Below are 288,358 nucleotides of genomic sequence, written 5' to 3' on the forward strand. Positions count from 1 at the left end.
AATCTCCTGAATCCCTTATCGGCCGACATCTTGGGCTTGGAGAACCCCTGAAGCGCACGACCAGGAACGAGACAGAGGATAGGAGAGCGGCCAGCTCGCGCGGGAAGGTGTGAACGCCAGTGTCTTTTCAAACACGCTTACTCACCTGTTTATTAGGCCAGGCTCTGTCTCTCTGGGCCCCGCGGCCAGGCCTCAGCCTCTGGGCCCCCACCACCCGTCACGCCCGGGCCCCTGCGCCCTGGATGGCCTCGGGCTCAGCTCTCCCTGCCTGTCACTGGCCTTCTCCCTTACTCAGAGGCGTGCGCGGCGGGGTCTTCCAGGTGACGTCACGGCTCGGACAGCTCGTGGCATGCCTGTCCATGATACTGCGTCTTAAACACGCCCCATGTTTAATGTTCAATAAGGCCAACACAGATGGATGAGCAGAGGCCACCTAGGTCTCTCTGAGGTTCTCAGGACTTTTGAGGAGTGTAAAGCGCTCCTTGCACAGAAAGGCTTGAGGTCCGCACTCTGCACCTGACGACCCGCAGCGGCTTCTTGGCTCCTGCTCTCCGGCCTGCCCACCCCCAGGGCGGCCGCCACACCCGTCCCCTCTGGCCGCTGCCAGCCCGCCAGTCACAGACTCGGCTGGGGTTATTTCCCCGGCCCGTGGCTGCCGGGCCCACCCACACCGGGGCTGGCTTCTCTCGCCCTGTCCTGGGGCCCGATTCCCCCTTGAGAATCTGAGGCCCGTCACCGGCAGAGAAGGGCGGCCTTCAGTGACGGAAGCTGCTCTGGATCTGCCGGCTGCTGAGCTGGGTCTTTTGGTTCTGGACGTTCTCTGAGCTGCCCCAGCAGCTGCCAAATATCCCTTTATCACTTAAGGTTGCTTAAAAAAACAGAAGCTTAACTAATAGTAAAAATTTAATATACCTTTCCTGGAGCCCCTGCTCCATCTGCTTATTATAATCTATTGATTATTATAATCTACCTTTGGGCCACTCACCTGGCAAATTGCTTGTCTCCTGGAGGAAGCCACGTGGGCCTTGCTCACGGACAGCCCCGGCCAGCCAGCCTCTTACTGTCCAGCTCTGCCGAGCCCTGGTCCGGTGGCCCACGTCCTCCCCCTGCCCGCCCAACAGCTCCTCAAATGGAACCTCAGGCCCGAGGCTTCGGGTAAAAATGGGACAAATTATCTGGCCACTCTAAGTACCTTATCTCATCTTGTCTTGGGCTCAACCCCTGCTGAGAAACCTGGGCATCTCTCTCTCCTGAGTCACCTGATTGACTGGCACAAAACCCTTCCCTAGAAATTACCTGTCCATTACGTACCAAGACAAAGTTTAAGTAAAAGAAAATTGGCGAACATTAAATCCGACGTAACAGGAAAGATGTCTGCATCCCACGTCCCATGATGAGGATCCTCAATCCGCTACCTACCACGGGACGTGGGGTGAAGCAGCCCCCCGCCCCGTCCCCCATAGATACGGCCATGTCCTAACCCCGAAACCTGTGAACATCACCTGATTTTTTTTTTTTTTTAAAAAGGTCCTTGTAGAAGCAGTTAAACTACATATCTTAAGATGGGACCGTCCTGGGTTACCAAGACGGGTCCCAAGTCCAAGGACGGATGTGCTTACGAGAGACACAGAGAGGAGGGGCGGGGAGCAGAGGGGAATAGGCAGAGAATGGGGTGACGTGGCCACCGCGGGAATGCCCGCAGCCCCCCGAGCCCGCCAGAGGCCGGGATCGGAACCTCCGCTAGAGCCTCCGAAGGGGCCACAGCCCTGCTGACGCCTTGACGTTGACCTTCTGCCCCCCGAAACGGTGGCTTCACCCCTGTCTAAGCAAGCAGTGGAGAGCTGGGACCCCCAGATTCTAACTCCCGGGGGAGAGAAAGCGACTGGGAGCGCCCCTGAGACCGGACGGGCAGAATGACACAGGACGAGCATGGCTAACGGGGCCCTGGGTGGGGGGCGGCAGGGTTCTCGGAGAGGGGTCTGTGTGTGTGTTCCACACAGCGAAGAACAGGACAGGGCTGACCAGTGGCGGCCACTTCCGTCCCCGCGGAAGGGACAGCCCTGGATAAGGGGCCGTGTCCGGGGCGTCTCGTGGGACCTCTGTGCACCGGGGCTGACCGCATGCTCTCCTTCCGCCTCATACCATGCGGCTCCCCCCACCCCGTACCCCCTGGCCCCCTGTCCTTCCAGCCGCCCCCCGGCCTGTCCCGACCCCCTGGCCTTCCGGCTGCCCCTCGTCCAGTCCTGATCCCCTGGCCTTCCAGCCGCCCCCCTATCCCGTCCCGACCCCCTGGCCTTCCAGCCGCCCCCTACCGGGTCCACACACAGAAATCACTGCTAAGGAAACGACCGTGGGCCGGCTTGTCGCCGCCGGCCTGTGCGCTCCGGCCGCCCACGGCTCGCGTCTTTCTGGAGGAGCCTCCGCTGCCCGCCCGCCACACGCCCCCCCTCGGTCCCCCCAGCCCCTGTTCGCCCCCATCCGAGTTCCTTCAGACACAGGCGCAGCCGGGGCCGCGCTCCGACCCCTCCACGTGCGCACGGAGGCGTCCGCCCCGCTGGCCGGGGGTCACCGACGCGGACGCCGCTCCACTTCTGGGGACCTGTAAGAACAGGGCCGCCTGGTTTCGTGCAGGGCGAGTGTGCGTGGCTGAACACGAGCAAATTGAAATCCAAGCTTCCGGGGAGGCGAGAGAAGCGAACCCGGCGCGCAGAGGAATCGGGGAGCCCTGTGCTGGCGGCGACTCAGGCGGGGCCACCGAGCCCCCTGGCCGTGCCCGGGGCTGGCTCCGTGGCCGGCTGCACGGGCCTGATGGAATTCCCAAGTGTCTCCCAGGCACAGGGCAGGGCACCCCGTTCAGTCCGAAAATGAACAGCGATGAACCCCGGGCTTCGTCCTGGTTGGATGAGGATAAATAACATTAGAATTCGGAAATTTGTTTTAAATGGGTTGTTAATTGCTGTTGAGCTTTAAATATTTGAGTGTATTAATTTCTCCCTCACCCCCTGAATCATATCTCAGCAACATTCCCCTGTTATTAGGCTATTAAATCAGACATATCAAAAGAAGGAGCGTTTATTTATGTCTTCGGAGACATGTACATCTAATTAAGATAGTGCCACTGTGCATGTTTCACGTCAGGCAGACGGTGTCTGCGATTTCTGTCTCCTCAGCCCTGACGGGCCTCGACCAGCGATCGGAAGGCCCGGCTCGAGCTGGGTGGGCGGCGCCCTGCACCCGTCCGGACGGCGAGAGAAGCAGCTGTTCCTGGACGCGGCAAAGCCCCCTCCAGAAAGCGACGGGCCGGGAAACCGGCCGCGCGGCCAGCATGCCTCCGTGCTGGTAAAAATAATTCCGCCAGCCGGCCCGAGAGAGCCAACATCCACCGCTCGCCATGAATATTCATCGCCTCGTGGAGCCCTCGCAGCACCCCCGTGGGGTGTGGATATTTTTACCCCCATTTCACAGAAAAGCACAACAGAGCCTCGAAGCGAGTAAGTCGCTTGCCATGGAGGCGGAGGCGGGAATGCAACTCGCGCCTGGCCGGCCGGAGCTGGCGCCTCCCCCACGTCCCCTCCCCTCGCTGCCAAGAGTCAGAACATTCTAGAACATTCTTAGCCCAGGTGGTATCACCCCGGCCGCCTGCAAGGGGATGGAAATTGGTTCTTGGGAGCCAAGGAAAAAAATTGGCCACTCGTACGTATAAAGCGCAGACACACGTCCGGTGCAGAGACAGACAGACAAACCGCAGGCGTGCGGTGCTGAGGCTAACGGCGGCGGCCGAGCAGGAGCAGGGGCTGAAGCGGCACCTCGGGGAGCCGCACGCGGGCGGAAGGCCCGGAGCGCTGCCCGGGAGCGACATGGGCGCGAGAAGCCCACGGTGCCCGCCGCGCCCCGCGCCTCGCCAGGCCGCGCCCGGCCACCACGGCCACTGGACGGCTGGGCCCTCCCACTGGCCACACGCCCGCCACGGCCACGAGGACACGGCGCCCGGCCTGCGGGCTTCGTTTGCCGTGTTTCTTCCCGGATGAACTTTTGACAAGAGACGACGGGTTCGCAAAAGACGAATGGCCCTCGAGGTCTTCGTGCGAAACCACCCCAGACCGCGGAGGCGATCGGCCGCCGTGTCTGCTTGCTGGTGAGCTGGAGCTTCGGTAACCCCAAAGTCTCCGTTCTTTTCTCTGTAATGCTGTACGGGAACAGGCTAGAGGAAGCGTGAGCGTGGGTTAGACCAGAAAACCTCGGGACCGAGTCACGGTCTTATCCCTTCCAGTCCATCCGTCCCGGGGCGAGACGACTTCATCGCAGAGAGCCTCTGTTCTCTCATCGGCAAACCCAGATTCTTGCTGTCTGTCGAGCATTTCACCCACATTTTACCCCAGACTCCCACTGTCCGCTATGGTAACCGTTAGTTACATGCAACTATTTAGAATTAAATTCATCAGAATTAAGTAAAATTGAGTGGTGAGCTCTTCAGCCACGCTCGCACATCTCGAGTGCTCGGGAGCCACACGAGGTGACCAACCGGACAACGCAGATCACGGACATCTCTGTCCTCACGGGAAATTCCCCCAGACGGCCCCAGTCCACAGAGGGTAACACCAAGGGGCGCGGGCCTTGCCAGCAACTGGGCGGTTACTTTCCACTTGACGGCTTTTCAGCGAGAGCCAACCTCGTGCAGGCCCCGTTCTAAAGCCCGGAGATGACGTGTAATCGAGCCGAAGGAAGCGTTGCCGTTACTTTTACCAAAGCTTTCTGTGACTTCCTAAGGAATGAGCAAAGGGAGGGTTTAAGAATATGAGTGTGGGGTCGGCGACACGGGCAAGCTCACGTATTCTCTCCGAGACTCGGTTTCCTCATCTGTAAAATGGTTCTAAACTTAACAGGGTTTTCCAAAGATCCGGCAGGGGAATGGGTATAAAGGGTTTAACACAAGGTCTGGTGTAGTAGGTGCTCAATAAATTATTGCTTTTCTAATTAAGACATCAGTCAGTTCCCCTAATTGCTAGTTTGTTCTGATAACAGGATATTTCCCCTGCTGTCTGGGATTTATTCGTTTGCTAGTAAGGCTCTGTCTCAGGATAGTCCCAGAAGCCACTTGAGAGAATAACATGAGAGCCGTGCGTCAAGGGCCGTAGGAACCCGTCCTTTAATCACTCGTGAGAATTCATCACTCACATAATACTCTTCACATCCTCCTTGGTATTGGTCACTGTAATTATAGAATGTCGGAGCTCAAAGAGAAGCTAGAGGAAAGAGCGTTGCATTCGCCTGCGGTAAAGGTAGCACAGGGGAAGCCCGGGGAGAAGGGGGCGTGCCTGGGGTCACACGGCGACTCGGCGGCGGGCACGGCCACGAACGGGCTCTGATGTCACACGCGGCAGCATGCTCGGCGATCCTGCACGTCTCCCGGGCTCACTATCTCCTTGGCAGCTGCTCCACTTCTGAAAATAAAGTTCCCATAAGCCCTTGACTATCCGGCAGGCGAACATGTCTTTCTCATCTCTGGATGCCAAAGCGGTGTCGCATCAGAATACGGGGAGCCTGGAGCCCGCCCCCCTCCCCCACAGCAGCCACAGTGGCGGAGGCCACAGGTGTTTCAGGTGCTATCACCCCCTCATCTCCCCAGGACGAGTCTGGGAGGGGCCGCTTTCCCCCTCAGCCCTTGTTTTGTCCCAAGAGCGCCAAGTGTCACCTAAAGGAAGACATGGCTCAGTCAGCCCTCTGTTCTCGCCACTGGATGGAAAAGAATCGTGTGCTCTCAGCCGTTTTTACAGACACTCAGAGATCTTGGACATGAAGGGGACCCAGCTTTGCCACGGGAAGCTGCCTCGTGGGGTATTGACTTTTAAGCCAGTTATTGACAAACAAAAGGCTCAGCAAGAACCTTCCTGCCCAAGAGGCTCAGAGATAAAAACTTGCTTCAGGCAGGAAATCTTGGGTGGATGTCCTTGCTTTAGCCTAATTTTTTTAAGTACAGTAAACAGGGCCTCAGGCAGTGCCTGTCAGGGAGATTCTCGGGTCCCATTGGGTCCAGGTCGCCCAGCAAGGACTTGCCTGCCGGGTGTGTTCTGCTCCTCCTCAGCTACCTGTCAATCACACATTCTGATTTCTCACTCCTGAAATCTAAGACCCAGCCCCCTCCTTTCCTCTTTTGTTCAAAATGTCAGAAATACCCAATGCTGCCTCGCTGTCTTTGGAATTTTCATGCTCACGTGAAGTCCCCATGTGCCTGTATTAAAATCTTATTTTCTCCTATTAATCCGTCTCTGTTAATGTGATTATTAGCTCAGCTAGAAGAACTTAGAAGGTGGGAGAGAAAGTGTTATTATTATTATTTTAGCCCTCAAAGATACACAGAATGGAATATTGTCCTTGGCAGGGTTTGAACCTTCCTGCCAGATAAAACAACATTTTACAAAAGTGATCAGTTTTGGTAGATGGGCAGTGAGGTTGTGAATGAAGGATTTTTAATAAAAAGGCCTTTTTCTTTTCTTGTCCTCCAGAGCCCCAAATTTTTTAATATTCCCGTTAGAAAGCCCAGAGAATGAAAAGTGCAGCCAGCTCCGGATTATTCGCAGGTACCGGGCGCATCTGTCTCCACTGCGAAAGCGGGTTTCCATCCAGTCACACGGCTCAAGCGGTGAGGGGGGTGGGCCCCTTCCCTCCCCTCCCTCGGTCCCCTCTGGCAGTGGGGGGTGGGGAATTGGAGGGGGGGAGGAATAAAGAGCTGCGAAGAGAGAGACCCTTCCCCCTGAACTCGTGGACCAGTGGGTGTAGCAGCATTTCAAACCCCAGATGCATAGAAAGACTAACTCGGTGTTACAGTAATCCGAGTGGCAAACATAATATGATTTCTTGTGTGCGTGTGTGTATGATATAAGAATTTAAAAGTTGTACTTCTCCCTGTTGCTACTGTGGTGGTGGTCTCTGTGTGTGTAACCCAGATAATGCGACCCCCCCCAAAAATGTCTTAGCTGCCCGAAGTGTGTAACATAAACAGACACCCGAGGGGCTGGCTGGTAAGACACCGAAGACGTCTTCACAGAGGATGAATTGAAAGGGACTCTACTGCAGACTCAGAGAGCGTGCTCCCCGTCCTCCCGGGACTGCCTCCTCCGTCTCTTGGCTCCTGATGCCCTGCTCTGAAGAAGAGGCCTCCGGCGATCGACCCTCGCAGATCAACAGCATCCGAGCCAGCAGCGACCAGGCCCCGCTTAGTAGGCGGCCAGTCTCCGCCAGCACCGCCGGGTGGTCTGCTAGGTCCGAAATCCACCAGGATCTGGTGTGATGAAACTCGTGTGATGCTCTGGCAACTATTTGTGTGTGTGTCGTCCTTGCTTAGCTGGTTCCTCGCTGGGCTCGTCATGTACACGTATCTCAGACAGAGTGCTCTCCGAGGCTCGCACCGGCTGGGCCTCAGGGAGCGAGCTGAGCCGCCTGTGCACACGCCCACGGAGAGGATGGACACTCGGTCACCAAACATTGGAATTACTAATGTGTGCGAACTTCGGGTAGCTACATGTATTTAAATTTGTTTCTGTCAGAAATGCTTTTGAAAAGAATGAAACACTCCGGCGTCTGAATAACGGGACCAACCGAGTTCTGCCTCCTTACGAGACAAGCGCGCCCTCACGCTCGATGGCCTTGTACAAGCGAGTCCACCGTGCCGGACTTGAACACATTTTTAGGGAGTGAGCTTGGTTTTCACGGCATGACTGAATGCTCACCAGAAAGCCTGGCCTCGCAGTGGGATGTGGATGCAGACCATCCTAAGTGCTCACGTTTCCTCCGGGATCTCATTGCACCGGGGGCGAAACTGTCCCCACAGGAAGAGCAGGGAAGAGGAGGAAGTGTATGGATAGTTAGATAAACTGTGGAAACTGTCACAGAACAGAATCCGGTGCCCCTCACCCCGCCACCTCGCGCATGCGCCCAGGCACCGACTGGGCGCGCATCGGACATTCTTCCTGCGACCCGCCCCGGCCTTGGGCTGTGTCGCTGCCCGGGGCGCCCTTCCGTGCTGGGCTTTTGCCTGAGCGGAAGGCACCCGCGGCCGCGGTGTTCTGGGGGCCACACACCCGTGGGGACGGATTCCGGTTTGGACAGAGGTGACAAGATTAAAGCTGAAACGGGCTCCGCGTGTATCGTGGCTCACTTGGGATTAGAATAACCAAAGAGCAGAATTTCCTGCCCATCTGTGGAGAGCGAGAAATCAGAGTTCACTCGGGGGACCCCTGGAGCAGATGGGATGACCGACCGGCAGTGACCCTGCGTGCCTCTGCCCGCCTGTCTGCAGGCCTGGAGCCTCCTGGCTTGCCCGCAGCCAGCGGAGACGCCTGACGGCCCGGCTGACCGCGACGCGGGGGCCTGTCGCGCCACCCCCCACCCCCCTACCCCCGCCCCCTGTTCCTGGCCCGGCACCGCTCATCCTGGCTCCATAACTCAGCTCCCAGTTTTCCAGCAGTTACTTTAATTTATGACATGGTTTGGACACACTCGCTGGCCGTGACCTTGGCCCTCGCCCCAGAGCATTATTTTCGGCATTTATTGCAGTCCCCGCCCGAGCTCCCCATCGGGTCAAAGGGCCTGCACGAGGACGGGGCAGAGACATGACGCTGGCTGAGTCCGTCTGTCTGTCGTGCCTCCTCCTTTCCCACTGACCCCAAACTCCTCTGGCGGCACCGAAGGTGGCTGAGCTCCTGCGAAGAAATCGGCAGGCCCTCCGGCTTCACCTCCGGAGAGACGAAACACGCACGTGTCGCACCTTGAGAAGAGGCGCGAAGCTGCGCCCGAGACGTGCCCACAGATACGCTGGGCCCCCGCGGCCACCAAATCAAGCAGCTCCCCGAAACGGAGAGGGTCGGCGGGTCAGGCCTCTATGCCGGAGCGGGACGCTCCACCCGGTCTTCGAGGATGCGATGGGCGCACCCCCGCGACGGGCAGGCGGGGGGGAATGGAGGGACCATTCCAGGTAGGCTGCGCCCCGGGAGCCAGCGCCGAGGGCCTGAGTCTGGGCGACGCTGCAGTCGGGAAGGGCGCGATGTCGGTCGCCACCACATAACGCCGTGCGGGGCGCCCACTGCGCCGGACAGAAGGGCTTCCGTGGCAGGCGGGGGTCACGCCAGAGAAAAGCGTCCAAGGTTGGAAAAGCTCTGCAAATAGACCTACGAGGACCAGGGAGGTCACTTAGGCCAGAGGGACATCGAAGATTCTACACTGGTGGTGGTCCGCTGTGGCTTCTTCAGGTGATACTCTAAAACACAGTCACCTCTGTGCACACTATAAATAATGCATGTTGCAATTTACGTTTTTCTAATTGAAAAAAAAAAATTCCGCGATAGCCCGAAGTTGCATGCATGATTTAACAGGAGGTGAATAAAATTTTAACTATGGGGGAAAAAAACCCTCTGAAATAGTGCTGTTTCCTAACAAAATAGAGTTAAGGTTTTCATTCCTGGTTCTGCGCTTCCATAAGATCACACACTGGAAGGGTTGAGGCGGTGACCCAAATGCAGCGAGAACGAGAGTGACTTGGTCCTGCCTCTTACCGGTGTGGCGCCTTAGGCTCTCGAGGAGCCTTTAAGTGTGCGCCGGCATTCGGGCCTGCGCCAGCGAAGGCAAGGCAGGACGGGGTTTCGTTCGCCGCGTGCGATGGGGCGCTGCGCCGCCAGCCCGCGGTAGCCCCCGCCGGCGTGGGGGGAGAGGCCCCAGCTCCGCCAGCCCTCCGAGCTTCTGCGTGAATATGCTGCTTTGACTACCTCTGTCCCGTCCTCTTTCTGGGGACACCGACTCTCCTCTTGGAAAAAAACGTTCCTCGCTCGCTCCAACCATCCGGTTCAAGGGAGGACTCCCAGTGACACTGCCATCCAGGGCCCCTGACCCGACCTGAAGTAGCCAGAGGCTTTTCTTGGGGCTTCTCAACTGGCGTTGGGCTTGAGGCAAGGAGGTGGGCTAGGGTTTTCCTTCTGGTAGCAAAATTGTGAGATGTGTCGCTGGCGGCTGTGTGTCCAGCCACGTGTAGGAAGTGTGTCTGAGAAACTAAAAACAGTATGCAATGAGAAGAAAGTTCTGGGTCCAATGGAATCTGAGGCTCAGTTGCTTCTTTGCCATGGTTACTGAGGACTTTCAATAAAAGCTTTTTTTTTTTTTTTTTTTTTTTGCTTAAACTATTTCCAAAAGAGTTTATGTTCCTTAAACAACCAGAGGAGTCATAACTAGTTATCGGTCCTCAATGTTACGCTTCTATCCCCACGAGTCCCTTATAATCCACCCTTACATATGAAGGAACAAGGCTCAGTAGAGTTGAATGAGTTGCCCCAAATCTTATACTGAGTCGTTGGTATAATTACACCACTCGCCAGTATATGTAATTAGAGCCCTATACATGTAAGTAATAAAGTTTCACATACACTATCTCCTTTGATTGCTATGATAAGCCCTTGAAACAGATTGGACAAGCACTGTTAGCCCTGATTTTAGATGAGAAAACACAGATTCAAAGAGACTAAGTGACTTCCTCACTGTCAAACAACCAGTAAGTCATGTGACAGGACTTAGACCCTTGTGCGCACGCACGCGCGCGCGCGCACACACACACACACACGTGGATGGACCTGCATGCACACAGAGTCATTTCCACGAAAAACGAAGATCAAATTCGGCAAAAGAACTGTTCTTCTCACGATTATTTTTTAAAAGTGTTTGAAGATATTGCTATTCATAATTATTTGTACTTTTATTTCCTGCCAAAACATTGGTTTGGAAACCACCTAACTCTTCTGTAGATCAATCTGGTATAAAATACTTGCCATTATCTTGAAACCTGATAAAACATAAACAAGCTTGTACTTTGTCTTTCTCGGTTTTGATACCTAATGAAATGTCAAAAAGCAAGATGACACATAAAAGAGCAAAAGATAACTAATTCAGAGATTAAGTTTGGAAAAGCTCCCAAATTAGATCATGTAATTAAGTTCGCAGTTTAGAAGTCTTTGGTGGAATTAGATTTATGCAAACAAATTCCACTCACATAGTTTAGGAAGACTGAATGATTTTATGGATGAATTACACTTAAAATTGAGGACCGCATGAGTCTTATTCCTCATTTTCTCTCTTATAGCGACTGGTTTTTAACAATCAAGAAAACCCAGGAACGGGCACCAAATTGTTCACTGGAAAAAAACAGTGGTGGTGGAAAGACGGCTTCAGCAAAGTGACATTACAGCAACTCTCTAAAAAGGGCACACACATTCCTTGAAGGCAAGGAGCCAACCGTGGTAGGCTGCAAGCTGACCTGGCTTTCGTGTCTTTGTGCAATGCTGTGCAGGGGTGACGTGAGCGAAAGGCTAGGCTGGATCGCTGCTGTTTAAGCTGTATTTTTATCATTGTTGTTTCAGGAAATCCAGCATACAAAATGGAGACGAAACTGCTGTCCTTGCAGGGGTCAGGGAAGGAAATACAGAAGCCCCGGCCCTTTGATCGTCACTGGCCAAGACAACCTCTATGGGGCTTTCCCACACAGAGCATTTAGAACTAAATATTAGCTTCATGTTACCCCGCACACTTAAATACTGACTACAGAAGAAATGTTCATAACTCAAAACATTACTCACACAATGCAGTGTGTGTGTGTGTGTGTGTGTGTGCGCGCGCGCGCGCGCACGCCTTACTGTGGAATTGTACACTTGATACTTACTGGATTTTTGTTAACCAATGTCAGCGTAATAAAAATGTAAAAATAAATAAAAGAAAAAAGAAAATAACACTCAATGGGAATTTTTCCTTAGAGTATGAAAATTCAGACTTAAGATGCAACCATGTAGATAGATAACTTAAATAACCAACATAAATGAGCCTTGCAATTAACTCATCAAATATTAAAAAGAAAATATCTATCTATCTATCTATCTATCTATCTATATCTATTTTTTCACCGACTTGACTAGTCATTTGTCTATATGGACAAAATAAGATGGTTATTTCATTGTGCAGATACTGACAAATCCGCCCCCCCAACCCCCCATCTATTTTCAAACCATTTTCAGACGAAGCCGCACACATGCACACTGGCAGAGGATGGGGGAGACAGGCCAGGGAAGGTTTGGATTTGGCGTTTGGCCAGAACGCCGTTCAATCCCATTTGGATTGAGGCTCAGCTGTGCAACATGTGTGTCAGCACAGGGCGACAAGTGTCGGGTCAGAAAAACGCCAGGGTGTGTCACAGCGGCCACTCCCAGTGTTGCCACGGAAACCCCTGGGGCTGGCCAGCCGGTTCCTATCATGTTTGAGAAGTAAGTGGAAATATTCTGAAACAGGCAGCATTTTTAACTTCACAATGAATTGGGTGAAGGTTTCGAGGATCAAATATTTGAAAACGTTTGAGAAACAAAAATCAAACCACGAGTTAAACCCTAGTGAAATACTGTCTTTAATATTTCAGTTCTGCGTTCATGCTTTCTGTGGATATTTTTATGTATTCCTAGATATTTTAATACAAATTCAGGTCAGTTCTGGTCCGAGAACAGATGATGCTCTTCGGTGCTTTCCTATGTGTATGGAACTCCGCGGAAATGAAATCGCACTAGAAAAAGCAAAGGTTAGACAAAATAAGAAGTCTCCAAGGTTCTAAGAGCGGAAATGCTAAGTGTTGCATATATAGCTCCTGTGTTTTCAGTCACATTAAAAAAAGTAAACGAGACATCATGGACTGTGTTCAGAAATACATGTAATCGGATTACTTAAAACTTGCAATTTTGTCTACATGTCCCAAAACATGACCACTTTGCTGACATTTTGCACGTCTCCCAAGAGGCACTGTCTTTGGAGTATCTGCACATAGTTTTGCCACAGACGCCGGTCAGGAGCCCTTCTGCGACACTGGAGTGGTTTGCATGAAGTTTCTGGAAGGGACTCCCCATCAAAGGGGTTCGCAGACCACAAACAAACGTTTTGTTCTTAACAAATTTTATGGCTAATGTAATAGTACACAATTAATTTTCTCTATGGAAAACATAGCTCAGCAAAAAAATAAAATAAAATAATTAGTAATAAAATAAATATATTCTTCTAAGTCTCCCATATTAGAAATAATATTGCTATATCTTTGCCCTTCTCTGATTATTTGTACAAAATAAAATCCCAGAAGTGACATTACAGCCCACAGACACGCCAACTTCTAAATCTTTTGATATGTATTAGCAAATGGCCTTGCAGAAATCGTCCATCAATTGATAGTGTTAGCATTAGTATATGAGATTGTCTATTTCCTCACTTTGAGTGGGTTCTACGTTAAGGCATATATTTTTCAATTTTGTAGGTAAAAAATAGTTTCCATCTTCAGAGACAAACTTTTACAGACTGTACAGTTAGTCCTCAGCTTTCTCAGCCCTGCTAACATACAGGTAGTCTCTCAGCTACTGCAAAGACGTATCTCGGTTTCCCAGTGAGCCCTGTTCTAGAACATTCTAGTACATTCTAGTATGCGCCTCTACACTGTTGCCAGGGCTTGAACCTTTCCTTCCTCAGTGTATTGGGTGTTTTAAATCAGGCTTTTTTCCCCTCTGCTAAGGTGAATCCACCACGATAATTTTGGCCAGAACGGAGGGCCCCCTCCCTGAATAGATAGATCCATGTTATTCAAAGGCGTACAACTAACGGGGATTTTAAGAAGTCAAGTATTCCGGTGAGGAACGCATTTTCAGTCAAGAGAAAGTTTTCTCGAAGACCCCCAACCTTCTCCACGCAGGTCACGGCCTTCTGGTGTGGGGCCTGTGAACAGCCAGCCCTACCGTTTCCTGTCATGTGACAGCAGGCAAGGTTCCAGTCTCGGCCTAGACCTGGTGATGCGTGCGGGTGGCTGCGGGCCACCAGGCAGCCTTGGAGTGACACGACACTGCTCACAGCCCCCAGCGGCTTGACGTGCGGGATGAGCTGGGCGTGAGCAAGGTTCGTGAACAGGGGTAACAGCTCTGCTTATGTGCGTTATGTTCATTTATGCATAAATGGAGGACAGAATTTATGAATTCCATTTTTTGATCAAAGCCATGCAGCCTTCATTTGAAAACATCAACCAAATACTCTTAACTGGTTTCCCCAATTTTACACTAAATGCCTTTGGAAATACGTTCCGAGCAATATGTTTCCCCCCCCCCCCTCCGGGAGGAATTTGGAAGTTTTCTGAAACTTTCACTAAATTTTTCTTTAAAACCTGTATGTAGTTTCTTTAAACTTAGGTCTAGCCCAGTGCCTATTCATTCGAGCAAGTAAGTAATAAATGACTATGAAATAATGCTGAGCCAAAACATTTCTCTGTCAGTGTATTAGATAAAAGACTGTCCAAAATTTCTGTGGGAACGTTTTCTCTTGTGTTTTGTTGTTGTTGTTGTTTGTTTGTTTGTTTACTGATAAAACTGATTTAAAGACACTCTGTAAGCTAAGAATATTTAATGCTTAGGTTATAACAATAGTTACATAAATAGGCTAGAGTCAATTATTATCTGGATTTTGAATAACTAAGAATCAAGTAACCAGATTTTTTTTTTTTCGGTGGGGGGAACTGGAAATAGAAAAATGTTCTGTATTTTACTCTAATGTGAAAAAACAAATAAATATTAACAATCAACAATTAATTTTCGGTTTGCCACAAAAATGTGAAGGGAAGCCTTCTGTTGGAGACTTGTCTTCTGCTTCCCCTCCCTTCAGCTGGCAGACCGGTTCAGGCTGCGTGGGGTCTGAGGTGGGATTTCTCCGCCTTTGATACCCTGTGAAGATGGGCGACGAGAACTAGCCTCAGTCTTCCTTGAATCCAGCAAGAATCTGCAAAAATAGCAACTACGGCCTTAACGTCTGTATGTTATGACCTACACATGAAAATAAATACCAGTTGAGGGACAATATTTTTCATTTAAGTACACGTTTCAATCTACCATCCTGCTGCACGAATATTAACGATAATTAGAGATAATTACGGAGCCACCGCGCCCTCCCGGGCAGGGGCCTTTGCCTGCCTGCTCGGCGGTCCACACTCGCTGGGAGCAGAGCCGAAGGGGAGGCCGGGAGGATGATTAAAGGCTGGCGACATGCCTGTGTTCTGGCAGAGTGATATTAAGGCCATTAATATGTCTGCATTTCAGTTCCAGTGTGCTAATATATTACTCTATCTATTAAAATATCATAAAGATTACCTATAATTGAAGATGGTTTACAGTCTAAGCCATAAGTAGATAGAATTTCATGCAAACACATTCAGGGTGAATTCACTTCTAAGCGGAATTTAGCTAGCGTAATGGAAACAGGGAAAGGCGCTGTATTGGGGCAGTATAATAAAAACTCTAGCAATGATAAAAAAAATAACCCATATTGAAGGGACGCGTAGAAAGCTCTACTTAACAGGAAACGTTGGTTGGTTCTTTGTTTTCTGATAAACGATTTATTACCAGTCCCGAAACTCCAACCCTAATATTCTTTGTCGCTGGCAGGAGCCTGGCTGGTCAGCGCTCATTTTTTCAGCCACCGCGTTTCAAGTCACATTCGCACAACTTGAACAACAGTTACATTTGCAACTCCAGAAAGCAAAGATGAAACTTTGTTCCCGCTTTTGTGTGGAGCTGTACAATTTATTTCTCTCCTGGCAACAGATTTTAAATCTCTCTTCCTCCCCCTCGCTCTCTTTTCTTCCTTTTCGTGGGAACCGTTTGGTGAGCGCCGCCAGAGCCCTGTGTGTGTGTGTGGTGTGTGTGTCCCCCTTCGCCTGGTTTCCGTGTCGGGGTGCGCAGGCACGCATTCATTAACGTAATTCCTCCACATCCAACAAGGACGCATCATACACCCGGGAGAGAAAGCCTCATACATATTTACATGTTCCTTCCACCTTCCCAACTAGAGTGAAAAAGCTATGTAGGGAGGAGTCGCTCTGGGTTCATCTCCCTGTGAACCGAGAAGGGGGACACAAAGGGGAGAAGGTGACGGGAACTGGAAAACACGCCCCGCGGTCTCCGGGGCGTCCTGGGTCTTGTTCTCCTCGGGGCTGTGGGTGGTGGTGGCCGGGCTGGGCTTTTTTTTTCTGCGCATGAGCAAACAGAGCAGTTTGCCAAAGACGGCTGGCCACGGATGTGTGTGCTTTGTTCTACCTTGTAGGTTCTTTAAGGAGCGAAATTGCTTTACATTCTCTATTTGACGGACTTGTTCATCCTTCGTAGTCGCTGCAATGCATGCGTGAGTGGGGAGTCTGTATTTAGTGACGTGTGCCAATATGTGAGGCGGGAAGCATGAATGAGCCTTTCGCATTGTGGCAAAAGATGCATAAAACTTAACCATTTTAACCATTTCCAAGTGCACTATTCGGTGGCACTAATTACATTCACCAGGCTGTGTGACCATCACCACCACCGCTGGGACTTTCCCGTCTCCCTAAACAGAAGCTCCGTAACCAGGAAACAGCTTAGAGCAAGATTTTTAAAAGCTCGGTTCTTAAAGACTTGGAGGGTTTCGGGGGTGCGGAGCAAGGGCGCTAAGGGAGGGTAAAGACGAAAAAATGAGGTAAGAATGCAAAGTCTGGACACGGCTGTGGGGAGAGACTTCATGTGAAACGGCCAGCCCGGTTTTCATGGGAATGAAAGAAAATGACTGAACAGTTTAGCAGTCTTTTAAAATGGTCCATTTTTATAAGAAATCGGTTTAAGTAAGAATTTCAGAATGAAATTCGAAATAAAATTCAAAGATACAAGCCTTACAATACCTGATGTTATTGGAGACAAAAACAAGCGGATTAATATATCTTATAGAATGCTTCCACCAAAGTTGGGAGATACGCTGTACTTCAGGGGTCCCCAACACCTGGGCCGTGGACCGGTACCAATCTGTAGCCCGGCAGGAACCGGGCCGCGCAGCAGGAGGCGAGCGGTGGGCGAGTGAGCGAAGCTTCATCTCGATTCGCAGCCGCCTCCAGCGCCAGCATCGCCGCCTCAGCTCCGCCTCACGTCAGCGGGCGTTAGATGCCCATACGAGTACCGGTCTCTGGGGCCACAAAGGTTGGGGACCGCTGTTGTACTCGCCCAAAAGACCGAAGTGGAGGCTAGGAGGATAACCCATGTAACCGTAAACATTAATTTATGTCGTAATTGCCTTTTGTTTTGCAAATCTCTGGGGTCACGACTATGTTGCTTTAAAGGAAAAACATACCAAAGGATTATCGATCAAGCCCCACTACAAGGCAATGTAACATGGAGGGAATCTGCAACCCCAATCCCCACATTCACTATTGCTTCAAGAAACCTTTAATAATAAAAGCGCGGTGTGTTGGGTGGGGCCCGAGAAACTGGCCCCTCACCCTCCGGTTCTTCCGGCGCGCTGAATAATTCTAACGATGTCCCGCAGATTAACAAGAGAAAAATAAAATGTGTACTAGTGCGGATGGGGATTCACATACGCACGATAATTCCAAAAACAGCAAGGCCACGTTGGGCGCGTGTGGCTTTGGGACGAAGGAGAAGAGCGGGAAAGGGGTGCTTAGATTTCAGAAGTGACGCGAGGCCCCTGACAGGTGCTGGAGGAGGGGGTGCCACGCCTGGCGGGGAGCTGTGGGCGCGGGGCGTCTCGCGGACCCGCCGGGAGCCTCCCTGACCGAGGCCGCGGTGAAACGCTTACGGTGCTCGGTGAAGGTTCCCTCCCGGAGCAGGGTTTCCCGTCTGAGTCTCTAAGAACAGGGGGCGGAGGAAGCTCTTCCTGTGCGTATCGAGCCGCACTCCAGAGCTGCGTGTTCTGGGGACACACGTGCCCGACGTCCACAGGTGCGATCGGAAAACCGCGGGCAGGCCTACGAGTTCGTCGGAATGGGATCCGTTCTGTAGCGTGACCCCTGTCCTCACAGTGAGCGTCACCGGTTGGGACCACACGCGAGTGACTATACTCTCCTCCCTCCAGTGGAAGTCGTGCACGCTACTGTCATGATCTTTCAAGGAGTTTGAATATTTTTCATGATGTGAGGATGGGGCCGGGGCAGGGCAGAGTGAGCTGAGCCCGAGGCCCGAGGGAACGAGGGGAAAGCGGAGGCTGCCGAGTCGGAAACTTGCCTCGGGGAGAGCCGCCCTGCCCAGCTCACCCGGAAAGGAGGCTCACGGACCAAGGGGGTCGGGCAACGTGGGCTGGATGTTAACAGACGCGGGGCTCAGACGACGCTGGGAACGAGCCTCCACGCTGGAGTCATGTGTGCCCACCTGCCCATGGTGGCCGAGGGGTCGTGGCGCCCCAAGGTCACACTAGCTTCTCCGTGAGACGAGAGGGGTTTTCTGGCAAGGAAGAGGAGGAAGGGGTGAGATGCGGGGCAGACGCCTATCGTTCCGACGGTTCGCTGCAAAACCGATCCTTCGTGGAGCTCCCGGTGTGTGAGTTTTATGAGTAAAGGCTGTGTAAGGTGCCAGCCAAACGCCGCGGTCCAGATGCCCAAACGCCGCGGTCCAGATGCGACACGAGCATCTTTCTTAGGTGGCAGGACCATGCGGGGGAGAGGCCTGCAAAGTGGCCCTTCCCCGACAGTCATTTTGGGGCCTGGATCCTGCCAGCCCCAGGGGAGGACTTGGGGGCTTTTCTGGGCCAGGCCTGGAAGGGGTACGCATCGCTTCGGCTCACACTCTATCGATTAGAACTCAGCCACATGGCCACACCTAACTTCCAGGGAGGCAGGCAGTGAGGATTACTGTGTGTCCAGGAAGGAGAGGAAATACATTTTGGTAAACCGCTGTCAAGCTCTGCCTCCCCAGTCAGCAGTCTTCTGCCAATGGGTTGAAAACTAGAGGCGCTTGGAGTGGCATAATAATGAGAGTTATTGAGTCCTTACTGCGTGCCAGGGGCTGGTCCAAGAGCTTTGTGTGCATCAGCTCACACGGTCTTCACACCGACCCGTGAGCAGGACGACCACCCTCACGGGAAGAGGCAGAAACGGAGGCACAGAGGTCACCGAACCTGCCTCACGTTGCAAAACCAGAAATCGTGGGAGCCGGGGTCTGACACAAGACGGGCTGGCCAGGCAGGGAGACGACGCGTGTACGGGCCCGGGTTGTGCGGAGCACGCGGGTGAGGCTTGGCCGGGGAAGCCGTTACCAGCCTGTTCCGCAGAGCGAACGCGGCATCTCGGAGGACGCCCCGCGTGGAGGCTGAGGGAGGGCGCGCACAGAGGCAGGCTCCCGGGGGCCCTCCCCGCCTAGTCTAAAGGGTCGCTGGGGAGCCAGGATCCCCTCGCTAAGTAGAGCAGTTGTTGAAGGGCCAAGTGCATGCAAGGGCAGGACCAGTCATCGGCCCGGGGTGCAGGGTACCCTCCCGGTTGGAACTCGAGGACCTGAACACCTCTCCCTGCTCAGGACTCAAAGCTCGAGTCCACCAAAAGCTCTTCCATTGCTTAGCAAGCTTTGGTTTACTTGCCTCTTTTGCCAGAGACAGTCACTTGCTTTGTCCCCCCAGCGCCTTGTGTCGATCGCGCAGGACACAGAGCAGGCCTCCCAAAGCGGCGAGCGAACGCCGATGAGAATGGCCAGTATGTGCCGAGCAATCGCTGCATCCCAGCACATGCGAAGGACTTACAGTCACTGCCTCGTTTCGTCCGCACAGTGACCGTGAAGTGGTGCCCACGGCGCTGCCGGGAGACCGGGGGCCGCCGGCGGCCAGCTGTCTGCCCCGCGCCATAGTGAGCCAGGGCCTTCCATCACTGTCCTACAAGGCTGGGCCAGTTTCAGTCCAGCGCCAGCGCCCCACGCCCTGCCCTGGCCCGGGGCTCTGTGGCTTCCAGGCTCAGCAGGGAAGCAACTGCAAGATCAATGAGGAATGCCGGGGTGGGGACGTCTCAGGTTTGGGAGGAGGGCAGTGAGGACAAGTCCGCAAGCCCTCAACCACGAAGGGCTCCATTAGGGGCCGTGGTGGCGGACTAAAGGTCAGAGCAAGTAGCCTGAAGCCCAAGGGAGGAGCCTTGGGGGGAAGGAGAAAGGATTCCTTTGGCAAATGGCCTGGACCGCCCTCCCCCTCCCCCCCAAACAGTTAGGGCAGCACACCCCAGGGACTGGGAAGGCGCCCAGGGGCCTCTAACTACAGAAAATGTTTGGGAGAGATTGGCAATGGTTTACCGGTCTCCATTGAAATGGAAATGAGGTCAGGCTCTGCAAACCCCTGCTGGATTTTTCTGAGGTTCTTTAGCAACCTTGTAATTTTCCCAGTGTTTGTAATTTTTAAAACTCTGACCTTTCTATAACTAAAAGTCCTTTGTCCTTTTCCTGGTTTGTGTTTGTTCTGGAGGCGGCGGGGATGAGGGGTTGAGGAGGCCGCATCTGTCTGTCCCTCTGTCTGTCCTGCAGTGGGCCCGGGAGGAGGATGGGGGCCCGGAGCGGGGAGAGGGACTGTGGGAGGAGCTGGAAAGGAGAAGTGAGCGGCTCCCTTGCCAGGGGCTGGCCGGGAAGGAAACCGTGGGGCCGGGGAGCTGGGGAATGGCGCTGGCGAAGGCCAGGGAGTGGCGGGGGTGGACACAGTTCTTGAGACACTTCTAGAACTTAACTTTCAGACCCAAGAGGGATCTGTGTCATACAGGATTTCACGCCAGCGTTAGGGGGAAGCCGGTGCACGCACTTGCCTCTTTATTACAAGTGTAGTTTAAATTAAATTAGGAAGGAAAGACTACAAGCTCTGCAAAGCTCCTCGGTGAGAATCTGGGGATCTGAGCTGCCTGACAGCTGAAATCACTCCAGGCTTACCGTCACAAAGGGCAAATACTGGCTCCTGCACCATTTGCTTGAAACTGCTGGGCCAGGAACGTTTCTGGTTGCTGTGCACATGAGGCCCGGACAGAACAAACCGTGAGCTTTAATTAGCATGAAGATTTTCTCCCCAGATCTGAGGCCTCTTTTTAACTCTTGAAGAGGGAAAATGGATAATGAATGACAGTGTTCTCTGGTTTTGTGAAGTTGACCACTAATTTAATTCAAGTCTAATAAAAAATAAGCGACAGGTCGTAGGTCGGTCTCTAATGCTTCCTCGTGTTTCCCTACGGTTAACATTTGACAGAAACCGGGATCTCTGCTCGCCCCCGTGTATCTGGCGAACCGCTTCAAACAGAGCACAGAATCTCAAAGCCTTCTCGAGCCGTCTCGAACCTACCCGCACTGTAGAACCTATGGGAGGTCTAAAGCTACAGACACACGACGGGGTGGAGAGACGAAGGAGCTAAAAACACGAGCTAGCAGCCAAGGAGTGGGATTTTTGTGTTTAGAAGTTGGAAAATAAAACCGCTCTTAAGCTCACTTCTGAGCACATTTGCCTTCCCCTCTCCTCCCTTCACAGAGACGTCGGCAGTCGGTAGTGGACGCTGTACCACGAAGGATTAATACAGGGATAGATCTCACGTCGAGTAGTTTTTTAAAGCCATATTAAGGTGCCGGCAAAGTTTCCCGTCCAGATGTGCAGTGACAGACATCAAGAAAGAGATTATGGGGTAGACGCGCCATGGTGTCGATACGCACACGTTACATTATGGATAAAACATAATACCACCCCGCACCAGCGAGTTTCAAGGTTAAAGTAGCTCACGGTGCCTCCAGGACTGTGTGCAGAGAGGCTGCGAGGCGGGTAGGAAATGACCCTTGACCAAGATGACAGAGAAAATGGGAGAAAGCAGAGGCTGAGAGGAAAGCTGCTGGGCTCGAGGCCGGGTGCGGGTAGAGGAAGCGCCACGGAGGAGGGCCGAGTCCCGAGCCCGGATCGGCGTCCTCCGGGTGACAGCTCGGTGACACGGCCAAGACTTTGCCTTGGGGAAATCCGGTGTCAAACACAGGTGATTTAAGTCTTTTGCTGTGGTCTGTGACATGACCCTGACTTAGTGAATAATTTTTGTGTACGCAATAAGCCGTTTTCGTAAACACAGATATCGCGAAGGGAACTCCCATCAAGCTCTTACGTTGTCAGGGGTTCGATCGTAATTCAGAATGAATCGCGCCCCTAGGTCTCTAGTGACAATGTGAAGCCCCCTTTGTAACAAGAAAACCTAGGATGCAAACACAAACTTTATCCGGTGTTAGTATTATAATGGAGTATGTGAGTCACTGTGAAGCCAGGCTCATAATTACAAAACTGTGTATTAGAAAGATTCTCCTCCCTTCAGCACCTTGATCTAATTGTGTATTCCAGCCCTCATTTTGAAACGATGCTGTAAAGATCACCTTGGAGACCTGAAAATCTCTTGAGAGAAAGTTTGGGTTCCAGGGGTAGATTTTTTTTGGAGGCTCTATGAATGGCCTGGGGCCTGGGGCCTGGTGACAGAGGTCGGTAATGGAAATCCGTGCTGAAGACCTAGACTTTCTGGGCCTTCTGCGGGTTCACTCGAAGCGATCATGCTGCTTCAGGGATGAGCCAGGCCCAGGGGACCTAGAGCTGTCACTGTCTCCCAGTGTGACCTAAAGGAACCGACCTCCAAAAGCCACTTGTGGGAGTGTGTGCATCTGTCGCCTCCCAGATTTTAAATTCCTCAAAACGTGACCTACTGTTTCCCGTGGCATCTGATTTTTACAAAGGGGGCTTGGGGGCTCACTGCCTTGCTCAGCAGCTGTCTGTGGAGATGGGGAGAAGGCGTGGTTTTGCTGAGGGCAGGATCGCTCGCCCGTGCCTCTGGCCGCAGCCGCCTGCCCAGCCCTGGAGGAAGCCCTTGGCCTGCCTGATGCTGCATCATGTTTTAAGCCCTGGGTCAGCCCACAACTGTCAGTGTCAGAAAAACAGAGTGAGACGATATGGCTCCAGGAGGGAGGGGCCCATCCCCCCTGGCCCTGGGCCTTCCAGAAAACGTGACCTTCCCAGGACCCTCTGCTCACTGCCAGCTCAGCTGTTTGCACGGCGGGGGGGGGGGGGGAGATGGGGGGGGGCTGCCCCCCACCCCGCCCCCACCTCCGCTATAGAGCTGCTTCTACGGTCGGTCAGGCAGCTGAAGACTGGGCCTAGAGAGCACGGAGGCCCGGGGCCGGCTGTCGACCCACTGATGCTGCTGCTGGAAGCACAGCCAGCCGGGATCAGGGCTCCTCTTCAAGTCCTTTGTCCTTTTACTTCCTAGTGTCGGCAGTCCTGGGAACAGGAAATAGTTCGTGCAATAGGAAGTGGCAGAAAACTGATGACTAACTACTTTTGATCTCTGTGGACACATTTTCAATATAGAGAAATTTACACACGTTCCTGAACACATGTGCACCGATGAGCTATATCCAGACCGTACCCTTCTCAGTCTCTATTGAAATAACGCCGTTTACTGAAAGCTTGCTGTGTGCCAGAGAACTTGCTAGGCGCCGTGCTATTCGTCCACCCACATGACCCCGGCGACACCCCTAAGTTGCATCAGGAGAAGGGGGAGGCGCGGCTAGTGAAGTGGCCGTGTTGAGCCATGACCCCGGGGCTTCTAAGGCCACTGCTGCAGAGCCCTGCGCGCAGCCGCCTCTTCCCAGGACGAACCCTTAGGGACGCATGTTGCAGGACTGCGTTTCACTGCGTGGGGTTTAAAGACGACTCGCCACATCGTCTGTGAGAACCACCATTTCTATGGCTTGGCGTGCGGCGACGCAGTGAGGCTGAGGTATCATGACTTCGTATTTTCACTGTGCAGAAGGAAGCGCTCACGAGACCCCGGCTGCCTGGGCCCAGAGACGAGAGGCCGCCTTCCCTCGCTGGGCTCGGTGCTCAGTCACTCCTACGACGCCAGCCCAAGCCGGCTGCTGCCGTCCCCGCTGGGGGTCTGCTCCCTCCGGAGCGACAAGGCCTGGGGCGGGGGGGGGGGGGGCTGTTAGATTAAGCGTGCCTTCCTGAAACCAGGCACCGAACCAGCTGAAATGTTGAAACCTGGTCAGCTGAGGGACAGGAGAAAGTCAAGTCTGGCTAGCGGTCCCGAGAGGCCAAGGACCTGGCACAGAGAAGGGCCGGCTGCCTCTGCCCACCGCGGGCCAGGTGGCCGGAGAGGAAGCCGGGACAGCATGGGAGCCGGGCCACGCCGCCGGGGCAGCCCACGCGGCGTCTATGGGCCCGTCTTTGAACTCCGTGAACCCGTCCTTTGTCTCATTCGCATTTCACGATTTAACAGTTCGGTGTGTGTGAGTCCCTCCTCACGTTCTTTCTGCTGCTCTGACAGCTTCACCTGCACACAGAGATGATCCTCACACCGCCTGTCACGGCTTCGGCGCGCGCGTCCCCACCGGCACCTCGCTCCGGGCCCCCGCTGTAAACACGGAGCCGCAGTTCGGAACCCCGACACGCGAAGTGTCACTCGTTTCGCTGTGCTACATTCGATCTCCATCTAAAAACAACAATGCTCGCTCCCGGCGGATGACGAGAAAAATACAGTGTAATTAATGCCAGTTAATCAAGCTGGCGGCCCTTGAAGATCTATAAAATGTAACTGTAACACAGTCTTACAGATGGGCTTGGGCAGAACGATTAGGAAGCAGTAACTGCTGGCATCATCAGTATTACTCGTGGGTTCGGCAGGGGCACGTGAAAGGCTGTCCAGGGCTGGGGAGAGAGAACAGATTCTGTGGTGTGACATACACGGAGGTCACCGCAGCAGGAGGACAAACCGTCTCCCAGCTCCAGTAACAACCGCCTGTCTATTAAAACATTGTTTGGCAGAAAACAGAAAGCAAAACCGGAGACTTTGGTATTTCGTTGTCACTGGGTTAGCATGATTTCTATACACGCTCTTTCTAAATGCGAATAGATGCCCAAAGAGCCTATTACATATTTTAGACAAAAGAAATGATCCCTTTTAAAATGTTGCAATTAGTAAAAACTAGTGAACTCAGGTTTAAGGGACAGGAAGATGTGAAAGAACTTTCTGTGTAAATAAACTGACACACAGGTAATATTGAAAATGTTTTTAACAAGTGGTGTGGCCGGAGCACCCATGACGGGGGCTGACAGCTGGGTGGGGGCAGGGCGCCAGGCATTTTGCTTTCCGTTGCTGGTTCTGGGGTTCCCAGGGCTCCGGGGGAGGGCTGGGCCGCAGCTGAGAACTATCAGCTGATAAAGCTGTACTCCTGTGTACCGGCTGAACATTGCTGCTGTGAATAACTGCGTTTAATCTTTTATCTCATAAGTAATAAAGTTAAAATGATTCTGATAAAATGCCATTGCTAAAGAAGCCCCTTTCGCGTTACCACGAGAGGTGCTCGTTTTCAGGCCTGTTACACGTTCGGGTGACGGTAGATGCTGTGATCCCGTCGGCCCAAACACTAAGTTTCTTGCGGAGTGAGACTTATCTGGCACTCCAGAATCCTCCTCAGGAATCGTCGAATCACACCGTAGACACTGACAGACACCCAGGCCCTCCCTCCTGCTCTGTTTTCCCGTGTCACGGAGGCAAGGGTTTTCAGATGCTGTTATTTACTCAGGTCAGCACTCTGGGCTGTGAGCAGCTTACACAGCTGCTTGTCCTACCTAGAGCCCGAGGATGTTCATGTGTTCCTTTTTGCTTTCGTTCATTGAAACAAGTAATCACTGAAAGCAGCCTACTTGTAAAGTGTTTTAAAAATAAGAGCAGAAAGGAAGGAAGAGGCCTGGTTCCCCCCTACCCCCGGGCAATTTTTATTCACTCCTGATGGCAACTTTCTCCACTAGGAGCTCTAGGCCCAATTTCTTAGGGCTCTATTTTTTATTATGTTGTAATATGTTTTTTAAAAAGGAAGATTCAATTTGATCCTTTGGAAATTATGAAAAATAAGATTTTCAGTTAAACGTAATGTCCAAGGGAAACAAAAACCCATAAATATATGTGTGTGTGTGTGTATATATATATATATATATATAATATATATATATATTTTTTACTTCAGTAAGGTCTGCAAAATTGGACACCCAAAAATTTCAAATACATTTCCTATTGCCATTACAGGACCACGTGTACGTACACAGGATTATCCTAGACACAGAAATTAAATCACAACAATGTCAACTTGCTGATATGGATGAGAACACCTTATTCAGAATCACAGAACTTGAAAAGACATCCAAGATCACTTAGTTTGAATCTCGGATTGGGGTATTATTTACTCAGTGTTACACAGCTCATTAGGATAGAACTAATAAGGCCTTTTTATACCCAGCACAGTGATCTTTTCTCTACATGACACTCGCTGTATTTCAACTAGCTATAACAGCTTAATGTTTGAAAAGATTCAACATCACCATTGGTTAGAAGACTGAAAAAATAAAGACTCAAAAGTAACAGTATTTCAGTCATTAAAACACATAGCTCTCAGGGTACACAATTTCATGCACAGAAGGGCCAGAATCACACTGTAAATCACTTAGGATGTGGAAAGTCTGGTTTGAATCTTGTCCCCAGCATTTACTAGCTGTGTCACAAGAGTCACATCACCGGGTTAACTCTCTGAGCCTAGGCTCCTTAACTATAAGGCAGATAATAATTAACTCAGGGCCTCCGTGTACTCAATGAGGTAATAACTGAAGCGCCCAGCAGTTTGTAGTGGCTCTATAAATGTCAGTCCTTCTATACCTCCCTGGGGGTAGAACTCTGTTTAGAAAACATGAATATACAGAAATCACCAGAAAAATGTAACATTAAGGTATACATTAAATTTTAGTAAAGGATAATGGCATTTGACTAAATGTTTAGGACATGAGTAGGCACTTCCCTTGCTTACAATGCTTACTTAGTTATTTAAAACTAATGCACAGACTATGAATCAAACAGTATCTCTTGAATATGGTAAAAAATCAAATTACAGATTCCTCCTGAAGGAAAAAACAAAGAATCAACACAGTCCAGGGGGAACACTGTGGAAATTGTTTTGCAATCGTAAGACTATGAATCTAGGTCTGAAAGTTGATCAAAACAAAATGTATTTTAAAAATTCTCTCATATTCCTATAATTAAGACAATTATTTTTTTAGTTTAAGTTTCAGTTTAAATATGGAATAAAGATTGGATTACATTTGGGCTGCCTCTTGGCTGAGAATCCTTTTACCTCTAAAGTTTCGTTTAGGGTCAAATGAGCAGAAACCTGACACGGTCAGTTAACATTTAACTGTGCAATGGTTTAAGCTAAATGTTAGTATTACACCTGCAGCCGTCGTGTTAGTGGTATAAAGAGGCAGCACAATTAGCGTTAGATTGGCTGTGGAGAACAGCGCCTTACACTTTACGGACACTGTATTCGCAAGTGAGATATAAATGTGCCTTACTGACCGGAATTCATGTTAACTACTTTTTGATTAATTTCCTTGGATATATTTAAAAAAAAAAAAAAATCCCAAGTCTCGTTCTTATCTATGAACACATTAGCTTGACACTGGAGGCCAAGCAAAATCTGGCATCGACTGCTCCTGATGGGAAATCTTACCCAAAAGCCTCGGATTTTCCCACTTTCTAAATTTGGGTCTATGCCTGTCCTCAGCACTTTTATTGTCTCTTCAAGCCCTAGGTCAAGTCTGCCTCGGAGGACAGCCCTGTCCTGGCGCCCAGGCCTGGAGCGGTGCTCACTGCCATTCCTGGGGTGTTTTGTCTTTATCATTCACTTTTATTAGCTTGTCCCTTGCAGGTGAAATTAACTCTCAGCTAGGCCCCTAAGTGCCTTAGGGCTAATGACCAGTACTCAAATATTTGTTGACTAAGATATTCATATTTAAAATGTGTCAATTGCAACCTTTTAAATAGTACTTGATAAGCCATCTCACCATTCAAAAGGAGACCCAAGAGATCTATTAAGAAAATAAACAAAGATTTATTTTTCAAAGACACCGGGAATGCCTCTTTAAGGAAAATTTAAGGATTAAGATTTTTAGAAATTTGGGGGCAAAAAGCCATCGAAGATTGATTCTTAAGTTCAGGGAATATTTGAGTTCCTGCAAGAACTCCATAATGATGAAAGGGAAAAAAAGTGTGGAATACTATAATTTCCTGGTTTAAATGTCAAGAACAGCAACAAACAAATACAATCAAATTTAAGGGAACAGAAAATACATTATCGCTTGTGGTTAATTACTGATGTTAGATATGGAATCATTTTTAGTGTTGACATATTAGATGACATAATTTCTTACAATGGTAAATGCGATTATAAGAATCTTCAACTGAAAGGTCGCCCATTCATATAGCCTGTGCACATTGTAACGTATGAATATCATATTAAGATATTTTTGTAATGTGTGATCAAAGTTTTAGGGTTTTAAACTTCTTGAAGGTAAGTGACGTAGCCCAAGAATTTTGTACTCTCACTGCACTTATATGTTGGGTAAGGAGGGGTGTAATATAGACCTCGAATGCCTGAGGCCGGAGTGTGACAGAGGGAAGGGAGGAAGCCGAGAACAGGGCACACGTCTGCGGCGAGAGGCATCTGGCTCTGTAAGCCCACCTTGAACGTCGTCTGCCCTACGGATTATGAGAAATAAAAGTCGGTGAGAGTTTTGCGCAGCTCCTGGTGCATGACGAGCACTTAGGACCTCTTTCGAACATATTTGGAATGAGTGCCTATGTGTGCCGCATGCTGTTCTAGGTGCTGGGAATTCCATATAGGACAAAATAATGTCCTTGCCCCCATGGAACTTACAGTGTAGGGGGAGGTAACAGACAAACTTTATATCCACAGACAGAGTCAGGTGGCAATAAAAGCTATGAAAATAACTAGGAGTGGTAAGCAGACAAAAACAGAGGGTGTGTGCGCGCGTGTGTTTGCGTACACACATGCGCTATATTCTATCGGGTGGTAACCAAGCAAGGGTGGGAGGTGGGCTTGCAGGTGTGTGGGGGAAAACTCTGCAAGGAGAGGAAATACCAAGGGCAAAGCCCAACAAACTCAGGAAGAGTTTTTTTACTTTTTCCTAAAGAGATTCATAGAGAAAAACCTGGTTCGGGAAGGGAACCTTGACATAGCACCGTAAGTATTTTCCCCTGGCCTTGGGTCAGGGAGACTCCCCGCATGTTTACTACCTGCCTCTGTGCCCCACTGCTTGGGCTTGGTTAAGGATGGGGGAGGGGCAGGGGATTCCAGGAGCTAGAGCCCACTGCACCTAAGGAAGAGAAGTGGACAAAAGGTCAGCCTGGCAGAAGTGGTCAGAGCACAGGGGGCTCGCAGGCCTCCATGAGGTCTTTGGACTGCTCATTGAAGAGGGGAACCATCAAAAAACTGTGAGCAGAGAGATGAAGCAATCCATGTGCATTTGAAAAGGTAATAATACCTGGTAACTATTATCGAATGCATAATCATAAGAGATTTAACACTCTGGAAATGGGTACTGTCTAACCCAGATTTTAACTGGGATCTGCTTCACCTAGTGTAAGAACCAGGTGAACCATGTGATATTCCAGGTTTTATGGGTCAAAATGGTTGAAATCTGTCAAAAGGCTCAGTGTGACTTATTGGATAGGGTGAGGAGAAGGGCAAAGAACACGGACTTTGAATAAAATATAAATGGATTTGAATACCAGACCCAGGACTTATGAGCTGTATAGTCTTGCAAGTTACTTAACCCCCTTCTCCTTGGGGGATAACAGCATAACCTAAGCCACAAGGTCAAACTGAAGATTAAATGAGATATACAGACAGAGCATTTAGCACAAGGCCTAGGAGCTTAATATAGAAGTGAACCAATTAAGAAGGGAGACTGAATCTTTTACACTAGCGTATCAAATAAATAATTTACTACCCAAATGCTTTAAAACTACTTATCAGTTAGCTAGGTACTGAAGAAGGTGCATACTTTACTTCAGTTTTTAAAGAGACAAAAGCTTTTTGATCAAATTACTATTCCCTGCATTTACACAATTCATTTTTTAATCAGTACATGAATATTCTATGGCTCTATTAACAACAATGGATGTTGCATAACTTAAAATATTGAGAGTTAAATGTTTTTAGCTTTGTCCAACAAGGCAATTTCATTTCCTCTAATGAAGTAGCTTTATTTTATAAACGAACTCACTGTGTTCTTCAAAAAAAAGAGGCCAGAAGTTACTTGCCACTAGAAAGTATTTGAAATTTACTTAGTAGCTTCAATGTAACTAAATCTTAATAGTCTAAAGAATTTGTTTAAAGCAAAATTTGACCAAAAAGACCGAATTACGTTCAGTCAAAACAGTAGACATGCTTAACAGAAAATCTCAGGCACGTCTAACTTTCCCAGTGATCAGTTTGATAGTAATTTTGCCCACATTGTTAATTGAACATGTCAGAAAGGGCTTGCAATAAAATGCAGATTTAGTGACTGACGGAATTCCGTGAACCAGAGAACTACATTGTTGCTCTTCGGAAAATCCTTTCCCAAACTAACCTAAATACTTGAAATCCATCGCACTGCATGGAAAAAGCTCTTGCGCACTGTATGATTATTTTCGCAAGTTTGCAAGTAGAAATGTTGACTTTCGATTTTCAAACTGGGCACAAGGCTCTCTTTATTCCCCCATCTCTGTACTGTGCCTGCATTTTATTACTGGATTCCGACGCCATCACGAAGCAGCACACGCCGTTCACGCTGCGCAGAACTTCCCGGCCCGCGGTGCTCATTCCCCACCCGAGCGGGCGCCCGGGATAACGGAATGCGGCAACGCAGCACACGCTGTCCCCAGAGGCGCGCGCGCCGCTCGGACAGGGCACTGCGCGGGCGGCGGCGACACCGTCGGGGCGACGAGGGACGCCCACGCGGGACCCGCCGCTGCTCAGGCTCCTTCCCGCCGGGCGGCTCTCGAAACCCGAGACCGCAGGGACATTTAGGGGTCGTCGTGCGGTCCCAGCAACCACACGGCAGCAGTCGGAGCCCACTGCAAACCTGTCCTGCGGAGGAGGACCCCGGGCCGCACAATCGTTACAGCAGGGCCCGAGAGCGACTAGGCGTCCGCTTCCCGCCCTGCCCCCGCAGCTCGGGGGCTGACGCGCCCCACACCCAGCGCCGAGGCCCCGCGCCCAGGCTGGCTTTCGCCCCCGCCAGCGAGCCCCCTCCCCGGCCCCGCCCCACGCAGGCGCGCGGCAGGCCCCGCCCACTCCCCTCGCTCGCCGCGCCGGGCGGGGGCGGGGCGACCCTCGGAAGGGGCGTGGCCGCCGGCCTCGACGCGCGCACGCGCTCTCGCCCCTTACGGCTACGTGTCGGGCCACGTGACGCCCACCCCGACAGTCCCCCGTGAAGCAACAGGACGTTAAAAAAAATTTAAAAAAAAAATTGGGTGTGGGGGGAGGTATCGAGAGGGGGATGAGCGCTCCTTAAAACACGATAGTAACGGCAGGCGAGGATGGGGCGAGCGCAGCCGAGCCGCGTCGTGCCGCGGACGCCGCTCGCCCGGCGCCGCCGCCCGCCAGCCCCGCCAGCCGAGCCGGCCGGAGCGCGAGGTGGCGCGGCCGTCGCCCCCGCCCCAGTCCCAAGCACCGGCGCCCGCCGCCCCACACCGGCCCGGCCCTGCGCCCGGCGCCCAGGCCCCGCGCGCCGCCTCGGCCGCGCCGCCCCCCCGCGGGAGGGAGGCGGCGGGGCGCGGCCCCGGGCCGGGCGGCGGGGGGCGGCCGCGGGAGGAGGAGCGTGCCGGCCGCCCCGCTAACGGCCGCCCTGCGCGGCCCCGCCCGCCGCCCGCCCCCGGCCCTCCCCGCGCGCCCCCGCCCGCCGCTGGCAGCGCCGCCCGAACTGGGGCGAACTCCAGCGCCAAGTGAGTGAGGAGGCGGCGGCCAAGAGCAGGAGGAAGAGGAGGAGCGCAGTCAGAGCGCGGCGGCGGCGGCACAGGCGGCCGCGGGGACCAGCCCGGAGGGACCCCGAGCCCGCGGCACAGGCGGCGGCGCGGCGCAGCGGGCGGCAGCAGCCGAGCGAGCGGCGGCGGCGGCGGCGGCCCGGCTCCTCGTCGTCCGGCGCCGAGCGGCCCGCGCCCGCACTCGGCCCGCGGAGACCCGCCTCCCGCCCGCCGGCCTCGTGAGGGACGCGCCGCGCCGGCGGCCGAGGAGCGGCGGCGGGCCGGGAGCGCGGCGGGCCGGGAGCGCGGCGGGCGGCGCGGCGGGGGCGGGGAGAGCGCGGCGGGCGCGCGGGCCGGCCGCCCCGGCGCGGGAGCCGAGCGGAGCGGAGCGGGACGCCGAGTCCCGAGCGGCCGGCGGCCGGGGCTCCCCGCCCCTCCCTGCTCTCGGGCGGCGGCGGCGGCGGCGGCGGCGGCGGGCGGACTGAGCTGCGGAGCCTGGAATATGGTCGGGGAAATGGAAACGAAGGAGAAGCCGAAGCCCACCCCAGATTACCTGATGCAGCTGATGAACGACAAGAAGCTCATGAGCAGCCTGCCCAACTTCTGCGGGATCTTCAACCACCTCGAGCGGCTGCTGGACGAAGGTGAGCGGCCGCCCGGCCCCCGCGGGCCCCCCCCCCCCCGGGACCACCCCCCGGGGCCGGGGCCGGGGCCGGGACGCGGCGCCCGCCGGCGTGTGGGGCGGGCGGGAAGGTCGCGCCCGGGGACCGGCAGGCCCGGGCGGGGCGCACGGAGGCGGCGCCGAGGCCGGGCTTTGGGGCGCGGCGGGCGGGCCGGGGCCGCGGTCGGCGGCGCGGGCGGCCCCCGCCGGCGGGACGCCCCCCGGAACCCGCACCCCGCCGCGCCCCAGCGCCGCCCGAGCGGCTGCGCTGGGCCGGCTGCGGGGCGACCCCCGCGCCCCGGCTTCCAGCCGCGCCGGCGAGCTCCGCGGGCCTCCCGGGGAGGAGCCCGGCCCCGCGCCCCGCGGGCGCCTGAAGGACACCGGCCGCGGGGCCGCTGCCGGGGGCGCCGGGGCCCCCCGCGCGGGGCCTCCGGCGGGGGCCCTGCGCCCCGGCGCCGAGAGCAGCAGGTAAACGGGCCCCGAGGGGCGCCGCGCGCCAACTTAGAGGACTTCACGGGAGACCGAAAGTAACGCCGATTTCGCCGAAGGCGAGCACAAAATGACAGCAGAAAGCACTTTTTGTCCTTTTGTTTGGGGAAGCGAGAACAGTTCGGGAGTTTAACTTCACTTTGGGGGGGGCGGGGGGGGCGGCACGAAATCCCGCGAGGACGAATGCTGACCGGAATCCCGAGTTCGGAAGAACTTCGGCGGAGAGCTGCTCCCGAGGACGCCGCCGCCTTAGTTTGTAGGACGGGAGGTGAAGACGTCGGAAAGGGCGAAAATACGAACGAGGGAAAGTTTGCAGAAAAGCCGCGTCGGGGTAGGGCTGTGGGGAGCGCAGAATGACAGCGTTCGTTCTGGCCAGCTCGGGGATTTCTTTACAAGTTCTTGTAGCAGTGACCCGGAGGATCCGTCCCTATAGCCGTGAATTTTTGTCAACTCCTAGAGGGAAAATATGACCAACAGAAAAGTCTGTTTTGAAAATCGAGTAGCAAGGAGTTTCTTTTTCTGTCTAGAAGCATCACCGAAGGACTGTTGAAAGAAAACCGAAAACTGTTTTTATAGACATGAACAATGGATCTTAGATTTTTCACGACAGTCTCGGGCTTTATGCAGTAGAGCTGGGGAAAAGGAGTCCGAAGCTTAGAGAGTTGGAATGTCACTAAGGAACAAAAGACCGGAAGTGTTTCCGTGATAAAAGATGGTTAAAGAAGAATCCAGGAGCTTTTGTTGTCATGAAAGTCATAGAAACCATTTTGAAAGGACAAAACAGGTATTACTGTCTTCGTTCCATAGCTTAAACATGCCGCAGCAACCCACATTGACGTGGGCTTTTCCGCACTGTTGAAACAGCAAATCTGTTACTTTCAAATTGCTCCAGAGAAAACTTGAGCTGTCCCTTTAAGGGGTTCTGCTTTTCCTATTTGTGTTGGCATTTGAGAGATTGTGGAGGCAGAAAACTTTCTGGAATGTCAAAAAAAAAAAAAAATGCTGGAACTCTTAAACCGAGTATTTCCAAATATGAGCGCTAAGGGGCGCCAGTTATTTTTTATTTTTTGCAGAAGAAATGTTTGGAGCAAAATGTGTAACATACTCAATCTGACCTATATTAAATTTAGTTGAAATTTACATCATAGTAGGTCGTTTCATTTGTCAATCTGTGCCCATATATGTATTTACAAACATCTAAAACGTTCTCTTTAAAATTACTAGGACAATTTTATTACATTTTAAAAACATTTTTTACTGGCATATTTTGGGGAAATTAAAACTTTAAGTAGTATTAATAAAATTTTGCCGTTTTTTTTTTAGTACAGTTTAGAAGGAATCTTATAGATAAGAACAGTAGGTCATGATGATATTTAGGATTTAAGTTAAATTTTATTGTTCGAATTGAAATGTTGAGTTCAGACAGCATAAGGGATTATAAAAAGCTCAGACATATTTTTATTTTATGGGTACTATTTAAAAAAATAAGTGTATCTGATTAGTTCTAAAAGACTTCTCACTTACGTGTTTATGTTGATCTAAAACCTCTAAACAGTAATTTGATTGGTTCTCTGTTAGAAAGTTTCTAACCTTTGGCTTCAATAATTTTAAACTTCCAAATGTTGAATTCCAGTTATGTCATTATCTCTAACAACTGTTTGTTCGTTTCTCTCTGGTTGGAAATAGTAACCATTTCAGTTTTAAATGTTGGGAGACTACTGGTTGAGGGTGATACATTCTAAGTAATATTTTTTTTCTTTTTCATGTTGTTTACTCCATTAATGTTAAGTCTCACTTGAGTTTTAGCCTTTTCAACTCCCCGGCATAAAGATGGCCTCTGCATGGTAGCTAGGATGTTTAAAATGGACATCATATGAAGGCTAGGAAGTTTGATTGTTGGTTTTTTTGTTTGTTGGTTGGTTTTTTATCAGACCAGTACAAACATGCAGGAAAAGGGGCTATTCCTTAGTGTGGATTAAGCTGCTTCCTCTAATTGTTAGCCTTATTATAAACTTAATTGACTTAAAAATATTGGTTTCTGAAGTGCATCATTTTTTTTTTCTTCATGCCGGATGATTTAATTCTGAAATTTGGCAAGTTGTGCTTTACCCTTTTGTGGCCTGTCGTTGTCCAAAAGAAATTAATCATGACATGTTTGTGGTTAGGAATTACATTTTTCCTTTGTCCATAAGATTGGCTAAAAAATTCTTTTTAAATTTAGATAAAACTCTACATTTCATTTAAGTGATTAATCAAGTTGAGATACTGTACTTAGATATATTTTGAAATTCTGTTTAAAAATATTTTTCAAAAGTAAGTTTTTTAAAAATTTGTCTTTTGAGAATTTTTATTTGGCTAGTTACAAATTTGAGATGCATGTATGCTAGATTTTCTTAGTTGATTAAAACCTGAATACTTTAGATGAGTATTTTAATTCCACGTCAAGTTAATCATTATCCTCTATTTTTGACTGCGGACCATGGACTATCTTTTTTGTTTTGTGGTTTTTTTGTTGTTTTGGGGGAATGGGAGACAGGGGTTGTCAGACTTTCCTCCCAAGTCTCTTCAGCATGGTTGCTTTTTTAAGTTGTGAGTATATTCTAGGTTGGCACAGTCATATAAAGGATGTAAATTCAGTTGATAATCCCAGTACTTAAGAATCTTTCATTGAAGATGGAGATGATTACAGATAAAACCGGGGTCTTAAAGTCTTAAACTGCGCTCTCCAGGGAGTTTTCAGCTGAACCTTGGGACCATCCATGGGAAAGGGTAGTTAGTTACTACAAGGTTTTTTGTTTTTTTTTTTCTTTTTTTAAACAAAATCCTTTCTTTGTCATGAAAATGAAACTTAGGCAACAACAATGCTTGAATGAAAACTGTTTTTATAAAGTATTGCAACTTAGAATTGAGAAGAATTTTATTGAAAAATAAAATCAATTTAACTTAAAAATCCCAGGGGAAAATGGAGAGCTAAGGAGTTTAAAATGAAGTTTTGAGTTTTTAATTTTTAGGCAAAGGGGGTTGAAAGCTGCTGATATAAAAAATAACAAATATATGGTTTATGAAGAAAGCCAGATTAAATCTTTTTATTATGAATATCTGCAAAATTAGCGTGTGGCTCAGAAAAACTGAGCAAACATGTTAGATTCTCATTACTGACTTGAGAAAATGCATTTTTCTTTTCTTGTGGTCTTTTTTTTGGGGGGGGATAATAGATTTTCATTTTGACCTTAACTTAGTTTTTTCTCTGCCCTCTCTCTCTCTCTCTCTTAAAAATGGGGCAAAATTATTTTAAATGAAAACCTGCATTGCTAGTTAACATTTTTCCAGGCTAATTTTTTTTTTTTTTAGCTTACAACGCATTCATTGTTGACTGCATTTTACCATGTTTTCTAACATTTCAATTTTCAATTTTTATTTATTTTTTTTTTTGAGAAATCTTGTTTGCCTACAAAAGCTTTGGTTTAAAAATTCAGTGGCTTTTGGTATTGAGAGGACTCTTGCTATATAAATTTGTTACAGTTCTAGGGTTTTAAAGAAGCATCGTCGACAATAGTCTATCTATAACAAACAAATTTTACTAAAGTTAAAATCTGTTCTGTAGGAGCAAAGAGTTTGCTTTTGTCCGCAAGCCCTTTGAGTTAGTAAATAAGAAGGAAGCCAATGTTTATAATCGGTCGTTTTTTCTATTATCCTTTTCTCTCTTCACCCAGGAGGTGTCACCAACTCTGTAAATGGTGGCGATGAGCGTTTGTATAATGGGTCGTTTATTCAGCACTCATTCTGTATGCTGAATTTTGAAGCTTAACTCTTCCACAGGCAGAACACATGTTCAGAATGCACATACGTACTATGAGGAAAAGGTTATTCCTTTTTCTGCATCCAGTTTACATGTGTTATAGTAAAAGCTGTGCTCTCAAGGATGTATCGTAATCGAGTTAATCAAAATAGGTCTCTGCTAATAGCATTTACTAGTGTGTTTGGTACGAGCATCTTTTCGTAAATGGCTTTGAGAATTTGGTGAAACCAAGTGAATTTGACTTCTTAAATGTTTTGTACATGTGTTTCTTTTAACTCTTAAGTCACTGTCCTGAAGCTGATTGAAGCGCGTCAGTTCTCCTTTTGAACAAGTGGTTTTAGTTTGCTTTTTAAGGGGAGTAGATCCTGCCACAAAACGCATGAAGTGTAACAAACCCCATCCCGTCTGCTTTCACCTCACCTTTACCGAATGAAGCATGATTCAGATGCTCCTTTTTTGAGGCCAATATACTTAGATATGTAAGGTTTTTGTATTGCTTCATTTGTTGACTTGGTTTGAAAGAACGACTCGAGTTTGATCACAGGGGCAGCTTTTTATAACCTGATGGGAACCACTTTTTACGTGTGAAAGTCCATGTACTTAATGCCATTCCATTTACGATGCTGTGCTTAGGAGTAAAGCTCGGCTTTCTCTGGTGGAGATGCAAAATGCTCTGCTGCTGTTGGTCTTATTTGTTAAGTTGAGAAAAGCCCTCGGAGCAGCTCCCTGCCATCGGCCTACCAGCTGCTGTGAAGACACCCCAGGGATCTGTTTCAAGGCCACGGATGGGGGCGGTGCCTGGTCCCGTGTCACAAAGTCCTGATTGGAATTACGTCCGCGATTTTATTCACGTGATTGACAGGACTTTATTATTGCATTGGAACTCCTCCTCCTGACATTGAGATAGTTCAGTGTGAATTTTAAAAGCAGTAAGGTACTGTCCCCTTATACTCCCTTTAAAAATTGACCTTTCAGTTTTGGGTCCCAAAATGGCTACATTGTTTGATGTTCAAGTAAGATTTTTATAGCTTTATTTTCATTTAACAGCAAAAATAGTATCATGTTTTTCATAGTACAGTTTGTTTTACGGGATTTGTATAAATTTTGGGGTAAAAAAAATTAATATTTCTCCTTCCATCTTCTAAGTTCTAGTTGGACTAAAAAATCAAATTAACAGGCAGATTAACAGGAAGAAATCAAATTTTAATACAGGCGCATGGGGAATTCACATAAACGTGAACATTCCAAAGACAGTGAGGCAACACTGGGCATACATGACATTTAGATAAAGGGAAAAGGGGGGTGTGGGGGCAGGGTCTTAGATTTCGGAAGTGAGAATGTGTGCTTTACAGGTAGTTGAGGAAGAGCAGAACACACCTGGCAGGCGAATTCTTGCTGGGCGACCTGGACACAATGAGACAGGAGAATCTCCCTGACAGGCACTGCCTGAGGCCTTATTTACTGTACTTAATTCAGATTAGGCGAAGTTGTCATCCTGAGTCCCTTCCTGAAGCAGGTTTTCTCTTGGCCCCTCTTGGGGAGGAAGTGAGGTTGGGCCAAAGGTTCTTTTTGAGTCTTAGTTTGTCAATAACCAGCCTAACATCAAGATCCCAAAAGGCAGCTTCGGGTGGCAAAGCTTTGGTGCCCTTCAACTGTAAATGTGCCCCCGGTCTGTGTCGGGTATTTTTCCCTGTGTCATCATTGCCCGACATGGAGATATCATCTCTTTCGTGTCTGTCCGTCCTGTTAAAATTAGTGTCTTAAAGGTGCCCACTTCATAGCCTAACACATGTGCACTCTCAGATATTTGATTTCTAGTTTCTCTAAAATATGAGATTAAGCAAATTATATAATGATTGATGATGATTTGGAGCAATTAGAAGAAAGGGTCCATCTTTTTTAATGATATTTTTAAAAAATCTTAAAATCTTACTTGTAGTATTTGCCTTCAAAGACCTTAATTTTATTTAACTACCATTGATGTGAGTGAGAATTAGAAAGATGTAATTGCTTGAGCAGTAGTTTTAGCCAATCCTTTTACAAAGCATGTTAATCCAAAAGCAGAGAAACATTCTCGGTGCTCATCTCAGCTTTTGAAAGTTTCGGCATTTTGGAATTATATAGGTAAGCCTTTTCCCTAGTCAATTACCTATAAATGTCAACATTCAGCCGATAGGTAGGTCTTGTACGCTGTGCAGAGCACAGTAAATAGGAAACATTCCTGTCCCTAAGTACTGCTTTGATGGTTTTAGTTAGAAGAAAGCTGAGCATAAACTTGTGTGGCAGTTGCAATAATTTAACACAAATAGTAACTTTTTAAACATATGTGTTTCAGGCTAATTTGAAACAGTGCCATAATTTAGAAGACAGATAAATTGAAATTTTAAGTTAACTGAAGCTTAACCCTCTTAAAAAGAGGCTACTTTTCTGCTTTAGTCTTATCAGTGTTTTCAAATAAATCTGTCATGAGATTTTAACAGATACATAGCTGTAGAAGATAAGTGATTTGTCCAGAATTCTTGTAATTAACAAGCAGATAACAATACTTACTGTTTTCACCGTTTTCTCAGTTTCCTGAAGCAGAAATTCTAGTTTGAAAATCCAGCAATCTTGTCAAGTCTAACAGAATAAACGAAATTTTGTTTATAATGTTGCTTCATGTATCGATTCCAACCTATATATTTTATTAAAGTCCATTTTGAGGCTGGCGAACTGAATCAGTTTGCTGTAACATTTCTATTACAGTATCTATCGTAAAGCAGAATTTGTCAGTTGGGATGCTTTTCAAGGGTGTCGAAGTGTCAGAAAAACAAGAAAATGCAGACTTTGGGCCCCTGTTGTCTGGCCACGGCAGGATGGAGAGGGCGCACGTGAGCAGCGTGCACGTGTGTGCAAGCATGCCTGTGTCTGACGGGAAACACGCAGCGCGTGTGCGTTCACACTGGCCTTGTCATCCTTGGGAGTGGGTGCTGGGGGCGGTGGAGTTCCAGAACAAAGTAGGTTTTGGAAGTTATGAATTATCTGCTTCACTTCCAGACTGAAATTATTAGGTATCAGTAGTGGGAAAGAGAGTGGGCCTCAAGTAAACGCCTTGCTTTCTGGCTTTGGTGCAGGACAAGTTATTGTAAAGACTGGACATAATCACCTGGTCAGTTGCAAATTGTGGGGATCCCTTTGCTTTTGAGCTTTTGAGTTTATATAGGAAAATTAAATACCAACAAAAATGTGTAATATACATATATTTTGCTTCACGTAAGGAGAATTAAAAATATCAGGACAGCATGGGATTTCAGAGATGCAGGGCCTCCGAGAGCCGGGGCATGCGTCTTCGTGGTGCAGAGACTGGGGTCTGGGGAGGTTGCTACGTGCCCGCATCACAAGGCAAGGCGGAGTCAGCTGGAGCCAGACCCTCAGTTCTACCTTCCGATCTGTTTAGTGAATGTGTCGCTTTGTAAGTAAAGCTGGAAAAGAAAAGCCCGGAGTCGCTCCACGTGCTGAAAATTGCTGTGGCCTCAAGTTACGAACACGAGGAAAAAGCAAATGGAGGTTTTGTTACTTCTGTGTAGGACTCGTGCAAGTGCTGGTCAAACTCTTGGATTTTAATTTTTTTTTAATGGTAAATCTTTATGATAGTTAAGAGGCTGAAAGTGAGAAAGTAAAGGCATTTTTAGAGGATTTCAACTCATTCACATGGTTCTTAGTAACCAAAGAATAAATAGAGCCTTAGCTCTTGAAAGTAACATGGTACAGATAAATCTAGTCTGTATTTAATATTGTTGCCGTTGTTACTGCAATTACTATTTTTAATTAACTACTCATGCAAAACCAACATTTCCGACTGGAAGATTTACTGTAGAGGTTTAGCGTTGTTAGATGATTCAAGCCAGGGATGTACGCTTGCATCAGGTTTAGACTAGCGTGAGGTGGTAAACAGCCCAGTGACTGAGCAGGTAGGCAACTGGGAAGAGTGGCAGGTGGATGGCGATGACCCGAGTGGCACGGGGTGCTGCGCTAGGTGGCCAGCACAGCCCGCCCCTGACGCCGGTCAGGGGTATGGACGTCTCTCCAATATATTCAAAAGAATTAAGTGTCAACTCCAGCTGTTTGCAGACCTGGGATCTGATCATGACTTTGCAATTAACTAATCAGTTCGGTGATCTTGGACATGATAAAGAACCTCTCTGAACTGAACCTCGGCTTTTTCACCTGTAAATAGAATTATCAATAGTGCCGCTAACCACAAATGAAAATACTGGGAGGCTGGAGAGTATTATATGCAAAAAGATTCTCAAACTGTCAGGAAGCATCATCTAATTTCTGTCAACATTTTTAGGGTGCTTTTGATAGGATCGATAATCAGAACACAAAAGCAGCTTGTAGAGAACGAGAGAAGAAAAGCAAAAAGGGAGAAAGTATATATTTATATGGATGTCAGCCGGATTTTACTTGCAAGAGAATCACTATGGGCATTCCAGTAGTTCAGAAGAAGTTACTTTGAGCTGAAGTCTAGTAAGGTTTTGTGAGAGGTAGAACCTGCGTTGTATTATCATTACTTGGTGCGATTTAATGAGGCGAACGGGAGGGTGGAGGATGTTTTGGAAGGGAAGGTACAGCAGTCTCAGTGGTGACGGGAGCCTGAAAGGCTTGCAGGAAGTGTGCGCAGATGAAGTCATCGGGAACGGCAGATGTGTGCAGAGAAGTGGTGCGAGTTCAGAGGAGAGCCGGAATGCTAGGTCAGGGCTACGTTGTAACGTGCCTCGAGCGTCAGGATGAACGGTCCACATTTTACTCTGTGTGCTGGAAGGAACTGCTCAAGGCTTGGGTGACATGAGTGTGTAGAATATGTGGGTTCAAGGAAGTAGAACGTAGACATAGTGTGAAGAGTTAAGGTAAAGTAATAACAGTATTATGTTTTGAACTTTCTGTATTTTATATTCAAACTCTTGACAGTTTGTAAAAATGTATTATAAATAAAAAGAAACATACACACATTGTTTTTTCTTGCCCACAAGTTACTGTATTCATCCTGCAGCATTGAGAACATGTGCAGCTCATTTGTTTAGCTGTCAGCTCAGTTTGGGTTACTTAGAATTGAACTTTCTCTGAATTAAAGAGATTTGAAAAAACTCTTTGGGGGAATTTTAGGAATTCTTAAGTTGACTTAGAGGAAATTTTATCTCAACCTCACTTATCTATTGATAAATCTACATATGTAAAGTGCAGTGCAGACCTTCTAAGAACTTTACTAACCATTTTATTTACTTTAATTATATTTATATTTCTGTTGATTATTTTAAGTAAATTAGAGATAACTTGTTTGACATTCCATCTTTAAAAATTTTCGTATCGTTAGAAACTAACATTTTCCTGTACAGTGATATCACACTGAGCAAAATGGATTAAAACTATACATACTTATATGTAGGATTTAACCTAAAAGCAATGAATGAACAGGACAAACAAGCAGAGACTCATGGACATGGGCAATAGACTAGTGGCAACCAGAGGGGAGGGAGGAGGGGGGTAGATGGGGTAAAGGAGTCGGATATGTGGTGACAGAAAGAAATCTAACTATGGGAGGGGAACACACGTGCGCACACACACGCACACGCACACACACGCGTATGGCACATATATAAGGCATATATACATATGTGTATATATATGTATATGGCTTATACATACGCCTTACTGTTGCATTGTACACCTGAAACTTACTGGATTTCATTAACCATTGTCATAATAAAAAAAAATCAATTAAAACAAAACAAAACTATACATAGTGTAATAACCGGTCCATATTTAGATGTGCGTGTTGTCCCCAAAATATACCTGGCTCGTACAAACCGGAATCTGACCACTCATTGAATCTGGTTCTCAAATCTTTTTAATCTAGAATCATTTTTTTTTTTAAATGATCTTTATATAACTCCCTTGTCATTGTGCAGTATTGTATCTAGTGCTTTGGAAGTTAGGTCGAAAGGGTTGAGTGGGCTCAGGTGTATCACAGGTGACGCTGTATACTTGACGTCGCATGTCAGGGTGGGGGCCGGGGGAGAGGCACGTGGCGTCTGCTTCCCGCAGTGCAGCTAAGGTTAATACCTGTGTTCCGGTGGCAAGAGACTTATCTTTCCACTGTAAAGTCAGGTATTCCTTAAAAAGTTAAGCTTTCTTTCACCAACAGGGAATATGTTGCTATTCTGAAATGATTTCCTAATGGAAAAGCCAGATAGATGCTCATTCTTATTAATGATTGTTTGGTTCTCAAAGTAAAGCATTGGTTTGCGAGCTGCCTCATATGGTGACTAATGAATTTTTCTGTCTTTTTCAAGATCATCATAATGGGCTCATGGATTTTCATAAACTTATTATATTTAAGTGAATTACAATGATTGTTATTTTTGATGTTCAAATTGTCTGAACTTTGGCCAGTGATACTAACTGGCTCCCTTATCTTTTGAAATCTTTACTTACTGGAACAGCTGTGATGTCCCAAGTACCTTCCCTGCCCCACCGCTGTAATTAGCCATTTCTCCAAAGTTCTTTATAGTGGGAGTGGTGTTAGAGACCAAAATTTAGGCACTTAACGTGTTTTTTTTTTGCTGTCAGGATGAGGTTACATCGAAGCCATTTTCTGTGGACAGAGCTAGCTAGACAGTATTGATTTTAAAACTCGTAAGTTCATGTTTGTATTTTCAATTCAATTTTAACATTACATTTTATTTCATACCATACCATTTTTTTCTGCCAACACTAAAAAACAAAACAAAACATGATTTCCAACAGTGATAGAATTACTTGTTTACTTTATTCTACAACATAAAGAAAATGCTTTCAAAATAATATTTCTAATGACAAACAGTAAAACTAGCTGAATATGTTTTAAACTTTTAAAATACATGTTAGACATGTTACAAATTACAGATACAGCCAACGACTGCCTGTTCTTCTGATTCAGTGGCAGTTTCCTTCTTTTTTTTGGCCCGATTCTATAGTTTTTTTTTTTTTTTTTAACCAAACCTCATTTTCGACCTTATGATATTGTCATTTTTTGGCTAAGTTCTTTTGTTGTACTTTTAACCCATGTTCAGCAGAAATTAGAAGAAACATATACATATATTATAAAATCAGGACTTAGTGTATATGTGTTTTATGGAGATATGATCCAGAAATAGCAGCTGACTGATAAGGAGAAGGTTGGTCTGCTTAGGCTAGCCCTTTCTATCTTAAGCATGAAGGGCAAGAAAGGAACGTAGAGGCAACTTGTTTTAATTTAGTGAATTCTGAATAATATTGGTAAAAAAAAATAAGTGTAGCTTTTTAAGCTCTTGAAGTCCTGTGAGAGAGAGCAAATCTCTAGGTAGAAATTGAGTATTGAAATCTTATTTCTGAGCAGTTGCAGAATCTCTACCGCCAAGTCTGTGTCCTTCAGAACTTGTAATAGTAAGGAAGTTGTGTCCCAGCAGATGGAGATATTAGTACACAAAAGACAGTGTTTGGTGATTAAAATGCGCTGAGAAATAACCCTTCTGCCAGGGTAGAAGTTTTCCCTCCTTTGAATGATGAGGAGAGTTGATTAGTTATATGGCTGATAGCAGTTACTGAATTTAATACTTGGGGTGGCATGTAAATCAGGTGTGATTTTTTTTTTCTTTTTTTTTTTTTTAAGAACTGGTCTTAGAGACCATATATGTTAGTATGTTGACTGTGTAAGATAGGACTGGTTTAAGACATCTAATTGATTACAGCAATTTTCTGAAATACTCCTTCTGCCTTTACAGCTTGGTTGTTTGAAGAAGGGTTTTGTTTATTTTGGCAGGGGACTGAGTCAAGTCTGTTTAATGGTATTTTATTTGTGTGTTATCTTTGCAATTCTAAAGTCTTCAACTAGGCGATTGATTTTTGTTTATTAAGTCAGAAAAAAATGTATGCCATAGTTTATTAAATGTTATATGGAGAGGAAGTTCTTTTGGGGATAATAGTTTTATTGTAGTAGTAAAATATTATCAGCAGTAAAAAGGCAATCTTATCTCACTTTATTATTATAGTTTATAGCATTCCTTGTCAGTTTTTTTAGTTAGGTAAATATTATATGTTTTGCTTTAAAATAATGTCTGACAGCTGTTGAAGAAATATTGCTTACTTAAGGTCCTTCTTAGATAAGATTTGGAAGTATGTGTTTTTGTTAATAATTAACACATTTAAATTATATCTAGTTACTGAGGTTCTTTTAAATTGCAAAGTCAGTTTTAAAATGACTTTTTTCCCTCAATCACTTGAACTCAGACTTGGGAGAAGAATGTATTTGTCCTTTTTCTTTATAATGTATAGGATCAGAGGAGGAAAGGTCCTGTGGTACCTTTGTAGAACTGATCATTTTCACTCTCCTCTCCACCCTCTGTTCTTTTTCTTCCGTTATTCCTAAAGTGTAAAGAATGGAAGGTTCTCCCGTTTCCAGTGCGCCTTTGGCCGCAGTGTGACCCATGGTCTCTGCCTCCTGGGGAAGGCGGTGATGGCGGCCAAGGCAGCAGAGCTGGTGCCTTTGACTCCTAATTGGAATTTTTTTTTTCCAGAGAAACTTAGGAAAGGCCAGTTTTGTACATATATTTTTAAGATTGTTTCTTATAGTCATTTGAGAGTGTATGAGTTTAAATTTCTTCCTCCTAGCAGTCATTAAAAATGTGTTATAAAGAAACAGACACATTTATTTTATTCTTACAAGTATTCATCTCATGGAAAATCCTTAAAATGCATCAATTAAAAAATGAAAATCACCCAAAATTCAGTGACAATCATTCTTAACATTTTGATGAAATTTCTACTAGTCTTCCTCCCCCCGCCCCCCATTTATGGATATAACAGAATTCAGATCCCGTTATTACTGTGTGTGTGTGTGTGTGTGTGTGTGTGTGTAAATACATTACATCATGAGCATCTTCCCTTGCCTTTTCATTTTCTTCAACAGTATATGGTAACGTAGTTCATCTTACAGAGTGTATTATAATTTACTAGACTGTTCTCTGTGAATATAACACTGCTTTCAGGAAGCTTGTGTGATGGTATCAAATGGTTTCAGAAGTTTATTACTGTTTATAAAGGCTTAGGTTACTAAATATTGTAACTGGGTCCCGTGAATACTAAGTTATTTTTACAAATTGATTAATTGGAAGTCAGCGTTCTATGCTGCAATCCAATAGAGTAATTACTATCGTATGACTTGTACTTTTTGAGTGATGTTGGAATTGTATGTTTCACATATTAGTTTTTAATAACATACTGAAAAGATTTTATTTGCAAATATTTGAATGCATACTCTGTGTAAGATGTCATAAGGGATACCACTGAGCTTCACACTCATTCCTTGCCTTCAGGTTGTCTGAGCAGTTGGGTAAATGGTACATACTATTATTAGTCACATAAACATAGCAAGAGAGGGCTGCAGACTGGTGTTACAGGCCACTGTAGGCTGGAGAGGTTATGGAATGTTTCAGAAAAGGTACAATTTCACTTGGCTCTTGGAGGGTAGATAGTGTTGAAGTAGGGAACAGGTAAGGGAGTAGGGTTCCAGACACAGGGAACGCTGTCTTTGAATATGAGAACATTCCAGTAGGAGACAAAGGAATTCTCTGCTGTAGACAGTTTTCAGTGCCTGAAGTTTAGGTTCTGTCCTGTTGGTAATGGGAGGCCCACTGAAGACTTTTCTTTTTATATCTATTTTTGTCCCCCCCTTTTATTTGCCCCCGTGCTTCTGTTTAGTTATATGTAAATGTGATAGATTATTGTGCTCACTGTATATTTTCAGATTTTTTTTTCTTGAGCTCCCCACCTTCCTGTATTTTGCTCCTTCTATTTTGACTGTGTTTTATCTGCTTACTCTGGCTTTCTATTCTGTTTTATTAGTACATTCGGATTTACTTAATTTTAGTTGCTTTCTGTATGTGTATGTTGGCGAGCGTGTTGGGTTTCGGTGCATGCAGGAAGAAGAAGTACCCCTGGATGAGTTAGCGTGCGAGTTCTAGAACTGGTGAGTCTTGGGTCTGTGCTGCAGATGGGTTGCACGCATATCTTGGTCTGTGGGTGGCATGGGTCTTGCCATATGCCAGCCTTTCATGGTCCTCTCGTTTTGCTTTGGCTCTAATGACCTGAAAGACTGCAATTTTCCTTGGGACTGGAGAGATGGAAGGTGGGCTGACTTAACTCTGAACTGGGGGATGCTCTAGGGAAGTGTCTGCGAAGCGCGTTCCACGCCGTTCTGGCTTCCTCGGCGGTCTTGAGAGCTCAGGGTTCTGTGGTCACAGTGCTGCACACGACTCGCCTTCGTGGACTCAGCAGGTGCTGCCGGCGCCAACATCAGGATCTGCAGTGAGGAAAGCTTAACGCGGCTGATTTAACTGAGCTTTTTCTGAAATTTCTTGAGAAAGGAATGCCTTTTTTTTTTCTTTTGGAAATAATGGTCTAAGGATGCATTATGGGAAATGATGGACAGAGGGTTGGGAAGAGCCGTGGATCCTGGGCAGGAGTGGGGAGTGGGGTGGGGTGGGGGGCGGGGAGTAGGGCTTAAGTGATAATTGTGTGGAATCTTAACTAATTTTTGAATGAGAATGCTGATTCAGTGAGATCAAAGTACCCTTTGGGAAAAAATAGTTAAATTTCATTTAGTTTGGGATTACTTCAAACTTCATTTGAAAGGAAGCAAGGAAAAGTGCTTTTAAATATGTAACAATTGAGGCGCAGATGGTTTCAGTAGTGAATTTTGTTTAATTCACTGTATTATTTAAATAAACAAGCTCGAACTTGGTGTTTAAAAAGATATTCTCAAAATAAGAGAAAGCCAATGTAGAATCCTAGTGACTTAAATGTTAAACTGAACTATACTTTAAAATAGATGTGCACAGAAAAATATGTTGATGTTCTAACATGTGCCTGGCTTAAGCTAAACTTTTTAAATTTGGAAATTTGTAAGGTGAAGAGAAATTGTAAAATTTTGAAAATAAAAATATTTATCTTTGTTAGATTGCAGTCCTTTTGTGAGGTGTATAAGTCAGTAACCAGTTGAGTGTTTTCTGTGAACTTAGTTTTAATCTGAATATGAGATAGTTGCTCTCTGTATTGTTACAGAGTCATTTAGTTGTAGAATAAAAAGTTTCGATGACATTTAGTTTGCAGCAGCCTTTGAAAAGAGGGAAGTACAAGGATGGGTGATAGAATAGCATTTCATCTGTAACGGATCTTAGAGATCACAGTTCAGTCCTTTCATTATATATAAATGCAGTTCATTTAAATAGGGTATGAAGAATTTTTATATGTTTAAAGCCATCGGTTTCAGAACTTGTAGCTCATTTGGCTTTTGTGACTGAAATATATCCGTATGTGATGTCATTAGCCAGTCAGAGAATACCTCTGGGCCTGATCCCCTCCCTCTATGGAGAATACCGTCATGGCCGATGCTTCGCGTAGTGTGGCTACTTTCTGATGTGAATCATCTTAATTATTTTAAGTTTTATTCCATTGCTTGAAATATCTACCCAGGGTATCTTTAACTTTTCCTCTAATGAAAAAATTAAGCATCTAATGCACAGAGTGATACTGCCATGAAGCTGGTGTTTCTGAGACTAAGCCTCTCCTGGACTCTCCTAGACTCCTGGCACTTTGCATTTGCATTTCAGGCAGGCCTAGTCTGGTGTAGGAACAGTTTAGTGTGTATTTGCATAAGACATTTCACTGTGCATATTTTACACAACATAAATATTTTAGAATTATTCGTTAGAGTACGCTGATCATTTCCTCTACTTCTTTGTAGATGCAGATCGTTTGTCCTAGAATAATGTGATGAAAGTCTAAGATAAAAGTGAGAAAGCCACTTGTCCTCCGAATACTCAGGTGTTAGATTCGGTCATTGCTGCACTAATACTTAGTCTTTCTGTGTGTGTATTCCATGCAGGTTGTCGTTTTATAGGCTGGTGTAGGCTTACCTGCATTTTTGAATGGTGATTAAAAAACACTTTGCTGTTCTTTTATAAATCTTGAATAAGAGAAAATATGAAAAAGGGCAGGGAGTAGAGAGGTAAATGGATCCTGTAAGAGAACGACAGTCATTAGGGGAGATGAAAATAAGATCTGAGCTAGAGAATCTTAATCTTAGGTTTGTTTTCAGGTGACAGGAGAATTTATTTTACATGGTGGCAAGAGATATGGGAGTCTCTTTTTCCACATTTCATTATTATTCAGGGACTAACACCTTTGATTTTCTTGCTGAAATATGTTAATTGGACATGATAGTAAGAGAAGTTTTGTACATGGGAACGACAGATATGTCTCAAGGTGTCCAGATTCGAATACTAATTTTTAGTTACCTAATTTGTGGATCTTTGAAGGCGGGATGGCTTGGAGCCTGGGAAGGGGGCAAAGAGTGAAAGGCTCTGAGCAAGGTGTGGTCCTTGAGAGTCTCCTCAGAGTGGAAGTCTTTGCTGAGGATCCAGTGTCTCTTTGTTAATATTATTTATTGAATAACAGGTACATATATCCCAACAGTATAAATACGAACCCAAAAAGTTGGTAAAAATATGAATCAGGAAAGATATGTATCTTAATTTTTTAAATGCTGTATAGACGTATATTTATATAACTGAACAGCTAAAATCAAAGTTTCATGAAATAATATTTGTATTGCCCACAGTGTAATCTAGTATTTTCTTGTATTTCGTTTGAAAATTGCTGGTTGTGACTAATTCTGTAGGTTTAATGGGTTGTGACCTATGTAGTTTTAGCAGAACTGCTGTTGACTCCTGCTATGATATGGGTTTCAGTACTGTTTCCGCAGACATTTTTGCTTTAATCCAGCAGCTTGCCCGGTGCTGGGATACGACGCTGAGTAGGTCTTGTTCAGGCCTCGAGGAGCCACGCAGTGGTATGGAAAGAGACGTGAGAGGCGCAGCCCCGCACAGTGCTCCCGCTGTGGTGGAGGGGGCCACGTCATTTCCCAGCAGAAAGATGCAGATTTCTTCTCAGCTCACATGTTACGTAATCTCATAATTCCTCTGATTACAGGCTCCACTTAATACGCAATTTAGTTCTCTTGTTTTCCCCCGTGCAAATTCTAAAATGAATACTGTCAAATTAATTTTTTAAAAAAGATTTATGAATTTTTGGTGGATAGGCCAAGTTTGTAAAAGTGTTCATTTTATAGATAACCTTTACAAAAATCTAAATCACACAAATGACTAATATAGTTATCTTAAATATATCTTGGTAAGTAGCTTTAACTCCATTTTTTGAGAAATACTATTTATTTTCCTTCCAAAGCTTATATCCTGACTTATTAAGATGTGGGGAAGGAGTGTCATAGAAACATGAACATACGTATCTTATGATTACCTTTACCATTGGCTCTTTGCCCAGATAGTGAAAGGTAAGCTACAAAATAAACCATAAACTTTCAAATTATGGAATAAAAGATACTTATATATTGACCTCCTTTATCTCGTGGTTACTTCACTCATGATAACACTTAATATAAAAATTCGGAGTATGGTGGCATTTTGTTCAAAAAAAAAAAAAAAAGTGCAGCACGGCACGTCTGTGGATCTCGTTTCTGTGGCTACGCAGTCGTGACTGGTTTCCCCTGTGAGTGAGAGGCTGCTACGCTGGGCTGAGGAAGCTAATGTCTGCGTGGACCTGGAGGTTGTCTTGGGATGGTTTTGCCGTTAGCAGTGAAAAATGTTTTCCTTAGAGTTCTTGTGCAGCAGGCCATGGAGGAAAACACATTTTTATAATAAAGGTGATGAATTTAATCGCAGACTGGCAGCCAAATGGAAATTTGCAGACCTTGATACTGGGAGAAAATTGCCTATAAAGCAACTCTTGAGAGAACAGGCTTTAAATTTATCCACCCATTTCGACATTGAAGAGAACATAGGAATCACAGGATATTTTGCTTGGCCTGCTTAGTTCAGATGGATGGTACTTGAGTGTTCTATTTAAGAGCTAGAGATGGTTTAAAGTTGCTTATGCTTTGTATATAAAGCCTTTTGCAGTACATTTTTTTTGTATTTTATTAAATATCTAAAACACTACTACCTTTTTATATTTTAGCACATGATATGCCTAATAATTTGAAATCTATTTAATATATTTATGGTCATTTGCTATGTAATTCATGTTTCTGCCGTTTATATGATGAATTGCAATCTCAAAGGATGCAAAATACTCTGGGTTTATAAGTAACATCCATATAATCTGTCACATAAACTACCACTCTTTACTGTTTTACATTGAACTTAATTTATAAAATTTAAATACAGAATGGTAGTTTTCTATTAGGAGAAATCTGGACTTTGTCAACTTTTTATTCTAAGTGACGTGATGCTTGTCATTCCTAGGAATAACCTAACCTTTCATCCAATATATATATAGTATTTAAAGTGTTTAACCCTGAATCATGGTATATGTATTGTAGCGTGTATTTTGAGGCGTACCCCCCACCACACACACCCCCTCACCATGATATACATTCTTGTTAATTGAGGTTTTTGTGACTGTTGGAAAGTGAGACCAATCCGAGGATGGTAAATATGTAAAATGTAAAAGTGCTAATGTGGAATATAAACAAATATATATTTCTTAATATACTTATTGGGAACTACTGGGAACTAAAGGGAAAAAGTATTACTTCTAGGAAGTTATTAGACTTTGCTTGCATACACAACCCTGATGTGACAGATTCTATTTTCTAATGCTCCTAATCTAGTAAATCAGTACACAGAAAGCTTTATTTTCAGTTAAAGAACGAAAATTTCATGTATCTTAATATATAAGATGAAGGTAGAATATATAGAGAATATATATAAATTACATGAAGTATATTAATGTTTTAAGAATAGATATATTTTTGCATAACATTGTATATATGAGTATTATATACATGTATATTTTAATGAAGTAAGTATTATGCATATGCACATATATATATGTAATCCTTATTTCATTAAAACTTTACTACCTTTCTGTAGCAGGCTGAGTATTCTTGTTTATAAGCTGATACTATATTCAGTTCCCATAGTTACTGGTGGAGGTTTACTTTTTAAAAAGGATTTCTTTAGTGATATGCTTAAATTTCACATCCAAATCTGTGTGATGAAGGTAGCCACAATTTAATTCAAGATTGTTTATGCAAAAGTCTGACACACCCGAAGCACCTAGGATTTTGAGTCGTTCCAGAGGGTTTCAGAAGCAGAGGTTTGAACAGTCACGTCATTGAACTCACTCAGGCCCGCGGGACTGGCAGACCGGAGCCAAGTAGGGGAAGTGTCCACAGTAACATGGCAACCTCAAGGCGAAGTATAAGAGCCTTCCCTGTTGTTTTCTTCTGTTTCTGTGTCGATAGCTATTCTAAGGTACTGAATTGTAGTTATGTACATATACGTGACAAGTCAGAATGTCCCCTCCAAGTTTCCTTCTTCCAAATTACTCATTTGAGCTTAAAATAATTTTAAATCTCAGAAAAGGGGTTAAATCAAAATTGGTCAGATCCTGGAGCAAAAAGCTCTTACCTTTTAAAAGAATATGTGGACACATGCTGTAGAGAGTATTTGCTCCAAGTATTTAAGGGTAGTTTTTAATACGCCAGACATACTTCGGGGTTTATATTTGAGTAGTTTAGTTGTAAGGTTTTCTTGATTACATGGTTGAATATTTGAGGAGGAGCTTAGTAAAAATGATTTGGAAAAAAAATCAGCTGCATCTTCATTATATCTACCACTTTGCCATTTATGATGAATTTACATGTGAAGTCATTTGCAAACAGTGTTTGGTTATTTGGTAGATTCCCTTTCTAAGTATCTTTTATGCCTGTAGATTCTAGGAAAAGAGTAATTACACATTTTACATGACTGATATTCATATCAGCAGATACTATCTCTCAGACTTATTTGTCAGGATACAAACATAATTTTCCATTGCAATCATCATTGCTAATGCCGATATGGACTTATGTATATGTATCAGACATATATAGATTCATATTTTAATTTTTATAGCAATCTTGTGAGCTGGAAATAACTCCATTTTATAGATGAAGAAATGGAGGCAGGCTGGGACGTCACAGTAGTTTTTTTCCCAGAAATTGCACTCTACCCCTTTGGTTCTCTATTCACCAGGGGTCAATAATGTAGTCAGCCGTTTTGTAAATTTCTTTAAAAAAAAAAAGTAAAATTTTACCTAATGTGAACTGATAGTTTTGGTTAGTTCTAGACAAAGATAAAGGAGAGTCATCGTTTTCCTCTTGTCTTTTATATGCACGTTACATTAAATTAGCTGCCGTAACTGCCCCTTCCAGGAAGGTGGTGCTCTGTTGACTGCGTAAATAGCTCATTTGACTTGAAAGTGCCATACTTTTCGTGAGAGAAAAGACAGCACAACATACTCAGAGTGCAGGAAGTGTAGTGTCTTCCCAAAGCTTGTTCCATGTGATGCCGGCTGCCCGAAAGTGTGTTCGCTTTCTGCTAAGCCCTGACGTTCCCATGTGCCTCTCGCTGAAGGTTCCTGCTCACGCCCGGGTGCTTGTGAGTTGGCCTGGCTTGGAGAGATTTTATGGCCTTTTCCACTTCCCTGCTTAAAAAAAGTGTGCTGCAGAGTCCCATGGACCTGTGGAACCTGCTGCCTCTGGAATGACCTGACCGAAGATGGCAGATTTTGTTGCATTTAGTCTTCCTAGGAATGTTTGGTTCGAAACCACCATTAGGGAGAGATTCATCTCTAATGACTGGATTTCACTCATTTCCCAGTGTGATGGTGGTGGTGGAGTGCTGTTTGAAATAAGGGTTTTTTAGATGTGGATTTATATCGGTAACATTCCACTTGCCCCTCTCAAGGCAGGCCGTAGTGAAGGCAAAATTTTGTTCTTAGAAATTCTGTTCATAATGAAGTTTCTACCAGGAAAAATATGGATCGTTTTCAAGGAACAAATACCTAATTTGAATGGTAACTTGCATATCTTTAATCCTAAGTGTGGTTCCTCTAAAATACACAACTGTTCTTCGACCTCTGCTTTTGAGAAGTTTTTGAGTCAATGAAGGAAGTACCTTGAGCAAGAAAAACAGAACCCCTTGCCTGGATAATCATAGGATTGCTAAAAATACCAGTCTAGTACAGAGATGGAATTAGGAGTCCGAAAATTAAGGTTTGGAAAAAAAAAATCTTTGAAGAGAGACAGAAGCATATATTTAAAGCTTTTTTTTCCTTCATGTATCAGATCCATCAACATAATTATGTATCATCAGAGTGATAAATATACATTCATGTTTTTTTCCACTTTTATCCTCCTTTTCTTCATAATAATTAAAGCGAAGGTTTTTATGCATCTAGAATCCAGTTTTCCTTGGCTTGGTCTTTCCTGCTATAGAACCAGATGAAATCATAGAACTCTGGTATTTACTCTTTAAAAATTGCTTCGTCTAGTGTTCAGGTCTGGGCATTTATACCCCAGGCCCCTCAGCCTCACCTGTCAGTCACCTCCAGGCCGCTTGTCTCTTACCTGGAATCCAGTTCTTACTACTAGAACTGCGATGGGGCGGGGACCGTGTTGCTTAGTAGCTCGTCCCAGGCACCCAGCCCAGAGCCCGATACACAGAAAGCTAGCACATGTTCAGTGAGTAACAGCAGCTTCTTGAGCACCTATTTTGTGCCAGACAGCCTATAAATACGTTATGCCGTGAATTTTCTTTTTCTGTCAGACTCAGAAGTTTAGATCTAGAGCTCTCTCAGATGTCTTTACAGTTGAGAGTAAACATAGACCGTGAAACACTTAAATGACTTGTGAAGGACACACAGCAAGTTCCTGGTAGAGCTCAAATGAGAATCTCAACTGACTTTCTCGGTTTAATTTGGATTATACCATGTTTTCTTAACTTTATTGTATATGTATACACGTTTCCTTCTTTTTCTCTTTATTCATATAATCTCCAATTTCTGCCCTTTGCCCCATCTTTTTCCTTTTCTCTGTCTCTCGCTGGCTGCCATCACTGCCTTTTCCATTCTCAAGACCACTTTCTCTAGCAGCAGCGAAATTTATTTTTGGGAGATGAAGCAGTCACGTTGAGGCTGCGGTGTGGTGTGAGTTAGAGTATGTTTGGGGTCCGACCTAGGCTCGATCCTGACTTTTTCACGTACAAGTTATGTGATCTTTGGTAAAGTGCTCAATCCCCAAATCTCAGTTTCCTCACTGTAAAATGGATGGAGGGGAGACTAGTATGTACCTGTAAGGGAGTCCACCTGACCAGACTGTAATGAGAGAGCGCTGACCTCCAGGGCAGACTTCCAAGGGAGCGTCAGTACTTGGAAGGAAGTCAGACCTCCTTACTCTGAATTGTGAGTGGAGATGCTGCCCCTTCCGCCAGGAGCCCCGCAGCGGTGTCATGTCCAGGACCAGGGTGCTGTGGCATTTGGGTCACCCCTGGGAAAGGGTAAGTCTGGGCTACAGCGGAAATGGCTACAGAACAGTTCGCTGAACAGTCTGTTTGCACAGGAGAATTCGTTTTCCCCTGTGTCCGTCGAGGCATCTTCTGCTGCGATGTCCGGTTGGTTCCCTGGGGGCTTTTTCACACGTGTCTCCTCGGATGCGCGTTTGAGAAGGGAGGACGCATGTCTCTTAATTTAGAAGGAAAGAGGAATGAGGAATCAACCAAACAACCTATTGATGCTTGAGTAAAGTTTCAAGAACGCTTTGTAGCTTTGCATGTTTTTGTGCTAATAATCTTAATAGGGTTTGTTTAAGTGCCTCCCCTTCCCCCCAAGGATCTGAATGTTGCGGATGTATCAGAAGGCAAAGACAACGCTATCTGCCATCCCGGAGTTTACGTTCTTATGCAGGAGGCGGGGCAATAAGCAGTAAACACATCTGTCAGGCGTTAGGCAGTATGAATTATGGGAATACATTGGACAGGGTAAAGGGGACCAGAGTGTTCAGGGTGGGTTGGGGCAAGTCGCAGTGTTAAATCGGGAGATCTGAGTGGGCCTTGTTGGGCAGTTGACGTTGAAGCAAAGATTTGAGAAGGCGATGGCGTGAGCCATGCTGCTCTCTGGAGAACAGCTTTCGAAAGGGAGGGGAGCGTCATTGCAAGACTGAGGTCAGGACCAGCAGCTCCTTGTGTGGCTGTAGCTGTGAATGATACGTGGGGGGCGGGGAGGAGGGGTAGGTTGCTTAGGAGAATGGGTGGGAAGGTAGGAGGGGCAGGGTGGTGACAGGGAGCCTCCGAGGACGAGGACGTCGTGAGTGCCTGCAGACGTTGGCGACGACCTGGGTTACACTAAGTGAGGGGGGCAATTATCATTCGGTTATTCTGAATTAGAGGTTATTCTGAATGTTTTTGAGATCCTCTGTTTATGTGTAAGCAGACATTTTTAATTTTTCAAAAACTAGAAAAGAATACATTTGCATAGCTTTGACTCTCCCCCACAACCATCTACCCCCCTCCTTTCCCCACCCCCAAGTAAGCAATCTAGAAGGCCAAAGCAAAAGCTTTTATTTCAGGTTTTTTGTTTTTGTTTTTTTTTGAAATAAATGTAGGCTTAGAGCAAAACGGGAAACAATGGCATAGAGGGTGACGGTAGCTCACGTACCGTGCTGCAGTTATGGGAACCAAGAAACTGACATCGGTGCGCCGTCATTAACTCATTGGCGCACGTCACTCACATTCACCGGTGTTCTCACTCACGTCCACTGCCTGGGCCCGGACCCAGCTGGAGACCCGGGTGGAGACGCCGCATCGCATTCGCCGGCGCCCGCGCACTCTGGTTTCTTCCAGGCTGTGACGGTGCCGCGCTCTTTCACGACACTTTTCTTAACAGTCTAGAGAATTGCTAATGGGTTCTTCTGTAGGATATTCTTCCATTTGGGTTTATCTGATGATTTCTCATGATTACATTGAGGGTTAAGCATTTTGGGGAAGAAAACCACGGAAGGGCGACCTGGGCGCTGGGTCGCGGCGCACAGCAGTGGCACGGCCTGGCCTGGCCGCGGTGCCGGGCCGCCTGGGCTGGGCCGCCTGGGCTGGGCGGGGCGGCGCGCGCCGGGGCCCCACCGTGCAGCCTCTCCCCTCCGTGTGGCTGGCAGGTGGCTTGTAGGGCGGTGCTCTGAAACTGGACAGATATCCTGTTTCATATTTCTGTTGACTAATTTTAGCATCCATTGGATGGTTCTTGCCTGCAGCAATTATTACTGTGGTGGTTTTCTGCTGGTGATTTTCTGTATTTATCTTTTCTTCTATATTAATTGGAATTTTATGAGGAATCTGTTCCGTCTCTCCCATGTATTTCTTTTACTCAGTTATTTATGTCATTGTGGTCTCATGGATTATAATCCATTACTATCGTTATCATGTTATAAGTGAGAACTTAGAAGTATTTTTGAATAGTCAATAACATCGAGATGATTAAAAATTCAAAGACATGTTAGAGTATGTGGTAAAAAATATCCTATGTTCTGAGTACCCTTTTCCACTGCTATGAGTTTACTTTTATTCTTCCAGAAATAATAAAAGGGTTGAGAACACAGTCATTAATAAAAATTGCTAGAGTCTCAAGTTTTACTTCTAACCTGGATCCCGATGATACCTACTGAGTAACTGTTGCATCTTCAGATATTTTTGGCTAATGCTTCTTAACCAGGTTTCCTAACCTTCAGATTTAAACTTAAAATTTCATATGGCACACATTATATAGAGAGAGATAAGGACTAGTTTCTCCTGAGTACCCTAAAAAACAAAATGACTGGAAGGCAACATTTTTATTAGAGTACTTAATATTCAACTTTAAATGTCTTGACATCTAACAGAGCTAAAAATAACGAACGTTCAGACGAAATGCGGTTTAATCGAGAAAGGATGCCTACGCCAATTAATTGGCTTTTACTTCAAAAAGTCCTTCCCCCCCCGCTCAGTTCTGTCCTTTTTCATCGCGCGTGGCGCCTGCTCTGTGCGCCAGCAGCGTCCCGGCGCATTCGGGACCGTCACCCTCCCGGGAGCGCAGGCCTGGATCCACCCACAGGACCGCGTGCCCTGCCGGCAGCTCGGCGTGAGGGGGGGGCGGGGCCGAGGCAACACTGAATGCACCGCGCTGCACTCGTCAGGGAACCACCGATGAAAACCCAAGGGTGGGTTTGTACCGTTTTATTTCCCATTCTCTAGTTACTGTCTCTTCAAGTGAATTTTAAGGTTCTCACCCTAGGGAGCCGTTTATGAAAACTAAAAATGTGGTTGGCCTCGTGACCTTGGATTAACTTTTTAACTTCTGAGCATCCTTATTATTATTTAAAATGGGTATTATATTCTACTTCAGATTCTGATGAGCAGGAGAAATTCATATAAATTATTTTAGCATGGTGGAGGTGTTCATATGTTAAAATAGGTCTTTGTGGTTTGTTTTTAGAAGTAGGATTCATAATTTAATCCCTATTATAATTTTGTATAGGGAATCCAATATTATGCAGCATTTTGACTAACGTGCTTTCTGCTCTCCTAATGAGATTGTCATTATTTTAAAGTGATAACTATTAAAAAAAATTATATAGTAACATACAAGTGAAATAGTCAAATGCACCTCCCCGAGGTCACTACTGCTAGTAGTTGTTACATCTTTTAAGAAAATTAAATTTTTTTTTTTCAATTACGATTGATGTGCAATATTATGTTAGTTTCAGGTATACAGAGTCGTGATCAGACACTTAGGAACGTGTCAGGCGGTCGGCCCATCGACAGCGCGCACACTGACTGCGGGGTGCTGACGCCACGCCCGGTGCCGGAGCTTGTATCCCCGTGACGGCTTTCACGCCGGGCAGTTCGCGCTTCTCACCCCTTCACCCTTTCGCCGCCCCCCCTCCTTTCCTCCCTGGCAGCCAGCTGCTCCTTCTCTGTATGAGTTTGTTTCTGTTCTGTTTGCTCATTTGTTTTTTTTAGAGTCCACATATAATTGAAATCATGTGGCATTTGTTTTTCTCTAACTTATTTCACTTAACATAATACTCTCTAGGTCCGTTCATGTGGTTATAAGCAACCAGGTTTCATTCTTTTTTATGGCTGAGTTATATTCCAGTGTGTGTGCCTGTGTGTGCGTGTGTATGTGTGTGTATCACATCTTTATGCGTTTGTCTAGCAGTGGATACTTAGATTGCTTCCATATCTTGGCTATTGTAAATAATGCTGCAGTAAACATAGAGGAGCATGTATCATTTTGAATTAGTGTTTTGGATTTCTTCAGATAAATGAGACATGGAAATGTTGGGTCATATGGTAGTTAATATTTTTAATTTTTTGAGGTGTTATATATATATACGTGTGTGTGTGTATATTTTATGTGTCTATCTAAAAATACACATACTTAATATAGATTGAGCCATATAATATAGCAGTCCCCAGCCTTTTTGGCACCAGGGACCAGTGCTCCTATGAGCATCTAACGCCTGGTGATCTGAGGCGGAGCTGAGGCGGTGATGCTGGCCCTGGGGAGCAGCTGCAGACACAGATGAAGCTTTGCTTTGATCGTTCACAGCTCACCTTCTGCTGTGCGGCCCAGTTCCCAACAGGCCTTGGACCAATACTGGTCTGCGGCCCGGGGGTTGGGGACCTCTGATGTAATAGATATTCTTTTCTATAACTTTTCCAACAGCCTTTTCAGGAAGTTGCAGCTACTGATAAATACAAAACAGCCTTTCTGAACAATCATGGAAGTAGGATGAACGTTTTATAAGACTTGCTGTTCATACTTTGTATGTGAAATGTATCAGCAATTTTGCACAATTGTTAATTTTGGCACTTTAAAGAGAGCTGTGATGTTGAATCTAATTTTGTAATTTTTCTTTTTGTGCTTAAAGTTCTGAAGTACAAATACAGTTTAACCCCCAAAATAAGGCCCTATCTAGAGAATTGGTAGCTTGTTTGTTTTTTTCTTGCCACTTTCAAAGCAATTACCTCAAAATTAAGCCAGATTTATTTGATTGTTTGAGTAAGCAAAACACATTCCCCTTAGTAGAGCACATTCTCTAGTAACCTGCTTTTTAATGCGTTTGCTCTCTGTACCTTGTGAATGTGGCTTTTCAAAATGAGCATGGCGAAGTTATATTATTTCTTGAGTTTTACTCTGCTCAAAATATCCTTAAAACTTTCCCTGTATTTAGTAAACCCTGAATTAGAGGTTTCTTGTAACAGAAGAGATCTTTGTTGACTAAAGGTACAAAACAGTCACCTGGTTATGTAGTGGCAGTTGTTCTTAAGTTATAAATACACTCCTAATATTATTGTTTTCAGATTTAATGAGTATCATGTAAATAGAAACTAATAATTTGTTAAGCAAGACCTAAAATAACAGAAATCTTACTTTGCCGTTTGCGTATGTGTGCCAGGGAAGTGTCCAGCCATAATGAATTACAGATCGTGAGGCGGTAATAGAGCCCGTTTAAACTTCAGTGAAATGAGGAAGTCTGTCGTTTAAACTTTGCTTATAAAATTCATACTATGTACATTGAAACATGTATATTTTATGACCAGTTGACTCTTATTTTACTGCATGAATTAATGGAAAATGTGAAATTTCAAAAAAGGCAGCAGTGTTCAAATGATACAGTAACCTCATTTCTTTCTCTGTTTTAGCCCCAGCTGTATTACAGTGATAAGGAAAAATTTTTTTATGGATTTAAGTGTAATGCACAAAGAAAAAGCAGGTAGATGCCCAAATGAAATATAATGGCTATGACATCAGAGTGGCTAGTTGAGCAATTGGAATTAGCTTCCATGACACTGAGCGTAGGACATGTTTTGTATGAAAATTTTTTCAATGTTTTTAACAGTCTTTTAATTTGGATTGTTACAAATCTTGAAAATAATACTTTCATGCATTTAAAAAATGTGTATATCATTAACAGTTTTTTGTTTACTACTCAGCTAGTAAATATTTTTAATATTTTATTTCCTTATTTTGACTTCTTTGGTTTAAATGTGTTGAAAAAAATTGTAAGCCAGAAAGTAAAATAGGGCTATATTTTATTCTTTTATCTACCAACATTATAATATTGAATTTGTACACAGTTATTTTCTACCTTGGGAAATGACTACTTAATTTAATAATTCACCCTGCATTTTCCTATTCTTTAATATTTCTTCATGTTGTTCTTAATTCCGACATTTTATTTTTCCATAGAGCGATTGACCTGTTAATCCAATAGTTCACATTTTAAAAGAATGTGGAAAATTTTAAGGTTAGCAAAGGGCGGGATGCACATGCAATAGTTCAGACAAAATAAGGGAGTGGTGGGGATGGGGAAGCCCGAGGCAGAAGTGAGCTGAGGCTTTTTATTCGTAAGAATGATGTTAAAACAAAGCTTTTAGTTATCGCTACGTGAATTAAGAGGAAGGGAAGAGGCTTAATGCAGGCGATGTAGTAACAGGTTGCACGAAACAACGGTGTGGTGACTATTTTCCCACCTGTCTTAGAAGCAGAATTTACTGACTGGTAATTGAGCTTTAGTTTGGAAAAGGAAAAAAAAAATCAAGATAATTATGGCAGAGAAATGTTAGGAGACTTAGTATGACCAAATCAAGTTTTCAGGCCTAAAGAAAAATAGTTTTCAGGATGTTGAAATTTGAAAAAAATGTGATAACTGAATATCAGTTTAAGAAACCATGAAAAATAAAGGGATCCTGAATGATAGAAGAGGCGAATACTCCCCCAAACTGAAAAATTCTTGTTATACACTTGATGGCACAACCTGTAGGTTCCAAAACATTATTTCCTCTTTAAACTGTTAGACCCTGGGAGAGGGTCAGGTCCCAGTGTAGCCCGAGATTTCACCGGTTACTTAAGGCGTACCTGTGCTTTAGTATCCAGGCTAGAGAAGTGTGTGCTCTGCGACATTGCAGCTAGTTGGATCCTTGACGCACAGAATCATCATCCCTAAAGAATGTCAACGGATAGATGGACATAAATCGGAAAGGATATATCGAGTAGAGAACAGTCATGAAACTGCCGATGTCTGAGCAAGCCGTGTGGACGTGCGCAGGGTCCGCAGTGCCGCGCGCTCGCCGCAGGAGTAGCGGCATCACGCACACCGCGCAAAGCGGTGCGTTTGGGGCTGGAGGCAGGCAGCCTCAGCCACAGGCTGACCCACTGTCAGGGAAGGGTGGGTGCGGTGCAGGGGTTTCCATCTTAAAAGGGACGCAGACCAATGGAGTGTGTCCGGAGGAGCGGGAGGGTTCAAACCATGCCGTCTCAGGCTCGAGAAGAGGACGCTGAGATACAACAGAGCTTTTTATGTGTCTGCGGGGCTGTCGTGGAAGAAGCGTGACCTATGCTGTCAGCTTTGGAGTGTCGAGTTGGGGTGGGGAGGAGAAATTTTAGGAAAGAGTTTGTTTCGGGAAAATAAATTTGTTAACATTTAAGAACTTCAGAGATGTCTAAACCAAACTGTCTTGATCTTGGGGTATTTCGGGGTTATTTGTAGTGGGAATTTTTATAGCAGGTGATTAAACAAAAGGTCGTTAGCTCTCAAACCACTGTTGTAGGTTGGTGAAGGTAGCGTGGCCATAAGGGACTCTGCGCAGTATTATGTAATGTTTGGTCCACCGAAAGAATATGTGAAACAGACTAGTGATGAAGCATTCCTTTGTTTCGTAAATGGACACCTGCGAAGGACCTGGAACACCGCCCGCACCCATGACACGCTTCGGTATTATTTCGACTGTGATTATATCAACTCGATATCAACATTAACAAAAGCTCTGATCGCCAGGACTCATAAAATGAAAAGATTTGGAGACAGAACTTTCTGAACATGGGGGAAATAATGAATGGAATCCTTGCATACTGAGGTTGGAGACCAGTGGATTCAGTTGAGTCACTCAGTAAGCAGTCTGTAATTATATGAGGTACAGGCACAGAAAGGCTAAGTAAGAAACTTGTCTGAAATCATACAAGCGCTTACTGTTAGGACTGGAATGAGAACTTGTTCCAACTTGAGTGTTGTAAATAACACGCCAAGAAGTGCTAATGATTTCCTGGCTAGAAAGTGGCTGTTGGTAAAGGGTGTACTCAGCTGGTTAGGCTCCACAATGAATCAGATTGTGAATTCCTTGAGAACTAGAACTTTCTTAGCCATCTTTTCGTTCTCAGACGCACTACTGTCTTGTATAAATTCATGTTCTGTTATTAAATTGAGTGATATATCTTAGACTGAAAGAAACAGTGGAAAGATTTTTTAATCTTAAGTAAAGTAGAATTTATAACACTATATGTACTTTTGCTCTATATACTCGCCGTCATTAGAAAACAAATGTCAGTTTCTTTCCTCTTGACTTCGTGACCCTGACGCCTGCGGTAGAGTCGACGGCTCCTGCTCCCGCGCCGCCCCCTCTGCCCTCACTGTCCTTGTGCCATAGGCATCTTCTTGTTCCTGCGCCATGCTGAGAGCTGGAATGCCCTGCAGTCTGGCTCATTCCCCCCGTCATTCACCCACCCATCTACCTGATCCACCACGTAGTAATTGACCCAGTGTGTTCAAGGCATAATTCTAGGAGCTGGGGAGACTCGTGGAACTTTCAGTTATTAATCAGGCTCACACATGTTTGCAGAAATACAACTTAAGTTCTAAATGTGTCTTCCATTATATCATCAAATTGAATATAGGAAGGTTGTTGGTTTTGTGTATTTGTTTTTTTAATCTAGTCATCTGGATTTTTTTATTTATAATTAATTTTCTTGATTTATCTAAGTTTGACAAAATTATTTACTTGGAAAATCATTTTTCCCTTTCAAACTATTGTATTACTATGGTTATTTACAGATTTTTAAATATCAACTGTCATAGTATAAAGTCCGCTTTGTGTGGTGCGTGTTTTAATACGCTGGTGGCACCTCTTCATCTAGGCTGTTTGCATCTATATTTACAAACAGATGTTATCTGTAGTTTTATGCTGTTGTCAGGTTTCTGTATCTGTTTATTAACTTCATAACAAGAATTGGGAAATTTCCGAAGAGATTTAAATATAATAAATTAATTTCGAAAGTGCTTTCATTTAGAGGCTGGAACTAAAGGATATTATATATATTTAATATGATTAAAATTTTCTAATTCCCTTTGGTTAATTACTTGCTGTAATTATGTAAATTATGTAAACAATCATCTGTGTTTAAATTATTACTTGGTTATTGAGAATTGTCATGTGCTGATTTAAGATAATGCTAATTTGATACTGGACATCTTTAGAAAAGATTTCATTATGAAACTAGAAGTATAAGAAAGAACTTCGAGAATGAGGTCTTGTCCTTATAATGTAATTAAACTCAAGATACCTTTCTTTGATTTTTAAAAAAATTTTATTTGCAATTCTAAAATAAACATTTGGTTAGCTTTGACAAGCAGATTGTAATTTAAGAGAGAAAATTTTATAAAATGAATATCACCATCATCAAAGCAGAAAATGTATCAGAGTCAGTGTTTTCACTGATGAAGACTTTGTAACTGGGTAAGAACACCTTTGATAGATAGTGCCTTTTTGCTGTGCTGAATTTTATTTACCTGAAAGCGATTTAAATAACTAGTTAAGAAAAAGTGTGCGTTTATAAAGTATGCATTTAATCTATAGCAATAGATTAAAATTTCATGTTTGCAAAGCATATAAAATACATTTTAAAAATAAACAGCATTTTATTTTTAAATACTTATGGGCACAAACCTTTTCCCCAAAGAGGATGTAATCTATAGCTTGGAGAGATGGTTACAGAGGCATCCAGCTAATTCAATGACAACATTTATTAGCATGTTCCAATGGGCAGGAGCCTGTCCTCTAGTGCAGTGTGGAAGCTTAAAGAATTAATCAGTTTCTTTATGCAGCTCTTGATTCGTTAAAATAGATTTCTTATACTTTTTTAAAAGAAGTATATTTATGCCAGGGATATCATAGTGGTTTTTTAAAGAGGTCATTGACAAGGTATCTCTGCTTGCCTTCTTATATTTCATCCATTGACCTGATGTAGTTTAATCTCTGTTACCATCTTTAAGTCTCCTCTGATTGTCAGTGGCTTAGTGGTCGAATCCAGGGCGCTCTCTTTTGCTCTTTACCTTACTGTACCTGTGTGGTATTTGACACTGTCGATCATCCTTCCCGGAATCTGTCATGTCTTAGCTGCTTTGACACCTCTTCCCTACCTCTGTCTCCTTCCATTTCTTCTGGGTTTGGATCTTTTTTTTCACCCCTCAAATGTCACTTCCCCTAAGGTTCATTCGGTCCTTTCTTTTCCCTGTACCCTTTGTCAGACATCTCTTCTGTTCCTCAAGCTTTATCTACCAAATCTGGGTCTCAGATTCAGACTTCTGCTCAGTCTACGATCTATGAGTCTGTGGTAATCTGTTAGTTTGGAAGTAGAAGAGAGCTTTGGCGTTCGTTTTGTCAGATAGGCCTTCTGACAGGTTATTTGAAGTTATCATTTGGAATGACTGACCTCACTTACAAATGGAGAAATTGGGTAAAATGACGCATCTGTATTGTAGTGGGCGCTGAGGTTAGTTTTAATAATTTATATTATTTGGTGTATAGATTTGATCTCTGGGAGGAATCAAAGTGAGGCTATACTTTCGTTAAATGTCGACTTAATCCAGAGAACGATAGACTAGCCGAACAGTTGCGTTCTTCTTTGAGTTTCCGCATTTCATCAGTGACATCCACCCTGCCCTGTGTTTTTTCCCCTGGATTAGCAAGAACGTTTTCGTCTAACACATTTACATTTTTTACTTTTAACAGAAATTAGCAGAGTACGGAAAGACATGTACAATGACACGTTAAATGGCAGCACAGAGAAACGGAGCGCGGAGCTGCCCGACGCGGTGGGGCCCGTCGTCCAGTTGCAAGAGAAGCTCTACGTGCCCGTGAAGGAGTACCCGGACGTAAGTATGCCCGCCGCCCGCGCGCCTTCTCCGCCCCGCGCACCGCGGGAGGAGACGTGTCTGGCGGGAAAGACCCGAGTGTTGTCAGCCGCTTCTAAGAAAACCTCACGCGAGGACTAAAGGTGTGAATAAGGTGGCACGGATAACTTACAATATTTCTTTCTAAATCTGTTTTCATTTGACCGCTGCCGCGTCACCTTTGGAAATGCACGTGGGTAAGACTTAGTTGTAGATTCCAGGTGGGCAGGAATGGCGTAGAGGGCCGTGGCCATTAACGTCAGCGCCCCAGGTACAGCTCCGAGCTCCTCTCTGGCCCGACCTGAAGAAGCCACAGCCTGGCCGCACCGTCTCCCCAGGGAAGCGGGAGTGTGGACTCTGTGAGCGCTCAGGTTCCTTTCCGCTCTGAGAATTGTATAACCTCCGTTTGTGATTTATTTTTTGTCCCTCTTAGCCCCTTGCTCAGCTATTCTGTATAAGCATTTTGTTGTGAAGAGTCTCCTTGTGCCATAACCATAAATTTATAAATAGCTCCAAACTCTGCCTTTTGTTACAGAGGCTGACGTGGGGTGGTCCTTCTGTCTCTGACCTCACCGAAGACGATTTCCTCTACCTCAGTGCACTGTACAGTCATGCTAGTCGGCTTGCAGGACAGGTCGGGCCTGTTCCCCGCCTGGGGACCTGTGTTAGCTGTGCACTGATCTCTGCTGGCTGGCTTCTTATCGTTGACGTGACATTCAGTGTCACTTCATAGAGGCCTCCCTTGACCCTTTTATCTAAAAGCAGTCTGGTTACTCATTATATCACCTCAGTCTTTTTATTTTTATTTCTCTGTGTAGAAATTTTTATCTGACATTTTTCTTGTTTATTTTTCTCTCCCTAGCAAAATGTAAGGTACTTAAAATAAGAACCTATTTTTGTTAGTAATTGCTGTGCTGCAGGTGTGTATGACGTTGGACATAATAGGCACCCACTACTTCAGGGGTCCCCAACTTCCCGGACCACGGACTGGTACGAGTCCATGGCCTGTTAGGAGCCGGCCGCACAGCGGGAGGTGAACGGCAGGCGAACTAGCAAAGTGTTGTCTGTGTTCGCAGCCGCTCCCAGCGCCAGCATCACCGCCTCAGCTCCGCCTCAGATCCTCAGGCATTAGGGTCTCATAGGAGTCCCGGGCCCTGGTGCCACAAAGGCTGGGGCCCGCTGCACTACCTGTTGAATAAATAATGGCAAGTTGGCACTAGGTTTCAGAGGACTTTTCTGAAAGCAAATACAAGAAATAGTTGGTATCATAGGGTCAAAAATGCTGTGTGTATTCTGAGATGCAATGGTCGTATGGACAGTGTAGTAATCTAGAAAGGGGAAATGTCTTAATTTGGATTAATGGGGAAAAGCTTTGCTATTTCACAAGTTGTATTTCCAATATAATTTTCTATAAATCTAATAACATTTACTGTTTTTATAGGTATTTTTGGTTGCAAACATTATAGTTCTCAATAACGTAGTCAGAGAACTCGTTGGCAGACAGCTGGGTGCGGCAGGAAGGGTGAGAGAGGAATCAGGGCAGCTGCGCGCCCGGCAGGGGCGGGGCCTCTGGTGAGAGCCTCGCTCTGAGTGCAGTTTGGCATCAGCGCCTCCCAGACTTTATCTTGCACTTCACATTTTAGGCTCAGTCTGCCATGACCAAGGGACAAGCCACGAACATGACCTAGGCACGAGGGCAGCGGGCCTGCCCTGGGTGTTGGGAGGCGGCCTGGGGACCGGACCTTGTGGTTTGGGCAGCTGTTCTGGGAGTAGTCTAGTGTCGTTTGGTGTTTCTGTATCTCCTAAAGCAGCAGTCCCCAACCTTCCTGGCACCGGGGACCGGCGCTGCTGTGAGCATCTAATGCCTGAGGGGCGGAGGCGGAGCGGAGGCGGCGAGGCGGGCACTGGGGGGCGGCTGCAGATACGAATGAAGCTTCGCTCACCCACTGCTCACCTCCCGCTGCGCGGCCCGGTTCCTGACGCCACAGAATGGCACGGGTCTGCGCCCCAGGGTCGGGGACCCCTATTTTAAAGGATGTCAGTCTTTACACATCTGCTGGTGTAAATTATAAAGGATAAAATTTTAGCACTAGTCGTTAACATAGAATATTTAAGATGAGACCTTGTTAGAGAATATAACCTGGTTCTTTTTTAAAAAAAGGGAAAAAAAAAGGCATATCGTCTAGATCAGTGGTTCTTAAAATGGGGTTCCGGCACTATAGCACCCACACCTGCAGGCCGCAGCCCAGACCAGTTGGCTTGGAGAGTGCGGCCTGCAGTCTGGGGACGATGCCTGCGCACTCGGGTTGGGAAGCACGGCCTCATTTTACATCGTCAGGATTCGCTGGGCGGAGCGGGAGCCGAACGACGTCTCTGCTTCTGCGGAGCGGGCATGGCACAGGCAGAAACAAACAAATAGGAACTGTAGGTACAGTCAGTGCTATTGAAAAAGTGGGGTGAGCAGAAGAACAGGGACTGTGTTTCTAGTCGGGACGTCTCTTACAAGGTGCAGGGGGTGCGGAGACGAGCAGGGTGTTGGGGAAGAACGCTCCAGGTGGAGTGAGCAGCAGGTACAGTGCCCCTGGCGCGAGCTGCCTGGGAAGGGGCCCGGGAGATGGGCGGCGAGGGCGTGGGCCGAGGGGCCGCCCCCGACAGGGACTGTGGGCCGCGCTAGGGGTTCCGCGTGCTGCTCTGAGTAGAAGAGGAAGCCATCTGGACATTTTGAGCCACGGGGCGCCGTGGGCTCAGTTGGGTTTTAGTGGCTTCATTCCGGCTGCAGCGTGGAGAGAGGCTGTTGGGCGACGGTGGCAGCGAGGACACCAGCTGCGGAGCAGAGGGGACTTGACCGAGAGGACTTAGAAATGCCGGGACCCTGCACGTGAGGGAAAGTCAGAAGGGGCTCGGAGGTTTTGCTCAGATGGGGTAACAGAACCCTAAAAGACTGCATCCTAAAGACAGGGAGGTGGGGGTCAGCGGTTCTGATGCAGAGGTGCTGAGTGTGGGGTCAGGCATCCAGGTGTGGCCTTGGAAGATGCACAGGTGGGTGTAGGAGCTGTAGATGCTCGGCAACCAGAAACGTCTTCCCATCCCCGCCCCCACTTGTATGGACGCTTGACTTTGTGAGTGAATTTATCCCATTTGACTAAAAGATGCTCGTATTGCTGTTAAAGTTTCAAAGGGGCAGCGTAGCATCGTGGTCAGAGGTATGGACTCGGTCTAGACCCTGTCTGGCTCCGCTATTTGTTTTGTAACTTGGGCACATCACTTGTTGTCTCTGGTCCTCGGTAGACTCCCCTCCGTAGTGGAGGTGGTAACAGGGTTACTCTTTCACAGGGTATGAGGAGTTACGAGCGAGTTATAAAGGAGTTAATAGGTGTAAAGCGCTAGGAAGATGCCTTTATGCTACACAAATGTTATTAGCAAGTAAGCTCCACAAAGGTGGAGGTTCTGTCTGTTTTCATATTCCCACTGCCTGGAAAAGTACCTGGTAAATATTAGATGTACAGTATTTGTTGTTCATATCTGCATTAAAGCCTCATTCTTTCAAATATTGCTAACATTTTTTTTTTTTTTTTTTTTTTTTTAAAACTTGTGTTTTGCATTCGCACGTAGCGACGCGTTTCTGGAGGTGTTACTTTGGAGTGAGTGATGGGGCGTGGCTGCGCACAGCTCTGGGGTGGACACAAGGGAGTCTGAGAGTCAGTGTTCCAGAAACGAGGCTGCCGAGTCATGCCCTTCACGGTGGTGTGAGTCAGCGCCTTGCTGTGGCGATGAGAAGGGAGTATCGGTGGCCTACTGGAAATTTTTACAAAATTCATGTTTATTAATATTTCCACTTATTGATAAAGCAGACTTCCGTTGCATCTTTTCTGTGCGCCAGGCACATCCGGGGAGTGGGGATGCCAATTCAATTGATAAAACTCACCCTAGTGGAGGTAATGGGTTTGTGAGCCAGACAGGCCTGGGTTTTGAATCCTGGCTTACCCCCTTCCTGGTGGTATTTGTCAGCCGGTGCCGCAGTAATGCTCCATAACCGGCTGCCGTGAAACTCAGCTTCTCAGACTCCGAGCCGCTGTCTGTGCTCTTGACTCTGTGCTGTGTGTTGGTTGCTCGAGGCCAGCAGCAGCTGGGTTCACATTGAGTTCCTGCTGGGCCCAGCCCTGAGGGGCAGCAGCTCCTCAGAGCATTCTCTGTCAGGGCAGGTCGCTGGAGTGCCGGACAAGCCAAACTGCCTCTGCTCTTGTCCCACTCACTGGCATTCTGTTAACCCCCCAGTTGTCAGCTGGGGATGTTGTTGCCCCTCTGGGACATATAGCAATACCTGGAGATATTTTTGGTTGGCAAAATTTGGGGGTGTTACTGGCAGCATCTAGTGCGTAGGCACCAGTGACAGACACTGCTAAACATCCTGCATTGCTCAGGACAGCCTCCCACAAGAAAGACTTCTCCTGCCCAAGTGTCGGTAGTGCTGAGATTGAAAAATTGCATTAAGTCTCTGTCCGCAGTGAGAAGGAGACTGGAGCAAGTATAAATGTTTGCTGAAAAATAATCGAGACTGTCCCATCGGCTTTGAGCACAGGGTAATTTTTTGGGATCTGTTTCCTTGTCTGTGGATGTAGAAGGCGAGACTCATAGCGTTGTTTAAAGGAATGGCGATGACAAGCGTATGGCGTCTGACAGAGTACTCAGTATGGTTCTTGTGATTGTGAATAAGGAAACAGTCCTCCCCTTGAGGAGCCTGCAGTCTTGTATGAAAGATAAAAGATAGCGCATTAGATCATTGAATACTATTTAAGTTTATCATACATTCATAAAATGACAGACATGAATGAAAATAAGAGTTAAAATAGGCTATCACACAGGTAATTTGGCCTATTAAGGACTTGTTTGAGTCCATGAAGATCTTATAAGCAATATATGAATGGATTTAACTGATCGCTATAAGTAAAAGAAGTTATGTTTCAGTGAGTCAGTAATAATTCTCTCATTAAGTTTACCCAGTTATCAATTTTGAATGATGAGAAAATGTTTCATAGAGTCTATTGCAGTGGTAGAGAAGTTCCAAATATTGGCAAGGTCTAGCTGTTAGGGACCTTAGTCATTCGGTATATAATGCACAGATGAGAGTGCTAGGCTGTTTGCTTGGGACATGTGATGTGACGAAACTGTACTGAAACTTTTCCCAGAGATTTCATATGAAAATAACTGATTTTCTGATGTTTGTAAAATAGGTTTTCATTTTGAATGATTATAGCCTTGAAAGGTATGTCTTGGGTCTAGGTTGTTATGACGACACATCATTAGAGGTTCGTAGGATGGATGCATGCTTCTTCAAGTACTTTCAAGTTTGTAGGATCCCAGCCTGGTGACTAATAGTATAGATTTATTCGCAGGACTCTATAGTCTCATAATAACATTCTTTGTTAACAGCGGAGCATGAGTTTTAAGTTCCCTTTCAGTCCATTTTTCTTGGGTTTGGCAAGTCATAGCTTCTGAGTTAGTATAGGGTTTTGGTGCTTTTTGTCTGTTTCTCAAGATTGTCACCCGCATATTGGCTGTTGAGCTGGCATTTGTTTTGCAGGGGTTATGAGAAGAGGGGTCAGCGCAGGTAGCTTTCCGTAGGCTTTTGTTCCTCTGACTATTGTGATTTGCTTCTTGTGTTGAAGGAATTAAGAGTCTTCATGAGTTTTGGTGTAAACTATTTTCACATTTGTTCATCTGAAAAATGAATATATGCTAAAACAAAATTTAATGATTGATAAAATCTTCTTTTTCGATATTTAACTTTAACCTTGATTTTTATCTGGGTATGATCTTAATTATGCGTGAGAATATATTTTAAAAGTAAAATCTATACATCTCTCTTACTATTAAACAGATTCTTGATTTTAAGAAGGTTTAGTATATATTTTTGAATGGAGTTGTGAAATATTTCAGATTCCATATTAACCTGTTGAGGTTTTTAATTTAGTGTATGGTTTGATAATATGGAACATGTTTTTAAGTTTTAGGTAGTGCAACTGTTATTATTGACTTATAACTTTAAACAGTTCAATTTAGTGAAGGTCAGTTTCATGACAGTTTTTTTCTTTTGGACTTCTGAAATCTGGTCTTGACTGCTGTAGAACCCTGCTTTTGCCAAGTCCAGAAACAATATCAGAAAGCAGCCTACCCGGCATGAACTTGGCCATCTGTTTGACATTGGTGTGATAGTTTTTTCTGTATTATTTGGTAAAGAGTGATTGATCTTAAAAATGTATTTATAGTATTTTGGGGGGTTATAGAACAATGATAATTTTTATTAGTTTCTTGCCTTTTTATTTGTAAGGCTATATAAAAGCAGTATAAATTTATAATTTTAAAGACAGATTAAAATGTAAAACTTTTAAAAAAGTTATTAGAAACATGAAGGCTAAAGAAGAGATCTGAGTATAAACTAGTAAAATTTTGATGTCACTCTTCCAGAATGTCATGTGTGGCCTGTCATGGGCAACTGGCAAGGAATAAAAAATGACTCTCATGGTACTGTTACAGCCATGATCCAATTATGCAGTGCCAGGGACCTAAACCAAGGCAGCGGCAGCTGAAATGAAGAAAAGGGGACAGATTAATGACAATCTTAAGATTTCTTAGTCTGTTACATGCGGAGGCAAAGAATGAGAGAGAGTCTTGCCAGTGGTGCTTTTCATTGAGAATAGAGAATATAGAGGGATGAGCAAGTTTTTTAATTTAATGTAAAAGAATCAAGAGTAAGAGATGATAAGCATACTATATTAACAGAGGGTCATAATTTAATTAAAAACCACTATAAGTAGAGTTGTTCATAACAATGTAGAAACATTGAATCAGGGTTATAATAGAAAAGATGGTAATCAGGAGGTCAAATATGACTAAACTTTGTGCCAAAAACTCATCACTTTAAGAGCTGAATTAATAATTTTGGAACAGTGTATGAGGCTGGTACTATTTATGCAGCAAAACATAAGAAATCAATTTCAAAGAGCCTTGGGCCCTATTTGTAATCTATGGTCAGAACTATATATTTCATCTTTACTCATCTTGGTGACACTTTTAAGCGCAAAGAATCATATTCTCTTTCTCTTTTTTTAAAAAATTATACATATCTGTCATTGATATGTGCAGATCAAGCAATAATCACGTAAGGTTTTCATTCATACAAAAAGTTCAATTAAGATAAAAAAAAGTTATGGTCTGGTTAGTTATGGATGGGAGACCGTTTAGGAAACTGCTGTAGGTGTAAAAAATAAAAAGGAAGGGATCATAAGCCGACAAGATCCTCGCAGCCTGCGAGGTCAGCCAAGTGTCGCCGTGCCTGAATAAATAAATAAGAAAGAATTAAAAAGTTGCGTACGATTATTATTAAAGCAGTAATCCTAGTCAGTAAAGGCATGAAAATATTGAAAAGGTAGTGTGCGGTTATGTAAAAGTAGTCTAATAATACGTTTTAGGATTTAGATGGAGAAAAAATTATAAAAACACAATTGGACTCATTCTGATAGTAAACTTGAATCCGAAGAGGGTTTTTATAAGCTTGTAAGCATTTTTGAATCATCAACATCAACAAGAATGAGAAAACCAAACGTGAGTTTCTGGTGTGATCGGGGCACGTGTTTAAGGCCTTTAGGGGAACCTGAACCCTATAGTCAATCTCGGTGTTCTAGGGTTTGGGCTACTTTTGTAGCCTCTCGTGTATTAGTTGTAGATGGTAACATAACCGCCTGCCGGTGTTGTTTTGAGGATCAGGTGACTTAATGCACCTGGAGTTGCCAAGCAGAAGTTGGCTCGTCCTGGACCATCACTACTAGAGCATACTTGACACCTACGAAATGTGGAATGACACAGCTTGCGCCCTCACGGTGCTTCCATGTTGAAACGGAAAGTGGAAATAATAATTTTGTTCTATGACATTTACTGTCATTTGGAATTTATCTTGAGATGAGTTGGTCAGGCTTACCAGTTGAGAAATTTCTGAAATGCATAAAAGTTCTTGTGGTCACTTAACTTACTTAGTAGTTGAATTTTTTTTCCAGTGAGAATGAAAAATCACTATATAATTTCTGTGAACACTTTTAAATTGCGTTATTCAGCAGTCTGAATAATAGCAGTTTCATTTACTGCATGTTGCGTTGAGGCTCTCTGGATTTGCAAACGAAACAAAACAAAACAAAGCAACAACCAGGCGTTGCTGGTTCCTGACTTAAAGGACTGACCCGAGAGAGACGTACAGAGCATCGCATGCTCTGTGGCAGGGGCTCTGAGAAGCTGGGTGCGGAAGGCTCTGAGATGGTCAGTGTGGAGGAGAAACAACTGTCTGGGAATCAAAAATACACAAATCGCAGAAGCAGCGCGTGAGCGCGGCATTGTGTCACGAAGGAGGTTCGATGTGGTTGTCTAAGGAAGGGTGAAGACGGCACTGCAGGGAAGGAGGGTTAACAGTGCCTGCTGTTTTCAGAGAACCGTGGATTGCTTATGCGTCTGAGTAGAAGGACGACAGGTTTGAAGTAGTTTGAGGTCTTCTAAAAGGCCTTATGTATGAGTTTGGACCTTACACAGTCAAATATATTGCCATCTACTTCTGTCATAAAACCCTTTTTGGCTTTTCTTGCTTCATATTTTTATTTTAATTGGTTAATTAATATTTGTCCTAAGCACTTGTTATAAAGCTTCTGGAAGGATAATCTATCTTACTCACCTGAGTTTGTTTTCAGTAGGTTCACACTGTTTCTCAATTATATTTATACTCAAAAGATGATTTGTCATAATTTAGGCTGTTCAAATTCATATGCCACAGATTTCATATTGTATTTATTACTGGTCACTATACCCCCCGCCCCTTAAAGCTGCTGGTGTAAGTGCCTCCTCTCACATAGCCTTGTGCCACCAACAGAAGATGTGTATGAAGGCCTTACACATGAAAAGTTTTGCAGATTGGTTCCTGTAGTAATTATTTAGCATAAGAAGGCAGATTTGGCTGCTTATCTAGAATTAATATGAAGATAGAAAAGGGATAAAATATTTGTCTCCCCAGTAAGCACAAACCATTTTGGTATATTCATTCTGGTATTTTTAATTAAAAACAGTTGTACAGTAAGTCCTCATTTAAAGTCATTAATAGGTTCTGCAACTTCAAGCAGAATGAGGTATAATGAAACCAATTTATACCAGCGGCTAATGGATATAAACAAGAGTTCAGTTTCTAGGGCATCTCATCATTATAAAGAAATGCCATTGAACAAAAGGATGTTGTTTGAGCACCTGCTGTACTGCTAAGTAGTCACAACTCTTCTCTCATCTTACGCATCTGCATATGATAGGCTCACCGGTGTTGACCACAGGAGGTCCTTCATTTTTTTGACATCTGCTAAGTGAAAGGCTTCATCAACAAAAACATTTGAGTGTGTGTGTGTATTTTATTCCTATTATGTTACTTACGTGATATAATGTAAGGTTTGTAAGGTATCTAACAAAAATTGCCTTAGAAATACTAGGCACAATATTTAAAAACAGATTATCAGTCTCGTGTAAAAAACAACCAGAGAAATGCATGTTTTTTAAACATTGTTTTTCCAAAACTTTAAGCAGAAATTACTCCTTAACATCTCTTAGAAGTGTTTCACTGAAATGCTTTTGGTAATTCATTTTTTATTAGTTACTTGTTTTTGATGGTGTGTCACAGGCGGTTTTATCTTTAATTGTAGGTCTCTTAAAAGGTTAATGGAAATATTTGCCATAATGTTTTGTATATTGTCAGTGGTAGCAATCTGTCATTTCTGTTTCAAAGGAAGTAAGTAGCTTTGAATAGCAGTAGACGTAATTGTTGTTCACCTCTTTAGGAAATAACAGGCCACTTGGCAAAAAGATAATTGGTGAGCCATAGAGAAGGTCTGTACTTAAACAGAGTTAATGAATGTCTTTTTTCTCCTTTGTTTCCCTTCTTTTGGCCTTTAAAGTTGCAGTTAGCGCAGGCCATTTGAAATGATTTTCTTTGAATGTGTTGTGACATTGTTTTAATTGAATGAAGCTGCAGAACTAGCATGATAAATCAACACAGAATGAATTTTAGTGCAAGGCAAACGACATTAACTTGGAAATTGGTTGCAATAGACAAAGCAGCTGCTATGATTAATTTTTTTTCATTCTCTACTTACAACATTTTGAGAAGGATAACCTTGACACTTTCAATCGTGTTAGAATCCCAGTGGTGTGCACTTTAACACACTTGAACTGTTGTTCGTTGGCTCTTGGGCGATTGAGATGGTTTCATTTTTAAGGTTAGCAAATTTTGTGTTACAGATTTAATATGTTGGTTTTGACTAGTTTAAAAACATTTCTTATTAGTAGGTAATAATTGTGAGGATGATTTAGCTGTGGTGAAGTCTTTTTCTATGCAATCTTAATGCCGTAGTTGCAGCAGAAGAGGTTTAATATGTAAAAAGGACAGGATGTGCCAGAGATGGTCTTCCAAGTGTTTTTATGTCATGAAGTGTAGGCCAGCCAACTGGACAAAAGACACAAGTCAAAAACAAGTTATTTAGTACCCGTTTTCATAATGCATTTCTCCACACATTCTTTGATACAGTCAATATATGTATATATACTGTGTATCCAGTATATGAGTTTCTTTGGAAAAGGATCTGTATAGAGCACAACAGTTATTGAATAGCTGACAAACCTAGTTATTTTAAGAAACATCAAGGTAACAAATACAGGGATTTTCACAGATTTCCTGAGAGCAGGAAGAATTTCTTCTCCTCCTCCTCTCTTCTTTTTCCTCTTCTTCCTTTTTTAATCCCTAGCATCTATTTCACTCTTTACCAGATAGCAAATCTTAAAGGTTTTATTGAGTAAAATTTAAAAATGGAAGGCTATTTTGTATTCTATTAAATGAAATGAGTGAGGGATGGGATATAGAGATTCTTGTCTCTGTTTAGGTTGTTTTGTGGGGAGGAGGAGAGGGTGAAGCTCTATAGACCATGTGACTGTACAGAAAGGTGAAGTTAGGAAGTCACAGAAAAGTAGGAAGAGCTTGCTATCAGTGAACATAGGGCCAGACCTATTGGTAGACTTTCTGTGATATGTCTTTTTTCTCTTCCTCAGATCCTCATTCTAATAGTTTTTACTCCATACTGCCTGAAGTTATGTCATTTCTAGATCTATTTAGATTTAAAGGCAACCTTTTAATAAATGCATGGGCTTCTCTTTTTAAGGATTTAACAAAGTAATTCAGAGCATCTGAACGTTTCTAGTAAAATAGGACACAGTATGAACAACATCTGGTTGAATGCATCAGAGACCCTGCAGCATCGTGAGTAGTTACTAGTTCATGATCCTGAGGAGGACAGGTAATCCGGGATATAAGCCTGACTTTGGGAACTCCTTTTCTTCTGGGTACATTTGCTGAATCTGGAGAGGACAGCAGAGGGACTGGACTTCGGCGAGAGTGTTTGAGTCTGTAACCTGCCTGTGCGGCCTCCTTCGCACCCCCAGACTTTGCTTTGGGTAGGGTTTCTGATGGGTGTGCGTCGTAGGAGTAAGAGTGAAGCAGAATTCCCCAGGCCCTCAGACATGCCTGTCAGCATCAAATTGTCTCAGTCTCAATAAGTGAAATTGTATTGAGTGCAATTGATCTTGGATTGCTAGTAACAGGTGCCTGGCAAAAGCCAATATATGTCCTCTCTTGAGGAAGGTAATATCATTTTAGGCCTTATATTATTTCTGTAAGCTGTTTCGTAAGTATAATGTTTGGCACACACTAGAAAATAACCAAACACACAGAAAGGTAAGATGACATAACAAAAATGTGAAGAAATGACAAAAAAATAGAAACAAATCCATAGAGACTGTTGCTATTACAACTATCAGACCTAGGCTTTATATGAGCTACGCTTATTATGTGTGAGTCAAAAGACCAGTTGTAGAGAAGTGGAAACTACAAAAGAAAAATCAAACTAAAAGATTCCTTAGTTGGAATAAACAGGTTTAACAAGATACTAGAACCATTCGAAGAGAGAATTAGTGACCTAGAAGATAGGTCAGAAGAAAATACTCAGCATTGAGAGGCAGACGGATGGTAAACTGGGAGGGAATGTGAAAAATGAAAGGAATGCAGGGGGAAAGGCTGATGTACATAATCGGAGTATTAGAAGAAGGGAGATGGAAAGGGGCAGAAGCAGGGTTTGAAGAGAGTGTGGTTGAGAACGTTCACACCGAAGAAATAAAGCTGCAGATTTATGAAACTCAACCATGAAACAAAAGCAGTACCTAGGCACATCACAGTAAAACTGCTTAAAACTGACATTGACTAGGAATACCAGGTGCTGTAGGCATTAAAAAGAAATAAAAACTAACTTTGAGGAGGAAATCTTTTCTTTTTCTTTTTTACTTTTTTCAATTACAGTTTACATTAAATATTGTTTAATATTAATTACATGTATATAATTATATAAGTATGTAACTTGCAAAGCGATCCCCCATTTAGTCTGGCACCCACCTGGGACTATACATAGTTATATTCCGCCTCTATCTGTCAACTCTCAGTTCGTTTTCTGTATATATGAGCCTGTTAAAAGTAGCAAAAAGAGGCAAAATATTATCTTCAAAGGGGCCACAGGAAGACTCAGAGCTCATTTCTCAAGAAATAGCAAATTTAAGACGGTAAAGCATCTGTAAGGTGTTGAAAGAAAGTAAGTGTCAGACTAGAATTCTCAGCCCATCAGAAATGAGACTTTTTCAGGTAAGGAAAAGCTGAGGCTTTATCACCAGAAGAATTTGACTAAATGAAATACTGAAGGGTGTTTTTCAGACAGAAGAAAAAAAAATGAGCCTAATTGGAAAGATGAACAGTGAAAAAGGTAAATGTATAGGTAGATCTAACTGAACGTTACTTGTATAGACTAATAATGTCCTATGGAGTTAAAATATATACATGTATGTATGTATATATGTGCATGTATATGTACATATGTGAAATTTGAAAAACAGCTAATAGCACATAAACTAGATTGGGATATGTGTGATTAAGACGTCTGGGCTGCCCTTGCATTGTATGGGGAAATGAGCAAGGGGCGAAAGAACAAATTACCATTAGTGTTTGATAATTAAGTGACGTATGTTGCAATCTCCAGGGTAAATAAGCATATAACTTTCCAGCTAATAGAAAGCAAGAAAGAAAATAAAAAGAAACATAACATTCATAGGGCATGTAGTAAATACTTAATGAGAAGGTAGATGTAAATCATGTAGTGTAAACGGGCTAAGTTCCAGCTAAAATTTAAAGATCGCAAGGTTGGGTGAAGACACAAAACTCATCTAGATGCTGTTTAAAGGACTCCCATTTAAAATACAAGGATAACAAAAGGTTGAAAGTAATAGCATCAGGAAATAAATACCATGAAAAAAACCCCAAAATGTATCGCTATTAGTATTAATAGGCTTGATGACAAAAGGTATTACTAAAGAAAAAGAGAACCACTCCATAATGATAGAAGGATGAATTTTCATTTGTATATACCAAATAATGGCCCTTAAACATACAAAGCAAAAATAGAACTAAAAGGTGCAAACACCAAACATTAATCACAGAGGAATTTTCATTCTTTTTGAGCACTCATGGAATATTTAGAAAAATTAACCATGTGCTATACTGGATAACAAGTCTGAACAAATATTATAGGATTGACATTATACATAGTGTGTTTTCTGATTATAGTGTAAGAAGCTAGAAATCAGTAACAGATAATTAGGTAATTGTCATGTTAGAGATGAGAAAAACACATTTAAGTATTCCAGCAATATCATTTGACCTGATCATGGCAATATTACTTATCAGAACTTTGGATTACAGTTAGAGCCAACTTAGAGGAATACATAAAGCTTTAAAAGTATATGAGGAAAGAAAAGATACAATAAGCTAAGCATCCATTTCAAAAGAAATGGGAAGATAACAACAGACTGAACCAAAAAGTAGTAGAAGGTAATAAAGCTAGAGTAGAAATCAATTAAAATTTTAAAAAACCTACGAAATTAAGAAAATCAATGTATCCGATAATTATTGCTGCGCGATAGTAAACTATTCCAAAAATTTATATTAAGCACCATTTATTTAGTTAGTTCTTCTCTTCTGCAGGCTGGTCATGGAGGCTGTGCTCCACAGCACAGTGCTGGGCTGCATCTGCGGTCAGATGCAGGTCAGCCGGGCAGCTCTGCTTTTATTGGTCGCATGGCTGGGGCCGGGGCATCGATGGCGACTGGGTCACTTGTCTTTCATTCTCCAGTAGCTTGGTCTGAGCTTGGGTACATGAGAGTGATAGGGCCCAAGAGAGTAATGCACTTAAGACCGAGAAAGGCTTTTAATGCACACATCCTTCTTTCCACTGCAGTGTTTTGGAAAGCGAGTCAGTACTGGCCCAGGTTCAAGGGGTGAGAGGAACTGCAGGTGGAATGGATACCTTTAGGGGTGAATAGGTAATTGTGGCCATTTTTGAAAGCAGTATACCCTAGTCAACGAAAGCAAAAGTAAATTCTTTGCACAGATTGTAAGACTGATCAGGAAAAGAGGAAGACATAGATAACCAATCAGGAGTGAAAGAGGGGATGTAGTTAACAGACCCTATAGGTATTAAAAAGAAAATTGTACATAGACTTTACATCAACAGATTTGGAAATTTAAACACAGGTTACCAAAATTGACATATTGAAGCACAGAAAATTTGAATTTAAGACCTGAATATATAATTAAAAACCTTCTACAGAGGGAAAACTCTAGATCCTGGTGGCTTCACTACTGATTTCTATTCAGTATTTAAGGAAGAAATAACACCAGTGTTCAACAAGCCCATTCAGAGAGTAGAAAAAGAGAAAGTGCATCCCAGCATGGTTTGAAGCCAGCATGACCTGGATGCCACAACCTGCAGCACGTTATGAGAATTACAGGCCAATTCCGTATGTAAATGTAAATTAAAAAAAAAAAAAAACAACATTATGCTAACAGACTGGATCTAGCAATTGATGAAAAGAATAACATGCATCATGATCAAATTGAGTTTATTTTAGGAATGTAAGGTTGGTTCATCATTTGATAACTAATTGTAATCCACTGCATTAACAGAATAAAAGAGAGTGATTACAGTTATCTCAGTAGATGGAGAAATGTGATAAATTTAAACATCCACTTGTAATTTTTTTAAAAAGTGTTAGCAAAGTAGAAAATAGAGGGATTTTTTTTTTAATCTGGTCTAGTTTATCTACAAAAAAGTGTACAGATTACTTCAAATTTATGTTGAACTGTTGAAAACTTTATTCTCGAAATCTGAAACAAGTCAAGGATGACACCCTTTTATTTAATTTTGAACTTGGTGTGCTGGCCAGTGTGGAGTTGGCAAGAAAAAGAAAAAATATGGTTAGAAAGGGAAAAAAAATGTAACAGTTCTGACTTGCAAGGGATGTGATAGTTTACCTGAAGAATCCAGTAGAAGCTATTGAAAAATTATGAGAATTTATGATGAAGAAATAAGGTTGCTGGGTAGAAGATTTGACATAAAAGTATGTATTCATATACAAGAAACAAAAATGAAATAAAAATATGATACTCAATAACAAAATAAGCCCCAAAATGTCTAGGAATAAATCTAACCAAAATTAGTAAAGACAATAAAAAAAAGCTTTATATTTTTGAGAAATCTTGGTTTTGAAGACTATAGGAATATCCTAATTAAAATGAGTGCAAGTATTTTAGAAATTGACCAACTGTTTCTAAAATCTGTATGGGAACACACAGAACCATGAACAGCTGAGAGACTCCAATAAGAGCAGGGTGGAGTAACTTGCTTACTGCATCTCAAGGTTTATTAGAAAGTTACAATAAATCATAGTGACTTTACTAAGCAAAGATAAACAAGTAATTAATAAAGAGCCCAGCAGTAGACCCAGGTATATGTAGATGTCATTTTTGACAGCTTTGGCACTGTAGAGCACTTAGAAAGGGACAGTCCCTTTAGGGCAATCCATGTGGAAATCCATGTGAGATAAACAAAAGTCTCCACAGACGTCTGTCTCTGGTAGCCCGTAGACGTCACTGGGAAAGGCACGACAGTGAAACTCCTGAAGGTCAGTACAGAAGGCCTGAAGGTCAGTACAGAAGGCCATCTTTATGGTCTTGGGGTAGGGAGAGACCTGTTTTAAAACGGGACACAAGAGGGCTGGCAACTTTGCTTACGTGAAAATCAAATGTAATTTAATTCCTTTGGATTAGATTCCGTTGTCATATGACACCATTAAAGAGCCAGAAGGCAAGCCAGAGGATGGTGAAAGGCATTTGCCACACACGCGACCACAAAGTGGAAATTAAGAATAAAGTAAATAGTGCAGTAGAAAAATAGGAAACTTCAAATGCGCTTCAAAAAAAAGTATATCTCAGTGTCTAGTAAATATGAAAAAATGATCGTTTTTTAGTTATGAGTAGAAAGCTGATTCACATATTTAACAAATGTACCAGAATGACAAAAAAAAAAAAAAAGTTGATACTGAGTAGTGCTGGAGAGGAAGTGGATCAGAAAAAGTTCTCTTGGGAATAGAAAGTGTACAACCATTTTAGAAAATAGTTTAGCACGATTTACTCAGGAAGTTATTTTTGGATATTCTTTATCAACAGTCTTTTCCTTCAAAGGAGCAGTCATGAGTCCTTTTTCTTTGTTTTGTACTATTTCTTTCCTGTCGGAGCCTTCCCCAAGTCTTGGGGGAACCTTCTTTGTCCATTCATATTTAAGTCTGAAACACTGAAAATTTGAATTAGAAGCTCAAGTTCACGGACCGCGCTGGCCCACTGCAAGCTTCCGTGCGAGGGGGCCACCTGCAGCCTCAGCCTGGAGGAGGAGCCGGATGCCGGAGCGTGGAAGTGTTTTCTCTGGGGCGTTTCATTTTTTCTGGCGACGAACGGTCAAGCCCGTCCGCTGCACGGCGGGGGTCTGGCTGGTGGTGGGCTTCGGGCGGGGACGGTCACGGCCGCCTGGGCTGCACATCCTGGCGCCGGTCCCTTCCAGTTTTCTGCAGAACTCAGTGTCTGAGTGTCAAGTCTCCCTCAAGTACTTGGGCAAAGGTGTATTTTTCAGATCCCTTTCCACAGACAATCTAAGACGAATCGTTGGTGGAGGGCCCGAGGTTTCCGGAAGAGTCTCTAGTGGCCTTGGCAAGCCCTAGACTGGCCCCCGCGTGCCGGGCCTGGCGTTGGCCCCTTCAGGCGTGCTGCGCTGGCCTCCCAGGTGGTTGGCGTGACCTCGGTTCTATCGCCGAAGCTGGTTTGATGTGACTTTCAAATCCCTGGCTGTTATGTAGTGTTGGAGCTAGGGGAGCGGTTGGGATCTTTGCGCTTCCAGAGTTTAAACGCTTTAGCATAGTTTGTTCAGATCGGCGGTGGAGGAAGCCAGCGCGTGGCCAGCGTGGACGACGGCAGGGATTTGGGTTGGGTGGAGACGTGAAGGGCCCTGTGCTGAGGAACCGGGCAGGCACCCGGGCTTTATCTGAATGTAAAGAGATGGCACAGGCACGTTTCAGGATGTGGCGTCTTGTAGAGTGAGGTCACGTGCTCCCCGGATTAAAGTCGGTGAGTCTCAGCCTGGGACGGAAAAAGTTGTATCGAAATCTCCTGAGGGAAGAGGCCTTTGCGACCCCTTGTACGGTGTGACAGGCCTGGTGAGCAGCTTAATGAGGCGTGTTAACTAAGGGAGGTGAACACACAGTGTAAATGTGTGTGTGTGCCTTGCTGTTAAAATGTACAACTGAAACATCGGGTTTCGTTGACCAGTGTCACCATAAAAAAAAAAAAAAAAAAAGCCATTGAAGTCCAGAAGACGGAAGACGTGCCAGAGCCTCTTAGACCCGACAGCAGTGAATTCTAGCCTGTTACTTTTACGTAGTGACGTGATAACAACGGATCAGATGCCAGCAAAGGATAGGAAGCCGTGAGCATAAGCACCGTTACCTAGTGGATTAAATAAACAGACTGCTCGTGGGACTCATTTTTGTCTTTCATGCAGATATGTGAATGAGGAAAATTTAATTTTTGATATTCAGTTAATCTGTTCTTCACATTGACCTTTTTTTTTTTTCCTCTAAAACAAACTTCTGTATATGAACACTAGAAGTTTTCGTGGAAGGATAATCATTCGTACAATTATTTTTATCATTGTCTTATTCATGAAACGAATTATGCCTCCTTGCAAAAATAGTAGTGTAAGTGTAGTATAAGTTAAAGGTAGAAATGGAAAAAGAAAAGGAAAGATGCAAACAAAAGTTTGCAGGGAATATGATGAAAAAAGCACATACTTTCAAGACTTAAACATTTAATATAGGATGGAATCCACATTTGGCCATCAGGGTTCTGACTGCCGACCCAAAGTACGATCTCTGTGAACAGTTGCTTGGGAGGAAGTTTAACTTGTTAGATAAGTAACAGGAATTTTCCCCAGAGATTTTAGTTAAACTAAGCGATCATGATTTAACATAAGGAACAGTTCCCGCAACACTGTTATTACAAAAAGTTTCCTAGAAGAGATTGGTGTTCTTGGGATCCCGTCACACTCTTTAATATGCTCTGGTTTAGATTACATGCTGATGGACGCTTCAGTATACTACTTGTTTTAGGTAGATTGTATTGTTTCTAATTCATAATCTGTATTATACATATGAAAATTTCATGCTGAGCAGTGAGCTGTTGTAATTATACTCCCCCGAACTTGGGAAGAAATTCATAAGGACTCTTGATTTTATTTCAATGTACTAGAAAAAATATTTAATCTGAGAAAGTAAACATATTTTAAAATAATTTTAAGACCTGTAAATTCAAGCCCTGTAAATTCAAGCAAGTGAATAACAAATGATGACTTTTTTTTAATTTTTCCAGTTTAATTTTGTTGGGAGAATCCTTGGACCCAGAGGACTTACAGCTAAACAGCTTGAAGCAGAAACAGGATGCAAAATAATGGTCCGAGGGAAAGGCTCGATGAGGGATAAAAAGAAGGTAAGTCCTTAAAAATGGGGGCAATGATGTACTTAAACTTACGCATTCTTTTTCTTTTGTCCAAAAATTTTTAAAGCTTTTACATCCTAATGAAATATCCAGGTCTCTTGTTTATAAAGCAGTATGCATTATTTCACATCAGAAACTTTTGAACATCTTAAAGGTATTGTCATGTTTTAACTTGTTAATAATTATCATTATTTTTAATTTAGCCAACTAAAGTATCACTCAGTCTGTCATGTTACCTAACTTTGGTATTTACACTTGAGATGCTGCCAGTTTGGGAATTAGACTCTAATGTTGTACATATAAAACTGTGTAACTAAAATTTGAAAAATTTAAAATGTTTCTTTTGATAAGATACGAATGAGAACAGTCTAATAGGTAACTTTGGATTTTTGTCAGATCATCTAGAGTTGGTAAGCAGAAAAAAGAAGGCTTAACACTAGCCTTAGGAGGCTCATTTTTTATTTCACCAACATTTTATGTTGATCATAAGTTTTCTAGATATTTCACTTTAAAACTATATTGTTTCTGTTTTGTTTTTCTATTACCAGTTCTTGTTTTGCTAGTTTAATAAAGATCTAGCTAGTTTAAATATTGTTTTTAGAAAGTTTTATTTGCCTAGGTTTTTTTTTTCTTTTTTTTTTTAATCCAGTGATTCTGTGAGGCAGAATACTTTGGAATTTCTATTTCTGCAAAAAATGTTTGACTGAATTTTTTTTAAAAAAAACCTAGATTTTTATTGCCAAAGATTCAGCTCATTGTAAGGAAGGTATTTGTTTGCTTGTTTGTTTAATATATTGCCTTAAAGGGCTATCAAATGATAGACCTGTGGTCAGTTTATGTTGGAGCATGAGCATCGAATCGCTTTGTGGAGATCGTGGAATGAACACCAGATCTAGAAGGTATTCCGACTTCATTCTCTTATGCTTTTCTGAGCTTCCCGCTGTGTTCATTTAAGCCCTTCCAGAAGCTGACGGGATCGTAATCATTTTCTCTCTAGACAGACAAACAATGACTTAGTAGCTAAGAAGTTGGGGTAAAAGGTCCTTGTTGTATTGATTATCATCTTTTACTCTTACTGTAACTTGTCCTTCCTGTCATCTGGGTTAAAGATACTTTGAGGTGAGCGTGTGAGTTCCCCTCGGGTGTATTTAGGTGTTGTATTTACAACGTTTTTTCCTGGCACCTTAAACATTAAGATTGTCGATTCCAAATCAGCCGAGCGGCAGTCCCGTGTCGTCCTGCAGTTTGGATCCCCACGGTGGCGCTCAGGGTTGCAGCGCACCACGCAGTGCTGATGCCACAGCCCAGGGCCAATGAGATGAGATCTCGACAAGTGAGGGACAAATGCATCTTCACCCAAAGCTGAGCAGCCGTCCACGAAACAAGTTGTCCGTTAACAAGACGCGCCTTTCCCTCGGTGCGGCTGCTGGGAGTCCCCCGGCATCCCGTGGCGGGGGGCCCGCGCACCCGCGGGCGCCGGGGGAGAGCCGGGGAGCACGGGCCTCACGGGTGCCGTCCCCGCCGGGGCTCGGGCTGAGCGTCCTGCTGCCTGTGGCAGGAGAGCAGAGTGGTGCGGAGAGTGGGCTCTCTGAAGGGCTGCTGAGGTTTGAACCTCGGTGCTGGCACTGAGCAGCATTGTGACTTTGGATAGATCCATCTCTGTGGTGTAGAAAATGGGACTAGTAATGTCACTTACCTCTTCAGCGGTGATTATGAGGGTTAAACTAGTCGTGAAGCACTTCGAACCGTGTTTGGCAGCATAGTGAATGACCAGTTAATGGTTGTTCTTAATAAGTACACGTTAACAGTATTAGGTTTAAACTCAGGGGTATGATGGGATTCCTGCAGGCTTTCAGGCCTCGGAATGACAGTGCGTCCTCGTCTTCTGACCTTTGAGTATCCCACGTTCTCCTGACTTTTCTGTGGTGGTCAGCGTGTCCGTATTCTTCTGTTTTGTCTGCCTTGTTCTAACCACAGGTAGAAGCGCTTCATACATTTTATTTAGTTATTAGTTTGTGCTGCTGTCTACTGAAATTTTAAGAAAAGCTCACAGATTATACATATATATGCTAGAAAACTATTAAAATAAGACACCAGAATGTGGCCACAGATTACATTTTTAGTTTTATTAAGAGCTACAGGTGAACCTACTTGAGGCATATCAGGTTAATTTGAATGGCTACTATATGTCTGATATTATGGTATGTGGATTGCATGAAGAGTTTATAGATTTAGAACACCAATAGAACATCTTCTGTAATCTTAATTTATATCTACTGCACATAATAAATAAACTGAATCACCTTGGTTTATGCTGTAGTTTATTCATACAGCTCTTAAAAAATATTAATAAAAGCAAAGTCAAAAATGGAAAATACTATCACTTGTTGGTTGGCTATTACTTTGAGAAAGGCCATGACAAGCAAATGGAGACAAAAAGAAGTATTGATATGTGTAATAAGGCTGACTGAGGTGCAATTCAGATGTTTCAAAGAAAAAGCCATTTGACTTTCAGTTTTTCTGAAATTTTCCATTTATGTAAATGCAGAGGAAGCTAGAAAATAAATCTTAATTTACTGATCGTCCTAAATATCATGATGGAAATGCTGCTTGCTGATCTATATTCTTCACTAGACTGATAAATTCAGGGTAAAGCATGTCTATCTCATGAAGATTTCACTGGTGTTTAATGAGGACCTGGCACAGAGTAGGATGTGGAGGAAAATGTCTGAGAAAGGAATAGATGTTCGGTTTAGGTAGTCGTAGATGAAAGGCATCGACGGCTCTCCCCCTCTGACTCCCCAGCCCCCCAAAGAAAAGATTTTGTAAATAGAGAATACCCCATTATGTGCTTTGAATTCTTTCCGGAAGAGCGGCGGTAGTGCTCTGTTAGTCTGAGCTTGCCGGTTTGAGGCAAGGGAGTGAATGTGGCACTTTCATTTTCATGCTCCTGGATCGAGACTGCGTCAGCATTATCTATTAACGGGCACGATAACATTGATTGTTGAATAGAAATTCCGAGGGGACTAGTCCTGGGTAACCTCCGGGCACCCAGAGCAGGAGCTGCCGTCAGGCTTCGTGAGACACGTGGTCACAGCTCGGAAGGCCGGTCCATCCCGGCCAGCGTGGGACAGCGCTGCCCTCCGTCAGGCCAGCTGCGCCCCCGTCTCCGATGCTGAGTGTGTGGTGACCTGGCGTCTGCAGGGGGAACCCAGTTTTGATGGCTCGTCGTTTTGATTTGTAGGCCGCACTTCGTATCATGCATTATTCTAAGTACTTTCCATACATTTAATGAGTTTTAGTCCCATTTTGTAGATGAGGAAGCTAAGGCCCAGGGTGAGTAATTTGCTTACGGTCCAGTGCCAAAAAGTAGCAGTCAAAATTTGAAATGAAAGCCTGTATTTTATTCTGTGGTGGAATATCTTCTAATTATAAACCATTTCTAAGAGCAATATCAACCTCAGAAGTATTAGAACTTGAATATTGAGTACTCTAAACTTTATCAAGTCAATGTGAGTATATATTGTAAAATTTCTCTAAGCTTTGTTATCTCAGCGAAAATATATTTTGAAATTCTTCTGCGTATTAGTCTTTGGATAGAAAACTATATACCTGAGCAGATTAGAGATGCTGGAGGAGTAGTTTTGCAAACAGAAAGGGGTTGTTTGGTTGTAGTCTTTCAGGAGAGGTATCAGAGGACAGCATGGGGCCGCGTGACAGGCTGTGGGGAAGATGTCACATGCTCGCAGGAATGGCTCACCTTCAAAGCGCGGAGATGGCAGTCAGTCAGTTTCCAGTGCAGCAGTGAAAACATGTCAAGTCATTGCAACAGAAGAGTGTTTCGTCCAAAGCTAGATACTCAATAAATTATTGTGGAGTGGAAGTTCTTAGTAAAGCGACACTCTGGAGATTCGCCTCATGCACATCCATTAACTCTTCTCTGAGACCGCCTCTGTCACAGCAGGTGGGGACCACGCCACCATGCTTGTGTTTCTGTTCCCATCCCAACCCCCTGGCCAAAAATGTTGATGGGTGAAATGTGTACAGTTGATTGAAGCCAGGGCAGTCAAATAATGTGTCTTCTGGAAATTTCCAGTGTGACTCAGCAATTCTCGTTAAAGCTCTTTGCTCGGAATGAAGGGATGTGCCCTCAAGGGGTCGTGTGGCCTTTCTGGAGCCGCCAAGAACAGTGCCAGGTGCTGCCCCTGCTTACACAGACAGCCCAGGCAGCAGCCTCAGGAGCTAGTTCCTCTCCTCTATGAGAGGGGAGGCTTAGAGAGGTGTGGTAACCTTCAGGCGCTCATTTCTAAACGATGACTGCACTAAATGTAAACACATGATCTCACTAGACGTTCAGGTTCAACTGTATAGAATATTCTCATCAAAATGTGTGCTATGAATTTAGAATCAATCAGATACTTCTGAAATAAATTTTTAATTCAGTTTTTGAGTTTACATGTTTCCCAAATACGTTTGACCATAGTCTCTCTTTTTGTAAGAGCTGTCTCTGTAATTTCTTGAGAAACTACAGTGTTGTGTGGACTATGACTTCTGAAATGTTATTAGAGAGGCATATTGTGTAATTGTAAACATAGGTAGAATTTTGTAACAATTTTTACATACTACTTTTTATATACATTATACATTTTTGTCAATCTTTTAGCCTCATTTCTTATGTTAATATAAATTTTAATTAGTTGATATGTGATATTTTTTTAAAAAGTTCAAAGTACGGATGGTCCGAAAAAATATTAAAGGTTCCTGATTCTGGCACTCTGCTACTCTTGTTGACAGTTTTGGTATGGCTCGTAGATCGTTCTTCATGCAGTTAGGCATAGTCACGTGTGTTATAGAAAGTGCATCACATTATACATGATGCTTTATAATTAGCATTTTCTCCTACAACCCTGTAGCCTGTCTTGTGTCATGTCACAAATAATTGACCTTTGTAATGTGTAAGGCTTCGTGTTGGATCGGAGGCAAGCACACTCTTAGGGGTTTTCAAGGCGATATAGATAGCAGGATGCAAAAATAAATCTGTTTGCCGGTGGCTTAGGCGTTTATTTTAAGGGATGATGTCACTGTTGTCTCAACACTTTGCAAGAGATCTGATTGACACAGGTTTTTGGGGGACATACTAAAGTGGCCGTGATGACTCGTGACATGACATCAAGTACAGGCGCGGTGCCGAGTGGCCTGTCGTGCTGGTCTGGCCGGATGCTTAGCTTTCTGACAACCTTTATCGTAGATACAGCTTTTTTTTTTTTAACTTTCATCTTGGTAAATTTTAGATACTCGTTACCACCCAAGTGTCAGCATTTCCTGTCCCCTCACTCCTGCCCGTCAGGTGATTTCCCTCTTGTCTCATATCTGTGCTCTTAAAAAAGTTCGAATGGCATGCAGGTGAGGGCCACATACCTTGCAGTTGACAGAGCTCTTACGTCATTCTCCCAACCAGCCCGGTTTCTCCTTGCAGTTTATTTATAAAGGAACTGAACTACCTGTCCTGAAGAATTCCTGTGGATTTTGCCGGTTGCATTTTCATGGTGGTGTTGAACACTGTTCCCTGTATTTCTTATAAATTGGTAGCAAGAAAGGTTTAATCACATTCAGATCTCCTGCCCTCCCTTCCTCTTTTTCTTTCTTCCTTTTGAAAGACTTTTTCACAAGTAGCGTTGTGTTTGTGGAACATGGTATGGAGCTTCCTCTCTCTCTGTGATTTCAGCAATCATTGATTGTTTTTTAGGCTCTTTATTTCAGTAGGAGTTGTAAAATAGCTATATTCTGTTTTCTTCATTAGTATTAGCTAGATTTATTTTTATAGAAAAGACTAAATAAATGTTCAACTTTTTATTCCCTACTTTTAAAATAGTGAGTTGGTTCTTAGGATTCTTCCAAAGGTGAAGAAAGAGTGTTTGGTTTTCTTTTGAGTATCATCATGAGTGCATTTAAACAGTTTTGATGTGTTTCAGTTCTTTGCAGTTAGTGTTTTTAACTAATGATTATGTGGTTTGGCCTGTGGGAGTCTCTTCAAGTTCACCTCTAAATCCTTTTGACATACTCCCAGTAGCTGGGGCCAGAAGCTTTGCTTTGTGGTGTGATATGATAGTCAAGGCTCATCTTGTAAAATTTCTTCCCCAGACTTGGAATCAGCCGTTTCTTTAAGAGACCTCGGTTACTGTTGGGGAAAAATAGTATTTAGAGGCTGCTTTCTATCCTCCAGAGATGCTCATTATTTGTAGACTTTATCAACACAGGGTTAAGAGATACACACACACACACACACACACACACACACACAGGCATATAGATATATTTTTGCAAGTTCATTCTTATTCAAAATCAAGACTAGTGTTTTATTTAAATTGATCTTGTATTTGTATTTTCTTTTGTCCCCATTGAAAATTCTGGTTCCTAAGGACATAAAATAATGATTCATTTACTTTATTCTAGAATAGCCCCCAACCTTTTTGGCAAGTGCCTTATAGATAATCCTCTAAGATGCTAATGCCTGGTGGTCTGAGGTGGAGCTGAAGAGGTGATGTTGGTGCTGGAGGCGGCTGCAAATACAGATGGTGCTTCATTCACTAGCCTCTAGCTCGCCTCCTGCTGTGTGGCCTGGTTCCTACCAGGCCACAGACTGGTACCGGTCCGCAGCCCCCAGGGCTGGGGACCTCTGCTCTGAAATATGCAAAACATGGCAGGATACCAGTACAAACGCAACAGCCTGCAGTCCCGTCAGTGAAAACAATGTGTCCAGTTTTGTTGTTTTTAGAGTGTATTTCACTTGAGATACAAATTACTATCTTTTAAAACAATGGTTTTATAGCGTATAACAGTTATGTCTGCGTATGGATCCACATTCAAGCTCATTTGTTGCACTTGGTTTTCTAGTTTTAAGAATTGCTTAAATTACTTCCTGTTACCTATAAAATATTCATATGGTTCTAAAGTCAAATGTACAAAGTAGGAAAATTTCAGAGAAATCTGGCTTTTATTCCTGGTTCTGTTGTCTGTTTTCCCCTTTGTCATTTAAGTTTTTTTATTTAGTTTCTGGTTTATCCTTTCATTTTTTTTTTTTGACATAAGTTGCATAAGTATGACAATTATGTATTGTGTATGTGTGCGATTTCTCCTTTTGTAGATTGTTAAATAATTTACATTTCTTAACCTTTATTTATATACACATACGTGCGCGCGCACACACATTTTCTTTTACTTGGCGGCACACGGTTGAGATCACTCAGTGGGAGTAATAGACAGGCACAGCCTTCGTCCCTGTTACTGACTCTGCCACGTCCGCTGTGTGGCTGTGACGTAAACGGTCCCCACACTTCGCTTACACTCTTCACCACCCGCATCGGGTCTGGGCTTCTGTCGTTGAACATGGAGTGCCGCGTGGGCTGACTTCGCGTCTTCACGTGCACTTGCCAGTTTACCTTCCAGTTAGAGTTCTGGAAGTGGTATTGCAAGGTGTGTGATCTTGCTAGCTGGTGCTAAATTTTTCTTTCTAGGGATTCTTACTTTGAGTAATGTGTGAGAGTGCCAGTTTCTCAACAGATTCACCAACATATTTGAACTTTTATTTTTTATGAAGCTACTTTTAAAGAAGGTATTCTAGTCTACGGCCACGCCATCCTGAACGTGCCCGATCCCGTCTGATCTCGGAAGCTAAGCAGGGTCGGGCCTGGTTAGTACTTGGATGGGAGACCACCTAGGAAGACCAGGTGCTGTAGGAGTAAAAAATAAGTGAACAAAGTACCCCATAAGTATATCTTTGTGTTGTGTGCGTGTGTTTTGAAAGGTCATTGCTCTTGTGAAGAATGTAAACATCTCTGGTTTCCCAGTTAGTCATTTATTTGCCATATATTTCTTATTTTCCCATCAAGCCCTTTTATAAATAATAGTTCAACATGGTTGAAATGGTATTATTATAACTGGGCTTAAGGTACACAATTGTAATAAATTTCTGGTTGGGCCTAAGAAACTAATTACCATTTAAAATGTTTTCAAGAGGGGAAGTACTGTGGTTTTCTGTTAGTTTACACAGCTTTGTTTGAGCTCGGGGTCCCCTCGTGAACCACTTTTTCAGTTTTACTAAGAGTGGGTCATGATGAGTTACTACATTATGGATGTGCAGGAGAGGACTTCATGATATATAATCTATGCCTCGGGCCGGGCATTCAATGCAGGCTTGATTCTCTTGTGGAATCTCTGGCTGAGAAAGGCTGTGGCCTCTGTGAATACTCCTTTCTCTCCATACCCCAGCCTGACCCTCCGTACCCCCCTTCCCTCCCCTTGGTACCTATGATTCAATGCATTGAAGAGTGGGCACTTTTACAGATTCCCTCTTAAAGTGTTAATTGTATAAATGACATATTTTCATGAATCTGATTGAATAGTATTATTCATGAAAACAGATCAGTTGCCCTTTTGGAGAGTAATTATGAACATTGTAGTAGTATATAATCTGGTTTGGGAGGAACCTTGTTAGCCATCCTCGCGATATTTAATTGTGTGATATTTTAGTTCCTCGGTTTTTATTACCTCCTGCCGTAGTTAATTTAATACCTGCTCAGGCAGCAGATATCTTTGAATGCCTGTGCTCTTTTTTGCCCTCAGGGAGCTTTCACCCTGGGAGATCGATTTATTGACAATAAATCAATATACAGTGAATGCTACAACAGACATTATGCACTGAGCTGTGGAAAGTCCAGGAAGAGCTGAGTTCTGAGTGCTGGGGATTTTCAGGCAGGCCGGAGAGGGGTGGCCGGGAGCAGAAATTGACAAGACAGACGGATGGACATTAGAAATGGAGCCAGCCAGTGGCCGTCTTCACGCTGGTGCTCGTGGGGCCGCAGCGGCAGGTGCGAGGTCGCTGGGGGAAGAGCTGTGGGTACTTCAAGACAGGGCTGGGTCTGGGGAGACAGGGCCTTGAAGACTCTGCTAAAAAATTTTCTTTCGAAAGCAGCGCTTTGGCACTTTTATGTTTTTAAGATAAGGAATTATATATTAATTGTTTTAAAAAGGTAGCTTGGCAGTAGTAGGAAGGAATGGGCAGAACGGGGAGAGACCAAAGGCCACAAACAAATGACCAAGTCTTAGCTTTGCTTAGAAAGTTCTTCCTGTGGTGAGATAAAATCTGTATCTTTGAAACTGAAATCCTTCGATCTTAATTCTGCTTTAAATTCAAAACAAATATATTCTCTTAAACCTTAGAGCTTTTGATAGGCCTTATGTTTTAAAGGCATCCTACTCTAGCTGTAAACTAATTCCCAGGTAACTTTAGATTTTTAAAAATGTAATGGAGCATGGCATTGAATTCTTTCAAAAAGAAAAGAAGGTCTACCTTTCTGGAAGAGTTTAAATCAGTGCTTTTTAAATGATCTGGAATAAAAACCATTACAACAAAAATTTAGCCCGTCATAGACCAACCCTTTCGTAAAATCTAATAAAGTTATCAGAGAAATGGAATTTTTAAAAAGAAACAGATTCCATCCTATTTAAACGTTTCATGTCCGCAGACAGAATCGTGCGGCTGGAGCGCCCGCCGCGCGTCTCTCGGACGCTCTCGCCTTCGGGCTCGCGGGCAGCTGCGCCCGCTCCGCGGAGCCCCTTCCTCCCCGCTCCTGCCCACGCTTCGCACCCCCAGGTTTTGCAATATGCTTCTTAAATGAAATTCTTTCTAGAATATCGACTTTTCTGTTCTGGCTCCATGTGCATCGTGGACTCAGTGGCTGAGCCTAGTTTCAAGGTGAAGAGGTGTCGAGGGCCGGTCGGAGCCAGTGTTTCTTTCAGCGTCTCCGCGCCTCCGCGCCTCGTGCGCAGCAAGGTCACGGCCTGGCGGCTTCGCCCGCGTTCCTTGTTCAGGACGGGGGGAAGGTTTCGAAATAGAGATTCAACTATTTATCTTAAAGCACAATTGTTAAAATTAGTGAGATACTCTTTGAGGGGGAGAAAGATGGATCCAGTGAAAATAAACCTCTGTTTTCTTCAGTAACTTTAACCTGTAAAACTTAAGCTAATTACTCTGCCATAGATCTAATACCAAGATGAGTTAATTGTCCGTGTCTAATGAAATGAGACATGAGTTTCAGCGAAAAAGGAGTCCATTTTATCATTAGATGCTGTTAATGAGCCTTTTAAAATTAAGTCTTGATTGGATTGCAGTCAGTGTAGTTGAGGAATATTTGAGCACCTCTTTGTGTTGTATGTAACATTTTCTCTTGAGAGGGTTCAGCTTTCTGTTGACAGAATTAGTAGTGTAATGTTGCTTATCTGGACATCATTATGCTGCATCAGTTGACTTTCAAAAAATTTTTAACAAGAAATTTTGATTGGAACAATTTTTTCAGTCGTATTTATGACAAATTTTTAGGCCGTTTCATAAGCGTGTAGTGAGCCATCCTATTCAATTTTAGTTTATTTTTCTATTTAGTTTATTTTTCTACTCCCTCAGTTATGAAAGAGCACTATTTAAAGAAATTATATTGTTGCTCTTTATTTTAAAACATGTTAGTTTTTATTTTAAATCATGTATAATTGTTAACTCTTGCTTTTAAAGGCATGTATAATTCTTAATTTTTAAAAAGTAGCAGATTATCATAGGGCTAAGATATCACACCTTGTGGGTCCAAAATATGTAAAACTGAACATTACATTATTGAAATGATTCATTTTGTGAATTATTTGATAGTTAGAAGAGTAAATAAAAATTATGGTAGGTAGTTAGGAATGTTTTTAAAAAGGTCTTAAGTTTTTTAACAAAGTTCTGGCCAAATTCAAATACCTGTAAAGTATTCTAAATATAGAGGACTGATCACTTCTCATAAAAAAATATTTTTAAGAATGTGCTGTGAAGAAAGTTTTGTATAATTTTAGCTTTGTAACTAATAAGATTAATTTTTGACTAATAACTGTTCACTTAAATTAAGAGATTATTAAATAATAAGAAACAAGTGAGTAATTGGAAACATAAGGACGCTTGAAGATGTGTAATATGATCATGGAGAATACAGCCACAGAGTGCTACAAAATGCTTAAAAGTTTAATAGGCATCACAACTTTGAAAGAAGTAATTTTTTTTCTTACTTCTGAAAGCCTTTTGTTTAGTGTAGAAAATTATTACTGGTATTTTTTAAAAAATCATAATCTTCCTATTTAGAGGTGTTATTTCTATGTTTATACATATTTTGAGGCAATATTTTTGTGACCTGATTTATTTTACTTAAGATTATATTTGTCTATGACCATAAACACTCATATATACTTTTAAAATTGCTTTTACTATGAAAATATGAAGAACATCCATACATATCATTATTAGGATAAATTTATAGAAGTGTAATGGTCAGTTGAAAATCTGTTAACAAAATTGCTACATTAAGCCACTCTTTAAAATGATAATCCCATTCAGCAGGTAATGAAAATGTTTGTATTTGAATCTTCTCTAAAATTGGAGATACCATTTTTTTAGAAAGATCAAAATACTCTTAATTTACATATTTTTGGTTAGTAAGGTTAAATCTGTTTAATATGTATCTATTTGGATATTAATGTTTACTTTTGTATTGCCAGCCATTATTGCTTACCTCAGAATCCTACTTTTGTATTTTTAAATTATTTTGAAAAAAATTAAAATTATACCTATAGAAAAGTTGTAAGAGTACTGCAGTCAGCTCCTGCACCCTCTTTCCCTCGATTTGCCATTTTAACATTTTCTACATTCATGTACGCTTGTATGTTCTCTACATGTAGATGCATACAGTTACATTAAGCCCATCATTTGCAGATCTTACATTTGCAGATTCATCTTGTTAAAGTTTATTAGTGATTCCAACATGAGTATACATGGAAATTTCAGTCATTCATGGACACGTGCAGCGGAGCAAAGCGAATCAGCCAGCGCTCTTGTTCCCAGCTGGCGGCGAATAAGACAACGCCAGTTTTCCCGTTTTGGTACTTACACCGTGAACGAGAGTTCTTTTCAGTGTCTCCTTGAGCCGTGTTTTCTGCACGTTGGTGTTTTTGCGGGTGATTTTGGTGTTTAAAATGGCCTCTCGCGCAGCGACGAAGTGCCCTCTAGCGCGTGTGAGCGCCGGGGCGCTGCGATGGGCCTCCCGGCGACGGCGCGGCGTCAGGGAGGCTTCGTCCGGGAAGGACTGACAGCGCCGCCGACCGGCGTCGGTGCATCAACATGTGTATCAAATAAAGAGGCTTTGATACACAGACACGGCGGGGTCGCACGGCGCCTGGCTGGGGAAGCCGTGACCAGAGGCCCGCAGGGGCGTAGCCCCATGTCCTCAGGGCTCGTGGTCCCCGCGCTCTCCTGGGTGTTCGCGGTGGCCCTGGGGGAGGCCGCCGCCCTGGCCGGCGCGCTTGGCGTCCGCGCGTGCGAGAGCGGTTCCATGCCCGAGCCCTGGCCGGCTCACGCACCGCGCTTGTGTCTCGTGGGCTCCGATTTGCAACAGCTCCTCAGCTCTTCATTGCCTTTCATGATGTGGGTCTGGCCTGCTTGCTCACCATTAGGTACAGGCTATGAATTCTTGGCAAGAATGTTTTTTAAAAAGTGATGTTATGTCCTCATTAGCAGTTCTGTGATGTCAGTTTGTCTCATTTTTGACGTCAACTTTGATCGCTCTGTTCAAATGGTGTCAGTCTTTTTTTCAGTGTAGAGGTGCTTGCCCATACACCTTTAATAACTAAGGGGATGCTTTGAAATTTTGAAAATATCCTGGTCCCTGATGGTTTCAGCTTTGGTTAGTGACTCTTCTCAAACCCATTATTACTGTAATACAGTGTTGGCGAAATTGTTATTATTCTACCTCTGTCATTCCCTGTGCATTTACTAGCTGGCATTCAGTTACAATGCAGATGCTGCCTGTCGTTTCCGATGGGTTACGGCGGGGGACGGAGGCGCGGGGAGGCCGCCCGCTCTCCTTGCATGGCTGGCTGGGAGCCGCCTGCAGCCCCGCTGCTTGAGTGCACGGGGTGACCGTCTTATTTCTGGATTCCTTGTTTCCACTCTTACTGCCTTCCTCCGGCTACCAGAGTGACTGTTACATAACCCTGCAGAGCATTTTCACGGCCTCAGTGAGTCTCATCTCCACTGTGACCAGCAGGGCTCGCCCTCTGCTCGCAGCCCTGGGACAGAGCTTCCCGCTCGCCGGCCCCCGAATGCGCTCACGGGGTCCCCGCCGCGCTCTGCGAGTCCCTGGCCCGGGAACACCCTTCCCCTGGGGTCTGAGTAACTGGATCCCTCCGTTCTTCCAGGTTTCCCTTCCATCTCTCCTTCCGGAGAGACCTTGCATAACCACTGTGCCACCAGGTAGCACGCGCTCGCCTCGCTGCCACGCGCCCTTCTGCGCCTGCGCTCTGCTGCTGGTCCCTCGTCGCTTCTGGCGCGCTGTACGCAGTCGCCAGCCCCGCATCCCCAGTGTCTGGCGCTGGATGGCAGACAGCAGAGCGCGTGCCATCCGGCAGGTTTCCTCGGTGACAGCTGTAAATTCCTGCCACATAGGTGGGGCCCAGCAGGCGTGTGCTGAAGGGAAGGAATGTTTTGTCTTTTAATTTTGCTTATAATTATTGTACATACAGAAAATATCAACTAAACACTCACATTGTATTTTATTGTGATTTTCTGGCTTCTGTCATTAGCGTCAGGCTCGGAGGCTTTTCCAGTGCCCAGTAGTTTATATAGATACTTGTTACTTTCCATTATTATGGTTTTAATTATTTAGTGAAATCTTACATCATTTTACTAATTAGCTCATTCTTTAGGGTAATACTGGAAAGTTCATTCTTAATTATTTTGCTTTTTAAAATGTAAAATTTAAATTTTGGAATTCTTAATTTAGAAGCAGGCGGTCCAGCTACGCGCATGTGCAGTGACTTGGTTCTGGCGGGGTCAGCTCCTTCTCCGTGCGGGAGATCCGCAGGCAGCGCATTTCATTTTGTCCAGATATGCTGCATTTCTTACGTATTAACCCAGGAAAACGATAGTAAACAATGTTGTTTTTTTAATCTACATCCATCCTTCAATTTGTGTGGTATATTTTACACATTTTTTATGCGTGGTAAATACTCCCTCCGCCCCCGTTTACGCGGACTTTTTTATACGCGGTTTTCATTTACGCGGTCTCATTTTATGTCATTCTGTGTGGTGCTTTCTTTTTCGTTTCCGTTGTTGACGATTTCTCTTTCTAAAAACCAGTAGTAGCCTGACTCAGCTACGTGCAAAGAGCTAATCCTTACCAACGCCCAGTTGTTAATGATCTTCCCGTTCATTGGATGGCAGAAGGATGGGTGACTACCGACGTTTTTTGGAATCGATTTTACAGACGTCTTGCTGTAGAAGCCGAAAATTATATGAAGGGAAAAAATATCTTCCTTTTAAAATACTTTTGCTTTTAATCACCTGGTCATCCGTGCAGTTTAGAACGTCCAAATATAAAAGTATATTTGCCACCAAATACAATTTCTTCGATTCAATCTTTAGATCAAGACATTTCTACCTTTAAGATTAATTACATTAAGTGAAGTTTTAATGATATTTTTAATAAACTTGAAGATGATGAGTCACCTACAGTTATAGAAGCCTAGAATAAATACAGAGTTTTAAGTCGTATCAAGAATATTGCTTTAGATTTGAGTGATCTAAAGCCGTCAACTTTAGATGCTTGCTGGAAAGCGGTATGGCCAGAGGTGGTTGCACCGGGGAATGTAGTTCCCACAACCGAAGAGGGATTAACGGGCATTATTAATTTATTAAATAAATTTCAAGAAGAAGGCTCCAACAATTTGAATGTAGGTGATATTAATGAATTGCTCAATCATGAATTAATTGATAATGAATTAATTCACTTAATATCTGAAGCCCGTTCTGCCAACGAATACGGCAGTGACCTTGAACCAGTTTCATTCACTGCAGAAAATATTTTAAAAGCTCTTCAACTGGAAACTGCGATTCTAGATAGTGATCCAAACATCCAAAAAGCCTTAAAAAGATTAATTCCTTTAGATGATAGTAAAGACACTGATAGTGAATAAAGTTTATTTCAGTTTTTTGAATTTCATTAGCATTTTTTTGTGAAAACACATGAAATAAATATTTTTATGTTTTGTATTGACCTTTTGAGCGTGTGTGTGTGTATGTGTGTGTGTGCACGCGCGTGTGCTGATGGACTCTTACCTGGTTTTCTTCCACGTAAAAAAATAGACGGATGGAAAAGACAATTCACATAAATCTCGAGACGGGTGGATAGCGCTTCTAAATCATGTTACCTTCGTGTTTTAATAGCATGCTAAATGTTTCTTCTTAATATAGCTCTTGAAAGGGTGACAGTAAGTTTCAGTTTGCCCGGGACGGTTTTAGCTCCACTTACTGTCTGGGTGAATTATTAATAGTCTGTCCATTCACTTTCATAGTGACCTGGCGTAGATGCCATTTGGCATTGTTTTGGTGTTTATTCAACTTTCTTCTGGAAAACATCATTTAATCTACTTTTGTGTCAGCTGCCATGAGATTTGTTATGGAATGGTACTATGGACTTAGGAAATTTTTGATGTGAAATTAAAATGTTACCTTTATGTTTGTTTTAAAGTGCTGCTGCTCTTGAAATGAGAACTGATGTTTGTATACTTGGAAGAAAATAAGTTATGGAAAAATGTGTATATCAGAGAAACATTCTGTCCTCTGGTACTTAATCTCTTGCTTGTTTATAGGATTTGATTTATGTTCTTTATTAGTTTGCTCTTCACCAGCAGCCACATTCACCTACATGTGTGATTTATTTTGGACCAATTTGCAGTAGATAGGCCAAACTTCATCTGGACACAGCAAGTGAATTTTATTGGTGATAAAGCTGTGAATACTGTCAGAGGCTCGTGGTCTTTGTGGGATTTGCCTTTGATGACATGATTAGATAAAAAGGGAAAACACTTCATCAGGCTGGCCAAGAAGACCAGGTTCCATTTGGACGGTGCGCCAGGCTCCATGGAGGAGGCTGCGAAACGGTGGGGGTGCTGTTGCCAAGCCCAGCGTGTGGCCGTGTGTCATCGGCAGCGTGACAGTGCCCTTCTCACTGTACACACATGTATTACCTCCTTCACACCGGGCTTTCTTTTTCTAATGTCTTCTGTTTTCAATCCCATCTCAGCACCTTCTAGAAAGTGAGGCCGTTCTTACTGTCCCCATGTGTTTATTCACATGCTTTTTTCCACATAGAATATTTCTTCTACCTTTCAAAGTTTATTACATAATTTAGTAAGTTTTTTTTTTTTTCATTTTGATTTCCTTACTCTGGGTAAGACACAAAGATTGGAGGTTCTTGTTCTCATGAAGCTTAGAGAGGAAGACAGAAAATAGGTAACTACACAGGACAGTTTTAGATAGTGATAAGTACCCCGAAAAGAATAATGTGAGGCGATGTGATAAGTGGGACCAGGGTGGAGTGCTTTTAGCTAGGGTGGCCAAGCAAGGGCAGCGTGAGGTGACGTGTGATCGGGGGACAAGGAGATCGACGTGGGAAGCTTCGAAGGCTGAATGTGTCTGGGTGAAGCAAGAGCAAGTGCAAAAGTCCCTGATAGGAATGACACGGAACTGTCCGAGGATGGCAGGGCACTGTGCGGGGAGGAGGGCGGGGAGCAGCGCTGGGGAGGCCTCTGTGCACGTCCCTCCGCGTCGTCCCTCCGCGTGGGCCCGGGAAGAAGTTGGACTTTCTGAAGAGCAGCTGAAGGCGGTGGCGGGTTTTACGCAGGAGTGGCGTGATCCTGATTTCAAAGAACTGTGTCACGGTGCTTAGAGCGTGGATTCTAAAAGGGCGCGCGCGCGCACGTGGCCGGGCGTTGCAGGGGCGCGGTGTGAGCAGGAGCGCGCCTTACTGCGCTGCGGACAGCGGTGGCGCGGGCGGGGGCCCTCCTGGGAGGTCCCTGCGGTCTCGGCGCCCCGCGGCTTCGTCCCGCCTCGCCAGTGCCCCCGCCCAGTGTCCCAGCACCGCTTCTCTGCTCGGACAGCTTCGTCTCTGACTGCGCTGTGCTTCCCCTTGCCTTACCCAGCGCGCATTCCCCAAGGCCGATTCGTTTCATCGAGTGCGGGCATAATTGGCGCCCGTTAAAAATTATGCTCTTTTCCCACAGATTTTTAGTCAGCCCGTTTCTTGAATTTTCTGAAGTACAGGGGATCAAATAAATAATGCAGAAGAAACATTTGAAATTTTTACTTAAACAACTGACACATGACTTAGATTTCAAAAAAGAAAAAGCCAGCTGGTGCTTTATAAGTTAATTGAATAAGACTTGAGGTTTAGAAGCGAAGTTGCAATTTAAAACCTAAAAGTGAAGTTGATTGCCAGGGTGCGGACAGAAGGAGTGGTTTTGTGGGAGCTCGGTGGCCACGTGTGCGGGTCACCCCCGCCGCCGGAGGCAACAGTTCCCGTCTTCTCCGGGGCGCGTGTTTTTACCTGCCCCCCCTCCGGAGGGTGCGCTGTTCTTCACACGAACACCTGCAAATAGCGCCTGAAACAAACCCATCAAGATGAAAAGTGTTTCTCAAGCAAATGGTTGGAATATTTAGGAATACTTAGCAACATCTTATGTTAATACTAGGTAGCATTTAATAGAAAGTTTTAACTTGCATATTTAAAAAATATTTAAACAGATTTCTTGGCACGTTTTGAAGTAACCCTAAACAATGTGCATTGGGGTGTGTTTCCTTCGGCCACTAGCCTTGCTCCCCACCGTGCACACATGTACACGCGAACTAGGTTGAAGAGAGATTTGTTCCGAGTATGTATTTCAAGTGTTTTTAACATTTAAGAAAATCCAAGGCGTTTGCGGCAGAGATGCTTTTTAGACAATAGTTGTTTAATGAGCTGCTTATATATACAAGAGAAGAGAATGGGCCTGATTGCTCACAATCTGATGTTTGAAAAAGTATTTTTCCGGATCTTATTCATTTGCATATCTAATTGCTATGTAATCAAAACTAAGTGAACTCTAACTACTTGAAACTAAAATGAAAGGCAATCATCTGTACCGGGAGGAGGGGAAACCCCTTCCCAGGCAGGCCGGCCTGAATATTAGCATGATAGTCTTCTTGTGTTTAATTATAGGTGTCTGACTGAGCTGAAAATGTGTGCTTGTGTAATAAAGAGGCGAATGTGACCCCGAAACACCAGCTCGGCTTTGTGGTAACCGCGCTGCCTCTGAGGGAAGTTAGCACTCGTCCTGTATTTTGGTGATAAGGGATTGTGCCAGAAAGGCTGTTAATTACCTGCTTTGTTTGATATGGGAAGTAGTAGTTCCACAGCTCCCTTCCTACCAGTGACAGCACTCAATTAAAACCTGTTTTAAGCAGCTATAATGCCCTCGTTTATCTGTTGGGAAGACATGAGGTGAAGAAAATTAACTTGACTTTTTCCAGCTGTTTGTCGTCAGCTTTGTTTTTGGTAAATCTTCTGAGAATAGAAAACTACCCCAGGATGTGCCCTTTATGCTTTTATAGACTTAAAATTTTTATTTTATTATTTCTCGCCACCTTGTAAAGAGTTATTAAGAGAGATATTTTTAATATTCTTAAATGTCATTTGAAAGTTTAGCCAGTGATTAACAGCGTTTCAGGCTAATTAAAGCTCTTTTTCTATTTTACACTTCTGAACTTAAACATCTAACACAAGTTTAAAACTCTTTAGTTTTCTCACTGTCAAATCAGTAAGTTACCTGTGAGTTTGTTCACCTTTCTAATGTGGGGCTTTAATCTGTGTGATTTGGGTGATTGAATAATGAGCAAGAACTGGTATAGGGAGATTGGAGGTAGTGTGAGTGATGGGTCCAAAGGCGCGGCACCGCTTATGCGCCGTTTGATGCCCCTGTGCTCAGTGCTGATTCCTCTAATGCTCGTCCCCGCGGTGTTTTCCCTGTAAAATGTGTTCATAAGTGCGTTCTAGTAAACTGCCAGCGGCGTGTTTGCCCGTGCTCCGACTGCTGTCGTGCCCTCTCAGCTGGCGAATGCTAGCTCGCAGAGTGGACCCCCCCCCCCACACACACACACACTGCTCGGTGCGCGGTGTGCATGGCGCAGCATGGCTCGGCTCCCCCGGCCTGCCGACTGCTCCACGCTGTGTGTGGTTTACCCGGCTTCGATCTCCCAGCCATTTGTTTTTTGTCCTTGAAATTCATTTTGACCTGCAGTACATGCCCGTAAGATGCGAGTTGTAGTTTCGAATAGTATCCTGCATGAGAAAAAGCTAAGCTCCTAAAATTTTGAATAATTTTTGCAGTCATTTCCCAGATATTTTATTTATGTTAAGGTATGGAAGTTTACGGTAGACAGTATTGGTATATAGCAATTTCTTAAGTTTTATTTTGGAGATACAAAGTTGGCTAAGTTGCGATTATTTAGTAGAATAGTAATCAAATACTAATCTTTGTGAATTTTGGGGAGGCAGTTGGAAAATACTTTTGTAACTTATTAAGCTGAAATATATAAATCTAAAGTTGTTTCATGATCCTTTGAACTCTGACACGAGAGAACAGGTTCAGCTTGGGATCAAAGTTAAGGTAAAGGGTTCAAGATTGGACAATACAAAATATTACGCACTTAGGTGAAACTTTATGATTTCTTTTTTTAAATATTATTATTATTTACGCCTACAGCATCCGGTCTTCCTGGGTGCCTGGGTGGTCTCCCATCCGAGTACTAACCAGGCCCGACCCTGCTTAGCTTCTGAGATTAGCCATCGGGCTTGTTCAGGGTGGCATGGCCATAGACCATGGACCATGGCTCCACTGGGGCGCGAACCAGGACCTTCTGTTTGTAAAGGGGACGTGCTAACCACTATACTATGGAACCACGTCCAAACTTCACAATTTCTTTAAGAACTCTTGATATTCATACCTTTTAAAGATTTTTTGCTTAAAAAGGAACTTCAATATATTTTGAATTTAATAGAAAAAGATGATAATTCTGTTTGTAGTAAATTTTGAAGTTTATATTGTCATTGTCATTTTAAACATAACCTTCATACATAAATTCACTACTGTTTCCTCCCCTTTTAAAAAGCTTATTATGTCTAAATCCAAACACTCTTAAGCTTCATTCAAGAACACTGCTTATTCTTGGCTTTCTGAAAATTTTGTTTCCTAATAATCTGGGAAGGAAAAGTTTTATAATTTAATAAACTTCATTAAGTGAGAAATAGTTATCAGAAAGATTTTTCGGTTTTTCTTGTGAGGTTTTCCCCAATTGAGTTGGCATTTCTGTTGGTCTGGTTACATAATCTACTTGAAGTGTTATTTTATAAAAATATGTAATGAGGATTCAGTAAAATCTGAGCGCATGAGTGTTTTATGGTTAAAGAAAACCCTAAACCTTTTGAAGGACTTCTTATAGTCACAAGAAATTTCATTCTACAAATGAGGACCAGTACCCTCTTAAATCACATTGTTTGTGTCTTCTACAAAATTTCCAAGTGCCCAATCTATGTTTTGGATCCTGTTAGGCTCTTTCACATTCTTTTCCAAGGAAAGACCAAAGTGGAAAACTCCCTCAGTCCTGGGATGATTAAGGCCTGGATGGCCAGGAAATTGGCTCTGAGCGCTGGAGCCAGTTTTGCAGAAATAAACTGGGCTTTGGGGTGGCCTATGCCACCTATGAGTGAGGCTAAAAGCTGTAACTACCACCTAGGAACTGTTCCCAGGCGGCAGGAAGAACAAGAGACAGTGTAGTAGCTAGAACCAGGGCCACACTGCCTGCCGATTTGAATGCGGTTTCATCGCTATCCCTCTGGGAAGATGAGCTTTGACGTAGGAACGTGAGGCCTTGTAGTTCCAGCACTGTCTGACCTGCGGAAAGCTGACCGAAATGTGTGTGTAGCTCAAGGCAGCTGCAAGGCCCGGGGCACTGGGAAAGGAAGACAGGCAGAGCTGGGCCATTTCTGCAGTGAGTGTGTGTTTGCCTGGCTTTTAGCCTGGGGTCAAGTACAGTCAGTGGCACTAATTCCAACCTTGGGGAAATCCCTGCTGTTGGAGACCGTGGAATCCAGAAAGGAAAACAGACAGAAAGGATCCCCTGAGTCACACACGCAGCACCGACTTGAAGGACCTTAACTGCAGATCCGAAGCGAGGCCAGACTTGGCCATCAGGAACCAAAGTTCTCAGTTCCGAACTGAATCAAGAAAGTTCCTACTAACGTAAAAATAAACCTTTAGAAGAAGACAGAATTCGGAATCAGCATACACTTTTAAAAGTAAAACCTGAAAATAAATTCAACTCATACCAACCTCCAGATGTTGGAACTAACAAGACGGGTATTCTAGCTGTTACAATGATTCTCATAAAGGAAGACAAAATACAAATAGAAAGTTCTAGCAGAGAAGTAGAAAAAAATGAAAGAGGACCAAATGGAAATTTTATAACTGAAAATAGAATACCCGAAATGAAAATTTTGCTGGATGACTTTAACTGCTAAGGAAGGGGTATGCAGATTTGAAGACAGAGCAATAGAAACTACCCACTGTAAATAACAGGAAGAGGAACGAAACAGAGGTAACAATAGCATATAAAATGGTCTGATGTGTACTTAGAGACCCAGAAAGAAGAGAGAGCAAACGAGACAGAAAAGTACTTGAAGTAATAGCACAGCATCTCAGATTTGTTGAAGGATATAAATTTACGGATTCAAGATGCTTATCACACAACAATCAGAGCAAACACCAATGAGACCACACTGTGGGACAGTAGAGTGAAAAGAGCCGGTCTCGAAAGCAGCAAGCGAGAAAATGGCACGTCGTGTGCAGAGGGTGAATGAGGCAGCTAAAGGCCAACTTACCGAAGTAGGGAGGCCAGAGGAAAGCAAAATGCCTTTCAAGTGCTAGAACAAGAAATTGTCAGCCTGAACTCTGTAACTGCTGAAAATATCTTCAAAATGAAGATGAAATAAAAGATAGCTAAGAGTGTGTGTCACTCAGACCTGCATGGCAGAGGAGCCGAAGGGGACTTGTTCGGGCCGAAGGGAGATGTGAGCAGGTACCGAGCCGGGCCCTGGAAACGGTGAACACCGGGGATGGTAAAGTCTCTGGGTAAAGTCTCTGGTGTGTTTGGGGAATCTTTCTTCTGTCTTAATTTCTTTGTAATATAAAGCGTATGGGGGGAGGGGCATTGTCTTGTGGAGTTTTTAACCTGTGTGTGTGTAAGTATGGACCTGCGTGGTTACTACATACTATGTGAAGTAGTAAAATATTAATTGTGAGTACACCTTGAAAAGTTAAAGATTTATATTTTTAACCACTAGACCACCACTCAAAACATAATGCAAAGGGGCATAGGTACAAAGACAGTAAGGAAAATAAAGTGGGATTATAAGGTATGGTGAAATAGTATATTGTAAAAAGCCGGGAAGGGAAGAAGAGGAACAGAAACAGGTTACAGATAGAAAGCCAGTGATGGAGTTGGTAGAGCCAAACCTAATCTATATTAATAATTGCATTAAATAGCAGTAGAGGAACACTCCAGTGAAAAAGCAGAGATGGTCACATGGATTTAAAAACCAAAAAGGCTCAGCTATGTACTAGGAAGTATATAACCTATAGTTAACTTTAAATTCTCCCAACAGAAAATTTGAAGAGAAAGGTAGAGGTAGATTGAAAGTAAATAGATGGAAAAAGTTATATCAAGAAAACAGTAAGCAGAAGGCTGGAATGACTGTAATAACATAAAATAGATTTCAAGAGGCAAAAACAAGCCAAGGATGTGGGAAGTCACCGTTTTTATTCCAGCCTGTATTCTTAACAGGTAAAGGGGATATTTTATAACGATATAAGTCAATTTAGCAGGAAAATGTCCACTTAATACAGTCACTTAATAATATAGTCCCTACTGCATGACATAAGAATTGACTAAAATGCAGAAATAGACAATTTCACAGTCAGAGGGAGATTTGAACAACTTTTTCAACAGTTGATAAATTAATATCAAAAAATCATCAAAGACTTAGAAGATCTGAACATTATCTGCCACCTTGACCTCTTTGGTGTTTATAAAACATTATACTTGACAAATTCACATTCTTTTCAAGTACAGATGGGATATTCATCAGAATAAAACATATAGTAGGCCATATACAGAGTATGAGCTCTGACCAAAATGGAATTAAACCCCCAAATATGTGGGATTTGAACAACACACTTCTATATAATCCGTTGGTCAGATGTCTCAAGAGAAATTAGAAAGTATTTTAATTAAATGATAATGAAGATATAACAAAAGTTGTGAGATGAAGCTAAAGCAGTGTTTACAGGAAATTTGTACCTATAAATATTTATGTTAAAAAACTAATTTTCTGACAAATTAAAATTAAAAAAAAAATAAAGATAGCAAACAAAACCCAAGATAAGTAGAAGGAAATAATTAAAATAACAGAAATTACTGAAATAAAAAATGGATAAGTAGAGAAGAACAATGAAACTCAAGTGTTTTTTAAAAAAGATTGTTAAATTAGATTTAGCTATAGCTAGACTGAGCCACAGTAAGTGAGAGAAGACACTGCTGGTATCTAATAAAATAGGGCACAGCACTACAGACCCTACAGACACCGAAAAGACTTCTAAGGAAATATTATGAGCAACTTAAAGCCAATGAATTTGAAAACTTTAGATGAAAAGTTTTTTAAAAACATAAATTCGTACCAAGAAGTAACAGAACTTGCACAACCCTATATTGATTAAAGAAGCTGAATTTGTAATTAAAAATTACCCCACAAAGGAAAGGTAAAGCCACATTAATAGTGTGAATCCTATATAAAGTCATGTATAAAAGGCATGGAATGGGATACTTCACTTAATTACCATATTGATAATTACAAGCGTTACTGTGATACCACCAGAAAACAGAAAGAATCAGTATGTCTTATGGATTCAAAACATTCTTAATAAAATTTTAGCAAATTGAATCCAGTGATATATAAAAAAGATGCTATGTCAATACCCTGTAGGGTATATCTCGGTAATGCAAGGTTAGTTTAACATCTGAATTTTATCAGTGTAATTTATCATACCAATAGAATAAAGGTTAAAAAAAAACTATGATTATTTCAATAGATGTATAAAAAGTATTGAACAATATTTTATTATATAGAAGTGTGTTTTCCACTTTCATGATAAAACACACCAGCAAACCAAGACTGTTAGAAGGAGACTTCTTCAGTTCATCTCTGAAAATACCTGTACAATAATGCATCACTTAATGGTGGGGATGCATTCTGAGAAGTGGTCGTTAAGCAATTTTGTTGACGTGTGAGCATCACAGAGCGTGCTCACGCAAACCTGGGCAGTACAGCCTACCGCGCCCCTAGGCCGTGTGGTGCACCGCCTTCACACGTGTGGTCCGTCATCGCCTACGGCATGTTACGCAGCACTTGACTGTGTGACGTGCTCTTCGTCTGTGAAAGGCTCAGTGCGTTTCTCCTGAGGTCGTGAACAAACCAAGGATGGGGTGAAGGGTTGAAGAAGTGCACACCGGTAGTTGGTAGCTGGTCACGAGGATGGGGCGCATGGCATGAGGAAGGCAGTCAGCAGTAACACGATGGCGAGGCGGAGGGCCAGGGGAGGGAGGGGGCAATTGGGGGGATCGTTTTGTGAGCTATATAGATGTCTAACCAGTGTACTATATACTGGAAACTAATTTAAATTAAAAAAAAGATTTATGTCTTAATTTCTTAAACTGTTAAGTGCTTTAAATATTGAGTACTTGACATTGGGGACAGACATAGGTAATTAGCTACCAATCTAGCAATTGATAATAAGTGCCCAAAGGTTTTCACTTGTTTTTTTCTCTCTTGAAGCTGTCACCTCATTGTAATGTAATCTGTTCAGTTATGTAGGAAGTTATTTTCAAAGACTACCCTCTCCTGAGTGAATGCAGTTATATTCTGAAACGTTAGGGTGAAAATGAGACTACTGTCTGTGGGTTTTAATGTCTCTCCTTCAGAGTGCAGGCCAAGGGAAGTTGACCACACATGCACACACGGTGCACACGTATGTTTCCCCGCCGCCCACCCCCCCCGTCCGCGTTGCTCACAGCTCAACAATATGGAAGATTTTTTGGATAAAGCAGAGAATTCTAAAAATCTTAAATTGTTATATGTAGTTACATTTGGGGGTTTATAGTCTTTTCAACATGACTTTACTGTCTTGATGACATTTCAAGAAATTTTTTTATTTTCCCAGTCTTAATTACTTTCTGTCATGTTTATTGAATAAGGATTAATCTAACAGGTTTATTAAAGGAATTATTTATTCACACGGAAATGAGCACTTTTTTCTTTCTTAGCAGTGTGGATTCAGTCTAGATTATTTAACATTCTGGAATAGATTTTAATTTATTGAACCTAAAAATACTCCTAAACATATTATGACTACTTTCAAACCTGTATTGACTAAGGTCAGCCCCTCGCATTCATGATGTAGGCTATAATTATGTCTTTACTGGCCTAATGAGATATTCTGAATTTCCTTTTATAATCTGTATGATACTGAAACTTTAATGAAAAGTGTCTAAGTCGGGGTTCACCCAGGGAAGCAGCAGGAGAGGACCTGGCTTTCGCAGTGCGCCCCGCTCCTAGTCAGCGTCCAGGGCAGGCCTCGGGGAAGGCAGACCGCCTTGGACTCAGCTGAGTTTAGAGGAGGCCTCATCCCTCTTTTAAAGGTTCCATCTGAATAAATCAGGCCCACCTAGGACAATCTCCCGTTCAGTTAAAGCCAACTGGTTAGTGACTTCAATTATATCTAAAAAGTCCTTTTACAGCAGGGCCTAGGTAAGTGTTTGAATAGTTGAGAGAAGGTGTGTGTATGCTACAGAATGACCGCTGGTGGGTTTTTGTCCTCCGAGCCTTGGGAAGGAGTGTCCCTGATGGCCCCCCTGGCCGAGACCAGACTGGCATGGCATTCTGGCAGCTGCGGCTCAGCTGACCAGGCTGGCATAGCCAGCAACGGACTTCTCCACTGAAACAGTAGCTTCCTTTATGTGGGTTATCGATACTGAAGGGCATTATCTTTATTCGAGCAAGAGATATCAATTTAGATGTTATCAACTGTTATCATTAAGATTAAATTCCTATTTGCAGATAAGTTGTTTACATTTTATGAGCTGCAGACTTGAAGGTTAGGCTTCAATTAATTCTGTAATAGTTTCACTAGCTACTTAAAATCAGTTCTCTCAGCTTAGAACAATTAGAATAAAACACTATGTTTCCAAGACAAAGTTAATTTTATTTAAACGTCAGTTTTGTATTTTGACAGGCCCTCAGGAGGTGAGCCTGGGGCGGCCACCGCAGTCCTGTGTTTCCAGCGTTCCCACATTCTGTAGCTGCTTGGAGGGGCTCGCGTTTCTTACGGCTGCCTGGATTTATTTAGTATCTCTTACTCTTGTTAGCGCAGCGTGAAAGCAGTCCTCGGGCTTTCTGTTCTCTGCGAGGGTGTGGGCTCTGCCCTCTGGGCAAAGGTAGAGAGCTGAGCTGGACATAGAGTTGGTGTTCATCGAACATGGTATTTGCTCTCCCAGCGCCCATCACATTCTCTTCATTTCGGTAAATGAACATCTTAGTGAAGAATATTCTAAGAAGTGTCAGGCAGGAATCTTGACTTTAGCCAATAGTAAAAACAAAAAGAGATTTGTAGATGTATAGAGAGGCCTTATAAAAGTCTGTCATTACCAAGAATCAGATGCCGAGGACGGCTAGAGAAATTCAGGGAGAAAGAGTTTTTGAGACAGTTCGATGGGGCCCTGAGTGAGCGTCAGGTTTCGCGGGGCCCTGAGAAAAGCGCGGATTCGGTTCCTGCGCTTCCTCTGTGGACAGTCGGGACGGGGCACGAGGGTCAGATCTGCTTCTGCTTCTGGTCTCTGCCTACTGGTTGGAGAACTTAAGGCTTAAGTTACTTTCTGTAAGCCTCATCTGTAAAATAAGGTTAATATCTCCCACTCAGGGCTACTAAATTACTAACGGGCCGTCTTTACTATTTTTCATATTCTTTTAGAATATGGGCAGTTGGTAGGTCCTTACGGAATCACATGTGTGGCCATTTTCCAAAAGATGTTTTCTCTAGTTGTAATGACTACTGTTACCATTAATGAGATTGAACTTTCTTTTCAAAATTAACCACAGTAATTGTTAATGGTAGCTTAATTCCTAAGCATCACCATGATTTCCGGGAGTCGTCATAAAGTTTGTTTTATACCTCAGAAGATGGTTTTCATTGCATTCATATTTCAGTTAGGTCGTGAATAGCCTGTTACCTCGGTTTCTTAGTTTAGGTATTAGTTAATCACCTGCGTGAAGTGAGCGGCCGAGGAGCGCGGGGGACTCTGAAAGTGGGGGCCGGGGCGTCCCGCCCCCGAGCCTCGCGTTTCAGGGCGAGTGTCTCTGGCCACTGGCACCGTTCTCTGGCCACCAGAAGTGCATCCTTGGTCACTGAGGAAACCAATGGTTTAAAGCTCTTACCAAGACTTCAAATAATAACTTTTTTGATTATACAGTTATATGGATGTCAGTTCATAACAGGGAGAGGGATTTAAAAGAATTTCACTTTAGTTCTGTATCTCTGAAACTTGATCATGCTAGAAATTATTTCTGATAAAACAAAACGTGGATTCTCCAAACTTTTATTTTTCATTCTGCTGAGAGAGTACTTTTTTTTTTTTTTTTGGCTGATGTAGTTGAATTCTCAGATAGTTACAATAAAATGTAAAAATAACAAAATGGTTAACATTTAACTTGAGCATTAATTGTAACATTGTATAGATAATGTATAAAATATATAAAAATTGACAGAAGAGATAAAAAGTTATTAGTGTAACAGGCCAGGTTTTAGTTAGCAAATAATTAAACTATTTTAGGGAAATTATAAATGTTGGATGTATAACTAATTCATGAAAAAAGGCATAACTGTAATTCATGAAAGAGGCATTCATGCAGCTATTTTTACCTATTAAAACCCCTATAGAGTGAAAAAAGTAAGAGACTTCTAAAAATTACCTTATTTTATCTGGACTACCCCTGTTCAGTGCAGCTGTGTGAAGTGGTGCTCTTGGACTGAGGCTTACCTGTGTTCAGACTGTGTTGAAGCCCATGTGCATCCTGCTAACGGCATCCCTAAAGAAGAAGGTTTTAAATGTTTTTAATTCAGTAACATCTTTGAATGCACCTAGCAGTCTTACTCTGGGTTGGTTATATTTCAGAAATACTCACAGGAAGTGAAAATACTTTAATATTCTTAACAGAAAAGAAAAATGGCATCCTATAATATTCTGGGCTGCATTAACTACATCACCGTTATGGTTCTGTTTTGCTAATCAAATTACAGGGAAAGGCTATGAGAAAGATACCACTTTTTATAGTTAGTTCAGTCTTCTGTCGCTTGAAGACAAGAATGTGTTCTGAGAACTGTGTCCTTAGGTGATTTTGCCATCGCGTGACCGGCACAGAGGGCGCTTGCGCACCCCTGGGCGGCACGGCAGACCACACACCTGTATGTGGCGCGGCCCGTCGGCCTGGGCAGCCGTAGCGGTGGTGTTAGTGGATGTGGGCGTTCCTGCCCGTAGAAAAGGTGCGGCAGACACAGGGTAGAAGATCCGCAGCGGTGCGTCTCCGCAGGCACTTAGCGCGCATGGGCCTGCGGGACTGGAGTTGCTCTGGGAGTCTCGAGTGAATGGCAAGGCCGAGGCTGTGGGCACCCACTACCGTAGGCTTTATAAACACTGCACGCTCAGGCCGCACTGAATTTGTAAAAATAAATACTTTTATTTTTCAATAGTAAATTAACCTTAGCTTACTGTAACTTCATACATTCTAAATGTTTTAATTTTTTAAAACGTATCGACTTTTTTGTAATAACACTTTGGTTAAAACAACACATTGTACAGCTGTACGAAAATATTTGCTTTATATCTTTAATTCGTAAGCTTTTCCTATTTTTAATTACTCTATTTTTTGCTTTTTAAACTTTTTTTTTTTAACCGAAGACACAAACACACACGAGACTGTCTACACGGGGTCAGCCAGCAGCGGCGCTGCCGTCCGCCCCGCATGTCCCTGCAGAAGGGCGCGGGGCAGTACCGCCCCGCCCCGGCTTCCGCGGGCCCCGCGGCCGGAGGCCCCGCCCCCCACAGACGCGCCCGTGCCTTCCCTGGGCTCCTTTCCATTCGTCATAGATTTGCTTGTCCGCAGATTATCCATCGTGGACATTCCTCGCGGTGAAAACCTTGCGATGTTGGGGTCCACGTTCTCAGACTTTTTAAGGAGCTTGTCGAAGTCTGCCGAAGCTTCTGCCACACGCGTCCCCGTGAATGTTCTGGGGGGGCTCCTTTTCTTCTCTGCAGTTTTCCCGTGCCCCGTTTCAGTCGGCTCCCAGGAGCCACCCGAAGGAGACCCTCGAAGTCGCCCTCATCCGCGGCCAGGTTAAAGCTCCGGGCCGGGCGGATCCTCACAGTCTCGGTGCTGCGATGAGAAGCCGGCGTGGGCATGCCGGCCGATAGGATTATGATGGAGCTGAGAAGTTCGCGTGGGGCCACCGTCATGCACGAAGTCCCTCGTGACCAAAACGAGGTTATGTGGCGCACGACTGTATTTTATTTGACAGATTTTAATAAAATATCAGAAGAAAAGCCTTGGACTTTTATAGGTTTTGGACGGTAGAGGCAGTGTGATATAGAAGGGTAAGCTTAGAAAACCCCGAATTCACTTAGTTCTTAGAATTAAGTAAAATTCTCGTTGCTTTTTATCCACTGAGAAGTATAGCTATGTGGAATATATGTTAACACTGTGGATTATTAGGAAAAGAAAGAATTCTGCTCAATATAGTAATCATTTGGACAATTCAGTATTATATTTTTGGTCACTATCAGACGTTATGTTATCCAAATTACTAGCCTAGAAGTTCAGTGGTATGTTATTCACAGCAATTTTATCTACTAGACTGCCTGGCTGTGCATTAGAACTATCTGTAGAGATTTTTAAAAATACAGTTGCTTCTGACCCATCTTGTGTGTTATGGGTGCCTGTCTATGTTTTCTTCAGTTGACATCAAAAGGATAATCTTCAAATACTTAAATTTGCCAGAGAATTTTAGATGTTACAAATGCTTTAGATAGTAAACACATAAAGACTGTTAAGTATGGGTTGAATTTATTTTTGTCATTTTAATCTTAATTCTAAAACTTTTCAGGATTAAAGTAACTACTAAGAAAAGAATTAATGACATCCCAGATAATTTCAGGGTGGGCACCTGTATTTTTCTAGTACAGAAGAATCATTGAGTAATTTCTAATTTTATTAAATTTCTGTACTGTGACGTTCATTTTGAGGGTTTGCAGTTGAGAAGCTTGGATTCCCTGGCCGTCGGTCATATTAACAGAATAACAGGAAGTAAGTCCTGCAGCGGAATCAAGGGAAATCCGTCGTAGCTGGAAAGCCACCTTTAGAATAAGACCTAGGAAAGGAGCAGGAGCGGGAGGAGTTACACTTTTAAAGTGTTCAGTGTAGTGAGCTGGTCACTGTCTTAAACATCCTTGCCTTCCTTCAGTCTTTGCAACCCTGTAACCTTCTTTACAAATGAGGAGATACAGTTTCAGGAGGAAGTTATCACAGAACCTACATCAGTCAGGCCTAGTGTGCATAGTATGTCTTCCTCGCCAGCCTGTAAGCTCGTCCAGGGCTTGCACATCTGTCCTGCTCTTGTCATAAGCCTCGTTGTTTACCAGCAAAGTGCCTTCCGTGGAGTAGAAACCCATAGCAGATAATGTGTTAAATCAACAACAAGTAAATAAAACATACTGGTTAAATGATTAGATAACAGAAACGAAATTAAAATAAGGCTGAAGCAGGCCGGCCCCGCGCCCGGTGGGCTTTCGGAGCAGAGTGCGTGGGGAGGGACCGCCTTCGCCGCCTTCCTGCTTACCCGGTTCTTTTCATTCGTTCCCTACTCTACAGCAAGCAGATGATGATTTAAGATTTGGAGCAAACTTAACACTCCAGTTATCAGTGAGTAAATGCGAATACTTGATAGGTGCTCAGCCCCAGGGAATGTAAAACAATTATAAATTATGTGCAATTTTTCCTTACCAAGTTGTGATGATGCAGCTCGCCCATACATACACAGATATGTGTTCCTAAGTCAACAGTCATAAATAAAAGTCACTATTCTACAGAATTGTGTTTTTGATGCTATTTATCACCTATGAGTTCAAGATTACATAAAGGCAGCTGTGTATTAATGTTTGGGGAATATAAATGCTGTAAATGTTCGCGGCGATATTAGCTTGAAGAGGACGTCGCACAGTGGCAACGACCGGGCGTGAGGCTGGTCTTTGCCTTCAGTCCTACAGTCCTCAAGGACCTAACGCCGAGCCGCGTGCTGTTGCTATTTCACATTTGGAAATCTTGATTTTATGATGTTTGGCTGTGATCTTTGGCTTCAGGGAGTAAGGCAGGCTGGATGTGGATCCCGCTCGATAATCCTTACTGCGCTTATGATTGCACTTCATTCATCTGATCCACGTCTTTATTTCACGTATGTGTTTTTATTTTAGTTTCATAAGGTATCCTGTTCCAGTATTGCCTGATTGCTATTTTTCTTTATAGATCTTGAATTTTTCAGGTATTTAATTATTTTTCCTAATCCATGTAGACAGATACACATTTAAAATGCTCTAGAAAACACTGTATGGCTTAGGAGCGTAGTAATCATTTAACCAGTATGTTTTATTTACTTGCTGTTTTCAGTTTAGGGTATGGAAATTTAATTCCAGCTGTTTCTTAAGTGCTTACTATATGAAAAACATTTTGCTGAATACATTAGGTAGATGGTTTCAAATACATAATAGTAGTTTAGCACGTGTTGAGTAAAGAAAATGTGTAATGATTAAAAAGCCTACTATGAATTTAGTGCTTTTTAAATGAATTTGTATGGTATTCAGTATGGTAGCACGCTGTATGTTGAGAAATAGTACATTTATGTGTGACACTATTTCATTTATAGAATATGTATATGTGTAAAATAAGACAGATACACAAATATTCAAGAAAAACTGATAAAAATGTTAAAGTGCTAGTCCAGATCTATGCAGGGTTGAAGAGCAGAGAAATATGAAGCCGTTGGTTCTGGACCCAGCTCTTACTATGGGCATTTTTAAATGCATTTCAAAGAATACCAAAAGAAACAAAAAAAAAGTAAAGGAAACATCTTTCTGTCTAGAGGCTGGCTTCTCTGTAACCGGATGCAGAAGGCTCTGGCACATAGTAAGTATTGTTTCAGAGCTGCAGAGTTCTATGGGAGGAAATTGGGGGCGACGACTTCTGATAGAAGGCTGACTCGGAGACATACTCTGGAAGTGGCAGTGTTTGAACTCACTCTCTAGTGGCCTTAATTCTTCGTGACTTCTTTCATCGTTCTTTTAGTCGGCTTCGCGTGGAGCTCGTGCGGTCCTCGTGGTCGATTCCCTTTCTGGGCAGTGACACTTGTCCTCCTTTACCGTCCTTCGAAATCCGAGGCCTGTACGGACGGGCGGGCCGTCTGCTGGGCTCGCCTCCAGTCGACAGCCCTGAGGTCACGTGGCGTCTTTATTAAGCTGCTTTCTCCTAAAAGTTATAATTCGAAACTATTTCGTGCTTTTGTTCATTCAGTTTAATGTGTTTTTATTGACCAAGCTGATTGAACACAGGCGGTCGTGAGCCGGGCTCCGTCCCTGCAGTGCTCCGCGTCCCCGGTGAGCACCGCGCGGCCGCCGGCGGAGTCGCCCTCGTCGTCCCTCCCGCCGTCCCTCCCGCGTGCTCGAGCTCGTGTCCTGTCCCATGGTCGCTCCTCCCTCTCCGCTTTGAGACAGCAGCCTGTTCAGCCCGCGGGGACGTCGGCTACGCCGCGCTTGCGCAGCACCCGTGTGACGCGGAGCTCGTCACCGTTCGGGGACAAATGCCGCGCTTCACACGAGTGAACCGAGCAAGACCCAGATGTTTTGGCACAGTAACTCGGCCCAGGGTTTCCATGAGGATTTTCTGCCAGGTCTTTGTTGTTGTTCTCACTCTCTCCATTTTCCAGTGGCCGCCTCAAAAATTGTTTTTGCATACTACAGCTTTGATCACAAGAAATCTTAATAATTTTGGCTGCCATTGGGACAGACCAATGTTATTTGTCCAGAACTCAGGATATATAAGTTTAGTTTGGACATGCATTCATAATAATTAAACTAATGGAATTAATATATGGAAATTGCAAGGCCGACATTACTTACTTGGCAGTCTTTTAGTATTCTTGTAGGAGATAGATGTGTCTTGTGAAGGGAAGGTATTCAGAGTAGTCCTTTTGTTTTTAACTTGGAAAATCTTTGACATAAAACAATAAGAGTTCTTTGAATTTAGCAAATTGTTTCATTGTGCCTAATTTAAAAATCATTTACTGAATGCCTGCTGCCTGTAATGACTTTCCTAGCTGATGCTTTCACCAACCCAAGTATAAAATTATTCTAATCTTCTTATAGTATTAGAAGATAATTTGCTTTGAAAACATGATTGTTGTTGGACCAAAATTCAAGTTAGAAATTTTTTTTAGGTCAGCTTTATATCTAAAGTCAGCAGTTACATGAAATCTACTTTATGACTAGTTTCTCAGTGAACATTTCCTAAACTAGTTTAAGATTGCATGTATAACCGGTGATGGTCATATGTCTGAGCTTTATCCCTTGACGTAAGGTGCATATAGCATGTTGTTGGAACGTTGGCTGCCTTAAGTCTACAGCACTCTGAATCCTCGTGTGGGAGCTTTTGGCATATGAACTTTCTTTCACATTAAGAGCGCAGTGGGAGGAGAAGTCTTGGGCTCATCTGCTTGACTACAAATCTATAATTAAAAGAGTCTCAGCAGGAGTTGGGACAATCAGGGTGTTCTGATGCTTCGTGTTATAGAACTGCTCTGTTGTTCAAACAGATACTGTAATTAGAGCACAGTTTTAAACTTCATAGGGCAGTGACTCATCAGGTATTTTTGTTTTTCATCAAAAATTAGTTAAAAACAAAAGTAGTTTCTCAACTATTAAGAATGTTTTTAAAAACATTTTCACATCACTGTGAACAGGAGCTTCCCAGATGAAATGGATGATGTTTTATTGAAAAGTAATGGGTTCAAACTTGTTTCAGGATAGTGGTTTAAATTAGCCCTACCTTAGTAATAGTGTTAGAGATACATTTATATATTTGTATTTAAATATTTACATTGTGTATTAAGACCAGTATTTAGTTTGAGGAACCTCACCTATTGAAAACTTTTATTTGAGGAATTCTGTGTAAGTGACCACAAGTTTATCATTTTTGTGTATTTGCGCCACCGAAATTTGATGGACTGTTCTCTCACCTAGGGGAAAAAAGGAGTTTTGTAGGTACAGGAAATCTAATTAACCTAGTGCTTCTCTGCCAGTTTGTGATGTTGTTTTTCTTGTAGAAAGAATACTTAACTTGAAATTAGAAGGTAGGACTGATAGGAAGAAATTACCAAGTAATTTCTGTTAATGATTGTTTGTTTTTGGTCTACATCCACAGTCCCTACAATATCTAAAATTGTTTGAGGACTAGATGTGCTTAGAATTCCATACCTGTATATGGTAAATATTAAAGTTAAAAAAAAATTAAAGATTCACGATATTAGGGTTCTCTTTCTGGCTCACTCACTAATATGAGGCATTTGAGGGTGATCTGATTGATTTCGGGGCTCTCGTGTAGGTGATGTCTGCTGTTTGGATTTTGTTGTTATGTTCTGCCTTTAGAAACTGACTGTGTGTGTGACTTGGGCAAACCGTGTCCGCCTCAACCTCCCCCGTAACCTGTCAGTGTGAATATGGGTACCCCACTTACATGGCTGTTTGGAGTGGACGAGGCGACGTGTGTGTGCTGCTTGGCACAGCACTCAGCAGGCAGTACCTGTTTAATAAAAGTCTAGTTACTGGCATCATCATCATTTTCATTTCTCAGTTCGTTTCTTTAGCATCACCTGAAAGACTAAGAGTTCTTTCAAAGTTGTTATTCCTCTGTAGTATACTTGTCAAGAATGTAGACCATATAATAAAATACCATTGGTCATCATGTCTCTGCCCCACAGTCAGATATGAATGACATTACAAAGTTTTTTTACATGCTGCTAAACTTTAATTTGCTATATAAATAAAGCTCTACTTCATTTCCCGAATGCTTTCTTGTCACGTCAGCCTCCCTTAAAAGGTGAGCGGTTTTGTGCTTTGCACATATTTGCACATAGTAATTGTGTATATTTCTTTTTACTGTCACTTCGCTCTTATATTAAGCTATAACTATAGTCTCGTAGTTTAAGAAAAGACTTTGATCCTTGAAAAAGACTTCTTCTGATACATTAAAACAAAGTAGTATTGAGGAGATAGAATAAAGGAAAAGGACGGTCTTTGGAGAAACAGGAGAATCAGACCTCTTAGCATTATTGTAGAAAGTCTGGGAGAGTTGACTAGAAGAGAAATAAGAATAAAACACAGGGGCAAAGATCACCAAACATAACTGGCAACTTGAATGAGAGGTCTAAAGGAAGCGGGCCCAGAAACCAAGGTACGTGCTCGGGGCAGACTGGGGAGGCCTCTGCAGGCAGACGCAGCAATGGCGAACACACCGAGGACTGTGGGGAAGCCGCAGCGCGTGAGTGAGCGGGTCGGTGTTTGATGATAGTGACGTTCTTTGTTTAAGGCCAGGCATGTGTAGTCAGTGTGGACCTACTGCCCAGGGTGTGAAAATCGATGCGGCATGGTTCTGGTGTTTACCTGGGACCAAACTTTCTAACCGCTACGGTAAGACAGTGCAGAGATAACCATAAAGCTAGCGTGTGACACTCACTGCGAAGGGTAAAGTAGAAGTGAAGTTTAAAGAATGGGAACCAGGAGACTTCTTTGGGACATCGGTGATAACTCGCATGAAGTTATGGATACCAGGCTCCATTTTCAGAAATATGCCAGCTTACTCAGAGCGTGGAGTGAATGTAAGCCTGCTGTGGGACAGTGAGCAAGAAACGACGCTTGAAGTTAGTGTGGATTGAAACGAATGGGGGTGATTGCAAGCAGTCTCTCTCTGTCAAGGCTCAAGTAAGCTTATGACTGCACGTCAGAGATGTTTTCCTGATAAACCAATTGGTTCTTGTCTTCAAGTTTTAAGAATTTGCATTGATGCAGAAAATTTACTCAAGATCAGTAGTAGCTGAGACGTAATTGTGGGCAAGTTTGGAGACGGGAGATAGTGAGCCCCACTTTGAACACGCTGAGTTGAGAGTGCCTTAGAGACAGATGCACACCTGTGTCCGGGTGGCAGTTGAATTTGGAGGTCTGGACATCAGCAGGGAGGATTGCTGGAAATGTGTATTTGGGAATATGTCGCAAAAAAACACGGTGTTCTGCATTGCTGAAGATTTAGCGGCACATAATATGAAATGACATTGCTTTGGGTGACAATAAAACATATTAATATAATTACAAATTAACATAATTTGTAATAAAACAGACATTACAATAATTATAATGAGCCTTTTTTTTACATTAGTAGCTCAGTTGTTTGCTCCTCAAATACTATTTGAAATATAACTGTAAAAAGAAATTAATGCCTCGTAGACCACAGTTTCTAAGAGGTGCACGATTTTTTGTGCATATCCATTTCATTATCTTTCCTTTTTGCTTCATTTCAACCTTTATGTTTGGTCTCAAATTATTTTTTGAAATGAGAAATGTGGGGAGCGGATGTTTTGGAGTGCGGAGGTGGGCTCCCTGCAGCCTTACTGTGTCCCTCGTTTGCCTGTGACTGAAAGAGAACGTCCAGCTGCGGTTCATCATCTTCCCGATGGTATTTGCCAATTCCAGATTTCCTTTATTGTCTGTCTAAGAAACAAAGAGAACTCAGGGAGAGACTATATTTGTCTCGAATAATTACTAGGCTCAAAACTCAGTGAAGGAATTTACTTAACTATAACTCTTCCTGAGTTAGAATGGACTACAGTTGGATAAAATTATCTTAAAATCTTTTTTTTTAAAACAAAATCTGACGTGCTCATAGATTAAAAATACCTAATTTTGTAAGGCCTGATATGGAAAACGTGGTCTCTCTCCCTTCCTGCTGTCTGACCCCCTCACCCCCCCCACCCCCGCTCCCCTTTTCTTTAAAAAGAGATTCTTGTGGTATTCTGTATTGCTACATTGTGCTTACCTTGCTACTAGTTGGTTTAGGTATTCCTTTACTTTTTAGTTTTCATTTCATTCATTGTGGTAAGAACTCAGGCACTTTCTTTGGAAGGTCTTGTCTTTGTTTTCCTTTAAAAGAAAACTGCCAACTTTCGCTTCTCTTCTGCCTCTGTTTCCTTTTTCTCGGTGAGACATCTGTCACCTAGTTTCCAAACCTTTTGGAATAGTCCTCTAATTTTATACTATTCTCTACAATTTTCCATCTCTGTCTTTGCTACTAGTTGGAAGGAGAATTCCTCATTTTTTATTCTCTAACCCCTCTATCGATCGAGTTTTTCATTTCTGTTATCAGATTTTACTGTCATGAATTCTCTTTTATGTTTTTATATTGTTTTTTGTTTTCTTATGTTTTGAACTCTTTTAATAGTGTTTTTTTATTTGTGTTCAGGATGTTGTGTCTTCTGTTAACTCTGAGGATTTTTGAGTTTTTCTTCTCTCTGCTCAATGGTTGCCTTCTCGGGTTGTTTTCTGTTTGTGGCGCTGGTCAGGCTCCCCACAGAATGGTCCTCCAGTCACCTGCCCCCAGCATGTGGGCTGGCAGCGCTCACTTTGGGCATAGAGTGGAGAAGGCTGGGCACCTCAGCCTTTGGTAACTTCATTAGATGTGTATACCCTCCCAAAAAGTGGTAAAAAAAAAAAAAAAAAGACGTTGGTGAGAAAGTATTATCAATATTTTTTAACATAAAAATTTTTTTTTAATTGAAATTTACAAAGGTATTTTTTTTCCCATAGTCTGCGCCATTTCAGTTCTTTGACATACAGATAACCCTAAAGGTTCTCCATTTGGGGGGATTTATTGACTCTTTAGTTTCTCAGTTTCTTATGGTATCTCTAGGTGAAAAGAAATACTTAATCGTATTTTTTAGTTATAGAATACTTCCAAATAATTTAATTAGTATTTATATTAAAGCAACTTAAATTGAAATTTTAAAAACTTTTCATATAAATTACTACTTCAGTTATTAATGATATGCGTGTTTTCCCTTGGGCACTGTTCAGATTCTCGTGTCGTGGACACTGTCACCTTTTCCTGTTCCTGACTGATTTCTGCAGGAGCTTCCTTTTTATTATAGTAACTGATGAAACCTAGCATTGCAAAGCTATGACATCATCAGAAGGAATGTAGCGTGATTTAAAGTTGGAAAGGCCAAATACGGTGTCCAACAGACACTGACTGTTGTGGCCCTGAAGGTTCACGTGCCCCCACGGTGTGCCTGTGCGCCCGCTGTGGTGACGCCGAGTTCTCTGGGGACGCACAGCTGGCCTGCCGTAGGGTGCTGTGCCTTGCCTGGTTTCTCGTTTCCCCTCACAGCGTTCGGGTGCATTTTCATGATAACGATCTGAACAAGAAATAAAGGCAGAAGCATCTGTTTGACTGTTAGAACTTATTTCTCTTCTCTTTGGCTGAGCTACATAGCTTTTTTTCTGGCATGAGCTCTGCAGATGTGAACTGTAGAAGAAAGCTGTTTCACTGTATCTTTTATTAACTTATACCAGGTTTATTTCCTTTGAATAGAATCTCACAATTTAGTAAATAGTGACCTTTAAGATGAAAGTTCAATAGCAACAAGTATTAGTTATTGTTTCTCTGTGGTACTTCGCATCAAATCAAGTGTATTTATGTATACCACTTTTATAAGTTTACATTCTTATTTTGTTTAATATTTTTAAAAATTATAAGATACATTATTTATAAATATGTTTATATATTGTCTTCAAAACTTAAAACAAGAGGCAGTTCTGAAATCACTGTCTAAGGTGAAAGGGACATGTGGCCAGCTCTTCAACTAGACCACTTTGTGGCTGGACATGCCCTCCAGCCGGAGGCCGTCCCTCGTCAGGGGCCTGCGCGAAATGTACATGTGCTCTATTAACCCAGCACTTGCGGGCTGGGTCTATCAAAGAGTGACCTTACAGCTCACTGTGTAAAGTAAGCTGATGATGGAAACGTAGTTAAAACTAATCTTACACTTACTATTGTGATTATAATGAAATGTTTTCTTAAATACTACTTGCAGTACTTAAAAACAAATGGCATTTCTCTTATTCAATAATGTCTGTTTGCAGAATACTTTTCCTAATCTTGAATTCAGCCAGTTATTATAAGTAGTTGTAATGAAATGGAAAGTCACTGAATTTGAGAATGAAGACTTTGATTCGATTCCTAAATTGGCAAATTATAAGCTATGTGACCTTGACAAGTGACTTATTCATAAGTAAAATATAGAACTAGCAGCGTGCTTTTCACGATAGCGTAAGGGTGACACCATAAATGAATTTCGTAGTGCATAAGATCACAACAGAGCTTCTGATTGCCTTGCTCGTTTTATCCTTAGGGTCTGGCTCCATACTCGGTATATAGTATGCGCTCAACAAATATCTATTGAATTAACTTATCATTCAACCCACTAGGCTTACATGCAGGTTTTCTGCCAGAGAAATAATTAAAAAGATTTGCAATGTCATCATTGGCAACAGGTTAGTATTATGAAAAATATGCTCTTTCTGAAAAGAAGTTTGTAATAGTGTACTTTGTAAATTTTTTAGGAGGAGCAAAACAGAGGCAAGCCCAACTGGGAGCATCTCAACGAAGATTTACATGTACTCATCACTGTGGAAGATGCTCAGAACAGAGCAGAGATCAAACTGAAGAGAGCCGTCGAGGAAGTGAAGAAATTACTGGTACCTGCAGTAAGTAAGAATTTTCAAATATTGGATTTGGGTTCCAACTCCTTTTCTAGTTTAATTTTAAAATTATTGTAAGGTTATTATAATAAAACACGTTGTGAGAAATTTTATTTACATACAAAACACAAAAATAATGTATGCCTCCTTTGCCCTAATAATAGACATAGAGCTCGCTCATACTTTTAGATGGGAAAGCCTGTTTACTTATTGTGAAGAAAGTGTCGTGAGCAAACTCAGTTAGTGGCCTTTGAAAGTGGGGTTACCATTGCGTCATCCGTTATGTGGGGAGCATGTGGACACCTCGTCAGGAGGGTGTGATGAAGTGTTCTTGTTTCAGTGGGACGGTGTTCCCTTGTGACAGGTCAGGAGAGTGAGCAGAGGTCCGCACCTCTGCTGGGCAGCCGCGTTAGGAGCACGCCGTCCGAGTGGCCTGTGGGCTCGGGCCCTCCCCCGGCATGCCGTCATCTCTCGTGGAACGATTAATGTCGCACAGTGGGAATTACGGGAATCACACGATAAATTTCTTTTAGAAAAATAAGAGCCGCCTTTTGCTCACATGCCGGGCGCCTTCGAGCTGTCCTCCCTGCCCCCATCCCCTTGTTCTCCGGCCGCCCCGTTCTGCTCCCTGTCCCTGGAGAAATGATGATCGAACTACTACCAGAATATTATCTTTTTCAACGGAAAATAAAAATAAATGATTGGATTTCTAAGACATTATTAAAAATGTTTACATTAGTAAAATATATGGAAACATAGACCCTAACGTGCTATTGAAACAGCTAGGAAAGCTGTTAGTGCGCTGTCCGCGGGAAGCGTGCCGACCTGCCCTTCTTCACGCCGCAGGAGTCTGTCCTGCAGGCAGACTGAAAAATCACGAAGAAGTTCGTGTCAATGCCGTTTAATAGGCCTTATTAGGAATACAACCAAGCAGACTAAATACAGACAGCTGTATAAGTGTGTACTGTTAAATAAAGCATATAATCTTCCTCCTCTTTCTTGATAAGTGTGCAGCATTGAAAAGATGTTTAGAAAAGGGTTATTTTCCTGAGCATACTGGGCTATTAGTCTCATGATCGCAAAAAGTTACTTAACATTAAGATGTATTGCTCTGTGTAACTGCAAACAGCTCATGTAATGTAATCAAACAAATGAGCTCACCTGATATATTAAGTAGACCAGTGTCTAAAAATTAAGAACTCTCACTGACTTAACGTTTTTCAAATCATTCTGTGAGCTACTTTAGTTCTAAAAATTACTAACCTGTAAAAGAACATTGAATTGGAAATGTACTGTGTTACTAACTAGCTATGTGTCTTTTCAGAAAGTCAGTAAACTCTGTGTTTACTCCCAGAATGAGAGTTGGAGCAAATATCCTCTCAGGATATTTTGGCTTTAAAGTTATTAACCTTTGAGTATTAAAAGGTGGCAGCAGATAAAAAATGACAGAAGCTTTTAAAATTTTTACAATTTATATTTTAAATGAAAATAGCACTTTCATGATAAATCAATCTCCAGTGGGGGTATTTTAGGATCGTTGTTAATTACTAGATTTGAATTAATGAAACTTTCTTAGAATTACAAATTGTAGAATACAGATACTTTAAGGGATGGCTTCTATAAAGTGATTAGACCTTGTTGTAATTTCTTATTCCTATCCATTCCAATACACACACACACACACACACACACACACACACACACACACACACACACAGTAACATGGATGCTCTGTTAAGAAATTTATTTTAATTAAACTGAACATTATGATACATTTCTGATGATGATACCATATTAAACAAGGTTCAAACAAAACAGAAGCTTTACAATCCTGAGGTCCCAAGTAATTTTGGATTTTACTTAGATTATCGAGAGACAGAATACATAGTATTTGAGAGCTGGCTTGTGAATGTGAATCCTGTTTTTGTGGCTTTTAAGCAAGTCTGTTCTTCCTAATCTGTCAGTTTGGGACATCATTAAATTCTCACAGAGTTATCGTGAAATTCAGCAAGATGATACATGGAAAATGCTTAGCGCAATGCCTAGCACATAATTGTTCCATTAAAGTTTGCTGCAGCTTTTTGTCATTGTGTAAGTAATATTATTATACAGTTGTATAGGTTTATGTGTTATTCCTTCAAATGCTGATTGTAAAAGGAATGCATTAATTCAAGCTTAGAGAAAATAGAAGTTTCTTCCTAATTCATTGTTACTTTAAGTAAATTGATTTGGCCCTTTAAAAAAATCCAGTAGAAGGCTCATTAGTTTTTCATTGCTTAAATATTTTTAAAAACATATTTTTGGATTGAAAATATTGGCCAATCTTGATCTTAAAAATAATTCACACATAAATGAATTTGGTTAATTTTGATGTTTTTCTTGCTATTTGTATAAAAGGTGTGTGTGGTGGGAATGACGTAGAGACCAGCAGTTATTTTGAAATGTGTTGTGTAAGATGCCCTTGTGTTGAGTTGAGAATAGCAGAACTCGTTGGGATGTGACTGAGGGCGCCAGAGTCACTGTAGGAAAGAGAACGTGTTTCTCATCGGCATCAGCATTCACGCCTCGTCTAACCTCAGACTGCCCTTCCGGTGGATCTTCTCGATTCTTGTGTTTTACGAAAACTTCTTGAAACTTTTCTGTGGTTGTCACGTCTCAAGATTTATCTCGAGGATAGTGGCGCTTAGAGCTTTGTTCTGTTGACCGTCACTTAACCATTCAGTTAACGGAAAGTCGCAGGCCTTGCAGGTTCGGATTTTCACACGTGCCTTCTGTCTCTCCAGTGTTCTGTTCCACGGTTTGGCACCGACGGCTGTTCTCACTGTCCACATTCAGTCAGGTTTATTTTCTTACGTCTCGCAAAGTGCCTCGCTCTCCCTCAGGCGCCTTTTCTTTACCCAACGTGAAGGCAGCCCTCAGAGCCCCACAGCCGGTGTCCCTGCTTATTGTCGTGGGCCCTTCAGAGCCACCCTTCCTGCACGACAGCCTTTTACCGGTTCCCTCCTGCCCTGAGAAAAGCACACGGCACTCCTCGGCGTGGCCATCCGGGTTCCTCCGTGACGGGCCACAGCTGACCTTTCTCGCGTCCTGTTTCCCTGTCCCTCACACTTACAGTGCACACACGCGCACACACACCAGAGACCCACAGATTGAATCATTTTCTACTTATTTGAATTTTTCGAAACTTCAGTCTTCTCACGTCCGAGCCTCTGCAGTTCGTTCAGCAAGTGTTTGTTACTTACACTGAGGCCGGCGTCGAGGACCCAGGGAGAATGAGTGCAGCCTCGCAGCACCTGCCGGCCGTCAGGAGCCCACCTGGGGCTGGTCGGGGCGGTTGGCTCCCCGACAGCGAGCGAAAGCAAACGCCCTGGATCGGGTCGTGATAACGTGATGCGAGGACGAGCGGAGCAGGGCACGGGCTCCAAAACCATGGACGAGGGCAACGTGTTACGTGGGGTGAGGAGCGAACGCTTCTGGGACGGCAATGTTCGAAGAAAACATCGAACGTGTCGCCGTCATCTGGCTGTCCGAGAAGTCTCCTGAGCACAGGGCAGGGAGCGAGTGCGTGGCCGTGGGGCAGCTGCAGGCCGGCAGGGTGGCCTGGCGCGGGCGCGGCGAGCGGGGACAGTGGGGGGGGGGGGTGTAGCAGCTCACAGAGGCCCGTGGGCCGTGACCGGGCCGTCGGAGCTTGGTCGGAGCCAGAAGCCGTGGGCGGAGGGGGAGGGGGACGTCGCGGGCGGGTTCGTATTCAGAGGGGCGTCGCGCGTGCAGATCCCCTGGAGGGCCTCGGCGAGGCGGAGGTGCCGGTGCGCGAGCATCTGTGGCTCCGCTGGCGGCGACGGCGCCGAGGGCTCGGGCCCCGGGTCCGTTCGGCGGTGAAGCCGACAGCAGTCGCGCTGGGTTGGGTGTTGTGTTTGTGACGGCCAAGGTGTTTACCCCGAGAAATTGGAATTGTCGTCTTTTCACACTTTGGGGGCGCAGGTTTGGGAGGGAAGTCAAGAACCGTGTTTGAAAGTGTGAAACCTGAGATACCAAATGTTCGAGGGTCATTTGGTCCTGACAGTGGGCGCCGCGACGGGGCCAGCGGGCGTCTGTGTCACAGTCGGCGCCCTCTGGGGACTGGGCGCTGTCGCCCGGAAGCTGGAGGAGGGGTGGAGGGCCGGTCCAGGCGGCTCCCCGGGGTCCCCGCCTCGGGGCTGGGCAGTCAGGGAGAGGAGCGCGGCCCAGCGGGGGAGACTAAGGGCGGGCGCGGAGGCTGGAGGACAGCTGGGGTCACGGGGCCCGGGGTCACGGGGCCGCGTGCAGGTTGCTGCCGAACATTGTTTGGCTGTGATAAGACTGCGACTGAACCCCTGAACTCGGCGAGCTGGTGGTCACTGGTGACCTTGACGATCAACATTTTTGGAACGGTGAATTTTAAAAGCCTGGTCGGCTTAGATCCAGCAGAACGGGACAAGAGGGGAGGAGCCGGAACTGCTCTCTCCTGCCTTCATCATTTATGTAAATGCGCCCTTAGCACTGGGCCTCCGGGTGCTTCCTTCGTCTCGAGGGACCTTCCTCCGTCTCGAGGGACCTTCCTCCTCCACTCCCCTTCGCCTCCCACTCCATCCTGCCTCCTGGCACCTTCCCAGGGCGCCACCCACACACACAGCAGCGCGTCCCCCAGTGGACAGTGCCCTCTCCTCCCTGAGAAGAGGCTGCCGGCAGTGGCGAGCGGAGTTAATTAACTTGTGCGCATGTACTTAAAGGAAAAATCTCTTGAGGTAGAGTTGCTGGATTAGAGGGTAAGAGCACTTACAGTTTGAATACTTTGCTCGTATGAGAATTTCTGAGTTGCCTTACAGAAAATTCGTGTTAATTTACGGCCCTGCCAGCATTACATGTTTCTCAACACAGTTTCGAACCCCGGGTATTGTTAAGCTTTGAAATCTTTGCTTTTTTAATAGTATTATTTTTTAAAAAAAAATCCATGAGCTTTAGGTGCAAAAATATGAATAAAATAACTCGTGGTTCTTATAACTATTATTTTAGGTCATGTTTTATATGAAAGTTCTGCTACGTTATATTACAGATATTCTTGTAGCAAAAAGCTATATTTTAATCTCCATATCTTGGACAGGTACATAATTCCTAGTTTCATGTTGCTTCGTTGGGGAATATGATTTTGTTTTACATTATCCTTTACAAAGTGGATATATAGCCTATGTGTGGAATTGTCTTTGTATTCAGTATAAATGTTTCTTACCTAACCACGTAGAATAAGTTCTTTTTTGGAAAGATATAGGAAGTTGTGCATATTTCATTGGTTTTGTGTCCATTTTGTTTAATATTATATAGCGAAAGTTCTAACCCTGGCTTGGGGGATCGAGGAGTGGAGAGTGGAGAGCAGTAGACTTTTTGCTTAATCTAAGATTTCACAATTAAATGTAGTAACAGTTGTGTAAATATTTTAGACATCTGCTGATTTTTAAGGTTAATAAATCTGGGTAAAGGTTGAACCTATATGCCTTGTGATACAGTTCTAATTTTTCTAATAATTTTGATGATTTGAGTGTGTTTCCATCAATGTATGTAAAACTGCATAGAACTAAATGTTTAATAAATTAGTTCAAACCCCCTAATTTTAAATTGGGGTTTCAGAACAACCGAATGAAGTAGGTTCTTTTCCTTCCATTTTTCCAACAGGCATATGGACTCAGCGTTATTAGTGCAATTAGTTTTTTCAGAAAGCAGTTTAATATTCTAATTCTACAACAAAACTTTATTTTTCAGCTTTATTGACACATGACTGACAAATAAATCTGGGTATATTTAGCTGGTACAACGTGATTTTAAGGTGTACATTGTGAAATGATCACCCCAATCAAGTTAAGGCATCCATCGCCTCACACAGTTACCATTTTTTAAAGAAGTTTGCTACTCAGCGAATTTCAGGAAGACAGTGCAGTAATGTTAACTTCACCACCAGGCTGAGCATGAGTCCCCCGTCCGCCCTCCACTGTATGAGGAGGTCTGCACCTCCGACCAACATCTCCCCGTTCCCCACGCTGCCCGCTGTCTTCCTGCTCGCGCTGCTCGTACGAGTCCAGCTGTTACATTCAGCTTTGCGTTTTCCGGATCTCATAAAAGCGGACGTTATTTGGTGTCTCGGCTTTTCCGCGGTCTGTTGCTGTGCTTGCGCGTCCGCAGGTGCTCCCTTCCTGCGGGTGATTGGTGCTCCCCCGGACAGGTCAGCCAGTGTGTTTATTCCTCATCCGTGCGGTTTTGATTTTCATTTATCTTAGGACAAATGATGCTGAGCATCTTTTCATGTGCTTCTTGGCAGTTCATTTATCTTCCTCGATGAAGTACCTGCTTAGATTTATCTGTTTTTATTGGCTTGTCTTTTTTGCTGAGTTCTAGTAGTTCTTTATATATTGGGGAAATAAAGCCTTTGTCAGACAAATATTCTCATCTCTGGCTTGACTTTCGTTACCTTGTTTGTGTGGGAAGGCTTTTAAGCACAAAATCAATGTATTTGTAAATATAGAACTTTCAGACGTTTTTATTTTTGTGTTTTTCAAGAAGTTCGCTCTTGTTATCTAAGATTTTTGTCATTCAGTTGTTCGTAACGTTCCTTGTTTATCTCACAGTCTGTAGGACCTGTGGTAGTGCCCCTTTTCCTTTCACGATGTTAGTGGTTTGTGACTTTCTCCCTTGATCATCTAGCTCTGGAGATTTAGTCATTTCTGCTTTTATACTTTTGTCTTCTGCTTAATTTGAGTTTAATTTTATTTTCACTCTTCTTAAAAAGGTGGAAGATGAGTGATTTGAGACCTTTCTTTTCTACGTTTGAGACCTGCCTTTTAAAGGTATAAATTTCTCTCTGAATAATGCTTTAGCTACAGCCCCAAAATAATGTTACATTGTATTTTCATTACCACTTAGTCAAAATGTTTTGATTTCCTTTATGACTTCTTTTTTGACTCATGAGTTATTTCCAGATGTTTCCAGATAGTTGGGACTTTTCTATTAATCGTACCATGACTGATTTCCAATTTTCGTTTTGCTCGGAAAATGCATTCTATAATACTTTATTCTTTTTTAATCTACTCATGACTTTTTATAGTCCAGCATATGATCTGTTTTGAATAATATGTCACGTACACTTCAAAGTATGTATATTCTGCAGTAGTTGGGTATGTGCCATTTAGATGAAGGTGATTGAAAATGTTCAGATATTCTATCCTTACCTGGTTTTTTTTCCTAGTTTTGTTCATTACAGAAAGATGTGTAAAGATCTCCATTCATTGTAAAAACATGCACATCAGTGTGTGTTCTTTTTTGATCGCACAAAATGACAGACTAATTTGGTGTACTCATATGCCCGAGTATATGTCTTTGTATAGCTTACACAACCTATATAAACAGAGTTTGGCATCATTAAAAGATTTCACTCGTTTTTAACATAATGGTAACTTTCCCCTTGTTTTAATTTTGAAGGCTTTTTTTCCCTCCCAAAAAGGCGATTATGTTATTATGCAGCACATTCTCTAGAGAGACAGTACCCAAGCAGTATATAGGTGGCAACTAGTGTTACAGAAAAGTTAGAAGGGTTCACAGGAAGGCATCATGTACTTAAGGAAGACTCCATTCACATAGGTCAGTGAGACTTGAGCTGGAACCCCAAGATACAAAGTTCCAAAAGACAAGATGAGTGTATGTATCTTTTAGGGATAGAGAGTTGTACATTTCAGGTCATCGAAAGTGATGACAGTTATAATAGGATTACACAAATCACGGTCAGGGACTGTCACTTCAATTCAGAGCGTTTATTTTTTTATTTGTAAAAGTGGGTTATTATTGCTCGTTTGCCTGAAAAGGACTTTGTAAAGGTAATAACAATTATTTTTAGCTATGTGGAAGTGTAAGACACATGTTTCCTCTTTTCTCTTCTCGTTTATTTATATGGTAAGTGTACTGATTAAGTCACCTACATCATTGGCCATATCAATTACAACCTCAGTTTCTGGTCACAGGAGGCATCACACCAAAAGAAGGTAATTCTGTTCCCTACCTACAAAAACCCTCATCGCTAGTCCTGATCTCATCAGTATAGGCTTTTGTTTACAGTGGCATAATAAGAAAATTATGAAACTGTCTATCAGTGTTCCTCAAGTATAACGTCATGTACACTGCCCCTCCCACCCCCTACACACACACACTCACGCGTGTGGATCACGTATCGTCTCAGGTGATAGCCATCTCTTTCAGTTTCCATCGCAGGGAGTTAGAAAATAGTAAATACTATTATTTGTATTCATTAGCTAAGACCTTATATGGATACGTATTCTGTGATCTTTTCTAATCTTAAAAGGACCTAAAAACACCAGCAGTGGAAATAGGGGACTATCGTACTGGAATACATTGATATGAGGCTGAGAAAATAGAGGTGAAGGATAAAAGCTTAAATCTCCTTCCTCACCATAATTGTTCCTCCTTTTCAGTAAAAATGAAAGGAAAAGGTTCCTGTTGAGGTAGAACACGGAACCGGAAAGACTCAGTAAGTACTAACCTGTCTCAGGGAAATTCAGGGATTTCAGGCAGCGGACGTTTACGTCGTGTCGTAGTTCAGACTTGGACATGCAAGATGCCGCCGGTTCCAATGTATAAAGTGTTGAATTCAGGCTTGTTTACTTTATGGTGGGTATAATCTTGTCTTTTTGGTGTTTCATTTTCTCTTTACTTCTAGATGTTTGAGAACTCGAACATGCATCAGTTGTGAATATATAGCTGGTCTCTTTATGAAAGTGTTTAATATAGACAGTTCAGTAATATTAAACTGAATTATTGTTCTAATAGATTCTGACAACTTTCCAGCCGAGGATCTTGAAATTTAAAGTTGTTGCCCATTATTTCAAGGAATATTATGAAATTTGAAAATATTTATCAAAAGAAAAGTGATTTTAATTCACTTATTAAGAAACTTGATGCCATTGTCATCAAAATTTGGGAGAATAGTAGAAAGCGATCCATCACAAAATGTTTTGTTTTTTAAAGTTTGCTTTTTATGCTTCCCAAACATTCTTTTCTGTCTAATACTGTATACCTTTGATTCTTAGTTAACTATATATTAATTGTAACCTGAAAATAAATGAAAAGATAGGAAGAGAGATAATGATCTAGAGATAGTCTTATGTGTAAGGTGAGACTGTCTTAACTGGATTATTATCGTACTGAGGGCACTGCATTAGTTCGTGACCAAGGTAGCAATAATTAAAATCTGCGGTATTATTGGGCCTCCGTCTTATTGGGAAAGAAGGCGGGGTGCTGAAAGATTTCAGAGGCGTCAAGCCGTGCTGCACTTGCTCCTTCATAGAGCTGTGTTGGGAAAGACCACCCCTCTCGTGTACAGAAAGGTGTTGCTGCTGTTTTCTGCCCGGTGCAGCATTTTAATCTGAATGGGAGACCTGTCTGGGGACCAGGGCGCACAGTAATTAGCAGTCTCTTCAGAGTGTCGGAGCAGAATTACCATTGTAATGGTTTAGCTGCAGGATAAAAGGATTGAATTTGGGTCGGCTGGTCTGCCAAACTAAATGAGTCGCCATGAGAATTTTCAAATGGAAGAGGCGTTTACTTAAAGCAATGTGGCGGGTTTGAATAAACTCATAAATTACAGGTCTGAAAGGAGCCAGCCCTCCCTTTCTCTTACAAAGACCGGACTGTGTAGAAGACTGATAGCTTCGTAAATTCTTAGCGAGTCAGCCCATGCTCCTGTGTAGATAGGTGACCTGCTTATGAGGCTTATGAGGCTTGTCCTTTCACTAACTGTAGCACCGTAGGCACATTTAAGGAGAGGTAACGTTGGTCCAAATCTCTGGAGAAAAGAAAGATAAAACTGTAGATGTAATCTTCCCTTCCTAAATTAAAGACATCTTCAAGTGATGCTATTGGAGTGATTGTTTTAATAAATATTAACTTGACATTAACTTTAATATTTCTCAGTGCATGTTAATAAATCCCTATCTTTCCACTTGCCATAGTTGTCTCACAAAGTTAGATGAACATTTATAGTTTTTTTTCAGAAAACAGATAAGGTACTACAGCTCATAAACTGGATTACTCGGGACACATGTAAATATTTTCAGAGAGAGCTTCACATCTCCACCGTCTCGGAATAACTGGGTTTTAGTATAAGGACTGGTAGCAAGAAGGTGCTCCCCGAATGCCTAGCCGAGACCGGCACCTGTGCCCCTGCAGCCCCCCGGTCCCCAGGACGGCAGGGTGACGGTTCTCGCACTGCTGGTTTATGCCTGAGCTCCAGGAAAAACACTCCGTGAGGTTTAAAACTTTGAGAATGTAAAATATTCTCTTGCGATACGCGAGGCCTTTGGGGGAGTCTGTTAACGTTTTTAAGCTGCTAGGACCCAGTTTCATAAGGAAAGGAATTATTTGGTCGTTGCTAACCTTAGTGGCCTGAAAATGTAGATGCATCTTTCACAAATGTTGCCCAGGGAGATGCTGGTGTGCAGAGTGATTAACTCAGGTAAGAAAGTATGTGATGGTTTTAAAGTACAGTAAGTATGTTTTGTTTATATATTGATCATTACTTCTTAAAGCATAATTCAAAGTAGTCTGAAATTCTGTAGTTCTAAGGTTACTATTGAACGTTAATTAGTAGGTTAATAAACCTTGACTCAATGACAGATGAGATTTTTTTTTCTTTCTTTTTTTTTCTTTTTAGGGGAGGCAACCCTTGGTTGACCTCACAGATTGCAAGGACTTTGTCAGCTTACAATCCCTTATTTTTTTTAATTTTTAACAATTTAAAAAAATGTTTACACCTACAGCACCTGGTCTTCCTAGGTGGTCTCCCATCCAAGTACTAACCAGGCCCGACCATGCTTAGCTTCCGACAGACATCAGAGGGGATTGGGCTTGCAGATAAGATTTTCTAAAATCTCACTTAAATTCGGAATACAAACACTATCCTAGAAGTCCTTAGGAGAGACCTCTAGAACTCCTGGGGTCAGAATGGCTCCCAGGCCGTGCTCTGTGCGTGGGCGCTCCGATAGGAATGAGGGCGCGCGTGCTGCCATAGGAGGCATGACCGGAGAGAAGAACGCTCGCAGACGTTGAAGTGTGCCGATCCCCGTCTTGCAGAGCGGGGATGATGCTCAGTGAAACGTAACGGGGTTCCACGTCGGGTTTCCGGTTCTGCCCCACCCGCTCCGCGGCCTGTCGTTCACTCTGCCTCAGGGCAGCCGCAGGAGCTTTTCTCCAGCTTGAATTTTCACAAATAATTAAAAGCCATATGTCTTTGGATAGCTGTCCTTGTGGACAGATTAAGAAGTGTGACAAGGTGTAGGTTTTAGGACTTCAGTCACTTCCATACCAAACTTTTACAAATCACCGAGAGCTGAACGAGCTCTCTGTCCACTGTCCTGCTGTAATGTTGTCTGGCTGTGAATCAGGCGCTTAAAAATTCTTGGTAGCAATAATAAAATGTGCCTTGTCTAGGGTAACTGATCAAGCTTTCACAAATAAAAGCTCTGTATGAAAAACATCCTTGCAATTCTCATTAGGATTTATTGAGGAGTAGCTTCTCCAAATACAAAATTTTGTTGAGACAAAAATTTTAGATAGTGTGTAACTTTCAATTCGAAGTGTTACAAATATCAAATGAGATTCTGGGTACAGTATGTGTTTATTCCCCAAGCAATATTTTTGCAATTTATATATAAGAAGTCCTTCCATTTTAATCTTGTATTCCATGTATCCTTCAGAATTTGCATCTTTAATTTATCATTTTATACCTGCTTGTACCCGTTTATTCTTAAATATTAATGTTTCTATCTCATAAGTAAATATGCTGCTCACTGGCTAGGAAAATGCATTTTAGTTTTTAAAAATATATTCCTATTAAATGTATGGTATTCTACACAACTATTCTAAAAGTAATTTAAAATACATTTTTATTAAAAAAAATTAATAGAAAAATAGATGAGTGATTTCTCACTGTATCTTCTTTAGTTCAGTTCTTTTCATACATCCCTTTAATTTGTTTGCATGCCCTGCTGATGGTTGGTAAGTAGAATCATGTTCCTTATATATAGGCAAAGCATTTGTAATTTATTCACTTTGTATTAATGAATATTGAAACTGAATTGGCAAAATGTGAAGAAAACTGATGTCCCTTATTTTATTTAACTTGCTTGTGTTTTTAACCCTTTTATTTAATATTTCTTGAAACATTTCAAGTATTGTGATATTTATGAGTAAAATTATGTACTGCCATTGTGGAATTTGGTAGTGTAATTAATGACTCAGATGAACATTTCAGTATTATATTGAAATTGTTTCAGACAGACTTACTTGATAGCTCATCTTATGGCTTGATTTCCTTCTTCATTTTGGATAACCGAATTCTGAAAACTTTAATTACAAAAATGACACTTATTAGTAATGAGATTCCTCCTTTATGAGAATTACTCTGAAGCCTGTATTACAGAATTATATTGTTAGATGTGTTGTGTTTTTAATTCTCTTAACCTTTAATGCCCTTGTGGGGGAAAACATTTCATCTTTAATGTATGATTCATATATAAGATATAAATTGAATTGTTTTTGAGGTTCTGGCTTTAAACTGACATGGCATCAGCTTATTTTGCTAAACCTCTTGGTAGACTATATCTCTGGGTAAGCCAGAGACTTGTGAATTAGCTTGCTTTGTGATATTTATTTTATGAATTCTCCCGTGAATGATGGCAGTATACTCTGTTTAAATAAAATACTTTGATTACTGAATCAGTGAAATTATAATATATTTGTGGAGATTAAAAGAATCTTTTAATGACCGTCAAAAAGCAAGTCACTTCACAAACTTCCGTTGAGAAACTGCTATTTACCAGGCTAGATACTAAGACTTCAGTGAGTACAGAGGTTTAGATTCAGAAAGTAAATAAGGGTATAGGACAGAGTTAGTGAGCTCGCCAGTTACTTATTTGGTCACTTGACGCTTGCTCTTCAGCAATGCCATGCTTTCTCTAAAGGCAGATACTCGCTAGAGTATCTTCTCTCCACGTTGTTCTTCTTGGCCATTCTTATCCTAACCACATCTCCAGGGACCACTGCCATTGTCATTTTCCTCAGTCTGGTTCTGATCGCCAGTCTATCCACCACCTCCCGTTGGATGACTTTCAGCCATCTCAAACCGCACATTTCTTCGCCCTCCTCCCATAGGGATTCCGCCGTCGTTCCCTTTACGTGGAAGCCGTTCGTTGCCTAGGATCGTACACTCTTCGCTTTACCTCGATTCCCCCTGCTCCCGCTCCTTCCCATCTCCTTCGACACCAGGTGCCCGCTGCTTCCGCCTTTTGGTAAGCACGGGCCTCCCTCCTCCCTGTTTCCAGCACTGGACCAGCTCCAGCGCCACTCCCTGCTCCCCGAGGCCAGACTGTCTCCTCAGTGCGCAGGGGCGCAGCGCCCCTGGCTCGGGTGCTCCCTGGCCTTCCCCTCACCGCGAAACTGCGAACTGGCGAGCGTGGCGGTCGCGGCCCGTCTCCACCCGGTGTGCGCCTGCCTTTCCACCGCTGTTTCTGCCCTCTCTCCGGTGCCCACTCACTCTCCCCTCATGTGAAGTGACTCGCAGCTTCCAGAGCACTCCTGGTCACGGGTGTGTCATGCTGACCTCTGGAGTGGGCGCGGAAGAGGCGGGTAGTAGCTTTCTCAGTAGAAACTAAGCTGTGAAAAGGCTCAGGAAAAACCACGGGAAAGGTTTGGTAATCCAGTGCTTTGACAATTTACAATCAGCAAATAGGGAGCTTATTCCCTAAAAACACTACACAGTATTTGTCAGGATTTTTTAAATGGGTGCACATTGATATACAGTAGGAGTCTTCACTTTCTCAGTCATAACCTCTCAAAGCTATTTTTTTAACCCAACGCGGCGCCGTTTTAACAGGCGTTTCGAGCATCTGCTTGTGTTCACTGAACCAGCAGTGTTGGCCCGCCAGGAGCCCGACAGTGCCGCCGCGTGCCGTCTGTCCTGCCACACGCGGAGACGTGCACTCCTGTGACGCGCAGTCAGGCCGCGGGTTGCGCAGGGCTCTTCATGAGAAATCAGGAGAATTTTAAACTCACGTTAATTTATTCTTTCCCATGGGAATTTTTAGTAATCAAAGATTTTGAGAAAGCTCTAAATCTAATACTATAAAACCAATCAGTGTACAAGAGAACAGGTCCAGTGTCAAAATGTTTCTAACTCAGGGAACCAACGCTGTCGCCTTTCTTTTCACCACCAGCAAATTATTTCTTAAATATTCACACCAAATATTTAAAGCACCATCTTAAGAAGAAAGACGCTTACCTGTGGACCATCGGTCAGACTTCAGCCACCAGTGTAGTAGTTAGCCAGCGTGTGTGCACAGCTTCCAACGCATTGCTCCCCGATGCCATTTCTTACCATGAAAACTCATCTGGTAAGACAAATACCAGTTTGTATATTGATGCCAGTGGGAAGAATCGTGCCACCGCTCGTCATAATTACGTAGATGGAAAGCACTAGAACCTGCTGTAGTGTGAAAGCCGAGTGGAGCAGTGACTGAGATTTGGTCACGATCGTCAGTAGAGGTGACTTTTAAGAACTATATGTTGTACATACCTGTGTATTCATACACATGCCTTACATGTAATTACATATAACACACACATAAAATGTACAAAAACAGGAGCAGTGAAACTGAGGCAGAGTGCAGCGATAGCGGCCCTCTCGTCCTTCCTGGGGGGTCACTGGGCGAGCTCGTCAGGTGAGCGCCCCCTGTCACAGAGGGAGCAGTTCTACCACGCGCGTAGTCTCTACTGAAATAGCATGTTTTAATATAATCTCAGTAGACAATTTTCATGGAAAAGGAAGAGTGGGGAAATCATAGCTTTTACTTGGAAATGCCTGAGAAAAATTCCAATTTGAGCCTTTATTCAAAGAACTTAGTGGCATTTTTCTATTTGATTAGCAGTTCTTTCGTTTAGATTAAGTTATCAAACGGGCCATAAAATTAATACACATAAGTTTGCTTAACAACATTCATTGGAAAAGCCTTTTCAGGACACATTTTGACAATGTGTGCATCTTCTGGAATAAAATGGAGAGTAAATAAATAAATTTAAGTTATTGGTATTTATTCACAAGACGTAATCCGTAATCGGGAAAATAATTTGTAACAGGGATCTTTGTAAAGGCGAATGACGTTAAGCAGTAAGGAAGCGTTATCTGCATCCCCACCGGAAGCAAGTCAGTTCGGGATGTCCGTCCTGTCGCTCTTAATCGTGCGGCCTTCCTGCCTCTGGACTTCCCTCTCCAAACGAGCAGGCCTCCCTGCCCCACACTTTCACTTTCTGTGCTTTTAGAAGTGTTCCCTGCCTTTAAGGTTTGCAGTCTAGTTTGGGGAGAGGCAGAAAGGTAAAGCAAGTTCAAAAACGTGTCACAGGTACTATGACAAAAGTTTACAGAGCGTACTGAAAGATCAAATGAAAAAGCACAGGGCGAGGCATTCATATGAACCTAGAAGCAACAAATGAACAGGACAAACAGAGACTCACGGACATGGACGGTGACTAGCGGTTACCAGAGGGGAGGGGGGAGGGAGGAGGGGAGAGGTAGTCGGGGTAAAGGGGGTCACATATGTGGCGACAGAAAGAAATCTAACTGCAGGAGGTGAACACGCAGAGTAAATGCGCATATGCCTCACTGTTGACGTGTGCAGACGAAACTCACTGGACTCCGTTAACCAATGTCACCGTAAAAAAATAATTAGTTTTTTAAAAAGTTTGTGTAGTTCCTGTAGTAGTGTGTGTGCGCGTGTGTTTGAGTCTTCTAAGCTTTTCTGATTAAAGTGCCTCGTGCTGATCCCCTACCTTACCTTGCTTTACCTGTGGCAAGTGGCTGCCGCTGAGCCAGGTACAGATGCTCTTCGGTTGCAGTGGGTTGTGGTCTGATGAGCCCCCCGCGAGATGGCAGATACCAGTAGGTGGGAAATGCACTTACTACGCCGAGGCTCCCGCGCGTCACAGCTCCGACCCGCCCGCGGCGTGCTCAGGGCGCCGACGTCAGCCCGCAGCGGGTGGCTGGCCTGAGTGTTTTCTCAAGAGGCGTTGCCCTCCTCGCCGTCCTCCCGGAAGCAGGGCACGCAGACGGGGCTTCCGTGCGCGCGGCGGGATGTGAACGCCGCACCTCCGGCGGGCGCTGGCCTGGCGCGCCGCGGAGCCCTGGCGCCCGCCCTCGCGATCCCGGGACCGGCTGGGCCCGTGGCGGGTCGCCGCTGCCCAGCACCGTGACAGTGCTGCGCTGCGCACCGCTGGCCCAGGGGAAGGTCCACGTTCAGAGTTCGAATTTCGGTTTCTGTGGAATGGGCGTCTCGCCGTTGTAGAGTCACAGTCCTAAGTGGGACCGCCGTAAGTCTGGAGTCCCCTGTATGACGACACAGTGGGGACATGTCACGTCAGGTAGCATGACGGGAACTAGGAGAAGATGCCACGATTTCCCCCTTGCGTGTCTCCAGCATGTGGAGCCCTGGATTCCTCAGTGGAACAGCGTAGTCATCTCTGCGCGGCGTCCGAGCCGATGGCTTTGTAACGGGAGGAACGGGCCGTGTCGCCCAGCGGAGCAGAGACTTCATCTTCATCTTCATCTTTATCTTCACGCTAGGGTGTCTTTGCCTCGCCACCGGCTGTGGCAGCTCCGACGCCTGCCCTCAGCGCAGGCCCCGGGTCCCGCGCTCGGGGCCTCGGCGGGCCGAAGGCGCGCGTCACGCTCTGCGGCGGGGCTGTCCCCGCGGCGCTGCTCACCTCTGCCCGTGCCCCGCCTCACCCTTCTCACAGTGTTCCCAGCGTGTTCGCGGTTACCCTGTTTGCTGTGGCGACCCGCGACCTCGGGTGCCGCCGTTGCCTTCGTGTTGGCAGATCGCGAGCCGCACTGGGGCAGAAGGCGACGTCGCCTTCGCAGTGTTTCCCGGGCCCCCCTGCCGCCCCGTCTCTCGTCCATGCCTTGGCCTCAGACAACGGTGTTGAAGTCAGGCCAGTTACTGTGAAAGGAAGAGTCGCATGTCTCTCACTTCACATCGAAAGCTAGACAGGATCGAGCTCCGCGAAGACGTCCCGTCAGAAGCCAAGACAGGCCTGAGCTGGGCCTCGTGCAGCAAACAGCCCAATCGTGGGTGCAAAGGGAAAGTTCTTGAAGGAAATTAAAAATGCTGCTCCAGTGAACACACAAATAGTAAGAAAGGAGAACAGCCTCACTACCGACGTGGCGAAAGTTTTAGTCTGTCTGTATAGAAGATCAAACCAGCTACGACATTCCCTTAAACCGAAGCCTAATCCGGAGCAAGGCCCGAACTCTCCTCACGTCTGCGAGGGCCGAGGGAGGTGACGAAGCTGCAGAAGGAAAGTGTGAGGCCAGCAGAGGTTGGCGCATGAGGTTTCAGGAGGGAAGTGGTCAGTACAAGGCGAAGCAGCAAGTTATCCAGAGGATCTCGCTAAGATAATGAATGGATGGCAGATGTCAGTGTAGACAAAACAGATGCCATCTGGGACTTTGGTAGTTGAAGCTAAATCTACTCTCCCTGTACTCTGTAAACGGAATAACAAATTCTGAATGATAATATGGTTTCCTGAATATTTTAAGCTCACTGTTGAGACCTACTTTTCAGCAAAAAGAAAAAAGAAAAATCCTTTCCAAAAAGTACTGCTCATCGATAACGCACCTGACCACCCAAGAGCTTTGTCGAAGGTGTACAACGAGACGGATGTTTTTTCTCCCGCCTCCTAACACAATATCCATTCAGCAGTCCATGGATTAAGGAGTAATTTTGACTTACAAATTGTATTGTTATTATTTAGGAAATACACTTCACAAGGCTATACCTGCCATAGATAGAGAGTGAGTCCTCCGATGGATCTGGGCAGAGCAAATTGAAAACCTCTGGAAAAGAGTCACCATTCTAGGTGCCATCAGGAACATTGATGATTCATGAGTCAAAATAACAAAATTAACATAAGTTTGAAAAAAGGGTGACTTTGAGGAGTTCAAGACTTCAGTGGAGAAGTAACTGCAGAGGTGATGGGGTCAGTGAGAGGACCAGAAACAAGTGGAGCCTGAAGACGCCATCGAATTGCCGCCCTCTCGCGATGAAACTCCAGTGGACGAGGAGTTGCTTCTTACGGATGAGCAAATCGTTGATTGAAATGGAATCTGCTCCCGGTGAAGGGGCCATGAATACCGTTGAAGTGACAACAGAGGACTTAGAATTTTAAATCAACTTAGTTGATAAAGCAGTAACAGGGTTTGAGAGGATGGACTTCAGTTTTGAAAGAAGTTCTGTGGGTAACATGCTATCAAACAGCATCACATGCTACAGAGAAATCATTCATGAAAGGCAGAGTCAGTCCGTGTGGCAGATGTTGTTTTATTTTAAGAAACCGCCCCTCCCCTCCGGCTTCCAGCAGCCCAGCCAGCACCCTGATCAGGCAGCGGCCATCAGCATTAAGGCCAGACACGTAGCCACCCCAAAGGTTACAACTCACTGAAGGCTCAGATACTGGTCAGCGCTTTCTACCGATAAAGTGTTTTTAATTTTTGAGATAAAATGCTGTTGCACGCTTAATAGGGTACAGTATAGTGTAAACATAACTTTTATAGGCACGGAGAAACCAGAAAGTTCTTGCGACTTGCTTTATCGCGGTGACTGCTTCATGGCGGTGGTCTGCAACCAAACTCGCAGTATCTCCAGGGTCTGCCTGTACTGGGCTTCTGAGGCGATTCTGTGAATTTCTCTAATGCCCTTTGATTTGTGAACATCACTCTTTGTGTTAGACTTAACACAGTATATCGTAGCGGGTGCTTATTAGCCATTTGCTAACTGGACATTGAAGACTGGGAAGAATAAGGAACATGGAATTAAAGAACCTTTTAATAATAAATAGAAATAGTTAGCAGATTATAATAGAGTCCACATAGATTTTTGACAAAAAATGGGGTTGGTGACGTCAACAGAGGGAGGAAATTGGTGTGGCCATAAATGCCATCTGGGAAAGGCAGATTCTGCGAAATAGGAATGGGGACCCACTTCTGTCCAGGAAAACAAAAAGCCCCGTAGGTACGGCAGGTCGTCAGATAGCATCGTGCCTCACCACGTCGATGAGATGCCTGAGGAGCGCAGCTCTTCGTATCAGTTAGCCTGTGGTGAAATGGGTTTTGTTACATGCCGTTTGCTTAAAGTCGCAGAACCTAGCGATGATATTAAGTAAGGACTTACCGTATTCCAACACAGAGAATTAACCAAGGAATTGGTTAAACAGGTGTCGGGAAGTGAAAAAGAAAAAGGAGACGGGGTGTGGTGCAGATTTAGAAGTGGCAGGAAGCGCTATTCCTGCAGGGCCGGAGGAGGCGGGAGAGGGGTCGGTACTGTGCCCGGGTCTCAGGCACGTGAGGTGGTTCGGTGCGGAGGTGGAGCCCAGACCGCGGACCGTGAGGCCGGCCCCCCGGGAGCTCGGAGGAGTGGCCGCGTGGCTGGGGCCGCAGTGGAGCTGGCGGCAGTGCGGGGAGGCCTGGTGGCGCCCGCAAGCAGCTGCCTCCCGCAGGGCGCACAGCTGGGAACAGCTGTCAGGAAGGCGCCCCTTCCACCCTCCCAGGCCTCGGGCTCCCTTTAACGCCAGCCCTGTGTCCTCGGCCGCGGGAGCCCGGCACACCAGCTGGCCACGGGCAAGGTCACTGGAGCCCTGGCCCAGCCTTTGCAGGCATGCAGCAGGCCAGTCAGGAGCTCAGTCTGGAGGAGGAGATTCTGGAAACGTGTGGGGGGTGCTTTCTCTACCAGCTTTCCAGGGTAAGTCGGGGTTAGTAGACCCCAGATGCGTGTTCAGCCGTCTGCCTCAAATCTCCACTTGGGCGTTTGGAACAGGCTTTGCAAGCTTAATATTGGATTCCATGTCGCTCAGCCATTATCTTCTCCTTAAATGGAGCCACTATATACTTTTATCGCTAATCTAAAAACCTCATTATCATTCTCTAATGTCTCCTTTCCCCTCACTCTGTATATCCAGCTGGTCATTAAGTCCTGTCAAGTTAACTTACCTTTTCTGTCTCTGGTATTATATCTGCTTCTGTTCAGTTCATCTTCTTCCGTGTCCTGGAATGGACTAAAACTCATTCCTGGTCTCTTCATTTGCCCCCAGCAGTCAGTTCACAAAATAGCAGAATGAGCTTTCAGGGACACATCCTGTTTGGCCACCCCCCTGTGTAAAACCCTCTATTTAAATTTAAATTCAGGTCAGGTCAGTTCTTTAGAGGGCAGGCCAGATGCAGGTGATGATTGGGGTTAAAATTCTTTACAAATTTTAGTCATTCTTCCTTTTCTCTCTCCTCTATTGATCTCTTGTTTAGCCTTGTTCTAAATTGAATTAATCGTGTACTTTTTCTGTTTAGAAAACCTTTTATACTCATTTCAGGTTTATAGAAAAGTTTTAGTCAGTTTTTTAATGTATTGAGCAAGTTCACTTTTGCAAGGCATTGAGAGCAGTAAAGAAGAATAGTTATTGATTAATTTATGGATACAAATCATACAGGACTTCCTAAAAACAATATGAAAAAAACAGAAAAGACGAGGTAACAGATGGCTGTACGTAATCGATTCCCCCACAAGGAGCCCCGCGGGTTAAGGGAAGCGGTACGGACCGCGTGGAAGCAGGAAAGGCTGCCAGGAAGGGGCTGCGGTCGGCCTGTGAGAAGAAGGTGCACAGGGTGTTCGGGGTCGTGTGGAACTTGGAGCAGAAGAGCAGGTTTGTTGTAGGGGACGGGGACGGGTGATCTGCACTGGAGCGCAACGTGCGCAGACAGGGCCGCTCCTAGAAGTCATGCAATGCCTGAACGCTAAGCCGGAGGGTTTGGGCTTTTCTTCTAGGCAGTGGTTCAGTTATTTTATTAATTGACACATTTTTAATGATTTGGAAATATTCATACATTTTTTTCAGTTCTCTATAATGAATTACATTGTTGTAGTGAGTTTTTTAAATTTGTGCTTTATAGATTTTGTAATACCAAATGAACATGATTTTTTCATTTCTTACATGAGGGCTTTGAATTCAAAAGATAATTCCACTCAAAGGCACCGCATTGGAGAAGGTGTGAGGAGGGCTTCGGACAGGTCCTCCGGGCTGGAAGCCAGTTGCGCAGTGTGACCTTTAGTGATGTCGGGTCAGCTAACGACCTTCCCGGTCTGAGCCTCAGGATGGCGTAGTTAGTGCCAGCACCAGACCGGCTGGGGAGCGGGGTGCTCGCGGTGGAGGTCTGACATCTGGTCCTCGGGACGCAGCACCTCACAGGGCAGTGGGCCTGTAGAGACGTTTCCGAGTGTTTGGTATCTTTGTAAACCTTTCTGTTTCGAAGGTAAAAAATGTGCATTATAAAGTTTTAATAATCTTCACATGATGTTTCACTGTTACATGTTTCAGAGGTAAAGGTGTTCTTCACAGTGTTTTAGTAATCTTCACGTTCTGTTTCTCATGCGGAATATTAGAGACATACTCATCTATCCCCTTCGAGCCAGCCAAATTCCACTCTTAGATATTTATCCAAAAGACAGGAAAAGTTGTGTTCATAAAAAAAGCTTTGTACAAAAATTTTCATGGTAGGTTTATTCACAGTATCCAAACTCTAGAAACACCCAAATGTCCCGTAGCAGAAGAATGGATAAATATCATATTATTCAGCTGTGAAAACAAATTAACTACTGACAACAGGCAGTAATGTGGAAGCATTTCAGAAGTGCGCTGAGGGAAGGAGGCTGGGCACAGCGGAAGTGTATAGCGTGCGACTGCGTCGTGCACCATTCTGGAGGCGGCACTACACCGCGGTGATGGGCCTGATAGTGTTGTCGCGGGGCCTTGGCTGGGAAGAGGAGCAACGGAGCACCGAGCGGCGGAGATGCCCCGTGCCTTGATGTGCGTTCATCACCAGCGACTTGCACTGGGACTCAGCATCTCATTGCATACGAGTTAGAACTCGGTGTTTTTGGACGTAGAGCGAATACCTCAGCCTCCGAGGTGCGAGGCTCTCAGTGACCGCTGCGCCGTATGGTGAGACAGAGGCCACGTCCTTCGCTTCCTTAGTCAGAAGTGGGGAAGCCAGTGTTCCATCTCTGCAGGGGTGTTCGAGCAAGTTCTGCGAAGTGCCTTTCGAGTTGCCTGGGGTGGAGACCTGTGATTTCGGGGCACCACCCCGGATCAGCTTGAGTCTGGGAGAGAAGCGAAGGGGTCGGGTAAACTCTGGTCCTGAAGCCGGGGATGGAACGTGACTAGAGTGGTGGTGACTTAAGAAAGAAACCAGCACGTTTTCTGGTCTGAAATCATAGCAGAGAAAGAGGCGGCGCACGCCTTCCCCGTGCCCAGGCAGGTAGCGTGTCAGGTCCCACTTCCTGCGAGCCGGGCGCGAGGGTCGGAGGAACCTGTCCTCTTGGAAGCACGTCCCTAATGACCTCTGCCAGCTCCTGAGACGCGCGTCTGTGCGTACGCAGCGGCTGGGTGGCAGGCGGACGACAGCGCCAGGTTACGATCCGGCTTCGCCACCCGAGTCCTGTGCCCCGCCGCGGAGTGGCCCGCCAAGAGTGATGTGGTGCAGTGTGCACACTGCGGTTCATAATTTGCAAGTCACAGCGGCCTCTCGAGTGGCGTCGTCATGACCTGCGCCCCCGGCACCGCCTGGGCAAAGCCGAGCTGCTCTGGTCTGGTCCCGGGGGCGGGGCCTCCGCGGACGGCGCCGCCTGCGCTGCGTGCACGCTGCGGGCGGGGCGCGGGCGCGCACGTGCGTGTGTCCCCCTCTCCCCCCCCCCCGACCCCCCGACCCCCCGACCCCCCCCCCCCCACCGGCGCCTTTGCCCGCGGCGGGCGCCGCGCCCCCGACGGGCGTGCTCGCTTGGTGCCCGCGTGCGGCGGTCCGGTGGGGACGCGCGTCCAGGCACCTCGTCCCCGTGCGGGGCTCGCGCGCGGCGGCCGCACGTCGCCGCGTCCATCTCCACTCTCGATTCGGTGGCGTTTCAGACGCGCGCCACTGTCCCGCTGTGGAAGGTGACCCGAGGCGTAGCTGCCGTTTTTCACCTTCATGGAGCGCAGGTCGCGTGCCGCCCGGCATTCCGTTACCTGTACGAGCAGCGCAGGGACGTGCGCGCGTGGCCGGCGAGAGCCCCGCGCCCCAGGGCGGCAGGGAGAGGCCGGGGCATCGGGGCCCGGGCTTCCCCGGCTTCCTCTCCGCCTCGGAACGCGCGTGCGCGCCCAGGCGCGCCACTCACGCGTGCGCTGCCCTTGTGTCTCCCTCGTGCAGGCGGAGGGCGAGGACAGCCTGAAGAAGATGCAGCTGATGGAGCTCGCGATTCTGAACGGCACCTACCGCGACGCCAACATCAAATCACGTAAGAGCGGCCGCCCGGCCCCGGCCGTCCCCGCGCGCCGCGCGCCGCCCGCCGCCCGCCCTCCGCGCGGCCTCGCGACCCGCGGGCGGCTGGCGTGACCGGTCGAAGCGACTGTCGCTCGATGCGGGGCTGGCAGCCCCGTTTCGACTGCAGTCGCAAATTGAGGACACACTCTTGATTCTATTTTACGCCAGCATGCTTTAAGTTTTGAGTTTATAAATTTTCTTCTGTTGATGGAATTTCAACTTTAAATTCAAGAGTTGATGGGAATTTCCTATTCTGTTAACTACAGGCTTAAGACCTCTAGCTTATTTTGTTACATTTATGAAAATGATGAAACAGTTCCAAACTTTTTAAAATTGGTGTGGAACGTGTCTGAGCGCAGCGATCCTTCCGCCGGGCTCTGTTCTTTCTCCTGGCGTTCCCGTTTTCCCTCCAGTATTTTTTCTGTATTGATTTGATATGTGAGTTCACAGACAGCAGTAAGGAGATACGATTTTAAATCCATTTTTTTCCCTTTTGTGTATTTGTGCATGTTTTCATGAACTAAGAGAGGGTTGCTTTTTATATTTAAAACTAAATATGGAATTTATATTTTGAGACCGTCTTAAGATTTTCACATTTATATGAATAGAACATATTTAAATTACTAATTTTTTAAAAGAAATTGAATTTTAGAGTTCTAGCCAGTTTTCCAAAATGTAGAGAAACTGGTGGGTTTATAAGTCGTTCCTTTCCAGGTGGCTGGCTTCAGCATACTGTTGAGATGGACTATCTCGTTCACAGTCACGTGCTTAGGAGTGGCACGTTCACTCTTCTGTGATGAAGTTAATTCCTACATATGCAGAAAATTTATATATAGCTAGTGGTTACTTGACTTAATACAATAAAAATTACCCTTTAATTCGAAACCGAAACTATAGAAATATAGCACAGCTGTATTTCTGTGGACTCCTTTTAAAGGTTTTTTAACGTCCTTCATTGCAAGTGTTTTCTTGTGCTTCTGCATGCACCTTTAGTCTCATGAGATCTTAAAAACAGATATATTTAGTTCGTATGTTTGATAAAACTTTTAATGGTCTTGTTCATTTTTTTACAGTGGCTTTTTAATTTTTGAACATTTATTAATCACATTGGGAAAGGGGAAGCTGTTTGCATTTGATTGGTGTGCTTGGGCATTTTTTTCCGTGTGATCGGCGCATGTACTAATGATTTCCTTTTATTTTTCTCCTTTCCTGCTTTTTCTTTTCTTTTTCCTACTTGCCTCTCACTCTCTGTGTTTTACGCCGCTGCCTCTGCCCCCCCTCTCGATTTCTCTGCTTACTGTAGCAGCCCTTGCCTTCTCTCTTGCAGCAACAGCCCAGGCTGCCCCCAGGATCATCACCGGGCCGGCGCCGGTGCTCCCGCCAGCGGCCCTGCGCACCCCCACGCCGGCCGGCCCCACCATCATGCCTTTGATCAGACAGATACAGACCGCGGTCATGCCCAACGGAACGCCTCACCCGACTGCTGCAATAGTTCCTCCGGGGCCGGAAGCCGGCTTGATCTACACGCCCTACGAATACCCCTACACGCTGGCCCCAGCCACGTCAATCCTGGAGTACCCCATCGAACCTAGCGGTGTATTAGGTGAGTCGTGTTCTCTGTGTGGTGAGCATTCTTCTGCGTAACTTTTGCCGCCCCAGACTTTGAGGTCGTTGTATTAGTTAGTTTTAAGAGGCGAGACCAGTTCTCAGGAGGGAAGACCGAAGGCTAAGTTTCGTTGTATTTCAGCCCCCCGTAGACGGCCCCCTTTTCAGTAATCGTACCGCAGGTGCGTTCATAGTCCCTGCGGTAGCTCACGTTCACTTTGGATGGATAACTGTGCTACGGCCATCTCCGACAGGAAACCCTCTCCCGTTTGGTGTCTCAGGTCTCTCTGAGTTTCAGGTCCCACCCTGTGGCCTGCCCCCGCCATCAGCCCAGCCACCCAGAGTTAGTCTTTTTGTCTCACAGCTAAATGTTAATTTTCTCTGTGAAAGCACCTTGAGATCTTTTAAACACTGCAGTTGTGTCTGCGTGTTCTAGTGTGCAGGGCCCCAGCAGATAGCTGCAGTCTTCAGGCTGCTTCAGGTTTTCTCTTTTGAAGTCCTAGTTGATATTACACATAAAAGGAAGGCTTAATTCCACTAGCACAGTCTGGAGGGATAAGTGAATACCGAGTCACCGAGTTAAACTCACACCGAGGCAAGAGTTAGGGTCACGCTGTAAACGGCCGGTCTTACGTGAACAGAGTGGTGTGCTCGAAAAGACGTTACTGATGCCTTTGTTTTCTAGAGTGGATTGAAATGCCAGTCATGCCTGATATTTCAGCCCATTGACTTGCTGGACGGAGGACTAGAATGCAGCAGCTGTTAGCACGACCGGGCAGTGCGGAGCGGGCTGCCTCCGGGCCGCCCCTTTGTTTTACAGACAGACCCGAATTCTCTGTCCTTGAATTGTACATGACCTTGGTGCTGCATGCATGCTGCTGACTTTTAGGACTTTGATCTTCTAAGGTTTTTCTTTGCAGCATTAATACTGATTTATCAAAATTCGAAAGCCTTTAATGAACCCGGACACAAAGATTTAAACTTGAACATTTATTGTTCGATGAAAGAAAGCCACAGCGCTCTGTATGTTATCTGTGTGTGCGCATGCACTCAGCTGCCTTCTGTTTCATGAGCGAACACGTTTCATTGTACATGTTTTCCATCGATCTCTAGCTCATCGTGTAAAGTGTTCCAGGTCAGAATTATACCATAGACTTGTTGGTGAGAGGCTTGTTTCTGTTGCACATTTCCTGAAGCATTTTAAAAATAACATGTAACATGTAACCCGTTTGCGTTCTCCTCTCCGTTAACGCTCTGTCCTGTGGCACCGGCCTGCTCCGCCCCCCGGGCCCCCGGCCCCTCTCCGCTGCGCACAGCGTCTGCTCCGGGGTGCGCCCGCTGCTTCCCGCACTCCCGATGCAAGATCGCCCGATTTTGCCTCGTGAAATTACACTTGTGTAAGATTAGTTGATCCAAAACGAGAAAGGGCTGATGGAGCCGTTTACTGCTTAGAAGCAGCAAGAGGCATTGCTGACTTCGTTTCTCATCTTAAAGCAATGTGTTTTTTGTTGTGTTGGGAAATTTTTAGTTATAATACTCTTAAGCCTGACAAAATTCAAAGCAAACTCTACAGATACCTCATTGGCATTCATACGATGAAAATAATGAGTCCTAAATGACAAAAATCCATTTCTCGCTTTGCCACCTAAGCAGTAAGACATACTGATTGACCCCTTGGAGAATTAAGAAAATTATTTCAAATTGCTCAGCTCTAGTAAATTGGCACACAGATAACATGCATGCTGTATATAGCGCGTCTCGCATCACACTGGTTCGAAAGAAGCAGTGCCCTTCAAAGCAGATGCGGACATGTGTGTTGGTGGTAGTGAGGAGATTGGTATTACCATCAAATCTTCATTGAGACTAATTTTTAATTCCCTTCCTTTTATCTTTAGGTATGGCTTTCCCAACGAAAGGCTAAGAATTCAAGAACGGTCTTAACCGAACCCTCATCAGATCTGAATTTAACAAATGCTTAGTCTCAGCAGCCTCCGGGGAGGGGTGGGAGGGAAGCGTAGCCTAGCAGTCAGTGACTTACTTGCACTTTTTGCACACTGATAGAAAGAAAAAGTATGTCATTAATTTGGTTTAGTCTGTAATCTTACAAAGTAACGGTAATTTATAAAGGAGTGTGTAGTAGTATTACTGACTGCTAAGTGTACTATACTGTTTGCTTTACTAATCACCTAATTCATTGCAGTTCATACTTATTGACTCAGAGTTTAAAACCACAATCTGTAGGCTTTAAGAATTGCTTTTAAACCTTTTTAAGTGATAAACTGTGGAAGTGGTCTTAAGGCTAGGAGATAACTGTCAGCGTTAAACATGGCATTATTTAAGTAGTCCTGCGAGAAAGGCGCTTCAGTGAACATGTGACTAGTGGAGTTGAACTACGCTCGGATCTAACAGGATTCATGCGGTTCTGTGACTGGGGGTTGTAAATGGATGAACTAGGTTAAGGCCACGATGTGTGAGATGAATGCAATATTAATAGACGCATATAGACGCAACATATGGTTAATTTTAAAACTACTGTGCCTTAGCGTGTTTCTTACAACGAGCCTTTTGCCGAAATGAACATCTGAAACCCATTTTGATGAACCTGCTGTTGATGTCTGTTTTCTTTTCCCTTGTGACTGTTTTCTAACTTTGTCTTGGTGATTGCAATTTAACTAGGTGCGGTGGCTACTAAGGTCCGAAGGCACGATATGCGCGTCCATCCTTACCAAAGGGTTGTGACCGCAGACCGAGGTTAGTGTAGCTCTGCAGCTCTCGCTTCTCAGAAACGCGGGGGGTGTCCGTACACTTTGCAACACCACACCTGACAGAAAAATGTGTAACCGCTTGCCTGCACCCCATTTTTTTTTTCCTTTTTCGAAATTAATTTATAATGATTGACAGATTTAAGGGTTGGGTTTTTGGGGGTTTTCTGTTCTTTTTTCCTCCCTTCGTATTTTAACTTATTAAATCCTTCTAGTATGTACTATGATTTAGTCCTACTAAAACATAAATTAGTCCACTTGGGGAGCTATTAAATTTTGTGTTTGCCTTAATTATTTTTCAGAAATAATTTTTGCTAAAATTGAGCTTTTAATTTTTCTGAAATTTTGGGTTGGTTTTGCAAAATGAACTGAGCGGATGGTGCTTTAATGAGAGAAGTAAGGGAATATATGCCTCCTGTGTTCCTTTGGAGAAAACTGAAGATTTCGTTTCCATACATATTTGAGCCACTTGTGTAAACATGAGGATATACATGTCAAGTATTCAGCTGAGATCAGCAAAGTAAGGACTGTGAAGCTAACTTTGCAGTTGCATTTTTTATACATCAGAAAATTCCATTTTATTATATTTCGTTCAAAAATGGATCTTTTAATTATTGTCATTTGCTGCTAAAAGATATTATCTAAAGGTAAACTATCTCTTGAAGTTCTTTGGTGACATGAATCCAGCTGTTTGAGTACCTTTTTTGAATAACCTGTGACTGGAAAATAGGTCTTCATTTTTCTCCTTTTCAACATTTGTAATTTGTGTCCTATATATGCCCTTGGACCCTTTTATAAATTATTTATGTTTATTAAGGAGTGATCTTTTCGGTTTATTGACATTGATTTTCTGAATTTTCATCACAAGATAGGAATCCAAAGCAAGAATGCGAAGGATATTGACAAACAAGCCTTTATCGTGGCACATTTATTATCAACTAATGGAGTTGATCAGAGTCTCTACTGTTAGCGGGGTGAAGTGATAGATTTATACCCCACTTCTACATCTTTTATGGACTTAGGAAAAACCTCTCTGTTTTGCACGGTTATCTTGAATATTCATGATAACTATCGGACGCAGCCGTTGTCCACATCAGAATGAAATACCTTTCCAAAGATATCGATGATATTTCTTTAGCCTTATGCATAATTAAAGAGCCTTGAAGACTTCTAACCAATGCATCACTTGTAGTGATTATTTAATGAACAAATTTAACAGAGCCCCAAGCTCAGCGATCACCTGTGAAGATACTACCCGTGGCAGGTGTGTCACGTGCAAGTGTGTAGCCGCCCTTCTTACAGCAGAGCAAGTCTCCTAGCGAAGGAGGAAACCTTTTAAAAGAGGAAAGTCATTTAAAGAATCCAGATAATTCCATAATTTGAAGGGTTTTTTTTTTTAATATTGTTAACGTTTAAAGTAGTTCTAAAGAGTATTTTAAAGTAGTTTATTTTTCTGTTAGCCTTTCCTTGTTATGCCCGTTTTAGATTTCTCAGAAGTTCGTTTTAGCACAATAATTTGAGCCCACTCAATACTCCAGTGCCTTGAAATAGTTGAAAATAGTCGGAAGAGTTTATTGTATTTGAAAACAACAGCACATTCCATGCATGGCCCTTCTGTAGTTACATGTGTTCTGATTAGTCCTGTCACTGGCTTTATTCAAAAGGCAATGTCAGCAAACCGAAATGCTACCTTTTTTTTCCTAAATAACAGAAAAGTTTGTATACTGCTGTTCCTATCACTGTATGCACTCATTGGGTCTAAGGGAGGTGTCTGAAGTCCTTCACTTAAATTATTTTATGATACTACTGCTTTCTCTATTTTTGAGGGTTTTTTTTTAATTATTTTTTTAATCTTTTGAAGGGAAGATTAATACAAGCATTCATTTAATGCAAGGAAACTCAGCCCTTGGACCTATAACTCTGTAATTCTGTATGAGCAGTTAGAATACTGCATGTGGACAAATGCCTAGTTCTTTACTAAAAATAAACCCACCTCTACACATATTTCAACCCTGAATTTGAAGCCTATAAAAGACCAACTGACTTTTTAGCTGTAATGAACCATAAGAGATTTCGCACGGTTGACACACCTGTGTGTACTGTAGGAGGCCAGGACTTGGCAGAGGATGTATTCTAGGTGAATTGGTATATATATATATATAAATAGTAGTTTGCTTTGTTTTTATATTCCACACCGAAAGAAATCAAATTTTCTGAATAATGATTTTCCAAAAACTATTATTTACCTAATTTGTATAAGAAACTTAATACAATTTTAATCAAAATTTTAATATCAAAAATGCTTTAAGAGTCTCTATTTCTGGAGTACCTATGGAATGGTATGATTTCATCATGTTAAATATTTATTTTCTTCTTTGATTTTGGAATAGCTGTTTTTATTTTAAATAAAATTCCACTATTTTTAAGAAATTCAGGGAAGATTTGGTCACACTGAAGATACAGTATTTTTATAGTATTTATAAACGATCCTAAACGATAGACTGTAGGAAGCATTTTTGTTACATGAAGGTAAACCAGTCCATTATATAGATCATTTAAACTCTGTGAACATCACACCTACTGGGTTTGATTTATGCAGCGGTCCAGAATCTACCTTTGCACTGAATAATTTTCGTATCTCCTCTGCCGTAGTCACAGTGGCAACAGTACAGAAAAGTCTATCAAACCTCAGAATATAGTAGAAATAATTAAGCTGTTGAATGAGTCTTAAAAATCATACTACTGTTAAGTGGACCAAGTTTGGTGAAGCAGATGTGACAGGTCGATTAAGGAAGGAACATCTCGAGGACCTTGGGGACGATAACTTTTCCACTTGAGAACTACTCTATGTTTTACTGTAATTTTTAAAATTTTTTTTGTTCTGTTTGTTATTTTGCAAAAGAAAATAGTATTTACAGGTGGCTTTTAAAATATATAAAGCAGGAATGTATATGAAATGTCAGATTTTATTGTATTTGCAGAGAATTAGCTTTGAAATTGAATAAAGAAAGCTGTTTGTAGTTTTAAAATGCCTTATTGGTATCAATTAGAAATTTCTTCTATTTTTTGATGTACGTAGAGCTTTTTGAGTATAGAACTTTAAATGGCAGGATTTTACAGTGTTTACATGCAAGTGCATTTTATAAGTGTTCTACATGTGTAAAATAGTCTTTTCAACTGGAAAGTGCCGGCCGGGGCGGAGGCCTGGCCTCCTCCCGGTCCCCACGACGTTGCCCGCTCCGCTGCCCCGCAGCTCTGTACCATGCGGCCAAGGAACTCCATGTCGTTTGTAAATAGAGTAATTGAAAAAGCAATAAACGTTTATTGAACAAAAGAACCCTTGTTTGGCCCAGAGTTTATGTCGGACCAAGTTGTTCATAGAAATTTAAAGACCTCTAGCCCCATTTCTGTTAATCATCAGTTATTAATAATCACATCCATCATTAATAGTTGCTTTAATGCTTGCATCCGAGAGAATACTAATGCTTAATAGCAGTCAGACACTGATAACCGCACTGACTGCTCCGGGTTCCGTGTACCGGACCTATTGTTCTCCAGTCTCCTCCATCGACTGCTACTAACTATTAGTCGTTAGTTACATTTTATTTCTATTTTTTCCTGTTAACCAGTTTTTTTTTGTGGGAGTGGGCTCTCCTTCACTTGTTCAAATCATGATATGAAATTGTCATGATTTTTATTGTATTCTGTAGATGGTGTCGATCAGTTTGTCAGAATTAAACATGCTTTTTTTTTTTTATTAGTCGTGATTAGTTTTTCATGTTGTCATTAAGCCGTCACTAGCTGAAACTAATCTCTTCTCTATCTTTTCTTTCTTTTTTTTTTTTTGTTTTGTTTTTTGTTTCTAACCACCCAGCCGCCACCGGCAACTAACCTATGACCTTCTGACCTCTGAACTCTTCACCCAATGATGACCTGACCATGCCTGCCTGCTGATCAGTTAACTGGTAATCGCCTTTGCTTGCCTGTCGTCAGTGCAGCGAGCTGAGGCACTTGTCCGTTCGTCTTACCATCTAACCAAACAAAAGACAAAGAAATTGTTGTCCTTCAACTCAGCTTTTGGTTGTGTTTTTTTTTTGTTTGTTTTTTTTTTTTTTTTTTTTCCTGTTCGGGTGAAAGTGGTTCTAGAAACTGCACTGAATAGTAGTAAAGCAATAAGGCCCAATTCATCCCACAGCACTGATCATCCTTTAATGTCCCACCCTAAGCGAACGGTAAGAAGGCCTCACTTCGGAAGGGGAGACAGATGGCCCTTAACTACTCAGTGGCAGAGGCAGTTACTGTGAGAGACTTCTAGGAACCTTCTCTCCTCATAGCGAGTCGCAGCTCTCTGAATGTACCGTGTGATGATGCATCATGCATGAACCTGTGGTCAGGGATGTCATTGGTGAAGCGATTTCAAAAAGTATTCAAAATTTGACACGCTCTTTCGTCACTACAGTGCCCTCACAGGGCAGAGCCACAGCCTTTTTTGTATTGCCTGCCAAAATTTGAGGTATTAGAAGTGTGCCATGAGAGAAAACTTAAGGAGTTTTGAAAAGTAATGCAAAGAACAAAACTGCAACACTATTTTTAAAAAGAGAACTATCCGAGTTAAAGTACTGAACCTTTATTTTACACCTCCTTGAAAATACACGAGAACAAGGTACATGCATTATGTGTCACATTACTGGGCAAACTGTTCAAATATTTTTTTTAAACCTCCCTGTATAGAAAAAAAATCATTAAGGATGTAAAAGCCATGCTTGCCTATTTGCTGTATACATGTAATGAAATTGTAGATAAAGTGTAGTGCATTGAAACAAATGATCAAAAAGTAGATACTTTTACTATACAAGGGTGCTGGTGCAGAAAAAATATATATATTTTTGGAAATGTAGCATTTTATACTTTCAAGTGTTATAAAAAAAAAAGAAAAAGAACAAAGAAACCCTTTATTTCATTAAATGATTTTTTCTGGTGGTTGTCAAGAAACAAAAGACCAAAAGAGCCTTTTTGTCTTTTCTTTTTTATTTTTTAAGTATTGGAATAAGTCTAAAGAAAAGAAAGTGCCTTATTTTTCTTCATGGTCATTTAGTCAAGTGTCTCGTAAGATCAGCTCCTCCCTCCAGATGCAAGAGAGTGCATGTCGCTCAGCCGCCCAGTGTGTGCAGGAAGGATCAGGGGGGACAAGCGACTTGATGGTTCGAATGACATGAGTTTTGCCACGTTACCTTGATACAAATTTGCCAAATCCGATACTGTGAAAAAATTTGATAATTTTTCTAATGTCTGACAAGTAAATTTTAAAACGTTATTCTTTTAAAATTATAATTGATTGCTTTTGGTTATGGCAATATTTAACGTTAGCCCAAAAGATTCTGTGATAAAAATTATGTGTGATTTGAACATCATTTTACAGACAAAATTAGAGCTTTATTTTATTTGGAGAAGGGGGTGTATGTGGATTCTTATTAATTGGAGACATAGTATACTTAGCAGACATTTTCACAAAAATGAATCTTTGTGATTTTCATTCTGGAAAACAGTGTTTTTTTAAATGACCCACACTCAATCAGACTCCCTCCTCCCGCAACAGCTGACTTGGGGAATCCATCTCTTGGCTGGTTTTAGTAACCTAAGCTGCCCCCTCCCACACACGATTTTTTTATAACTTTAAAAGAATGTGAAAAGCTAGCGTCATTGTGCACATACTCAGCTCCGTGTGAGTTGCAGCTTCCGGTTTCTCACGAAGCCGAGTTACTTCTGCAGTGGAAGCTCCCCGTGCACAGGGCCCGCATCCTAACCCTTAGGCAGCACTAAGCGCTCAGTCCAGACGTGGCAAGCACCAGGTGGCAGTGGACCCCGGCTCGTCAGCGCACGCCCCCCGCACACCCGCACAGTCAGAGGTCAGCGGTCAGCGCAGTCAGCACCTTCGCGGTGACCTCCGTCACCCTGTCTCACGTGGAAGCCGTTTCAGTTTATTTACTATGCAATAGACACTCATCGCTTCGTCCCGGCCAGCGTCGGCGTGACGTGCCCCTGCTTTGTCTTTGTCCCGCACACAGTCCTTTCGGTTCATCACAGTGTGTGCTGTGCCATTTCGATTTTCATTTTGTTTGGTTGGTGAATAAATTCGCGACACTCAGACACTTGAGGGGATGGCAGTTTGGAAGCGATTCCAGTGTTCGATCCAGTTCATCTCAGCCGTGTTACCCCTGGACATTTTAGATGCTTATCAAAGGTCTTTTATGGGGAAGAAAGTCAATGTACGAAACAAGTGTGTGACATTTATGAGTAATGTTGGCTCTGAACAAACTTTTGAAAACTTAGTTGACAATTTTGGATCAACTGAAAAAAAAGCATGACTTTTGAAATCTCTGAATGCCTTGGTTCTCAGTATTATCATTCTTTATTGAATTTATTTCTTATTAAAATATGTAGTTTTTAAGACTTTTTTTGACAGTATTATGTAATTTTTTAGCGTGGGTAGATGGGAGTGTCGCTTGTATGTTACCGTACAGCGGACGCGTGTTTTCGTCTGTTCTTTATGATCTTAGTAGTTCCATGCCGTGTATGTACCATAACCGACCTATTGCCTATGAGAAACATGTAAGATAATGTATTTACAGCCATTGTTACAAGTTTATAATGTATTTTTCTATCTTGTTTTATATGTATGTTATATAACATTCAAAAAGAATTTTTTTCTTGATTGAGAAAAGGATACAAAAAGCAAAATCCACAATTTTGATATCTGAAAAATTGCCAATTGTTTTGCAGTACTTTATTATATTGGGTGTCTTGTCTTTCTCGGGCTTTTTAGTTAGCTAATGAATGAATACGTTAGATACTTCTGGGTTTTAGTTGGGATTTTACATAGCTTGCATTTTAATTCTTTGGTTCTTTGCTGTTTCTATTAACCCATGGCATTATTTTAATAAATGTTATAATACCAACCTACTAACTCTGGACTATGTCTGTTTATTAACCTTTATGTGTTTAATTAAAATAAACAAATGAAGACAAGAGAATGTCAAGTCTTGAGTTACTGGACTAACCCCGAAGAGCGTGACCACAGATAACACGGCGTGACTCGTCTCTCTGTCGTCTGTCGGCTGAGGGTGCCGCACACCGCCGTTCGGTGGCTTTGGCGGCCCCTTCACCGTGCGGGGCGGGCGCGGCGGGGGCGGGGACTGGGTGGCTTCCGACCCAGGCGGCGGTCGTCCGGCCTTGGCACTTGCCCTGTGGCCTCTGCACTACTAATTCCACACTTCCGTGTTTCTCCTCCTCCAGAGTGATCACTGTCTGCTCACAGCGCACACAGTGAAGAGTCCTTGTCACGAATTTCCCCGAGAAACCAGTTTGATTCTCTGTCGAACCATTTCGATCAGTTTCTGTAAATGGGTAGCGTCACGGTTGCGTTATAAAGCAAAGAATCTGCTGACGTTTTGTGTCTTCGGATTTATGTGTTAGCTGGACGTTTTCCCCTTACGGAGCGTGGAACGGCACGTGCTAGCCAGCTGTTCCTAGTGGGGGCGCTCGGCGCCGGCGGGGCCGGGGACGGAGTGAGCGCCCGCTCCCCACGACGGCCCGGGGTAAGCCCCGGGCGGCGGCGGCACCCCCATGTCACCCTCCCAGACGAGGGACAGACAGCCCTGCTGGTTCTCACACGTCCCTTCTCGCACCCTTTCCAGAGTGCAGTCAGAGTGTGCCCTTAACGCGGGAGGCTCAAGGGGCGGGAAAACCAGCATTCGAAAAATTGTATGACGTTAATTCCCTGAACGCAAGTCGGTTTAAGGAGATTTATTCAGTATCGTTATGCTTTTCTCGGCCACGGCCCAGGTAAATTGACCTCTACTTAAGAATTCTTTAGTTCAACTCTTGGAGTGCATTCTTATTTCACAGATGTTGGTAATTTCCTTTTCTGTGAAATAGTTCTCCCAGATAATGAAATTCTCAGGATGAATTTTTGCATTTGTAAATATGGCTTATTTTTGTAAATTATGTTTTATCTAAAGTTTTAAAACGGGGCCGAAATGAGCCCTATTGTAGAAGACTTAACTACATAGATATGCTTTTAACCACTTCATCCTGTCGGAGTGGTCCCGTATTTTTTCCCAGAGCTTACATACACACGTGCAGTGTATCTAGGATAGTGGTGCTAGCTGACGTAATCATAACTGACACGATCATTCGGATTAAACAAATCTAGTTGTTCCCCGGGGGGCGGGGAAGATGTACTCTCGCTAGCTAGGTTGACCTTTAATCCGCTCCCATCTCGAAAGGTTCTCACCGTGCAGTTCATAGGTTACTCTGTAGGGATTGGAAGCCGCCCGTCAAGCTGCTAATTTACAGGTCGTCCTGGTGCCCTGTCACTTTGATGAATGTCTGTGCGGTTTGCTGCACGTTCTCTGAAGCCTCTGAACACAGTCTCATCTCATTTCCAGTTAAGGGCACTTCATGTAGAATCCTGTCATACTGTCCCCTTTTACGTTGGAAAGTTATAAAAGGCTGCTTTTAAAAGGTGAAAATAACATCACCAATCCCGGTTTCATTCAGGTGATATTGGTATTAAACATGAAATTACCGAATTCTTAGAATGGTAGAGTCCGTTTGTTTTTACCGTTACTTGATAAAAAACCGTTGAAAGTCACGCGTTCAGTCAAGAAGTCGGCGGAGTCGACGTCCTCAGTAGTGGAGCGTTCTTCCTCCGGCGGGGTGTCGAGTGCGGCATGAAAGCTGCCCGCACCGCCCCGGCGCGGTCACTGCCCGTGGCCGAGCCCGCCCGGGAGGGGGGGGCGGCGGGAGCATCTCCCCCTTCATGCCGAGTCGTGCATGTGTGCACACAAGCTCGGTAGGGAGTTGAGGTTTTCTACGTAAATACTAGGCAAATACAAAGGGTCTACATTTCCTAGTGCACCAAAAGCAGACTGTAGGTTTGAAATAAATTGCACGTTACCAACTCGATATTGACCGGCGAAGCCTAACACTTTTACAGATGAGAGTCTTGTTTTTCTCGGTTGGTGGGGGAAGGGCAGGGGTGGTTTGGTTTGGTTGTGACGTGCCTTCATTCCTTGATAGCAATCACTTAGAGTATTTTCAGCAAATGATTTTTAGTGGAATGAAGTATATTGCTAAATTATAATCTAAGAGCAAAAATTACTGAGAAAACTTTGGACGTAGAAACCTAAGAAGTACATAAGGTAACTTTTTAGCACTGTCACAAATTCTTTAATACCTTTAAAATGGAAGCGTAATTTCGTTCATTTTACGGACAGTTTTTAGAAATACTCATGGTACACACATGTAACTTTATCTGCAGTTTCCTTAACATAAAACTACCTAAATCGAAGCCTTCGTTATGAAGAGATCTAAAGCCGCGCGAACACCTGGGACTCGACGCTGAGTCAGACTGGCTCACCTAAGCACCGCGCCCCCCACCCCGTGTTTCCGCTGCAACGATTGCCGGGGGTCGGGGTGGGGGGGGCGCGGGAAGGAGGGGGCCTTCGCTCTGGGGGTAAACGGCTGGTGGGGGCGGCGGACGGCACGGTCACGCCGACTTCAGAGTGCTGCCGCGGCCCCGCCTCGCGAGACGCCACGCGGTGGGACAGAGCTCGGCCCCCAGCGGGAAAAAATAAATAAGTAAGAATGCTGCCGCTGAGCGGTTTTGGTTACCAAACGCGGCTTTAACGGTTCGTATCGCAGTGGCTCGTGTCGAGTGTTCAGGGCCGCACTTGAGGAATCTGCGTGCACAGGGAGGAGCTGGCCCGGGTCTCCCCAGGCGCGTGTGACGGACGTTAAGTGCCGCGAACCAGCTGGAGACAGTTCCCGGGCCGCTCCCTCTGGCCACCGGCAGTGGCGGGCGCCGCCTGTGCCCCGCCGGAGCCTCGTGTATCAATATCAATAAAGAATGCACGTTTCCATTTTTAATTTTTTTGATGCTTTTCCTACTCAAAAAAACTGTGTGAGAGCCTCACAGCAGAACCTGTGATCATCATATCTGCCCTGATCACAGTGATTAAAAACCAACCAGTGAACAGACGGCTGCAGCCTTCCTCGGTCGGACGCGCCTCCAAAGCAGCCGCCGCTTCTAACCGAGAAACCCGGGTACCGTTTAGGTGTGAGAGGGACAGGAACGCTGACCCAGTGGCGATCCTGGCCGTGTGAAAAGGACCGGTTCCACCCACTTCTCGAGCAGAGGGGGATGAGTCGAAAGACAGTTTCCAGGATTTTGAAACCTTTTCTCTAAGGCTTCCTGTTGACATCCACGGCTCGCCCGCCTGAAGCCCCCCAGTCCCGTTCCGTACTCTCCAAGTGCCTCCGGAAAGCTGTGTTCTCGTGGCTCCCGTGGGCTGAAACGGGGTCATTTTTCTGCCCCCTCTACACCCAGAGCCGCCCTGTCACTGCGCGCCAGCCCCAAGCGGCCGGCGGTTTCCTGTCTGCTACCCGGCCTGGTTCTGTGCCCAGCTCCCGGTCCCCTGGGCCCCGCGCTTGCCCCTCCCGGTCCAGAGTGGTGACCCCAACTCCGAACGCCACACCAGTTTCTCAAAGGGTATAAAGTAAAACAGGCGTCAATGTTTTTTCCCCCGGAAAAAATCAGGCGAATTTGGGTTCTAAGTCAAAAATATTAGTCCATCGTTACAATCCGTACATACGTTTCGTAGTATTTGATTAGGGAGAAATTTCTAGCGAGTGGAGGGACGAGGTTACATTTGTCTTTCCTCCCTGGTGTAGTTTTTTTTTTTGTAATTTACTTTTTATAGTAATGCTGGTCTCGTTAGAAAGCAGCTAAACTAACAATATTTAACAGTTGTGTTAAAAATATTTCACATCGGAAAGAAAATACTAGTGATAGTCTGGGATCACACGTTTCCAGAAAATATATACTAAAATTAGATTACGCCAGTCAAGTGCTGTTTTGTGGAGTATGCAGAGAGTACAGACCACCATAAAAATGATTATTTTGTATGCCATAATTTCAGAGAACGTCTCAAAATTAGGACGCAATTTTAACCGCCGTGGCTCTATCTTCTTACACACGCTCTGGATTCCTTAACTGGATGCTAATGAAAGTTAGGAAAAATGGCTAAAACCGAGGGAAAATATTTGCAAACGAACCCACAAAGATTTTCTTGCAAAACTATTCAAGCCGATAACTTAAAAATTTGATGATAATTCAATTTAGAACGTCTGTAAAGGCTGGGAATGAATTAAACACCCCGGCTCAGCTTGAAACCTGAATTTCAAAAGTCACTGTTCCCAAAGTGGTTGCCTGTAAAATTAAAACAGACAAGTGCAAGTGGAAAATCGCTTCGGATACACTTTAATTAAGGGAGTTATATTAATGAATGGTGCTTTTGCCCATTGTTTTCTCAACGGAGGGAAAGGGCATTAAAAAGGTGTTCAAAGGTTAGACTTACTCTAGGTGGTGGGAAAATGTAAACCTGTAATTAGCGGGCGGGGCACCACGCGTGTGAGAACGCCTAAGAATCTGGGAAGCTGAGATCTAAATTGGTTTGTGAGGAAGGAAAACTAGATCCAACAAGTCGAAGGCACAAAGGCCCCGCCCTGCACCATTATTCAAGCATCAGTGTTTCTGGACGGGAAAGTTGATTTTTGAGTCACAAGACCAAAACTCAGCTGGGGAAGTTTGGTTATCAGCAAGTATCAGCCAGCTTCGGCTCTAAAACCAGTTGGATACCTCCCGTGGCTCTCGGAGCCCGTAGTGAAAGCAGCCTGGCGCGGGAAACACAGAAAACAGAGTGTGGTGCGTGTTCCACCCCAAGGGCATCGCGTGGTCACGGTTCCGTGCGACTCCGTTCGACGGAGAGATTTTGCGCCCGTCGACGGGCACACGCTGACCACCTGCGTTGCGTGTCACTAGTAAACACCCAGAAGGCCTCGCGAACGCCTCGGCCCCCTCGGAGGCGTTAACCCAGCCGCGCCTTCTACACCGCTGGTCGGCGCTCAGAGCTCTCCATCCCCGTCCTTAGCGCCGCCCTACAGAGTGTGGAGCAAAGAAAAGTTACCGAATCGTAAAGCATAGGTCGCATCTGATCGAAAACAAAACGAGACGTCGCCCTCGAGGAGGTGTAGCTCGTTTTAATTCTCGAAATACATTCGTGGCATTTTTATGTCTAAAACTCCAAATTTGGGTAAGTAGGCAGTAAAGTCTGGCCTGAATGAGTGTGTGTTCAGGGAGATACAACAAGCCCGTTCCTTCCCACGGTATCCGCCAGAGTTGCTTTGTTCAAGGGCGATGGACAGGCTAATAGGAAAAATCTTTCAAATTTAAATCATTTTAAGGTAAATAAAACGAACTTGAAAAATGGAGTTGGTCACCTCACCGACTTCCATTTTTTTTAAGTATTTTGTCACCCGACTAGACCCCAAGGTGATGAGAGGCCCGCATGCTGCTTGCTGGAAGAGCCGGCCTCGCTGGCGGAGAACCGGGGCTCCCATCGGGAGGGGCCGTCCTGCTGGGTCCTCGGCGGGTCGCGAGGCGCCCCGGAGACACGCTCGGGCAGCGGGCCCCCTCGCCTTCCCCTCCCGCCCGCGTCGCGACCTGCCGTCCCTGTGCACATCTCTGCAGAGCGGACGCTGCAATGGTGGTGATGAGTTCAAGTCCAGAGACGCCAGGGGCAAGTCGCCGGGCGCGCTGAACATTAGGAAGGATGGTCGTAGCATCATGTTGCATACCAGCGGGTTTGAAAGTCACATATCAGGTCAAAGGCCCTAGGAAGTCGCCCACCGGGAACCCAGACGTGCTCGCATTGGCACCTCAGCCAACTTTGTGAGCGCTTAGCCGCGTTGGACACGTGGTAGCAATTGGATGCTCTACTCAGGATGTGATTCAGGAAATTAAATGACACTCAGTTAACAAAAACAACCACTGCTCCGTGTATCGAAAAGCGCCAAGTTTCTGTAACCGCGTCCCGTAACGCCATGCGGCAATGAACAGGTCGATGCTTTGGAACCGGACACCGAGAGGCGCCCGCGCACTCCGAATGCCCACGTCCTCGGCGGCGGGTTCGGGAGGCGCCGCTCTCGCTCTGAGGACTGACACGCCCCGAGTGCACGGCCCGGGTGGACCGCACGGGCGGGGAACCGTCATCGAGGACGTCCTGCAGTCCCGTTTCACAATGACATTTGCGAATGTGTTGCTGCCGCCCCGAAGCTGTGCTCGTCGAACAAAGCCGCGCCCGGGAATTGAAGGGCGCAGCACCGGCGAGGGGCCGCGCGTCCGGAACCGGGGCGCGGGGCGTCCGTCTGTTTCCGCGAGCGCCAGGGCCTGCTGCCCGCAGTTTCCGCTGTGCGCTTAGGTGGCTGAAAGCATCCGAGTGTCCAAAAGCTCAGGGTATCCCAGAGCCAAATGGAAGCGCCACGTGCCCGGGAGCCGATGCTCTCTGCCGAAAGGAGCAGGAGGGGGACAAAGACTTCGACTCCGCGGTCCCGGGACGGCGCGCCAAGTTCGCGCGAAGTCCGCGTGTTTGCGGAGATAGGTTAACACGTTCACGGAGGCTGTTCGATCACCCCCCACACACACACACACACACACGGTCCTTTCATCATAGGAAACGTCGCACACACAGTTCGCTGCATGAATCTGACACACTGCCATTCTGGGGATGCGTTTTTCTGTCTTCTTGCCTTATTTCGAATGGACTCCATTAGGGCAGTTTTGGGGTCACAGCGACCTGAGCAGACAGTCCAGAGGCGTTGGGCACGCGCTCCTGCCCACGTCCCGGGCACAGCCTCCCCGTCCCCATCACCCCGAGGCCGTCGTCTGCGCTGGGGCTCGCTCGTGGAGGCGTGCATCCCGTGCGTTTGGACCGGTGCGTGACGACAGGCATCCACCTTCCTGGCGTCGCGCGGGAGAGCGGCCCACCGCCCTGCGCGCCCCGGGCTCTGCCGCTCCGTCCCTTCCCCGCCCGGCCAACCACCGACCTTTTCCTGTCTTCACAGTTTCGCATTTTTTCAGAATGTCTCATAGTCGGAATCACAGCATGTGGCTTTCTCCGTCTGGCTTCTGCCTAGTAGAATACACGTAAGTTTCCTTCATGTCTTTTTGCGGTTTGAAGGCTCATCCTCTTTAGTGCTGAATAATATTCCATGGTTTCGGGGTACAGTCGATTCACCTACCTACTGAAGGGGACGTTCGGTCACGTCCATGTTTCGGAAGTTATGAATAAAGCCGCTGTATTCACTCATGTGCAGGTTTTGTGTGGACGTGAGTTTTTGATTTCTTTGAATAGACACCAGAGAGCACGATTATGGGATCACATGAAAACACGTGTTTCGTTTTGCAAGAAATTGACAAACTGCTTTCCAAAGTGGCTGTACCATGTTGCTTTCAAAATTGAATTAGGTGATGACTAAGGGGCAGATAAAACACTACACACAGACACACACATGCACACACACACACACAGAAATTTTGAACTCTCGATTACATTATTTCAAGAGACAAATTCGATTTGGAATTTATGCTGATTTACTGAAATTCCAAATGTGAGTGAAAGAAGAGCTCTCGAAATTACTAAGCCATTTTATTGATGCCAGAGGCATTTACGCGCTAAGACGGTTATGCTGAGTACGACGCCTGGCCTCTTACACAAGAACGAAGATACAGATCTTGCTGCCGACAGCGCCAGCCCGGGACCGGGGAGACCGGCATCACGTGAGGGTAGCACGGTGATTATCCCGCCTGTAGAGTGACAGCATTTCCCGCCCCAGGCACACGCAGGACATCCAGTAAATTTACGATTCTTGCGAATAAGGGAGCTAAGGGTCTATTCACATCAGAGATGGAGAAGTTTTAGTAGAAAGTTTCGTTTCTTGGTGGAGCCATATTTGAAGAAACCCCATTTCCTAAAAGCCTGTCCTACTGAATTTCTATTTAATAAAAACACCTCTAAGAAGCCACTCGGTTTTGGGTTTTCAGTCTTAGGGGAAAGACCCCATCTGTCCCCATCCGTCTTTGGCTCCCTGTTCAGAGGAGACATTTACCTCGGAGGCCCAGGCAGCTCCAGTCTGGGCTCTGCACATCCCAGGCGCCCACGGGTCCTCCTTGGTCCCAAAGCCGAGCCGTGGCGCGTCGCGCGCGGCCCACGTACCAAGCCGTTTTGCGGTCTCAGGAATGCGTCACGCCCAGGACTGCCATCCAGTAGCCTTGAAATTAAACGGGTCTCCTTTAATCCTGTACTTTCAGAAAAAGATTATTTTTTCCTCGAAGTTATTTTTCTTAAGACGGTTCCGCCCTGCGAAAGCAGATGTGAGTGGAAATCGCCCCCACAGCAGGTCGGGGGGGCGGGAGCCTCGGGGGGTGCGTCCTCGCACCTCACAGCCCGGCATCGAGCCGAGCCCCAGGTGCTCGGTCCACGTGCGCTGAGCGCTCACTCGCTGCTGCGTGTCCTGTTTGCGAGGCTGTCCCGCGCGAACAGACATTTCAAGCCGTGGACTTCGGCCTGGACCTTGTGGAAAGCGCCCCGCGGGCTGAAACCCCCACGAAGACGTCGAGCCAGAAGGAAGGAAGGAGGCGAAACTCGCGGGAGCCTCCGGCAGCTGAGGGCGGCGGCCAGGCTGACCGTCCTCCCCTCGGCGGACGGGCGCGGTGGCCCTCGCTCACTGTGGCCTCGCGACTGCGGCGCGCACTTCGAGCACCTGCCTAGGCCAAGTTTTTGAGGAGAGGCAGCTACAGAAAGCACCCGATCCAAGTTCCCCTCTCTGAGAGTTAGTCCAGCATCTTCTTTGTAAGCATCATAAACAAAATGATTTAGAACAATTAAACAAACAAAAAAAAAAGATGAAATCCCGTTAGAATCAGAGGCGCCTTGGCGGTCACGCAGGCTTCTCCCTGAGGAGGCGGGCCCGGGCGATGGACACTTGGAAATGGTGTCCCGGGCTCACCCTTCCCGGCCAGATTCCTGCGAAAGACCCTTGCCCACCTCCCGCCCTCTCGTTCACCCCACTGTTTGTCCACTTTCTGCCAAATTAATCCTCAGCTGACACAAGTCCCTTCCTTTCGTGGCTCGTTCTAAGGAGCATGTACATTCTTCTCCACAAAGATGGGCGACAAGGAGAGCGTCGGGAGGCCCAGCTCCTGTCCCACACTCGGGGGCTCAGGTGAGCCCCCCAGAACAGGGCTCCCCACAGTTTCCGCGGTCTCCGTAGGTGCAGGAAGTAGTCGGCCCGGTGACCGGGGCCCGCTGCCGAGGCCGCTCGCGGCCTGCGCGGAGGCACCGGCTCAGGGGACAGTGTTTTGGATGCGCTCATGACCTAACCCCTGCGTCCGTCCCGGGGGCGGGGATGGGGTAACGTCGGGCGTGGGCTCTGTGGAGGGGCAGGTCCGATGTGGCGGCCGCTTAGAGCGGAGCGCTCAGGGCCGGACGCGACGCGACAGCCAGGCCGCTTCCCTGGCCGACCGCACCCGGGACGCGCCCGCGAGCATAAAACGGCTCACGAGCGCGGACGTCGGTGGTGGTGGGGGATGGCCCGCCCGCCGGTCGGTGTCTCCTGTGAAGACGCAGGCTGCTGTCCGCGAGACGCGGCCTCCTGGTCCCGGTACGCACGTCCAGTCCGCGAGTCACCGCCATCGACCCCTGAGAACACGTCGCCGCGAGCTGCCCTCCGGGAAGCTATTTCACACCACCGTGTGCGTTGCTGAGGACGCTGTAGCGCACGAAAGGCTTAGAACAGTCTGAGGGCCCCCGGTCGGCTTTCCCCTCGCCGTGACCCGCTGTGACCCGCGAGGGTGGCACGCCCCTCGTCAGGGGGCCGCCGTGCTATCTGGACCCACTAGTCCATCCCCAGCGACTACAGGTACTTTAGAGAGACGTGGACCGTCCGTTGGAGATGTCCACCTGGTTTCTGTGATTCTGGATCGACTAAGATTTTTTGGGAGGGGTCTCTTTCTCCCTCAGTTATCAGGGTCAGATTCACTGTTTAGTTTTGTGGGGTTTCTGTTCCCTTGAGGCCAGCACGACTCACTCGTCCTCCAGAGAGACGTAATTCTCTTCAGATGATCAGCAGGGCGGTCCTGGCACTGTGTTTAACGTCCTGTAGACTGTGGCAGTGTGTTTCCAGAGGAGGCATTCATCCCAACGCTTTCATCAGAAAACTGTCGTTCAGTCGGGCCCGCGTGCTCGCAAGGCTCTCGGGGCTAATGTGGGTTCCTCCAAACTGTCGTCGGCCATTTCCATAGCACTGAAGTACCCACTGTGAAACATCACATCTAAACTGATGCCCAGACCATTCATAGCAATAATTACTGGGGAGTACAAATGCCTCATTCTCTAAAACGAAATGTTTAAAACCACCTCCTGAAATTACTCGAAACAGTACAGAATACTGAAAAGCACTATGAACTACATGTCATAATTTTTGCCTTCAAACTGGAGTATTTAGGCTTCTAAAGAGCCCTGCGATTGTTTGAATGACAACAGAAATCTATCGCTCTTGATTTACTGTCATTGACAAATCCTTGGGAAGTCTAGGCGTAGATGAGGACCCTGAGAGACTGACCGGTCCACGGCCTGTGCCGGCGTGGAGGCCCTCGCCGCTCTGAGGAAACCCGGGGAACCGGGAAACTGGAAGCTCTAAGAGAAGCTGATCCTTGCGGTTCCCTTTGAGAGGTTTAGAGCATACTTCGTGACCCTCTCCGTTTCCGTAAACGATGTTTGATTTTCTCCTTGTCTCAGGACTGGGGGAAGGGCGCGAGTCGGCCTTCTCGCGTTCTCAATGCCCAAGTCCTTTCATCTGGATTTTTGTCATACGAGGGAGCGTGCTTTGTGGCACGCTGTATTTTTGCAAATATTAGCAGTAAGGTGATTCCCCTCCCCCACTTTTAAAGAACGAGGCGTTTGTTGCCCCAGTAATTATTGCTGTAAAGGAATTTTAGATTTAATCAGGGTTTGCCTTCCCCAGCAAGAGCCAACGCCCTGTGTATGTCACAGACCTGCCTCAAGGGGACCCGGGCACAGGCCATGAAAACATCGCCTTGCAGACCCGAGGCGCTGCCCGGTGTCCTATACATTTGCGCACAGCCACGTCGGGTGTGGAGGCCAGCTGCCCGGGCAGCTGCAGCCCAGCCCGCTCTCCCAACAGATCAGGGCCGCGCTCACGGTCACTGAAAACATACATACATACATACATGCATGCATGCATACATACATACATACATACATGCATGCATACATACATACATGAGATGCGATATTGTTTTAAAGGAGCTAGAAAGCAAGTATCAATCACTCAGAATTTCCGGTTAGAAACCTACCTATTTGAGGTGTGTTTTAAGTACCTTTCTCACACCCAAGTACATCTGTTTATCGGCACGGCCCAGGCTGTCGGGGTTCATGGCCGCTTTACACCTCCGGTGGTTGGGCCGGGTTATTGCCACCCTGAGATGTCTCATCCGTGACGTGGGGACGGAGTGCCTGCTGCTAGGGCTCTGAAGAGGGGCAGACGCTCCAACTAGCGTAAGCCGCTCGGCACGTCGCCCGGGTCTGGTCCGTGCTGGGTGGCATGAGGCACTTCCGGCGGTGTCCCCGGGCGGGGAGCGCCTTCTACCTTCCTGGTGTCCTGGAAGAAGGTGACCCGCCCCCTGAGAAATGCGGGGCACCGGAGGGGCCCTCGAGTGTCAGACGAGATGTTTCGCACGCTTTCTACGTGGGTAAAATAATTGATGCATTTTATAACTAAGCCTGGTGTTTTCAAATAAAGTCTAGCCAAACTCCTCCCACGACTGTAATGGGCATAGAGAACAGGGATTGCCCAGGGCGTTACGTTTAAACCTTATAGATCTGCATACCAAATTCTGCTTTGTCTGCTAAACATCAGCTTATGTGACCCGAGCATTTCAAAGCTGAACAGGACCGACACATCCCTCCAACGACGAGGTTACGATGTCTGTCCCCAGGCCTTTTCTTCCTATTGTTTGAAAATTCAGATGAGATGCAAGCGTGTAACGTTTTTCCCCGTAACCGAGAGGAGACGTGCCCGGCACCAGCCTGGTGCCCGCGGCGCCCAGCCGGCCCCCAAGAAGCCCCCACAGAATGCCTCGCGCTCTGCCCGCCATGGCGAGGTACCAGCGGCACAGCCCGTGGTGACCACTCACCCTCGCGCCCTTTGTCACTATCCCTAAAACTTCCCCTGAAGTTTATTCTTCTGAACGCTAATGTCGGAGAAATACAAGCCAAACACTGGCGGGCCGACGAAGACGAGGGGGGCCCCGACACCCCTCCGCCTGTGCTCCTGCAGGCCGAGGCTCGCCCCCTCGCCACCCCGGACACGCCCTGGCTTTCTCAGGAAGTGCCTGGCCCCGCTCTCAGGGTCCCCTGGGGCGTGGAGGGAGGTTGCTGGGTCAACCGACTGCCCTTCTAGGATAAACAGTCTCACCCGAGCCCCTCCTGGGCGGCTCCTGTACCTGCGTCTTGTGATACCAGTTTCGCTCTGCCACTCCCCAAGGACCGGGCCAGAAGCCGGCTATGGTCTCCTACTGTTTTCTTTAACAGATTTTTTAAAATGTAAATGTATTGGGGTGACATTGGCCAGTGACATTTCGCAGGTCTCAAGCATGCAATCTGATAACACACCGTCCGTGTGCTGCATCGTGCGTTTGCCACCCAAAGGCCGATCTTCCGTCACCGTGCATTTGGCCCCCTCTACCCTTACCTGCCTCTCCCCTCCCCCCATCCCTCTGGTCACCGCTAGACTGTGCCTGTGTCCGTGAGTCCTGTACGTCTGTCTTGCTCGTTTGTTGCTTTCAGTTTTATACCTCACATATGAGTAAAATCGCATGGTTCTGGACATTTTCCCTTAGCACGATCATCTCAAGATCCACCCATTTTGCTGCAAACGACAACATTCGTCTTTTCTTGTGGCTGAATAATATTCCATCGTGTACGCGTCCCGCCTCTGTATCCATTCATCCACTGGCGGACACCCAGGCTGCCTCCATAGCTCGGCTGTTGTAAATAACGCTGCAATGAACATGTCGATTCGCATATCCCTTTGAGCTAGTGTTTTGGGTTTCTTTGGAAAAATGGCTGGAAGTGTAATAACCGGGTCTTTTTTTGTCTCTTGTTATAGCCTTTGTTTTAAAGTCCGTTTTGTCTAGTATAAGTGTTGCTGAGCCAGATTTTTTGTTATTCTGGTTTCCATTTCATAAAACATTTTTTTCCATCCCTTTTCTTTTAGTCTGCGTGTGTCTTTAGACCTGAAGCGAGTCTCTTACAGACAGCACATGTAAAGGTCTTGTTTTCTTATCTACTTGGCCACCTTATATTTTTATTGGGACATTTAATCCATTTACATTTAAAGTAATTATTGATAGATGTGTAGTTATTGCCATTTTATTATTCATATGTTTTTTTTCTTTTTTCTTCTTCTTAAAGAAGTCCCTCCAACATTTCCTATAATACTGTTTCGGTGGTGATGAACTCCTTTAGCTTTTTCTTCTTTGGGAAGTTCTGTCTGTCCTTTGATTCTAAATGATAGCGTTCCCGGGTAATCTTGGTTGTAGGTCCTCGCTTTTCACCACTTTGAATATTTCCTGCCAATCTCTTCTGTCCTGCAAAGTGTCTGTTGAGAAATCAGCAGACAGTCTTATGGGAGCTCCCTTGTAGGTAACGAGATCCTTTTCTCTTGCTGCTTTTCAAGATTCTCTCTCTGTCTTTAACCTCTGGCATTTTAAGGATACCGTGTCTTGGTGTGGGCCGCTTTGAGTTCATCTTGTTTGGGACTCTCTGTGCTTCCCAGGTTGTACGTCTATTTCCTTCACCGGGTTAGGAAATATTTCTCATGTTATTTCTTCAGATAGGTTCTCAGTTCCTGTCCTCTCACTTCTCCTGATACCCCTGTGATGTGAAAGTTGGCATGCTTGCCGTTGTCCCAGAGTCCCTTAAACGCACCTCTTTTTTTTTTTTTGGATTCTTATTTCTTGTAGCTGTTCTGATTGGGTGTTTTATGCTACCTTATCTTCCAAATCGCTGATTTGATCCTTTGCTTCATCTAAGTCATTGCTGATCCATCCTTACGTATTCTTCATTGCAGTTACTGTATTCTTCGTTTCTGACTGGTTCTTTTTAATGCTTTCTATCTCTGTTTTTATGTTTTCCATCCCTTTGTTAAAGTTCTCACTCAGTTCATCTACTCTTCCCCTACGTTTCTTGAGCATCCTTATAACCAGTGTTTTGGACTCTGCATCTGGTAGATTGCTTGTCACTGTCTTGTTTAGTTCTGTTTCTGGATCTTTGTTCTCTTCTCTCATTTGGGACATGTTTCCTTGTTGTTGTTTTTTTCCCCCATTTTGGCTGCCTACCTGTGTTTGTTCCTATGTATTAGGTAGGGCTGCTATGTTTCCAAATCTTAGCAGAGTGGCCTTATGTAGTAAGCATGCTGTGGGGCTCAGTGGCACAGTCTTCCCTGGTTACCTGTGAGAGGTATGTCTCCTGGCTGGGTAGCATGCACCCTCCTACTGTGGTTGAGGCTCGCTTTCTGTTTGCTCATCAGTAGGAGGGGTTGACGCCCAGGCTGATTGTGAGGACTGGCCATGACTACGGTGGAGGAGCTGTGGTGCAGAGGCTGACCCCGCAGGGCAGAACCAGTGCCAGCAGGGCTCTGGGGCCTGCCCAGTCTGCCCTTTGGGTGTGTCACCTCGGATGTGGCCATGGGTGGCACTCGGGCTCAGACGGAAGCCGGCCACATGTGTGTGTAGGCTGGGGCTTCCTGGGAAGGGCCCTTCCACAGGCCAAGTTCAGCCACAGCCTATGCCCTGCCCAGGGCAACCTGGCATGAGTCAACAAGCAATGCACAGGTGGCCACTACCCGAGCTGGGTTTGGATGTGCCTGGAGAGGCCAAGCTACAAACTGGGGCGGCTACTGTTAGTTCCGGGCTTGGGGCTGCCCAGCGAGAGGTACGGGGCACACTGAGGCCAGATGCTGCCTGTTTGGGGTTTGTGAACCTTTGAGAGATTTTAGGAAAGTTGACATCATGAGCCAAGACAGGCTGTTTGCATGGGAAGCAACTGGAGGCAGCTTGGAGGACCCACAGGTTGGGAGGGGCGGGGCCTCAGGGCATCACGTGGGTGGGCGGGGCCAGGCGTCAGCCAGGTTGGTGGAGACTCAACATGGCGGCCGCGCGCTTCCTCACGCCGGACGGGGGAGGGCTCAACGAAGGGACAGTGCCCTCTGCCAGCACTTGTGTCCGGGAGGAAGCCGCCCCTCCTGCCCTCGCCCTGAAGCCGGACGACCCAGGTCCTCCCTGTGTCCCTGGCACCTTTCGAGCTGCGTCCCCAGCGCCGGAGCTCGGAGCGAGCGAGTCCGTCAGCGGTGAGTCCGCGCGCGGGCCCATGGCAGGGAGTCCGCGACTCCCGCAGCCCTCCTCTCACTCAGCCTCCGTCCCCGCCGGTTTGCACAGCCGGCCTGGTGGGGACTGGAGCCCTGGGCCGGGGAGCCTGGTGAGGGGCCGGGACCCCTCGCTCCTCAGGGGACCCCCGCAGCCAGGCGTCCCTCCCGATTCGCGACTGCCACACGCGGGCGTGGGACCAGCCTGGTCCACGTCTCCTACCGGTCTCGAGGTGGCCTGTTCTGTGGGTCCCCAGGTGCAGGGCTTCTGTGGAACGAGATTCCAGGTGGTTCTCAGTGATGGCCGTTCTGCAGTTTAGCTGTGACTTTGAGTGGTGTGAGAGGGGCCGAGCGCGGTGGCCGCCGCCTGCGCCGCCGTCTTGACTGGAAGCCTGTGTTCTTCATTTCTGACTGGATCTTTTTTGTGCCCTTTTTTCTATGTCCTTTTTCGCGCTTGCTGCCTTTTTGTTGAAGTTCTCACTGTGCTCATCTATTTCTCCGTTGAGTTCATTGAGCATCCTTTTAATCAGTGTTTTGAACTCTATTTGGTAGGTCGCTTGCCTCCATTTTATTGAGTTATTTTTCTGGACTTTTCTCCTGTTTTGTTTTGTTTTGTTTTTCATTTGGGACATGTTTGTTTTCACATTTTGGGTGTCTCTCTCTGTTTGTTTCTCTGTGTTAGGTAGATCTTCTATGTCTCCCAGTCTTAGCTGGGTGTCCATATGTAGCAGGTGGTCTGTGTGGTCCAGGGGGCAGTCTCCCTGGTCACCTGTGCCAGGTGTTCCAGAGTGAGCCTTGTGTGCGTGTGTGCCCTCCTGTTGTAGATGAGCCTTGATTGTTGTTGGCATGTCAGTGAGTAGGACTGACTCTTACGCCTACCGGCTGTGGGGATTGGCCACAGCCACAAGACGTGAGCTGCCATGGGAGGTCTGACCCCATCAAGTGGGGTTCGCCTCGGTAGCTTTGTGTGCCTGTTGAGACCACTGTTTGGGTGTGCCATCTGTGGGGCCAATCAGGTGGTACTGTGTTGAGGTCTAGCACCAGCTCTCAGTTATGTTGGTTCTGGGGCTCCTTGGGAGAGGCTCCCATGCAGGCCACGTTCAGCTGCTGCCTGTGACCAGCCTGGGGCTACCTGGCAGGAGCTACAAAACAATCCATGTTTGATCGCTGTCTGAGCAGGATCCGGAGGCAAGTGGGAGAGGCCACATGGCAAACTGAGGCCGCCGGTACTAGGCCTGCTCAGCAAAAGGTCCAGGGCACCTCCAGGCCCGAGGCTGCCTGCCAGCTGCCCGTAAGGCTCAGCAGCTGAATGAGCCTTGGAAGTACCAGATTTGGATGAGGGAGTGTCTCAGGGAGTCACCAGGGTGGGACAAGTGGTAGGTATTCCCCAGGTCGGAGCAGATTCAGATTTGTTACGAGTGATGAACCTGTGGCCACTTGCAAAAGTCTCAGCTCCCACTGAGGCCAGCTGCTGCTTGCCTCCTGCACGCAGAACCCTGAGGTTTATTTAAGAAAAACTGCAGCTGCAGCCAGTGCCAACTGTGCATCCCCAAAGTGCCTCCTTAGGTGCACAAACCAAGGCCTGTTGATTGTCGCCTAAAGAGCTTCCTGCTGAGGGAATGGGGAGGGCCTGGTTGCCAATCCAACGCCCAGAATTTCTAGGGGCAGTTTGAGAGTTGGGTGGGGCCGGGCCTCAGGGAACCATGGGATGGAGTGAGCCGATCGCACCAGGTCAATCAGATTCAGGTGGGGCCGCATCAGAGCCAGCACCAGGTCAATCAGATTCAGGTGGGGCCACATCGGAGCCAGCACCAGGTCAATCAGATTCAGGTGGGGCCGCATGGGAGCCCGCTCCACACAGGCCAGATAGTGCCAGCCTGCCAGCCGTGTAGGAGGGCTCAATGCAGGGACAATGGTGTTTGTCGCTCCGGTGCTCACGGGGAAGCCACACATCTCAGTGTCCCCCCGTGTGTCTCTGGCGCCTCCCCAGCTGCTGCCCCTCTGCTGGAGCCCAGGGTGAGGGCCTGTGAGCAAGTGAGTCTGTGTGCGGGCCCTTCAAGGGGATGTCTGGGTTTCCCGCAGCCTTAAGTCTCATCCAGAAGGACAGAATCGCCCCAGGTTTTCACAGCACCATGTTGTTGTGGGGGCTCCTTTACCTGACACTGGCACCCTGGGCTGGGGGGGGGTCCAGGTGTGGGGCCGGGGTCCCTCGCTCCTCTGGGGGAGGGCTCTGCAGCTGAGATGTTTCTACCTGCCATTGGCAGGTGCAGAGCCAGCCCTTTTAGAGACTCCACCCCTCCTACCAGTCTCGACGTGGTCTCGTCTTTACATTTTTGGTTATAAGACTTCTGTTCAGCTAGACTTCAGATTGTTCTCCAGGTCGATGGTTTCCAAATCTAGCTGCAATTTTAACGTGGTCATGGGAGGAGGCAGGCATAGCATCCACCTACCCTGCCATCTAGACCGGAACCTCCTGGGAATCACTCATTGGTTCTTAATCACACTTGAATTCCTTTACTCCTCAGTGGCCAAGGTGAGTCATGTGGCCACATCTGCATTCGAGCAGGGGCAAGGCGGGTAGGGGTGGGGGAAATGGGCGAGGTGGTCGGAAGGTACAAGGTGAGTAAGTCCCAGCGTCTAACGTATACCGTGGCGACTGTAATTGACCACACTGTCTTGTACACTTGAAAAATGCTGAGAGTGTAAATCTTAAAAGTCCTCGCCACACCAGTGAAAAAGAAAAGGGGTAACCGTGCGAGGCGATGGACGTTAACGAACCTTACCGAGGTAATCGTTTTGCAGTACATACGTATTTCAAATCATCACGCAATATTCCTGCGCTTACCGTGTTATATGTCCATTAGAGGTCAATAAAGCCAGAAAAAAGATCATTAATTAAGAATTAGTGATGTTGCTGACAAAACTGAATCTGAACTGGGAAGTTAAGATGTACTTTCCCATGCTCGTAACTAGACCCGCTCAAAAGAGGATAGAGGCCGAGAAAGTCAGCATCACTGTACTTAAAAAACTGGCGAATTAGATAAGTAACTAAAAAGGTTAGCAGTTTTTATTATTATTATTCCAAGGGTGGCGATTACCGAATTCAAACATCGTAGGTGGGGCTTTAACTTGCTTATGAAATTACAGCATTTCTAACATTTAAATGTGCGAAATTGTCATGTTAACGTTGAATAAAAAAAGATCTGGTTCATTGAGGAACTAAAATTTTATCAACGAAGAGCAAGGAAGGGATTTTGCTTTTTGCTAAAAATATTTCACAAATTATCCGTAGCCATATTCAGAGAAATGTAAAATAATTACGAGAACTCAGCCTTCTGGGCTTGTTTTACAAGCCCCCCCCCCCCCCCGCCCTCACACTGTGGGGCCGGGTGCCTTCTGCCGCGCTGGTTTCTGAGGGGCGGGGGTCTGAACGGGATGAGTCTGCGCCTTGGGGGGAAACTCAGCAGATGGAGGGGGAGAAGCTCAGATGGTGCAGAAGGAGAGCCACGTCCAGGATGAGGCGGAGCGGAAAGGGAGGTGAGGGGGAGGAGAGGCTCCCTGAGGACCTTCTAGAGTGAGGCTCCCCGAACTGTGATGCCACAAGCCTGTGATCCGCCCCCCCCCACACACACACACGTGCGTGCGTTATTGTTGTCGTTTTGCTAAGGTTTAGTTCTAAGCACACGTTAACAAAGCCACTGTCTGTCGACACCATCGCGTAGGCTAGCTCACGGTGGGCTGATATATTATGAAACTATACTTGGGACAGGGATGCTGAAATTGCATGAAAATCCCCAAAGAGGGACATTCATGCCAGGACTCCTAGGACCTGGTCAGGAAGGCTGGTTGGGAGTCTGAAGAACCGACGTCCTTCTCTCTCTCCTTCCCTGTTAAGACATCACAGCCTCTCGCCGACCGGCCCCTCTCGGGGCCCATGAGATGCCCCTTGGAGTCTGGGCCGGTCACTTCTCATGGCTTCCTCACGGCGGTTCTCCCTCAACTTCCGCCTGTCCCTGACGCCCACGGCCTCTCCACCTCACTCACTGCAGCCCCCACTGTCACCCGCCCAGGTCCGTGTGTCCTCGTCCGTATTCTCTGGTCTAAGCGCCGGGCTGGCCCAGCCGGCCCCGTCTGAGCAGAGCTGTGTCGTTGCCAGTCCTTGGGCCTGAGGATAGGTGTCCTTGGTGCGGCCATTGGGGGCTGCAGGGACGGGCAGGAGGGGCTACAGCTCCCAGGAGTGTGACTAGTTAGAAGCAACGCAGACCTAAGCCCTCGCTGTCCCTTGAACCCGTGGTGCCCGAGCAGTCTCTCTTCCCGTCCGGCAAGAATCTCCTCCGACACTGTCATGTAAGTTTTGAGGCTCCCCCGGTGAGCAGACCGGCAGCGCTGGTTCGGAACCTGGCTGTCCTTGGCTCACCGGAGCCGTTTCTGCCCACCCCCGCCGTCGGGTCCCGGGGACCAGGACTTACAGGAACAGCGCTGGTTTCTGAGTGAACACGGGCTGCAGGATGCCACACGCATGCTCCATGCCGACCCGCTTAGCCTGATGCTAGCCCAGCTCTGACTCTTTGTTTAAAAAGACAAATCCAACATTTTCGCATTCCCCTCAGTAACTTACTGTTATCCACGAGCCCTGAAAAACGTGGCGTGCTCAGGAAGGCGTTAGAGCTAAATTATCATTTATGTGTGTCACAGGGGTTGCAAATGTGTAATGAGATTCCATGGTTAATGTTTTGCACCAAGCACTTAGGAGAGCCAGGATGAAATTGGCCCAGAGTTCTGATGTGGTGTTTTAATTAAAGATAGTTTCTAATCAAGGGCGGAGCAGAAGCTGTTCAGAAAACGGTCAACGTGCCATCCAGCTCGCTGGTGCAGTGGGGTGGGCAACGTCAGCTCTCTGTCCAGTGCCCCATGCAGTGGGGCGGGGCAGCCAGCCGGGAGCGCCCGCGGCGCTGAGAGGGGGCGCGCATGCGCCCTTAGGACGCCGGGGCCGGACGTTCTGGCCGCTGGCGCCCGCCAGGCCCCCACCCGCGCGGCTGTGCGTCACCCTCGTGTCAAAGACCCTGTCTTGGGTCCTAGTGAATGCTCGCTCGTTGGTCAGTCTGCACAGCGGCCCGGCCAGGACAGGGGTGGAAGCCAGTCTGCGTGGGCGTGGGGTCAGCGGGCGGCCCCCTCCTCCAGATCGCCTCGCCCGAAATGGAAAGAGCCGGGAGGAGAGCAGGGGCTGATCCCCTCGGGCCTGGCACGTCTTCCCCGGAAGAGCCTCCCTAGTCTAGAAGGTTCTGCAGAGAGGCTAGCATGGGAGCCCCCAGAGATCTGATGGAAAGACCTTGACTTCAGGGCCGCGTGTTCGCTCACATCACGCTGAATTTCTTCCTATTTAAATTCTTTAGTCACGCAGAGAGCAGCAAGTCACCGAGTTCTTGTCCTAGTTAGCGACCTTTTCTGGCTCAAGGGGCCACGTGAGAGCGCAGGCTCCTCTCTGAGTCTCGGGGAGAAGGCGGCCTCTCGTTGCCGGTCTGTTCTCCCCCTCCAGCGAGTGCCGCTTGCCCGTCTGCCCACCTTCTGTCCGCTGCCTCTGTGGGGCCCGGGCCTGTGGGCATCAGATTGGAACTGGATGCGGCACAAGTACGTCGGACGTGTGTTCGGCCGGGGCCCGGGGGGCCGGCTTCAGCCCGGTGTGGCCGCACCTCTCACCACACGCCCCGCGTGCAGCCTATTCCCAAACGGCGGCTGGAAGGACCTTTTCAAAAACAAATCAGATCTGGTGAATCTCCTCTCACCCCTGCCTGGCTTCCGTGACACTTGAAACAAAGGCCCTTCCTGTCCACGCTGCCCACCTGGGACCCCACCTGGACCCCACCTGGACCTCACCTGGACTTCACCTGGACCCCACCTGGACCCCACCTGGACCTCACCTGGACCCCACCTGGACCTCGCCTGGACCTCACCTGGACCTCACCTGCAACCCCACCTGGACCTCACCTGGACCCCACCTGCGACCCCACCTGGACCTCACCTGCAACCCCACCTGGATCCCACCTGCGACCCCACCTGGACCTCACCTGCAACCCCACCTGGACCTCACCTGTGACCCCACCTGGACCTGGCCTGGACTTCACTTAGGCCCCAGCTAGGAGCCTGCTTGAACCTCACTGACCCTCCCCCCACCCCCACCAGCTCCCACTGAGGCGGCATAGTGCCCTGCTTACTCCCCCCCGGGGACCTGTGTGACCAAGGGCTCTGGCCCAGAACTTCTGCTGCTCCGTGGGGTCCCACCTTGCCCTTTACACCTCAGATCTCCTGTCTCCTCCTTCCTGTGTCCGCAGCGGCCTGTACGGCAAGCCCGGCCTCGTCACCCAGCCACCTCCATCAGGGCACTTCTGGTTCAGAGGGTCTTCCTGCTGCTGTGCCCGTTCACTGCCCGCTTCATCCCACTGGGATATCGGCCTTATGAGGGCAGGGGCCCTGCCCGGCTGGGGCGTAGAACCCTCAGACCCGGGAATGGCAGGCGAGTGGCCTGGGCTCCACGCGCCCCCCGGGAATGGGGGAAGTGGGGACGGAGGCCGGCTTTGTCCTCGCGGACTGCAGTCCGGTCACCTGCCCAGGACCGCTTGCTTTCCCCAGGCGGCTGGAACATGCGTACGGTGTCGAGTGAGGCCTGCCTCGTCTTTAGGTGGCTCCTGCAGTGCTCCTCAGTGCGTCGGCTCCTCTCAGGAGGCGTCTTCCTAATGCTGGTCTCAGGGCGCTGTGACCACAGCCACTCGAGGGCCACGTGTCAGTGGACACACACTGTGCAGAGCATAGAGTGTAGCCACTTTGTTTTACAGACGGGGAGGCGAAGGCTGGGGAGGTGGGCAGACAGGTGTGACCTGCAGCCAATCCACGTTAATCCCGGCAGCGAAAAACCGCGACACACAGGCCCCTCGGTCACTTTGCAGGTTGTGGGCGGAGCCCGGCACTAGCCTCCAGGTAGCCTTGGTTTCTGCTCTGGCAGGAGCCAAGAGCACTGTTTCTCGCTGTTTCCACCATGTACCGGCTGGCAGTTCACTTACCCTCGTGGGAACCAGGCCCCAATACTCCCTGCAGCATTAGTTAGAGCGACAGCATGAATGGGGACTTCGCGTTAGTGTTTGTGGAGTGACCGCCTCTGGAAAGGGCTGATGCGAACCGCAGTGTCTGGCAGGGAGCAGCCAACTGCTATCTGGGCACAAGCTCTCGTTTCATTAATGCTGATGCTGTGAAGCCAAGTTAAAGCGTGTGAAGTTAATTGAGTAAAATACCAAGAAACAGGCGTCTTATCTTAAGGTCACAGCCACTAGCAGGTCTTGTGGGAATTATGAAAACGTATATGATTTGTAGGGATTTCTTTGAATATTTAAAAACACGTAGTTCTAGGTAGCTCATATCTAGTTCTGGGATTGTCTTAGACCAAAACATATACTGATCAGCTTTAAAATTGTGTGTGTGTGCATGCACGCGCGCGCACGTGTGTGCATGTGTGTGTCACCGAATAACAAAATCTCAAATAGTTTTCTAAAAAAAAAAAAAAATCCAAGTTTCGGGCCATTTGTTTATTTGTGTCACAGTCATTTTATTATTAATTTACACTAATTAACACCAGCTCAGGCAAAATTGTTTTTGTGTGAATTAAACCTGTAGATGAAAATGAGGTTGAAATTAAAAATTAGTCTACTCTTCCCCTCCCCCCAATCCAGGGAAGGCAACAGGTAAGGGGTGGCCTGCAGAAAAGCAGAAACTCCGGGTGGTCCTTAAGGGCCTATCTCTGTTTCCTCCCCTAATCTCAAGCCCTCTTTCCACAACAGCCACTAACTTAGTTTTCTGGTTCCTAAAATTCTCTTGTTCTAGGATGCCTTCCTGTGGAGTAAAGTTTATCTTTCATTAAAATGTAAATTTCCCTGGGAGAGGCCATGTTGTGATCCTTATGGCTCAGTACATCCTTCCTATGAATAAGCTGGTGTTATCTTTCCTATGTAGAAATGGAGACAGGAGGAGCTTGGGGTGGGCCGGGCACCAAGCCCTCTGAGGGCTGCAGCCCCGCCCACAGCCCCACCTGCAACCACGCCCACAGCCCCGCCCACAGCTCCAAGTTAAGGAAGTGGGGTGCGGGCCAGGGGAAGAGAAAGGGGAGCATGCATGCGCCTTTCAAATGAGTCAATAGGAGAATGTTCTTTTTCCCTTCACTTGGGAAAAATGTGTCCGGGTTGGAATGGAACTGATTTTAACCTTGAGGTTGAAAGACGAACCCCCATTGCTGCTTTGGCGAGACAGACCGGGTCCAGGCGTCCGCAGGTCGTGAGCTGCCCGTCTCCACAACCCATGGGAGCAGGTGTCCCACGGGAGCGGGGCCCAGTCCCCACTCTGGACTCCGGCTGCTGCGGTGTGAGAACCGTAACGATGCCCATGAGGGTGATGTTTACTGATGACAAACATGACACCGTCGAGCGAGAGGAGACGGTTCTCCCCGTTAAATGGACCGAGCGCGTTCACGCGCGAGCGCCCCGCACGTCAGCGTCCCCGAGCGGGACCGCCTCGGGACCACGGGCGCTACGGGCACAGAGGGCCGGCCCCCGAGTTCCCGACTCAGCTGGTCCGGGGTGTGGCCTCGGCTTGTCGCGTTTGCCCAGCGCCCAGGTCACCGAGGCTGGGGCCGCCGGCTCAGGGACAACGCCGAGAACCTTGACGCACGTCGCCTCCTTTAGCCTTAGCGCGCCTGCAGGCCCGCAGCGCCTCGTCCCCCCTTGTCCGTGGAGAAAGCTCAGGCGAGGGGGTTTAAGGGACCACCCAGTGGTCCGCTCCAAGGGGCTCTTCCTCTGAAGGCTGTGACCGAAACCAGCACTGCGGCCCACAGTGCAGGAACACCGCACGCCGTCCTCGGGGGGCCAGGCGCGGGGTGCCCTGGCCAGGGTGTGGGGTGGCAAACGGGGCCACCGCTGGCCTCAGCGTGAACACCGCCTTAGCAAAGGTTTCTGAGCAGAAATTCTCATCTGCCCATGTCTGTGAAGGGCTTAGCATCACCCGAATGATAAGCCGGGTGGACACAGTGGCCTGAGGGCACTGCCCCTCTTCCCTAGCACTCTGGTGGTGACTCTGCTCTGTGGACACTCAGCTCCGCCATTTGCTCGGTCCGTTTCACGCTGGGTTTCTTCTCTGGCTGCGTTTCCTTGCGCTGTGTGTGACTTTGGTTCGCGAGCTCGTGTCTGACCGAGTTCGCTCCTCGAGCATCTCTCTCAGGTTTATTTTTGGGCTGTGCTGTGGTCCTGGGTTGTGCGTCAGTCAGTCAAGGCTGTCCAGAGAAGCAGAGACAGCAGCTCTGGAGGCCGGTTCCTGTGATCTGTCATCTGCAAGCTGGACACCCGGAGCTGGCGGTGTCGTCCGAAGGCCGGAGAGCCGGTGGTGGAGACTCAGGTCTGGGTCTGAAGGACCTAGAACCAGAGGCGATGACAGCCTAAGTCCCAGTCCACGAGCAGGAGAAGGGCGGCGCCCCAGCGTAGCGGTCGGCAGAGAGGGCGGGAGGACGCCCCCGTCCTGTGCTTTTGTTCTGTCCAGGCCCCGGGCGACTTGGGTGACGCTGGCCACACAGGGGAGCATGCCCCCCCCCCCCATTACTCCATCTGCCGGTTCAGGTGTGCTTGTCCTCCAGAAACGCCTCAGACACCCCTAGACCAGTTCACGGCCGAGTACGTGGGCCCCCTTGGCCTCGTCAAGCTGACACGCGAAGTTCCGCATCGCAGGATGGTGGTGGTGTTTCCGCTGCCCTCGAGAGTGCTGCCGGGTTGTGTCCGCCTCGGTCTGCAGCCAGCGTCCTGAGGTCGGTGTGGCAGTGACCCCCACTCACTGGCTGGGCTGTAAAGGGAGTCCTCTGGTTGCGAAGGCGGCCGTGGATTTTCCGTGCGTGTGCAGAATCTGTAACCTCCGTTTCAGCGTCTGGAGAATGGCGAGGGGGGAGGTTCCCTGGTGTTTCCATCGTGACCTGCACCCATCGACTCCAGGGGACGGTGACCAGGGACCGGAGCATGGTCCAGGCCGTGCGGGCCTGCCGAGGGCCTCGCTGCGCTGCATGGCAAGCCGTGGAGAGGGGTGTTGAGTCCGGGACGTGGGCGAGGTCCGTGGCGCTGGCCAACTGGACGCTGACCCTCCTGAGGACGTGTCCGCGGCAGGGCCACCACCAGAACCCCAACCTCCGTCACCCTCCCTGCGGGCACGCCCACACAAGTGTCACCTCTTATCTGGGCCACGCGAGCCTCTTTACCTGGAAACCACAGAGCCTAGTTGTGAGAATAAGAAATTGGTGCGTTTGAGTTTCTAAACGCTTTGAGTTTTCCGGAGCCATTTCTGAGTGGGAGACGAAGTGTCTGTCCCGGGAGCTGTCAGCTCCCTGACAGGAAGCACAGCACCCCCAGCCGTGCCTGTCCGGCCCGCCGACCCCGGCTGCCGCTTTGCACTGTTTGGCAGTGTTGGAGAACAACAAGGTGAAGTCAGGGGCGCAGGGCCGCCAGCCCGGCTCCCCGGCGGTCTGAGCGGCACCTGTAACCTGCGCGGGCTGCAGCTGCTGCTGCCCAGGGAGGGGGCGTGGCACATCGACCCGAAGGCCTGGCTGCTGGTTGCGCCTTTCGTCACGAGCCTCGTCTGTCATGTGACATGTCAGTGGAAGCTGCGGGTAACCAGTTACCGAGAAGTCTCTGTAGTCACGTTGATTGGTATTCACCCAGAACTTCCAAATAGGTTCAGTTTCCATAAAAAAATAGCTTTTAAAATTCCTTAATTTTGCCACTCACAAGAGCAATAAAATGATAAAACTCACTAGAATGAATTACGAATAAATACAAATATATACATATAATTAAAAAACTTTATTGAGGGCCATAAAACATTACTGGAATACACAAAAATGTATATAGTGATGATGACAGAATATTGTAATAATGCTCCATTCGCCTCAGATCAGTTTATAAATTGAGTGGGAATTTTACTATAATTATAATAAATTCTTTGGCAACTAGACAAAATGATTTCAGAAAAAAAATACCCAAGAAAATGAAAAAGAAGAGTAATAATGAGGTCTTTCTTATAAAAATAATTGCTAAAATAAATTGTAAAGTGACTATAATCAAAACAGTATGGCTCCAGATCGCATAAAAGGGTCTATATAACAGAACATTTACATGCTGTCAGCATAAGAATCTAACACTTAATTTAACATCAATCAGATACGTATTTTGCCTTTTAGAACATTTGACATTTCAGATCATTTGGGAAACATATTCAGTAAATACAATGGCAAGTTTAACAGTTAGAAAAAGATTACCTTAAATGCATACTTCACATCACACGGACCATACCTTGACATAAACTGCATGTGGGCAAAACCGTTCAACGCTGAAAAAAACCCATACGATTAAAGAAAAAAGTTGGTAATTATTTATCTAAATCTGCAGTGGGAGGAATAAGGACTTTCTAATCATTGAGGAATTACAGGTTTACTCTATAAAGATAAAATCCTGAGAAAGTAATACAAGTAGAATCAAATCAAGTGAAAACTTAAGTGAATACATAGTTAATTCCATAACATATAAAGCTCCTAAAATCAGTTTTATAATGATGAACACACCAGTAGAAAAATGGAGAGACAAGAACAACAAATTCACAAAACAATGAAAATGAAATGGTGACTAGAATTTAAACATTAAAATACTGGTTTTTTAAAAGTGTAAATTAAAACAGTGATATGATTTTTTTCTCCCCACCAAACTAACACTCAAAACTCGAGAGTGCTGATGAGAATGAGAGGAACTGGGCGATCTCATATGTGATGGAAATTCAAACATAATCTTTCAGGAGGGCGATTTGGTAACACTGGCCTGAGTAATTCTTCTTTTCCATTAAGTGAAACACATGAAACAACCAGTATTCGATCATTTTCACCTGCAAAAACGGCAATTTCCCATGGCTGAACCTCCTTAGGATAATTATCTAAGGAGGATGGGACAAAGATTTAAAGGTATGAGATAGTCGCGGTAGCACTGCTTACAGAAAATTTAGCAGTCAGATATAAACGAGGTAATAAAGTAAATCTACGTGGCGGGACACTATACAGCTGCTAAGTGTTTACTGCAAACTGTGATCCTGGATTGGATTCCGGACTGGGAAAAGAATAATAGCCATAGATGCAACATTAGGATAATCGGAAACATTTTAAAGTGGGTGAGATAATGGTATTTGTGCCAATGCCCAGTGGCTGGATTTTGATAAATTATATCGCGATTTCTTCAGAGAAGATTCTTCTTAGGAAATATGTCCTGAAGCATTTGGGGATAAAGAACCGTGATACTCTCAGATGGTTTGGGGAAAAAAGTATATGTTTCTTCCAACTTATCTTGACGTTTTCCTCAAAGTTTGAAATTTTATTAAAATAGAAAGTTACAAAAATTCTCCAAAATAAAAATCACGTTCTCACTTTAATGATATGAAAAAACTCTTACCAAATTTTTAAGTAAAAAGAACAATAAAATCTACCAGGCTAACGGGCTATCTAGCTGTCGCTCTTCATATATCTAGTTCTCCATCTGTCTGTGAAGATTGTTTATATAAATATCATTGGAAAGATGTTCACAACATGTTAATAATGTTTGTTTTTTATGAGTGATGAACTCACATTGCAATTTGTTCCTATGCTTTTCTGTACTTTCTAAATTTTCCAAGTATGGGGAAGCTTAGGGATACAATTCCACTTAGGGGGAAAAAAAAGGGAAAAAATCCTTTCCTTTTGTAATTTGGTGATTCCGCGCTTTGACCCAAGTGTCATAGACGAGACTATTTCGAGCGTAGTCTCATAGATGAGAAGGGAAAGTCACAAACCGGGTTCGCAGTGGGACTCAGAGATGCTCAATGCTGTCCAGACCTCAGTGTTTACACTGGCGACGTACCACAGAGGGGTCGGGGCGGGCGTCCTGCAGGGGTCCCAGGGGTCTCCAGAGCAAGCCGTCATTGTGCAGCATGTGCCTTCTTTGTCGGACTCCAGGCTGTGGCGTCGGGAAGCTACCGAATGTCAGTCACAGAGGGCGAAGGTCTTGCCCTTTGCTTTAAAACATTGAAGAAATGGGGCAGGGAGCCCTGAGAAAGAAGGGGCCGGAGATTACGAATAAGAGTTTATCCAGCTCTGCACACATGCGTAAGCCCAGAACTGGGCAAACTGTGAGTTTATAGTGACTCTTGTTCCCTAAGACCGCCACCAGCAGCAGCAACAGCAGCGAGTCTGCGACTTCTCACGCGACATCACTCACAGAGTCTCACTTTGCCCTTCCTCGTCTCTTCTATCCCCAGTTTTTCGCTTTTTCTCTTTTTTCCTGCTCTCTTGGATAGGCAGGATCCACGACAGGCTTAACCAGAAATGTTAACAGCGGTCCTAGATTTTCTAGCTCATTGTAGGGTCAGTTCAAATCCTAGCACCTAATAAGGGAACATGAGGGAGCCAGTGGTCTCAGTGAGACCACGATCCTTCTAAAACAACCCAGTGGGGCTATTCGTGTCCTGCTCGGTGTCTGCTTCCCGCTTTCTGCTTCATAACTTTGTTCAGATGATGCTCAGCAGGTCCCCAGGTTTAGAGTGCTGTCTGGAATTTATGTTCCCCAGTGAGGCAGGGAGTTCTCCCAGGAGCCATTATAGGTCCATGGGTTGGGGCCAAGATCTAGGTTGGCTCAATTGGATGTAGATCCTGGTTTGGGAGGAGGTTTTCCCCTCTCTCTCTTCTGCTGGCCATGAACAAGAGAACACATAGGCCATGATGGCCGCGGCAGCGAGCCTCGGGGAGAAACTGATCCTGGGGCAGGAGACAGGAGGGACAAGCAGCAGCTGGACCCGCGGCGCCTTCACCGCTGGCCTGTGCCACCCCCGAGTTCTCTGTGTCTCCAGTCACGCGAGCCAATAAAGTCCTGTTGCCTAAGCTGCTGGGAGCTGCGATGTCTGTTATCGGCAGCCGGAATTATTCTACCTGATACAAGCACCACTCCGGCGTACCTGGACGGCAGGTTGAATGGTGGCCCTCACCAGGACGGGCCACGGTGCAGCCCCCAGGACCTGCGAAGGTGAGCTGCTTTTGAAAAGGGGTTTGCAATGTAAGTAAGGATCTTAAGGTGAGATTATCTTCTACGGCTCCATGGCAAAAACAAACGATCCAATTAAAAGATGGGCAGAGGAACCGAATAGACATTTTTTCCAAAGAAGACCTACAAATGGCCAACAGATACAAGAAAAAGTGCTCAACGTTCGGGAAACACAAATCAAAATCACAGTATCACCTCCCACCTGTGAGAACGGCTGTCATCAAAAGGACCAGAGACGAGCCTTGGTGAGAATCAACGATGAGACCCGTCGTGCGCTGTCGGTGGGAATGTAAATTGGTGCAGCCACTATGAAACGGTACGGTGTGTCCTTTAAAATTAAAAATAGAGCTGCCGTGTGATCGAGCAGCCCCACTGCCAGACATGTGTCCAAAACACATGGAAGCAGAAATTCGAAGAGACGTACGCCCTCCCATGTCCACTGCAGCACCCTTTGCAGGGGCCAAGACATGGAAGCACCTGCGTGTGCACCGGCGGTGGACGGGCGAAGAGGTCGTGGTTCACAGTTCTGCCCTGAGGTGCGCTCTGCTGTCTGCGACAACGCGGACGGACCGGAGGGCGTTATGCTAAGGGAAGTAAGTCACACGGGAAGAGAGCTACTGTCCGATGTCACTTATCCACGGACTCTGAGAAAGCTGGACCCCAGAAGCGGAGGGGGGAGCAGGGCCGGGGGAAGGCGAGAGGCCCGGCAAAGACCCAGTCTCCGGCTACGAGAGGAACGAACCTGGGATGTCAGCTACAGCCCGGCGACTGTGGTTCGTAACACTGTGCCAAAGGCTTGAAAGTTGCTGAGAGAGTAGCTTGTAAATGTCCTCAGCCCGCAAAAGAAGCGGCAGCTGTGCAGTGTGCCGGGGGCGTGAGCTGGGAGGGGCGGGCCGCTCGGCGCTGTATACGTGTGTCAGGCCGACACCCTGCACGTCCCCGACTCGCGCGCTGTCGCGGGTCGAGCCGCTCTCAGGGACGCCGAGGGGGAAGGCGGGCTCGTTCCGGATCGTGCTTTCAGTCCCACGGCGCTCACGGAGGAGAGCGCCCCGCGACGACGAGGCAGCGGCCGGAGCCCCCAGGAGCTGGAAGAGGCCGAGGAGGACCCTCCTCCTGACCCTCCGGAGGCAGCGGCCCTGCTGGCGCTCCGTCCGGAGTCACGGTTCTGGTCTCCGGGCCTGCGAGAGGATAAGGAGTCACCAAATTTATGGCAATTTGCTACAGCAGCCCCAGGGAGCAAATGCATCCTGGGCGAGAGATCAGCTTTAAGGAACATGTAAACTCAGCGCAGAGCCGGGAGCCGCAACTGTGCCCGCCCCGCCCCACCGGCTGTGGGCCCCGGCCGCGGGCGCCCCGCCTGCCTTCGGGCCCCTCTCCCCATCAGCCCCTTGTGCATCACCTGTCTTTCTGGCATCCTGTCTTTCTCTAAATTTCTCCGTGGACTCATCTCCTAAAACCGCGTGTGCTGCGGTTTTCGGCGGTGTCTTGGACGCCCCCTGCGTAGACAGAAGGCGTGAGCTGATCCAAAGGGGAGGCGAGAGCAGAAAGTCTCCGGCATGAGCGTTCAGGGGACAGTTTCTGGTAGACTCGTGCTGGAACGTTTTCAATAAATTCACTTCACAGACTTTTAGGAGAGAGCTTTTAAATGAACGGAAATATCGCTTGGATTTTCGATTCAGCCGTTAAGTCGTCAGTTCCATCGCAGAAGCATCACGTGTTCACCGCTAACGACACACACGCATCTGAGAGCAACGGCACCGGAAAGCCATCTGAGTGGGAGCTTTGGGCGATCTCAGCCAAAGGCTCGTTGAGATTTACCCTCCGTAGCTGAAGCAGCGCTGAGGCTCTCAGAAACGCGCATGAGCTAGGACGGGACCCGCAGCCTTGCGCCGCGGCAGGGTGGGGGACGCAGCTCCCTCCCGGGCGCCTCGCGCGCCTCTGTTCTGTGCTCCTCCACCTGCGGCCCGCAGGCCTTTTGTCTCCCTGATACGGTAACGTAGCCTCCGGCTCCTGGTCCCGTTCCTTTGTTCCTGATTTTGTTTTCTCCTGCTTCCGTCTTCGGATACCCTCCGCTGCCCTTACATGTGCTCTGCCTCCCGAATCTCGAAGGCTGGCATCTCTGACCGCAGCCCTCTGTTCCCTCTCTCAGGGGGTCCCGGCTCTTTACTGCGACCTGCAGCTCGACCTATAGAGCGTTTTCGTGCAAATCAGAAGAGGTGTGCCCTTTTGGACAGACACTGGAAACCGGTCCCCCCTCTGCGTGGTCACAGACCCATAGCCTCGTTACCACCCGACTCACCCCTTTGGCCTTCGTGCGATGCAGAGATGGCACGGGCACCCGGTGGCCCTGCTGCGGCTACCCCGCTGTCCCCTTTCTCGGCCCACCAGGCTGCACTGGCCCTCACTAGCCCTGGACGCCTCGATCGACCTTTCGGATACGCTCTTCGCAGCGCGTCCGATCCCTCTCCCTCCTTGCCTTGGCCTCGCGGGACCGCAGCCAGGGGCGTCTGTGTGTCCCATGTTCTGCTGGGTCTGTAGCCTGGTAGGTGGCCTTACTGTTCACAGGGGGCCTTTTCCAAGAGCTCGCTCGGCAGCCGTGGCCCGTCGGCCCCTCTCGGGCCGCTCCCGGCCCCGGCTGCTGCATTCGCACGGGGTCAAGCACGCGGGAGCGCTGGCATCCGGCCAGGCTCATGCAGTAAGGCTCGGCCAGCTCGGTGCCGAGGGGTGACCTTTACCTTGTCTCATCGGTCACGTGCCTCTCTCTGACTCCCACTTGGGTGTCTGCTTCGGGGGCCAGGACGTCTTCTACCTGCCCGAAACCACCGTTCGGAAACGCGAGGCCAGCAGAGCTCCTCCGGCTTCTGCGCTCTCCGCCTTCCGGCAAACCGACCCCCTCCCTGTCACAGACACGCAGTGTTCTGTGGTGCCCAGGGCTGACCAACCTCGCTTCCTGTGGATGCGCTGTGAGGCGGACAGTCTTTGCTGTTGTCAACAGCACTGAGCAAGCGGCCTTGTGGGCAGGTCGCGCTGTGTTTTCTGCCGGCGTATCTTTGGAGCGGGCTCCTAAGTGTGGAACTGCTGGTTCGGAGGGGGTGATGCGTGTGCAATTTTGACGACTCTCTAGAGGGTCGGTGCCATTTTCGTGCCCACCAGCAGGGCACGAGAGTGCCTCGTTCCCTGTGTGTGTCAAACTTCGGGATTTTCCCAAGCTAGTCGACGAGAAGCGGAGTCACAGTGTAGTTTCAATGAGTGATTTTCTTTTTCACGAGTGAGGTTGAGCACCGCTTCCTAAGTGTGCCGTTTGTGTCTCTGATGAACGGGCTCTTGGCATCTCTTGCGCGTTTTTCTATCAGACACCCGGTTACTGTTTAAGGGCGACAAGTGTTTCCATTCCCTTTTCCTCTCCTACCCTCTCTGACCTGAGAAAGGGCTGGAACCCACAGGTTAACAGAGCCTGTCAAAACACGGTCACCATGTTTCTTTACAGCATTTCTGCCAGGCGAGGATCCCACAGCTGTCGGTTAGACCTCTAATGACGAGTATTTCATGACGTCCATGTCTCCAGCCCTAGACCACCGGGAGCTCACGCCTGTGTCTGAACACGCTGGATTTATCCTCGTTGCAGTGAGGGAGAATGCACAGCTCTGGGAAATGTGGGAGTCGCGGTGAGGGGGTGTCAGGGAGGATTGTTGTAAGGTTTGGGGTTTGGCTGGGTGATCTGGGGAGGGTTTGAGGGAGCAGGGCTTTGGTCTGCCTTGGATGCTGCTGGAAGTGAGGTGATTCTATGGCCTGAGGCGGGGGTCTAGACCAAAGCCAAGCCGTGGCTGGTAAGGAAACACCACTGTGCGTCAGGCAGGCTGGGGCACGTCCGCTCTTCTGTGACCCGGACAGGCCCACGTTTCGTCTGCGTTCAGGCCTGGTCCTAAGTGGTCTCGCTCCTGTCTCGATCCATCATGGGTACAGAGCAGCCTTGTCTGGTGTGGCATGTTCTGAGGTGGTTTGTGTTCAGCAGGGGAGCACCGAGCCAGCCATAGCAGACCGGCCCCTGGAAGCCAGGGCCGCTGTCCTGCAGGTCAGCTGGCACCGGAGCAGAGTCTCAGGACGCTTCACTGTAGTGACAGGTGGCGACAGGTGACCCGTCTGTGATCTTTAGTGGCTGCAAGTCTGATGACTTGAAAACACCCGTATTGAGGTATTTGTTTTACATAATATTGTTCAGTGTCTCATCACGTGGGTTTCCACGTGAGAGGGGTCCAGGGTTCAAGACCGAGGTCTTTGTGGCTTAGCTTTTCGGTCCAGGGGGTCTTGTTAAAGATGCTTTAGACTAGGGTGGGCGGGGGTCTGTCTCTGAGAGAAGGAAGTCTGATTTGGGAGGGAGGAAAAGGGAGGGAGAGAGGAGAGGAGTAACAGCTCTGGGGCGGGTGGCCGCCCCCAGGGCTGGGACTTGGGAGGGCCGAGAGTCCCTCCAACTGTCCCCCAGTGTCCTTGAAATTCTGGCTTCTTTTCAATTCCCTCACCACAAACAGGGACTTCCAGAAGTGAATGGCTTTGGGTCAATGTAAACGGTAAACAAACAAGAGAAAAGAGGCTTGACCGCATTTGCAATCTGGGATATTGGAACTAAAAATCATGAAGGTTTCTCAGAAGAGTGTAACGGGGAAAGTGTGGTTATCACGTTTTCTACAGCGGGGGTCCCCAACCCCCGGTCCATGGCCTGTTAGGAACCAGGCTGTGCAGCAGGAGGTGAGCGGTGGGCGAACAAGCGAAGCTCCGTCTGTGTCTGCGGCCGCCCCCAGCGCCCGCATCACCCCCTCAGCTCCGCCTCGGATCGTCAGGCGTTAGATTCTCATAGGAGCACGGGTCCCCGGGGCCACAAAGGTTGGGGACCACTGTAATCTAAGGGACATCTCAGTTTGATTAGAAATTTGAATGCCACCTCTAAGTCTCTTGAACATCTCAAGACATGAATGATTCATACTCCCGGTTTTAAAAATAACATATCAAACCAAAAGAAAATACTTAGGTAATTAGAAACAGCGTGACATTTCTGAACATTGAAGACAGGTATTGCAGCCACCTGGACAGCAGTATCAGTTTTCTGAACTTCGCTATTTTCATTTGCAAGAAAAATTTCTCTTACGTTGTGATAATGATTAAATGTCGGTGATGTGTTTTTACAGCATCTGGTATGGTTCCTGTCACCTGGTAAACATCCAGTCAATCATTGTAAATTATAATAATCTGAATCTTCTGCTTTAAAATATTGTGTATACCTCTAACAAATTGATATTACCATGTTTTCTCTTCATAAGGTGATTTTAACTTATAATGCACAGGTCTTAAGTGGGCTTGTCTGTGTTTGCATGGATGCTCAAAGTTAAGAAGAAGTAGGGTACAGGGACCTTTGGGAGCACAGGGAGGCTGCCACCCCCTCTCCTCGCAAAAGCAGTGAGACCTGCCATCTGCCACAGACCTCCGCGAGCGGTGTGGCAGTCACTCTCGGATCCGCTAGGAAGAGGGGGAGCCATTTCTCCACGGCCTGGGAGACGGACCTGAGCGTGGTCCCAGGCTGGCTTAGGGCGTGTGTCGGAAGGAAGGGCCCCAGCCTGGGCATCCACCCTCACTCCCCAGAGGTGGCTCTTCTGCTCCAAGCTGCTTGAGAGGCAGAGAAGCCTCAGAGCCCCGGGGGAAGAGGACTCACCACTGTCCTGCCTTAGTTCCTATCCACTTCATGCGTGACAGACGGTCAGTGGCTGGGGTGGGGGGAGGGGACACAGGTTGGAAATCCCCTGGACCTGACAGAGAAGAAACAGCTGTTTGGAAGGACCGACCTCTCATACTCCGGTAAATTATAGGACCCCGCGAACCTTTTTTTCCAGCGGTCTGTTTGGCCATTATCTAGGCACAGTTAAACTCCTTTCCCGGCAATCCTTTCGGCCAACTTAGTGGACTTTTGGCCCCCGCGTCTGCTGTGCGGTTGTCCTAAGCGTCTGTCTAGCGGGCTCGGCCGCCCAGGCCTGGCAGGGCTCCGCGCCTCTGGGCGGGTGGCTGTGGCCCCCCGGCTCGGCGCGTCCGTCATCTCTCAGCCCATCAGAGGTGCTCTTGCTCAAACATCGTCTGGACGTGGTTTTGCCACCGTGACATCAATGCAAGGAGAAGCAGAAAGGGACAGCTTGGGGGTGGGGCAGGGGGCCGAGGCATCGGAAAGTGGACAAGTGGGTGAGGGCGAAGGCTGCCTGAGCTCCAAGTCGGGGGCGGGGGCAACGACCGGCTTGGCCCCGCGCGGACCCCACTGCAGCCGGGCGGAGGCGGCGGCGGCGGGCGTGCGTCCCGCACGCGTGTGCGCGCAGGGCCTTTCCTGGAGGGAAGGGGGGCGTCAGCTGACGTCAGTGACTGCGACCACCGTCCCGCCCCTGTCCGTCCCCTGCGGGAGCAGGAGCAGCGAGGGCGTCGCTGTCGACGTCAGAGGTCAAGGGTCTCCGCGCTGCGTTGCGCGGGGGCGTCTCGTCGTTTCTCCGCCGCTGCCCCTGACGCTCAGGCACAGCGGTGGCTTCCCAGCGTCCCTCTGTCGCCAGGGTGTCGCCGCCCCGTGGCGCACTCAGCGTGCGTCGTCCACGCGCCTCGCTGGTGCGTGCGTCCAGGCCGTGTGCGTCGTCCACGCGCCTCGCCTGTGCGTGCGTCCGCGCCGCGTGCGTGCGTCTGGGCCGTGTGCGTCCGGGCTGCGTGCGTGCGTCCGGGCCGTGTGCGTCCGCGCCGCGTGCGTGCGTCTGGGCCGTGTGCGTCCGGGCTGCGTGCGTGCGTCCGCGCCGATTGCGTGCATCCGGCCGCGCCCCCTGCCGGTTTGCACGCGGCGAGGTGGACGCAGAGCTTTGTGCAACGCACACGAGACGCCGAGTCACCGTGGCGCGGGCGGCCGAGCTCCAGCGCCCCGACCCGCAGCCCCTGCTCCCCGAAATAGCACCGGGCTGTGAACACAGGATGCCAGCCCCTTGTTTCTTTCCACGTTCCCCATTTTCAAAAAGCTTCCTTTATTTTTGTGTTTTATTTTCATAATCCAGGTCCTGGCGGCTGGCTTATCATGTGTGCTTTTCCCCATCGCCGCGAGAGGCTTTTTTTTTTTGTCTTCTCAGCACCCTGATTAAACTCATTCATTCATTCATTCATTCATTATTGCGACTGGATGACTTCGCACCTGGCATTTCCGTGTGAAGCTGGCGCAGTCACCGTCTTCCTGGGGTGACATGCCAATGAGCGAGGAAGCGCATCATCTCAGGAAGTGGTGGGTGTGCGAGGAGAAACGAACCAGGACAAGGGGACAGCGACTCCGGTGGCAGAGAGAGGGGCCACGTCTGGCCCCCGCAGGCAGGAACGAGGCGAGAGGGGGCCAGGCGGAGAGCTGGGGGACGCGCCGTGTCCGGCGGGCTGAGCCGGCCTTCCCGCAGGCCCCACGTGGGCGTGGGGCGTCTCTCCAGCCCAGCACACCTGTGACGCCCGCCACAGTGCCTTCTCACCCCACAGGGAGGAGGCCGGGCTGCCGGCAGTGGCACCCGGGACCACAGGATGCCGGGCTGAGGAAAACGCCTCTCCTCCCTGTTTCTACACAAACCGCCACGTGCTCTCAGCACAGTGGACTTCCGTGCAGGACGTGCTTGAACTCCCCGGAAGGTCACTTCAGTTTCCCGCGTTGTCGTGTGTGAACACAAGGTCTGCCTCGAAACCTCCTTTTATGAACACTGCTTACGACGACCTATCCTCTGTTTGCAGGAAGTATCCACGATGGGTGGCGAATATGAAAGACGCTGCTTGGAGCAGAGGCTCGATGTAGGGCAGAGATTAGTTGAGATGTTTCGGGATGCTCAATGTAGCCACCCCATGGGGCAGAAATGAGAAAAATGTCATGATCCCATAATACACCCGTAGTAACCGAAGCATTAATTTACCAAATAATGGGTTCTTTATATTTTGCACTGTTGGAACAGCTAGAGCATAAGATATGAAAAGGACAATCTTTTCAGGTAATGTAGGGAAAAATCTAATTTTGCAACACTTGATAGAGCAAGAGGCTAGAAACTTGAGATTGCGGGAGAATTGTGCTCTCTGTTTAAAGAGCGTGAATTGCAGATGCAGAGAAAATATCTCTGGCTCTCTTTTTTGTTCTTTCATTTTTAAGACTTAAAACATAAAAACTTAAAATGTAAGGAGAACGTATTGAAGCTCTGTTAAAAGCAGGATGGAAAATGGAAATAGTGATTTAAATGGTAGAGACTAAATATAGCTTTGTTTTTTATAAGCAGCTCAGAAAATTTCTTACTGAGTAAAAATTAAATGAATAAATAGAAGGCAATTCTTCCTCAACTTAGGGAAAATCTGGTTAATTTTAAAGAGAACAGTATATAGGCACTGTCTTATTTTTCTATTATTGTATAACAAATCACCCCAGACCCAATGGATTTAAATAACACACATGTATCATCTCAGAGTCTCTGTGGTTAGGAACCCGGGTGCAGCTTAGCTGGCCACCTGTTTTTGTGTCTGCCACCTGGCTGTGACCAAGATGTCGGCTGGGCTGCTGGCTTCTCCGGAGGCTGGCCTTGGGGAGGGTGCCCTTCCAAGCTCAAGGTCACGGTCCCTGGCCAGAGGCTGCCCTCAGTGCCCTGCCACACGCCGCTGCCCTTGGGGCAGCTCTCGGCGCGGCAACTGGCATCCCTCAGAGCGAGCGTGAGGAAGGGTGAGAGGCCGCGGACGCCCGAAGCCACAGTCTCTTCCCAGCCTGACCCTGGAAGTGACATCCCGGACTCGCTACTGTGTTCTGGGCACCAGCACTTTGCCCAAATCTTCGTCCACGAACATGGCTGACGCAGGGGGATCTGACGCGAGTCCATGTCACTTCGAGGAGTGACCGACCAAAGGATGTTTTGGGCAAAACTGTGTTTAGATGGTGAGGGGGGTGGCAGGTGGTCTTTGAGAGGTTCCGGGCTGCGTCTTAGGTCTCGCGACATGTGGCATGGTTCTTTGCAGCGGGTCATCTCGAGCAGCAAACGGCTGCCGCTCGGCGGGTTCTCGCCTGCGTGGCAGAGGGCCACTGCTGGGTGTCGGCCAGCTGGGTGTCGGCCAGCCCGCCGCCCGCGGCTCCCTCTCTGCTCCTTGTCTCCCGCTCCGTTTCCGCCGAGGAAGTGGCCGAGGAGTAGGTGTGGGAGTCTGGAATTTCAGGTTACGCACTCAGGTGATGGAGAAAACGAAGCGACTACGTTTTTGAGACTCAGCTTCTATTATTCTAAATCTCATTTGATGTGGTTCTCTCCGCCTTCTGCTTGGCGTGCACCTGAGTCCCAGGGGAGGGCGGGCGTGATGTTTCCTAGGGACAAGGGAGCAGCGTTTGTCCTTGACGCTCCTGCGTCGGCACATGATCCCCGACATGTGCTCTGCTCTGCCGCGTCCCTGTGGGGCTCACGACAGGTCACCATGTCCGCCTGGGAGGCTTTCTGGACCAGGTCCTCCCACGGGACTGGAGGCCACGCGACCCCCTTCCTGCTGTGCTCGCACTGGCCACAGCTGAGGGCGGGTTCGGAGGGCCAGGGCGCCCTCCACGCAGGCTCCCCACAGAGCCGTCTCCCCTGAAGACCCCCCACCCAGACCTCCAGCGGGCACGGGGCGCAGGTCTGCCCAGCTGTGGGGCTGCTTGTGTGTGCTAAGCATGTGTGAGTGTGACCGTGTGTGAAAGAATCCGTGTGTGAATGCGTGAGTGTAAAAGTGTGACTGTATGAGTGTGTGCATGTGTGAGAGAATGTGTGTGAACATGACTGTGTACATGAACATAAATGTGAAAGTATGAGGCCGGGTCCTGGTGAGCATACACGTGTGATGGAGTGGAAGAATGTGTGTGAGAGTATGTGAGTGTGAAAGTAAGTGTGAGAGTGTGTGTGAATGTGTAAGAGCATCTGTGAGTGTGAATATTTGAGTGTATGAGCATGTGAATGTAAGTGTGAGAATGTGAGTGAACATGACCGTATGAACGTAAGTGTGAATGTGTGAGACACCGCTGCTGAGTATAAACGTGAGTGTATGTGACTGTGAGAGAAAGAGTGTGACATGTGAGTGTGAATGTCAGTGTGGTCGCCACTTTGTTCACCAGGAGACTGAGCCAGGGGCTTTCAGTGCCTTGTCACACTGAGCCCTGCCACAGCGGCCACCAGGGTGGTCGGCCCCTGCAGAGCCGGGGGCCCGGGGCCCGGCCAGGGGGCCCTGCCCGTGGAAGGTGGAGCTGTGACCTGACGCGGTGGCATCTGATGTGAAAACTTCTGCTCTCGTGACTGTCACCTGACCTGCTTCCAAAACCTGTCATTTGCACACTCGTGACATTCCCTTTCTGAGGCGTTCTTTGCAGCGGGTCATCTCGAGCATGTGTTTGAAGGGAGGGTCTTGAACAGAGTACACAATTATCAAATAGCTTTTTTCATTGAATTAACAAAGCTAAAAGAATTAAGTGATGTGCGTGATTAGGTCTAAAGTACACATGGTTTTATGTCGAGGTGCAACGTTTTTCTGTCGGAACGTGGAATTTGTGGAGAAATGATCACTGGCCTGGCTGCTGAGAATGTGAACTCGTGACCCGCCGCAGGCAGTGCTGACAGGCGACGTTTGTTCAGACAACAGTGGTTCCGTGTCATGAATTATTTCATTCCTGCAACATGGAAAATAATTCAGATCCGATCGCGTCTTTGGAAAATGTCAGGTGTGATATTTAGCCATGTTCTGGACATCTTTGCGGGCGGGAGCTCGGCATCACTGGGTGCGTATTTCCTGGTCGTTTCATCCCAAATCAGCTCCCAGAGCTGGTGACCCCTCAAAGCCATCTCAAGAACGGTTCTGGGAAGCAGCTAGGAGACGAGACTGTTTGCTGCGCCCAGCGTCTGGCCATTCGGAAGCACCTGCCAACTCTTCGCGGGGCGGGAGAGCGCGGGACACGCGGGGGGCACTGCCGACCCCCCGAGGCTGAAACGGCAGACGAGGGCACCAAGGCGGGTGGGGGTGGGGGGCCTGCCACGGAGGTGGGTGACGTCCGCCTCCTGCCGGCCCGCGAGCTGCTGTGAGGAAGCCCACGTTGCGGATCACTGAGCTACGTCTCGGAGAGGTGACGAAGCTCCCCCGAGGCATCACAAAGAAGCCAGGACTGCGCCCAGATGTCCTGACTTGAGACCTTATGCGTGCTCGTTACCAGACGTGATGCTGCCCTTCTCTGAAGCCGGGTGCCTGATGTGAGAAGTTATGTGAATTTTGCATTTTATGCGATCCTCGATGTGCATGTTAAACAGTGCAAATGCGTCGTCACTCACCTGTCTTCAAAATCTTGGCATAATTTGCTGCTCCGGAAACAAGTTCCACGGTTCGTAGGTGGCGTCACATACTCAAGGTCAGTCTCTCTCATGGGAGAAGCAAGCGTGGCAAGCTGGGCCTGAGGGATACGCCGACCCCGGGGTCTCCCTCTGCGACACTGTCCCTCGGTTAACTTGATTCTCCGTGGACGGCATCCCCGACTGAGGTTCAGTGCTGCGTCAGCATCAAACCTCTGCTGAGGACACTGTCCACCTTCCGCAGCGTGGTCGTCACTTTGTTTACCAGGAGACCGAGGTCTGATTAACTTCTTGAAACGCGCTGCCGGGAGGAACCTGTCATCGCGGGCAGAGTGCCTCCATCACCTCTCTTGCTTGTTCCACTCAGGACTCACGCCAGCGATCAAGTCATCCCTAGTTGGAAATATAGTATTTTTATTTATTTTGTAACACCCACAGCACCCGGTCTTCCTAGGGGGTCTTCCATCCAAGGACTAACCAGGCCCGACCCTGCTTAGCTCCCGAGGTCAGACGGGATCGGGCGTGTTCAGGGCGGCGTGGCCGGAGACCATGTTTGGAATTTCGTCATCCGCAACCTCCGCACGTGTGGGACGCGCACCTGGTTAGCCACGTGTTTCCCTGCTTTCCCCGAGTGGTGTCGGAGCCCTTCAAGAATCTTTTGTACATTTTCGAACGGGGATTTGCTGTAAGCTTCCTAAATCCTTCCTGGGAATTATGTGGGTGTAGAAATATAAATGTAAATGCATAAATATTTCACTTTATACATAGAGCTTATCCCACACTTGTTTCGTATCAGGGCCGGCCCAGGTGCCAACATCAACACTCTGTGTCTCCAGACCGCCCAGGAAAGCCGGAGTTGGCCGACCACGGCACACGGGCCAAGTCTGGCCCACCGTGTATTTTTGTAAATAAAGTTTTATTTGAAAGACAGTTACCCACATTTGCTTATGTACAGTCTATGGCTGCTTTCGTGTTAAAATGGCAGAGTAGCTGCAAAAGAGATCTTATGTAGTAGCCTGCAAGTCCCCAAATATTTATTCCACGGCTCTTTATAGAAAAAGATTGCTGACCCATGAAATATAAAGCAAAAGCAAAGTAACACAGAAATTCACCTCTCAAGATAATTTCAGCCAATAATGAGATAAGAGGGGCACCCTCTTTTTTTTGTGGGTGGCGGGACCATGCCGGGCTGGCAGATGGGTCCTCTGTAAAGCGCTTCACCTCACACACGGCACAGAGCGGAGTCCAGACTACAGGGACAGGTGGGTCCCCCCAGACGTCCTGTCACTGGGTGTCCCTGCCTTGGGAAGTACCTGCCCCTCCCCAAATCCCTCACCAGCACTGCCTACCATTAGCGAGGATGACAGGAGCAGAAGAAATAGCAGAAGTGAATTTTTCTAAGAAGCGCTCCTTTGTGGGTGGTATGGTTTAAGAGCTTTTCTTAGCCCTGAACTATATAGTATGTTTCAAAAGCAGTTGGTCCAGGAATCCATTTAAACTAAGACCTCTCCACCACCTTCCCCAACCTACCCGCATCAAGGTTTTGGGAGCAGTTTGTTAAATTACATATTTATTATAACTTTCAATCCACTAAGTTTGGGAAGGAATTATAATCCGTTCATTCAGAAACTCGAGGGGGAAGATGTGACAATATCAATACTGAAGCCACAAAGGGAAAACTAGCGAAGAATCGAAGCAGTACTATATACAGTTAGGATAAATCTACTTTAAAAATACCCGAGTTAGCTAGCCAGACAATTTTCTTCTTTTCCACTTTGCCTATGAAGACATAGCCTTAGTTAACTAAACTCACAGAAAGTCGGCGAGATAAGAAAAATCTGTATTGCAATAGAATGAATTTCCAATATGGACTGACTACAAGAACCCATAAAGATTTATTGCTATTTTTTCAAACGTCATTGAAATTAGACTTAATTATCTGTGCACTTTGCTGAAAATAGCATTTTTGATCAAGTACGTGTCATTAACTTTAGGACAGAAATGTACCAAGTTGCTTTCTACAGTTCCCCCAAAACGTAATTGCTAAATTGCCTGTTTGAAAAAGTCCCTCCCCTTCCTTTCCCCAGCCCTAAGCACTTGCCGCCCCTACCTCTTCTATCGGCAAATAAGTCCTTTTCCTTTGCTTGCTCCCTTTTTCCTGCCATGACAATGCTAGGTGGCCACATGGGTTCATGTGAACGCCCAGGACGTTCCCTTCCGAAGAATGAGAAAAAAGATGCGTTCTCCGGGACGCTTTAGACTTTGAGAGGGCATAGGTTAACGGCTTTTTATTACTGGGCTTTTCCATGGGGAAGACGGATCTTGGATTTTCCGGGAGTGTGGCTCTGTCCACGCCGGGTGGAGAAAAGCTGAAATTTATCAAGTTAATTAACTTGGGTATTTCAGCTGGGTAATCGGGCTCCGCGGCCTACTTTTTTAATGGCTCGTTTTCATCAAGGTGACAATGTTAAGTGCATGTCGCTCACCCCGGGGGCCATGATTTCTTTTCCACAGTTGCTTCTTCTTGGAACTCCGCGTCCAGGTGAAGTGCGTGGGCATTCCCGCAGGCGGCATGCGCCCGGGGACCTGTCGGAGCAGCGCGGCCTCGGCCATCTCTAGCCGGGTGGCGCTGGCAGACGTGAGTCCACGCTGTGCCCCAGAACCGGCCCAAGCCCCCGGCGCCTCCGGGCTGTGGCCTGTCAGCGCCGGTCCGCAGCCGTCTTGCCCCTGTGCGCGGCTCCTGGGCTCTGCTTTCCCATTGGTTCTCTTTGCTGTCCCTCTGAGCGAATCCGGGGGGCCACCCTGTCCCGCCCCTCGTGCCTCCTCGGTGAGTCCCACTGGCCTCTGGCGTTTGTGCGTTCCATGTAGGGAAGAGCAGCGGGCACGTCCAGTCCCTGGGCCCTTGGGACCGCAGCGGAGCCTGGGTTCGCACAGAGCTGTTTGGGGACTGGCTCCCTCCCAGTGATGAGGGTGTAGGGGCCCCCTTTTGTGGGCAAAGTGGGGCCCGCCTCTGGGGTACAGATGCGCTGGGCCAAGTCTGGCCAGTTTGGGGGCCAAGAACCCTTGGACTCGCTCTGTGTCAGAAGGCTTGTCCTAAGGGAGAGGTGGCAGGCAGGTCCCCAAGGTCCCAGGGAACCGGACTCCCGAGGAATGCTGTCGCCCGGACCGGACCTGTGGCTCATGTCGGGGCTTTAAGTGTGTGTGTGCATGTGTGAGTGTGAGTGTGAGTATGTGCTACGTGTGTGCACGTGTGTGTTTGTGCATGTGTGTGCGTACGTGCGTGTATGTGTTTGTGTGCATGTGCATGCATGCGTGCGTGCGTGTGGTGGAGGAGGGGAGGGGAGGGCCCTCAGATGAGCACAGGGGAGCGAGACCGACAGACCCGTGAAAGGCGGGTGGCGGGGCTCGGTGACAGGCGTGGCCCCCACAGCCATCACCCCACCGCCCGTCTGCGCCCGGCCCCCAGCGTCCTGGGGAGAAGCCTGGGGCCCAGTGGGCGCTGGGCACCGCCGCGTTTTTTTTTTAAATTTTTTGTATGAGTTTTAGGCATATAGTGCATTTACGTAATTTATGAAGTGACCCCTCCCCATTACCCTTTTACGCTGGGCTGGTTTTTTCTTTTCTTTTTACCCCAGCAAGAGAAGACCCATTTTTAACTGTTGTATGACCTGAGCTTCTGGGGGAAAAAAATCTGTGTTCTGCTGAAAAAAGAGAGAGCTTCCAGCTTCCCTCATGCCCCAGACACAGAGAACGGAGCTGTTTCCATGGCTCAGGGTGGGCTGAGCCCCACCCATGCTGAGGTCAGAAGTCGCCCCTTGGGGCCACCCGGTCAGGGCAGCCTGTTGGCCGGCTGTATCCTGGCGTAATCACGTGTCCAGCACACTGGTTAGGAAGCGCCTCTCTTGGGGTGGCCCTCTGGCCTTTCCTCTCTGGTTCACGAGACCACCCACCGGTATGAGAAGCGTATCGGTCCTGCATGCTAGGTCATCCGGGGTTTCCTGTAAGACACGGACAGGTGTCGGTGGTTCTGGGTGGCTCCAGCCACAGTGCCTTGCCCGACTGCCCATTTGCGTAGCAGTTGTTTATTGAGCATCTCCTGGGAGATGCCGTGGCAGATCAGTGGCTCCACGTGGCTCCGTAGCCGTGCTGTGACCGCACCACGTGGCCGGTATCTCCATTCTGCTGAAACCCGGGGAGGCGACGCGACTCGTCCGAGGGGATTTGCCTACAGCCTGGGGGTGTTACATGAAGACTCACTGGGGCATTTTGTGCGCACACCCCTGTCTCCCCGTCAGTGGGCGTGCAGCTGGGCTTGGATGGAGCCCATCACCCCAAGCCGTTCAGCACAGCGCCAGCCCCACGGGCTAACGGAACCCCTTTCCAGAATACTGCTGAGAGCCTCCTGTGCTGGGACAGTGGCTGGCTGTTTTATCAGGTGGAAGATTTGTCTGTCCATGGCCCACTTTTAATTTTAACAACACTTCAAAAATTTGAAGCCTCAGTGCAAAACATATATTTCCAACCCAAACAAGGAGGGTATTGGGGACCACAAGTCGTTCTCATTTATGTGTGTGGCAGCAGAGAGAGCTCCACATGGGCCTGCCCCTCCGTCTAAGCGCACGGCCACGACCATGTGCGCGTTACCTCCTCTTCCGGGGGCGGGGGGGGGGTTGCTGCCAGGTTACCAGGCTCCTGCCAGCCGAGCGTGAGCAGGCATGACACGTGCCACTTTTAGGCCTACCCACTAAATGTCCCCTCAAGTGGCTCGATCCTTCTCCTTCCTCTGCTGGCCGGACCAGGTGGTCTGGGGAGGCAGAGGTGCGAGACGGCAGAGCCACGCGGGGGAGGCGTCGGGGAGCTGCCAGCCCATCCGTCCTGAGCGTCTGCGGCAGGCCCCTCACTCGGACGGGCAGGTCGGGAAACGGGCACGTGCGGGCAGAAGCAGGGCGTCCGTGGGCTGCACCGGGCTCTGCGCCTCTAGCCACAAGGCTTCAGCAAGTCAGCGCTGCTGTGAGCTCCGTTTACCCCCTGTGAAGGGGGGGACACGCTCCCCGCCCTGCCAGAGGGGACCCTGCTCGAAGGGTCAGAGACCTCGAAATGGTGAGCAAGAGGCTACAGGCTCCAGGGCCAGCTCGGTTCTTGCACTTTGTGGGGTTTAGCTGCTGAAACTTTCAAACGTTTTTGAATGAGTTGCCGGTATTTAAAAACCAGGAGCTTTCACCTGTGAATTCCAGCTTTCCACTTTTCTTGAATAGTTGGCGGGTCTGGAAATACCTCACCAACACGCCCACATCTGCGACCATCAGCAGGAGCCAGGGCGAGGGGCCGGCTTTGGACGACACCCCCCAGTACCCCTGCTGTGTGGCTGCTCCTCTCCTTCCAGGTGACTTCCCGGCCCTTGTGGCATTTGAATTTCCGACTGTCTCATTACACATATGGGCACTTTTAGTATTAACACAGCAGATTAGAATTTTACAAAGTAGCACCTACATTGATAAAAACGAGAGCCGGCAGCCTCCACAGCAGCCGGGCCAGCTGACGGAGCTGGACGGGGGCCACGGTGATGGCTGAATGTCGCCCACTGCACTACGGCCAGCGGAGGGGGATTCTGGCTCGGGGAGACGGAGGCACGGAGGTTCCCCATTACCTGGCACTCTTTGGCTCTGGGTCCTTGGCTCAGGACGCTTTGCTGACCGGAGCCCACCGCTGGCCTGTGGGAGAGAATACGATCCTACCCGCCGCTCGGGAACTTGAGAAACCTGCCCAGATGCCCTGTTTGCGTCTGTTTCCTCGGAGCGGCAGCTTCGAGGCGTCTCTGCGAGGCCGAGGAGCCGGGGGTCGCCGCCGATGCTCTACATGCGCACCGCACGCAGGCGAGGACGAGCCGGGCCTGCCCTCTCGGGTCTTCTCACGAGGCCAGCACTCAGGAGGCACCCAGGGTCTCCACGAGGACCACCGCCCCGCCAACAGCACAGCACCCCCAGTGTACGAATGTTGGGGAGAGAGCAACCTCCCCAAAAGTGTCACGACTTCTTGAGCACAAACCTTGCCGTCCGGTACCGACGGGGACACCCCCAGAGGGGACCGCGGCCTGCGGAGCACCGCAGCCCTGAGAGGCCGCAGGGGACATGGTCTGAGAAGCGAGTCCCCAGGAGCCCCTCACGTCTAACTGGGAGCACGGCTGGGGGAAGCGGACCGGCTGCGGGAAACAGAGTGCAAGGCCTGGGCTGGACAGGCCGCAGACGCCTCGGGCAGGCAGAGGAAACGAGACGGAGAGGTGGGGGGCCGGGGGGGGGGCGGGGAGTGAGCTCGTGGGCCGGCGCGGCGTGCCTCAGCTCCGTCCAGACCCGTCCTCACTGGTTCCTCCGCCTTCCCTGCAAACGGTGCGCGTTTCGGTTCCCATCAGGGCTGTGAGTGACGGAAGTCCCTCAGGAGGAAAACGGGAAAGCGTTCTCCTGGCTGCAGGGAAACGTCTGGGAGTCGCGTGCGTGTGGCCCCCGCGGGTCACGTGTGCAGGGCGAGAAGGGGGTCACGGCGCTGGCCGCGAACCGCCCGCACAGTGGCACCGTGAAGCGGGCGCAGCGCCGAAGGCCCCGCGGGGCAGGCTGACGCAGCAGGGCTGCCGGCTAATCCTCCTTTTATGCTCCGGGCTGGGCGGCCCTGCAGATGGGACTTTCCACCGAGGAGGGCAGGCTGCGGGTCAGGAGCAGGTCACTGAGGTGGTCCGGCGTCAGACCACGAGGGCAGGGTACGGCAGCTCTCGGGAGGGCGAGGGCCCCGGGCCCCCGTCGGGAATGCAGACTCGCCCCAGATGGCCTGACTCAGAGATGCGGGATCTGCGTGCTCGCAGGTGCCCGGCTCCCCGCCCGCTCGGCTGCCTCTGCTGCAGGCCCCTCGGCAGGAGGACTCGGGGTCGCAGAGGGTGGCGCTTGTCAGCCTGCGGAAGGGGAGGCTGAGGCAGATGGATGCCAGACATTTTTAGCTCGAGCTCAGCAGTCAGCAGCTTGCCTGCTACAATTTGCAGCCATCTTTCCTGAGGACGGGGCACCGGGCAACGGGGCAGCAACAGGGGGGCCTGGGGGATCCCCGAGGACTTCCACAGTGCTGGACTCATTTGGGTGTTCTCATTCCATCGGTCTGTCAATCATCCATCTACCAGTCATCTGTCAATTATCTGTCTGCCTATCTATCTATCTTTCTATCCATCCATCCATCCTCTATCTGAGCTTCCTGAGTGAATCTGACATGCAGCCGGGTTGACAGCCGCTCGCCCCCAGCCCTGCCGTCTCAGGACTCCTGAAAAGCCTCAGCACCCTGGACGCCGCCCTGGCACCTTGCCACCTGTCCTTTCCCGGTGCTCCTGCCCTGGGATCCGCCCCCTGCCCCCCCTGCCCGTGCTCCCTGCTCCGAGGGAAGCGTCCATCTGTCTTTCCTTCCCCGCCCGCCACACTGGGTGAGTGTCACGTCCGGCCTCCGACGTGGAGTCCACGCGGAGTGTGGAGCTGCCCGCTGGCCTCCGCCGTCCTGCCTTCTCCCGACGCCGTCCATTCGGCTTTAGATGTGAGGGGTTTGTTTATTTATATTTCAAACAGTGCCCTGGAGTTTGGCAGAAGGGAAAAAAGAGCTCTTTTCAGATTATTCACGTCATTTTCTAACCAGCCAGCGAGCACAGGTAAAACCCAGTTCAGGTAAATCTGAGCTCGTGTCAGGACGCGAGGCCCCAGCGCTCTGCCCTCGGGCCGGGAGCGAGCGGCGTCTTCCCTGAGACCTGCTGAGGCGTGAGAGGCCGGCGCAGGTGGCTGTCCTTCCTCCCGAACTCGCTGGTGCTAGAACCAGTGCTCCCTTCGTCCGCGGGGTTAGGCGGCTTCCTTCGTCCCCACAGGCCCCTCTGCCCCGCCCAGGTGTGCCGAGAGGCACTGACGCCGGCAGTGGGGCTCCTTCCCACCCTCGTCTTCCGGGCCCGTGTATAACCCGTGCCAGAGGCTCGGCTCCCGTGTCGGAGGTGGCAGCTTGTCCCTGGGGAGCCTCGCCTCTGAGCTGCCGCCTCCCCGAGCCTCTGGCACTGTGCGATCTGTTCCCACGCGCCCCGGCCGGCAGCTTCCGGCCAGGCCAGCACGGTGTGTTTATTTCGTGCTGCTCCGTGACTAGCTTGTGCTGGGCGCCAACACGTGGTACGCGCACCTACACTCTGCCCCCTCCCACATGCCTGCGTGCCTCCACCTCAGACGTCTTTGTCACCCACCTTCCGATCTTTCCTCCCTCCAGGTCCCCGGCCAGCTAGCCCGGCTGCTCACAATCGCCCCAGAGCTCGTTTATGCTCTAGCCTCAGGGACCTCTGCTGCCCCCTAGAAGGTGTGACCAGGCCACGGCCGACGCCCACCGCAAGGGTTTCCCATCCGCGATTACTTTCGAAGGCACCCCTGTTTGTTATCACACCTCCTGCACCCACAAACCGGGCTCTTCCCCCTGGTCGGACGCAGCCGCCCCCCACAGCCGTCGGCGTGGACGGAGGAGCAGGTGTGAGAGGGGCGGTGGTCTGGGCGGCGTGCCGGGCAGCTCGCTCGCGTGCTCTGGGCCAGCTTGTGTTTGAGCCCAGCCGCACCACTCCCGCGGGACGGAGGAGGGTCGCTGGGCTGCGCAGGTGAAGTGACCATGATCCTTGATAATGTGAGTAGGACTTGTGCAACGAGCTGATCGCAGCTGGGAAGGTGGGTGGGTGGCTGTCCTTCCCTGGTCTGTTGCTGGGGTGCTAGGTCCACCCTGACGCCTGGCTTTCCGTACACCGACTTAGGGCCCTTTACTACAGAGCATGCTGAAGAGGAAACATAACTCCAAGAATTACTGGCTGCCATCTGAACAAATGCGTGATGATTAAAAAAACTCATCGAATCTTGTCTTATTCATTTTAACTATATCTTCTCAAAGCTTAATTTCTGTGTCACAGGGTGGTTCCGCCATAGCAGAAGAATATAGTAGAATCTCAGCTTCCACATTTAAATAATGCATAAGGTTTATTAAATAAAAATGCACTGTTACAAAACAGATGTTACTCTAAGAAATAGAGTTGCCGATAATTTAGCTTTAAATACAAATGAGGAATCCCTTTCTCAGTCCCACTTTCGAGCATTTAATATGTTGTGAATTAAAATCATGGCACACTAATCAGTGATGTACTTCCATTTTCAGAAGAATGTTCTTTCTTTTTCCCTCAAAGGAACTTTGAAATGAACGAAAATGGGGCCGAGATGGATCCTCCTAATTCCTTCCCTCTGCATTTGAGATGACAGTAACTCTCAGCGGTGTGTTTCAAAACGTTTTCACGTTCATTCCTTTTTTTTTTTTTAAGTGAACTGATTGCCTTTGAGGCTGGAGCTAGAGAAATGAAGTCTTCGTAGCAGGCGCGGTGCTTGGAACCGAGTATAGACGTAGACGCGATTCGGAGCCTCGGCTGCCTCGGGTTTCGGGGACTGGCTCCCTTGCTTCCCACGCACGTCGCCGGAGGCACCGGGCTCGCATCTGCCCGGACACCTGCGTCCCGGGCCGGCGCGTGCGCACGAGGCGGGGTTTACGCTGCCGCCAGGCACCTGCCCCCCCCGCCCCCCGCCCGCTCTCCTCGCTGCCCACGTCGCCTTTCTTCTTCTTCTGTCCCTTGTCTTTGTCTCTTCACCTGTTCCTTTCCGTATTTTGCTCTTTGTTCTTCCTTCCTCTTCATTTCTGTTTTTGTTCGTTCGTTTGTTTTTTAAAGCCGGAATCATTTATGCACAGAGTCAAATAGTACTGCTTCCTCCTCGAGTTCCCTTCCCCTCAAACAACCACTTTCGACTCTTACAGCGGATTCTTCGGGTAGTTACTTTTGTTTCTCTTTAAAAAGAAAATGCATATTCCCTTCCTTCTCACGTCACCTCGGCCTCCTCAGCCGTGGGCGTCGTTTCCTGAGCGTCAGCGCTGGGGGAGGAGGAGTCACTTGTCTTCTCGCCCCGCAGTGGCCCCGCCAGCCAAACACGCGCGCGCTCCCGGCGCTCGCCCGCCACGCTGGCTGCGCGCTCTGCGCGCTCTGCGTGCTTTGTGCGTTCCGCGTGCTCTGCGTGCTTTGTGCGTTCTGCGTGCTCTGCGCGTTCTGCGTGCTCTGCGCGCTCTGCGTGCTCTGCGCGCTCTGCGTGCTCTGCGTGCTCTGCGCGTTCTGCGTGCTCTGCGTGCTTTGTGCGTTCTGCGTGCTCTACGCGCTCTGCGTGCTCTGCGCGCTCTGCGTGCTCTGCGCGCTCTGCGTGCTCTGCGCACCTGCCCCCCCGCCACGCCCAAACCGCCCCCGGCCGGGTCACTCGCTGTCCTCGCGCACAGTCGCCGTGTGTCAGCGTCGCCTTCGGCACATCCCCGCCGACCTCCGACCGCTCCAGTCGGGACCGCTGTCCCCGGCCAGCCACGTTGCCGCCGTCTCGTCTCCCCAGTGGCCTTCTGTCACCTCCTGGGGATCGCCCTGCCTCTTTCTCGCTCCCGACCCCTGGCGTCGCGGAACCTACCTGTCTGCCCTGCACCTTAACCCTCGTTCTACACGTCCTCCTGCAACTTCCCGAGGAAAAGCGGGACACGTTTGGCAGCGTCTGCCTTCCGCCCTCGCGCGGGACCGTGCGGGCTGGATCCCCAACGCTAGGTGGGAAACGACGTGCCGTTTAAATTGCAGAGGATTTACTTCAGCTTGCGATATCGGTGGTGAGAAGTTCGGTGATATTTTGAATTCTTGATCCCTCGTGTGATGCCTGTTTCTTCTTCTCTTCCTGAAAGGTCACAGTAAACTTTATTTGTCCCCGGAGACACAATTTTATGGGGATGTGCCTTAGGGTGAGTCTGTTTTCCTCCTGGGCGCTGGTCCTTTAATGTGTCCTTTTAATTTATAAATACATCAGTTTTCTAAAAAAAAAAAAAATCGTGTTGATGATTTCCTTCTTCTCTATTTTCCCCTGTTCTTTCTAAAACTCTCTCTGTTAGGATGTTGGATCTTGTAGCCTATCTCCAATTTACTTCTCTCTCTCTCTCACTCCTTTTTTCCTCCTTCATTCTCTCTTTTCCTTCCTCCTTTCCTTCTTCCTTCTTTTATTCTTTCCTTCCTTCTTTCCTCCTTCCCTTCCTCCTTTCCTTCCCCCCCTCCCTCCCTCTACATTTTGGGAGGTTCACTCACTTTTATCTCTCGTCCTCCAGCGGGAAGGCGAGCGGCCGCTGAGGCGGGGTGCAGCCCTGCACGCGGGCCGCCTCCCCCACGCAGCAGCATCACTGGTCGGGGCTGCCGCTGGCTCTGAGGCGTCAGGTTCCCAGGCTCCTTTACCTCATAGCAACACTGTCTCTGAGGTAGTGCTCTCTTCGGCAAGGTCCAGAATGTCCCACCACCTTGCCCATGTCCAAGCCACTGGGGAGGATGGAAGGAGGGATGGGAGGACACTCCTCGGGTGTGTGGCACGTCATCTCCGTTTACATACTTAGTCAGGGCCAGAGCTTGGATCCCGGGCCGCGTCTAACCACAAATGTGGTCTTTACTCCTGGATCCTGCTCCCACCTAAGAATCGTGGGCTTTATTTCTGCAGGAGAAGGAGAGCCTGGACAGTAAGTGGCAGCTCAGGGTCTCTGTCACGATCCTCACATCTGGCCACCCAAACACCCACGATCCTTTCGCTCTTACGTATTTGCTCCTTGCTGAGAGACAGAACCCTCTGCTCCAGCCTAGAGTCCTGCTGTCCTCCGCTCGATGTCCTCTGTGACCAGGATATAGGTGCAGAGCGACCCCAGTAAAAACCCCCATTGGACAAAGGAGGAATGAAGACAGCCACGTAACTTGCAATGCTCAGACCCCGTCGGAGGTGAAGTGCCGCTGAGCCCCGGCCACAGCTGGCTCTGACCCTGGGGTCGCCAGCTCCCCGTCTGCTGGGCGCCTTGGGAGTTCGTCCCCACCCCTCGTCCTCCACGGCCACAGGGACAGTGGACCCTGCACACCGTGCTTGGGACTACGGGTTTGTAGCCTGATCCCCGCAGGTTTGCAGAATCAAGGATTTCAGAGAGGTTGGACAGTCGCAGGTGTCTGGAGGTCAGCGTGCGCTTCTCGGCCATGCCGTTCACGCAGACCCTTCCTGGTCTACCTGTCCATTTGTCCATTTGTTCTGTCCGGTTCCACGTGCAACATGACAGCCTGGGACCGCAGTCCAGACGGTTTTCAGATCGAGGTTTCTGTCACTTCTCCCTGCTACCCCTGTCCTTGAGGTCATCTGAACGAAGCAGGCTTGGTGGGGAGGCAGCCCCTGCCCTGCCCGAGGACATGGCCGCAAGGGTGACAGAAGCCGGACTGCGGTCCCAGCCCCCTCCGCTGAGGCTGTCCCTCCGTATGGCCCCCTGTTACCCCTGCTTCATCTCGGGTCGTGGAAGCAGCCAGCATTTTCAACTCTGTGAGGCTGCAGGGGGCCTGGTGCTCTTGCAGAGGAAGCCCTAGTGAGGCCTCAGGGCTCAGACAGGGCGGGGCTGGGGGGGCCGTCCCTGCGGCCTGAGGCGAGGCAGCCTTATCTTCAGAAGCTTGGTTTAGGAGGGGCTTGGGGTGGGAGGAGTGGGGGCCCTGCAGGAAGTGCCAGGGCGTTGGCACTGTCCCTGTGGCACCCCTGCTGGGTCCCCTCTGGGTCCCAGCCTGGGCAAGAGGCTCCCCAGGGAGGAAGCTGGATCCGAAGCCTCGGATTCTTGCCCAGGGCCAGCTCGTTCATTCCCGGTGGGGCGCGGGCCAGAGGAGCGGGGTGCAGAACTGTGCTCGTCCTTCAGGGCCAGCACAGCTTCGTGGGGGGGGGGGACGGGGGGGTCTCCGCCTGCGTCTGTGGCCTTCCCCACCGTCGCCGATGCCTGTCGTTGCCCGCGCATGGCGTGCGGGTCGGGCCGGTTTGCGGCTGCGTGGCGACGAGCCGGGGCAGACGGGGCTCTGCCAAGCGCTTTCATTCACTCTCTCCAGCGTCACCCCGACCCATGGGCTTTAGACTGAATCCGGCCGAGCCCGGATTCCTGTGCAGAATGTTTCTTCTCTCAAAATAATAACATCTCCCCACCCCAGCCAAAGAACAAGGGCTTGAACAAGGCTGATGCCCACTGGCCAGGGGCAGCATGCACCGTCCCCTTCAACAGAGACACAGACTATGTGACCCTGGCGCGGTCAGTGGCCTCTGGAGTGACAATCTGAGGGCCCCCTAAACGGAAATACTGGTCGTGCTGTGGCTTTAAGGCAAAGCAGAGTGAGGGCTGGGCCGGACCCTTTGAACGCTCCAAGGCGGGGGGCGCTGAGTCTCGTCTGGCAGCTTCGGTCTGAGAAGCCTGAGCCGTGACCCTGCAGCCCGGTCGGGGCCCGGCCACAGGCACAGCGAACAGCGGGACGGAAGGTGGCACAGGCCGGCGGGGCCGAGTGTCCACTCAGACACGGGGCAGCGGTGAGGCTTGGGAGAGGGGCAGTGGGGACGCAGGCCGTGCCGGGCCGATCCCAGTGCGGCTGCGTCCTGGGGCTGGCCTGGGGCGTGTTCACCTCTCCCTGCCTCAGCTCGCTCAGCTGAGCGGAGGTGATGGGCAGGACCGGCAGCGGCAGCGAGGATTAAGTGAGCTCCACAGGCGAAGCGCTTGGGGGCACATCCGGCTGATAGCAGGGCCGAGTGCCCGACCCTTGGCCTGAGCAGAGGGCTCGTGGGAGTTCTGGGGATGCACGGTCCATCCGGGCGGCTGAGCGCAGAGGGCATCTTGCAGGAGGACGGGTCGGAGCATGGCGGCGCCTTTCCCACGTCGGGAAGGAAGCCGGAACCCTCCAGAACGCTGTCCACACAGCACTCGCCCAGCTTCCTGGGGACACGGGTGCCAAGGGGTCAGGGGATTGGGCCAGGACGGGCCCTAGATTGTACTCCGGAGAATAAGGGGCCTTGAAAAGGAGGTCCGAGGATCTAAGTCTTGGCTGACATGACCTAGAATACAAAATTTGCCATGAAATTACCCCACGCTGGTTGCTCTGGCTCTGGTGGGTCACGGATCTGGGAGTCCAGAAGGTTCTTGTGAATTCCGGGGGGAAGGCAAATGCCTTATTAAGCCATCTTTGCAGAGATTCGGAATTTTCGAAGGTGAGAACCAGGCCTGATGAGAAAGTTCTCTTGGTGATGGCAAATACAGACCTTCTGGAGTGGCCCGTGCAGCCATGTGTGGGGATGTTTTTCTGTTGAAGTAATGTGCTGTCCCTCAGGCAGAAGGATGTACTTTGGATGAAATATGATTCTTCACAATCTCTAATTGCAAGAAGTCGCAGATTGACCAGGTCAGTTTGAAGTGGCTTAAATTCAAACGGGGACCCCAGGGGGAATTGTACACACAGGGAGGGTGACACCGGGCATTTCTGTCCCCGGACTCTTAGGAGTCACTTGTTCAGGGCATATCCAGAGTTCATCAGTCTTGGTTTTTCTTGGGATTAAAAAAATAAATTAATTAAGTTGTGAATTTTGAGAATATGGTCTCCAATGCCCCGACTAATTTGTCTTGAGCAGGGAGAAACTATCCAGTGGAAATGGAAATTGACAAAAAGTCCGCATTCAATTCATCGGTTAGTCAATGAGGGTGTATTGGCAGGATGATTAACTCCACTCGAAGGGCATGGCTCTGGCCAATCCTATTTAAAATCCAAGTCAAAGTGGTAGAAAAGCGTGTTTTCCTGTTCGGCCTAGCAGCTGTACACACACGTTTCATAGACCGGTGCAGAGAAAAGGTGTCTGGGGAGGGGGGAATTAACATTGTTTATTTATTCCTTGAAAAACAGTCTGCTATGTGCATGACAGTTTTTAGCATTTTGGGACACACACTTCGGACAGACAGACACACACACACACGCACACACACATAGACATATCACGTACAGACAAACACTTATACCCTGCCCTTAAGAAATCACACATAGAAGCTTCTTTGATCTTTTGAATAGATACATAACATCGATGTAAAGCAGCCGAGTTCAGGGCTGGAAAGCCATCTATCTGTCTGTCTGTGGGGAGACGGGCGGGCGAAGACAAGGAGGAAACTGTTGCCAAGACCGGCTGTTAATATCCATCCTCACGTTCCGCGCTCATTCCGGCTAATAACCACTCCTCCCAAGCCCCGCCCCGTGCTTCCATCAGGTCATATAATAGGCCTCAATGACTCTAAATGAGCTATTATATTCTTCCATATAATTATATATTTAGGACACATGTATGGTTAAAAAAAGAACTCACAGAAAACCACTGAAAACTAATTGCAGAGCAATTTCAGTGCCTGGTTATATTTAAGCTGTAGCATGTCAGCTGTTCCCATACTTCGTTTTTCCCCCCGAGTTCCCAAACCCATTTGGAAATGCGAAAAGCCCGCTTCCCTGACCTTTTCGAGACTCATAAGCTATTTAAAAAAATGGCATTGTATTTATTTTTCTTGGACAAATCTCGTATCTGCTTAACCTATTCAAATAATAATAAATAACACAATACCAACAATAACACCAATAAAAATAAAAGTGTTTGTCATCCGCTGGGCTCCCACTCTCTGCCTAGTGCTGTGGGGTATGTTTCACGCCATCTCATTTTAGCCTTCACGACAGGTCTGGAGTGAGCCGCAGGGTTGTGTGAAGACCTTGAGGGTTACATCTCCTGTTTAAGGACACACAGCAGCTCATAAATAGTGAAATCGTGATTAGAACTGGATCGATTAGTCCATTCTCATGATTTTTGGCAAGAAGAACAGATAATCTATTTTCATTTGTATTTTCATATTTGTTACTGCACTGCCCCTTGCAACGATCTCGTGAGTAGAGATTTTGGGATCATTCCCATTTTATTGATTGCCCAAGCACAGGCCACTGCTGGGGGCCACCCCATGTAAAGCAAAGTGGAGTGAAAGTTGGGCTAAGTGACTCCAAATCTAGTGCCCATTCAACATTGAAGAAACGAAACAACGGAACAAAGCAAAACAAAACAAAGCCTCTTATGGCATCAAGAGAGTCTTCCCCTACCATCCCCCCGAGAATCAGCCAGGCTGGAGGGCTTTCGCTGCTGACATCAACATGGCGTGAACACAGCCTGCAGCCGCAGCATGCCCCACCTGCACGCCCGCCCACCTGCGCGCCCGCCGCACCTGCGCGCCTGCCCCGCCCGCCCACTCACCGCACTTGCCCTCCTGCCACACCTGCGCGACCGCGCCACCTGCGCCCGCCGCACCTGCGTGCCCGCCTGGGGCCATGCGGCCTCAGCACCAGGGCCACTGAGGGGTAGGGCACAGCGCGGAAGCTTGAGCTCACCTTGACCCTTCTCGCAGGCCAGGGCATGGCAGAAGGAGAGGCCGAGCAAGCCCAGCGATAAGGAGAAGTGTGGGGGCCGGCCTGGAGGCGGGGGGCCCGGGGCGGGGGGCCCGGGGCGGGGGCGAGGGAGAGGGCTCCGCCGTGGGTCGCGGTGGAAGCTGACGTCATGGGCCCGGCGTGTGCTGGAAGAACCTCGGAGGAAGTCATTTTAATCACCAGAATGAGCTCAGAGGGACACGGGGTGGATATATAACCTCTATTCATTCATTTAATATATGATTAGATGTCAGTGTTGCTGGAGTTACATTTTAGGAAATGACTATTCATAATGGAACTCCTGGCTCGCTGTCCTTACAATCCACAGAGCGGGGCGGAGGGCTCAGCTGCGGCCCCCTCGCAAGAGGCTCTTAATTTACAAGCGATGCTAAATTATGCGGCTGCCAGAGACCCAGATACGGGAAGCGATACAATAAGTCACTGGGGACACACCAGCTTTTCTTTTTTCATTTGACAACCGCAGGAAGTGGCCATTAGCCAAGCCTTCTGAGGAGAAAGTGTCTGATTGCTGCACTGCGTGCACAGTTTCTTAAATGACCGCAGAGGGCTATCGGGAAGAGCCCCACAGGAGGGCGAGGCCGGCCTGGCAGGGGACACGCCTGGAGGCTCCTCCAGCAGGACGTCTGAAGGCCTTCTCTCTTAGGGTTCCCTGGGGCTTTTCTGGGTTGGGCTGACACAGCCCAGGTTTCTCAGAAGCCTTATTAAAATAGTTTGGGGGTATTTCGGGGGGCAAAGTGTGCATGGAGAACTTAAAAACATCGAGTGTCTTTGTTCTTTTCTAGAAAGGGCGATTGAATGGGTGAGCTTTCCAGTGTGCCATTTCTGCAGGAGGGCGGAGGCGGGTCGCCAGTTGGGGGCAGGACTGTACGTAGCCAGGACCATCTACTGATGGCCGAGTGTAGCGCAGGAGGGGGTGGCGTCTGTTACTTCCTGTCGGGAGCCTCGGTGATTCATGTCCTCCCGCCCTTCGCCTCTGTGAGTGGCCATGCCGTCCACCTGGGTCCCCGAGGGGACTGAGCTCCCAGCTCGCCCGTGTGGGCTGAGCACACACCAAGGGCCACGGTGGTCGCACCGTACCCTCGAGGGCCGGTCCTGGCCGGATCAGTGCTTGGCAGAGCTGAGTGAAGACGCAGCAGAATGAACTACACGAGTGCACATTCCTGGACCGTTAGCGACACGGGGAGGGGTCCGAGAGCCGGCCGCCAGCCCCGGCAAGCTCCTGCAGGCGGGGCGCTGAGCCCAAAGAGACTTCCGGTTTCCACCCGCACGCTCCTCGTCACCCCCGGTCACCCCCTGTCACTGGAGTCGCTTCCTGGGCAGCGGCTCGGCGCTAGCTCCTGCGACGTGGTGTGGAAACAGAACCAGCGAGATCCTACGGCTAGGTTCGCCTGAAGCAGTCATTTAATCATGCAAACACGCAGCGGGTCTACCTTAGCTTCCCGTATAACGTAATTTTACAGAGCAAGTGAGAAACACCAGAAACAAAACCCGAAAGAAAGAGGCGGCACGTGTATAAAAATTTTCTTGAAAAAACCTCGGCTTTGCTGTGGTGGCTCTGGCCTGGCTTTTCCCGCCTCAGGACGTCCTCAGCGGTTCTCAGCGGTGTCCGCTGTGGGCCAGTCCAAGGGCTGGACCTCGCTTTGCTGCGCGTCGTGCTTAATCGGGGCACAATTCCGTGGATTCTCTCATCTGATCCTTTCTCGGTTTCCAGAGCAGTCAGCTGCTGCTCAGTTCTGGAATGTTCTCCGTCCTAGACCAGCCAGGCTGTTGCCTCTGTCGGGCACTTGTGCCTTTACTGGCCCTGGCCCGTGGTGCCATTCTCTCTCCAAAGTCAGGGGTGTGGAGGGGGCTGGCGAGGTTCTCTTCTGCTCGTCTCTACCTGGCTTGGGCTGTCTTCGGTGACAGGGGCTCCCTGGCCTGAGACGACCCGAGGCCTGATACTTAGGAGACCCTTCCTCACGCGGAGAACAGTCCCTGGCAGCAGCTTCTGCCCTCCCAGCCATGGGTCCTTGGAGGACAGGTCTCGCTTCCCTGTCCGTGACACCTGTTTATTTGAGGACGGTGACCCTTTTCCTCTCCGAGTTATTTTCTTCAGGATACACAGCCATTTTCCCATCCATTCCTCATACAACAGCATGGAGCCTTACAAATCATTTTTTCACTTTCGTTAGTGTTTATTGGATGGCATTATTTATTGGTTAAGAAAGTTATACAGGTTTCAAGTGCGCGATTCAGTAATACAACTTATGTATATGGATGGCGTTGTGTGCTCACCACCCAAAGCCACTTCTTCTGTCACCATGTATTTGACCCCTTGACCTGTTTCTACCTCCCCCCTTTTACCCTGGTAACCGCTAAACTATTGCTCATGTCTGAGTTTTTGTTTGTCTTGCTCATTTGTTGCTATATGTCACGAGTGAGTGAAATCATATGGTTCTCGACTTCTTCCATCTGACCCGTTTGCTTGACATGGTAATCTCAAGGCCCATCCGTGCTGTTGCAAGTGGCAGTATTTCACCTTCCCTCAGGGCTGAGTAATATCCCATTGTGTGTTTGTACCGCAACTTCTTTATCCAATATTCAAAGGATACTCCATTGTTTCCATGTCTTGGCCACTGTGAATAGCATTGCAATGAACATCAAAGTGCATATATCTTTGTAGATAAATGTTTATAAATTTTCAGGGTAGATACCCAGAGGAGAGATGGCGGCGTCATATGGTAATTCTAGTCTTAGTATTTTTGGGAACCTCCGTACTGTCTTCCATGGTGGCCGCACCAGTTTACATGCCCACCAGCAGTGGACGAGGGCTCCTTTGCCCCCACAACCTCTCCAACACCTGTTACTACTTGTCTTCTTGATGACAGCCACTTAGCAGGTGTGAGGTGGTGTCTTGTTGCAGTTTTGAGTTGCATTTCCTTCCATTTGACCCTTTTAAAGAGATAATCTTCAGAACCTGGCCCAGGCCATTTCCTGTCTCATCAACGTCAAGCTGTGGCCTTAGAATGAATGGGTGATTTAGAAATACTTCTGTTCACATAGAACGGAACACCTAATACAGAGCGACTTTATTGTCAACTTGTTGGGTCGTGTTTCATTTCATTGCATTTGTTCTCATGTCTCTATTTTCTCTTTCATTTCTTCTCGCCCCCTCCTCTCCCCTCTTCCTCTGTCCCCGTCCTTTGGCCAGACAAGCTGCCATGCGGGGAGGCCAATGTGGGAGGTCCCTTAGGCTCAGGCTACACTGGGAACCTCCCGCTGCAGAATTCTGGAAGCTAAGGAAAGCACAGGGCCAGTACCACGTGGAGCTACAGCCACACACAGCTGTCGCCTCCCAGGTGTGGAGCGCGGACGAGACGAGGACCCCATGCCCGTGTGCAGCTCCGCGGGCCTAGGAGCGCAGGGGACTTCTTTGAGCACGGGGACGTGGTCTTCCTGTGGCCTCAAGCAGTGTCCTACTTGGGACCAAAAGGAGCTCATGCTTTGAACGGAATTTTTGAATCATCCCATTTGTCCTCTTTAGCACTGAAAATGTCAATTTTGCTGACGGCGCCAGAATACTCGAAGAAAGGACTATAAATACACGACTTGACGTTGGATTTCGCTTGAGAAAGACGTAATGGGAAGCAAGTTAGCTTCAAGCATCCCATCATTTTTCACGGGCAGTTGAGATAACTGCTTGCCGTTGGTATTATGCTGCATAATTGTACGGTGTAATTGCTTCTGGTTGTCTCATAGTGTCTGTTCTATAGCGTTCTATTTCATAGGTGTTTTTAAGGTATATTTTTTATCGATTCGGCATATCCACAGCAATAAACTGCTGTTGGATCGATTAGATACTAGCGTCAGACTGAAACATTTAGGGCATCGATTCGTAATCTGCGAAGCTGTTTGTTTGCCGTTCTGCACGTATTTATTACTCCGGTGTAAGTAATGTTAACATTAGAGAGCATATTCTGGGGGGCGTTCCTAGTGATAAACGAAATATTCCGAGGTTACTTCTTTTGAGGCGCTGCCCAGACGCGTCTCAGCCAGGGGTGGAAAACGTGGAGCTGGGCCCCGCGGCGCCTGGCCAGGGGCCGTGAGCGGTCACACCCTCTCCACGCCTAGCACAGCGCGTGCGGCGTCGCAGGTGCTTGGTCAACGTTGGTCGATTGACCGTGTCTAGGTAGATTGTTGTTTAATCTTCCAGAAAATAGCAAACGATGCTTTCCTCCACCTTTGTTTTCCCTGAGCACGAACGGCGAGGTTCTGGTTGCCTCGTGGAGGAGGAGTGTGGCCACCGCAGAGACGTGCCTACGGCCACCTCACCGCGCCCTCGCCAGAGATCCAGTGTAGTTCTTTCCTGTCTTTTTGTTGTTGTTGTTGTTGTTTTACAGACTTTTCTCGTGGCAGCTGCAGCTTCTGCATGGAGACACTGTCTGTCGTGAGGCGCTGTTTTCCTTTGACCAATCCCTGCCCCTTCCGTTCGGCTCCCATCGGTGACCGATGGCAGAATGCGGCTTAGAAGACCGACTTTAATTTTGAGGATGAATGGCAAGAGGAGGCTTTTAAGATGGAACGGACGCTTGCTCTTAAAAATGACATTACCATTTCGGAGTAACAGGGGGCCGTTTCGTGTATTGATAACTAAGGTTTTGAAGTGTTCTCGTTTTCCGTTTCCACATTTTGACCTGGCGAGTAAAACGCGGAGTGAGGAGGGAAAGCCGGCCGGTGACTGGAGACTGGAAAGATGGATGGAGGCACGGCCCCGGGGAGTCGGGCTGGTCCCGCGGGGCCCCTGCCGGCTTGCAGATGGATGTCGGTTTGTACGTGGCTGGAGGAGACTGATTTGGTTTCTTGCCGTTCGAGGTAGTGATTGAAGTAGCCAGAAAATGTTATTCACAGCTCTAGTAAAGTGAGTAATTTACTCTCTTCTCTCCGACAGAATGCAATCTGTACAGCCTTTGGGACTCTTCGGATAAAGTGCTCTACAAACATGTCAGATGAGTTTGGGTTTTATTACCAAGGCACCTGGTTAGGATGGAAAATGAGAGTTAAGTTAAACATAAGGATTTATTGCCAGAGGGAGCCTCTTTTAACATAATTGCTTTAAGAAACAAATATGTGATAAAGGAGTCGAAATCATCTGCCTGCTATAAATTGTATTTGGTATAGTTACCTTCGAATGCAGGTGCAACTCATTTTTTGGTAAATAATTAATATTATGTCTGAAGCATCGCAAAATCCTGTGTCATCACTCGAATGCAGTGAAGTTTTTCTCATGATCTCCAGCTGAGCCTCTGTTACTGGGCCTTACAGAGGCACACAGCTGCCCGGTCGCCGCGTTCCCCCGGGAACTGGGAAGTGGCGTGTGTGTGTGTGTGTGTGTGCGCGTGCGTGTGTGTGTGTGTGCGCACGCGTGTGTGTGTGCGCGCGCACGTGTGTCCTTGTGTGACTACACTGGGGGAAGGACAGGGAAGGGCTGTGGTGGAGAGAACGTGAGGGCGTAGTCAGAGGAGACAGAGTTGGGGTCCTACAGAAAATAATTTGGTCTCCAGGTTCTCCATCTCCTCTTCAAATCGCACATGGCGAGTAAGGGTGTGCCCGTTGTGACAGGCCACAGGGAGTGACACGGAGGTGCCAGCCATCGTGTTCGGGGGGTGGGAATGCGATGTCCAGACAACAGCGCTTTTCATGGTGCTTGGAGGATGGTGCCATGTTAACGCCGTCCGAAGCGGAGGTGGTCCTCGAGGGCGGGAAGTGGGGAGCGTTTCTGACAGCAGACGCTTTCAAGTTCAGCTCTGTGGCCTGGCAGGATAATTCCAAGTATTTGGATATTTAAGAATTCTTTTTTTTTTTTTTTAATTAATGTTTTTCCTATGAATACTACAACTGATTAGTTAGTGTAATTGATCAGAATATATTCTTAAAAGACACCAGGTCAGAGACAATAACTATGGGTGTCAGTCTGGGCGAGCGAAGGTAACATTCTGACCTGAAGACTAGGGCGTTTGGGCATTTAAATAGTGAGAAAACTTTATCGTCTAGCTTTCCTCTCTCTCAGCTTATTTGTCATTAAAATGGGTTTTGATTTACTAATATACATACATTATATATATACATAACTATATATTTATTACACATTTTAATGTTATTCACTTACATGATTTACACACATTGTGTGTAAAATCTGTAATAATATGTTACTCCTTCTATATCAAATCATAAGGCTGGGCATCAAAGGTGACAGCAGCTCTGGCAGCTGACGGCCCCGACCCTTCGCCAGCCCCCTAGGGTGCTGGAACCCTTGGATGAAACACAAACGCACCGCTCTCTTTCGAAGCAGTAATGATTCCTGAGCAGTTTAGTTTATTTACCTATAACGTGTGCGAAGCGAGTGGCGCCGAGGGGCGGGAAACGCCCTGACCGCGTCCTGCCTTCGAAGCCACTGCACGCTGTCTCGCCAGAGAGCCGGGCTCTGGGACCATCCACCTGGCTTCTGTCACTGGGGTCAGTCGCCCTTACTTCTCCATGAACTAATGTGCTTGGTGGCTTGAGTCACATTCGGTTAAACTGAGAATCACTGGGCACATGGCCATCCGCCGGAGCTTCTGACCCCCGCGCGGCCAACTTCAGAGTGCCTTCGGGTGCTCGGCGGCCGCTGGGAGGGGGCCGCCACCCGGAGTGCCGGCGTACCGGCTGCGCGCCGTTGCCGGCCAGGACGCTCACGTGTCCTGCCGTCGAAGCAGGCTTCCTCCTATCCTTCAGGGTTTTGGAAGAGAAAGGCTGTGAAGGTTTGCTTGGGGAGTTGGTTCGAAACGAATCATTATTCTTTTCGCCAAATACGGAGCGAGTAAAAACATTTCCTGAAACATCTGGTTTGGCGCGTGGGTCTCAGGCGCCCACATTCACGGCCATAGTTAAACTAGGGTTGACAGCCACCTCTGCAGTCCTGCCCGAGGAAGGGTTTTGTTTGTTTGTGTTTGTTTGTTTGTTTTTAGAAAAACATCAAGTAATGCAGCAAAAGATTGACTAACGGGGTAGCAGAAGACCAGCTCGACTCTGATGGGGTCGCGTAGCTGATGGGACAAGTGGTTGTGGTGGTGGTGAGCGCGTGGACGAGGATGCTCCCCATTCGTTTTTGTATGCCAGCATTTAGCACAGTAGGTGGTATGCTGTAGCCAGGAGAAAAATGTTTTTTAAATGAATAACTTTAAAAAGGCAGATAGAACGACAATAAGCGATATTCTCTGAGAGACCCAGGGCTCGTTTCGACACTGCGATACAACAGGAGCCTTAGACCACGTGTGTAAAAGTGTGTGGAGGGTGTTCCACCACACGAAAGGGGTTTTTCTTAATTCCCCGGACATCCCTACCCAAGGAATTTGTTTTTCTTAATTCCCTTTTTGTGTATCTTTGTCTTTTAATTTGTTCATTTTTGCTCTTAATTTTACTATTTCTTCCTTTATGCATTTTGGAAATTTTTATTCTGTTGCTCTTTATGTAATTACTTAAGTTGTATACTTAGTTCTTCAACTTTCAGCCTTTTCAAGCCTTTTTATTTTCTTATGCATTTAAGCCTATAAATTTCTCTTTAATAATGTGTGGCTTCAACTTGTGAGTTTCAGTATGTGATATATATTTATGATTCTTTAGTTCAGAGTGTGTTTGTATGTTTGTTTATGGTTTCTTCTTTGAACTAAGGCTATTTAATAAGGTTTTTAAAACTTCACACATGTAGGGAGGGTTAAAAATATTTTTGTTATTGATTTCTAACTTATTTGCACTGGGCTAGAGAATGTGGTTTGTTTGTTAGCAATTTTGAGAGGTGTGTCAAAGCTTGGATCATAGCCCAGGATATGGTCAATCTTTATAAATATTCCATGTGTACTTGAAAAGAATTCTGCAGTTTCAGGAAGCAAATCAGGATAGTTAATTGTGTTGCTTAAATGTTCTGTATTTCTTTCTAATTTTAAAAATTGCTTGGCCTATCAATTATTTAGAGAAGAATATTAAAAACATCTTTATATTAGTAAATTTGTCAGTTTATCTAGTAGTCTTGCTGTTTAAAAACTATATTTCAAAGTTGTATTAATATATGCATACAAGTTTAAGATGTTTCTATCCTTCTGATAGAAATGATAACAAAATTGACCATTTTATTATGGTCAAGTGACTTCATTTCTCTCTACGAATGTTCGTTGCTTTGAATAATATATTTTTTCTATTGTTAATGTTAATTCCTGGTTAGTATCTTCTATGCATATCTTAATTTTCAACTTTTCTGGGTCTTTCTGTCTTAGGTGTGTCACCAGTATACTGTATATATAATTTAAAAAGTACAGTCTGACAACCTGTGCCTATTAACTGATGAGTTTAAGCCATTTATATTTGTTGTTATTATCGGTATATATTTTATTTATTTCTAACGCATTTTGTGCTTTCTATTTGTTCTGCTTTTTTCGTAGTATTTTTCTTCTTTATTGTTTACTTTTGGGTTGACTAGAGTTTCTTCCTTTGCCCTCCTTACTAAATTTTACTTCTGCTGATTGGAGGTAATATTATCTTAGAGTGGTTCCCCAAAAACTTAAAATATATTTAAGCTAACAAACTCTAGAGTCAAATAATATATGTACTTTCCTCCCAAAGAATGCAAGAACCTTAGATTGCCTTAATTCCAGTTGCACCCTTCCCAACCAATAGTCTGTTGTTCTCCAGTATTTTAGTACTTATTTTCCTGCTTGGAATTTTTGGCATTTCCCGAATCTGAAGATTGAGATCTACCACTAATTTAGAAAAATTCTCAACCCTTATCTCTTCAAATATTTCTTCTTTTTCCATTATCTCCTTCAAAAACGTCGTTTGGAGGGATGGTCGGTTCCGCTACCGTATTTCTCCATTCCTTGGGACGACTGCCTTTTCCTCCTCATATCACTGTGATTCTGTCCGAGGCATTTCTTCAGATCTACCTTCCACTTCACTGACTATCCGAAGATGTGTCATCTTCTGTTCTGACTCACGCTTTGCATGTCTAACTTTATTTATCATTTTCTGTTTATCTTATTGTTTTTTCACTTTCCAATTTTAGTGGATTTATTTGGTGCTTTTTGAAATTCTATTGACTTTTTTTTTTAGTAGTTTTACACCATGACTTTGATATCTTTTTAAATTTCTTCAAACATGGTAGACATGTGTATTTTATATTTTATATTTTTGTATTTAATAATTCTAAGTTCTATTTCTTTGTGGCTTTCCTTCCTTTGGGTGTTTATCCCTTCCGTTGGTTCTTCCTCATGGTGGCTTGTATCATTATATATATTACCTGATTTTGAATTGTGAAAGATGGTACCTGGGCATTTATGTTTGGGAATTATTATTTTTTTAGGCAAGGCAACCCTTGGTTGACCTCATAGATTTCAAGAACCTTGTCAGTTGACAATCCTTTATTTTTTTAACACCTACAGCACCTGGTCTTCCTAGGTAGTCTCCCATCCAAGTACTAACCGGCCCCGACCCTGCTAAGCTTCCGAGATCAGACAGGATCGGGCATGTTCATGGCCGGAGACTTACGTTAGGGAATTCTTGCAGTCTGAGGTTTAAAGTTCTTGCCCTGCGCCTGTGGACACAAACGCTCAGTGTCCGGGGGGCCACAGAGGCAGCATGATTCTGGCCCCAATGCAGTGGGGGCCGGTGTGCGGTTAGGGATCCCCGGAGTGGAATTCTCCTCCTCTCTGTTGGCTCAGGGCCGGCACTGAGACAGTCTTTCCACACCGCCGTCATCTCAGGGGGGTCGTTTCCGGAGGGTGCTCCCTGGCGATCCTTATGCTACGGTCTCCATCTGACTTAAGGCCTTACTTAGATCCTCGCCTCGCTTCCCCGCTCTCCCCGCTCAGCCCCCCGAGATCAGCACATCGCTGTGTCTTCCAGCCTTCGTCTTTGCTTACCGACTTCTGTGAGGATTGAGCATCATTTCTGGCACATGAGAATTTTCTCCAACGTCCTGCCACGCGGGCTATATTTTGCCGAGTGAAGTAAGTCAGGCAGAGTAAGACCAATACTGTACAGTTTCACTTACATGCGGAATCTAAAAAACCAAAGTAAATGAACAGACAAAACAAAACATAAAGAGACTCGTAGATAGGGATGGTTGCTAGAGGGGTGAGGGTGGGGGACAGGTGAAAACCTGACAGGGAGGATCGTCAGTCATGGCGTGACAAGTTTCCATGATGACAGACACGTACTAGAATCAGTGCGATGATCACCTTGTAAAGTACAAATATCATCCGCCTGAAACTAACATAGCTGATATAATATCGTATACCAACTGCACTTAAAGAAAAAACAATTAAAATACATATTGTATATAACATTTTTAATAGCTCTGTATTTGCCCGCTTTTGAGTACATGCCATTAGCTCTGTTAATGAGCGCGGAAGGCACCGGAAGCACTGCGGGGTGGTCCCCCGTCCCAGAGAGCAGGCGGTAACTGTCCTGGGGTTTCCCTGTGACGGTTCCTCAGGTTGAAAATAAATAGGATCGGTGGGGAAGTGTCGCGACAAGAGACCCCTGCTCTCCGCTCTTGTTAACTCGGTCTCCTCGCTCGCAAGTCCGCTCAGAGGCAATAGCAGCCATCATCACGTAAAAATAGTCGCTAATCACCGGAAGGACGACCCATCCCCATGGAAACCCCCTTTCCTTCTTATCCTTTCCTTATGTTAGACATAAACAGAACAAATGTGCCTCCATGGCTTTCAGTTAGAGCTCAACCCCGTCCACTGCCTTCATCCTCATGAGGCACGTTCCATCTTTGTGTGGCTGTGCTGAGCCGGCTTCTCTTCTTCTGCCAGTGTGACGATGAGCAGGCCCCGCGGGCAGCAGATCCCATGTCACATAGTCCGGTGTGAACCCCGAGCCCTTCACACCGGGAGCTGGTGAGCATCCACGGCCAGGCCCCCGGCTGGTCTGGGAACCTCTTCCTTTCCCCGCGTGGTCCAGACTAAGGTGTTCTTCTTCTCTGTTTCATGCAGGTGTGCACGTGGAGGGTTCCTTTGTTATCTGAGGACCTTTATGACCTTTTAGGGAGCATTCAGGGTCCACGGGGGTAAACATTCGACATTTATTCAGATGATTAAATGTCTCCTGACGGTGCCCTTGAGCTTGCTCCTCTACCGTGGGCGATAAATTGTCCCACTCTTTCCTTTTAGCCCTGGGGATGCCCCTCTCTCTCTCGCTCTCTCTTTCTCTCTCTCTCTCTCTCTCTCTCTCTCTCTCTCTGTGGAAACGCCTTTCCCTGGGGCAGCAGCTGCTCCTTGTGCCTCCCCTCTCCTCGTCGTCGTCATGCTGTGCAGTGGAGAATGTTCTTCTCTTGTTTACAGGCTGGGAAGGTAACTGCTGCGTGGGAGTCAAGCTGAGAAGAGATTTTCTGAGTTGGGCAGAGGCCCCCCCCCCCCCAGTGTCTTGACCCTCCCCCAACGTGCAGCAGAAAAGCCAACGCGGGCCTCGGTTGTCGCTATCACTCTTGGTGACCTATAGGACAGGCGGCGCAGTGGTCGAGAGCGTCGACGTGGGCCCTGCCGCCTGCAGAATCCCAGCTCAGCCTCCCGGAGGGGCCGTTCAGAGAAGGGGCTGGGCTGCCCTGCACTCTGGCGGCCTCATTTGCAGGAGGAGCATCATTGCGATTCCTCCCTAATAGGTTTGTTGCGAGGAGAAGAATGAGTTCTCATGTGGGACCCTTAACGTCAGTTAAGTGTCCGTTAAATTGTATAGACCCCCCTCGTCCTGAAAACAAATCAATGTTTAGACGCCTGAGGGTTCAGACACGGAGCGGCACGGGACGGCTGAGAAATGCGTGCGCGCGTGCCGGAAGGCATCCTCCATCGAGACGCGCTCGGCACCTCGAGACCCGCTTCGGGTGGCCGCGCCCGGTGTTAGCACACAGACAGCGAGGTGAGCGTTGGCTGGGAGCCGAGGATTCTAAATTATTCACGAAGGCTTTGCAATCTCGAATCCTTTAATTCCACCACATCTCCAGTACAAAGGCAAAGCCGGTGTTTTCTGGTTATAGATTTTGTAAAGTAAAATCCTTCAGACGTGCCGCCCCTGTGAGGCTCTTCTTTTAATATAAAGCATCAGCTGCTCAATCTATGGCTTCAATTAAAGGTGCCGCGGGAGAAGAGCCAAGGGAAACCGAACTCCGTGGAAAAAGGAGTCCTGAACAGAGGGCTTTTTAATCTCTGGATGTGGTTTTAAGCTCGTGAAACTGCGCTTTGGGATTTCTGTACAAAGACTCAAGATGGCGAATTAATTCTTTCCTAGGTGAAACAGTACCATCAAGTACCTGGAGTTGAAGACTTAAATTTGGGGGGTTTTCTTGTTGACTAAGCGCCATTACGGAGTTGCTGCCCCTTCTGGCCCTGACGCTCACCCTGTGGGATTCAGACTTGCTCCGCCGGCCCCCCTTCCCCTCCACAAGTCGATCCCCTGGACCCCGAGTCTTCATGTGTTTGTCCCTTACGGCTTTTGCTCCGCTGGGCGGACCCTGATGGAGACACACGGAGGTGCCTACTGTGTGCTCTAGTTCACCCGCAGCTGTCACGGGCGCCCGGGACCCACTGCTTCCTTCCGAGGCTGTCTGCCACCCCTCGCGCCTGTGCCTGAGACTCCTCCCTCCCTCCAAGGCCTGGCCGGTGCCCCGGCAGACAGGATGGGACTAGCGCTTTCTCTCCCGGCTCCAGCAGCTTCGCGGACAGCCCATGGGTGTCTCCCAGCACCCGGAACACTCATCTCTGCATCGCGGGCATTCGCATCCTCCCCGCAGTGGATGGGGGAGGGGGGGGCACTCGCCTCCACCATCGGAGTCGTGCGATGTGCAGTGTTAGCTCACCAATGCAGGCATGAAGGATTAGCATTTCCCTGGGCCAAGTTCAAAGACATCGCCTTCCTGCTCGGGTGGTCGGAAATTTGCTGTTCCTACTGAGGTGTTAACTAGTGCTTTTAGACTTAGAAAACCATGTAGCCGAGGACATTAGAATTGCAGGAATGAATTGGTAATATTCACACTAATGATTATCTTTAAAAGCTTTACCCCTTTAACCATGATGCTTATATCTGTTTCCTCCTGAGTTAAAATTTGCTGCAGGTGCCCAGGTTTCAGAAAGCACATGTGAGTGTGTGTGTGTTTTACGTAAGGGACGGTCATTCAGCAGTCACCCGCCTGCGCATGACAACGTGGCCATTCTCGGCCACCGGGGGTTACCGTGCATTTGTAAGAATAACGGGATTGGCGGAGTCTTTCCCGGAACGTCCAGGCCCCAGATCACCCAACACATCAACAGGCTCATGCTCTAATTCCCTCTCCCTGTTCTATCCTTTAAAAAGAAATCGTTCAATTCATTGGGGCAACGTTGGTTAATAAAATTACATGGGTCCCAAGCGTCCGATTCAGTACTACGGCATCCGTGTAGCGCACCGTGTGCACCGCTCAGAGTCACACCTCCTTCCGTCACCGTCGTGACCCCCTCGGCCCTTTCCTGCGCCCCTCCCCCTCCGCCTCCGGCAGCCACTAACCTGCTGCCCGTGTTTGCGAGTCTCTCTTCGTCTCGTTGGTTTGCTGCTGTCGGTTCCATCCTTTTCCCCTTCGCCAAACAAACAGACAAACGGAACGCGGCCTCCTGGGAGTCATGGAACAGAACTGACTGGAATGAAATTCAGGGCACGTTTACATGCCGTCCGGTCTGCCGCGTCCCCGTCCCTGAGACAGCTCGGGGCCATGGGCGCGTGTTCCGGAAGCGCGAGGCCCGCCCTGCTGTGCGTGTGTGTGTGCACGCGCGTGTGTGTGTGTGTGCGTGTGTGTGTGTGGGGGGGGAGGGCGCATGGCTGACAGCGGCTCTGCTCTGATCACGGGTCCGCTGGGCACTGTGTCCCCGGCTCAGCACGTCTGGAAGGCCGGGCTCCGGGTGGGGCCACGCTGGCCATTGTGCCTGTGCACGGCTGCTTTGTCGGGGGGACCCTGCTCCAGACATGAGTGACTTCAGTGTCCGCCGCAGGAGGGGGCACATCTGGATGTCGCGCAGTTTCGCCGCGCACGCCTGAGTCAGCTGGGGCTGGCTGAGAAAACGCAGCCCCGCGCGGGGCCTGGCGTCTGCTCCCCCCGCGCATCCAGCACGTGACGGCCCGCCTGGCGCTTCTGGAGTTCATGGGCCCTGCGGGTAGTGCTCTGCTGGGAGCAGGCGCACACTGCCGCGGAGCTCGAGGGAAAAGATGGTGCTGACGGAGTCAGGCTTTAAGCTCGATTCAGTGGTTTTATGGCAACGCAGGAGGAACCAGATGCTCTGCAGCCCGCGGTGCACTCTGCGCACCTTCACGGGGCTGCGCGTGCTCGCGTGCGCGTCGAAGGGGCCGGACCTTGTCGCTTCGGAGGCTGAAGTCATTCCTAACGATGACCTGGGACTTTGGAAAAAAGAAACGATCCTTCCTTAACAGCGTTCTAATAATGTCGCGAAAGCACATCTCAAAGGGATTTGTAAATACGCTCTCCGCTCCTTTGAGCTCCCCGCAACATTTTCTCTTCAAACTATTTTATACAAAAATGCCCCTGTTTGTTTGGAGGGTCCCCAGTATTTTGGAGATTGATTATCTTGGGCTCTCTAAGGGCATTGGGACTTTGAGAAACTTATTTTTCTTTTTGAAGTTGGTGGCACAGGGCGAGAAGGCTGAAGAAAGTTCCAGGGGGGCACAGTGTGTGTCTGTCTTCGTGTTAAGAGCATTTCCTCACATTACAGGAGGGGAAACTGAGGCCTCAGGAGCTTAGAAGACATTAAACGTGCACACGGCCTCCTCGGTGAGGATGGACAGCCCCGCTGAGCGAATCAAAGACCCCTTTGTCCTTCTGCAGTAGTGGTATTTTCTAGTTCTCACATCCAGCCTGACTTTAAAAAAAAAAAAAAAAAGTCTTGTTGGTTTAGAATATGACCGAAGCTCAAACCGAAGTCGCTGAGACGTTCTCAGTTCACGCACGAGGTTCGTCTGGTGTTCGTCCGCGTAACTGAATTTAAACGGGACGACTGGAGGCGTAAGCAGAGGTGGCGTCTGGAGGAGCAGGCAGCCCCGCCTGGAGGAGGGGCCAGTGAGAAGGTAGCAATGCCGGGCGCTCTGGGCTGGACCGAGCTCCCCACACTGCCGCGCGCCAGCCCCCTGGCCTCTCGGCTCCTCGTCTCCACGCGCCTTGCAGGTGTCTGTTCGTCTGCCGTAGCCCGACATGTAGCAGACGCTTCACAAACATCCTCACCAGCCGCTGTGAGAAGCAGAAGGCCGCGGACGTGAGAGGCTCACGTCCGGCCCCTGGAGGGCTGGGGGGTCATTCTGTGCGCGTGGGCAGAGTCTATTTTCATAGTTAGGTGGTCCCGCCGGGAAAATGGTCAGTTGTTCAGAAGACTTGAAGAATTCCACTGGATGCGAAATAAGATTAGACCCTAGTGTAGAGTTGCGGAGTCCTTTAAAATGAAAAGCTATACCCCATTCCATAAAATGTCAATCGGATCATTTATTGATTCCCCCTATTAAGAATGCTGTGGCGCGCTCGCTCAAGGTTTAGCGGGGGACCCAGACTCACCAGCAGATGATTAGAACGTCACATGGTTAGTTGGACCGAGTGGCCTCAGAATCTGGTGGCAGAAGAGGCAGCTGGGAGGGGCTTCGACGGCCAGACTGCTTCTGAGTTGAGTTTTGAAAGACGTGCCTGGGGCAGCCGGGGAAGGCGGGGGTGTTGGGAGGGAGGAGGATTTCCGTAAGTTCGAGCTGGACTTCTGTCTTGGTTCTTAAACATGCGGCATCACTTGTTTCCCCCACTAAGCCCTCTTGGGATGGCACGGCTGAAGCCCTCGACCTTCACACACACGCCAGGAGTTCTCGTCTCCACACCGCCGTCCCGCGGTGTCTGGGCCTCGGGGCTTCCAGGCGTAGCCCACCCCTGAAATGTCAGGTTCTTGTTTCGAGTGGGGGCACCGGGCGAGTCCTCTCTCCTCCTTTCTCTGCTTTCCTTTGCTTTCGGCACAGACGTGGTTGGGAGCCTCTCGGGCTGCATCAGAGCTTCACAACGCTTGGAATTACAGAAGGGAACCGTCTCTCCATTCTTCCAGGCGGGTTCTGGTCCCTGGACAAGATTGACCGTCTCCCATGGCAGCCAGCTCTGCTCAGTGGGGAGAATGCTTACGTGATGAAAGGTTCTCTGTGCATGGACCTTATATTTACGTAACTGGGTGATTCCCTAAATATATAACAACGAGCTTCTAGACGACTTGACTTGTTGCTCCAGTAGGAGGCACACCTTATATATCTGTAAGATAAACCGATATAGGGAAGTTTAAATTTGGGATGAAATATGTTAGTGAGTCGATCCAAAATTATAAAATGTCTATTTCAGTTGAAAAGAAAATGTCCCCAAATTCACGAGACTTTCCAGGTACACTCCTATAGCTCCTTCTGCCGAGTTCGCCAGGCGCCAGCCTCCCACACCCTACACTCACACCCAGCTGATAAGATGTGCACCCCCAACCCTTCAGGGATCAGTGCTCACCCACGGCCGCCCCCGGGGCGCCGGGGGTGAACGGCGGGCCGGGCTGAGCAAGTCCTTCTTTCTTAGAACTTGGCCGGGAGCAAAGACAGGGTTGTCGGCCGCAGCAGGAGCAACGAGACGCAGGAGCTCCTGTGACGGTCGGCGGTGCCTCCCGCGGGGGCCCGCGTCTGCTCGCATCTCCCCCCTCCCTCCTTCTCCGGCCGGGACCTCGAGGCCCCTGCTGGGCGTCGTCGGCAGGACGTCCGTCCACCTGAAACCACCACGCGACACCACCTCAGACCTCCGCGGGCCTCGACAAAGAATCCGGCACTAACGCCTCGGACCTCATCGTTGCTGCAAAGCTAGGTGTTTTTTTTTTCCCCTTTGAGAATCTTTTGCTTGGAGAAGCCTAGGATAAGAATGAGTTTTGTTTTCAAACCTAGCAAGCCCTATATCTTCCCTATGTTCTTCGGTTCATCTTGGTCTTCTCGAATGTTATTAACAGCCAGGAGGAGAGTCCCAGGTGCCCCCGGGAGGCTCAGGCCAGGGCGGGAGACTCCAGGTCACTGGAGGGGGGTTCCGCCAGACGCCGTGCCCTCCGTCACGGGCTGTCTTTCCCCAGCGTCCAGTGACGACTTCTCACTGTCCCCGCTCCCCGCGGACGGGGGCTCGCAATGCCCCCGGCCTCTCTCCACCACCAGCTCCCCACCCAGCGCTGCCTGTTGTGATTTCTGTCACCACTTCAGGTAACAGGATTTTTTTTCCCCTGGTAACTTACTGCCGCATGACAAGCTAACCCTACACTTAGTGGCATAAAACACGAACAATTTTATCACATTTCATAATTCGGAGAGTGAGGAATTAGAGCAGGACTCAGCTGGATGGTCTGCACTGACCAGGATTACCGGGAACTATCTGGCTAGCACCTGGGCTGATCTGGGGGCGCCAAGAAGGCTCCTCTCAGAGGCCTGGCACAGGTAGTTAAAAGGCGGGGCTCAGCCGGCCCCTCCCCCTCTCCATGTCGTTTCAGGCCCTCCCCATCGGCCCCCGAAGGCAGGACACTGTCGTGCTTCCTACACTGCGTCTCAGGACTCCAGGGCCCCCGGCGCGAGGGGCCAGCCCTCTGCAAGGCTGTGCCCAGAACTCGCCTCGTGTCCTTTTTCCTCTGCTGTTAGCCAAAGCAGACTGGCCCGAGCCTACGGGAGGAGAAATCGCCCCGTCCTTTCAGGGGGAGGAGCATCAGAGAATAGGCAGACACCTTTAATCTTCCACAGTAAGTCATTATTCCAGCTGACCGATCGTAAAAGTTATCAGCAAATATGTTTTTATCAGCATTTAGCACATAGTGGGCATTCAGGAAACACCTTTTAACTTACTGAGTGAAGCTTGCTAATCATCTCCACGCCCCCCCACGCTCCCCAAATCACAGAGTTTCGAGGGGCCTCCGGAGTGGAGTTCGAGTGCTTTCTGTGGACTTCTTCCATGAACTTGGGCAAATCTCTCAGCCTTACTGAGCCCTGGTTCTGTTTGCAAAATACGAGGAACATTGTGTGCTGTGTAACTCGTTCTATTGTGTACCCCACAAAAACCTCTAACAGACCCTGCTCAGGTCCCCCGGGCCCCACCCTCGATGGTGAGCTGCCTCAGCCCCCGTCCTGCAGGAGAGGGGCCCAGGGTTGCAGGCCCCGGCAGGGGACAGAGACGGCATTTCTCCTTCTTGTCAGTGCGATCCACTCCAGTTTGGCGCTGACCTCGAGCAGGCGGGTGAAGGGCAGGCTGGAACACGGAACTGGCCCGGACGCATGACCCCAGCCTCCGTCCCCGGCCATCCTGGGCTCTTCCTCAGCTGCGCCCGAGCCGCGGGGGGCAGTACTCAGATTCCAGGGTCCCCCGTGCCCAGCGCTGCCGACATAGCAGAGCTGTATGCGAGTCCTCTTCATGGTGTGCAAAGCGCAGGCTCCCACAGGCTGCCCGGGGCCGTCATCCTGACCGCCCCCCGAGACGGCGGGCTCCTCGCCTCACACTCACACTCACATTCACACATCCTGCAGGTTCGGGAGTGACTGAGGCTTTGACAGACTGTTGGGATTTAGCAGTGTTTTGGAGGCCAGTCTAAACCAGAGGCCCCTAAGCATCGTTTTCCACTCATAAATACAGCTGATATTAAGACAAATTAGCTATGGGAGGCCTCCCCTTTCAGGATTTGATTATGAATATAAAACGCCTTATTAAGGCCTCATAGAACGTTCATGAACTGGTGTGGCCCATAAAACGAGTGTCAGAATAGCACCCTCAGCAAACCTCGAATGTAAGTGGCGCAGATGTGTTTTTTTCCCTTGAAATTTATAATCATTTTCAATCTTTTTTATTAAAAAAAAAAAAAGCCCAACACTTACATGTCATAAATAGAAAGAAAATCAGCAAGTCTGAGGTTTGGAGACTAGTCCTGGCTGTGCGTCCGGATCCACTGGAAATGGCAGACCAGCAAGCGCACACACGACAGACCGAATCGTGCATGGTGCCCAGAACACTGGCATCGGACTCGGCCCCGAAGTCTGTGTCTGCCGAGAACCTCGTGTGGATGGGCACACTGCCCAGAGTCCGCACCAGTGGGGCTGGAGCTGGGAACCCTCTGAAACCACAGGCAGGGGTCCCCCACGCCTGCGGCCGCGGCCCGTTAGGAAGTGGGCCACACAGCAGGAGGTGAGCGGAGGGCCCGTGGGTGAAGCCCGTCTGTGTTTGGAGCCGTCCCCAGCGCCGGCATCACCGCCTCGGCTCCCCCTCGGATCATCAGGTGTTCCCGGTGCCACACGGGTTGGGGACCGCTGATCATGGGGACCTCCAGGAAAGGCCCGGGTCCTGGTTGTAGCTGAGGAGATGCTTTGACTTTGTACTTCCTCCTCCCTTAATCCCTGGTTACTTTCTCGCACTTCCTGTTCTGTTTCCTGCTTCCCTAAAAGCCTGTTTTAATTTGTTTAAATTAAATCTGCGGCCCACTCGAGAAGAGCGATCCCCTTTCCCTCCACGTGGCTGACTCCCGAAGGGAATCGGCCGACATGTGGCTGCAGCGAACTGCCCAGCTGGTCAAGGGGCCATGGACGCAGCCTCAGCGGTGCAAATGCCGCTCTTGGCTACTTGCTGACATCTCTAAAAATAACATGGCCATGACAGACAGCCCCCGATGACACCCAGCCCTCAGCGTCCTTGGGCGCGAGCAATTGGAGGGTGCCGCCGGGAGCATCTGGGGGAGGTCCAGAGCGAGTGACGGTCCCAGGAGCAGAAATGAGACAGAGCAGGTCCGGAAGCGGGGCGGCCTTGGGGCGGGGGGTGGTACAGGAGCGTTTTTCAGCCTTTAAAGTCTTCGTGGACAGGGCACGTGAGGACCGAGACCCCTCTCGCCTCTTCTTCTTGGGGTCCCTAAGTCTGGCTGACATGCCACAGTGTGTTCCCTTGGACATGATTGACCTGCTGCACAGAACACACACGTTTTGGCCGGTGTTGGACGTGGTGTTGACACTGAGGATAAAAACAACAGTCAGAACAGCCTGGGGCGGAAGGGATGGGGAGAGAGGTCACAGGCCTGCTGGCCAGCGAGGGAGCCCTCCCCACCCCCCACCCCCCAGCACGACGTCAGCTTTCGAAGTCGTCGGTTTGCACAGCAGTGTCCGGCGGCTGGAACGCTCTGTCCTCTCCGGGGCGGGTCAGGGAACGCGGCGTGTTGAGCGCCAGATGAGGAAGACAGATGTTTTCCTCTCTCCACCCACTGCTGCTCCGGGGGAGGGGGGATGGGGGGAAGGGGGGATGGGGGGCAGGGTGGGGACATGCTCAGCGCCGGTGGGGGCCGGGGCGCAGCCCTTCGCCTGAGCCAGGGGCGCGCCTTCCTCAGCGGCCCGGCCGAGGTGCGAGTGAAAGGCCAGGCCAGGCCGGGGGACGGGTCGTCCAGCCGCGCTGGCCTCGGGGCCACGCGGGGCTGGGAACGGCGGGAAGAGCGGCGCGGGGCGTTGGCCGGGCGAACGAGGTTTGCTAAATTTAGAGCCATTTACACTCGCCAGTTCTGGGGTTTGTAGTGTTTTTGAAGCAGACCCAGCTCATTTTTTGGCAGGAAAGTGACCCTGAGAAGTTAAAAAAACAAAGCGAGCATTCCGTGGAGCTCAGCCCTGGAGCGCGTCAGCGAGAGGCGGGTTTCGGGGCGCCCGTCCGCGGAGGGGCCCGCGTGCGCGGCAGGGGTGCTGGGCCTCGGGGGCCGCAGAGCGGCCGAGCCGCCCCCTGCTCCCGGCCGCTCGGGGGTCCTGCAGCCGGGGGGCAGCACGCACGCCTCCTTTCTCTCCCCAGCCGCGCCCGAACGCGGGCCCGTGGGGGTGCGGGGGTGTCACCCCGCCAGCGTGCTCCGGCCAGGTGCCCCGAGGCCCCCGGCCGCCGGGTTTCGGCCCAGGGCCGAGGGACTTTTCCCGAGGGAAAGCGAGGCCGTGGACCCCAGGACCCCTCGGGTCCCTCTGAGCTCACGCTGCGCAGACAGCGAAGCGAGCGGCCCCGGGTCAGGGTCCGCTGTGCGTGCGGGCGGCTGACCCCGGCTGACCCCGGCTGACCCGGCGACGTGCGGCGCAGACGGCGTGCGCGCATGCGCGGGGCGGGCGGTGGGGGTCGCCTCCGCCCCCTGGCGGCGGGAGGACCAAGCCGAGGGCTCCGCGTGCAGCGCCACCCGAGCCCTCGGTGCGCGTCGGGTCGGAGTTCGGACGGGGCCGGCCGCAGGTGGCAGCGCTTCTCCGATCTCCCCACTCCCGGCGGCTGCGCTCGGCCGCAGCCCACGGCGCTGGGGTCCGGGAGGGATTCCGTATAGTCCGATGCGTAGAGTGACAAGTGACAAGACGCCGTCTTCTCTCGTCTCCCTGTGCACGGCCTCTCTGCGGCATCGCCGTGTGGGGAGCTCCCTGGACGTGGGGTGTCCATGAGACCCAGGGCGGCTGTGGTGAGGGGCAGGCCACCCTCACACGGTCCCCTCCGGGCCCAGGTGCCCCTTGTCCCACCTCCGTCTGGGGCTGAGCTGGGGACGAACCCGATTCGTCCACCCCTGGGTCCGTGGCGGGTCCTCCAGCTTTGCCGTGATGCACCCACATCCAGTCCTCCCCGTGCTCCCCCACCCCCCGCTCCCCATCCCCAGCCCCCCCCACCCGAGCTGCCTCGCTGGTGACACGCCCGGCCCCGCCCGGGCCCCTGTGCGCCCTCTCCCTCTCTCCTCCCCTCCGCTGTGGCCCCCTATTGTCCCCTCTTTATCGTCACCCACCCTGGACCGTCACCCCCATCTCCTGCAGACACAGCGGCGCCCCCCGGGAGGGTCCGCGCCCAGACGTGGAGGGGGCGAGGCTGGGCGTGGCCTGGGCCTGACCCGGGGTCTCTGGCGGTGCAGGGCAGAGGAGGGCGGGGAGACCCTGGACACGGAGACTGGAGGCTCCGCGGTGACCGCCGAGGGGACAGGTGACACGGGGTCGGGATGGGTGCAGGAGAGGAAGGGGAAGAGCTCGGGCTGCAGCTCTGGAAATGGAAGGGACCGAGGAGCTCGCCGAGGAGACGGCGAGGAGGAAAGAGTCCGAGGAAGGTGGAGGGAAGAGGGAAGTGGGGGGGGGGGGAGTGGGAGGAAGTGAGGGGAGGAGGGACAGGACCATGACGGGGAACTGGGGGGAAGTGAGGGGAAAGGGGAGGCGGAAGGGGGGGCGGAAGGGGAGGCGCGGCGGGCCTAGAGAGGGCGTAAACAGTGACAGAGGGAGTGTGGGCATCTGAGGGAAGTGAGAACCTCTGGACAGCTGTTCTCTATTATTTCATGTTTGCAGGATATTTTCAAATACCAGGCATTTTGGGCCGTGCCCTCAAAGAGCTTGAACGTTTAAAACCGGCGCCAAACAAGTGAGCGCTGTGTTGCTTGGCTACAACCGTTTACCACCTGTGTAATTTTCCCGGGCTGCCAAAACAGTCCCGCAAGCTGAGCGGCTTACGACCCCAGACCACCGCCCTCTCTCCGTCTGGAGGCCGAAGCCGAGACCTGGGTGCTGGCGGGGCCGTGGTCCGCCTGATACGTGGCGGGGCGCTGCCCGCCTCCGCCAGCCTCGGGCACTGCCCGCGGTGCTGGTCATCCTGGGCTCGGAGCAGGGCGCCTGTCCCCGCCCTCACGTGGCTTCTCCTTGTGCGTCTTCACGTGGTCTTTCCTCCGTGTGTGTGTCTCTGCGTCTCTTCTCCTCTTTTGTTGTGGACGCAAGTCATATGGAACTAGGACTCGCCCTAGCGACCTCGTCTAAACTTGATGACATTTGCAGAGACCTTATCCTTAAGAAGGTCACATTCACAGGTCCTGGCGGTTAGGACTTCGATGTATCTTTTGGGGACACAATCCCACCCTCGACAACAAGTCCCACACTGCAGGGAGGTCACCGTCTCCGTGGTTCAGGGCCCGCCCCGGCTCCACGAGCTGCACCCTCGCTCCCTGGGGACCCACAGCTCGGGTCAGATGCTGCCAAATAGCGGATACGCTCGGAGGCCTCCGATGACCGAAGCCTGGGGCCACACGTGATGGCCTGGTCATCACGTGCGAGGCCGTGGTTGAGACACACGGGCTGGCGAGGGGGGAATGGGGTGACGTGTCAAGCGTGAGTTCTGGAAGTGAGGGCGTCCGCCCGGCCCGGCGCCTCGGCGCCTCTGTGGCCTCGGGAGAGCGGCTCTCCCTCTCCGGGTCTCGGCGCTTGGGCAGCACAGGGGACAGAACATGAGTTCTCGCTGGTCCATTCTGGCCGCACGACCACGACCCACACCACCGTCCGCCTGGGAGGAGACCGGCGGGGTCTTAAGAGTGCGGCGTTTCTGTGTTTGTGTGTGTGTTTGTTTTTAACCTCGTGCATTGGTTCGGCTCATCAGATCTGGGTGATTTTCGTCACCTTGGACAGTGTGTGTTCCCAGGAAGCCAGGATGAATCGATTTTTAATCAGGGTTTCCAAACCGTGAATTAATTCATTAAGGAAACTCAGTCGAGGTCCAAATGCCAATGAAGATGCGGAAAAGAACGTGAGTTTCCTCGCTCTTCATTATGAAGCCGGCCGGGTGGCGTGTACAGCGTGGCTTGGTCGAGGGAAGGGCTCGTGACTGTGGCCTGAAGGTGCCACAGATGCTGTGGGCAGGGAGCAGATATCCTGGTGGTTGTGGCGGCGGCAGCCCCAGCCCCCGGTGGCACCTGACGGGAACGGGGCCTCGGCGGGGGTGTGACGAGCCCGGCTGCCTGCGAGGCTGGGTGGCGGCAGCAGGGAGAGGCGTTCCCACCCCGGTGGCCCCACCGCACAGGGAGCATCACGTGCGGAGGGGGTCACGTCGTACCATCTCGCAGCCGTTCCTCGAAGCAGAGGACTCGATTCCAAACCCACTGTGGGGCATGTCCCCCGGCTTTCCCAAACTGCCACCTGCACCCCACGCCGCAAGCACTGGCCCCCACGACCCGCCTCCAGCAGCCCATGAGAAGGGAAGCAAGGCCGAGACATCAGTAGGGGGGGCGGGACTGGAGGACGCGGGCCGCCTCCCCGCCGTGGAGTGCGTCCTGGGTCGCGCGTCTGGCAGGCCTCCCCCTGGAGCCGTGCGTGTCAGGGCGGTCGTCAGCGGGGTGCAGGCCTGGTGTGAGCCGGGGTCTCTCCAGCTCAAATTGTGCATAAACCCCTTGTAAAAGGCTTCCTGTTTTGGCTTGATCATGTTTATTATTCCATTACGACAATATGTGAAAATCCCAAAACAAGAAAAACCTTATACTTCTAATTCTCGAGCAATTGCAAAGCAAAACAGGTTTACAAATTCGATAGAGGGAAAATTATGAAGACAAAATTCAGATGACTAATATTTTGCTGGAAGAAAAGCCCCAACTAATTTGCTTTTAACTGCCATTCCATTATTCTGATAGCCCACTTAATTTATTAGTGCAGCCCAAATATAATACCAAACAATCTTTTAGAAAATGTTTACCAGAAGTCCTTTCTTGCACACTTACTGCTACGCTTACCACTGATGAACCATTAGCAGTTGGTGTGTGCAAAGATTGACTCCAAATACTACATCTGCTCCAAATATGAAAATGGTCCCTCTGCTAACTCGGTTCAGCTTGTGTTATGACTACGTTTCGGATGATGACTCCATTCTCCCTCCCTGGTCTCTCCTCAAACTGTTGCAAAACCTTCGTTTGTACCACAAGGTAGCAACGCAACACTCACGTATTAAGATGATGGCCTCTGTGTGTTACCAGCCCCTAAAATCATCATCACGAAAGTTTTCTCTCATGGAATCTAAGATGCACCATTATTTTGTGGCCCATTAAGAAAGAGACTCTGCTGCCCGTTAAAATAGAAAACGCCTTCGATGAGAAGATGCAAAAATGTGAAAAATACACGTGTCAGAAAAAAATGCAATGGAGTAATTTTAGCGACTGTTCGTGTGGCTTCTACGTGCCAGGCGCGTTTGAAGTGCTTATGTATGTGCGCCGTTTCCTCTGCGGGGAAATGCAGCAGCCGGAGCGGGTAGCTGGGCCACAGTGACGAGCTCCCGAATGCCAGTGACTTAACCGAATGTCAGTGGTTTGACTCTGCAGATGTTTATTTCTCATGCACGTCAAGTCACTTACGGAGGCTCTCTTTCTATCTATGTCACCTCAGAATGAACTTAGTTTTCATAATCATCTCTCTAGGGGAAGAAAACTCAGAGAACTGTGTGCCCGCTCTCAGATGTTTCTCCCTGAAAGTCCCCCAGGTCACTCCACTGATATTTCGTGGGCTAAGACCCCGGCCGAGGTGTGAACGGTGCCGCGACAGCTCCAGGCCCTGGCCCCCGGGGCCCCTCCGAGATGCTGCCTGTCTCTCCCCCACACGGCTGGTTTCAAGGTGTCGGACGGCGTCTGTTGAGTAACTTGAGAAACCAGACTTCTAGTATTAGAAAAATCCTTCTCGATAGTAAATGAACACTTCCAAACAGAAGTTTATTTTAAAAACTGGTTTGGAAAAAAAACGGAACACAGCTCGGCTGGAAGATTACAGGGTTTTGACAGGAAGACATGGCAGCCTGAGGGCGGCCTGCGGTGGGCGCCTGCAGGTCACGGGCGAGGCAGGCTTAGGTGGTCGCTGGGTTTCTGAGGGCAGACCCGAGCGTGAGCTCTGACACTGCACCGCAGGACTCAGGGGACCTTCATCCAGATGACCTGGTCCAGATAATATACTACTTTTTTTTTTTGAAGTTTTTCAAAATGATGACAACGAATGGGAAAATATTCTCAGACTAACTTCCTCGCCCCCCAGATGGATTCGCGATCTTCCGTTTGGAACGAACGCACTGACTTAGGAGGTTTGCCGCTGACAAAGGCCTGAGCTGTGAGGCGCGGTCCGCATGGTGGTCTATGCATTATCACAGGCCATGTCGTATTGTTGTTATTATTTTGCTGTATGCAGGCTGATGACGGGGGGGGGGTCTAAATCACTTTAGGAAATCTGAGACCTTAAGCTAATGACCTAGCAGAGTGACGTGTGGTGGTTACGCTCAGCTCTAAGGCTTTGGTTATAGAAGGTCAGGTCGACTTAATTCTTTTTTTTTTTTTTTTTCCCCTCCAAAAAAACCATGAGTTAAGAGTTTTTAAAAATAACTGGTGCCTAAAGGCAAGATGGATGGGTGAGAGTGGGGATGGGCTGGGGCTGGGAGGCCAGCGAGCAGGTGCCTGCCACAGGGCAGGCCACAGGAGGCAGGGATGTGCCACGTGGCGGTCGCGATGATACAGGTGCTTTCACGTGCTGCGTATCCGCATCGTGGAGAGCAAAGCCACGGGAGGCTCCTCCTGTGCAGTTTTCACACAAGTGAGTTGTCCTAGGCCTCTAAGCCGAGAATCTCCCATTTCACCCTAAAAAATAAACTCAGTCAAATGATCAGGGGGAGTCGCCTTGCAGGTCGCCGAAGCGACACTTGCTGCCCTGTGGATGGTTTCTGATCACATGTGTGGAGAGTGGACAGATTACATGGTCAAGTCCAATCACGTGGTCAAGTCCATTGCTTAAGTCAGAGGGGTTAGCGTGACAGAGAGCTCTAGCCAGCAGCGAGGAACTGGACCCCTGGGGCAGAGAACACGCCCAGACCACAGCGGCACTTGATCAGTGGAGTTCTTGCTTTGTTCTTAGTGTTTCTGGGGGATGGGTATACACAGAATCATCCTTTTAAAACCCCATGGCGGCGAATAATTCATGAGATTAAACGTCCATACGCAGGAGTGGAAACTGGCAAATTTTCTAGTAATCAGCCAATCTATTTCACTGCCAAGATTCTGGTTCTCCGAGAGGAAACGCGCTATCCAAGGCAGACAACCCAGTCTACGTGTGAGGTGGCTCAGGGCGTGAGCCGAAGGTAAACGCACATTCCAAAGCGGGGGCCCCGTTGTCAAAATCAACCAGAATTGTCTGCGATGAAAACCTTTGCCACACTTTAAAATATATAGCTTCACATTCAGAGAGTTGATCGTTTTGTTAAAATTCGGTGTCTTTAGGTGATTTTAAGTTGCATTTAAAAACTTATCCCAAACTTTGAGAAATCACGCAGCTTTACGCCTTTAGAAATAACCTTGGCCATTTTTCCTTTCATTCTTATTTCTTGCTCATAATTCTTTATCTCCTTAGCTTCAGATCCATCGATCTGGCACCAGCTTCAGGGGCAGTGTTTGGATCTGAAAATGTCTTTGTTGATAGACTAAGAGATTTCCTTTGCAATATTTCGGAGGAAACTGAGATGGAATCTGCTAGCTACAAAATTCTGTTGCTCCCTGAACTAAAAGAAATCACGGCTATAATCTCCGGGCTTATCAGCTGTGCGATCCGCTCCTCCTGTCCCGGCTCCTTTGTGAGACCTGTCTTCAGCAGAGAGCTGTCACAGGGCTGGCGGAGGACACCGGTCCCGTCTGAGATGCTGGTGGGTTTCCCACTTTACTGTGTCGTGCATCAATCCCAAATAAGCGTTCATGATGATATCGTAGACGCGTAACCCTCAGCAACTGCTTCGCTTTGTTTGTGAGCACATACGTAGTTTAAATCAGGTATGTTTTATTTCACCGAAAAGTGTGCACGCACATGCTCAGACTGTGGATGGGGACACACAGTGGACACTGCTCCTTTCTCCTGGTGACCGCCCGGGCCACCGGCAGCGACCACCGGCCATGGCTTCACACGCTCTCGCTGCAGCCCGTGCCTCACACCCTCTCGCTCCGGCCTGCGCTTGCCCTCACGGACACGGGCCGCGCCGCGAACGCGGGCATGTCTTGCTGCTCGTTCGGCAGGTCCGTCCCGGGGCCCCTTCCGTCCCCACCCATGCTGCATAGAACGTCGCTGCATGGGCGTGACATTTTTAGGCAGTGTCCTTTGGTCAGGCGGTGTGTGGGGTGCAGTCGGCTGGTGCTGGCTGCACTGGTTCCCAAGATGCGTCCCCTCCACCCCGCTCTTTGTCCCCAAGGCCCTTCCTAGGAGCAGCCCCGCGAGCCCTGTTCATGGCCAAGGTATTGGGGGCATCTAAGCCCCACCCCCATCGCAGCCCGTGATCAGGACACAGGAACGGACCGCTGGCCTGTGAGCCTCCCTGGCGGGCTCTGGCCCTCACCGCTCTGCATGTTTGCCCTTTAAGACACATTAATGGCATGGTCCCTGTGTCCAATGTCAGCAGCAGCAAGCAAAAGAATTGTAATTTTTAAGCTAGAATTAAGGGAGATGGAGAAGTTGCTCGTAGGCTGTGACATTCCGGACTGATGGGTTCTGTTCGGCTCTCTTCCCTGGGGCCAGATTTCTGCCACCTGGACCCGTCGGAGGATAGGTGCAGGGCGTTGCACGCCCCTGCCACGGAGCGCAGCGTGTGGGGGGGTCACGCATGGGCCTGCAGGCTCGCGATTCCTCCTCTTTCTCCAGTCACACGATAAGCCTGCCCATGGCAAGAATCGCCTTCTTTTCTGCATTTGGCTTGGCTTCCGTCACTTCTACATCCAGTGCTTAGTCTAGTGCCGGATGCATAGCGGACGCTCGGTAATCGTGAAGTTCTGTGCTACGAGTCACAACCGTCCCGAAACAGGCACATGCCTGTTTGTGAACTCTTCGTGAATTCGCGATTTATCCCACTTTGCTCCTGAGCAGAAACGAGGGGTGATATTCTCCACGTATCCTAAATACCGACCATTTATGGTGCTGTGTTTAATTTCATGCAGGAGGCAAGGGAGCCCGATATCGGGCCTTTGGCTAAGTTGTTTCCCGTAGGTTGATTTCAGTGACTTTTTCCAAAAAACGGGTGTGAGCGTGAGGAGGAGAAAAACAGGTCCACGTGGAGGGCGTTGCCTCCTGGTGTCCCCAGCTCTCCCAGTGCCCTCTCCTGCCCCAGGGGCTGTGACGGCAGCAGACCCGCCCGGGCCACCGGCGCGGTGCATGCTCCGAAGGCCAGGAGTCTTCAGTGTGACAGGCGTGTGCCCCAGGGCATGCGGCATGGGTGGGCGTCTTCCTCTCTGAAGCCACAGCTTGGGCAGGCCCAAGGCCACGCTGCCTGGGGTCCCCTGTCTTCGGAGTGTTTCCATTTTCTGCTCATTTCTCCTCTTCAGCCAGACTTTGGCATGAGTTCGTGGGGGCGGCTCCCCTCCAGGAAGGGTCTGTAACCGGGTCCCAGCGTCAGGGCCCCACACCCCTCCACATGTCACGTCTCTGGTGTGAGACACAGAGCAGGCAAGTCGGGCTTTTAAATAAAAGGCAGCATCAAGTGCCTCGGGTCCCTGTACTGTGCATGGTGCGGGAGGGACAGGGCCACATGTGGGGGAGGTGTGGGACTCAGTTCTATTAAACATCTTTATTAATGACTGGGAAGGGCGTGTAAACAGAACATTAATTAAATGCCTGAATGCTAAATTGGGAGGTGTTGCAAAAGACGGACGAATCACTTTATCATTACTCTGAGCGCAGATCTGTGCAGCTCAGAGTATCTTCCGCTGATTCGAAGTGGACGCTGTCTTGGTTGACAGCACTATTTGTTCAATTCGTAGCTGGCGTTTGGGTTGGCTTCTGTCACTGCCATATCCTTGAGCTGGACGCCTTTCTGTTTATGTTAGTTTCAGAATGACGACTCATTCTGTTTGGATGTCGAGGACCCAACAAGAGAGGAGATAATCGGAAACAATGAGGGGTATAAACAGAAGCGAGGACACACAGCAGCAGGGGAGGCCAGGGGCCGCGGCGGTCTGGGACCGGCCTTCTGTCCTGGCCTCCGGCGACCTTCTTCTGCTTCCTAGGACTCACCTGTCCTGGCAGGTGTCTCAAGGGTCTCCATCTTGGGAAGAGGATGGCGAGAGCCTAGCTCACCCTTTATATCTACAGTGTAGATTCGGGGCCAGGAAACCTGAATTTTAATCCTTGTTCTGCATTTTTCTGGGCGTTGATGGAGTCATTTACCCTCCGAGACTTAATTTATCTGTGGAAAGAGGGGCTGTACGCATGTCCACGGGGTAACGCTGTGAGAATTGGATGGCGTGATCTCGAAGGTAGAACCCTCCAAAGCTGGTATGACATTGGATCAATTCTCACGGAACGAGCTGTCCTCTCCGAGCGTGTGCAGAGCACTCCAGCTGATGATCAGCAGAGCGGCCAAGAACATTTGGAGACGTGGACTGAAAATCCAATCTGGAAAAACTCTGGCAAATGCTTGGGGACAGTAGAAAATTGGCAGGGCTTTGAGTTGGCAAACTTAATCGAACTATTTTTCCAATGCTTGGGTTCAACAAACTGTGATGAGTTTGCCAAGCACCTTTTCTTATAAATTCTGGATCCTTTGTTCGTTTCAGCTGAAACATGATCCATAAGCTGCTGATTCATTTACACTTAATTTGCTAAAAGGCTATTCGTTTGCAGCCATCAGATGCTTCAGGAAGTGCTGGGCTCACTGCGAAGACTCTGTCCAGACTTCTTCAGAAACTTCTGGAGCCTGGGACATGAAGACTATCCGGTGTGCTTAAGCATTATTCAGCCAAAATCCTTATTAAAAAAATTCTTGATTTTATGTATACATATTGAATTCTTGAAAAAAAATATATATTCAGGGTGGAATTTTTTGCTTGATTCCTATAAAACACTCTCATCCCTCTTTGCAGTTGTGACTGGAGGAGGAGAAACAGAAGACGTGGGCTGGTCCCAGCTTGGACGAGGAGCGTCGTTACTCTGTTCATGGAAAACCTGGGAACGCAGCTCGGCCGGGGCCCCGTGGGGGCCCCCCCTGGCCGGCGTTTCCTCTGGGGACACGCTGACAGCAGAGCTTGAGAGAGCGCCGCCCGCGCGGCCTCGGACCCTGCACACGCTCCCCTGAGCGGGGGGCGGGGGGAGCTGGGGGGCCGCTCTGACCCGTCGCTTCTCCTCTGTCCTTCCCGTGGGGGGCTGGCCACATGGCTCTGTGTGTGAGTCCCGGATGAAAGGCTCTGGGGACATTTCCGGGCCCAGCCCACTCGGATCTCAGAAGGCTGATTTCCTCAGCCTGGTTTCCGCTCTGGGTGGCCTCGGGGTTATGTTCTAGATGGAGTCGCGGGGACAGAGACACAGCGGATGAGCCGGGTCCCCAGATGCTCGGGGGCCCACGCCGAGTGCAGCGCACCTGTCGCCCTGCTCTTTCCGGATGCTTCCGTCCCAGCTCCGGCCATGTGGCCGTCCCCAGCGTGCAGTCACGGGCGCGCCCGAGTGTCCCGGCCGGTGTTCGTAGCTGCCAAACTCGCGCGTCCCCCAGGCTCCCCGCCTCCCCACCTCCCCAGGGGACAGACCGATCTGTGTCCCTTTTTACCTCTGGATATGTGTGTCCGGAGCGCGTCTGACACCTGTCCCAGCCTCTGCGTCGTCGGAGTGTGAAGGAGGAGGCTGTGCTGTCTCCTCTCTGATCCCAAACACATCTCCCACGTGCCCACCTGTCTGCTCTCCCTGTCCCATTTCCCAGGGGCGGGAAGGTCCCTCGGGCCCCAAACCAGACAGCCAGGCAGGGAGGGTACCAGTGAGAAGCATTAGCTTCCTCATAAGTGAAAGTTACCACCTGTGTCCTGAGCAAGGTGGCGCGTGGGACCACCTGTCTGTCCTCGCCTGGGTCCCTCCGTCGGTCCTGGCTCCATCAGACCGGGAGATTCTGGGCCCAAAAGGGGATGTCACTCCTTGGGTTCCCCTGGGTCTGTCCCAGGAGTCTGTCAGGCCTGGGCTCCATGTACCTCTTGATGACTTGGGCTCCTCGTAGCCGGCCAGGAGGTCACCAGTCAGCGGATGGCACTTAAGATGGGACACGGGGCCTCTGTGGGCTGGAAGCTGTCTCAGGAGCGTGGGGGCTTCCTCCAGCATGGCCAGCACTTGTGGCCCGAGCGGGGCGCAAGCTTCGCCCTTCACATTCATGTCCTCATCTTTGCTGAGGTCAGCAAACGTGGCACGACAGTTGCCACGGAACCACGTTTAAGCATCAGCCGGGGGCACTGACTGGTGCACTCGCCCCGCGGTGCAGACAGCGGCACTGTCCCTCTCCGGGGCTTTTCCTCCCCCAAATGGTACCTCTGTCCCCGTCAGGCCCTCACCCCCCCCCGCCCCCGCCCCCCGGGCCCCGGCAAGCACCCTCTACTCTCATACAGTGCATTCTCTAAACCTAAATTTTAATCCTGAACCCTACAATTTAATCCTGTCTGAAATCGCACGGCCTCCGTCACGGTGTTCCCCGCTGACGTGGGGCCACCTCATCTCGCCTGTGGTGATCGGGGGCACCACGTGTTAGAGGTGCCGACATAGTGCTTGCTCACCCAGTGTCCCCCCTACAGGGGACTTGGGTCCCCACAGACCCTGCACTGAGGGAAACCTGGGCGGTGGGTCCAGCATCTCGTGACCCTGCGTCCTCAGCCTGGAGGTGACCGGGTGGAGGTGACCTCCTGCCCCGAGGAGGGCGGTGGCCCAGCCAGCAGTGGCCTTTGCAGAACGAACTGGGGACACCGAGCTCTTCTCTCAGGAACTGGGAGCCCAAACCTCTGTCTGAGTCAGCCGCTGAGAGCCCGAGGCGAAGGGCGCCGTGCGAGCTCCTGCGCTTTTGTGGCAAAGTGCCACACACTGGGTGGCTGACACGCTACACACTCCTCTTGGCATAAGTCTGGAGGCGGAAGTCTGAGATGCAGGTGTCGGAGGGCCGCTTCCTACCCAGGCCGCTCCCCCTGGCTTGCGGATGGCGGCCCCCTCAGGCCTTCGCCTGGTCTGCCTTCCAGGCTCGTCTGTGTCCTGATCTCTCCTGAGAAAGACCCAGTCACACTGGATCAGCACCCGGCCCAAGGACCGCCTTTGACTTGATTATCTCTTTAAACACCTTGTCTCCTAAGGTCACTTTCTGAGGTCTGGGGCGGTGGCGGGGCGAGGGAGGAGAGGTCGGGTTAGGGCTTCGGGATGCATTTTGGGAAGACACGTTCACCGCCTGCTGGAGCCTCTGCCCTGGGGTGCCGTCGGGGATGCCGCACGCTCTGAGGAGCAGACTCAGAAGAGACCGGAGATGCCACGCGAGAGACCAACAGGCCCCGGGGGAGGCTGGGGCGGGGGACGTCTACGCCGAGTTTTCAGGGACCAGGTCCGGAATGTCTCCGCTCCCTTGGGGGGACCGAGAATGTCCCGTCTGTGGCACCGGAGGCCGGTAACAGGTGCAGCCATAGCGGAAGCCGTAGCCGAGATGGCTGGGACCAGCACCCGGGGGTGGCCCGCAGGGGCACGCTGGCCGGCTGCACGGGGAGCAGCTCGGGGGGCCTTCGGTGGGCGGCGGGGGGGGGGCCAGGCCGGCGGACCCGCGTCTCCCAGGCGCCGCCGCGTTAATTCACGCTGGCTCTGCTTTGGGATCATGGAGATTAGTGCTGTTTGCTGAAGGCTCCAAAATAATTCCCCTTCTATCCATTTTTTTTTTCCCTGAAATTTAGTCCCTCGGCCAAACAGTGTGGTCCTCACCCCGTGTTTGTCAAGAAGGTTAGGGAGAATGTCATCCAGCCTGGAGGGGAGCTCGGAGCAGCTGGCGGGAGCTCAGGAGGCATCTTCCGACAGCCAGAGCAAACAGGCTGTGCGCACAGGTGCCCGCTGCCAGCCCTGCCCCCGGGGGCCACGATCAGGCTCCGCCCACCGCCCCGTCGCCCGCCCCCCCAACCTGCCGCCCGCCCCACCACCAGCTCGGCCTGCGGCCTGCTCACAGTGTCTCAACTTCCCTTAGCTTTCCAAACACCAGAGTAGCCAGTGAAAAGGAAATACACCGTATATTTATAAAGGAATTGAATTTCGTGTTGCTTTAAAGCATACACAGCATTCTGATTCCAGAGCAAGAAAACAGTGAGAGACGTGTGTTTAGGGGGCTCTTTAATTCCTAACGTGTTTACAGGGAGCATTTTCTGTGCAATTCTAATTATGCTGCGTGCTTAGCACATTTGTTTTGTTTCCTAAAGATAGTTCAGAGGCAAATGTCAGCCTGGCCCTGTCCAGGCTGCGTGTGTACATACTCCCACCACTTCTGAACGGGCAGGGAGGGCGTTCGCAAGTTTTCACCCGCCACGGTCTAGGTAGGATGTAAATCAGGGTGTCAGACCTCGACAAGGCTGGACATGAGGTCTGTCCAGAGATCGTGGTGTGACTGCAAACAGGTCATGCGACTGCAAACTGACCATTGGGTGGGCTACACTCGGCAGGTTTTTCCCAGTGTGTCTAATTTTGAAACAGGAGCTTTGCTCGTGGGACTCCAGGATCTGGAGCTTATGCTTTGGGAGGTGTCCCCCCTTTTTTTGGTCACAAAACAAATGTCTCTTTGCTGGAGCGGGCTCGTGGGGGGTCTGGGCCCTGTTGGGTGCAGGGCTGCCTGGGGGATGAGCTGTGCCCGTCGCCTGAGAAGCCATCATGAGGACGAGCCATCAGGACTCACGTGGTGATCTACACACACAGCTCCGAGTGGCAGCACGGGGCACTTGCTAGGGTGGCTCTGTCTTGCCGGGTGCTGTTCTCCTCTGGCAAGCTCTCCTGAGGCAAGGATGTGGTCTTTTCTGACTGCATCGTGTGTGGGCCCCAAGGTGATGGAGGGGTAGAGGCCATAGGCATGTGACACCTCGCTCTGTGGACTAAGCTTTCGGTCTCAAGGAAAAGTAGAGCCCCGCTGGAATCCCAGCTCTGCCGCCCTGTCGGGGTGTGGCTGTGGGCGGCTGGGCGGGACCTCCCGGCCCTGGACCCCTCTGAGAACCAACAGAGGAAAGGAAATGGGCGTGCGGTGTGTCTTCTGAGCTGCTTCCTGTCACAGGAATGCTAGGGGGGGAGGCTCTCGTGCGAAGCCGTGTGATGTTTCCGCAGAGTTTCAGGCCAGGGCTCCCTGGGGCTCTCCGGGCATGGGGACCCCCAGGGTTCCCTGGAAACATTCTTTCTAAGGCAAAAAAGGGGGAAACAGGAGAATTGCCAGGAGAATGGCTAACGGAGGAACAGAGGAAGGGGGGCCAGCTAGTACCTTCTTCCACGCCTGACCCCCAGTCCCCTCCGCTCCTGCACGCCCGAGCAGGGCAGGCCCCCAGAAAGAGAAAACAGCCAAACCGCCTCCTGAAATCTCCGCGGGGTGGGGGAGGGGGAGGCAGACCGGGCAGCTTCTCAGGGCCCCACCCAAAGGACCAAAGCACTGACTGCTGACAGGGCGCGACCCCCATCACCCCATGCGCTGACGCGGGTCCCACAGACGGTGATTCTGGCCTTGATTTTTTGAGGAATCCCTGTCCTGTTTCCCGCAGCAGCTGCGCCTTCTTACATTCCGCCGACAGCGCCCCAAAGTCCCTATTTCTCTGCATCAGCGCCAACAGTTTTTCTTTTTCTGTTCTTTCTTTCTTTCTTTCTTTCTTTCTTTCTTTCTTTCTTTCTTTCTTTCTTTCTTTCTTTCTTTCTTCCTTTCCTTTCTTTCTTCCTTTCCTTCCTTCCTTTCCTTTCTTCCTTTCCTTTCCTTCTCTCTCTCTCTCTCTCTCTCTCTCTCTCTCTCTCTCTCTCTCTCCCTCTCTCCCTCCCTCCCTCCCTTCCTTCCTTCTTTTCTTTTGCTAGTAGTCATCCTAATGGATGTAAGGTGGTATCTCAATTGATTTTGATTTGTATTTTGCTCATGAGGGATATTGTGCTTGCTGGTTACTCGCTTCTCTTTTTCGGAGAAATGCCCATCCAAGCCCTTTGCCCATGTCCAGCTATGACTGTTTTTTCCTTCCTTCCCGTGGCTTCCTCGACCCCATTCCTCTCGCTGCTTCTGTCCAGGCTGCTTTTGTGGCTCGTCTTCCCGTACCAGGATTTTGTGTCTCGTGCTCGCGCACAGATTTTTCTCCTAGGTTTCTGTTCCTCCCCACTCTGGTCTTGCAAGGAGCTCTCACCGCTACTCGTGGCCGATGCCACCGAGGAGCACCATTTCGCTTCCGATGGCCCTTGAATTTAAATTCCTCGCTCAGTCAGCGTCTCTGAATCCCAGGGACATGTTGTCTAATTGCCCACGTGACATTCCCACTCGCGTATCTTCAAGGTGCTTCGTCAGGTTCAGAACCGAACTCGCGACTGGCCTCACACAGTTATTATTCGTCCTCTGGATCTCTCACCTCCGTAAAAGGCACCATTATCCATTTGGCCGCCCAGAAACCTCAGAATTATGACATTTTTCTTTTTCCTCTCTTTCTCTTGAGTCCTGAGGATTTCAACTCCTAAATACATTAAATAACTTTTAGACACATACGCACCTTTACCTACTTCTATCCATCCTCGTTGCCAACACACATGTCTAACTCCTACGATCGTCTTCTAACCCAACTCCCACGTTTACTCTTACCTTCTGCACTGCATGCGTAGGGAGCTCCTTAAAGCCTACATTAAACTGCCCCTCTGTGGGCTTCCCCATGTTCTAGGAGTGACACCCAGGGGTGTCTTCTACCACAGGGCGGGCGCGTAGGGGAGAGCAGAGGTGGGGGGAGGACTGAGCTCTTGAGAGCTTCGCCTTGATGTCTGAAGAGTGAAAGGACCCAGGAGAAACCGAAGCCAGGAAGGCAGGAGGAAGCCCGGGAGAGACAAGGGAGCGGCAGCTCGTGGAGAAGGGCTCCGGGAAGCAGGAGACGATCACCTCGTCGGCCGGTGCGGACGCGTGCAGCAAAGCGAGGGCCGGGAGAGGTGCGGCGGGAGCTGAGGCGAATGCGAGGCCTGGGCGTGGAGAGAGTGATTTCGAGGTTTGTTGTGAAGCAGAATTAGATGGGCAGTTTGGCTGTTACGACTGTCATAGCGGAGTGCCACAGCCCGGGCGACCTAAACGACGGACAGGTGTGTCCTCCCCGTCCCAGAGGCTGGCGTCCGAGGGCGTGGTGTCAGCAGGGGCCCCCCTCCTTGGCGAGGAGATGGGCACCTTCTCCCTGTGTCCTCCCTGGTCTTCTCTCCGTACCTATCTGCACCCACATTCTTCTCTTCTTACACGGACTCCAGCCACACGGGACTAGGTCTTACCCTAGTGACCACATTTTATTTTAATCACCTTTTAAAGGACCCGATCTTCGAATACAATCACATTTTGAGGCACTAGGGGTTAGGACTGCAACGTGTGAACTTTCGAGTGACACAGTTCAGACCTCGAGAGATGGGGAAGTGGAACCCAGGGGCATTTTGCCACTGCCAGGCCCCTTCTGCAAAAGAATAGCGACGTCGACTCGGCTATTTTTCTAAGCCACCCGCTCGTCTTCCAGCTGCCCCCTCATCGCCCCTCCATTCGATCAGCGAAGATGCTGGTTCTTTGGATAACACCTCCGTGGTCCTTCAGGCCGACAGCCTCTCCTTGCTGCGACTCGCCTCGTTTTCTACAGTTCACCGTAGTTTCGTTGACCGCACTCTACAGTTTGCACTCATTCGCTTCTGTTCCTTTGATCGGGGTCTCTCTCCTTACTGGACTCGAGGATCCTTACGTGTTTTGCTCGCCATCGTATCCTCGGAATCCAGCATGGTGCCTGGCACACGGTGGTTGCTGAATAAATATTTGTTACACACATGATTGATTGAAGGAAAATGCCAACGTGCTCCCTGGTAAACATTTACTTTAATTTTCCATAAAGTATGTTCTAGAGCTTCACTGACTCGTGCAGATAACATAGAAAAAGGCACTTTGAGGGTAGAGATCAAGAACACTGATAACGGGAGCCTGAAACAGAAGCCAGCTGTGGCAATTTTCTGTAGATTATGAAATGTTAATTACCTATCGCTCACTGCCCTTATATTGAGCCGTATGCTAGTTTCTCAGCCCTGTATGTATTTAAAAGGTGTTGTTATACAAACGTCCTTCTTTCTCGATCTGTTCTATAAATATGCACTAAAATACTCTAACTGCAAGGGAGTTACACATTTGAAGTTAGAGTCATGTTTAGTTTTCTGGAAATACTGACTCTGCCAAGGCCTTCAGAGCCCAACCCAGATTCCTTGCTGAGGCTGCGCCTTCCGGCCCGGCTTCCCTCCCCACCTGGTCTCCTCCCTGGCCTGCCGCCGCCGGCCCTCGGTGGCCGGTCCCTCCGGAGGTCTGGGCCTCCAGCGAGCCGGACTCCCACCTGGGAAGCTCCTCTCCCGCTCACTTCTCCTGGTTGCCGCCGAGATGTCACCTTTTCCGAGAAGCCTTCTCTGACTGACCAACATGTTTAAGGGAGTCACCTCGACACGTCATGATGTATAGCATCAATGGCTGAAACGTCCCCTGTCACCTGTCACGGTCTACAAGGAGGCTCCTCCTGTCCTTGCCTGTTTTTCAGCTGCTGGAACGTGAGCTGCCTGAGGACAGGGCTGGGTTTTTTTCCCCCCCGCAAACTGTGGAATCCTCAGCATCCAGAAAAGCATTGGACCCAAAGTCGTTGTGTCTTAAATATTTGTTCAATAGACAAAAACAACTTTTCGGTGGGCATTTGATTCCATTACAAAATTTAAAGGAATGGAGAATTAAAATGAATCCGTAGACAGCAGAAGCAGAAGCAGGCTTCAACTTTCAAACCGAGCAAGTTTTTGATGAATACAAACATTTTTTGAATGTGAGACCTTAAGAGGATGGGATTCAAACATCTCCTGGTGTAGACAGAGGCGAAACTGTGTTCCGCCATGGCGCTTAGTGGGAAGCTGGGCGTACCAAAGCCACTGCACAGACGTGCCATGTGCTGTGGACTGGATCGTGTCTCCCCAAGTTTATATGTTAAAGCCCTAACTCCCCAAAGTAACATCCCTTGGAGCTGGGGTCTTCGGGAGGTGGTTGGGTGTAGAGGAGGCCATGAGGGTGGGGGCCCGTGTGGGATTCGTGCCCTTAGGAGATGAGGAAGAGAACTGGTCTTCTCTCTCCACCCCCTGGGGTGGGGAGTGGGGGCGCAATGAACCGGGACGGCCTTCGAGCCCGGAAGAGAGGTCTCAGCAGGACTGGACCACGCCGGCTCCCTGACCTTGGCCTTCCTGCTCCAGAACTGTGAGAAAATGAATGTCCATGGTCTAACCTGCCCAGCCGTGACGTTCTATTATTGGAGCCCAAGCTGTCCGATATGATACGTCTTCCGAAAGCGGGGATCTTGCACACTGATGCTTCACGAAAGACGAGAAACTATTTGCACACCAGATATTCTGGGGCTCTGTGTGGCTCAGTCTCTGGTCCACACAGGTTCAAGGCACCACTAGGAAATAAGTAGGGCTTTTTCCAGTTCTTCGAGGGAATGGCGAACGGTTCCATTTCACCGCGAAGGTGAAACATCCTCTCTCTGTCCTGGCCACTGGCGGCACCGTCCATGCGGGCGGCGGCTGTGCCTCTCGGAGTGCGCTCACCCACACCCCGCTCCTTGCAACCCGCCTCTCCTTCCGCTCGCCGTCCAGGCGGCTCCCCGCCACCTCGTCTGTCCTGCAGCGAGGCGGGGTAGCCCCCCCCCCGCCCCCGCATATCGGGCTTCACTCTTTGAGTACCTGGGTGAGGCCGAGTGAGGATTATTACATGCAGCAATAATCCAGTCTCTGTCATCGGTACCAAACTACCATGCAAAACTAGCAGGACTTTACTAGTTAGAATGGAAGAATTCACACTCTGGACAGGCCATGGTCGCCTGGCACTTGGGGGTCAGATCCCCACCCCCAAGATTCATTGTTTACTAGCAGTGAGAGTCAGCGAATGAACCCTTCTGCATGCTGGCAAATGCATTCGTGAAAAGAAGCCAGCGATACCACCTACCCCACAAGGTTATCGCTAAGTTTCAGTGAGGTACAGCGAGGATTTAGGGCAGCGTTTGACACGGAGTAAGAGCTCCGTTATGTTAACTCTGTTCCCCCTTCTCTCGGACCCTGGCGCACCATATTTTATTCTCCCTTGTCATTTGGAAAACACTCAGTTAAATCAATTCACCCCACCCTTCCAGCGACGTTGACCTGGGGTCCGTGGTACTCACATTGCAGATAAGGACATGGAGCGAGGAAAACGAGGAGGAGAGACAAGGGAGAAAGGGCGAAGGTCTTCGGGATCAGTTTCCCTCATTCAATTAGTTTTGCGTTGAGAGGGCAAATGTTTTCTGTCTCCACTTTCCCTGCAAATTCCAGCAAATTCTCTACATTTGGGCCAGACTCAGAATCTAGTTCAGCGGTTTATGCTCCTGTCAGGATTAGCATGAAACTACCTGGCAGAATAAGACACGGACGAGTGTGGCCCGCCCGTCCTACTGCATCGGACTGATGACGTGAGAATTCCCGAACAGGCCTCTGACTGACAGGAGGTGACTAGGGAGTTAGTGTGGGCCAGTTGCCATAACAGAATGTCGTTTTCTCACATTTCTGGAGGCTGGAAGTTTACGACCCAGGTCCTGGCATGGCTGGTTTCCTCTGAGGGTCCCCCCTTCCCCCCGACGTGCAGACACCACGCGTTACCCCCGCCACCCCGCCCCCGTGCACAGGCATCTGGTGTCTGTCTGTCTGTATCTGAAGCTCCTCTTCTTGTAAGGACAGCAGTCACACTGGATTAGCGTCCACCCGGATGAGCGCACGTTAACTTAATTACCTCTCTCAAGGTTTTATTTTTGGGTACGGTCACATTCTGAGGAACCGGGGCTTAGGGCTTCAGCGCGTGAATGTGGGGAAACGCCTCTTACTCCCTCTCAGCCGCCACGTGCACACACACTGTCACCGCTCTGATGTGTGAACATTTTCAACGGGTGAGGAAACGTATCGTTTTTCACCGTGAAGGTTGTACGGAAGTTTAAGGACACCAGTGTGGACGTAAGTCCCATCCCAGGGGACTGGAGGTCACTGGCCATGTGCGCCGTCTTAGGAAGCTGTGGAAAATGAAGTCTGTCAATGTTCGTTTCGGTTATGGTTTCCATAATGAGCCGGTGATGCGTAACTGGCTCATAACGTCCACTCAGGAAGTCGAACTCATGGTGACTTCTTTTCCTGAGCTGGGTTTGGTGAGTATGACTCAAGAAGGAAACTCATCATGCTTTAAAAAGAAAAACGCTGTTCTCTGAACCCAGTTTAAGGAAAAGGACACGGCCCAGTGTTGGAGAAGGAACTATTTTGGTCTCCAGCGTATCTTAAGGCCAGTGTGTTTGAAGGTGCTTTGCCTTCACTACATCTAAGGACTGTTTGGCGCCGTCCTTGTTAGACTCTATTGGATGTGAAAAAGAAGTCCTCGAGCTATTTTGTAGTGATAGAGCACTATTTCACAGTGGTATAAGCTATTTTGGGTTGGATATTTTCTGCTCCTACGTTTCCCTTTGAAAGCAAAAACGAGAACCCCGGGAACACAAATCATCATGAAAAGCAGAGCGGCCCAGGTGTGATGGCTGAGGCTGAATGAAACGTGGCTGCCTTTGTGCCTTCGTCAGCAGGTTTGCAGCAGAGTGAAGGCCAAAGCGTGAACAGTAACGCAGTCAGTTTCTGTCATCTGATAAGCTCACCTCCACGGGGAGATCTTTAATCTTAGAGTTCGGCACAGTCCGGTAACGTGATGAGAGACGCTGGGGCGAACGTCGACTGCGAGCATGTGACGTCCCCCTCGTGTGAGTCGTCGTCCGTGCGTGGGAAACGCGGGCCTCTTCTCCCGGCGTCTCCTCCGTTCCTCAGTCTCATGTAATCTAACCCTTGAGTCTTGCGTTGCTGAGACTGGGTGACCTGAACCCGACGCGTAATTAACACGGAAAGCCTGCGCATTCTCCTAGATGATGTTGAAGACATCGTTTTTAGCTCTAACACTTCTAAAATTCAGCATCTTATCTCCACGGTGCACATCTCCATTTTGCCCCCAAGGACAATAGGGCTCTTTCACCCCTCTCTGGTCAAGGAAGCTCCAGTGTGCTTTGGCCAGTTCTCGGGCTTTTCTGTCTCTTACGAGCTGCCACATGCTGCCACAATTGTTTTCTGCAGCACGTTTCCTTGTTTTCCTCAGTTTTAAGGTGATGAAAGCTTTATAACATTTCCCAAATCAGTAACTCCCCTGTATCTGAGTAGGCAAAACCTTTGGGACGTCCGGATATTTGACAGTTTGTGAAGTGTGTTCTAAAATTTTCCTTGTTTCTCTTTTACTCTATAGCAGCTAAGCAATTGTTTTGGCCATCCTTTCATCATTTGTCTCGTTTCACAGGCCCCCCGAGGCTTGCGGCCAGACACGAGGGAGGTGGTTCTCTGGAGGATAGCCTGCAGACTGTCCAGCATCCTCGGGAGGGGCCGCGTTCTCCTTAGAATCCAAACAACCAGACCAGAATAAAATCTCTACACTGTTTCCGACCTGTACACAGCCTGCCTTCCTTAGGTCACTTCCTGACACCTCCCCGGCTGTTTGGAATCTTGCAAACATCTCCGCGGGCCTCAGGAAGGGCGGGTCGCCATTGTTTAGTTATTCAAGGAGATCTGAAGCCGGCCTCAGCCGCCAGCGCCAGCGGTTCCTTCAGGAAACAGGGCCGGAGCGCGCGGGCGTTCCGGAGGGAGCGAGGCCGGGTCAGAGCGGAGATGGGAGCAAAGACGAAACCTTGCCCCAGACCGCAGATCTGGAGAGGTCTGGCGAAGGCAATGACGTTTCACTTTTGACAGGCCTGTTCACGTGCGGCCAGTGGGAGCACAGTCACGCTCAGAACAGCCTGTGTGTGGTCCACTCCGCTTGTCCCCATCTAACTCAGACGAGCAAAATTATAGAAGCCATTTTTCCAGCCTGCCACAGGTATGGCAGCTCAAGGGCGATGAAACCACCAAACCTCTCCCTATCAAAGGGTGGGGACAGGCCCTTGGTTTGGACATGCAGTATGGAGCTGACGTGAGAGCATGTCGTACCATGGACAAAAGCTCTCGCATAAAAAACCTGCGAAGGAGAGATGGCCCTTTTTTCAGCTTCCGTTTTTGAAAGGAAGAGCAAGGAATGGAGGCTCTGGGGATTGTCCTCAACAGGAACAGCCGTGACATGACGAATGACGAAGAAGGAACGCTTTGTAGAGACGCTCTAATCTACACGCGGAAACGTGTGACTCTGGGGCTAGTTCTTGGAACAAATACAGATTTGCACGTGGACACTGGACACACCCTCGCTCGAAGGCTCGCACGCTGCGGCCCGCTGCACACGGCGCGCGCCGGCCAGGCCTGAGTTCCCGTCGGCTTACGCCTCAGTTTTAACCCTTTGTTGATAGTAAATTTGTAAACCAAGTAATTATAAACACATAAATGAGCGCTTTTTTGCTTTTTCAATGTTGCAGTGTATTTTGTAATATGGTTTTAATTGCTCTATATACAATTCAGCAAAACTCGTTCAACACGTTCCCACGAGTTTGCCGTGGAGGCGCCTTTAACATCCATGGGTCCCAGGGGGCTAACAGGTAGCTCGTGATGGCTACGTGATGGCACGGGCGGGTGTTCTTTTTCCCTAAACTGCTCTGAAGCAGGTGTCATTCTCTATCGGGCTCCGGTCTATGGCTTCACCTGACTGCCACGGAAACCTCGGGAAGTCTTTGGTGTTTTACACTTGTATCTGAGGGTGACATTCTTCAAGTGGAAGTTTTCAGGTACCAGGTGTCAGGCGATCCTCCTAGGGCCTTGGCAAGCTCTGAACCTAATGCAAGTTAGGTACCTTTTCTAAGGGGGACACTGGTATCCCCAGCCCAGGACTCCACGTACGGAAGGGAGCCGAGGGGCAGGTTACTTCTGCTGCATTGTGTGTTAGCACTGGTCATACCTGTCTCCGCCGTGGAACTAATCATCAGTGCGGGTCGTGTGCGTGTGTGTGTGTGTGTGTGTGTGTGTGTGAGAGAGAGAGAGAGAGAGAGAGAGAGAGAGAGAGAGAGAGAGAGAGAGAGAATGACATTGTGACGGGCCTCGTCCGTTGTTCATGAGCTAAGGTCTGTCCCTGGTTGGGAGCTTGGTTGGGTATCTGTCTGTTGCCCGGCTCGCCAGGGCTCACAGTAGTTTCATCAGCTTCAGTGACTGGCAGGGGACCATCCCTGGCAAATCGCATCTGGTCCCTGGCGATGAGCAGGGCAGTGAGAGGGTAGACTCTGGGCCTGGCTAAGTGTTATTTACTCCAGGGGAACTGCAGGTGCATAGCATGGCCCTCGGGTTTGGGGTGGTGGAGAAACAAATATCGTAGGGTCGCATAGACTCTCTTGAGTAGATATGTAAGTCAGCATTTGGGACGCTCTGACCTCAGCCACGTGGACCGAGGCCTTCTCATAGGTTCTTACTTGTCAGGTTCTCATCGTAACTAGTACTATAACCTATGAAATGGAGTTAAAAGGCTAAAGGTGGTGTCAGATTTTGCTAATTTGTAATACCACGCTTGAATGAACCTCATTCTGTTCCGTTTCATAGCTTTGCTTTTGGTTAAAATATTAATAGGAAGCGATGGCACCATCCACCTAGGATTCCTGTTCGTGTCAAGTCTGGTTTGCAATTTTTATCGCCATGTAGGTAATTATATTTTCCTTTAACGTCTTGCTACTTTTTTTTTTTTGATGGCCACTTTTTTCAAATCTAAGTTTCTAGAGGAAAAGAGAATCTTTTCTACCTAGGTTAAGTCGATTGACATTAAGAAATCTTCCTCAAGACGACATAGTGGAAAGAACCCAGGAAATGTCATAGCTCTGTCTCCGTGTGACCTTCGGTGAGCCACGCGATCTCACCGGCTCTCATCTACACGCTAGGAGTAGCAGCGCATGTCCACTCCGCTAAAAAGTTGTGACGATCGAGGGAGACAAAGGATATTAACTTATATAATAATGTAGAGAACTGTTATTCGTCCACTTAAATCTCAGGAATGTTAATGTAGGTTTTTATTAAAAATGTTTCCGGAACTTCGTGCTCTAAAGATAACGTTGATTCCTAGGGTGTTGCTTATGCAGCCACGCACAGTGCCGCGCTCTTGGTCGAGGGACATTTCTGTGGTGTTTTGTCAGCCCTGAGAAATAAAACAACAAAAGAGAATACTCAGCAAGGCCCTGGCCGGAAGTCCCTTCCTGTCTCTCCCCGAGGGCATTCGTTTACATTAGAGAACAAAGGTCTCTCCAGAGGGGGGCAGCTGTCCCAGCCATGGGCCCCTTTCCCACGGTGCAGGACACCCCGGGTGCAGCCGACATCGGGCCCTCGTCACATCCCTCCCAACCCCCCCCCCCCCCGCAAAGGGCTGGGCTGTGGGAGACCCATGAAAATATTCTCTGGGTCATTAAGTCTGTCTCTCACTCCCAAACTTTTCGTTTCCCATCAGAATGAATAAATACATGCATAAGTGTATAAACAAAGATAGACAAAAATGTAACAAATAATGAATTAATGCATTTCTGAAGAGATATATCTATATGCTACAACTATACAAAGCTATAAAACTATATAATATATGTATTTATGTATATAGAGAGAGTATGATAACCACAAAATTTAGGATAGTGTTACTTTTAGGGGGAAACAGGACACAGTGGAAAAGAACTACACAAATAGAATAAAATATGTCAGTAATGTTTTTTTTTTTTTAATTTTTGTAGTGGTTTCCCAGGTGATTGGCATATTGCCAGGCTTCATAATTTGCATAGACTTTGTATGTACCTTTCACAGCTGTCAGATATGACACCGCATTAGCTTCATATTTTAAATCTATTCTGATTAGTACATAAGAATTTTACCGGAATATGCTTACTTATTGATACACATGCATAAAATTATCTTCATTTTCGGGAACTCAGACACAATATTTTATAAAAAGTATCTTCATTAGACTTTTAAAATAATCTTATTATATATAGTTGACGCTATAAATGTAAATGTTTTACATAATTCAGAGTTGAAGAAACAACTCCTGGAAATTAAAATAAATGTTAACCTCAATTAGTAGTTGGAGGCATAACCACCAAATATTTGGGTATAACCACACAACAGAAATGATTTAAACTGATTTAAAATATAGTAATTCAACTTTACTTCTTCAGTGTACATACACACAGGACAAAAGAGAATTTTAAAAACGATATGCTGTTTTCCGTCATCATCTCACTGGTAGCTGATATTCTATGAAATTGTCCTTTGTGTTATGAATACAACAGATGAATGACAGTGTCAGATCATTCCCAGTGTTACTGCAAACAACAACCACAACATTGTAGTGCTAAAAGAAGGCATGGCATAGAAGAAATAAAACAAAAATCCTGGGGTCCAGAATTTAATTTGGAATATCAATATAAACTCATGATGGGTTTTATATTAAAAATCATCATTTTCCTTTGCTGAAAAGGCCTAGGTACATGTCTAACTTAGTAACAGTTAGCACTCTAGAGTCCAGAGCATGGTCTCTAAGTCCCATTTCCTCTAAAAGGAACCAGGGATCCTTGAAGAAAAGCCTGCTTCCAGGTGGGAAGAAAGTGTACGGGAGGATCTTTCAACATCAAAGTCTGTAACTGTGATGTCAAAAGAACTAAGGTGCTAACATGAAGAAGCTCCACCAGAGAAAGACTGGATACTTTGTTCATTGATACTAATAATATCTGCAATGGACTGATGCACATTGCATATATTTATATCAATGAGTTTGTGATGACATGAAAACCAACCAGAACAAAATGATTAATTGGTCACCACTAGAAGATGCCAATAAGCCTAAATTTTATTTCAAAAAATCATAAATAATCAAAAGAATCAAACATTTATTTGGCTTTTTCATAAAAATTATATGCCCTGGGCACCCAAATTATAGGTGAGGAGAAAAAAATTTTTATTGAAGTATTCTATTAAAAAAACCCACAGAATTATGGGAAAAGACTATTACCAGATTTTGAATCTGAGTGAATAGATTTAGGCATTATTCCACAATGGCCGCTACATCACACAAGGGGACAACCAGATGCAACCAGATACAAGCAGATACGTGACTGCCGAAGGAAGAAAATGCCACCAGCTATGGAGCAGTCTTGCAAAAAAAAAAACAAAAACAAAAACAAAAAACAAAAAAAATTAAAGCTGACTTTAATTAACACTCTAGATTCGACTCTCAGTTAGAGGAAAGTCTGAGGACAGAGTCGCTTAAGTTACAGTCCCTCCCAGTGCACAACAAACGGAATTTGCAGGGTGGAAGCTCTCCCGATTAAAGGAGCTGATCGATTCAACAGACATAGCGAATGAAAACTAGACAGAGTGTGCGCATGTGTGAAGAATCTATAGATTGAAAATACCTAGGAGACACACATATCGAACACACATGATGTATGGACCACATTCGGATCCTTATTTAAAAGAACTGTTTAAAAAAACTGGGACATTTATGAGATAATTGGAAATTTGAACACTCATTGCGCATTAATAGTCAATAAATAGTGAAACAGACACACTTCAACTAACATTTTAAGGACTTATGATTAAGTGTGTGATGATGGTGTCATGGTCATACGCTTTGGAAATTCATACCTACACTGGTTTTCTGTAATAGGAGGCTTCGGTGGCACCGGCAGTAGGAGTTTATTATTCACAAGTCGGGGATGTTCAGCTGGGGACTCCGCGGACCTCGGCTGTGCCTGGCGGAGCAATGCCTTTCTTTCAGCTCCAGCTGCATATATGGGCATCAGCTGATCTACAGTGACCTTGGAGGGGACGGCCAGGGTGACCACGCGTCTCTGCTCCACCAGGCTTGCTCAAACCCGTCCTCCTGGTGACGAGGGTCTGTGACAGGGGGCGTGGCCCTGATGGCACACCTCTGCTGCTCCACGTTTGCTGACACCCCGCGAAGACCACGTGGCGGGCCCAGCGCCTTAGCCACTAGGGAGCTCCCCGGTCACCGCGTGATACAGGGGGAGCGAAGACGCCGTCTCTGCGACACGCCGCAGGGCTGTGCGGGAGGGTGCGCGGGGTCAGAGGTGAAGCAAGCAGCGTATCTGTGAATTGACCGTTGTCGAAGTGTACTAGTCCGTCTACTTCTTATGTTTGCAGTTCCCTATCACAGAAAAGTGAATGTAAAAGACTCCAGCTCCTCTGTTTGGGGAGAGCAGCAGAGGTTTTCGGGAGCAGTTTTGGTGGCCGCAGAGTCCTCCAGGGCTCTGCTCTGGCTCTCCACAGGCTGCTCTGGGTGGGGAAGCGGTGACGCCTCGCGCGGGGGCGGGGCCGTGGGCGGGGCCGTGGGCGGGGCCGTGGGCGGGGCCGTGGGCGGGGCCGTGGGCGGGGCCGTGGGCGGGGCCGTGGGCGGGGCCGGCAGCAGGTCCTGGCCGCGCTGGTGATTCTGCGGTCTCTGCAGGCGCTGTGGTCCTGCTCGCAGTGACCAAGGCTCCGCATGCAAATTCCTTCTGCCCAGGCCTGCCTGCCTCCTCTTATGAAGCATACGACGGAAATTTTGGGTTCTTTATGTGTCACACACTATACGGTTAGATGTTCATATATGGTAATTGTTTGGAAATATGACAGTTTCAACCTACTGATGTGAGACTTTCCTTCTGTTGTTTCTTCTTTATCTCTCTCTCTCTTTTTTTCCTTCCTTTCAAGAACTTATTTTAAAAAATATGTATTAAACCTCTACCAGGACCAGGTGCTGCGCTAGGTTTTAGGGATAAAAGAGCGAGCAGAAAACCAGATTTGTCCCCACTGAGTCACATTCATGATATATGCAAGAAACTCTCATGGCTTAGATCCATCAGAGTGCTTTTTCACAGTATTTAAATAGTAATTTCCCTCTTCTTTAACAATAGAAACTTAATGCAATGGCTTTCTGTAAATCCAAACCTTCATTTATCCCATAATTCCAAACCATTATATTTCAAGTCATAAACCTAAAATTTTTCTGAAAATAATTTTTATAGGCAAGTCTCTGCAGATTCCATATTTTGGTCATGCTGAGCAAGTCACGTACGGTGAGGTCGTCTGCACTCAAAGCCCTCGAGAGGTGGGGTTGGTCATGTTCATTTTTCTGAGATCACATCAAAATGACTAACTATATTGCTTCATTAACGCCGATTCACTGGGAATTGGTTTTACATTTTCCATTTGTCTCATCAAGAAAATCTTATTTTGTGATGTTTCTTCTTTACGATGGTGAGTTTCCAAGTAGAATTGTCATTTAGAGAAATGATGGCATTTGCCAGAGGTGGACACTCTACCTTTATATTTAGGTTTGCCCTCTTGATTCACAGCCAAACTCACTTAAGCCTTTGAGGCATCATTCTGGACCTTGGGGAACTTGAGAGAAGAGAGTCTGGGACAGCTACACCCAGTGTGGTGGCGCCAACTGGACAAGAAAAACTTCATTCTTCTTTGAAATGTTTGAAATGAAGCCCCTGATAGTCCCAAAAGACATCTCCTTAGATTAAAAACACTTTGTATCACACATGAAGATGTTGTGTTGGTTTGCTTTCTACCGTGATCCATTTACAATGGCCGGTAGCTACAAGGAAGACCACAGTTTCCAAATGGCTTTGCTAGATGGAGGAAACCTAGCCTGCTGCAAAGTCCAGGTGATAGACAGTCCTTTTGCAATTTTTGTTTTAAATTGAATTTTGTTTTTGGTAGTCTATGAACAATGCAGTCTTTGAGATCACCTTAGAAGCAGAATCTGTTTTGTACCAGGGCTGCGAAGAAGAAGAGAGACGTTAGTTCAGGCTGGAGCCCGTGTGCTCTCTGGCCGGTTTCTTCCACAGTCTTCTCGTGGAGAGAAAAAACTCACGCAAAACCACATTCAGAGGGCTGCTGACCGTGATGCTGCACACATGCGTTGGGAGTGCACGTGTCGGAAGCTGTTCTCTAAATGCTCCTGGTTCAGGGCTCCGTGGGTGAGCCCGTTATCTCTTCACGTCTGCGTGGGGGACTGGCGCAGGTGAGGGTGCTGGTGTTATTTCAAATCTACAGCTGTTTGTGGTACCCATGAAATGCTCACGAGGGCGCAGATGCTGATAAGGGCTTTTGGTCATGAGCGTCTTTGAGCAGCATTCGTATGCCACATTGTAAAGTAATGTTTTAGTTTTTCTTTGAGAGAATGAGATTTGGAGTGCAGAGGCCAGGATGTGAGTCTGGGCTTTGCAAGTTTCTACTTATGTGATCATTGTCAAGTTAATAACCGCTGGGTCTCAGCTTCCTGTCTGCAGAGTAAGAATGGCTCTATGCATTCCTGTCTCACCGGGATGCTGTGAGATTAATAAATACTACACGTAAAGGGCAGAGCACCGTGTTTGAACTGAGAGTGACTTAAAATACTGATGACGAGGATGATGATGAGGTTTGTCATAAAGGTGATGATTAGGGTGAGGACGATGAGGAAGAGAAGGATGGTGATGAAGGTGGGCGAGGACGGAGATGGTGAGGATGAGGACGGGGGGTGACGGAATGGAATGCGGAGACAGGATGAGGAGGACGAGGAGGGGGATGAGGATGAGGCTGCGTCTCGAAGGCCTGTGGCCTGAGGCAGCAGTGCCACGGGCCGAGCTGAACATCCTCGAACACCCGGGTATCTCTTGTTCGTCCCTCGCCTGTTTGGATCTTCGCCTTTCGGGGTTAGCTTCCACATCTGGCTCTCACATACTGCCCTTTAACGGGGACACCCGCGGCGTCCTAACGAACACGTCTCCACCCGGGTCCGGCTGCCGATGGTGCCGGTCGTGTGGCAGTTCTGCAGCCCTCTCTGTGCTGAGGTCTTCCTGCCCGCTCTCTTTGATATTCTTTTAAAACGGAATCTCCAGTAACTTTAATGCTTCTGAGCCTCGAGACCGAGTCTCTGCCCGCACGTGGAGGTAACTGTATTCTCAGTATGTAGCGACAGCTCTTTAGCGGTCTCCGCAGCTCCCTCTCCAGGCGGTGGCCCCCCTGGTGGTCCCCCTGGTTGTAAGCCATGCTGGTCTAGAGCAGGGTCTGCCCTCCGCGGCCGGCAGGCGGCCCTGGACTCACTCCCTGTTTTCGTAAATGAAGTTCATCAGATGAAGGCGGGCCCACCGTTTCCGCGTCGTGACAGCTGCCTCCTCCTACAGCAAGAGGGCCCAGTAGCTGTGACAGAGCCCGGACGGCCCGCAACACCAACAGTATTTACCATCTGGGCCTTTGTGAGCAAAGTTTACCCATTCCTGGTTTAGAGGACAGATAGGGGCGGACTCGTCTAGCTCTCGGGAATTCATGTTTTTATTTTTCAGCATGCGATGTGAGAAAAGTCTTTTTTGGAAATAAAAAGTTCATTCCTCAACCTCCCGAATGTTGAAGACAGGCAATGGAATTATTATTGCCTTCCTCCCATGCCCCCCACCCCTAGACTGAAATGTCGAAGAATTTAGCATGCCCAGAACAGTGCTTCATGGGAAGATTTACATCAGCTTTTGTGATACCCAGCTCTCAAATAGTTTTGCTACATTTACTGGGGGGGGGGGTAACAAAAGCCACTCTAAGAATTATGTCACCAGCAAGCATGTCCAGCTGTCTCTGGAACAAAACGATGCAGCCAGGATCAAGTGACAGACCAGAAATACAGGTAGACAGGGAGTTAGGCGCGATAATACGATAACGCGCAAGGAGAAAGATGAATGAGACGGTGTAAATAAAAAAGATCAGAAGAGAACATGTTTAAACGTAGAGAGAAACCTGTCGGAACGTGGCCATAGATCTCAAACTCTTTCATAAAATGATTTTATGGGGTCCTTAGACCCTGTAAAAACATTCCGATGCAAAGGAGGGCGGAGTAGGAGGCGATGACCGGGCTCGGAGGAGCCAGGCGGAGCCGACGTGAGGAAGCGCGGTGCCCGGCTGGACCCGGGGAGGACAGGACGGCTCCGTGAAAGACAGACGGCCCGGCAAACGGTGCCGCCCGGTCCTTTCGTTCTAAGAGACCTTTGGAAGGGGGGACAGGTCAGCTGGAGACAGGACCCGCCACCCACACCCCTCTACAGACTGTGCACCAGTTTGAGGGGCAGTGATGTGTGCCTAGCAAATAATCCACTACTGGGGGGGCGATACCTGTGGAGTAAATGCTGAAAAATTAGTTCTGCGGATGGAAGACTAGATGATGGAGAAGGGCGAGGTATTTGTGAAGCAGGAGGAACTGGGTGCTCCTAAGTAGGGGCTGAAGTATCGCAATGAGACGGGTACGACAACAGCGAACGTAAGACCTCGGTTTATCCAGGAGGGAGAGCGGGGTCGGGCGGTGGGAGAACCTGTCCGGGCGAAGGGGGTGGACTTTAGATCCCACATGTCACTGTGTGACCAGGGCGGTCCGTTTCTCACAGGTTCAGCTTTGCCACCTGCAGCGCTGGGTCAGGTGGGATGGGGCGGGCCCGGAGATCCGGGGTGCTCCCAGCTCCCCGAACGCGACTGCTCCGCATCTGTGTGTGGTACCCGCACTTCTACGCGGGGGCTCAAGTCTATCTCCTCCACGCGCACACGCGCTCTCTCCCTCCCCTCCCCTCCCTCCCTCCCTCCCTCTCCCTCTCTCTCTTTCTCTCATCTGTCTTGAAAAATTGCCATTGTTTGTTTTGCTTTCATAGAAATAAAATGCAGGTTTTCTTTGGTTTGTTTGTTTTGCTTTTATTTTGTGATTTGAAAAGGCCTGTTCCTCTTAAGAACTTGATTCGGTCCACACAGAGCTCGGTGGTTGGAAACACTCTGATCATGTGAGTTCTGCTTTAGACTTCATTGTCGAGAGTGAATCCAGTAAGCAGGGAACAACAGCAAAAAACCACTAACCACATTCTATCGAGTCACACACAAAAACCAGTAAAACTTGGGGCATACGTATTTTTAAAATTATACTTGGAAAGTCGCAGGGTTTCGTGTTTTGATTGACTTGCTGCTGGGAGAGATGAGGGGACCGAGCGGAAACGGAACAAGAGCGCGGCGCTGTCTGCGCACGGGCCCCACTCACCCCAGTGCCGGCCCAGGCCCTGCGCTGCCACCCTCCCCTGGAAGGAGGGGAATCGTCCCCGGTGGCTAAGGGGCACGCCTGAGGAAGAGGCCGGCGAGGCGTGGACACAGGCCGGCGGCCCCCTCGTCACCGGGCCCCGTGGTGCCGTCATCGCGAGGCACACCGACGTCAGCGCAGTGAAATCCTCGCGGAGGGGCCGGGCCGGTGTGGCAGGCGCGAGGGCCACGGGCTTGGCGGCCCCCAGCCCTGCGTCCACGCTCCTGCTCCGCCGCGGACCCAAGGTCATGTTCCCGTTGGTCCGGCGCCCGCCCAAGCGCGCGTCTCGGGAGCGTCACAGGGATTGAGGAAGTCGCACTTATTAAGCGGCCGGCACGTGACGGCTGCCCAGGCGACAGCGTTTTCCTCCTGTTCTCTTCACCTAACGTCCGGAGTATGCGGATTTTTTCCGTTAGGGAGTGGGGTGGGGACAGAAGACGGCCGGGCGTTGGTATCAGCAAGTCCTCAGTTTAGTTGAAAAGAGAGAAAAAGCCATGCGCAGGGACTTGTCTGCCCTGCCGGGGTTCCGGGCGACGCCGCGGGTGGCTTTGGCAGGGCAGAGAGGTCCCCAAAGGAAGCCTGTTGGACCTGCGACTTGCAGGTGAACAGGGCCGCGGGAAGGGGGTCAGTCACACAGGGAGAGCCCGAGGACTCAGGGCACTGGAGGAGTCAGGTCTCAGAAGGGACATCCCCTCTCTCTTCCGCCACGTCCCGTTTGTTAGAGGCACATCGGCAGGTCCGGCCCACTCCAGGGAATGGCGGGCCATGAGGGCTTGGGCGTCAGGGAGTGGGGACGCACGGGGCCGTCCGGTCTCAGGATCAGGGGTTCTGTTTTGTGCCTCCGAGCCAATCCCGAAGCAGCTCTGCCGGCATCACAATCATTCGAGCCTTCCCCAGCCACCCTGTATGAAGGTCCTGCTATTGCAAAGCCAGAGCACATCCGAGTCTGTCCCCAGCATCACCGCCTTAGAAACGTGAAGTCACTGTTTGAGAGTCAGGTCAAGTGCACAATACTGTCTTACACGCTTTCACACGAAGGGGGGTAACAGTTCTTAGGATTTTGCACAAAGGATGGTGACTTTGTCAAATTGTGATATTATTACCAAAAGCAATTTTCCTTTCCTTCCAAAAACGTTGTAGGAAAGGGTGGATGCACTCACGGGGGCCCAAGCTTCCTCCCCTGAGAATAATTAGTGGCTTCTTCGTGGGCTTGGCCTCCGACTTGGTTCCTAAGATCCCAAGCCGAATTGATGTCAATGAGGATAGTTTTCATCAAACTGTTTACTCCTCTCAGTTTTAGAAATAATGTCAGATACCTTCCTAATTTCTCGTGTTTCTTCTTATTTACACTTATATTTGTTTTGTTTTAGCTTCGAGCATATCTGTGCATTTTACTGACTCTTTTAAGTGCCTTTGGATTTTTTTTTTTTAACTGACAAAGGCATTTGAGATAGGGTGTCTTCACATTGATTTAACCTTTAAGAGGTTCAAGAATGAGTAAATAATATCATAAAAATAATACCTTTTAAGAGTCTGAAAAAAGCACATGCGTGAAAAGAAAAATGTATATTATTATATAGGCCTCATCAAATTAAACTTGAGTCAAAATTGTGTTCCCAATTTATAGAGGCTCTTTGAAGAGCCTCGCTTTGCTTACTACGCATACTTCTCAGGTGAGATGACTGTTTATTATTAACTGTTGGATAAATTGAATCAATTTCCCTCCAGCAAGGTCACCCTTAATTATCAGGACTCACCTGACCAAGGACCTCTCCCTCCCTCTGTGCTGAAACAGCTGATTGTCCAAAAACACCCCCATGCTATCCTTGCCATTGCTCTCTTCCCACCCGAGGTGATCAATCACCCTGTTTCCTCGTTTATGAAATGGGAATATCGGTAACTTTTAGCAATTCAACCACTGTGGGAGTAGTAAAGGACGGGAGTGTTTGAACTCGCAAAGCCCTTGTGGATGCCCAAATAAGTGATGTTTGGTAAAAGCACGGTATTTTCCTGGCTTATTTTAGAGTTTTTACCTTAATGAGAAATCGGTTTTGCACAGGCTATTTGGACCCCGAATTTATTTCCCGGCCCTCAGGGGTGTAAACAAGAAAGCAGAGAGCCTAGTGTGTGTTCCCATCCCACAATAGAAAGTTGTTATATTTTTTTAGGCACACAGGGGAATTATGGGGCGGGCCTACCGCGCTCTGATAAGGACAGCTGCAAGTAAGTCCACCTGTTTGGGCCAGGCCTCCTGGCCACTGCTGGCACCTGGCCAGCAGCGCCCTTAGAGACAGCAGCCTGACTCCCGCAATGAAAAATCCTGGCTCTGAAAAATCCTGGGGACAAATGCTCCAGGAAACAACTGGTTTGAAAGAATAGACTGTTTGAACCTCCCAGCTGTGAGGGCCATTTGCGAGAGGCACTCTGAGCGGGGGCGGGGGTCAGAAGCAGCTGTTGCGGGGGGCTTAGCTTTCAGACCGAAGTCAGTTGCTGGCTCCAGGATGGAATTTTGATCATGCATGGATTGGTTGAGGTTCAGCTGTTGACTTGCGCGGGGTACGATTTTGGACACCAATCCCAAGGTCCCCTGTCGTTTCAGGCTTCACGGGCTCAGAGCAGAGGGTGTCTAATGACGCGTTAGCTGCATGCTAGGTGCCAGGACACAGCTCTCATGTCCACTCAGGTTTGTCCGCGGCACCTGTGCAGCTCCTGACGCCCGATGGCTTCTGACAACGCGTCCGTGAAATGCAGGCACGATTTTCTGGGTAGAGAACGGTGTTTTAAAAGACCCGTGGAGGTTGGGGAGGGGATTTCCTTATGTCAGATAAAGGAGTGAAAAAGGCATTGCTTCCTCTGCTTGAAGAAACCACATAAAGGAAATAAGGACAAGGAAAATGCGCACGCATACACACGCTTCAGTGACACTGTGAGGAGCAAGCGCCCTGAACCTCCGTCGACACAGGAGGGCACTGAAGACAGGAGCCGAGCTCAGGAGCATGGACACAGGGGCCCCACGAGTGCAGGCCGGTGGCTCAGCATCCCCTCCAAGGCGCAGGGAGAACTCGGGGAGGCGAACCCACATCCTCCTCAGGGCAAAGGGGCTTCCCCAAACCACTCGCATGAAGGAAAATCAAGGAAGACGAGAATGAGTGAGAAATCGCAAGGCCTGGGCGTATTTTCAGGAACGGGCTTGCTGTGAATCTCAGCTATGCGGGGAGAACCGAAAGCTAAGGGAGCTCATGAGGTGTCCGTGAGAGAGCTCCAGCTGGCTGACCAGAGGGCCGGCCTGTGACCCCTCCGACGACTGTCCTCAGGGGAAGAGGGATCAATGGGTCAGGACACAACGCAGTCCTGTGCAAACATGTCATACGAAGACAGGATAAAGGCGAAGAGAAAAACAAAGGGCGGATAAAATCAAAATGTCGTCATCAAGCAGGTTAAAATTATGACCAGAATATGCCCCGGGGATTTAAAAATAAAAGCAGAAACGAGAATGAAATGGTCTAAGCAATGACCTCTGTAAAACTGGAGTAGAGAGCAGAGGTGTGAGAGCTGAGGGAGGCAATGAGCACGTGGAAGAGGGGGGTAGACGTGAACGGTGAGCACTTTCAAAAAGAAACGGAAGACGAACAAAACTGTCGCAGGAAGGAAGATTTTACTGGAAGCAGCGCACGGGATATTACGCAATGTTAAAAAACATAACGAGCCATAAGAAAGACAGGACTGGAAGACACGTGACAGCCAACACGAATAACTGGAGTCCCTAAAGGAACAAATTAAAATGATAGGACAGAAAAAAACATTTAAAGATATAATGCGAGAAGATATTCCGTTAATTAAAGAAAAAAAAAAAAAGCTACAGACTGAAAGGACAAGTGGAATTCCAGGAGGTGACACCAATTTATATATTAGATATGTTCTAGAAAGTTTATTGGACTCAAAAAAATTCGGTTCTTTGGGAACCTCAGCGAACATATCTTCAGGGATAAAAACGTTCGCGCGGGTCTGAATTCCTCACCAGCAACGCTGAGCACTAGGCAGAGAACAGTGCATTCAAGGGGCATGGCCAAAAGGAAGACAGCCAGAAATGCATAAAATAAAAGAACGAGCAAATTCCTAGCAAATGCGAACGAAGTAAGTCCAGAGGTTATAATTTTATATCAGAATTTAGGGCAAAAAACATTAAACCAGACACACATAGGCACTTATAATAGCACAGAGCAACTGACATAAAGATCTCACAGAACAACCACGTACCAGATAAAATGGCATCAATATTAAAAAAAAAAACATAAATAAATGCACATGTAATCAGAAAGAAGGAGTAATAATGGTAAAAGGGATACTTTGATTCATGTTCTCAATTCATCACAAATCAAGAAGACAAAAAAATAACATACTTAATGAGGCATATCTAATTGAGATAAATCGATACTACACTTAAAACAGAACGTCTTCCTTTTAAGTGTCACTAAAATGTTTACAAACTTTTACCAGAGAAAATCACATTAATTTTCAGAGTAGAAATAATATGTCACATTCTCTGATCATAACAAAACAAATTAGATACTAAAAACAAAAAATCCTTATCCTCTGTAAATGAAGAATAAAACAGTAATAAAAACTATAGTGATGATAACAAAATATATTCCTTATATGCTACTATGGAAGGGAAAAGGAAAATCATAACTGAAACAGGAGAGATCTGAAAATTAAGGGTAATAAATCTTATGTAGATATTATGGGACAAAAAATTGCAGATGAGCAATATTCGTAGTTTTAAATACTTTCATTAACATCAAAGGAAGAGGAAAATTAGAGAATGATGAATGCAACTCAAGTAAAAAAATAATGATAAAAGAATTAAAGATAAAACAGATATTATTGCATGGGGAAGCCAAAGCTGACAGAAATAATAAATTTAAAAGCTAGGTTTCTGAAAAAAAAAAATAAAAAAGCAAAAATATCAACATGCTGCTGCCAAGCTTAGTTAAAATAAAATGAGAGCACAAATGCATAAAATAAGAGTCAATAATTACAGGTAAGAAGTTAATGAATCATAACAAATTACTCTCGTTATTTATACGTAAATAATTTCAGACCCTGAAACAGATGACTTACCGAAACCAACCCATCTGAAGGGAAACATTCGAAGAGATGGGTTATTATGAGTAAAATATAGGAAGCTGTCAAAAGCTGTCTTTGGAAAAAAGCATCAAGCCCAGATTATTCCATAGGGAAATTCTACGAAACACTTAAGAAATATATAATTCCAACATTATTAAGTTCTTCTAGAGCATGCAAGAGAAAAAAATGGACAGCTTCTAAATTACTTTTATGTACTTAGCAATACCTCGCCAACTTTAACAAAAAACAGAAGACCAAAAGAAAACTAGAGATGCAATAATCTTTATAGATAAGCAATATGAGGACTACTCCATGGAAAATAAAATAAATAGAACGGCGGTATTTCAGGAATTCAAGGGCAGCTTAAATTGAAAACTAATTTAATTTGCCATCTTAACAGGCTTTAAGAGAAAAGTGGTGAGGTTATTTCCAAGTGTGCCTAGAAGAGTTTTGCTAATATTGAGCATAAATTCTTGATTAAAAAGGGAATAAAGAAATAAATGCTTCGATTGCCTCATACATGTCATCTCAAAAGGCAGCAGCATGGTCTTCAGACATCTATTCAGTTAACATGAGGAAAAGTTAAGAAGTAGATCTGCCTCTCACCGCTGTACTTTAACGCTGTTTCAAAGGCGCTAGCCAGAGACAAATGATGGGAGGGGGAGGGACCGAGAACCCAAGTGTTCCTTTGAATTGATCCATGTGACACTGGACGCGGTGGCAGCCTGGCATCGAAGGAAGGTTTGCTTTTCATCGGCTCTGATCCGCACCTTGAGAATTTCGAAGCCTGTGCCCACGTTCCCCTTTGCCAATGATCACATCGTAAGGGTCTAGGGAAAGCTGCTGCATAGTGTCTCATGACGGCCGTTCCCAGGATGCAGGAGGTCTTCGTCGTGTGTTTAAAGATGTGCCGTAAGTATCACGAATATCTTTACGTTGGGCCATCTGTGGAAATAGAAAGAGCCTCAGCGACCTCTGAGGATGCGCGCCTGGGCTCAGCATCCCGTCCTTGGGACGCCTCCTCCCTCCTGTTCACCCCGCGCAGCCGGGCGCCCCGGCTGCTGGCGTCACGTCCAAGCCCGAGGACGTGGCGCGGGGCCCTCTGCTCCGCCCTCGGCCTCCTCTCCCAGCTCCTCCCGCCCCTCCGGGCTGCGGCTCACACAGGAGGCGGCACGCGGGGCCTCACTGCCACGCCACGGCCACATCCCCGCGTCTGCTTCCTTGTCGCGCATCTTTCACTGAAGGACGCTCCCCCTTTTCCGCACGACATTCCTGGCAACACCTCCCCTGAAGACTTGGCTCGGGCGTTTGGACCCCGGGTCCCTGGAGCTTCACTGGCGTCCGGGCCGTGTCATAGTGCCCTCGGCACACCACACGCCATGGTGGAGTCTGCACATTCGTCTGAGCCCCTTTCCAGTCCGGGGACTCCTTAGGGACAGACACTGTGTCACAGGTATCTTTGCGTCTCTAGGTTCTTGCCCGGAACACACGTGTGCTGTAGTGGAAAGAGGCCGTGTTGGATGCAGAGGGAGCATTTCAGTCCTCACGGAGGGGACCCATGAGCTCTGATGAAGGGCAGAGCCTAGGGGACCCCGCCTGTAACCCCGCCTGTAACCCCGCCTGCAAGTCCACGCTTGGCGGCTGTAGGCCCAGCATGGCAGTTGGCAGTGGCTTTTGCTCCTTGCTCCGTCATGTTTCCTTTCCAGGCTGGTGTGGACGGGGCAGGTGGCAGTGTCATTGCGGTGCCCCGGGGGCCGGTGGGCAGTCGGTCACCCAGGCAAAGCCCGAGTCCCGGTTCCTGCTGCCCGCCGCCACACGGCCGCACGCACACCCATCGCGTGCCGAGCTCACTCTTCCTGGCCCAGCACCTACACATGCGCTTGACGGCGGCCGTCACCCGCCAGCCAGGATCTAGTCATCGTGGCTCCACCTGAGCTTGAGGACGGACCTGTGCTGTCCTCTCCGGCTCCCCTCGCGTGTTTCATAAAATGCGGGCCGTGCCTGGATCCCCACGTTTTCCCTCCCTGTCATCAAGCACACCCAAAGCCGGCGCTCTGCCTCCTTGGTGGCCCGTCCCTCGGCCCCTTCTCTCCGGCCTCTGGCTCACACGGTCTCGCGTTTGCTGGAGCGGCCTCTTGGCCCCCCTCCCCGAGCTCTGCGCTTCTCTCCTCCAAGCCGCGCTGTGCTGAGCACCCGGCTCCCCCTCTCCGAGAGGCAGTCCTCGCCGCATCGCTCTCCTGGGCCTCGCTAGGGTCACTGTCACCCTTGGCAGCGCAACTGCGGCGTCCCGCATCACCCGTCAGCCCCCTGCCTCGCTAGGGCCGTCGCGTGCCTCCCTTTCCTACCCGAGGTCCTTGAACTCCCAGCAGTTCTTGCACCTGCTTCGGGGGCCTCCCTCCCACCCTGTCCCCCCGCTCGGCCTCGGGGTCACTGCCACCAGAAAGCCTTCCTTAGCCCCACGCGTAAGGGCTCCGATCCCCCCGAGGTCTCGGTCCGCATCCTCTTTGGCTGTTCCCTCTGCACATGTCACGCTGTGCCGTAACCCCCTCTGCAAAGCTGACGAGTCACCGAGGGCGGGGGATGGTGTCCCGCTCCAGCTGCCTCCCTCGTCACTAGCAAGTGGCTGCTCACCTTCGCTGGGTCAGTCGGCACACGAAAGCGCACGGTGACCCCATGCGCCCAGGGGAGCAATGATGCTGGGGTCCTTGGCTGACGGGGTGGAAGCGGAGGAGACTCAGGGAGAGGGAGCGAGGACCTTTCCCCCCCAGTTGTCTCGTCCACGCAGCTGAGACACATTTACCTAAACTGCCTATAAATTTTGCATATTATACATAGCATTATTGTATTATTACTACATTACATTATTATATGTCATGAGAATATTACACAGTGCGACGTGACATTATAATAACCTTAAGGAAAGTTTTACACAGAAACACATTCTTTCCATAAACTCATCCATGTCATCCGCTGCTCGAATCGTGGCATTGTCTCTGCGTTCTTTGCTCATATTATACTCATTCTGACATAGCCATATGTTTCGTTCTCTTTGTATACTTCGTATTTGACCTTTTCCCTATATTACATATTTTTGCAGAGAGTGCACACGAAGGGCCTTAGCTTCCCCCGTTCCGAGTTGAGTAAGCGCGAATCCGCTATCATTTTCTCAAGGGTCTTCGTTTCCATGAACTTAATCACTGTAGCCGTTCCTCTCTGGCCCCTCTCCAGGCCCGACACGTCCTTCCAGAGGCAGGATCCAAGCCACACCCTACTGCTCGCATCTCTGCAGGCCGCGCCGTATTTTAAGAAAGTTCGATATTTGAAAATCCACATTTACACTACTGTGCGGATTAACCAGAGAGCAGTTATTATTCACAAAAGGTACTCTGTCTTTAAAAAGATCTACTGTAACATACCCTTAATAGCAAAACTTCCGGTATGTGTAAAGTAGATGTGATTAAGAACAGCACAATTCGCTTGTGGCTCGCTGTGCGAGATGAGCTGTGCTTTCACTGGTCAGAGGCGAGTGTCCACATCATCCTTCCAGATGCCTGGTGTTCTCCATTTTGATCTCAGAATTGGGCCTTTCAACCTAATTTGGAGGTCTCGGTGGTTCTTAGCTCAGACCAATCATAGGACGGAGTTTAGTACCTGATGTAGGCTAGGCTGGTTTTATGGTGTTACTCATTAGACGCAAGAATAATTGCTTCTTGAAATTTTCATTTATCATAAGGGAAGCTAATAGAATCCTTTAGTTTCTCATGTGGCTATTTAATGAACTACACTATAAGGGTTTGTGGTATTTATATAGCTAGATTGTCTGATAATATATCTTCTATTTGTTCAGCAGGCAAAAGTATTATTTATTGTAAACCTCACCTCTCTTCACTTTTCATTTAATGCTAATGTTTAGATAACAGTAGACATTTCATATGGAGAAGTTACTATGGTTTTGATGAATAAATATTATAAAAATATTTTACAAAAAAATTAAACTTCTGGAATCCCTGAAGACTCAAGAAAACTTGCAGTGTGGGGAAGACTTACAGACGATGGGTATCTTTTTTTTGTGTGTGTGTGTGTGTGTGTGTGTGTGAATTTGTTGGGAAAGTGAAAAGAAGATGCACAGACCGAGAACATATTTGTAAATCCTGCATCCAATAAGAACTCATCAGGCCCTGTACCGGTCCTTGTACCGCTCTCCTCCTCCTAGTAAGCAATACAGAAATAACATCGACGACAGCACACAGAAGCCAGACCGAACCCCAACTAGTGCCGCACAGGGCTGCAGGCACGTCCGGGACCCGAGGACCACACGCAGAACCGTCAGTCCTGCCCGCCCCTTGGACCAAACCCCGACGCGGGCTTGTCTCTGCTGCCTCCTGAGAACACTCAATGGCCATGCGTTGCGTTTGCTTCCTTTCGTGCTCCCTTACATCAACACAGCAAATGTTTGCTTGCTTGGCAATATCAGCGTTATACCTTGAATGTCACGGCCCTAGGGTTTGCCTAGGTATTGCCTGCCGTTCCTCGACCGCAACCTCAAGGCCTCATGGTCCCCTTTGATTCTATTCCTGGGCACCATGTAGATGAGCTTTTGTTGTGTTTTAAGACAGAGTCCATTGGTAAACAGACGTCTCCCAGAACGCTAAGTAGTAACAGGCTTTCCATGAGTTAACATCATCCCTTTATCGACCTCCTACGCTGTGCCTACATAATCGTTTCTCCATTTTTATGTAAGAGACAAGCCCGTGGTGCTCTGACTCAGCCGTATGGGAATCATGAGTGACTAAAGCTTTCTACTGTGTTCTTGGCACAATCCTACCCACGTAGTCTCCATTAAAGAGGCCAAGCTATCCTCAAGTCTCTGGAAAATTTTCTTTACTGGAAACCTCAAGCTGAGTGTTCTTAGAACCCTCAAGAAATGAATGATCTTCAAAAGGAGACAGCTTCTACCTGGAACTTTGGACCAAGTTAATGATCGCATGATGTGTAGATGTCTTCCCACCTACATTCCACAAGACAAGAGGACAGACCACCATGCTTTAATCTGCATTTAAACATTTTTTTTCCTAGCTATCTTCTTTCTTCTCTAGTTGGTTTAGAGCTACTTTGACCTATGTTACTTATAAGGATCAATTCTTTTTGTTGTTCATGTTGCTTTTCAATATATTTCCTTCTCCATTCCTTTTGCAGTTTGCTGTTTTTGTGATGTTTCTTCAATTCTTCATGTATATAAGTAATTCATGTTTTGACAATGGGGCAATATAATTAGATATATACAAATGGTAATTCGTGTAACTTTAAGCATTATACCAAGACCAACGACCTTGATGTTTCTGGGGAAAGAGTCGCACAGATATTTAGGCACAACTCATGTTGATTAATTGTCTTTAATTAAAGTTTGTCACTTTGATACATGCTTATTATGGCAAATAATCAAACGAAATGTGCTATATCCAGAGATACGACCTTACAGTCTGTATCACCCTCTCTTATTTAGATGTCATTTAAATAGGTCTGCCCTGTCCAGGATAGGGGCCACATGTACCTAGACCAGACCCTTGAAATGTGGCTAATTCCAACCGAGATGTTCTAGAAGTGAAAAATAGACCAGAATTTGAAAACTTAATATGAAAAAAAAAATTACAAAATACCTATTAATGTTTTTATAGTGATGTCACACAGAAATGATAAAATTATGGATATACCAAGATAAACAAACTACATTAAATTAATTTCACCTATTTCTTTTCAGTTTTTAATGTGGCTGGTGGAAAATTTAAAATCAACTATGTGGCTCATAGTTATGACTCACGTTATATTTCCACTGGATGTTATGGATATAGATGTTTATCTGAACTTACGAAAACATGTAAAGTGGAAAATTATAAAGTAGATATGATTTAATTCAGTCTTGGCTAGAAAATGTATCTGAAACCAGGGCCTAACTGGCGGTTACATGAGAAATCCAAGGACGAAAAACAGCAAAGCCTGGCATGACGCAGGTACTTCGAGGAGACAACTGCCAGGGCTTATATTCTGTGTGATTAATGTCGAACTTGGAGTAAGAGCCTTTCTAATCATATTTTTAGAGAGGAAGACAACTCAGAGAGGTTAAGTAACTGAGGCGCCATGCTTAATGCCGCTCTTAGCATTCGGAGTCACTCCTTAGTGGGAGCCCAATGTCTGGCTCCAATTTACTTGCTGAAGCAGACGATCAAACCGACTGTTGGGTTTTTACACATGTTCAGCTTCCCATACTACTGACTTCTTAAAATTAATTGGTTGTTTCCTGGGTAACCGGACTCACCATTAGGTGACTTTTCATTTGGAAAACATCACATTACCTGGAAATCTAAAAAATACCCTTATCTTGCATATCTAGGAAAGGATGTTCATCTCTCCACCAAAACAGTGCTTGGGGACCTTTTGTGAGAGTTAGCTTTAGTAACTGAACTTTCACAGAAGCAGAACTAGACGAGGAACAGGGAAAATAAGGTGTATACTTAGAGGCTATGTCCCCTTCACAGATCTTCCAAATAAGATATGTTACTTTTAGTTTGCTTTAGGTCTAACTAATTTTAATATGAAACATTTTATTGCATGGATTCTTGATGAGTGGTCTCCTCTATTTGACCACACTATTTGACAATCCTACAGGGATATTTTAGTCAAAAATAGGTCAACTCAGTTTTCAAGTAATAACCAGTAAGCTTTTGTGTCACAAACCCAATACCTGTCATTGTGGACCACAATGACAGGTTTTGGGTTCGTGACACAAAAGCTTACTGGTCATTACTTGAAAACTGAGTTGAAAATTGCTACTTCTAAAACCGATGCCTGCCTTCATAGTAGTACCTAACATTATTTAGATTCATCAATTTTACTTCTAGTAAAATAGATCATTTGATAATTTAACTCAACGAAGAGAAAAACTGGATTTCAATTCAAGAACTCGAACTACTCACTCAAGAATTTGAGATTGCTTTTCTCTCTCCTCAAGTGTGTTCATTTCGTTTTATCAGAGACCCAGAAATTAAGGAGAATTTCACATGCCATGATTTAAGAACTAGTAGATGGAAATAGATGATCCTACCAAGGCCATGTATATCTGTTCTTGAAAGATTTATGAAATATGCCAGAGAACAGAAATGTTATATTGTGTCTGTGAAGACCGTCCTGGAATCTTTAATGTTAACAAATGATCTGGAACACAGACACGCCAATCATAACATTACATAATCTTGCTAATGACCCTGTATTTGGTGCTATAGCCTCTTCAGATGGAGAGCGGGATCTCTTAGTTTAACCTGGATCTCTTGGCTCCTCGACGAGAAGGCGCCTGCAGATACGGTCGCCGTCCTTCGTCTGGTGTCTGTCTGTGTTGCAACGTGCAGGTGTGTGATCCTCAGGGTCTTAAACCCTGTGGTGCAGCTACTGCACTTTGGACAAATGACCCGACAAGTAATCATCCAGCAAAGAGAGTCGGAAAACCTGGCATGTTATGGAAGTTGACACAACCGTGGCCAGAAACTTGGTGTGCAACTGGACGCCTCGATTAGTGGTAAGTGTATGGATCAGTCACACCCGCGGGTATTGCGAATGGGCTCTCCTTCAGCTCAGGCTGAAGAATGGCAATGAGGGAGGCGCTCAGAAGCAGCAGCTACACCCACACACTTCACTGCTCACCTTACACGACCTTACGACTAGACTATCTGTTAACATGCTTTTATTATTGTGGGAAGTCTCCGGGAGAGATAAAAGCTGCAATGACTTTCTGAAAGACACGAAAATTATTTAATGAGAAGAACCAGCTACTCTTTACCCATTGAACCTCTTATTTCAAAATCATTGCCTTCTTATGACCACCAATTTGAAATTATTATATAGAGCACTTCTCTTCAGAAATGACAGAAGCCAGATGGAATCTTCTGCCTAAAACAAACAAGAAAACAAAACATGTAACATAATGTTGTGTTGTTTTTTTTTTTTTTGGACCCTGGATATCAGGCAATGAAGACTGACTCTTTAGAGATGGGAATAAAACAAGATGAGACCTATAACTGCTCAGCTGATTGCCTTGAGAGAGATTTTAGGTTTTGGCACAGAGAAGAGGAGCCCCACAAATGCTCTGAGCCTAGGGGACGGAACGGAGATTCTGGGGAGACCAAAGCAGTGAGGGTACAGAGCACCAGAGGGTAGAAAGGTCTGAAGTGAGAGACCTCGTAAGGTCTGCAGAGTCCTCCTTAGTTACTCAGCAGAGTACGGATTAGCACAGGTAAGTGGCAAAACTGCTTGAAGACAGGGAAAGAACCACCCGAAAATACTGCTGAGAACTGTGCCGCGTGCTCGCGGAGGGCCGAGGCGTTGCCCGCTCCCTCGGACACACTGGAAATCCCGACTCATGGGACACCAGGTGAGCGCCTGGGAGGACCGGGGCTCTGAGCGGGGAATTCTTAGCGCTAGACAGGGCACTGCTACAGATGAATTGGTAACATGCAAGAGCTGAAAGGGTCCAATTTTTGTAAGGAATTTAACTCCATCGAAGAGAAACACTCAAAATATTTATAGGAATGCAGAGTGTTTTACAGTTTGCAATGTCAGGCATACGAAGACGCAGGGAAATGTGACCGTAACGGGAGCATATACATGTCATTAAAACGGACACAGCACATTAGGCAAGGCCGAAGTGCACTTGGAGGCGGAGTGATAGAAACTACACAAAACAAGACACAGGGGAAAATAGTTAAATGAAAAGAGCATTAGTGAACTGCGAGTAAACTCTGAGTGTCAGTATAGACACGTTGAAAAATCCAAAGGAGCGGGAGCAAGGAAAAGATATTTGAAGGAATAATGGTCACTCATGATGAAAACTGTAAACACATGGATTCAAGAATCACAACAAATCCCAATCACAACATGGAGAGAATGACACCAAGTACAACACATTCGAATTGCTTACTGCCGAGGTTAAAAAGAAAGCCTTAGTAGCAGACAGATAGAAAGCCCAGATCTGTACAGAAGGACAAAGATGGGATGACAGCAGACTTCTCACCGGAGACAATGCAAATGACCAAACGGTGGGGAAACGACTTTAAAATCCTCAAAGAAAAAACACCGTTAACTTAGAAATCCGTACCCAGCAAAGATCTCTTTCAAAAACAAAGGTGAAATAAAGATGTTTTCAGACATAGAGAACCTGAAAGTATTCACCACCAGGAGACTCACCATAAGAAACCAAAAGGAAGCCCTTCGAGGTAGAAAGAAAATGATGCCCAGTGGGAATCCGGACCTGTACGAAGGGATGAGGGACCCAGGAAATGGTAACGACATTAAAGTTTGTGCGTGTGTGTGTGTGTGTGTGTGTGTACACACACATACATACATAAATTTTTTTATTAACTTTTTTAAAAGATATTTAACTGTTTTAATAAAATAAATAATCTATTATGGGGTTTATAATTTTGAAAACAAAATGTATTAAAATAACAGCATAAGGCCAGGAAATGGAGAAGTAGAAGTATATGGTTCATAAGCTCCTTATACATTAAATGTTATAATATCACTTGGAAATAGACAGTGATAAAATAAAGATGTATACTATACACTCTAAAGCAACCACTAAAATTATACCACAAAGAGTAATAAGTAATGAAACAACAAAGATGATAAAGTGGAATCATAAAAAGCTTCAATTAATCTAAAATACAGCAGAAAAAGAGGAAAAGGGCAATAAAGAACAGATGTGAGCAAAACGATACACCTTGATCGTATCAATTATCACATTAAGTGTAAACGATGTAAATACCCCAATTAAAAGGCAGGAATTGTCAAAGTGAATGAAAAAGCAAGGCCAGTTATATGTTGTTCACAAGAAACAAACTCTAAATTTAAAGGCAGAAATGGATTAAGTATACAAGTACAAAAAAAGATACCCCATGCTTAGGTCAAAGGGCACCTGCAGTGTCTATATTAGTATCAAGAAGAACGCAGGAAGTTACCGAAGATAAAGCTCATTTTTTCTTCCCCTTATGATAAAGGGGACTCAAGAGGACTTACAAATTGTCAATGTTCATGCCCCGGATAACAGAATTTCAGAATACGTGACCTGGAAATTGAGGAAATGCAAGGAGAAATCAAAAACCCACAATTACAATGGAAAATTCCAGTAGCCATTTCTCAGTAGAACAAGTAGACAGAAAATCAGCAAAGAGATAGTAGTAGCCATGAAGGGCACTGTCAATCAACATGACTTAACGTCACCACACATCTATTAGAACGGCTAAGATTAAAAAGGCTGACTCGAATGAGGATTGGTGAAGATGTGGAGAAGCTGGAAATTTCATACACGGCTGGCGATTCAACTGAGGAAAATGCTTGGGTGATTTCTTAAAAAGGTAAACATCGGGCTATTATCCCACCATTCCATTTCTAGGCATTTACCTAACAGAAATGAGAGCATGTGCCCTTATAGAGACCGGTATATAGATGTTTCGTGCAACTTTATTAAAACCCCCAAACTGGAAACAACCCAAATAGCCTCCAACGACTGAGTGGATAAACGAAATGTGATTCATCCTTACGATGGAATATTTTTCAACAATAAAGGGAATGGACTATTGATACATGTGATCTAAATGCATCTCTAAGTAATTATGCTAAGTAAAAGGTACCAGGCAAAAAAGTACCTACCGTGTAATTCCACTCACTTAAAACTCTTGAACTGAGAGTGACAGGAAGCAGGTTAGTGGCAGCCTGGGCAGGCGGAGTCAGGGGAGGGCCGAGCAGAAAGGATTCCAAAGGAGTAGGCGGAGACTTTGGGAGTGACGGACGGCCTCACTCTCTTGACCGTGGTGTTGGTTTTGTGGGTGCGTACATACGTCAAAACTTATGAAATTGCTCAATTTAAATATGTGGAGTTCATCATCTGTCAATTACACTCCGTAAAGCTGCTGAAAGAAAAGCTATTTTGGAAGAATTGGAAATAGAAAATTGTTATTTCATGATCCTCACCCAACCTAACCGAGCCACCGAATTTGAAGACTTGCCTTAAGAGAGATTTCAAAATCTCAACAAATGCTCTCCCCAACGTTGCCCTTCCTTCTCCCCTTTCTCCTGCTAAGCAATAAACTCAGCTTTTGCTGATCGGCAAGATGGTTTGGGGATATTTTGGGGAGCCGGCATTTAGTAGAGCTTCCACACTGTACTAGTTGTGGGGGGGGGGGGGCGGGGATTTTGCAGCTGTGAAATGGACAGGGTTCGATACTGGTGGACAGAGGAATTCTAGGATTCGGATGCAGGGGGAAGTTTTCAATTTTCATAAGGTGTTGAGTACGTTAAAAATATCTTAAGCCAAATGTTTATGCTGTGGTCATGTGATCCATGGGAAAAAATTGTAAATCGAATTATGATGGTGAAGAAACATTGGTTATTGGAAGAAAGCGAGAAGCCAGGTAGAAGAGGAAGGAGGGATAATCAAAAACAAGCAAACAAACAAAATAACTGGTCTAAAGAAAGAGAAAGCGCTGCTTCTTTCCCGGATGTCCAGTTTCTTTTCCCAAGGGTCCCCAGTCAAAGTAGCATTTGTTCTATGAGCCCATTTCTACACCTAATCAATCGCTTCAGTCCTGTCGGGTTTTCTTGGAGTTCCTTGAATTAACAAACACACGACGAAAATCATTATTTTTAGTACACTCTCTGTTACTCTGTCTCTAACCTTATAGACCAGTCATCCCATTATTTGAGATAATTCTCACGTAAATAGTAAATTTTGAAACAATACGATCTCAATAAGGATCTTTCTTTTTTCCTACAAACAGCCATAACTTTTGCTTTATCATTTGTTTTACTAATCTCATTAAAGCTTTACTGCTTGATCAATGTTTCATGAATTTTTAAAGATATAAATCTTTTACCTAGCTTTTTAAAAAAAAAAAAATAAGAGAACTGCTCTAGTGCTCATGTTATCACTTCCACAAAACTAGCCTAATTCTGCACAAATTGAAAAGACCTTGGCACTGCCTTTGTCTCCGGTGAAAAATGAGCCCCATTTGGTGACTGACCTTCCAAACAACCATGGCTTCCACAGAAATATAGAGGGTCTCTTGGCCCACAGCTGTTACCTTCTAAGAATCATTACTCTAGTGCTCAGGGGAAAGCTAGCCAGACAGGTAGGGCCGAGCTGACAGAACACTCGAAAATACAATAAAACGAAATGGATGCATGTAAACCCTGAGAGCCTTGGTTAGGAGCGAAGATGAGTGTTTTTGTTGCTGAAGACACAGGCGCAGGTCTGTAGTGTTTGAGAAAACCAGCTGTTAACATTCTCAATTATGCATTTGACAAAATGGATGCCTCTCACTGCCCTTCCTCAAGATGGATCTGAATGAAAATTTCCTAAATAATGATGTTTATAAGGTAGAACTGCAGCCAGCAGCATGTTAGGTTGTTTGGGGGCGTGAACTGGCATCTTCTGTCTGTTCTCGGGCTCCGGCGCGATGCTCGTGGATGCGGAGGGAGGGACAACGTGTCCTGACCGGTTCCTTTTCACGCTGTTGACTTGTGGTTTGACAGAATTGCTTCCTCTCCCCGAACGAGCAGATTCCCTCATCCTGTAGCATTACCAGGCAGCTCTCTGCTACCCAGACGCCCTTCCCTATTTTCCTTTAAGGGCGGGACGCAGCGGAGCTTGACAGGTGATGGAAGCAGTTTCATTTGTAACCCTCCAGTTTCTTGATTTCTGAAGCTCCAGCCACATAACCGCGGTCACCTTGGGAAGCTGGGACAAACGCTCGCTGGTGTGGTAGAGTGAGGAATTTAACTAACGCCTTGATAATCCGAAATAAATTCCCTGCCTCCCGAGTATCGTCTGCGTGGGTGACTTACGGCTTCGGCTTCTGTGTCCCTCTTCCGGCCTTATTACCAGCTTCCTCCTTGCCCCTAATGGGCCACTCAGGTGCCGTTTGCAGGTTTGTTTTATTGTTCAACAGCAAAGGTAAAGCGCACGATGCAGGGAAATCGAAGGCGGGAATGCCGGGACACTGACAGTAAACCCTTGTAGGTAAGCAGAGGGAAATCTTTTCATTAAAAGTAATTAACATGAAGTTGGAGATTGTGGTCATTAATTGTGCGCAGTCTGATTTAAGTTTCGAAGCTCCTCGGGTCTCTCACTAGGGGTTGAATCTATGAGAATAGAGATGTTCGTGGTTTTTGCCTTTGCCAGTGACTTTGCTTGGAATTCCTTTCTGACTTGGATTTCCCATCTGGAATTGACTGAGGTATTATGCTCGGGATGGAGGCGGGGGGTGGGTGGGACCATTATGCACTTGATACCTTCCTGGAGCACATGAGCTGAATCTTTCCAGATGCCGAGCATTCTTTTCCTTCCTCGCCAAAAAAAAAAAAAAAAAAAAAAAAAAAATCTGTGAAGTATTACTATCCCTTATAAATGATTTTGAGTCATTCTTTAATTCCTCTTATAAGCCGATTCCTTGTGAGATCGTGGGTCTGAAATTTATAGGGCAGACCAGCAGGCTGGAAATAGGGAAAAGCTGAGGTTGCAGTTCGGGTCCAAAAAGACTGAGTTCAGACTAGGTTCCCTCTTTCTGGGGAAGTCAGTCTTTGCTCGTAAGGCCTTCAACTGATTGGGCGAGGCCCACCCACACGAAGGAGAGTAATCTGCTTTGCTCAAAGACAAACTGATTTAAATGTTAATCTCATCTTTGCAACATCCAGATATCAGTATTTGACCACACATCTGAGTACTGCGGCCTAGCCAAAA

At 47.6% G+C, this 288,358-nt stretch overlaps 1 protein-coding gene, 1 long non-coding RNA gene, 1 other non-coding gene and 1 pseudogene across 11 annotated transcripts; 2 read left to right on the forward strand and 2 right to left on the reverse strand.

Moving 5' to 3' along the window:
• Positions 1–27,772: 27,772 nt before the first annotated feature.
• LOC118603970 lies at positions 27,773–30,927 on the reverse strand. Its single transcript, XR_004951538.1, has 2 exons — positions 30,289–30,927; positions 27,773–28,390 (listed from the first exon to the last, which is right to left on the reverse strand). It is a non-coding gene; the product is annotated as an uncharacterized LOC118603970 (long non-coding RNA).
• A 1,105-nt stretch (positions 30,928–32,032) lies between these two features.
• On the forward strand, positions 32,033–159,399 carry QKI (QKI, KH domain containing RNA binding). Of its 9 annotated transcripts, none has more exons than XM_036223496.1 (8): positions 32,034–32,307; positions 65,391–65,533; positions 84,468–84,584; positions 124,414–124,557; positions 147,893–147,980; positions 149,310–149,609; positions 152,288–152,362; positions 156,248–159,399. In XM_036223496.1, the coding sequence occupies exons 1-8, from the start codon at positions 32,166–32,168 to the stop codon at positions 156,262–156,264; spliced, it is 1,026 nt and encodes a 341-aa protein (XP_036079389.1). In that variant the 5' UTR covers positions 32,034–32,165; the 3' UTR covers positions 156,265–159,399. The 9 variants fall into 9 exon arrangements, 8 of the variants coding, with proteins under 8 accessions (XP_036079390.1, XP_036079389.1, XP_036079396.1 ...); XM_036223485.1 differs by having other exon boundaries at positions 32,040–32,307; positions 149,313–149,609; XM_016128088.2 differs by having other exon boundaries at positions 32,040–32,307; positions 149,334–149,609.
• LOC118605586 lies at positions 92,214–92,332 on the forward strand. The gene has a single exon (XR_004952214.1). It is a non-coding gene; the product is annotated as a 5S ribosomal RNA (ribosomal RNA).
• A 41,224-nt stretch (positions 159,400–200,623) lies between the features above and the next one.
• Positions 200,624–200,742, reverse strand: LOC118606789 (annotated as a pseudogene).
• Positions 200,743–288,358: the final 87,616 nt, after the last annotated feature.

Source organism: Rousettus aegyptiacus, unplaced genomic scaffold (genome assembly GCF_014176215.1).
Source record: "Rousettus aegyptiacus isolate mRouAeg1 unplaced genomic scaffold, mRouAeg1.p scaffold_m13_p_1, whole genome shotgun sequence".
NCBI classification, from domain to species: domain Eukaryota; kingdom Metazoa; phylum Chordata; class Mammalia; order Chiroptera; family Pteropodidae; genus Rousettus; species Rousettus aegyptiacus.

Coding starts and splice junctions, on each gene's coding strand:
- QKI (XM_036223496.1), top strand. CDS start 32,166: ATGGTCGGGGAAATGGAAACGAAGGAGAAGCCGAAGCCCACCCCAGAT. Junction 65,534..84,467: donor CCGTGAAGGAGTACCCGGAC/GTAAGTATGCCC, acceptor TAATTTTTCCAG/TTTAATTTTGTTGGGAGAAT. Junction 147,981..149,309: donor CGACGCCAACATCAAATCAC/GTAAGAGCGGCC, acceptor TGCTTACTGTAG/CAGCCCTTGCCTTCTCTCTT.